At 44.1% G+C, this 288,358-nt stretch overlaps 2 protein-coding genes and 1 non-coding gene across 5 annotated transcripts; 1 reads left to right on the top strand and 2 right to left on the bottom strand.

Annotated features, from left to right (window-relative positions):
• Positions 1–3,289: 3,289 nt before the first annotated feature.
• rasd1 (RAS, dexamethasone-induced 1) lies at positions 3,290–5,772 on the bottom strand. The gene is made up of 2 exons (XM_068056796.1): positions 5,436–5,772; positions 3,290–4,406 (listed from the first exon to the last, which is right to left on the bottom strand). The coding sequence occupies exons 1-2, from the start codon at positions 5,692–5,694 to the stop codon at positions 3,880–3,882; spliced, it is 786 nt and encodes a 261-aa protein (XP_067912897.1). The 5' UTR covers positions 5,695–5,772; the 3' UTR covers positions 3,290–3,879.
• A 53,961-nt stretch (positions 5,773–59,733) lies between these two features.
• trnan-guu (transfer RNA asparagine (anticodon GUU)) lies at positions 59,734–59,807 on the top strand. Its single transcript has one exon. It is a non-coding gene; the product is annotated as a tRNA-Asn (tRNA).
• Positions 59,808–85,988: 26,181 nt separating this feature from the next.
• On the bottom strand, positions 85,989–259,241 carry pemt (phosphatidylethanolamine N-methyltransferase). 3 transcript variants are annotated; one of them, XM_068055739.1, is made up of 7 exons: positions 259,042–259,241; positions 253,703–253,810; positions 198,272–198,387; positions 151,175–151,320; positions 108,819–108,930; positions 89,787–89,861; positions 85,989–87,767 (listed from the first exon to the last, which is right to left on the bottom strand). In XM_068055739.1, exons 1-7 carry the CDS (start codon positions 259,159–259,161, stop codon positions 87,713–87,715), a joined length of 732 nt encoding a protein of 243 aa, XP_067911840.1. In that variant the 5' UTR covers positions 259,162–259,241; the 3' UTR covers positions 85,989–87,712. The 3 variants fall into 3 exon arrangements, 2 of the variants coding, with proteins under 2 accessions (XP_067911840.1, XP_067911841.1); XR_010977359.1 differs by lacking the exon at positions 85,989–87,767 and adding an exon at positions 108,317–108,727; XM_068055740.1 differs by lacking the exon at positions 89,787–89,861.
• Between the last annotated feature and the right edge of the window lie 29,117 nt (positions 259,242–288,358).

Genomic DNA, 288,358 nt, shown 5'->3' with positions numbered 1-288,358 from the left:
TTGCTCTTTGTCCTTTTCCATAGCCAACCTAAACCTTATGACACAATGATCACTATCCCCCCAAAGTTCTCCTACTGACACTTGATCCACTTGACCCAACTCATTCCTCAGACCCAGATCCAGCATTGCCTCCTTCCTCATTGGGCCAGAAATATACTGATCTAGATAATTCTTCTGAACACACATCACCAACTCTTCCCCCTCTCTGTCTTTTACACTATTACTATCCCAGTCTATATTAAGATAATTAAAGTCCCCCATTATACCTACTCTACAGCCCTTGCACCTCTTGTTTTTGAATCTTTCTTATTGCTTTTTCAATCCATGTATATCTAGCAAGACTGAACATCATCTTCTTAGTGTGATCTAACCAACGCATGCCTTAACATAATTAATTATTGCACTCTACTGATTGCAGAATGAATAGAAATCTTATCAGATACCCTTTATAATTTTGTGTCAAATTTGCATTGTGTGGATGCAGAAGTTCAAAAATTATTTCTTGCAAAAAGTTTGATGTATAGACTATAATCTATTTCAACACAAAGGTAAGGATTGACAAGGCAAAAGCTGTGAGAAAATAACTCCTAAATGTGAGTTAAATTGCTTGAAGTAAATTCTATTTACAAGATGTTGACTCACCAGTTATTACAGGTTTGCACAGAAGAACATGTGACAAAAATGAATGTATTTATATAAGTTCTGTCAGAGTGGAATGGTAGTTTGAGATGACAAGTCTGCATGCAAACCATGAATATCCCAAGTTCAGAATATTCCTGACAAAGACACTACAATTCTGAAACCCAGGCTCATTCTTTATGTGTACATGTAATAGTGAAATAAATGAGCACCATTGTTACTAGCAGGTTGTCGGTTTTCTTTATATTTTGGTTGTCACAAAGTGGCTCTAAAATTTTGATTCCAAACCAAATTACATCAAACAGATTAATGTTTAACTGTAGGGACATGAAGTTTTTAACAGTAACCTGTTACAGCATTTGTAAGAAAAGTACTGCAGCCTTTGATGAGGAGCTCACTGCTACTTTACACGTAGACATGTGAAGGTGCCACTTTCACAAATATACTGTAAATCTCCTTTGATATAACTATGCATTCTGGTAGACTTTGGCTTATGGCAGTAATGATGAATTAACCAATAAATCATTTCTCAACTCCTAGAATACTGGTCTATTTATAGACTATTCAGTAAGATTGAAATTCATGATAACACAGCCGAAGAATTTTTTCCTCATTTATATATAACTGCAACCTGTGATAATGATTTCTGCTGTTCAATGACTCTCAATTCACTGTGCAAGCTCTGGTTTGTACCCTGGCGAGAAATGAATTCGCAACCCTAAAAAGGAAGCAAGCTAAAAAACAACTGCACACAAATAATGACCTACTTTTCTAGAATGCCTTGATTGTAGAAAATGTCCTAGCTCCCTCATAGAGGGTAGAAATAAAAGGAAACAGAATATTTGTTTTATCAGGGAATAGATTCGGAAGGGCAACTTAAAGTTTGGTCAAATAGTTTTTGAAAAGTGGACAAGAAAGGAAGAGGCTTAGGGAAGGAGTTCCAGAGACAAGTGGCAAGCAGTTGAAGGCAGGGACACCAAAGGTAGGGTAAGATGAGGGGGCTGAACAAAAAAAACAGAAACAGAGTGCCAACTAGTATAGGAGGTGACATAAGGCTGTAGGACCATGTAAAGTTAGGGTGCGGTGAGTCTGTGAAGGGTTTTCAAAATGAGGCATTAAAACTTAATGTGCTGGGAGATCAGCCAGGATAGAGGGAAGGGGCAACCAGGACATAGTTTGGGACAGTATAATGGTGACTCAACATTGGATAAGTTACAGTTTATATAGGATGGAGGATGGGAAGTCAGGAAGGAGGATATTGTAAAAATTTAGTTTAGATGTGACAAAAACATTTCTAAGAAATTAAACTTCACTAAGGCTGAGGTAGGAGTGGAGAGGGAAAGCGCCACGTAGCTTTAAGTAAGTGGTTCTGGTGATGTATAGGATGTGGGGTTTAAAGTTCAATCTGGATTGAACAGTACAAGAAGATTGCACACAGCCCAGTATAGGTAAACCTAGGGAGCGAGAGGTCATTGGCAAGGGAATGAATTTATGGCAAGGCTGAAAATTACAGCTTCGATCTTCCTGATCTTCAGTTATTGTACGTTTTGGCTCATCTGTTCAGCCAGGCAGTCTGACAGCACAGAGGTGATCAAGATAATGCTGGTAGAACTGGGTATCATCAGTATACTTCTGGAAGTGCATCCCGTATCTACAGATTGTATTACTGAGGCCCACATGTACATGGGAAAGAAGTGGGCTTAATGGATCCATGAGGGACTCTGAAGATAATGGTGTAGGGGCAGGAAGAGAAGCCATTATTGGAGATTCATTGTCTCTGTTCAGACAGATAAGAGTGAAACAAAACAAGGGCACATCCACAGAGCCTGAAAATGGAGGATTGTGTGGGAAACCTATCGAACCCTGCAGATGTGAAGGAGCATCGGGTGAATATGTCATTTGTGACTTCAACAAGGAAACTGCATGTTTGCTAAGACAGTCAGGTCTTAATATTATATGATTCAACGACAAATAAAAGTTAGCTATTTAACAGATTTCAGAAATGCCATTTGTTTTAATTATTAGATAGGGTAAGCCAGCTTAGAACTCAAATCCTCCCAGTTTGTTTTGAGACAGTAGGTGCTGCAATAACTGCATGCGTTGACTTAAAATATGCCATTGTTGGATTTAATAAATTCATAAATCATACATCAAAGCATGATGTAGTGTTTAGTTTGCAAATGAAAACGTTTGATTTGTTTTTTGGGGAAATCATTAGGGCAACTTGTAATTCGTGGGGTTCTTAGATCTGTAAATACTGGTGCCCTGGCAATCTATTGAAAAGAACATGCATTTATTTAGCACCTTTCAAGACCGCAGTCTGTCTCAAAGTGCTTTACAGCCAATTAGTTATTTTAAATGTAATCACTGTTTTTTTTTAGGCAAACATACAGCCAAATTGCGCACAGCAAGATGTCACAAACAGCAATGAGTTAAATGAGCAGTTAATCTGTTCTGATCATGTTGATTAAGGCATGCATGTTGGGCAGGATTATGTTTCCTAATATTGATTGGACCTATGCCGGCAGGTTTCATCACATGGCCTGCCACATGTATCTGCCTTATCCTCATGTCCAGTTTTTTCTTAAATGGATAAATGAATTGACACTTGATAATCACTGCATGAGCCTATTCACAAATGAAACCTGCATAAATATGAAAGATTGTTTTAATTGGGGAAAAAAGTCATAAACATTGCAAGCTTCATTTCAAAACATTTATTAAAAAATTAAGACTTTGTTCATTGTTCAAGTACAACTTGAGTGCTAATATGCAACAAATCGTTGGCGATTGTAAACAAATCTTTTTGATACTCATTGCACTACATGTAGGAGTTTGCACACATGAAAACTACAATATTTTAACTTTAAATTTAAAAAAATCAAGTACAAATACTTCACAGTCAATAAAACAAAATGAATATTCCTTAAGGACACGAGTCAAAATACCACTGCCCAGCCTCTCAAGTTGTTTTCTTTGTGTGTTTGGGTTCATTGTTTTTCTCAGTCCTTGCGCCTTCATCTGCCCTGGTGTGAGAGCCAGTCTCAGCTGTAGATTGCACACAGGCAGCACTGTGCCCGGCAGAGACCATGCCAGTCTTTGGAAACCTCCTCACTCTCTCACTTCACCGCTTCATGTCTTGAAGAACGGGCGGGAGCCCCTGCCCCGCAACCACGGACCTTTTGGATCCGTTAAATTGTCTTCTTTCAAAAAAATAAATCAAAGCAATGCGCCGCCGACTTAACTGATGACACATCTGTCCTTGTCCCTGGCGTGACCCCCGCCGATCGCCTTCTCCTTAATGTACATCAGGTCACTGTGTACACTCGGTCTTCGGGCAAAGGGGGCAACGATGCCGTACGCGTCCTCGTCTTTGATTTTCCTGCTTCTGAAGGTTTTTCGGTGCAGAATGTCACAGTATTGCACCGACACTTTCCTGTGTAGGTCCGGACTCATCTCACTCGGGAGCTTGGCCATGGTGAACAGCGTCTGGAACATCTCGTCCACCTTGCTGTTCCTTTTGGCTGAGATTTCGAAGTAAGCGCATTTGGAGTCGCCATCCAGCAGCTGCTGGATCTTCTCCCTCGGCACCTCTCGGTAAAAGTCCCGGTCGCTTTTATTACCGCAGATAACGATGGGGACATCGATGTTTTCCTTGGTTTTATTCTTCAGGCAGGATTTAGTCTCCGTGATCTGCTGTTTGAGGCGCTGCACTTCCTCGAAGGAATCCTGGTTGTCCAAGCTGAAAACCAGGATGAACACATCACCTGTGATGGCAGAAGAGGAGTGAGTGAGTTGCTGCCCAATACCGACACAGCTCGGAACATTTCCCACTGTCTCCGAATGCTTCACAATCTTCCCCTGCTTCCTAACAAACAACTTACAGAACATCCCCGGCTACACACTGCAATTTCATTGGAGAGTTAAGCCAATATCTAAGACATGAGAGTTCAGCTCCTGCCCTGGCAGCAGATTGCCGGACAGGAGAGAAAAACAGCACATTCTCAGACAGTATCCTGTTGCTATACAGTTGGCACCTCGGGTTAGTGTTAGGGTTAGTGCTAAGGTGAGGGTTAGGGTGAGGGTTAGTATTAGGGTTAGGGTTAGTGTTAGGGTGAGGGTTAGTGTTAGGGTGAGGGTTAGTGTTAGGGTGAGGGTAGTGTTAGGGTGAGGGTAGTGTTAGGGTGAGGGTTAGTGTTAGGGTGAGGGTTAGGGTTAGGGTGAGGGTTCGTGTTAGGGTGAGGGTAGTGTTAGGGTGAGGGTTAGTGTTCGGGTGAGGGGTAGTGTTAGGGTGAGGGTAGTGTTAGGGTGAGGGTTAGTGTTAGGGTGAGGGTGGTGTTAGGGTGAGGGTTAGTGTTAGGGTGAGGGTAGTGTTAGGGTGAGGGTAGTGTTAGGGTGAGGGTTAGTGTTAGGGTGAGGGTAGTGTTAGGGTGAGGGTAGTGTTAGGGTGAGGGTTAGTGTTAGGGTGAGGGTAGTGTTAGGGTGAGGGTAGTGTTAGGGTGAGGGTTAGTGTTAGGGTGAGGATAGTGTTAGGGTGAGGGTAGTGTTAGGGTGAGGGTTAGTGTTAGGGTGAGGGTTAGTGTTAGGGGGAGGGTGGTGTTAGGGTGACGGTAGTGTTAGGGTGAGGGTAGTGTTAGGGTGAGGGTGGTGTTAGGGTGAGGGTAGTGTTAGGGTGAGGGTGGTGTTAGGGTGAGGGTGGTGTTAGGGTGAGGGTAGTGTTAGGGTGAGGGTTAGTGTTAGGTTCTCTGCTGAGTGGAATTGCTGAGTATTTGCAGAGTGCTGCTGATTATTCCTACCTGTGAGGATGGAAAGGCGCCTCATGGCCGGGAAGGGATGATTCCCCGATGTGTCGAGGATGTCCAGCTGGTAAACGTCGCCTCGGATGCTGTAAAACTTGCGGTGGAAATCCTCGATAGTCGGCGTGTACTGATCCTCGAACTTGCCGTTCAGGAAGCGGGAGACGATGGCGCTTTTGCCCACTTTGGAGGAGCCCAGGATGACCATTCGGTAACAGTTCTTAGCGGGAATATTGAGCTCAGCCTCGCAGGGAGACATAGCTGCGGGAAGTCTTTGTCAAACTTTCCCAGAGCAGCTCAAAGCAAAGTAGCAGCTGTGCAAGTGGAGCTGACAGAGCCGCAGCCGCTTTTTATAACAGCTCCAATCCGCGTCACTGCAACACGCAACGGTCTGTCTGAAGGTAAACAGAGGGACAGTGTGTGTCTGAGCCTCGCAGCACGTCAGCAGCTCAGTTCCAACTGCAGCCACCTGGCAACTTTAGCCTTGTTAGGAGCTGCCAGACAGGGGCAGATGCCTCCCTCCCTCACTGAGCAAAGCCCATGAATCCCACCCCCCTCTCCCCACAATTGCCCCCTCGCTAAATCAAACAGGGTGGTAAACATATGTACGTAAAGAGTCCTCTAGAGCCTTTGAGAAAGCTGTTTTCTCAGTGACAGACTGTGTCAGAAATACATAACAGGCTAAAAGGCAGCTAAACTCACTAAACTTCTGCTCAACTTTACACCGCAGGAAACTGCGGCTGGGGATGTTCTGAAATAGATCAAGTGAAGTAAAGATCATTCCGTCTGAAGTAACTCAATCGATGTTGGGAGAAATGTGTAAACATTGAACTGCGGAATGTGAAGGGAAGACAATGGAAGAAGTGATACACGTTTAAAAAAAAGCCACTATATCAAGTAAAAACTAAGTTTACAATGGGTTCACTGTTTCTAAGAATTAAAATGCGGACTCTTTCAGTTTTAAGGCTCCGTTTCCCATGCCGTTGGATTTCCACAAAGAGCCATCTGTTTACACCCGCTATATGCAGCACTGCCCACCGCTTTCCTTTGGATTTTATTTTAAATTCCTCTCCTGTCAATTTGCTCCCGCGCTCCCTCAAGGCACTGACTCCTCTGGGTGCCTTGGACTGGGCGCCCTCGCCGCCACTGCGCCCGAAGTGGACATTGGCAGGGCTATTGAACTGTTGGGGCCTCACAACTCACCCCCCTATCCTGCCCTCATCTGAGCCCTTGATTAAATGACGGGACGTTAGCGGGTGACTGCCAGATGGTTTGAAGTTCCTCACGCTGTTATATTAGTGATGTTAGGTGGTTGATTTGAAACGGCTAAACACTACCTCGAAAATAGAGAGCGGAATGTTAGCACTGGCTCGGCTGTGCAGTTCCAGGGTCACAATGTTCACAAACCTATACTTTCAGCAGGGGCCATTGGATAGTAATTATGAGTAATAGGAATTAAACAATGCAAATAACAAAGGAATGTAGGAATTTGGAGCTAGCATTTTGAATTATCGATAGCTTGAATTAAGTGACTTTAACTTCGAGGTAGAGTGTAAACTGTTAGCAGTGCGTGTAGCAGCTATCCCACTGGAAGCATGGCGGAGAATGGACACCATTGGCTGTTCCTCTGTAGATGATTGCTTTATGATTGGCAATCTGTTAATGCAACAAGTATGTGAGTGACTTTCCCTCTCAGCTTTTAACCAGATTAATCAGCCTTGGATTTTTGTTGCATGCTGTAGTGTGTTACACGTTGTAGCGACAGGTGATGTGATCCCGCACTGATGATATTACAGAAACAAATCCATTCACTTCACAGGGTACTGGGGGGGTCGGGCAAACGGGAACTACCAGGTCTCGTTGCGGTGCCAATGCTGCAGTTCAAACCAGCGAGGTGACATTAATAATGTGAACGTGTATTTATTTTTCCCTCTTCTCCCTGTCTCTCTCCTGATGATGCTGAATTTTGATGCGATGCCATTTTATCAAGTATCTGACAAGTAAAATGGCCAGGCATTTTTTTTTTTTGAGGATGATTCTTGCCCTTAAGTCTCGAATTATGGCGACAAATAAAATGACAACGAACGTTGCTGAAGTAAACAAGACATGCGTGGAGTTGGTGCTTGAGAAACGTGTCTCCATCAGAACACACTTTAAACAGACGCTGGCTAATCCTTTGCATTTTCTACACCAGCAATTGCCAAAACTCCAGTACATTTGCTCACACCAAGTGTCATGTAAAGTTTTTGTAAGATTAAAACTTTGGTGCGATCGTACAGGCATTTCTGGAGTTATATGTCCGATTATGAATTAATTCTTAATATTCCCAACTGTCTGTGCATTTTAGTGACAGAAAATCCGCTCCAGAAAATCAGTTCCAGCGCTATTTTCATTCAATTGACCTGGAATAAATTTCAAAAATTACATTATGTTTTAGATCTGGGCAACATTACTGAGGCAGCATTTTTCTTGCTCTGAGAGGATTTAAGTGCGAGACTGGAATCACTTGGAGGTCAGACTGCGTCGAGGTGCATTCTGAATTTCCCGCAGGGCATTGTTAAACTGGTTGCCTTTTAAAGACACAACAATGCGGCAGTTTGCATGATCATTTTCCCTGGTACCAGCTCAGAAATCACCACATTTATTGAAATGAATTTCGACACAACTTGACGTGGTGGATTTGGTGATTTTAGGTTGGGTTGGGATTTTGGGTTGCCCGGTGTTAGTCTCATAAACACCAGGAAATTTTTCCCCCCTGTAGTGAGTCAAACAGATAACGATTTTGAAAGCAGAGCGTGAAATAAGCATTTCATGAATTTTGAAATAAAAACAGAAAGTGCTGGAAATACTCAGCAAGTCTGGCAGCATCTGTGGAGAGAGAAGCAGAGGTAACGTTTCAGGCCTGTGACCTTTCATCAGATGCTGCCTGACCTGCTGAGTATTTCCAGCACTTACTGTTTTTATTTCACATTTCCAGCATCTGCAATATTTTGCTTTTATTTCCTAAACTTTGTTACATTGCTACACCGCGTACAGAATGAATGGCGATTCCGCCCTTGTGCCGCCAGAGGGCAGCAGCCGCCACCAGCTGGAGGGACAGGCTGCTGTAAATCCGGCAGTGACCATTTCCCACCCCCAGGCAATGAAATCTGTCGAGCATAGTCAGAGATATAACCCTTACCTGCTTCGTTTTTATTGCATTCTACACGGTCAAATGTTAATAGCAAAGCATTTAGGGGGAAGCGTTTGCACTTGTGGAATACAGGGCTAAGCACCAAGAGCTGCAAAGTGGAATTAGGCTGGCTAGCTCTTTCTCGGCTGGTACAGACGCGATGGACCGAATGGCCTCCTTCTGTGTCGGTTTCTATAAATAACTTTCATGAGGAACTAAGAGCCCCGCTGTTAGCTGGTCAACCTTTACTGCAATGAAATTTAAGTGGTGCCTTAAAGATATTTATGTCATTTTTAATTTGCCCTCAGTTTTAGTCTCTTTGGGTCACACACATACTGCAGGCTCTGCTGAACTGTGACACCAAACTAATTTCACATTCTTCCTGTGCTCATATCACAACTGAGATTGGGAACTCAATATTTGAGGGGTTTTTTTCCGGGCTGTGTTACTGAGTGCAATAGGGCACTGTTCTCTGTCTACAGTGCTCAGATGTTCGGGCCAAATCCTGTTCTAGCCCCCTTGTCGTGTGCTGTTAGACTTTTCTCTGTCCCCTACAGCTGGAAAATCAAGACTGAAAAAGGGGACAGATAAGAAAAGGGGGAAAAAATGATATTTTAAAACTCTTTAACAATAAATTCTATGTGCAAGAATGCGACTCAATGGTTTAAATTGTTCCTTTTCTGGACCAGAGGGATTGACTGGCATCGTATTAACATTTCTCACCTCATTCAAAGGGTACTTACACTATTAATTAAAAGCCCTAACTTTCTGCGGAAAATTTAACAGGCAATTAATGCAAACCCAGCAAGTTCTTTAAAGTAAGGGGGAAGCCAAAGGCGAGATGCTGTTTGTGTAAATCAAACCACAAAAATCTACTAGTAGGTTCTGGAGCATTGCAACTCTTGCCGTATTTCTAATTCCTAGATCTGAGCTTCCTGACTGGTTTGTGTATTAATAACAGTTTGCATTATGAATGCACCATTAGTTTTCCGGGAAGATTTGGCTTAAATGAATATTAAGTACTGATTCTTCAATCTCTTTTTTTCCTCTTGGCCCTCTTTCCTTGGCCATACCTGCCTTTAACTTTTGTCATCTTGGGTTCTTCTCCCCCTCCAAGCTCTACCCTAACCCAAGACTATTCCTCCGCCTACCTATTCTCCTGCTGCCGTCCCAGGCTTGGACCCATTGTGGATAAGCTTCCCTCTATGCCTCTTGAATGGTCCAATGAGGCACAGGGCGCTGCCTCTGGTGTCCCTTGGTGAAATCATCTGAAAACACAGCGTCAGTTTCCACACGTACGCTGACAATATCCAGCTCCACTTCACTGCCACTATATCAGACTGTTTGCAACCTCAGTGTTCTATTTGACCCCAAGCTGAGCTTTTCACCACAATTTCATGCCATCACTAAGACTTCACCTCCATAACATCACCCAACTTCATCCGTGCTTCAGCATATCTGCTGCTGAAACCTTTATTCATACCTTTGTTACCACTAGGCTTGACGACTCCAACACACTCCTGCCTGGCCTCCCTCGTTCTATCCTCTGTAAAGTTCAGGCCATCGTACAGCCTACTGCCCATGTCCAAACTCGCACCATGTCCTGTTCCCTTATCTCCCCTGTGTTCACTGACCTAGATTGGCTCCTGGTTAAGCATCACTCAATTTTAAAATTCTTATCCTCATTTTCAAATTTCTCCATGGCCTCACCCCTCCCTATCTCTGCAATTTCCTCCAGCCCCACCACCCTCTGAGATATCTGCACTCATCTAATTCTGTCCTCTTGAGCATCCCCAATTTTAATTGCACCACCATTGGTGGCCGTACCTTCAGTTGCCTAGATCCTAAGCTCAGGAATTCCTTCCCTAAACCTCTCTACCTCTCTACCTCAGTTTCCTCCTTTAAGGCACTCCTTAAAGCTTACACCTTTGACCAAGCTTTTTGTCACCTGCTGTAATATCTACTTATGTGGCTCGGTGTCAAATCTTGTTTTATAATGCTTCTGTGAAGCACCTTGGGATGTTTTAATATGTGAAAGGTGCCATATAAATATAAGTTGTTGTTATTGCCTCCTTATGAGCAGCAACCCCAATTGCTCCACTGTCTTCTTTTTCTGACCTTCCCACCCAGCATCCTTTCTCAGGGAAAATCTTGCCACCCTCTTTCCCATTGCACCCACCCCACCCAACACTGCCACCTCAGGGGTGAATGGAGGTCAAGGGATCAACAATCACGGTCCTGCTTTGCATTTCCATGCAGAATGTTCATTTGCTTGCAAACAAGACCCTTGCCATTGATGACTTTGTTTTGGAATATTGCATCAACACCATGGCTTTGGTTGGAACTTGTTTTCTGGATGGTGACACTTTGCCCCTTATTGAAGCCTCCCCTCCTTATTATACTCTCTGCCACTTGCTGCTCCCAATCTGCATGGGTGACTGTTTGACCCTCATCATCAAATCCAATCATGGTCTGTCCAACTACTCTGCGATCCTAGATACCTTTGAACATTTCACTGCTTTACACCCCTTTCAGCTGTCCTTTGGAATCCTTGTCCTCTGCTGCTTCCCCAAGAATCTTTCTGTATTTCTCTCTGATATATCCTCCATCAGCCTCTGCACTGAGTGGCTCCTTATCCTCGGTAATCTCCATCCTGACTCTTCTTATCCTCTCGTCTCTGAAGTCACTGCCCTCATATCCTTCCGAGACATTTTCCTCCATAAAAACTCTCCGAGTTACATTCACAGCTACCACCACAACCTTGGAGCAGTGAACAAGGATTCACTGAGGGGGAGCTAAAAACACATTGTTTCTAAAATTAAATCTTGTTACGGTTAAAACAGGCAAAGGCTGAGAGGGAACCTCCTAGACCCTTTCTCATCTGGTTGTAACAGAAATTTGGGAGCTAACGTCCTGGATTTGACTCACAGACAAATGAGATAATTGGAAGTGGGAAGCCAAATTGATCCCAATCAAAAAGAGAAAAGATTTCAATACAGGTTTTCTTGTAGTTGTGTGTATCAGAATACTAACATGTCTGTGACTAAAGATAGTAGCTCCCCAAGCCAAGGTAACTTGGGATAAGTTAGAAACACTGTCTATGGAAGAGTTGAGGAAAATGGCTGAGCAGTGTGGGATCACTGTACGTGGCAACGCTAGGAAGTCTGAGCTCCTAAGACTAGTGGGCAACCACTTTTCCCTTGAATCTGAAGATGCAGAAGCAGTGTTAGAAGTAGACCCAGACAGGGTACTGCCAGCAAAGATACAATTGGAACAAAGGAAACTTGAATTAGTGGAAAAAGAGAGCGAGGCAGGAGAGGGAGAAAGAAAGAGCCTCCCAGAAGAAACATGAAGACAAACAGAGGTAGGAGAGAGAAAGAGAAAGAGTCTTCCAGAAAGAATGCGAAGAGAGAGAGAGATAAGGCGGCTTGAGTTAACTAGGGGGCGACAGAGTAACCCCAGTGAAAGCATGGCCAATATGGAGGAGCGTAATTCAGGGCTAGGTACAAAATTGTTCAAGCTCTCCGAATTGATCCCAAAATTCAATGAGGGAGACGTGGAAGTGCTTTTTGTGTCTTTTGAAAAATTGGCAAGGCAGTAAAGTGGCCAGCTGAGGCTTGGACTCTATTGCTACAAAGTAAGCTAACCAGAAAACCCCATGAGGTTTATTCCATGGTGCCAGATGAGAGTTCATCAGATTATGAACTGACAAAAAGTGCTATCCTTGGGGCATATGAGTTGGTACCGGAAGCCTATCGCCAAAAGTTTCGAACTCTCAAGAAGCAAACTAATCAAACTTACCTGGAGTTTGAGAGAAATAAGCAGCTGGTTTTTGACCAGTGGCTGAGAGCTCTTAAAGTACAGCTCAGCTATGAAAATCTCACAGAAGTAATTTTATTAGCGGAATTTAAAAACTCCTCCCCACTCTCCATAAAGACACATGTAGTGGAACAAAAGGATCATAGAGCCTGGCAGGCAGCAGTTCTGGCAGATGAGTTTGCTCTCATTTATAAGTCAGCTTCCCAGGGAAAAACCTTTCCCTGTCACCCCTACAAATCCGAAAAGGACAAAGGGTGGGAAGGTGACAGAAGCCCAAGGGAGGGAAAGAAAATCAGGAGACACAGGGGGGCCCTCCTCCAGCCAAAAAGGAAGGTGCTATAAGTAGGATGAGACCTGGAGACCTGTGTGTTTCCATTGTAGTAAAGCAGGGCATTTAAAAGCTGACTGCTGGAAACTAAAGTGAAAACCTGTAGGGTTAATCAGGGCACACCCGCTCCGTGAAGATGGGACCCTGATAGAAAACATAGCAGAACAAGCTGTGGCTTCAACTGCAGTAAGAGTGAGACCCAGGAAGTCTACCGCTGCAAGTGCAGGAAAATTTAAAAGGATTCATGAAGGTTATCAGGGTTTTGTGTCTGAGGGGAGTGTAACCCCATTTCCCTGGAGTGGGGCAAACAAGCCCATAGTAATTCTCAGGGACACAGGGGCAACTAGATCCCTTTTACAGGGAAAAGGCCTGACCTTTCCCTCAGAGAGTACAGTGAACACCAGAATGGTGGTGAATGGTATTGGAGGGCAGTGCATGCCTGTACCTTTACACCAGGTGCACTTGGAGTGCGACATAGTTTCGACACCAGTGACAGTAGGGATTGTCCCTAGTTTGCCTGTGGACGGGGTTGACCTGCTCCTAGGAAATGATCTGGTGGGGGTGAAGGTGGTAGCCTCCCCAGTAGTGAAAGAGAGGCAGCAGGAGGTCAGAGAAACAGGGCAGTAGCAGGAGACAGCCACCTGCAGTTTCCCTGAATGTGTAGTGACTCCGGCCATGATCAAACCAGCTCCCTGAGAGGAGACTGAATTGGCACTGCAGGCAGATGACCATGAGGTCTGTCTGTCCGAGACTTTCTTTGGAAAGTTAGAAGACCCACAGAATGAATTAAATATATCTTCCCTAGCTGAGGCTCAGCGAGCCGACCCAGTATTGAGAGAGTTAGCACAGACTACCCAGTCTGAAATTGAAGCAGAGGGAGTCCCTGATTGCTACTATTTAAAGAATGAGGTACAGATGAGGAAGTGGAGTTATCCTCACAGCTGAGAGCAAGGAGTGGAGAGTGGTTCACCAGTTAGTGGTGCCACAGAGGTAACGGAGAGAAATAGCAAGAATGGCCCATGAGATTACAGTGGCTGTACATGTCAGTATATGAAAAACCAAAGCCCATATAAGACAGTAATTTAACTGGCCAAAACTCCACAAAGATGTGGTAGAGTACTGTAGAAGATGCCACATATGCCAGGTTAAGGAGAAACCCCAACCTATGGTGAAATCTATAGTTGAAGTCCCGCATGGGAGTGCAGCAGAATCTGGACAAATATCTGAAAGCAGGAGTGTCCCAGAGGACAAAGGGAAGATTAGCAAAGAATTCTCCCCCACAGTCAGGAAAAATGGGAGCAAGCCATCTCCTGAGGTGAAAAGCCCTTGCATGACTCATCAAAGCACTGAAAAAGAGTTCAGAGTGGAACCGCTCACTGCCGCCATCCCTGAGCAGAACTCCAACCTAGGGCTAATTAAACCTAACCCTCCCCCTGCAGACCTCAACCAGAACAAAGACACCTTAGGCAGTCATGGAAATGTGTAAACTGAAAAAAAAAGAACTTCCCCAAAAACATCATGTTTATTGGGATAATAAAAAGGGCTGTTTAAAGCAGCACCGCTAACCAGAAAAGACGGGCTGTAACAATTGTTAGGGTTCTGAATGAATGAGAAAGATGTATGTGTGTCTTCCTGTCCTTATCGTCTCTCTAGCCTCTTTTAATGAAATGCTCTTTTTAAGAAAAATCGCATTACATTCCGCTGGGTGTGGAAGTCTCATGCAGAGCCCCACCTGCCAAGAATGAGGCATATTAATTTTGTCATATGAACATTGATTTTAAACTGTTGTTGGAAGCACATTTGCATACCAAGAGGCGCTGCTTGTGGAGACAAAGGGCTATTCCCTGCTCCAATTAACCAAAATGGATTTGGTCACCAGACATCGAAGGTATAAGGAAGTGCATTCCAGGGACTGCTAAAATGATATAATCCACAAAGCCAGGATTGGGTAAACCAGCTGGTCACATGACTAACTGGTTGGTCCAGGTTTTTTGAATTAGCCACAGGACAGTTTGAATTCAGAAGGCAGTTTTGCAACTGAAGCTGGAACAAGCAAGTCTCTTGTCTGGCTCTCTCTCTCACTTTCTCACAAGCCACCGGATCCACAGAAGACACATAAACCTCAAGAGTGAAAAGACTCCTACATCAAAACAAGTTGAAGCGTGAACTGGGACCCAACGAACAGCCGGATTTACCGGCAACCTAAGACTCCACATTGAACTTAAAGGACAGTAAATGCCTAACAGATATTGCCTCAAACTGTTCCCCAATGTTCTTTCGACTTTTTCTGTCTCTATCTGCGTGTGTGTTTATCACGTATGCATGCTAGCATGGTTGCATCGCATATTCATAGTCATTAACCGGATTAGAGTTTATATTAATAAACTTCCAACATTCTTGTTTAAATCTAAGGAAACCTGTCTGATTTCTTTGCTTTACAATTGGAGCAGTGAACAAGGTGCCTGGTTCCCCCAAAGCCTCGAATTTAAAACTTTCCTCTTCATGTTTATATCCCTTCACATCTTTGCCCTTACTATCTTTGTAACCGTCTCCAGCCCTACAACACTCCCTGCCTCCAAAAAGTTCCGGTCCTCTGACTCTGCCCTATTAGTCAAGCATCCTTCCTTTAACCACCAGTGGCAATTGTTCCTTCAGCTATTTAGGCCCCACGGTTTGGAATTCACTACCTAAGCCCCTCTGTTTCTCCACTTCTCTTTCCACCTTTAAGACCATCCTTAAATCTACCTATTTGACCAACCTTTGAGTCACCTCTTTCTAATATCGCCCTCTTCAGCTACACCTGTGTAAAGCCTCTGCAGAAGTTGTTTCTACAACAAAGGCACTATATAAATACAAGTTGCTGTTTTTGATTACCGTCCTTTTGGGTCAGGAGAATTTTATTTACATCTAATTTTATTGTTTTCACAAAACCTCTGTGCAATGGCTAGGTTTCGTCAATCTGATTTTATGAAGATTAACAAGACGCGTCAGAAAGTGAAAATATTCTATGTCCCTCTTACATAAATTTATTTACTATACTCCCCTGAGATGACCAAATTCACTGCTGGGGCATATGGGTGGAAAGAATGGTGCCTGTGATGGAGCAGACCAGGATTACATGGGATGTAATCATGAATGAATAATGCTCTTGTGAAGTGCTGCTATGCTGTGTTAATGGCATTATATAAATGTACATAAATGTTGTGGCATTCTGCTGGAAAACCTTTTGAGCATCAGGGAGAATGTGTGCAGAGCATTCCCTCCAGTGACTAACTGGACGGAGGTAGAGGTTATTGTGGGGCAAGTTGGACCTGTTCTATGGAAAGAGTGGGCTTGGCAAGCTAAATTTCCTTTTTTCTTAAAAAGCCCATTATTTAATTTGAAACACTTTTATCTTTCAGCTGATTAGTTTGACGTTAAAAACTGGCATTGTTGGGAAACTGGCCCGAGGGCAGTTCACATGTCTTGTGCTGTTTTCTCTAAAAGTTGTGGTTAAGTTATGTCATATCTTATAAGCAAGCAAGGAAGATGGTGGAGGCGTTATTGGACTGGGAGCCAATTTTGGACAGTGAGCACAGGAATGATGGATGAGCAGGACTTTGTATGTTAGGATACAGGTGGCAGAGTTTTGGATGAGCTCATGTTTACAGAGGGTTACTTATCCTTCCTCTAGTCTTAACCTCTTTCTGTCTGTTTTCTTTCCTGAACCTTTGTGACCAGTATATCTGCCATACTGCAACACCAAAAGCCATAGAAAATACCTGGCAGGTAGGATTTGGCCTCTGGAACTGTATGTTGCGCACCATTGCTTTTTGGCAAGAATGTCACCTTATCTGACACCCAATGTGGAGCTGTTGAAGTAATGTTTTGGAACAAAGTGTTCTTGATTGTGTAAGGACTAAGCATATTTAAAAATCCTATATTCCCCTTTAAAGAACAATTTAAACAATATTTATTGCAGTTTTCAAATCACAAATGAACAAAAAACTATAAAAAATAGTTGTAATGTAGCAAATAAATGATTCTGTATCTTTGTTTGCTGGCTCGAAAATCCCAGATTTGACTGAAATTGGAAATGGTGTTAGGGACGAGGGTGGTGTTCAACCAGGTGACATGAACATCTACATTTCTAACTTTATTCTAATTGGTATCGGAAATGATTATAAAGGGATGTTTGAATTAAACCATTGCATAATTGTCAAGAGCTCTACAATTATCAGACCCCATGATTAGATTATTGTCTTGAAGACTTCACTTTTTAAAAATGAATGAAATATTATTTTAATCTTATTTTTCTAAGTTTAGTTTTAGATGTGGGTTGGAGGCTGCCTGTTGTCAGAATGGTTCATGTCCTTGGTGTATTGCTACTCATCCTACAGTTTGTTGTATATTAAGTGAGATGAGAGGCAAAATTTATGAAATACTGATGGTACCATGAGGGAGTCAATGAAAACAAGAGAGTTCCTATTGGGTATCTTCAAAAAAGGCAACAATGCAAATTTGTTAACTATAGTCCCATTAGTTTTAATACTCCATAGATCCATAGAATATAGAGATACCTGTATGAAAATAACTCAGTAAATAACCCTAACAGGATTTCCAAAGGGAAGATCCTGTATGACCAATCCCAATTGCCTTTCCTCTTCTTTTGTTAACCTTCCTCTCCAGAAGATCTGCCAGGGGCTAATCTCACCAACATGCAACCCATACCTCTCAGCCCACACACCACTACCCGCTTGAACCCTGCCAGGGTATTTCTCTTCAGAATGTCTGTTCATTCACAAGGTCCAATCTATAGAGAAGCAGGCCAGTCAGGCAATAGATAGAAGGTAATTTTTCATGCTTCCCATCTGCCTCCCTGTTGGCTGTCACTGAATCAAGCAACAATCAATCCTTCTGGGATGGAATGCCATTTAAATTCCTGATTAGTCTGAGAGTGTTGCACTCACTTGCTGCAGATGTAGGTACAGACTGGCCCAACTGCAGTGTGTCTATTGGGATTCTGGGGCTGCATAGCAAGACTTTTTCTTAATTTGCCTAGGAAGGATTTTGGGTTAATTTATGTTGTTATTTAGTTAAATTTGACTCATAATAGTTGATTCCCACCTGGGCTGTGATTAAATACAATAGCTGGGATCAGGCAAAGTAGTTAACAGAAATGTGTTTTTGAATGTCAGATCACTTTGGAACAAGGGCTGCAAACCTGGGCTCCATAGCGCCTGTGGTTGTGACCATTTTCATACCAAAATGGCCTCCTCACCAGGCGTGCACATTTCTGGTGTGGCCCGTGCCAAACACTATCTTGGTGAGTGCATTAGGAGCATGCACCAGAAGTGTGCAAAGTAGGCAGATTGTGATGTGAGTCAGCGTGTTTTGCCAACTGTACGAGAGCACTGCTATTTTGGACATTGGCTGTCTAGCTAATTCCCTCTCTTAACCTCAAACAGCTGAACATGCATTCAGCAACAGGAAGGACCTTCCACAACAGTGCTATTTAAAGGGATCACCAACTACTTACAGTTAAGTTACTGATAACTTTCTATTTGAGGCTGTGGAAATTTTGGGTGTTTTGAGGAGCTGGTCACAGTTGGTGAAGGCTGCAGGGAGTGGTGCTGCATGTGGAGAAACCATTGGTTATGACTCCAAGAGTCATGGGTACTCTAGTTGCATTTCCCCTTGGGCTACAGCATGGATGGAGATGGCGGACAAGTAGACAGGTGGCGTACACTATTACAGAGGCTCTGTATGCCAGGAGAGGAGATGTTATTTTCTTCTCTGTGAACAGAGAGCAGCAGTCAGAGAGCACACGTCACTTTGCCAGGATACTGGGTTTCCCAATGGTGTGGGGTGCCACTGACTGTACGCAAGTTGCTTTGCAGGAACCATATCTAAATGCCGAGATGTACCGAAACCCATAAAAGTTACCACTCACTGAATGTGCAGTTGGTGTGTGACCACACGCAGCAGATCACGTTGGTGAATGCCCGTTATCTTGGCAGTAGTCATGATGCTTTCATTCTGCACCAGTTTGCTGTTGCATCAATCATTCAGCCACCTCATCAAACCAGAGGGTGGCTGCTGGGCGACATGGGCTTTCTGCTATATACCTGATCCATGACTCCATGCCGCCACCCAACCATACGTGGGCCAGCATGTGTGTAATAAGGGCCATGCTGCCATGAGAAACATCATGGAGCAGACCATTGGGGTGCTGAGGCAACCATTCTGTTGCCTGGACCACTCTAGAGGAACCCTCCAGTACTCGCTGGAATGGTGCCCTGATGGTCTGTTGTGTCCTGCATAACCTGACAATCATGAGGGCCCAGCCCTTGTCACAGAGTTAATGTTTCAGGTCCACAACCTGTCATCAGAGCTCCTGGTAGACTCTGTTTCTCTCTCCACTGATGCTGCCTTACCTTAAGTCCATTTCTGTGGGTGGTACAGTGGCACAGTGGCTAGCACTGTCGCCTCACAGCTCCAGCGACCCGGGTTCAGTTCTGGCTGCTGCCTGTGCGGAGTTTGCAAGTTCTCCCTGTGACTGCGTGGGTTTCTGCCGGGTGCTCTGGTTTCCTCCCACAGCCAAAGACTTGCAGGTTGATAGGTAAATTGGCCATTATAAATTGCCCCTAGGGTAGGTAGGTGGTAGGAAAATTGAGGGAAGGTGGGGATGTGACAGGGAATATGGGATTAATGTAGAATTAGTATAAATGGGTGGTTGATGGTTGGCACAGACTCAGTGGGCTGAAGGGCCTGTTTCAGTGCTGTATCTCTCTATGACTCTATTTCCAGCATTTTCTATTTTTATTTCAGATTTCCATCATCTGCAGTATTTTGCTTTTATATTAGTGAGATTTCATGACCTCAGTCTGAGCTTCCACTGCAGCACTCTGACATTGTGTGCCTTCTGCTTGTGCTGCAATAGAATCTAAGACATCGGCCATCAGACACTGCATCATGGTCAGATCCACAAGTGTCCTCGTGGAATTGGCCATCACTTCCATGCTTTAAACTCTGCGTGAAGCCCTGTGCCAAGTTGGAACTGGACTCCTCCATACTCCTTGACAGTGACAGCAGGCTTTCTGGCAGGCCTGCTAATGCACCAAGCATTTCAATGTACATGCCCATTTGCTTTTCTCTGTATGTTATCCCATCAAAGTCCTTATCTGAGTCCTCTACAGCAGAGTTCATGTGTGACCTTGACCTCCAGGGCACTGGGCCCATGCTATCCTTTCCCCCTGCCCTGGCTGCAGGCCACTTGTGCCTGGTGACTCACCATATGCAGATCCAGCCTCCATGCTACCCTCTGAAATATACCCGGTGCCAGTATCTGAGCGAGTGGCTGTCAGCGTGAGATCAAGTAACAGTGGGCTGGATTTTGTGGCGCAGGCGGGGCTCCTGGCGACAGGCCGAAAAGGCAGGGAAGCCCTGCCCTGGCCCTTCCGAGCTTCCGCCCCGACCCGATCTTGTGTTGTTGCGGGCATTTTAAGTGCTCGCTGCCGGGATCTTCGTCCCTTTAAAGATGGGGGATCCCGCCACAGGGCCGGCAGCTCAGCAATATTAGCAGTGCCACTGGGTGCGATGGGCACCTCATATTAATTGATGACCACCCTGCGTGGGAGAGGCACCCTTGCCAGTTAAATCCCAGCAGCATGGGTAAGAGACCCTTCAATGGCCATTAATAGGCCCCATAAGGACCTCAATCAGCCTCTGGGCTGGAAGGCTGCTGTTGGCCTATCCTGCACCCGACAAAATCGCTTGGTCACGGCCCTTCCGGTCCCCACCTCCCATTGTAATTCTACTGGCCCTCCCTTTTCCGAACCCGAATCGGCAGGGGATGGGGAGGGGGGGGTGTAAAATTCAGTTCAGTGTTTCTTCATCATTGTCCTGCTACTTTTGGCCTTCATTCTCCTGTACCACTACCTGGCCAGGTGATAGTTCTTGGGTATCTGAAAGGAAAAAGGCACAAAGGTAGGATTGTGTTGAGGGGATCAGGACAGGGGTGGAAGGAAGAGATTCATGCTTACACCACTGTCAGTTTATATTTCAGAAGAGATTGTGGGATGAGGGGGAAGTGGGTTTTGTGAAGTTGGATTAGGTAGGAACATACCCTCATTCTCGATGGTCTCAGTCTGGCGTTGGTCTTGGTCTCAGCGACAGCCCCTCCAGTTGTGGTGACCACTGTCTCCTCTATGGGGGTGAAGGCATGCAACCATGCCTGTCCCCTGCTTGTTAGCTGCTGCCACCTCCGACTGTGTGCCATCTTGTTCTGCAAGAGAGAGGGAACTGTGTCAGTGAGTGTGGAGCAATGTCTTTAGGTGATGTGGCTGTCATCAATATTCCCACTAAACTGTGGTGATGCGACCACGTAGCTGCCTGAAAGGTACTGCACATGCCTTGTTCTGTGATAAATATTCCATGTGCACGGCCACGCAAAAGTATTTAAAGGGATCACACACTGAAGAAAAATGGGCCAAGTACAACAACTAAATTTAAGGGGAACATTGGCTGTTATGGTTGAATAGCTGGTGGTGCATGAAAGCAGTGAGACATGTGTGTGAAGTTCTCAGCAGTGCCAAGTGTGTGAGGGTGAGGTGAAGCTATGAGGTATGTATCATGGTTGATAGAGCTTGTTGGTAGGTGGGTGATGGGGTATATTGATTGAGCAGTGTGTGGGGCTAGTGATCCAGCTGGTGGGATATGGCATTTGAAAATGCATTCACTGACCTTGACCACTCAGGTGAGGTCATTGAACTTCTTGCGGCACTGCAGCGAAGTTCTCGGGACGACATTGTTCGCATTGACTTTCACGGCTATCTGCTTCCAAGCCCTTCTAACCATTTGTCTGGATGGCCTCCTGACCTCCTATGTATACAAGACATCTCTTCTACATTCCACCCCTTCCACCAGGGCCACAAGTGCTGCATCAGAAAATCTGGGAGCTCACTTTGCCATGTTGCACCATTTTCATTTTTCCTGTCATTCAGACTTCTACAATGACTTCCAGTACATGCTGCAGCCAGAATGCACCTTCCCTTTAAGAGGTGCAGGCTAGCTTTAAGCGGTGTTGCCTCACACGAACGTGGCTCCCTGCTGAGGCATGTAGCCACTCAACAGCGTGTTTACTGTGAGAGAGGCTGAGAGGCTTCTGGGATGATTAAAATTGGGGATGCTCAAGATGCCAGAATTAGAGGAGCACAGATAACTCAGAGGTTTGTAGGATGATTACAGAGATAGGGTGGGGGTGAGGGCCATGGAGGAATTTGAAAACAAGGATTATAATAATCTGTTTTGACTTGTCATCAAACATCCTTGTGGTGCATCCTACAGTTTGATTAGTCATTGACCTTGTATTAACCAAATATTTTCAGTGAATGGTTGATAATCACCCTGGCCATTTCCCCTGGTATGGCCCTCATCTCCGGCCCCTTAAATCCAGGGACACAGACTTGAAAGGATATGGTGTCAGATCCTACTGGACCACATAAAACATTATCAGGTCCTGCTCTCTTCTGCGAAAACTGATCATTATTCCAGGATCATCCTGGAATGCAAAGATAACCCCCGGCTTCTTTTCTCTGCTGTAAACTAACTTCTTAAACCCCTCTCCCCTCTCTCCTCCACCCACACCTCCAATAATAAGTGTGAGGAGCTCATGGACTTCTGTGTCATCAGGACCAAGACCATCAGATCAGACCCTCCCATCCACTAGACCACCAGACCAAACTTCCTCTAAAACTCCCCTGCCTGAGATCTAGCTCTAGCTCTAGCCCTGAGCTCACACCTTTCTTTTTACCTCCCCTCTGCCCTCTCTGAGCTCATCTTATCTATGAGCCACATCTCCGGCTCCCTTGCTCCTATTCCCACTAAACTGCTGATCACCCAACTTCCCCTCCTGGTCCCCACATTAGCTGATATTGTTAACAGTATTCTCTGTTCAGGTATTGCCCCTCTCTCCTTTAAACCTGCAGTCATCACGCCTGTCCTCAAAACAGCAACCCTTGACTCCACTGTCCTTGCAAATTACTGCCTCATCTCCAACATCCCTTTCCTCTCCAAAGTATCTCTCCTCGTCTTTCTCGTCCTGTCTGCAGCCTTTGACACAGTTGACCACACTATCCTCCTCCAACACCTCTTCACTGTCATCCAGCTGGGTGCGATTGCTCCCATCTGGTTCCATTCTTATCAATCTGACCGTAACCAGAGAATCACTTGCAATGGCTTCTCTTCCTGCTCCTGCATCGTTACATCTGATGTTCCCCAAGGATCTATCCTTGGCCCCCTCCTTTTTCTCAGCCATATGCTGCCCCTTGGCAACATTGTCTGAAAGCACGGCGTTAGTTTTCACATGTACACTAATGATGCCCTTTTCTTTCGACTCCTCCACTGATTCTAAATTATCAGACTGCTTATCTGACATCCTACTGAATGAGCGAAAATATCCTCCAATTAAATATTGGGAAGACTGAAGATATTGGGCTGCGGCACGTTTTAAAGATGGCGATCCACCCATGTGGAACACCCATCGTGGAGCCGCTGCGATATTCAGCGCGGCAGCTCATTTACATGGAGGGGGCGGAACACCCGCCCCGATGACATAGAGGTGGCGGGCGCTCCGACCCCAGCAACGGCGGCCAATGCCACCCCGTAGGTGCGGGCGCCATTTTTAAAGGGCTTCGAGGCCTTCAGTTAGATTAAAATTTTCAAAGGTTCCAGTCTTCAAAAAATAAAATTAAACTTTTAATTGCACTTTGATTCCCCTCTCCCATCCCCCCTCCCCAATGAGTAATCAATGTATAACTTACCCTCTCGCCCCCCAAAAAACTTTTCAGATCTTGAACTTTCCCCCTTGAACTTTACTAACTCAACTCCTTCTCACCATCCCCAAAACCAATAGGAAGAGTTTTCCCCGCACCCCCCACCCCCATCCTAAAAACCTCACTCCTCCCCGCTCCCCACCAATGTCCCGTCTCAGATCTCCGAACAGAGATCCAAAGGCACTGGAGTTCCGGCAACCGGCCAGAATATCGCAGCGGGACAGCCGTCACGAAGAGGTAAGTATTTATTCAGTCACTAACATTAATTTAAATATTTTAATTAAGTCCCCGTGGCCGAGTGGTGGGGGGGGGGTGCGCCATGACGCCTCGCTGCCGCTGGTAATGTGGGGCGGGGCCTTCCCGGGGTCAAGGCCTGTAGCAGGCCTCTCCTGGAGGTATTTTCCAGGACCCGCTGCCATAATCCCTGATGTTTGCGGTCTAGTAAAATCCAGCCCTTTGTTTTCGGTCCCTGTCACAAACTCTGTTTCCTCACAGTCAACTCCATCCTTCTCCCTGGCAACTGTCTGAGATTAAGCCAGTCTGTTCACAACCTGTTGTATTTGAACCCGAGATGAGTTTCTGACCTCATATTCATGCCATCACTAAGACTGCCTATTTCCACCTCTGTAACATTGCCTGACTTCGCCCCAACTGTACCTCACCTGCTGCTCAAACCCTCATTCATGCCTTTGTTACCTTTCGATGATGATTCCTGGTTGGTCTCCCACATTCTATCCTCTGTAAACTTGAGGTCACCCAAAACTGCTGCCCGTGTCCTAACTCGCAACAACTCCCATTCCCGTATCACCCTTATGTTCGCTGACCCACATTGTCTTCTGGTCAAACAACATCCTGATTTTAAAACTCTCATCCTTGTTTTCTAACCCCTCCATGTCCTCACCCCTCCCCATCTCTGTAATCTCCTCCAGCACCACAACCCTCCGAGGTATCTGCACTCATTTAATTCTGGCCTCTTTGAGCATCCCTGATTTTAATTGCTCCACCATGGCCATACTGTCAGCTGCCTAGGCCCTAAGCTCTGGAATTCCCTCCCTAAACCTCTCCACCTCCTTATTTTGTTTTCCACTTTTAAAACACGCCTTAAAACCCGTCTCTTTAGTCAAGCTTTTGGTCATCTGACCTAATATCTCTTTATGTGTCTTGGTGTCATATTTTGTTTTATAATACTTCTGTGAAGCACCTTGGGACATTTTATTAAAGGTGCTATATAAATTTAAGTTGTTGTAGTATAGCTATATCATTTTCTGTTAAATATCTACTGTACACAGACATTTCACTTTAACTTCTTTATAATATCCTCAGTTGATCTATTTGAATAACATCAGTCTCCCCCGCACTATTCAGTCAACTATATGGTTTATTATCAACAGCTACTTTAACAATGTTATCAGAAATAGTTCCACCGTATCATCCATGGGCAGTGTGAATAACAGAATCCTTGCGTAGGACCTTGCAGAACACCATTAGTCATTTCCTCAGACAGTCCAATGACCAATGGCCATTTATCATCACTGTTTTTCCACGGCCAAGATAGTTTTACAATTCAGCTAGCTAATTTGTCATGAATTCTGTATCGCATTTTCTTTTACATCCAGGCCTAGACGTTGGCAGAAAATATGTCTTGAAAATTATATGAGAGAAAATTTGGGTACGCCATTGCACTGCTTTCATAGGAACATAGGAATTGTTAGATGATAAAAGACTAAGGCCCATCTAATTCACCTTCTACCATCCTGGTATTCACATTACAGCATGGTTACAGCACAGAAGGAGGCCATTCAAGGACCTGAATCAAACAGGGCCACAGTGAAAAATAGTGGGAAGGGGACAAGAAATGTTAAAAAGACAAGCCTTAAGGCTTTGTGCTTTAATGCACGGAGCATTCGCAATAAAGTGGATGAATGAATCGCGCAAATAGATGTAAACAGGTATGATAAAGTCGGGATTACAGAGTCATGGCTGCAAGGTGACCAAGGGATGGGAAATGAACATCCAGGGGTATTCAGTATTTAGGAAGGACAGACAAAAAGCAAAAGGCGGTGGAGTTGCATTGCTGGTTAAAGAGGAAATTAACGCAATAGTGAGGAAAACTATTAGCTCTGACGATGTGGAATCTGTATGGGTAGAGCTGAGAAACACTTAGGGGCAAAAAACGTTAATGGAGGTTGTATATAGACCCCTGAACTGTAGTGGTGATGTTGGGAATGGCATTAAACAGGAAATTAAAGACACATGGGATAAAGGAACATCTGTAATTATGGGTGACTTTAATCTGCATATAGATTGGCCAAATCAAATTAGTCACAATACCTTAGAGGAGGAATTCTTGGAGTTTATATGGGATAGTTTTCTGGACCAATACGTTGAGGAACCAACTAGAGAACAGGCCATCCTGGACTGGGTATTGTGTAATGAGAGAGGAATAATTGACAATCTAATGGTGTGAAACCCCTTGGGGATGAGTGACCATAATATGATAGAATTCTTCATCAAGATGGAGAGTGACGTAGTTGATTCTGAGACTAGGGTCCTGAATCTTAGTAAAGGAAACTATGAAGGTATGAGGCGCGAGTTGGCTATGACGGATTGGGAAACGTTACTTAAAGGGATAATGGTGGATAGGAAATGGCAAACATTTAAAGAGCGCATGGATGAACTGCAATAATTCTTTATCCCTGCCTGGCACAAAAGTAAAACGGGGAAGGTAGCCAAACCATGGCTTACAAGGGAAATTAGAGATAACATTAGATCCAAGGAAGAGGCATATCAATCTGCCAGAAAAAACAACAGACCTAAAGATTGGGAGCAGTTTAGAATTCAGCAAAGGAGGACCAAGGGATTGATTAAGAAGGGGAAAATAGAGTACGAGAGCAAGCTTGCAGGGAACATAAAAACTGACTGTAAATGTTTCCATAGGTATGTGAAGAGAAAAAGATTGGTGAAGACAAATGTATGTCCCTTACAGTCAGAAACAGGGGAATTTATTATGGGGAACAAAAAAATGGCTGACCAACTAAATGCATACTTTGATTCTGTCTTCACAAAGGAGGACACAAATATCATACCAGAAATGTTGGGGAACACAGAGCTTAGTGAGATAGAGGAACTGAAAGAAATCAGTATTAGTAGAGAAATGGTGCTGGGGAAATTGATGGGATTGAAGGCCGATAAATCCCCAGGGCCTGATGGTATGCATCCCAGAGTACTTAAGGAAGTGGCCCTAGAAATAGTGGATGCATTGGCAGTCATCTTCCAAGATTCTATAAACTCTGGCACAGTTCCTACAGATTGGAGGATAGCTAATGTAACCCCACTATTTAAAAAGGGAGGTAGAGAGAAAGCAGGGAATTATAGACCAGTCAGCCTGACGTCGGTAGTGGGGAAAATTCTAGAGTCCATTATCAAAGATTTTATAGCAGAATTCTTCAAGGATGTAACTAGTAGAGTTAATGAGGTGGAGCCAGTGGATGTGGTTTATTTGGACTTTCATAACGCTTTTGACAAAGTCCCATATAAGAGATTACTGTGTAAAATTAAAGCGCATGGGATTGGGGGTAGTGTATTGCAATGGATAGAAAGTTGGTTGGCAGACAGGAAACAAAGAGTAGGGATAAATGGGTCATTTTCCGAAGGGCAGGCAGTGACTAGTGGGGTACCACAGGGGTCAGTGCTAGGACCCCAGCTATTCACAATATAAATTAATGATTTAGATGAGGGAACTAAATGTAATATCTCCAAATTTGCAGATGACACAAAACTAGGTGGGAGGGTAAGTTGTGAGGAGGATGCAGAGAGGCTTCAGGGTGATTTGGACAAGTTGAGTGAGTGGGCTAATGCATGGCAGATGCAATATAATGTGAATAAATGTGAGGTTATCCACTTCGGTAGCAAAAACAGGGAGGCAGCTTATTATCTGAATGGCTATAAACTGAGAGAGGGGAATATCCCGCGAGACCTGGGTGTTCTCGTACACCAGTCACTGAAGGTAAGCATGCAGGTGCAACAGGCGTTAAAAAGGGCAAATGGTATGTTGGCCTTCATAGCGAGAGGATTCAAGTACAGGAGCAGGGATGTCTTGCTGCAATTATACAAGGCCTTGGTGAGGCCACACCTGGAATATTGTGTGCAGTTTTGGTCTCCTTATCTGAGGAAGGATGTTCTTGCTATAGAGGGAGTGTAGCGAAGGTTTACCAGACTGATTCCTGGGATGGTGGGACTGACATATGAGGAGAGATTGAGTCGGTTAGGATTATATTCACTGGAGTTCAGAAGAGTGAGGGGGGATCTCATAGAAAACTATAAAATTCTAACAGGACTTGACAGGGTAGATGCAGGAAGGATGTTCCCGATGGTGGGGGAGTCCAGAACCAGGGGTCATAGTCTAAGGATACAGGGTAAACCTTTCAGGACTGAGATGAGGAGAAATTTCTTCACCCAGAGAGTGGTGAACCTGTGGAATTCGCTACCACAGAAAGAAGTTGAGGCCAAAACATTGTATGTTTTGAAGAAGGAGTTAGATATAGCTCTTGGGTCTAAAGGGCTCAAAGGGTATGGGACGAAAGCGGGAACAGGTTACTGAGTTGGATGATCAGCCATGATCATAATGAATGGCAGAGCAGGCTCGAAGGGCCGAATGGCCTACTCCTGCTCCTGTTTTCTGTTTCTATTCAGCCCATCATGTCCATGCTAGCTGTCTGTAAGAGCTACTCAGCTAGTCCCATTCCCTTGCCTATTCCCCATAGCCCTGCAAATCTTTTCTCTTCAGATAATTCTCCAATTCCCTTTTGAAAGCCACGATTGAATCTGCCTCCACCACACTCTCAGGTAGTGCATTCCAGGTCCTAACCACTTGCTGCCTAAAATAGTTTCTCCTCATGTTGCATTATGATGAAGTTGTTGACTAATCACAGCAATTAATTTGTCTATGACAGACTGAGTAATGATGGGAGGAAAACCCCAGTGGTGGAGAGATTAGGAAATACCGTAGCCTATTAGTTATGAGACATTATAAACTCTGTTTTAGCTCGGGGTGAGAATCAGGCAGGCAGTAAATTGTCTTGAAATAAAAACAGAAAGTGTTTGAATTACTCAGTATCTGTGGAGAGAGAAGCAGAGTTAACGTTTCAGGTCAGTGACCCTTCATCAGAACTGGCAAAGGTTAGAAAATAATTAGGTTTTAAGCAAGTGAAGGGTGGGGGGGTGGGGGTGTTGCTGGCATGGGGAAGATAACAAAGAGAAAGGTGTTTGATAAGGCAGAGGGCAGGAGAGAATAAATAACAAAGTTGTCCTGGGACAAAGGCAAAGAGTGTGTTAATGCTTGTGATGAAAGACAAAGCATTAGTCCAGAGAGACTGTTAATAGCAGAATAATGAGCAGCTCTGACTACATGAAAAACAGGCACATGGTTAAAAAATAAAATAAAATATTAAAAAAAGCCAGTCATGCTCTGAAGTTATTGAACTCAATGTACAATTCGCAAGGCTGTAGAGTGCCTAATCGAAAGGTCAGGTGCTGCTCCTCAAGCTTGCATTGATGTTCACTGGAACACTGGAACAGGCCAAAGACAGAAATGTTGGCAAGAGAGCAGGGGGGAATGTTGAAATGGCAAGTGACCGGAAGCTCGGGGTCATGCTTTCGGACTGAGCGGAGGTGTTACGCAAAGCGGTCACCCAATCTGCGTTTGGTCTCCCTAATGCATTGTGAGCGGTGAATTCAGTATTCTAAATTGAAGGAAGTACAAATAAATCACTGCTTCACCTGGAAGGAGTGTTTGGGGCCTTGGATGGCGAGGAGAGAAGAGGTAAAAGGGCAGGCATTCCACCTCCTGAGATTGCATGGGAATTTGTCGTGGGAAGGGGATGAGATTTCGGGGGTGATGGAGGACTGGACCAGGGTATCACGGAGGGAACGATCCCTTCAAGATGCTGACAGGGGAGGGGAAGGGAAGATGTATTTGGTGGTGGCATCAAGCTGGAGGTGGCAGAAATGGCGGAGGATGATCCTTTAGATGTGGAGGCTGGTGGGGTGCAAAGTGCTGCTCACAATGTGGTTTCCTCTACATTGGGTAGACCAAATGCAGATTGGGTGACCGCTTTGCGGAACATCTCCGCTCAGCCTTCCCCATGCCCCCCCACGCCTTCACTTGCTTACAACCTAATTCTTTTCTAATCTTTGCCAGTTCTGATGAAAGGTCACAGACCTGAAACATTGGGCTGGATTTTACCTTAGGCGGACAGGAATTCGCCACTGACCTGAAAGTCAGTGGTGAGCCCACTTCCGCCTAGCCCGGGGATGGTCCCCGGGCTTTAATTGTCCAGAGGCAAGACTTCCACCCACTTGAGAGAGTAGGTCCTGCCTCAGTGTGCTGCCGGCCAATCAGCAGGCTGGCAGCTCTTAGTCCCAGCAGCGCCACTGGGAGCGATGGCCACTGCTGGGACTGCAGCCCAGCCAAAGCCATGGATCCAGGAGGGAAGGTAAGTAGGGGCATGCCTCACCAGGGGGGTCGGTCCTTTCTTGGTGAGGCTGGAGTGGTCGTTTGGGAGGAGGGAGGGCGTCTTGGGTCCAGGGGGTGGGTTGGGAGGTGGGGGCAGCCCTCAATCGGGCATCCTGTACCTGCTTACCATGCCCCCACCCCCAGGGCACAGAAAGGCCGGCAGCTATCGCTGGGCGGCCTTTCACGTCCTCAGCATGCTCACTTGCCATGGGTAAAATACCCGTGGAGGCAGGCGAGGGTCCTTAAGTGGCCTTTAAGTAGCCACAAGGGCCAGGATTGCTGGATTGGCCTCAGGCGGGCGGGCCGTTTCCCAACCCCCACCCGACGCCATAAACCTGGCCGGAGGTGGAAGCGGGGCAGGTAGGCCTCCCGGACCCTCCCACTCAATTTTACGCTGCCCCCACACCACCATCCAACCCGCTGGGGCGGTGTAAAATTCAGCCCGTTAACCCTGTTTCACTCTCCACAGACTTGACCTGCTGAGTAATTCCAGCATTTTCTGTTTTTATTTCAGATTTCCAGCATCTGCAGTATTTTGCTTTTGTATTAGTAAATTGTCTTGACTTTGGCAGCACCAAGTCTGGGAGATTTTAACTCCTGGGCCTCGTTTGGGTTCTCCCGGTCAATTTTCTGCCTGAAATTGGCAGGAAGTGGCAGCTGGCCAGTAGGTGCAAGCGCAAAGTCAGACACTGGGGACCTGAATGAACAGTCCCCAGCACTACTTAAACTGTGGGGTGGCGGTTTTTGGAGGGCCTCACAGAGGTTGGTTTAGAAGATGTAAGAATGCACCTCCTCCTCCTGGCTCACAAGGATTGTAATAAGAAATAACTAAAAGAAAATGAAATGGTTTCGGCCTCTTCTGACTCCAGCCTCTCTAGATTGACCTGGCAGGAAACCCTCAATCATCTCCCCAGATAGGCTTGTGGTTAAAATTGTAGTCGGAGCCCCATCTATTGGTGTCCATCTCGCCTTCTCAGAAAAAACAGATTAATTTTGTAGCCTGTGGGAGGACAGTGGGAGGTCACTGGGTGAGACTCCCTGGTCATTATACCTGCTCACCCACCCTATTTCCACTGTTTGGGCAGAGTTGCAATCATCCTGCATAACTTAGACCTATTGGATAGACATCTTAATACAGTGTGTAAAAACTATGCAGTTAACTCACTACTGATGCTACTTTGATGCTGGGGGTTCTTTTAATCAGAACTGTACTCATGAACAATTATGTTCCAATAACACAAAGACATTCAGTGTGCATGTTTACAGCTGCATGAGTGTGTGTGCCTCCAGGTCTCTATCTGTAGGAGAGGGCATTGTACTGTCCATTCCTCTTTAAGATGGTAAGCATAGCCCTGAGTTGTTATAACAAATATTAATGTTCTATTTATGTGTATAAAATAACAGAGAAAATTACAGAAATGTCCAGGAGCTACAAGTGTTTGTTTGATGCTTAACAAATCACATCAGAGGAGAGAGAGCAAGACTGAAGGTATCACCTGACTCATCACCCAATGAGTCACAAGATGAATCCCATGACTCAGACACCATGCATTTACGACTAATGTGCGTCTCACGTCACATAGTTTAATGTCAGGTTTTTCACTCTGCTTTCAGTTATGCCACTGCAGATCTACTTCTGCATTGGAAGGTATTGGGGAGGCTGTGTTGGTGGGATATGTGCTGCTTTTAGGACGGCTGAATTCATTGTAGCTACTAACGCTGTGAATTTGTCTGTTACATATGATTTACACTTTGGTAGTTGGCTCAATTCCATTGTCCTTTAGCTTTTAGATCTAATACTTCTTGACTGGAAGGTTAACTGCATTTTCTCAGGCTTTCTTGCTGCAATAGTTAGCCTGATTTCTAGAAAATTTTACATTTCACTTATTCCTATGGATTGAATTTTAAAACAAGATTGGCTTGAGTTAATGTTCTTTAGTATTTGTTTCAATGAACACCAGTCAAGGGTGTCCCAGTCTTCAATAGCTGCAGACACGGGTACTTTAGCACCTCAGAGACTGCATTTAAGGTTTAAATTAATTTTGCATTCCGTTGCGTAGATCTCAAGTTTCTGATACAGTACTGATTTAATATGAGAGTTCAATGCCAATGCAATAAGAACAGGCCTTTCCAAATCTTCAGGTTCAAAATTATAACAAAATAAACAGTCGCACCTCATCTCAGATCTTCCATTTTGTTTCATGTTTGCAGCCATATCCTTCGGTTGCTACAGAGGGCAGTCACCTTGTCAGCGACAGTAGTGCACAGTTCTAGGCACCAGCGCCTTAGAAAGCATATATTGGCCTTGGACAGAGTGCAGCACAGATTCAGCAGAATGTTATCAAGGTTCCAAGGATTAAATTATGAGGAGAGATTACATAAACGAGACTTGTATTCCCTGCAATATAGAAGCTTAAGGGGTGTTTTGAGGTTTTTGGGATTTTGGAAGGAATTGACAGTGTAGATAAGGGGGAAACTTTTTCTGCAAATTGGTACATCTCGGACAAGAGAGCACAACCTTAAAATTATAGCCAGGCCGTTCGGGAGACAAGTTAAGAAGAACCGTTTCGCACAAAGGATGGTAGAAGTATGAAACTATTTAACAGATCATCTATCATTGCAGCACAGCAAGCTGATCCAAAGATCTACCAAATAGCACAGATGGCTCTGTCAGAAGCTGAGGTGAAAGGAGTTCCGGAAGGCTATAATATGGCAATAATATGGGTTTTGAGGAGGAAATGGAGACCGCCTCATAGACCTGCCGACGAAGACTGGTCAGACACAGATAGTGGTACCACCTAAATATCAACAAGGATTATTAAGGTTAGCACAGGACATTCACTTTTCAGGACATAGGGGAATTCGGAAGATCAAATCACACATAAGCAAACATTATTACTGGCCAGATCTTACAAAGGATGTGAGACAATTTTGTAGGGCATGCCACACCTGTCAAAACAGTCATATAGAGTGATCAAAAGAGTGGGTAAGGTAGATTACTTGATTGACAACCCTGAATGCCGGATGTAGAGCCAGTTGTGTCACATTAATTTGCTCAAACCATATTACTGTAGGGAGGAGGATAAGCCAGTGCAGGTATGTCAGGTAATCAGGACAGTGGAGAGGAAAAAGGATCGTGAGGATGAGGCAGAAGTAGGCCTAGGAAATTCTCAGATTGAACCTTCAACTATCCCATTAGCGAATGAAGAATAGCTAGGAAAATTAAACAATAGGCTTTTATACTTAGAGGCAAAACAGCGTGAAGTCCTAACCAGGGTTTTCACAATGTTTCAAAACATTTGTAGGGATAAGCCAGGATGTACAACCTTAGCCACACATGATGTGGGTATAGGTGGAGCCATTCCTTTAAAACAACATCCTTGTTGCTTAGGTCCGGACAGACAGGCCCAAGTGGAAGCAGAGGTACAATGCATGCTGAAGGGCAGCTTAGATGAACCTAGTCAGGACAGCTGGAATTCGCAGGTGATCTTGATGACTAAACAAACTTGCATTGACTCTAGAAAAGTCACTGTGGTAAAGAAGGCAGTGTCCTACCCAAATTCTCATTTAAAAGACTGTGTGGACAGAGTGGGCAACACAATGTGTCTTAAAGAGACAGATGTGTTGGAAGGATACTATCAAATTCCTTTGACAATCCAAGGTAAGAAGAAATCAGCTTCTGTTACACCAGAAAGGGTTTTCCAGTGTCAATTGATGCCACATAGGTTAAGGGTACTCGAGAAACTTCTCAGAGAATAGTGAACCCAGTAGTGGTCAGTGTTCCTAGCTGTGCAGCTCACCTGACTGAGGTGATGGACAACAGGGACACTTGGAAGGAAAATACAGAAGAATTGGAAGACTATGCTTGTAAATTTGAAATGGGTTAATTGGAACAACCTTTTGAAAATTTAAAGCCGAACTGTTCTGGTGGAACTAGTTGATGTAGTCTAAACATTTTTTTTTTAGAAATGTGTATATCTGTAAATGCGTGAAAAAAAGTTAGCGTTTTTTCAATTTGTATTTTTATTTCCCATTGTAATGAACCACATTTCAGGAATGGCGTCTCATTCTGCTAGGGGGGGAGGTGTCATGGTTCTGTAGTTTTTTTCCGGGAATATGTGGTTTGCCTTTAAGGTTTGCAAAGGATCAGTATTGCTTTAAGAACCGGCAAGCCACAGGAGTTATAGAAAGGTGCACTTTCGGTTGCCATTAGAAACAGCAATTTGGAGACTGCGATTCAAAGCGTGCATTCTCGTTACCATAGATACAGCCACTGGGAGTGAGTAGCAAGTGATACATTTATTACAATTCAATTTTGAACTGGCTTTCAGTTGAAGACAGTTTGTTCTAACAGAGCACACAGACAGAGGACACAGCTGAAAAAGAGCTCTCAACCATTTAAACTGCAGGAAAAGGAATTTTAGTCTGTTTATTATCTCTCAAGATTCTAAAAAAAGTCAAGCCAAAACAGAGATCTCTGGTAATTTAAATTGAATAAAGGAAAGTTAGACTGTAACAATATTTTATCCCTCAAAAACTCTAAAGTCAGATTGATTCTGTTGAAAGTGTTTGCAAGTCGTTAATTGTTGAAATTCGCTGGAGAAGGAAAGCAATGTTCTGTGAGGACTTCAAGCAACATTCTGTGAGGACTTCAAGCAACATTGGACAGTAAATTAGCAAGGAAACTAATTTTTTCTATTTTAAACGTTATTTATATCTTCATAGTGTTCAAGAATTTAGTTCTTCTATTTAAAGAGTTAATTTGTTGATTTAAAGACACCTGGTTTGGTTAGCGTCATTCCGGGGTTAATAGATGGTACAATTTGGTTTGGTCTTTCTTTAATTTGGATAGTTTTAAATGATATGTTAGGCAATCTGTGGAGCGACGGGATTGAATTATCAGGGGGTCTCTTCCACCGCAATCAGAATCGTATATTTTGATTGGGGGCTTTGACTGGAGTGGTCGGTCGTAACACTATGTTCTTCTGATTCTTCATTTTGCAACCCTTTTTAAGCAGCTGCAACAAAGCTGACAAATCCCATTATGATGCCTGCGAGCTCCAAAGGCAGCCGACTGTGCAGACAGCAGCTTGCCTTCCCTGCTTAATTAGGAGCCAGATTGGAACTTCACTTCGGAACTGCATTGTGCCAACAGTCAGGTGGAAGTCCTGTTGTCCTCCATTCACACTTGGGAATGCTGAAAACTAAATGTTCAATCTTTCAATTTACAAGTAATCCGGTGAGCCACGGGGAATCTGACAACATTTTTATGAACAAGTTATCGCCTAGTTTTCAAAATTTGCCATCACATTAAGTAATTCAGTGAAAAAAGAGATTAAAAAACAGACTTGCATTTATATGGCGCCTTTCACCCTGACATCAAGGTCCTGACCCAAAACCCAAAGTCCTGCCCATGGAAGTGACAATTTTCTGGGTAGGGAACTATAACAGCTTTAAAGTTTGAGTTGCTGAATTTCATTTGTTTTTAGCCGCATCACAGAAGCTTTTGACATTATTCTCCATTCATCTTTTTCTCATCTATTACCCTGTTAATTTAATCTGTTTTTTTTCCACTGAAAGCACTTGGAATTGGCATGTGGAACAAAATAACTGGATGCTAGTGGGAAAATTATGGTTAATAACAATTCAGCACCTGGTCTTTATTGCTATGTAGGATTGAAGGTGAAACAATTCCTATGCTGCTGTTTATGGTTAATAACACCTATGCATGCAGCCTTTCTAAAACAGTGAATCACTGAATCCATGTTATTCAAGTTGGCAATAGGTCTCCTGAAAATGTTGAGTTTGAAAACACAAACTTTGGAATGGCTAATCAGTATTTAAAGTTTAACCTTTTACAATGATTATTGGTTAATCCCCTCCGCCTCTGCAGTAAGCATTAATAATCAAGCTGTCTATATAAGATTACCAGGGAGATAAGCATTGCCAAAGCCTTTGTACAGACAATAGCCAAGATGCTGTGCTTCGAAGCGCACCCATTACAGAGTCAACTGTGGCTTTGAAAAGTCTGAACTCTTCAGTCCTGTGGATCAGAAACAATTTATAACTATCACTGATACACTACTGTTGGCAGTTTTCTGCAGACATAACTGTAAATACAATTGCAAGTGTTCATTCTATCTGTTCTCCAAGCTCAGTCTCTCTCCTGCTCCCTCTTGTTCTTCTCAATGTGTTTAACTGTTCACAGATCTAATGATGTAGGACATTAAAGAGCGTAACGCGTGGCCTGAAGATAATACTCAACATGAAATGCAGAAAATATAACTGTGCATGTACTGTAACATTTTTCTCATTGTAATTTTAAAGGGGGAGCAAGAACAAAGATGCTTGTGCACAAATCTTTGAAGGTGGCAAGACAAGTTAACAAAACAGTTAGTAAAGCATATGGGATCCTGGGTTTTATAAATAGAGACATAGGCTGGTATTTTATGCCACCCCGACAAGCAGGATGGTGGTGGGGGGGTGGGGGGGGGGGGTGGTTTAACATGGAGCGGGAGGCACCGGGAGACCTTCCCGACCCGCTCCCGCCTCTGCCGCCATTTTGTGCTGGGCAGCGATAGCGAGAAACGGCCCACCTGCCCCAGCCCAATCAAGGCCCTTAAATGGCCACTTAACGGTCACTTAAGGGCCTTTGTCCATCTCCACACATGGCAAGTGGGAGTCCTGGAGCCGGGAGAAGCCGCCTAATGAAACCAGGTGGCTTCCCAGCGTCCCAGGGTGGCCCTCATGCTCGGGCACCCTGTGCCCGATGGAGGGCCAGCCCCGCTACCCCAACCACCCCCAAGACCCAATACGCCCCCCTTCCCCCCAAGCGATCACCCTTGACTCTCCGGGGCCCAACCGATCACCCCCCGCAAGGCAATCAAAACTTACGTTCTTTCCCGGGTCCCAGGCATCTTCTATTCATGCTGGCCTGCAGTTCCAGCAGTGGCCACCGCTCACCTCAAGCGGGTGGAAGTCCCGCCTCACACTGATTGAAGCCTGGGGACCCGCAAAATATGGGTCGGATCCCCAGGCGGAAGTGGGTTTGCCACCGACCTTTCAGTCGGTGACCAGCTCCCATCCGCCTAGGGTAAAATTCCGGCCGTAGAGTACAAAAGCCAGGAAGTTAGGCAAAACTTGTATAAAATACAAGAACAGCTCCAGCTGGAATATTGTGTCCAATTCTGGGCACCACATGTTAGGAAGGAGGTGAAGGCTCTGGAGAGGGTATAGAAGAGATTTACTAGAATGTTCCAAGGGATGAGGATTATAGTTACCTGGATAGACTGGAGAAGCTGGGGTTGTACTCTTCACAGTAGAGAAGGTGAAGAGGGGATTTGATGGACATGTTTTAAATCATGACGGATTTAAATAGAGTAAATAAAGAGAAACTGTTTCTAATGGTGGAAGGGCCGATAACCTGAAGGAGCAATTTAAAGTGATTGGTAAAAGAAACGGAGCCGACGTGAAGAAAACAGTTTTTTGCAAAGAATTTGTTTGCATGGTCTGACAGGATGATTCAATAGTAGTTTTCAAAAGGGAATTGGATAAATATTTGAAGGAGAAAAAATTACAGAAATAGAATGGGGAGTGGGATTAACAGGATTGCTCTTCAATAGAGTCGAGACAGATATGATGGGCTGAATGGCCTCCTTTTGTGGTGTACTGTTCTATAATTCTAATTGATTTATCCTTTCTCTGTTGCTGTGTATAGAATAGGACTTCCTGTGTTCTTTACTAATCTGTTGAAATGTTTTTATAAACTGCTTTGTCTGATTCAATTGTATTCGGTTTTCCATCTGAATCTTCTAATAAGAAGTTGGTTAGTCAAGCTCTGGAACCTGAAAACAAAATTATGAAATTATTTTATTCCTTAAAATTCTGTGTGAAATAATGCAGAATCCTTTAAGAACCATGAGGTCAGTTTCTTACACTGCTCATGGAGTATCTATTCGGTATAATCTATACACCAGGCAGTTAATTTTGTTTTTGAGTAAAAAATTGAAACTTGGTAGGCGGTATTTAATGGAGGCGATGGGGGATCTCGCCTGCTGGGTGAAGAGCTGGCGAGAGCCCCGTGTCTTCTTTTATCAGGAGTATCAATCAGGCACTTAACTGGTCTCCACCCACCACCATCCCACATGATTAAATGCTCTCCCCGCCGACAAACTCACCATCGGGGAATATTAAATCCAGCCCCATAACTTTTAAAAGTATTTTTAATAATATTTCCTTACAATAAAGAAATGAAAAACAAATTTTCTATCCAAACAGTTTTGTACGGAAAGCTAATCAGTAATTGCCTTGGCTCACTCTACCACTTCAACCATTTGAGCTCCTCTGTCTGTACCAATGAGCTCTTGTTTTATTTCTAGCTCACCGCTTCAGCACATTATACTTGTGGAAGTTGACAGAAATTTTTTTTTGTTTCTATATTATTCCATCCTCTCCAGAAAAAAAGACTTGCATTTATATAGTGCCTTTCAACCTCAGGATGTCTCAGAGTGCTTCACAGTCAATGAAGTACTTATCAAGTGTAGGCACTGTTGTAATGCAGGAAATGTGATCGCCAATTTGAGTACAGTGTGCTTCTACAAACAGCAATGTGATAACAACCAGTTTATCTGTTTTAGTGATGTTAGTTGAAGGATAAATATTGGTCAGGATACCAGGGAGCCCTCCCCTGCTCTACTTCAAATAGTGGCCTGGAATCTTTTATGTTCACTCAAGAGAGCAGAAGAAGCCTTGGTTTAACATCTCATCCGCATCACAGCACCTCCAACAGTGCAGCATTCCCCTCTGTACCGAACTGGACTGTCAAACTAGATTTTGTGCTCAAGTCTCATGAATGAGGCTTGAATCCATATCCTTCTAACTCAGAGGTGAGAGTGCTAGCCACTGAACCACAGCTGACACTAAGGCACTGACTCACACAGGGGAACATATCAACAAAGAGCCCAATGACCATTCAATACTTTGACAATATTTGCCAATGAGGGATATCACAGCTGAGTCTTAGCCTCTAATGACGTGCTGATGTGCACTAAAGGCCTGCTTGGGTCTGCAAATGAGACCTGACCTGATCCCAACAGAACCCCATCCCACCCCAAGCATGACCCGGCCCGAGTCCTTCCATTTTTTCCCATGCCCGACCCGACCCGACCCGACCATCAGTTAACTTACCTTCCGTTTTTCACTTTGTTCCTTACCTGCACAAGCTTAAAATAACTGTAACAAAAACCACTTTTAAAGTCCAAAAAGTAAATTAATATTAAAATTACCTACCTGAGGTGGTGATAGAACCTGTCCGATCCAGCCCGACCCGAGCCCGAATGCCAGACCCGGAAGCGCGACCCGATCCGACCCGAACCCGACACATGTCGTCGGGTCCCGTTGGGTTCGGGTTGGGTAGCAGGCCTTTAATGTGCACTTATTCACTCTTTGGCATGAGTCACATTGAGCAGTAAGTAGTGGGAACCCTCGCTGTTCCTTTGACTCTTCCTCACCCTGGGCACTTAGGCCAATTTTAATGCCTCCCAACACCAACCTGAGGTAAGATCAGCTACTTAGCAGAGATCAGGGATTAAATCTGAAGCCTTTAGTTTCCCAATCAACTCATCAGGGAAACTGAATACATGTTTCTTGTACAATTTAGTGATGTACGCATTGAATGATCCACTGTGAAGTCAATGGATGTATTAACTGCCAGCTCAAAGAGAAAGAGCTTGGATTTATAGAGCAGCTTTCGTGACCTCAGGGCATCAAAAAGCATTTTACAGCCAATTATGTACTCATTTGAAGTGTAGTCACTGTTGTTCTGTAGGAAACATGGCAGCCAATTTGCACCCAGCCATCTCTCACAAGCAACAATGTGATAATGTCTGGATAATCTGATTTTAGGTGTTGGTTCAGGGAAAAACATTGCAACAGCTTGGTGTCAGATTGACCTCTTCCTCCTGCTTTTTTCCATCTTAATTGCTACATATAATCTATATGCCCCCATTTATAAGGTACACTCAGGTGAGGATAAACCCTCATTATTATCCGAGATAGGAGTGTGACCTACATAAAATGTCTGTTTCAAGCTAGCTCTGACAGTATTTCTAAAGCATAAACAGGATGACAAGAGATGACTGACAGATATGGTAGAAACTTTCTGAAGTCTAGTGCCGTGCACCTGGTGGATGGCACATCAAAAGGACATAAGAACCTATCCGCAAATTGCATTGCTCTAATTTTCCATCCATTTCTGTCAACGCATGGAGAGTCTTAGCTGAAGCGCCTGTAATTTTTCAATAAATTTCCCATTGCGTCCAAGGCCAGGCTAGTGCCACAGGGACTCAGAAAGTTTGGACCATTCTTTAAAGCCTCATAGGTCAGTTGTGATATTTAGTTCTTCCATTAGCTGCTATTCGGCCAGAAATAAAAAAGAGTAGCTGACAGACAATAATATTGAAATTAAAAAAAAGTTAAGTAACATTTGGAAAAATGATGTAGAGTTACATAGAGCCTTTCGCCAGAAACAGGCCATTCGGCCCAACTGGACTATGATGGTGCTTATGCTCCAAACAAACCTCCTCCCACCCTGCTTCATCTAACCCAAGCAGTATATCCTTTTAAGAAAATGGGAGCAATATTTTAAAAGACTGGAACTTAAAATTAGAGAAAAAAGACATAAGCTGGTAAAATGTACATTATTGCACAAAATGCATTTGATTTTCCTTGGGTAGGTTCCTTGTGTTTCATTGGGTAGTGGAAATCTGGAACTCTCTCCCCAAAATATGTTGAGGCTGGGGGTAAATTGAAAATTTCAAACTGAGATTGATAGATTTTTGTTAGGCAAGGGTATTAAGGATTATGGGACCAAGGTGGGTAAATGGAGTTAAGATCAGCCATTATTTAATCGAATAGTGGAATGGGCTCCAGGGACTAAATGGTCTAGTCCTGTTCCTATGAATCACCATAGCAATGAACTGCTGTCAGCAATGTCATTATTACTGATGTCATCCCCAAAGCTCCCTATTCACTGACTTTTTGCTATACGTTCAAAGAAAATCAAAATGTGAATTAACTGACTTATTTAAGACGCACTTTTCTGTCTTTCTGAATGTTTTTATTCTTGGCCACTTTGATTCCTGTGATAATGTTTGATGTGGTTTCTCTCAACGTCAAACAGTAAGGCAAAGATTTTGCAAAATCATCCTGCTGCCAGAAACAAAAGAATCTGTGCAGCAACAACTTTTAAAAGCACAAACAGCTGAATGGGTGACATTCAAATAGCTGTCACAAGATACTTTATGAGATCCTTGCATGAAAATGCAGATAAGAATTAGGACCACCATATCTCTGATGTCTTATCTTTTGCTCAAGGACATCATTATGTTACTAAAGCAAGGAGTGATTCAATTCAAGCTCTGCATACGACATCTCATTGCAATTGTTGAATTAGTTCAATCGGATCCTGCACTTGCAGTTCACTAACTACAGAAATGGGTGCACAACTAAAGGTATTTACAGCTTTAAATGCTGGCATAGTTCACAAGAAGTTGTATTGATTGCAATACTGACTAGATTGATCAAGTAAGGTTGTAATTTTAAACAGTTGTTCAAACTTCTTACATGAATCTGAAATTTATCAAACTAAAGAAGCAACACATTTGTTGATTAGCTTTTATAATAATTCATGAACTAGTTCAGATAATTTGTCAGCAGATTATTTCCTTGATCATAATATTAAATTGTGAATAATCCATTCACAGCAACTGCATTGCTGAATTAATTTCAATAGTAAACTGAACAATAAGTTAAAACCATAATAGTGCAGATACTGGAACTCTGAAATAAAAACAGAGAATGTTGTAAACATTCAACAAGGTCTGGCAGCATCTGGAGTGAGATACAGAGATAACACTTCAGTGCAGTGACCTTTCATTAGACCAATAAGTGAGTTGATTTAAAAGCAAAATACTGCAGATGCTGGAAATCTGAAATAAAAACAAAAAGTGCTGGAAATACTCAGCAGATAATTACTCAGCATCTGTGGAGTAAAGCCTGGCTTGGGTATAAAATTAAAACCCGACCCGAACCCAACCCGACAACAGCCAACCCGAACCCGACCCCAGCCCGAGTCCTATAATTTTTTTTAATGCCCAACCCGAGCCTGACACATGGATTCGGGTTTGGACGGGTAGCCAGGCTTTAATCAGACGTGAGAAGAGTATGGGGGGTTGGGTGGGTGGGGGGTGGTGCGGGGAAGGAGGGGAAAGAAACAGCTGCAAGTTCCAACATAAAGCACCCGTGTGAAATTAACGCAACACTCTGAAATCTATTGAGTCCGGGAGAAACTGACAAGCCCGGGGAAGATACCAGTAACTGCGCTAAGTACAGAAACATCAACTGAGCTCTTGCTTTAATCTATACTTGGCCCAAGGATTTAAAATTATCTGGAAACAGGGAGATTAAACTTCCCAACCTGAGTTCTCCACAGAAATTTTATTTTGTTAATGAAATCGGAACTTGATACAGTTCAGAAGCTTGTTTGTTACATTGCGTGATTTCCTGAAGTGGATACTTTTTTCCCCGCGAGTGCTCAGGGTCGCGGTGCCTTCGCCTGTTAGAAATCAGTGTTTGTTGTTTTTTTTTAACTTTATGATGTTAATTGAACACGGGTACATCAACAACTGGCACCTGTACAAGATCACTGGTGACTGGGTTAATTTCACTCAGGTGCTTTACATTGGAACTTGTAGCTGTTTCTTTCCCCTCCTTTCACCCCCCACTCTTCTCACCTCTGAGTTCTGTTTGTCCTGATCTCAGTCTCTCTCTCATTCGCTCTTTCCTCGCTGTCAAACCGAAAGTAAGATCCAGACTCCGCCTTCTCGCTGTTTCTCAGGAATTCAGTCATTTCTCCACGATTTGGCGCTCGCTGGCTTTAAAAGGACAGAGAACCACTTTATTAAAAAAAACACAGACACACACGTGCACTAAAACAGGCTAAATGAAACATCTAGTGAAAGAGACTTGTGAGGCGGTGTGCTCTGAGCTGCTGGGGTAAGTGCAGTTGAGCATTTCACACATTGATATTCATGTGAGGGCGTCAGTAATAAGACTACTGCAACCACCTGCAGGAGACCGAGATATATTTTCAAACAGAAAGAATAGTGCAGATTTCAGAGCACTGCGCATTTCCCCACCTTGACGTCCTGAATGTTCATTTGAAGGTTACTTCCTGGAGCAAGGCAGCACTGTCCATGTCCAGCCTGACCCGACCTGAGCCCGAATTTTGGACCTGGAAGAGACACCCGACCCGACCCGACCCGAACCGAACCCGACACATGTCATTGGGTCTGGTCGGGTTAGAGTCGGGTAGCCACGCTTTACTGTGGAGGGAGAAGCAAAGTTAACATTTCAGGTCTGTGACCCTTCATCAGAACTGGCAATGGTTTGAAAAGAATTAGGTTTTAAGCAAGTGAAGGGAAGGGGGATGGAGGGAGAGAACAAAGGGGAAGGTGTTTGATCGGGCAGAGGGAGATTTAATAACAAAGCTGTCCTGGGACAAAGGCAAAGAGTGTGTTAATGCTTGTGGTGAAAGACAAAGCATTAGTGCAGAGTGTTAATAGCAGAATAATGCTTATTATTAATAATGCAGAATCAGTATTCTGCTATTAACACTCTCTCTGGACCTATCAAACACTTTTCCCTTTGCTCTCTCTGCCACCCCATCCCCTTCACTTGCTTAAAACCTAATTCTTTTCTAACTTTTGCCAGTTCTGATGCAAGGTCACAGATCTGAAACGTTAACTCTGTTTCTCTCTCCATAGATGCTGCCTGACCTGCTGAGTAATTCCAGCACTTTTTGTTTTTATAAGTGAGTTGATATGCAAGGATTTGCAGAACAGGTGCTGGAAGGTGGGATTAGATTGGACGGCTATTTTTTTCAGCCATCGCAGACATGATGGGCTGAATGGCCTCTTTCTGTGCCGTAACTTTTCTATGGTTCTATTTAATTTTTTTTTGTTAAACTACTCAACTGGTGTTTAAAACCACTTGCAGTTTTCAAAATCTGCGTGTATTCTTTCATATGATTCCTACAAATACAATGAACTGGCAGGTCTGCATTGGGTTTCACTATAGATATTATTTGCATTTCACCGCAGAGAAGTTAGGAGGAAATGTGCTTAAGGGTTTTAAAATGCCAAGGAGTGGATGTCATAAATGTAATCTGGGACGAGAAGCATAAAATGAACAAACCTCAAGCAAGATTTGAGATGCAAAGAATTTCACTTCTACAAAGTAGCAAGCAGGTAGAATAGACTCTAGGCTACAGCAATCAACGCTGTGCAAATGATCCTGATTCCAAAACAGCAGGATGAATACCTGCTTAGGAAAATGACTGAGAGTGATGTGGACAAATGCAAATAATCAAATGTGTGGAACATGATAGTTCCATATCTGCTGGGACCTTGGAAATGTCAAGCAAAACAAGGTACTGATCAAGGATGAAAAAGGCAGGATGGAAATTTGTATATCTAATTTGGAACTCACTGCGATTTATCTTTTGGGGAAAGGCGCAGAGAGACTTGGCAGCAGCTTTTCACAGGAGATGAAATGGATTGCTCAAAGTCCACATGGGAATGTGGTCTGGGGAAGGAGTGAGCTTGAGGGAATTTACAATCTTTTTATCTTCTCACATTCTTAAAGGCATATCCTCAGTCGGAGAATTTACTGGTGACTTTGATGTATCTGTATTAATCAGTCTGTCTCAGCTTGGAAGCATGTAGAAGATCATAACTAAAGCATTTTGGAGGTTGTTTTGGATAATGTATTAATGTATTGCCATACTGTGCTAGAACTTCAAACATGATGCTGAGGTGATGAAAATACAATTGTGATTACATGATTTTGCATCCTGATATCATTTTTAAGAGGATCGGCCAATATATGTTTCACAAAATGCCAAGTAGATAATCTTCTACTTTTAATCTAGGCTGACTGTAATCAGAATAGAATGTTTAAAGCGAAATGGACTAATTGCACATCTACAATAGTCCTCTTATGGTGGGACTTTATAATCCTTGTTTGAGTGTGATCTGGTCAACATATAGTGCAAAACCAACATCCATCAGAACAGTTTAAGTTCATGCGTTAGGCTTGGCATAATTAACAAATCAGTTTATTAACGCACAATTGCTAGCTTTATGTATAAATGATTTTGCAAGTTCCATGACATGTGCTAGTAAAAGTTTTTTTTCATTTTCTGTCAGTCTTCTCTCTGCACGCCTCCTCTGCTCAAGGCATGAATTCTTCACCGAAGTGTGATTCCACAGGTGCCACTCACCCTCCACTGCCTTGGCTATATGTGTGAACATTGATACTGAGTGTCAGAAGTGCCTGACCAGGGATCAGAGCTGAACTTAATCCTGTCCTCACCAAATATCTGTGCCGTGATCAATGGATAATGATCAGGAGGGAAAACCCTAGCATAGATGGCTGCTGAACCTTGGACCTATTGGTTTCTTTGGCTGCTTAATCGAGCAATTAAGGGAACTGCACAGCAAAGTTTATTCTTTGACAAGCATATGGCCAAACACTCAACCAAACCCTTTCCATTTCATCTAGTTTCCACCATTCAGTATCCAGTGGGCTGGCAGATAGGACATGTCCCAGGTCTCCACCAATGCCATTCTGAAGCTGGATCCTTGAACCTGCACAAAAGTTGCTCAAGGGTCTCATCTTCCTTGTGGGAACACCTGCTTGGCACTTACCCACATTGGCACAACTGAGACGAGTAATTCAGCTTGCAAGCATGTAGAGGATTGTGAATCCAAAGCTGCATCTTTCCACTCTGTTGGACATTCTGCAGGCTACGTCTCAATTCTGCTCCAAAATGAACCAATATCAAAATTGGTTGGCAGTGTATCTCTGCCACTATGTAGCAATCACTTGTAAAACTTTGAATTGATGGGAGTGACTATGTACTCCACATTCTGAGGCTGAGATCATGTTGAATGGAGATTACTTAGTCTGTTTTTGCTGCTATATTATAGTAACAAAGCTCTTTTAAGCGTTTGGCTGCATGCTAACACCAGTGAGGAATACAGCATTGGTGATTAATTCATTGGTACTTTTCCAAATTCTTTTCAGAATGTTATACAGTAAAAATCAAATTAACATTATGGAAACAAATTCAAGAAATTACTGAACCAACTAACATTTCTTGATTCTGAACATTTAAAAAATGACCTGGGGAAACACTTCAGATTCAGAATACTTCCCCATTTTTGTGACTTCAAATGTTCTGCACAATGCAGAAAACTCTCCTGGATCCTTCACTCCAGAGCTGTCTTGTGACTTCAGTAACATTGAAGAGCCTTTGAGCAGTTCAATTCATTTTAATGGGAATCATCGTTGTCAGCTGGGCTGGAAGGCAGTAAGCTACTAAAAGACATTTTAAAATTCAAAATATTATTAAATAAAAGCCCAAACTGTGAATGTGTTTGTTAGTGTGTAGTGGTAATGCTACTACAACTCTCAAAGAGTTAAAATTAAGATTATGAAGTTGCTATCCATAACACCACCTCTTGCACAAACTCATGTGTGCAATATGTTACATAGAGTGTTTTACTCGGGTTCGTAATTACGTCAGATACAAGAGGGTTACCATAAGGTGCTATTCTGCTGTATATGATAAACAATGTAGACTGGAAAAGAGAGGGGGGGGGACGGAAGCATTATGTCACATCCAATTGCAGTCATCTCTTAAAAGTAATGAGAGTGAAACATGGCAGGAAAATGTCACCTTGCCCTGTGATTATTATTTCTTCACACTCTATTGTTTTCAACACAAAGAAAGTGCCAACACAATCCTTGTAAATGCAATTCATGGGGGTGGGGTGGAGCTGGTGGTTGGGGGTGGGGGGTGAGGGCTGGTGGTGGGGTGGGGAGCTGGTGGTGGGGGGGAGGGCAGGTGGTAGGGGGTGGGGGGGAGGGCAGGTGGTGGGGGTGGGGTGGGGATCTGGTGGTGGGGGGGTGAAGGCTAGTGGTGGGGGGTGGGGTGGGGAGCTGGTGGTGGGGGGTGAAGGCTGGTGGTGGGGGGTGGGGTGGGGAGCTGGTGGTGGGGGGTGAAGGCTAGTGGTGGGGGGTGGGGTGGGGAGCTGGTGGTGGGGGTGGGGAGCTGGTGGTGGGGGTGGGGTGGGGAGCTGGTGGTGGGGGGTGAAGGCTAGTGGTGGGGGGGTGGGGTGGGGAGCTGGTGGTGGGGGGATAGAGGGCAGGTGGTGGGGGGTGGGGTGGGGAGGGAGAGGGCAGGTGGTGGGGGGTGGGGGGGAGGGCAGGTAGTGGTGGTGGGGTGGGGATCTGGTGGTGGGGGGGTGAAGGCTAGTGGTGGGGGGTGGGGTGGGGAGCTGGTGGTGGGGGGTGAAGGCTGGTGGTGGGGGGTGGGGTGGGGAGCTGGTGGTGGGGGGTGAAGGCTAGTGGTGGGGGGTGGGGTGGGGAGCTGGTGGTGGGGGTGGGGAGCTGGTGGTGGGGGTGGGGTGGGGAGCTGGTGGTGGGGGGTGAAGGCTAGTGGTGGGGGGTGGGGTGGGGAGCTGGTGGTGGGGGTGCGGAGCTGGTGGTGGGGGTGGGGTGGGGACTTTGGCCACATTTCTATCATGAAAAGTTACATAAAATTCCCAAAACCTGTTTTACTTACAAACTGTTGCTGCAGGAACGGAAAAGTAAAGTACCACGATTAACAAATTGAAAGTTCACATTTGTATACCATGCTCATTGGAAGCATACATGAAAAAAAGAAAATATTAATTGAATGGCTGACACAAAGTTCCCACTTTGTTACAGCAGATCATGTGATCAGCTATTGCCCTCACCCCAAACAGCCTTTATGAAGTCACAGTGTGTGGGTGTGTGCATGTGCGTCCATTAATTGTCAAAACCTTTTGTTTTAATTCTGCTTGATAAATGGGGACTAAAAATTTCAGACTTTGGAGTAGAAGCATCCTTCATTCAACCGTACTCTGTGCGCACATAAGTTCAAAACCAGTGTTTCTGTGCTCTGTTATTAAAGTGAACAGGAAAGCTCTTGTGCTAATCTGATTCTGCCTCTCCTCTAGCTTTCAAGCAGAGCAATCTCTACTGAAAAGTTTTCCATTTAACTCCATTTTGAGAAGAGACCACCTCTGACACCACATGGGCCCCTTGATCCCTTGCTCATGTAGAGATACTCATGATTAGAAACACAGAGTAGGAAATAATATCAAGCACAATCCACATCTAATAAAATCACTCTTCCTTTTGAAGCTGCATTTCATAACCCAGATATATTCTACAGATCAGTTTGTTGTTGAGAGAATTTTCTTTTTAAAAAATACAGGTTTTATTGTATGGGGAAAAATTAGAAATAAATTTAACTTCATTCAATACATTAAATTATTTTTTTTATTAAATTCTGACTGTCATTTTAAGCATGTGCAGCTGCAGAGTTTTGTTAACTTATCAGGAAAGACTAATAATCCACTGCATCAAGTTGTTTATTCATTAGTGCTCATGTGAAGTATTTTATTTTTAATTCCGCATCCTGTCATCGAATGAAATTACTTAAAACTGTAACCATGAGCCAGAGAGAAGTTCAAATATAACAAATGTAATGTTTCTGGTTCAATAAAATATCTTTCATTTGTGTAGTTTATGGTATGCTGATAGCACATATAAGAGTTTTAAAACTGTATTTATTGATAACTTTCCTGCTCCTTTTCCCTATTGCATTGCAATTTTCTCCTCTCACTTGTTGGAAATATTCTCCCTCATCATGCAATAACAGCTTGCATTTATATAGTGCCTTTAACATTCAAGAAACATTCAAGAAGCCACATAAGGAGATATTATGACAGTTGTCGCTTTTGAGGAACATCTTAAAGGAGGAGAGACAGTTAGAGAGACAGAGGTTTAGGATGGGACTTCTAGAGCTTGGAGCCTAGGCAGGCGAAGGCACAGTTGCCAGTGGTGAAGTAGTCAAAATCAGAGGCTAGAATTGGAGCAGCGCAGAGATGTGGGTGGGTTGTAGGGCTGGAGGAGGGTACAGCGATAGGGAGAGGCTATGCCATGGAGGGATTTGAACATAGGATGTCTCTACACTGGAAGTCAATGTAGGTCAGTGAGCACAGGGGTGATGGGTGAATGGGACTTGGTGCGAGTTAGGATATGGGCAGCAGAGTTTTGGATGAACTCAAGTTGATGGAAGGTGCAAGGTGGGAGTCTAGCCAGGAGAACATTGAAACAGTTTAGTCTAGAGGTAACAAGGGCATGGAGAAGCCACTTTGCAGCATCTCAGACAAGCAACAAGAGGGGAAAGTATCATGGAATCATAGAATCTTACTGCACAGAAGGAAGCCATTCAGCCCATTCTGCCTGTGCCAGATTTTCGAAAGAACTATCCAATAGTTTCAATACCCTGTTCTTGAAAGTTATTACCAAATCTGCTTCCACATTTTCCTGGCTGTAAAGAGGAATTAATCTGAAACCAGGGGAAGGGCAAAACAAGAGAAGCAATGCTGGAACTTTTGATGGATGAAGATGATGGGAGACACACTCTAATGGAAGAACAGGAGAGTTCAAGGGAAAGAAAGTCAAGTGGAACCAAAGCTGGAGAGTTTGAGGGCTAGAAAATGCCAAATCAATTGAAGGACAGTTACATTGATCGGAAATAAAATGGAAACAAATATAAAGAGGCTAAATATAATAACCTTTATATAGCCTCTTTACTTCTGTGAAAAGATAATTCTAATTTAAGGGCTTGCAAGTAATTTATCACAATTAACCAATGTGTTTGAATGATAATGTTCTACATATAGGCTATGATTTATTGTAATCTAAATTGCAATTAATCTGATTTTTATCATTGTTTATTTAGTGATTTTATTCGAGGAGCCATAAATAGTAATTTATTTTCCAAAAAATGACTGAATAAATAAATTTGCATGAGTCATAAGTGTTCCTTAGTGCTTCCAGTGGGAGTAGGGTTAACAAGGAAAGTGTAATCTGAATGGGTATTTTTTTTTTAAATTTAGCCCACAGAAAATATGGAAGTGTTGTTAACACAGACTATTAACTAGGCCTTAACAAATGTTTGTCTTAATCTCCACCTATAAAAATTTAGAACAGTAGCAACAAAAAAAGTCTGTTAAAGTGTTTCTCACAGCGTGATCACATTTTTACCATTAACACCCACAGCAAATTATCTCACCCACAGCAAGGATAGATGGTTTGCAAAGTGGAGGAAGCCAACAGATGCAGTAAGGGGGTTGATGCTAAAGATATACTGGGGTCGGTCTTCTTCCTGCTCTTGCATCTAGTCATGTTGGATTGTCTGGTTGCAGTACATAATAGGATAACCAAGTGAGGAGATCATACTCGTAATTCTATGTCAGGGAACCTGCCTGATTTTCAGCTCATTAAGGAAAGAAACGAACTTGCAATTATATCACACTTTTCACAACCCAAGAGCATTTACAGCTAATGAAGTACTTTTTAAAATGTAGGCACCGTTATGAGAGTATGCTGCCTCATGAGCCTGTGCACCATTCCCCAACCCCCACTTGCGAACTTCCTCTATGCCCCAAGCCCAGGAGATCCAATGCAATCTGGTGCAAAAACAGGGATATGTGCTGTATTGCTGGGAACAGCAGAGACAGGTCCATCTTCCAGCTGGCTGTATGTAGCTGACCCACGCCTAATGCTGAACACTGGCTGATCAAACTGAAACAAGTGCTCTACTTTCCAGTACAAATATCCTTCACCTTGAGAACAAAATCCATCCAAACTTTTTTTTCCAAAACTATTTGTTCTGTTCCAGCACAAACAATAACATGTGCACCTTGAAGATTAAGAACTTGATGTTGAGAAATAGTGTTCCTCTTTGAGCTGCACTTTCCTCTGTGCTGTAATTTTAAAGAAAAAGTGCATTTGAAAGAATAGGATAGTAAGATGTAGAGGAAGTGATAAAATGGGTGAACTGCTTTGGGGCCATACCCCTCATCCTCCATAACTATACAGTAAATGGAAAAGTCCTGGGGAAAATTGATGTACAGAGAGATTTGGGTGTTCAGGTCCATTGTTCCCTGAAGGTGGCAACGCAGGCCAATAGAGTGGTCAAGAAGGCATACGGCATGCTTTCCTTCATCGGACGGGGTATTGAGTACAAGAGTTGGCAGGTCATGTTACAGTTGTATAGGACTTTGGTTCGGCCACATTTGGAATACTGCGTGCAGTTCTGGTCGCCACATTACCAAAAGGATGTGGATGCTTTGGAGAGGGTGCAGAGGAGGTTCACCAGGATGTTGCCTGGTATGGAGGGCGCTAGCTATGAAGAGAGGTTGAATAGATTAGGATTATTTTCATTAGAAAGACGGAGGTTGAGGGGGGACCTGATTGAGGTGTACAAAATCACGAGAGGTATAGACAGGTTGGATAGCAAGAAGCTTTTTCCCAGAGTGGGGGATTCAATTACTAGGGGTCACAAGTTCAAAGTGAGAGGGGAAAAGTTTAGGGGGGATATGCGTGGAAAGTTCTTTACACAGAGGGTGGTGGGTGCCTGGAACGCATTGCCAGCGGAGGTGGTAGACGCGGGCACGATAGCGTCTTTTAAGATGTATCTAGACAGATACATGGATGGGCAGGAAGTAAAGAGATACAGACCCTTAGAAAATAGGCGACATGTTTAGATAGAGGATCTGGATCGGCGCAGGCTTGGAGGGCCGAAGGGCCTGTTCCTGTGCTGTAATTTTCTTTGTTCTTTGTTCTTTGAAAGAGCCGTGGAATCCCCAGAGAAATGGCGCTAATGGCGTTTACGCTGGGGGTTTTCCAGAGTTTTTGCAGCTCTTCTGCTGAAGTTACAGAGGAGAAACAAGAGAAGCTCTGTGGAACTTCACCCCAATGAGTTTCCATTTCATTTGGTCTTGTTTGTATCCCCAAAATGTGTTAACAGAAATTACTGATAAAAATAATTGCTCATCGAAGCCTGCTGAAGGGCAATCAAGAGTAACCTGTGCAGGACTGTTCAAAAGGGGATATAAACAAAATTTGAGTTTGTAGCTCATCCACAGAATTTTTACAGGCACGTTTTTCAAATATCACCACAGGGCTGACAGCAACCTGTCTCTCCGCCATCCCTTATTTGGTCAATGGACTGGTCGAACTCATCCAGAGTGCACACCACCTGTACAGGTCTCAGAGCACTCAAAGTGAGGAGAAAGTCAGGTCATTAAATGACCTGGTCACGCCCCTGTCACATGCCCCTGCAAACTAGGGTGGAAGCAGGGGCTCAGCTGCAGGTTGGGCTACCGGAACTGTCACCAACCTCGGACCTTTTGGCTGTAGTTAGAAAACTGTTTGGGAAGCTTCAAGAAAAAGTTACCCCCTACCTTTGTTAACTTCCTTTCTTTGCTGGCTGGCCCCTTCCAACCTGTGGGGGTCCTGGGCATGAGGCCTATCAGCATCTTTTTCAGGCAGTCCTACATTTGGCCATGATGTAAAAAAAAGGCCAAGCACACTAGATACAGCAAAGGCTATGGGCCCTGACAATATCCCAGTTGTAATACTGAAGATTTGTGCTTCAGAACTAGCCGCACCCCCAGCCAAGTTGTTCCAGTACAGCTGTGATACTGACATCTATCCAACAATGTGAAGAATTGTCCAGGTATGTCCAGTCCACAAAGAGCAGGACAAATCAAATCTGACCAATTAGTTCCCCATCAATCTACTCTTAATCATCAGCAAAGTGATGGAAGGTGTCATCAACAGTGCCATCAAGCAACACTTACTCAGCAATAACCTGCTCATTGATGCTAAGTTTGGGTTCTGCCAGGGCCACTCAGCTCCAAACCTCACGGTCCAAACCTGGACAAAAGAGCTGAATTCTGGAGGTGAAGTGAGTGTAACTGCCTTTAACATCAAGGCAGTATTTGACCAAGTGTGGTATCAAGGAGCCCTAGTCCTTTTCAGGACAACAACAGGAAAGTGAGACAGGAAGGTGGGAACCTTCCCTTCCTCCTTATTTCTATGGGACTAATACGTCTGCACATTGTTGCAAACAGAGGTCCAAGTCTGTTGTTTTGGGGAAAATACAAAAAACCTTGAGTCAAAGTAAAGGGTTGGAGACTTTATTTTGTAGAATTCAACCCTCATTTGTCTGACCTTTGCAACAGGCAAATAAATGACTGAGGAAAATTAGCCTCATTGTCACCTCTGTCTTGGGATGCAGCAGGTAGCCCAGGGTCCAGAGGGCATAGAAATTCTACTTGCAGAGTCAACATGGTTTTGTGAAAGGGAAATAGTGTTCAACTAATTTATTAGAGTTCTTTGAGGAAGTAACAGGCAACGTGGATAAAGGGGAACCTATGGATGTTGTCTACTTGGATTTCCAGAAGGCAGTAGACAAGGTGCCACATCAAAGGTTACTAAAGAAAATAAGAGCCCCCTGGTATAGGAGGTAACATATTAGCATGGATAGACGATTGGTTAGCTAACAGGAAACAGAGAGTAGGCATAAATGGGTTGTTTACAGCTTAACAAGCTGCACCTAGTGGAGTGTCACAGGGATCAGTGCTAGGGCTTCAACTATTTACAATTTATATCAATGACTTGGATGAAGGGACAGAACGTATGGTTGCTAAATTTGCTAATGATCCAAAGATAGGTAGGAGAGTAAGTTGTGAAGAGGACATAAGGAGTCTGTAAAGGGATATAGATGGGTTTAGTGAGTGGGCAAAGATTTGGCAGATGGAGTATAATGTGGGAAAGTGTGAACTTGTCCACTTTGGCCAGAAAAATAGAAAAAGCAACATATTATTTAAATGGAGAGAGATTGCAGAACTCCGGGATGCAGAGGGCTCTGAGCGTCTTAGTGCACGAAACACAAAAGTTGGTACGCAGGTACAGCATGTGATTAAGAAGGCAAATGCAATGTTGTAGTTTATTGCAAGGGGAATGGAGTATAGAAGTAGAGATGTTTTTGCTACAGTTGTACAGGGCATTGGTGAGATCACATCTAGAGTATTGTGTACAGTTTTGGTCTCCTTACTTAGGATATAATTGCGTTGGAAGCAGTTCAGCGGAGGTTCACTTGACTGATTCCTGGGATGAGATGTTACCTTATGAGGAAAGGTTAGACAGGTTGGGCCTGTATTTATTGGAGATTAGAAGGATGAGAGGTGATCTAATTGAAACATATAAGATCCAGAGGGGACTTGACTGGGTGGAAGTTGAAAGGATGTTTGCCTTTGTGGGAGAGACTCCCATTAAAGACAGAGATGAGGAGAAATTCTTTCTCTCTGTGGGTTGTGAGTCTGTGGAACGCTCTTCCCCAGTGAGTGGTGGAAGCAGGGTCATTGAATGTTTTTGAGATAGAGGTAGATAGATTCTTGACAAAAAAGGGAGTCAAAGAGTATCGGGGGTAGGCAGGAAAGTGGAGTTGTGTCCACAAACAGATCAGCCATGATCTTATAGAATGGCAGGGCAGAACTGGCTTGAGGGGCCAAATAGCTTACTCCTGCTTCTAGTTCGTATATTCGTACATTCGTATGTACACTATCCAAGTAGGGGAGCTACTGTGTCAGTCACCTGCCTGGACACAATGGAATGCCACTGCATGATGAGAATGAAATTCACAGAGAACATTAAGACTGAGGCATGCACTTGGGTCAAAGGGGCTTGCAAGGTTGATCAATTATCCATTCTGTAACGGTTACCTTAACGGAATGCATGTCGTTAGTTTTGCAATCCGATTGCATAACTACAAGAATATAGGGAGGGTTATTATTCTATTAATGTGCAAATAGTTCCTAACTGCCTTTATAAGGTACAGGAAAATACATGAAAGGAGCCTAGAGCTGACTGATGCTTACTTCAAGTGCCTGTGGTGACAGTTGGCATTCTGCTGTCTGTATCTTTCTGGTTGTGCAATACCAAAATCCTTGATTCTCTTTGCTCTGTCATTATTGGAATGAATTTCTGCAGGTGTTCTTTCACTTGTCCACCATAATTCAAAATAATTTTCCAGTGCAATACATTCTGGAACCAACAAGGGGGCTGGCCAAACTAGATTTAGTAATGAATAATGAGCTATACTTAGTTAATAATCTAACAGTAAAGGAGCATTTATCTAATAGTAATCATATGATCAAAGGAGAAATGTAACACAGTTACTAAGATCCCAGATTTTGGTAAGGCTAACTTTAATGGGATGAGACAAAGACTGATGACAGCAAATTGGTCAAAACTCTTATCAAGTAAAATTACAGATGAATTATATGAGGTGTTCAAAAAATCATTTAGCTTAATACAGGACCAGTATATACCCCTGAGGGGCAAGAGTCCTACTTAACAAATAAAACAGTCACAGTTAACAAATGAGGTGCGAGATAACATAAAAGAGCAGGACAGAACAAACAAAAGTACAAAATCCAGGTTAAATGCAGAGGCTGGGAGATAGAAAAATAAAAGCAAAGGAAGACAACAATGATAGAATATGTAAAGAAACTTGTGAAGGATATCACGATTACAATTATATTAGGAGACAAAGGGTAGTCAGGGATAATGGGGTCCTCTAAAAGCAGATGTGTGAAATACTGCAAATGAATATAATGAACTGGCAGACTTGTTAAATAATTGCTTTGTCAGTCTTCACAGTAGAGGAAGAGGATAATATACTTGATATTCATGGGAAACTAATAATGAATCAAGGACTGGAACTCAATAAAGTATTAGAAAAAAAATTAAAGCACTACATCTCCAAGAACCGATGGTTTCCACCCCAAGATTTTAAAGGAAGCAGGTGAGGAAATTACAGATGTGTTAGAAATAATCTTCCAAAACGTTCTTGATTCAAGAATTGTCCCTTTAGATTGGAAAATTGCAAATTTAACTCCATTATTGAAGACAGGTGTGAGAGAGAAACCAAGAAGTTATAAACCTTTCAGTCTAACATGTGTTCTGGGGAAGGTTTTTAAATCCATAATTTAGGTCAGAGTGAATTACCACTTATTGAAATTTTAACTGATTAGAGAGAGCCAACATTGAATTTTTGAGGAAGTAACTAAAGTAGTGGACAGGGGAATGTCTATGGATGTAGTTTATATGGACTAACAGAAGACATTTGATAGGGTTCCATATAATAGAGAATTAGTTCAAATTAAAGCTTATGGAATTGAAGGCAGATTATTGACCTCGTTAGGAGATCAGTTGGTCAAAGACAGAGAGTATGTGGGTATGTACTCCAAATGGAAAGAAGTGGCAAGTGCTTGTCCTGCCAGCATCTGTTCTGGGGCCTCAGCTAGTCATTATATTTACAAATGGTTCAGATAACACAATAGGAAGCCATATATTCAAGTTTGCCAATGACACAAAGATAGGTGGTATAGTACATAGTATAGATAGGAGAATAAAATTACAATGAGACATTGATAGATAAAGTGACTGAGCAAAACAGTAACAACAACTTATATTTATATAGCACCTTTAATGTAATTAACCATCCCAAGGTGCTTCACAGGAGTGTTATAAAACAAAATATGACACCGTACCACATGATATTAGATCAGATGATCAAAAGCCTGGTCAAAGAGGTAGAATCTATTCTAAAGGATGTGATAAATGGACACTTGGATAATAATGATCTGATTGGGCATGGTCAGCATGGATTTGTGAATGGAAATCATGTTTGACGAGTCTGTTGGAGTTTTTTGAGGGTGTTACTAACAGAATTGATAAAGGGGAGTCAGTGGACGTGGTATACTTGGATTTGAGAAGGCTTTTGAGAAAGTCCCCCACAGGATGTTGGTTAGCAAAATTAAAGCACATGGAATAGGAGGTAATATACTGGCATGGATTAAGGATTGGTTAACAGGCAGAAAGCAGAAAGTAGGAATAAATGGGTCATTTTCGCATTGGCAGGCTGTGACTAGTGGGGTACCGCAGGAACAGCCCCAGCTGTTCAGAATATATATCAATGATTTGGATGTGGGGACCAAATGTAGTATTTCCAAGTTCACAGATGACACAAAACTAGGTGCTGTGAGGAAGATGCAAAGCGGCTTCAAGGGGATTTGGAAAGACTTAGTGTGTGGGCAAGAATGTGGCAAAATGTGAGGTTATCCAGTTTGGTAGGAGGAATAGATATGCGGAGTATTTCTTAAATGGTAAGATATTAGAAAGTGTAGATGTACAAAGGGTCCTGGGTGTCCTTGTCAATAAGTCACTGAAAGCTAACATGCAGGTGCAGCAAGCAATTGGGAAGGTTAATGGTATGTTGGCCTTTATCACAAGAGGATTTGAGTACAGGAGCAGTGAAGTCTTGCTTCAATTGTATAGAACCTTGGTTAGGCCGCACTTGGAGTACTGTGTGCAGTTTTGGTCCCCTTACCTTAGGAAGGATATTATTGCCATAGAGGGAGTGCAATAAAGGTTCACTAGACTTGTTCCCGGGATGGTGGAACTGTACTATGAAGAGAGATTGGGGAAACTGGGCCTGTATTCTCCAGAGTTTCGAAGAATGAGAGGTGATCTCATTGAAACCTACAAAATACTTAAAGGGATAGACAGCTTAGATGCAGTTGGGGAGTCTAGAACTAGGGACACAATTTCAAAATAAGGGGGAAGCCACTTAGAACAGAGATTAGGAGAAATTTCTTTACTCAGAGAGTTGTGAATCTTTGGAATTCTCTACCCCAGAGGGCTCTGGAAGCTCAGTCATTGAGTATGTTTAAAGCAGAGATTGACAGATTTCTAAATACAAATGACATAAAGGGATATGGGGATAGTATGGGAAAAAGGCATTGAAGTAGATGATCAGCCATGATCATATTGAATAGCGGGGCAGGCTCGATGGGCTGAATGGCCTACTCCTGCTCCTATGTTCCTATGTTTTAAGGAGTTTCTTAAAGGATGAAGGTGAGGTAGAGAGGCAGAAAGGTGTTGGAGGGCATTTCAGAGCTTAGGGCCTAGGCAACTGAAGGCACAGCCACCAATGGTGGAGTGATTAAAATTGGGGATGCTCATGAGAACAGAATTAAATATTCACATAAGAACTTAAGAGTATAAGAAACAGGAGCAGGAGTAGGCCATTCGGCACCTCGAGCCTACTTCGCTATTCAAGAAGAACATGGCTGATTTAATCGTGGCCTCAACTCCACTTTCCTGTCTGTCCCACATAACCCTTGACTGTCTTGTAGATCAAAAATCTAACAGCCTTGAATGTCTCCACTGCTCTCTGGGGGAGAGATTTCCAAAGATTACCAATCCTCTGAGAGAGGAAATTTCTCCTCATCTCCATCTGAAATGAAAGACCCCTACTCTGAAACTATGCCCCGAGTTCTAGATTCTCCTATGAGGGGAAAGATCCTTTCAGCATCTACCCTATCAAGCCCCCTCAGAATCTTATATGTTTCAATAAGATCACCTCTCATTCTTCTGAACTCCAATGAGTATACGTCCAACTTGCTCAACCTTTCCTCATAAGACAAACCCCTTCATCCCAGGAATCAGCCTCGTGAACCTTCTCTGAACTGTTTTCAATGCAAGTATATCCCTCCTTAAGTAAGAAGACCAAAACTCAGTGCAGTCTCACCAATGCCCTGTATAGTTGTAGCAAGACTTCCCTACTTTTATACTCCATCCCCTTTGCAATAAAGGCCAACATTCCATTTACCTCCCTAAATACTTGCTGTACCTGCAAGTTAACCTTTTGTGATTTATGGACAAAGATACCCAGATCCCTCTGTACCTTTCTGTAGTCTCTCTCTAATATTTTAGATTTAGATTTTAGATTTAGAGATACAGCACTGAAACAGGCCCTTCGGCCCATTGAGTCTGTGCATACCATTAACCGCCCATTTATACTAATCCTACACTAATACCATATTCCTACCACATCCTCACCTGTCCCTTTATTCCCCTACCACCTACCTATACTAGGGGCAATTTATAATGGCCAATTTACCTATCAACCTGCAAGTCTTTTGGCTGTGGGAGGAAACCGGAGCACCCGCAGGAAACCCATGCAGACACAGGGAGAACTTGCAAACTCCACACAGGCAGTACCCAGAATTGAACCCGGGTCGCTGGAGCTGTGAGGCTTTTCTATTCTTCCTACAGAAGTGGACAACCTCACATTTTCACACATTATACTCCATTTGCCAAATTTTTGTCCACTTACTTAACCTATTTATATCCCTTTGTAGAAGCTTTGGCCTGGACTTTATTCTGGTGACTGGGGACCTGGTGGCAGGCCAGAAGGTGGGGGGAGACCCTGTCTTGGCCCTCTGTCGGACTCCGGTGCAATTTCACAGTGGGCGGCCAATTAACTGCCCGCTGTCGGGGTACCGTTCATTTAAGGGACGAGCTCCCACTACGCTAGCTACCAGCCAATCGGAGGGCCAGCAGCTCTGCAGTACCAGCAGCACCACCAGGAGTGGTGGCCACTGTTAGTATTGCAGGAGGCTCACAGTGAACAAGATGTCGAAGATTCTGGGACGCAGGTAAGTGGGGTTGGGGTTGCCAGGGCGAGTCAGGCAGACCCCAGCAAGGGGACAAGGGGGTAATGATTGGTGAGGGTGGGAAGGTCCTGCTGCAGAGGATTGCTTCCATTGGAGGGGTCCAAGCAGGAAGTCTCTGTGGCGCAATCGGTTAGCGCATTCGACTGTTAACCGAAAGGTTGGTCGTTCGAGCCCACCCAGGGACGTTGCACTTTTAGGGGGAGATGGTGGCGTAGTGGTAATGTCACTGAACTAGTAATTCAGAGGCCCAGGCTAATGCCCTGGGGACATGGGTTCAAATCCCACCACGGCAGCTGGTAGAATTTAGGGCAACACAGTGGCGCAGTGGTTATCACCGCAGCCTCACAGCTCCAGCAACCCAGGTTCAATTCTGGGTGCTGCCTGTGCGGAGTTTGCAGGTTCTCCCTGTTACTGCGTGGGTTTTCGCTGGGTGCTCTGGTTTCCTCCCACAGCCAAAAGACTTGCAGGTTGATAGGTAAATTGGCCATTATAAATTGCCCCTTGTATAGGTAGGTGGTAGGGGAATTGTGGGGATGTGGTAGGAATATGGGATTCATGTAGGATTAGTATAAATGGGTAGTTGATAGTCGGCACAGACTCGGTGGGCCGAAGGGCCTGTTTCAGTGCTGTATCTCTAAATAAATAAATAAAATAAATAAATCTCCTCCACAACACCCCCTCCCCCCCAGGCCACCAGGTCTCACCTGGCAGTATCTCCACAGGGCGGCAGGCTCCTCTGATCTCAGTAAAATGGGAGCAGAGGTGGGTAAGTGCTCTTAAGTGGCCTTTAATTGGCCACTTAAGGGTCTCAATTGGTCTGGGGTGGGAAGGCTGTTCTCTGCCTTAGCTGTCCCAGACAAAATGGCATGGGGCGAGAACAATGTTACCTGCACCTCTTGATCCCACCCCTTTCCATTTTGTGTGCCCCCTGCCTCCATTCCTATCTCCAATCCTGCCCTTTGTGTCCTTCTCACAACTTGCTTCCCACCTATCTTTGTATCATCAGCAAATTTGGCTACAATACACTCTGTCCCTTCATCCAAGTCATCAATATAGATTGTAAATAGTTGAGGTCCCAACACTGATTCCTGTGGCACTCCACTAGTAACAGTTTGCCAACCTGAAAATGGTCCATTTATTTTTGACTCTCTGCTTCCTGTATATTAACCTCTATCCATGCTAATATATTGCCCACAACACCAGGAGCTCTTATCTTGTGCAGTAACCTTTTATGTGACACATTACTGTATGCCTTTTGGAAATCCAAATACACCACATCTACTGATTCCCCTTTATCTTCTGCTTGTTACATCCTCAAAGAACTCAAATAAATTTGCCAAATACAATTTCCCTTTCATAAAACCATGTTGACTCTGCTTGATTGTATTATGATTTTCTAAATGTCCTGTCACTACTTCCTTAAGAATGGATTCCAGCACTTTCCCAATGACGTTAGGCTAACAGGCCTATAGTTTCTTGCTTTCTGTCTTACTCCTTTCTTAAATAGAGGTGTTGCATTTGCAGTTTTCCAATCTGCTGGGACCTTTCCAGAATCTAGGGAATTTTTGGAAGATTACAACCAATGCATCCACTATCTCTGCACTCACTTCTTTTAAGACCCTAGGAGGCAGGCAATCAGGTCCAGGGTACTTGTAAGCCTTGTTATGACCAAGTGAGGAAGGGGTCTCAGGCTGCCCTCTCGCCCCTTCTCTGGTTTGGCTCTAACAGCGTTCATCTCTTTAAATACAGTGATTTTAGCTTACCATCTCAGTGAGCCCTTGCTCACTGTTCCTCGAATATAATTACAAATGAACCAATCAGACAGGTTTTCTTGAGTTTAAACAAGAAAGATATTTATTTATTAACCTTATCACTCTAAACCAGTTAAAGTTACTAAAATATGCAACGCATCCAAGCTCACAAGCATACAAGAGGCATACACACACAAGTGGACACAGAGGGGAAGAAAGAGTTGGGAGGTTGAAGTAAAGTTGGTAATAAATGGAATGCAAATACTGGGTTGTAATGTTTTTAATTTAAGTCAAAGTTTTGGAGTCCTCACTGGGGGCCACGTGCACAATTTCAGGCTTGCTTCTCTGGTTCCAGAAGGCCAAAGGGAGGTTTCAACTGTTTGCTTGGTGGTCTTTTGTAAAGTTTTGTAGTCTTGAGGGTTAGGAGCTGCTACTGTGGTTTCCCTGGGACTTTGCTGGAGAGAGAGACAGAGAGAAACAGATCCTTTCTCTTGAAGTTCCGTTTTCATCTCTTTACGTTCTGAGGCACAAGTCACAAAACCTCAGTCTTACACCAACAGGTAGGTCATGTGACCATCTCTTCATTTGAAACAGCAGTTCTTGGAGGGTTGTTCGAATTTCGGAGTCTTTCAGACATAATCGGTCTGGGTGGTTTGGCTCTTACAAAGTCAAAGGGATGTCGATGTCTTTTGATTACCCCTACTGACAAACCAATCTTGCTAATTGAATCAGGGAGCACCCCCATTGTTCCAGCTAGACTGGTGATTTACTTCTGTCTCTCAGCCAGCCTTTGTCTTCTGCAAATGTGCAACTATTTTCTCAGCTGTTTGGTTATGCTTTTCAAACGTTATTTGCAATGTCCAGTAAAAGTTTCAAGCAGTGTTTCATATGACAAAATTAATACTTCCATTTGGGCATGTGTGATTTCGGTCACAGCCTTTAGTCCCATTAGTTTTCCCAGTACATTTTCTCTCGTGATGTTGATTGTTTCAAGCTCCTCCCTCCTTGTTGCCCCTTTTTGCCTTTTTGCTGTTCTTGGGATGCTTTTTTATCTTCCACTGTGAAGACAGATACAAAATACTTGCTCAAAGTCTGTCATTTCCTTATTTCCCATTATTAATTCCCCAGTCTCATCCTCTAAAGGAGCCAATATTTACTTCAGCTACTCTATTCCTTTTACATACTTGTAGCAGTTCTTACTGTCTATTTTTATATTTCTTGCTAGTTTACTCTCATATTCTAATTTCTCCCTCTTAATTTTAGTCATCCATTGCACGATTCTAAAATTTTCCCAATCTTCTGTCTTACACTAATCTTTGCAGCATTGTACATCTCTTCTTTCAATTTGATAACATCCTTAACTTTCGTAGTTAGCCACAGATGAATCATTCTTCTTGTAGAATCTTTCTTTCTCAATGGAATATATCTTTGTTGAGAGTTGTGAAATATCTCCCGTCTTACCTTTTAACCTTTTTCCCAGTCTACTTTAGCAACTCTGTCTTCATACCTTTGTAATTACCTTTATATAAGTTTAAGACACTAGTTTCGGAGTCAAGTTTCTCACTCTCAAACTGACTGTGAAATTCTATCAGGTTATGATCACTCTTCGCTAGAGGATCCTTTACTATGAGATCATTAATTGATCTCGTCTCATTATGCTTTAGCAGGGCTAAAATAGCCCATTTGCTGGTTGGTTCCAGAATGTATTTTTCTAAGAAACTGTCCCAAATACACTCCGTGAATTCCTCCTCAGTGCTACCTTTGCCAATTGGATCTTTCCAATCTATATGAAGATGAAAATCGCCCACGATTATTGCAGTACCTTTCTTACAAGTCTTACAATGTAGCTACTATTAGGGGGCCTATACAATACTCCGATCAGTGACTTTTCTCCCTTGTTATTTCTTATCTCCACCCAAATTGATTCTACATCTTGATCGTCCGAGCCAAGAACATTTCTCATTACTGTACTTATCTCATCCTTTAATACAGAGCTACCCCACCACCTTTTCCTTTCTTCCTATTCTTTCAGAATGTCAAATACCCTTGAATATTCAGTTCCCAGCCTTAGTCCCCTTGCCTTGCAACCATGTCTCTGGATTGGCTATCATATACCCCTTTATTTATATTTGTGCCATCAATTCATCTATCTCTTGGAGGGTTGTGGGGCTGGAGGAGATTACAGAGATAGGGAGGAGCAAGGCCATGGAGGGATTTAAAAACAAGGATAAGAATTTTAAAATTAACACATTGCTTGACCAGTAGGCAAAGTAGGTCAGCAAGCACAGGAGTGATAGATGAACGGGACTTGGAATGAGTTAAGACAGAGGCAGCAGAGTTTTGGATGACCTCATGTTTAGGGAGAGTAGAATGTGGGAGACCTGGCAGGAGTGCACGGAATAGTTAAGTCTGAGGTAACGAAGGCAGGAATGAGGGTTTCAGCAGCAGATGAGCTGAGACAGGAGCTAAGTCGGGCAATCTTACAGAGGTGGAATTAAGCGGTCTTAGTGATGGCACAAATAAAAGGTCGGAAGCTCACCTCGGGGTCAAATGTGACACCAAGGTTACAAAACAAACTGGCTTAATCTCAGACTGTTGCCAGGGAGACATATGGAGTCAATAGCTAGCAAAGAAGAGTTTGCAGTGGGGATCAAAACAATGGCTTCAGTCTTCCCAATATTTAACTGGAGGAAATCTTTGCTTATCCAGTATTGGATGTCGGATAAGCAGTCTGATAATTTAGCAACAGTGGAGGAGTCAAGAGAGGTGGTGGTGAAGTAGAGCTGGGTGTTGTCAGCATACATGTGAAAACTAACGCTGTGTTTTCCGATGATGTCGCCAAGGGACAGCATATGGGAGGGGGTCAAGGATAGATCCTTGGGCGACACCAGAGGGAACGGTGCATGAGCAGAAAAAGAGGCCATTACACTAGATAGATAAGAATAGAACCAGGTGAGAGCAGTCCCACTCAGCTGGACGACAGTGGAGAGGCGTTGGGGAAGGATGGTGTGGTCAACCATGTCAAAGGCTGTAGACAGGTTGAGAAGGATGAGGAGGGAATGTTTACCTTTCTCACAGTCACAAAGGATGTCATTTGTCAACAGATGGGTTTCAATGCAGGTAAGTGTGAGGTTATCCATTATGAAACAAAAAAGGAGTGATATGAGTATTTTTTTAAAGGGTGACAAGCTAGAAACAATGGAGATTCAAAGAGATTTAGAGGTCCATCTATACAGATCTCTAAAATGTAGTGGTCAGTGTGAAAATAATCAAAAAGGCTACTGGAATGTTAGCCATTATATCGAGAGGACTAGAACATAAGGCTGAGAAAGTTTTGCTACAGCTATACAATGGGCCTGTAAGAATATATTTGGAGTACTGTGTACAGTTCTGAGCATGCACCTTAGAAAGGATATAGTGGCCTTGGAAAGAGTGCAGCAAAGATTCATCAGAATGTTACCAGGGCTCCAAGGGTTAAATTATAAAAGAAAGACTTGCAATTTCAAAGTGCCTTTCACAACCATAGGACCTCCTACAGCCAATGAAATGCTTTTAAAGTGTAGTTACTGTTGTAATGTAAGAAACGCAATTTGCGTACAGCAAGCTCCCACAAACAGCAATGTTATATGACCATATAATCCGTTTTTGTGATGTTGATTCAGGGGTGAAATAATAGCCAGGACATAAGGGATAACCTGGCTTTCTCCTCTTCAAAATAGTACCATGGTATTTTTACATCCACCTAAGGGAGCAGACAGGGCCTTGGTTTAATGTCTCATCTGAAGGATGACACCTCCAACAGTGCAGTACTCCCTCAGTGCTGCACTGCTGTGTCAGGCCTTGCTCTTTGTGCTTATATCCTAGAGGAGGACTATGAACTCATAACCTTCTGACTCAGAGGCAAGAGTGCTACCAACTAAGCCACAGCTGACACCCCATTAGGAGGAGAGATTATATAAACTAGGCTAGTATTCCTTGGAATATAAAAAGTTAAGGGGTGATTCGACTGAGGTTTTCAGGATTTTAAAAGAAATTGCTCGAGTAGAGAGAATCTTTTTTATGCTGGTGGGCGAGTCTAGGAAAGAGGATGTTATCACAGCCAGGGCATTCAGGAGAGAAGTTAGGCAACACTTCTTTACACAAAGGTTGGCAGAAATGTGGAACTCTCTCCCACAAAAAGTAGTAGATGGTAGCTGAATTAACAATTTTAAATCTGAGATCACTAAGTTTTTGCTAGCCAAAGATATTAAGGGATATGGAGTCAAGGCAGGTGGATGGAGTTAGGATATAGATCAGCCATGACCTGAATGAATGGCAGAACAGGCTTGAGGATTTGAATGGCCTATTCCTGTTCCTATGTAACTTCAACAAGAAATTGAGGAAAGGCAAATTTTACTAAACTGAGATTTGGCAAAAGTGGACCGGAACAGCCACTTGAAGCCAAAGAGCATACAGAGTCAGATAAGGCAAATAAAGAAAGCTTATATCAGATGCCAAAAGCTCAATACTTCAGAAAGCTTGGAGGAGTATAGAAAGTGCAGGGATGAAATTAAAAAGGAAATTAGGAAAGCAAAGAGAGGGCATGAAAAAAAACATTTGAAAGTAAAATCAAGGAAAACCCAAAGATGTTTTATAAATATATAAAGAGCAAGAGGATAACTGAGGAAAGAGTAGGGTCAATTAATGTCCAAAAGGTGACTTGTGCGTAAAGGCAGAAGACATGAGTATGGTTTTTAATGAATACGTTCCATCTATTTTCACATAAGAGAGGGACAAAGCAAACTTTGTAGTTAAGGAGGAGGAGTGTGAAATAATCGATGGGTTAAACATACTGAGGGAGGAAATATTAAGGTGTTTTGCATCCTTGAAAATGGCTAAATCACCAGGCCCGGATGAAACGTATTGCAGGCTGCTAAGGGAAGAAGGGAAGAGATAGTAGAGGCTTGACCATCAATTTCCAATCCTATCTGGCTACAGGTATGGTGCTGGTGGAATAGAGGATTGCTAATGTTGTACTATTGTTTAAAAAGTGAGGAAGGGATATCTCAAATAATTACATGCCAGTCAGCCTAACCTCAGTGGTGGGCAAATTATTAGTAAAAATTCTGAGACAGTATAAACGTCATTTAGAGAGACACGGATTAATCAAGGACAGCTGGCATGGATTTTTTTAAGGGAAGGTCTTGTCCGACTAACTTGATTGAATTTTTTGAGCGAGTAACAAGGAGGGTCGATGAGGGCAGTGCATTTGATGTATTCTACATGGATTTCAGCAAGGCTGTGACAAGGTCCCACGTGGAAGACTGATCAAAAAATAAAAGCAGGTGGAATCCAAGGGTAAGTGGCAAGTTCGATCCAAAATTGGCTCAGCGGCAGGAAGCAAAGGGTTAATGGCGACGGGTGTTTTTGTGACTGGAAGGCTGTTTCCAGTGGGGTTCTACAGGGATCAGTACTGAGTCCCTTACTGTTCATGGTACATGAGTTAGACTTAAATGTTGGGAATATGATTAAGAAGTTTGAAGGTGATACAAAAATTGACCATGCACCTGATAGTGAGGAAGAAAGCTGTAGATTGCAGGAAGATAGCAATGGACTGGTCAGGTGGGCAGGAAAATGGCAAATGGAATTCAATTCAGAGGAGTATGAGATAATGCATTTGGCTATGATTCTGAGAAGTGTAGAGGAACAGAGGGACCTTGGAGTGCATGTCCACAGATCCCTGAAGGGAGCAGGACAGGTAGATAAGGTGATTAAGAAGGCATACAGGATACTTTCCTTTATTGGCCGAGGTATAGGGCTGAATTATACCAGCCCCTCGACACCATGGGTCGTGGCAGGGAGGCCCGTAAAATGCTAGCGGGAGTGGCCCGCCATGACCCAGATGCCGAGAAGGCCCCGCTGGATATTAGTGGCAGCGGCGAGGCCTCGGTGCGGCACTCCTGCATTGAAATATTATAATGAGCATAATTAAAATGTAAATTAACTTACCTGCAGATGGCGACCGTCCTATGTTGATTTTACAGCCAACCGGCCGCAACATGTGCACATTCGGAACTCCATTGGAGTTCCAAGACAAAACACTGGTGGAGAGGGGAGAGGAATAAAATTATCAGGGCAGGTGGTGTGAGGGAGCAGGGAAAACTACTCCTATTGGTTGTGGGAATGGTGGGAAGGGGGTGAGGGTCAAAGATACTGGACGTCGGGGTGGGGGGAATGTCCGGAATTTCAAAAAGTGTATTTATGTGTTGAGGACTCAGTGGGGGGGGGGGGGGGGGGGGGGGGAGAGAGGGGATTCAATGTTGAATTAAACATTTATTAATTATTTTAATTACACCAGCACCTTTAAATATGATTAGATTATTAGATTAGATTAGAGATACAGCACTGAAACAGGCCCTTCGGCCCACCGAGTCTGTGCCGACCATCAACCACCCATTTATACTAATCCTACACTAATCCCATATTCCTACCACATCCCCACCTGTTCCTATATTTCCCTACCACCTACCTATACTAGTGACAATTTATAATGGCCAATTTACCTATCAACCTGCAAGTCTTTTGGCTTGTGGGAGGAAACCGGAGCACCCGGAGGAAACCCACGCAGACACAGGGAGAACTTGCAAACTCCACACAGGCAGTACCCAGAATCGAACCCGGGTCCCTGGAGCTGTGAGGCTGCGGTGCTAACCACTGCGCCACTGTGCCGCCGCAGAGCCCCCGCGATATTATCCGGGGGCCTCATTAGCATCGCTGCGCCGAGCCTCCCCCCCGATGTTACGTGGGGAGAGGCGGAATATTCGGCGCAGTGAGGAACCCTTTGACAGCTGTGCAGCAGCTGCTCGGGCCCTATTTTAAGCGCCCCAGCACCTGCCTCCTGACAGCAGTCAAAGAATACTTACCTGACTGCTGAAGAGTGGGGCTGCTGTCAATCTGGCAGCAAAGCAGAAAGTGCTGCAGAAATCCAGCAGGTCAGGCAGCATCTGTGGAGAGAGAAGCAGAGTTGTCCAAGTTCACAGACCTGAAAGTTAACTCTGCTTCTCTCTCCACAGATGCTGCCTGACCTGCTGAGTGACCCCAGCACTTTCAGCTTTGCTGCCACATACTTACCCCGCTGTGTCCCAGTGTCCTGTGAAGTTGTGATCCTCTTCTCCCACTCAAGTGTAACATTCCTTCTTGTAGGCGTGCTGCACCTGAAGGGCATGAAGCCCTTTAAAAATGGCGCCGGTGCCAGCCACTGAGCTACATGAGCCACCATTGAGCAGGAGATCGGCATGCTGAAAGAGTGCCTCCAATGCCTGGATGGATAGGGTGATGCCCTGTACTACGGGCCGAAAAGGCAAACTCCTTTCTTTGCTGCTCTGCACAACTATGCACCCAATAGGGGCCAGGCCTGGCATGATGAGGAGAGACGTCAACTGGATTCCTCCTCGGACTATGAGGATGCTGAGGACCTATAATATGAAAGACACATGGGAGGGCAGATGGCACCCAGGCTCTGCACGCAGGGCTTTCAGTGAGCTAGGGATGTACAGCAGTGGCTTATCAGACAAAGGCTGTTTGCTCTATAGGAACTGACATGAGCTCTGCAAGCCACACATCACCCTCGCTCACCTGCTGTGCACCAGTCCACATCTGCAGCATCCCTGTGTAAACCATTATAGGCAGCAGCTGACTGAGCCAATGTCCATGTCACTGCATCTGTGGAGACGCTCATGAGTAATGGTGGCATGGCAATGATGTTATTGCATACGTTGGCTCTCCTGAAGGGTCAACGGTGCAAAGGGATATGACATTGGTGCTACATGCTGGCACACATCATTCACACAGAGAAAAGGACACACGTTGGTGAGGAACATTTAGTGAAAGACGTATTTACATTGCTGTGACACCCATGTATTCCCATTTGTGTCAATGTGTTCTCTGTAAACCTCTGTAATATCTTTTATGGTCTATTTAAGTCTCACGTCCTGGAATGTGCAAAATTAAGAATATTCACCCAGGTGCAGCACGCCTACAAGAAGGAATGTTACACTTGAGTGGGAGAAGGGGATCACAACTTCACAGGACACTGGGACACAGCGGGGTAAGTATGTGGCAGCAAAGCTGAAAGTGCTGGGGTCACTCAGCAGGTCAGGCAGCATCTGTGGAGAGAGAAGCAGAGTTAACTTTCAGGTCTGTGAACTTGGACAACTCTGCTTCTCTCTCCACAGATGCTGCCTGACCTGCTGGATTTCTGCAGCACTTTCTGCTTTGCTGCCAGATTGACAGCAGCCCCACTCTTCAGCAGTCAGGTAAGTATTCTTTGACTGCTGTCAGGAGGCAGGTGCTGGGGCGCTTAAAATAGGGCCCGAGCAGCTGCTGCACAGCTGTCAAAGGGTTCCTCACTGCGCCGAATATCCCGCCTCTCCCCACGTAACATCGGGGGGGAGGCTCGGCGCAGCGATGCTAATGAGGCCCCCGGATAATATCGCGGGGGCTCTGCGGTGGCCGCTAAATCCGGGCGACGCGCTGAGTTGAAAGGGCGCCGCCGCAGACGGTGGTGCCCCGGTAAAATTCAGCCCTCTTTAGGCTACAGCTAGAGTACTGTGTACAATTCTGGTCACCGCATTACAGGAAGGATGTGATCTCACCAGCAAGGGTACAATGGAGATTTATGAGATGTTGCCAGGGCTAGAGAATTTTACCTATGAGGAAAGACTGGATAGACTAAGATTGTTTTCTTTGGAACTGAGGAGGCTGAGAGAAGATTTAATTGAAGTGTATAAAATTATGAGGAGCCTGGGTGGAGTGGATAGGAAGGACATATTTCACTTAACAGAGAGGTCAATAACCAGGGAGCATAAATTTAAAGTAGTTGTTACAAGGATTCGAGGGAAGTTGAAGAGTAATTGTTTTCACCCGGAGGGTAGTGGGGGTCTGGAACTCACTCCCAGAAAGGGTAGTTGAGGCAGAAATCCTCATCACATTTTTTTAAATACATGGATGTGCACTTGAGGTGCCCTACAAGGTTACGGACCAAGAGCTGGGCGATGGGATTATGCTGCATAGCTCTTTCTCAGCCAGCCTGGACGCAATTGGCCAAATGGCTTCCTTCTCTACCTTAAATATTTCTATGTTTCTATGAAGTTTAGGCTGTTTTTATGGTGTTTCTGCAGCTCCTCCACTGTTGTTATAGTGGATGAACAAGAGAATTTCAAAACTAAGATTGATAGATTTTTTATTAAGCAAGAATATTGAGAGTTACAGAGCCAGGTCAGGTAGATGGAATTGAGATACAGATCAGCCATGATCTCACTGAACAGGCTCGAGGAGCAGAATGTTCTATTCCTGTTCCTGTGTTCCTAGAACCCTTGCTGGGGTTCACCCTTTGTCAGTCTATAAACACACTTATACATTTATGCTAGTGCAATATCTATAAAGCAAAGCATGGCTAGCATAGCAAAATATTAATATGGTACAAGGCCTTCACAGTCTGGTCAGTGAAACAGGGTTTTCAACTACAACGCTGTGCCAATTTCCCAAAGCTTTGTACAACTGACCTATAGCAGGGCGGTGACTTACTAGCTGCTTGAGAAATTATTATTAACATTGAGTGATTTCTTATCATTCTCTGTAATAAAATCAGGTTGCACAAAATCACTTTGGTCTGCTATTTTAATTAAAATCTACAAGAAATAATTTTATAAGAGTTTTCATTATGTTGGATCTTCATTTGTTGTTCATTAGAATGTATAACTAAAATACATATTTTACATTCATTTTCTAGGCCGACAGTTAAATGCTTTAAATGAGGTTAAAATTCATGAGAAATTATTTATTTAAAGTGGCTATAATTTAAAAGTTCTTATTCCCAAACCCCAGTAAATGATCATTAGATGGAGTAGATTGTTTTCAGGTTAAACCCACCAGGGATGTTAAAATACCCCCTCAAATTCCTGTGTGTGCTTCTCATATGTTCATATTGGATTCCTGTGTTCCCTTTGTATTTGCACATCAGATTCATGTATGCAATTTATGTTTACATCAATTGCTCTACATACTATTTATGTATTTGTATCTAATTGCTGCTTCAACAAAGTTGCATAAATTAATGGTTTAACTGATTATGACATCCCTTTTCTTAACACATAAAGTAAGTTGAGCTTAGAAACATTACCAAAGATGTGTTTATATTATGGTTGAATTTGTGCGGAACAGGATGAGATGTCTTTACTGAGGCATGGAAAGTGCTTCCACTTTTTGGACCCAGTACAGTCATCAACCACTTCCAGGTCAAATAAATCATTGGTTATGTGCGCAATGGCTTATCTTTACACTAATCCAGCAAAGTGTCTCACCTTTCAACCTCAGAAGAACACTCTTACTGTATAAGTGTAGAATTCCTTTATCCGTTCCAGTCTCACTTATTTTGTTATAAGCCTTGGATGTTAACCAAGGAAGTTTCAATATTAAGCACTTGTCCACTGGTCTGTGACTAAATTGATTCTCAGATGATGTCCATTCATTGCGTAGATAAGCAACTTGTTCTTGACAAAAATGTACATTGCCTAACCAGTAAAATCATTCATAGATTAGTGTGTACTTTCATGATCTGATCCTATTGGATCGTTGCCTGGAAAAGTTCATTCCTACCCTCTCAAGGCCGACAATGTCCAAGATTATTTCCCCTGGCACCATGATTTATTTTCTAAATTTAACTCTTTCAGTGCAAGCAAACAATATAGTTGTAGAAGAATTAAGATTCAGTTGTTAAAAGGATCAAAAAGTTAGCAGGTAGCACTAAACAAAAGTTACAACCATAATTACATTTAACCATATGCATTTAAGGACAACACATAATTAATGAGTGATAAAGTTATGAATGTATGACTTGTTCGTACAAAAGTTTTTTTGTCGTCTAAGATGAAAGATGTTAATGTGTCAACGTCAAGGACTGGCAGTTCAGGTACATTGACATTGCCAGACTGACACTAGTGAAGGCTTTGCCATCAGCAGCAAAACATAATGTAAAGAAAATTTTAACATTGTAGCTAGTAGCTTTAAACAGCAGCATCCCAGAGGTATTTTCAACCAGAAATAGAATGGGTGAGGCTCGTGAAGTGGTGCTCATCCTGGGCACAATTTGTCTTTGAAGCAAATTAGATTAACCTGCGATTCAGTCAAGCTCAAAAATTGAGCAATTGCCTTTGCACAAAGTCCCAGGAATAGCCAATGATATTTTCAAGGAAAGAATACAGCAGCATTATTGTAAAGCTGATTTTAGTTATTGGGTATCTGGTGATGCATTCAGTTGGATAAATGACGTCAGAGGATTCAAACGCTAGTAGCCGATAATTTGCTGCTTCATCTTTTTGCGGCACTTACTTCAGAATCCCTCAGGAAGAAATTATTGCCTTCATTTTGTTCCTTATTTCCAATTATCAACTTGGTGAAGCCCTTCACAAATAGGCTTTTTTTTGCCGATTACACCATATTCTTATCTGGAAGCCAACTAGCCATTGAAACACTGTAAGAGTGGACTATCTATTAGAATATTGTTCACCATGTTAGCAGTTAATCTCCTTCCTTCTCTGGTTCACAACACACTTCGAGTAAGCATAAGACACTCGATAGTGTAGGAAAAACTACTTCCCTCAGACAAGACTTCCTGATGTAACCTGCAGAAGAACAAGTTTTATTATCTGTTATTTTTCTATGATACAGTTAATGGATCCCTCTACCTATGTTTATTCCCCTTGCCCTAAAGCTAGACCTTCATCACTCATGGGTGAGTTTATTACTGTCATATGTTTCCTTGCAAAAACATTTTTCATAAATAATACTTAGGGCGAGATTTTAACTTAATGAAAACCCATTCACTTTTAGAGAGTTAAAATTGGGTCCTTAGACTCTAAAAGCAGCAGATAGGTTGGAGTTAAATTTTTTAAGCCCCGAAAATGGGCATGGTGATTGTGATGTGTGATAAACCCACACCTGATGAGTGGAATTCAGGCAGCACACCAACTTCATGTTGCCTGCTGATTATAATGATTTGTGCGTGCAACCAGTTCTCCCCACACTGTTCATTGGCTGCATGCAATAGCAGGAGATCCAATATCATGAGTGGCTAAAGATAGCCTGAACCTCTTAAAGGGGAGGTGCTATGTGGCTGCAGTAGGTGCTGGGACTCATTCTACGAGTCTGACCTGGAAAACAGTAAAGAAAGGCTGACCATGGGAGAGCAGAGACACTGCACCACTTGGCTGAAGAGGTGGAAAGAAGGAGAGATATCTTGTACTCTTGTGTGGAGGAGGCCCTCCAGACACATACTCAGAAGGCAGTGGCAACAGATAGCAGAGGAGGTCAATGCCAGGACTATAGCTCCAAGAACATGGATGCTGTGCAGGAAGAAATTCAATGACCTCACACGAGTAGTCAAAGTCAGTGAATGCATCTTCAAATGTCACATCCAATCAACGACACCACTAGCCTCAGCCACTGCTCAATCCAACACACCCCACCACACATCTAACAGCCATCTTAATCAAGGCGTACGCAACCCTAACATGCATATGCTTTACCTCACTCTCCCACACATTGTTGCAAGCCTCAAATACACAACTCACAGCTTGCACAAACTGAAAGCTATTCAGCCAAGGCAGCCACATCACCCAAACACTGACACACTTCTCACGCACTTGCAGGTGGTGGCCACAACTGCAGGCAGCAGGAACTAACCAGAAAGGGAGAGGCACACCTGCAAGTTCTAACCCCCATGGAGGATATGACATTGGCCAATATGGAAAAAGCCATTGCTGAGGCCGTGGTCACTGATGAGGCTGAAATCATTGAAGATTTTTTTAATTTATTCATTTGTGGGATGTGGGCATCACTGGCTAGGTCAGCATTTATTGCCATCCCTAATTGCCCTTGAGAAGGTGGTGGAGAGCTGCCTTCATGAACCGCTGCAGTCCTTGGGGTGTAGGTACACCAACAGTGCTGTTAGGAAGGGAGTTCCAGCATTTTGAAGGAATGGCGATATAGTTCAAAGTCAGGGTGGTGTGTGGCTTAGAGGGGTACTTGCAGGCGGTGGTGTTCCCATGCATCTGCTACCCTTGTCCTTCTAGGTGGTAGAGGTCATGGATTTGGAAGGTGCTGTCGAAGGAACCTTGGTGAGTTGCTGCAGTTCCTCCTGTATATGGTGCACACTGCTGTCACTGTGCGCCGGGAGGGAGTGAATGTTGAAGGTGGTGGATGGGCTGCTAATCAAGTGGGCTGCTTTGTCCTGGATGGTGTCGACCTTCTTGAGTGTTGTTGGAGCTGCACCCATCCAGGCAAGTGGAGAGTATTCCATCACACTCCTGACTTGTGCCTTGTAGATGGTGGACAGGCTTTGGGGAGTCAGGAGGTGAGTTACTCATCGCAGAATTCCCAGCCTCTGACCTGCGCTTGTAGCAGCCGCATTTATGTGGTTAGTCCAGTTCAGTTTCTGGTTAATGGTAACTCCCAGGAAGCTGCTGGTGGGGGATTCAGCTATGGTAATGCCATTGAACGTCAAGGGGAGATGGTTAGATTCTTTCTTGTTGGAGATGGTCATTGCCTGGCACTTTTGTGGCACTTATCAGCCTAAGCCTGGGTATGGTCCAAGTCTTGCTGCATATGGACATGGGCTACTTCAGTATCTGAGGAGTCACGAATGGTGCTGAACACTGTGCAATCATCAGCAAACATCCCCACTTCTGACCTTATGATGGAGGGAAGGTCATTGATGAAGCAGCTGAAATGGTTGGGCCTAGGACTCTACCCTGAGGAACTCCTGCAGTGATGTCCTGGAATTGAGATGATTGACCTCCAACGGCCACAAATATCTTCCTTTGTGCTAGGTACGACTCCAATCAGCAGAGAATTTTCCCCAATTCCCATTGATTCCAGTTTTGCTAGGGCTCCTTGATGCCATACTTGGTCAAATGCTGCCTTGATGGCAAGGGCAGTCACTCTGAGTGGCCCTGGCAGAACTAAAACTGAGCATCAGTGAACAGGTTATTGCTGAGCAAGTGCCGCTTTATAGCACTATCGATGATCCCTTCCATCAATTCGCTGATGATCGTGAGTAGACTGATGGGGTGGTAATTGGCCGGGTTGGATTTGACTTGCTTTTTGTGCTCAGGACATACCTGGGCAATTTTCCGCATCACCGGGTAGATGCCAGTGTTGTAGCTGTACTGGAACAGATTGGCTAGGGGCGCGGCTAGTTCTGATGAACAAGTCTTAAGTACTATTGCCGGAATGTTGTCAGGGCCCATAGCCTTTGCAGTATCCAGTGCCTTCAGCCTTGATATCACTTGGAGTGAATCGCATTGACTGAAGACTGGCATCTGTGATGCTGGGGACGTCAGGAGGAGGCCGAGATCAATTATTCACTCAGCACTTCTGGCTGAAGATTGTTGCAAATGCTTTAGCCTTGTCTTTTGCACTGATGTGTTGGGCTACCCCATCATTGAGGATGGGGAAATTTGTGGAGCCTCCTCCTCCAGTTAGTTGTTTGAATGTCTGCTGCCATTCATGACTGGATGTGGCAGGACTGCAGAGCTTAGATCTGATCCGTTGGTTGTGGGATCACTTAGCTCTGTTTATTGCATGCTGCTTACACTCTTTGCCATGCAAGTAGTCCTGTCTTGCAGCTTTACTCGGCTGACACCTCATCTTTAGGTATGGTCCTGACATGCCCTCCTGCACTCTTCATTGAACCAGGGTTCATCCCCTGGTTTGATCGTAATGGTAGAATGGGGATATGCCGGGCCATGAGTTACAGATTGTGGTTGAAAACAATTCTACAGGCCGATGGCCCACAGCGCCTCATGAAAGCCCAGTTTTGAGATCTGTTCGAAATCCATCCCATTTATCATGGTGGTAGTGCCACACAACATGATGGGGGTACCTTCAATCTGAAGGTAGAATAATAGAATCATAATAAGTTTATGGCACAGAATGAGGCCATTTGGCCCATCATGTCTGTGCAGCAGAGAAATGTTCCACCCATTCTAATCCCACCTTCCTGCATTTGGTCCGTGGCCCTGCAGGTTAAGGCACTTGAGGTGCATATCCAGACTCGTTCTGAATGAGTTGAGGGTTTCTGCCTCAACTACCCTTTCAAGCAGTGAGTTCCAGAGTCTCACTGCCCTCTGGGTGAAAAAACTTTTCCTCATCTCCTCTCTAATCTTTCTACCAATCACTTTATATCTATGCTCCCCAGTCATTGAGCTTTCTGCTAAGGTAAATAGGCCCTTCACATCAACTCAATCCATGCCTCTCACAATAGACAAGACTTCGTCTCCACAAGGACAGTGCGGTGGTCTCTCCTACCAATACTGTCGTGAACAGATGCATCAGTAACAGGTAGATTGGTGAGGACGAGGTCAAGTAGGTTTTTCCCTCTTGTTGGTTCCCTCACCACTTGCTGCAGACCCAGTCTAGTAGCTATGTCCTTTAGAACTCGGCCAGCTTGGTCAGTAGTGGTGCTACTGAGCCATTGTTGGTGATGGACATTGAAGCCCCCCACCCAGAGTGCATTTTGTGCCCTTGTTACCCTCAGTGCTTCCTCCAACTGGTGTTCAACATGGAGAAGCACTGATTCATCAGCCGAGACGGGTTAGGTGGTAATCAGCAGGAGGTTTCCTTGCCCATGTTTGAGCTGATGCCATGAGACTTCATGGGGTCCTCCGGAGTCAATGTTGAGGACTCCCAGGGAAGCTCCCTCCCGACTGTATACCACTGTGCCACCACCTATGGTGGATCTGTCCTCCCGGTGGGAGAGAACGTACTGAGAATGGTGTTGGTAGTTTCTGGGACATTGTCTGTAAGGTATGATTCCATGAGTATGACTATGTCAGGCTGTGGTTTGACTAGTCCGTGGGACAGCTCTCCCAACTTTGGCACAAGCCCCCATATGTTAGTAAGGAGGACTTTGCAGGATCGACAGGGCTAGATTTGCCATTATCGTCTCCGTTGCCTCGGTTGATTCTGGGTTGTCCGCCTAGTTTCATTCCATTTCTTAGGCTTTGTAGCAGTTTAATACAACTGAGTGGCTTGCTAGGCCATTTCAATGAGAGTATCCTCATATCTACTCCTCCTTCTCTCATCCAACCTCTCTCCCTCATTCCACAATCTCTTCTGACTTGCGAGCTGCAGATGGCATAAGCACCCACTTCTTCCTGTCTCCTTTCCCTCACCACAACCCAACCCTTGTCTCTTTTAGATACCTAACAACTGCAAGTTGCCGAGGCTGTGGAGGAAGAGCAGGCAGTGAAGATGATAGCACACCATCACTTGATTTCACCATTTCAGCCACCAGTGCAGATATCTGTAATTTAAAATATAGTATAGAGGCAGGATAAGCCCATGTTGAGACACCAGGCACGTGCACGGCAGTCAGGGCAGGGAGCAAGGATAGCACAGGTGCCAGGATACCAGTTCTACTGCCACGGACCTCAGATGAGAACTTTTGAGGCGAGAGAACAAGGCTGATGTGCTGCAGACACCATTTTGGAACCTTATAAGGCCTCATAGCACCCAAAAGACAGGTATAACTGAATACAATTTCACCCCGTTAGGTTTTCCTCTCAAAACACTTCAAAACCATCCTGTTTTTCTAGGGAAGTCTGTTGCTCCACGTTACAAATCAGTTTCAGTGTTAACTTCTAACTCTCCATGATGTCCAACACATCACCCTTTATTCTCTATAAGGCTGCAACGCTAAAATTACTGATATTCAACTTCTTTTTGGAGGAAGACTATGATGAGGAGCTGGAGAAGGAGAAAGAACAGCGACAGAACTACTTTCTTGTGATGATGATGAGAATAATATCGAAGAGGGAGACAGTGGTCTTCAGCCACATGAATTCCTCCAGTGACGTCCTGCTCCATGTTTACCCGCCCAACACCTTCCTTCTCACCACCTACTTTGTTTCACTTGCTTCCTCACTCCCAGGCACCAGGAATTAGATAGTGAGAATGTGGCAGCTTCCTTGTGGTGGTCAAGAAGAACCCAGAACTCACCTAGAAAAAAGGATGCTCCAGGCACATCATATTTTGCTCAGGCTCTGAAGTCAAACTCTGAGGATGGATGTACAGCAACTGGTAGTTGTGACTCTGGGTTCTACAGTTCTCCTTTATGGCAATATCTTGGAAACTCTCTTCTTTGCAGGAATCAATGGAACGAGTAACAGCTTCATTGGAATTTGCTGCAGATCCCCAGCTAAGAAGTGGTCAGGGACCAGTCGGATGCTCCACCTCCACAGGAGCAGAGACTGCAGCTCTGGTGGCAATGGGGAGAGAAGAGCTGAAGACCACGTCAGCCACATTGCATTCTGCTGTCTCTCAAGACTTTTGGGATCTGATGTTACTGTTAGTCCAGCCACACAATGATCAATGGGGCAAAAGATCCAAGGTCCAGTGAAACGGCAATGGCAGGAGTTACTTATCTGATACTACTGCTACAGGTCAGGCCTTCGCCTTGCTTCTCAGAGCACTACTCCAATCGACTGTGGGAGGCATCATGAGGCTGCCCAGCAGCAACTGCAAGAGATGTAGCCAGTAGCAGTTCCTTATTATGATCAGTCTGTCATGAGACAAGGACCATCTCAGTCCTATGATCAGCCAACCACCTGCCAGTTCTGGCTATCAGGCCGACTGGATAACACTGGAATAGTTGCAAGAAAGGTATGTGTGGGCATTTGAGAAAGCATGTTAAGAAACAGTAAGTTGGCTTGTGTTTATTTTGGAATTTTGTTATTCATAGAGGTTACAGCTGTACTTATTTGGTGTTGACTTATCATTCAGGTTATGATGATTGGTGTGCCCATTGTTATGGATAGGTGGTAAGGGATGTGGGTAGTTCTCACTGTTCATCTTCCAAATGATTGCAATTGTGTTTTGTTTAAAATGATTAGTTAGTCCAAGTGGTTATTTTTAGCGTCAAAGAAAGAGACAAATGGCAGATTTTCTTGTAAGTTAAAAAAAGATAACTAGTTTTACACAAATCCCGAAATGGTCACTCACACACACACATACACAATAGACACTTCTTCTTCTTCTTTGGCCTCCTTATCTCGAGAGACAATGGGTAAGCGCCTGGATGTGGTCAGTGGTGTGTGGAGCAGCGCCTGGAGTGGCTATAAAGGCCAATTCTAGAGTGACAGGCTCTTCCACAGGTGCTGCAGAAAAATTTGTTTGTCGGGGCTGTTACACAGTTGGCTCTCCCCTTGCGCTTCTGTCTTTTTTCCTGCCAACTGCTAAGTCTCTTCGACTCGCCACACTTTAGCCCCGTCTTTATGGCTGCCCGCCAGCTCTGGCGAACGCTGGCAACTGACTCCCACGACTTGTGATCAATGTCACAGGACTTCATGTCGCGTTTGCAGACGTCTTTAAAGTGGAGACATGGACGGCCGGTGGGTCTGATACCAGTGGCGAGCTCGCTGTACAATGTGTCTTTGGAGATCCTGCCATCTTCCATGCGGCTCACATGGCTAAGCAATAGACAGATAGAGAGGAAAAGGGTAAGTGGTTTAAATTGAGGTAGGCATTGGTGGTTCACAGTAAAGCTGCTCAATCTTCTAAGGAGGACAGTCTCTTTTAAAGGTGCAGGCATGGGTGTTTGTAATCTTGAACTTGTTGAGGTATTGTAGATTTCTGGTGGTTAAGACTTCAGACTGGAGGTGGTGGTCACATTCAGTTCTCTGCTGTAGCAAGTTGAAGTGTAGAATTATCAGAAGGGCTTGTACCTTGCCTGGCTGGACTTCTTTCCATAGCCACTGGCTGGACTACACTCTGTGACGTTGGCTGGATCGCCCCCTCTATCTCCAAAAGGTTATCTTTTTAAGGTAAAAATTCATCACATTAGAGTTTGTTAGACACATGGCTTGCTCCCCTATTCTGACCACACAATGGACCAGGATGTGGAATCCATGGCTATCTATTGATGTACCATTCTGTTATGATGTGGGCTACTTCACACCTTATTTATCTCAGAAGAATTCAGGAATGTTCTCTTGATGGTTTCATGATGGGTGCAGTTGACACCTCTTAATCTGGAATATATCCTTTTGTCCTTTCAAGACTGTGAGGCAGGTTTTGAATACACAGGCCAGGCCATCTGATCTTTGGCAGCCATTTTGTGGCAAATTGAAATTGACTCTTTCTTTAAAAAGTGGACGAAGAGTCCACATTCGAATAAAGTTCCTATCTTAAAAGTGAGGAAAATGGTATGAATTTACTGGGCATAGCACCATGTAAGGGAAAGAGAGCTAATGTGTTTTCATGTTGTAACATGGAATATGAATTGAAGGAATGCCCCTGGAAACTGGAGAAGGGGATAAGCCAGTGCTGCTAGACAGAAGACTTGAGTGATGACATGCCTCTGATGCCCCTTGTAACAGTCACTGTGGAGTCCTCTGACTGTTAGTCATCATGATACTCTTTGGTGTGTAGTTCTGGATCCAATACAGCCAAGGTCTTCTCGTCAGCAATGTCAAAGACCAACCCTTCTTGAAAGACACAGTTGCAAAGTGCATAGCAGGCTAAAACTACACATAACACAATCAGACTGCAGAGTTCCTTCCAACCTGTCTAAGGAGTCTTTGGTCAATGGTCCTCACAATAATCAACCTAACTGAGGGATGTGTCTTGGTATAGTGCTCTTCTGCTGTTGTTTGGGGCACTCTTACTTAGGTCATTTTCTATGGGAGCAGGGGTAGGTTTCATTGCCAAGATTTTCTTCTCATGTTCCAACTCATGAAAGGATTAAGAAGGAGAGGGCACAGATTTCAAGTATTTGGTAAGAGAAGCAAAAGTGACGACATAAAACTTTTTCACGCAGCGAGTGGTTAAGGTCTGGAATGCGCTGCCTGAAAATGTGGTGTAGGCAGGTTCAATTGAAGCATTTGAAAGGGAATTAGACAGTTATATGAAAATGAAGAATGTGCAGGATTACGGGGAGAAGGCAGGGGAATGGAACTGAGTAAATTGTTCTTTCCGAGAACCAGTGCGGACACGATAGGCCGAATGGCCTCCTTCTGCACTGTAACAATTCTGTGATTTGCAGGGGGTGCAGCATAGATTCATAAGAATGATACCAGGGCCAAAAATGTTAAATTATTAGGATAGATTGCATTGACGAGGCCTCCATTCTCCTGAATATGAGAGATTAAGGTGTGATCTAATTGAACTTCTAATGATGATTAAAAGATTTAGTAGGGCAGGTAGACAGATGTTATTTCCTCTGGCAGGAGACATTGGAACAAGGGAATGTAACCTTAAAATTAGAACTAGGAGAACTCTTTCACCCAAAAAACCTGTTGAGGCTGGATCAATTGAACATTTCAAAACTGAGACTGATAGACTTTTGTTACCCAAAGATATTTAGCCTTACAGAACCAAGGTGGATAGATGGAGTTACAGCGTGTGACTATCTATTTTAAGAGTTCAAGACCTCAAAGTTTGAGTGTTAGCGCACAATATCTCTGGTAAAATAATGGACAAATAAGTTTCAATGAATACATGATGTACTTATACGCTAATATTCACCCAATGTAATTTCAAGACCTAACCTTTTTAAGCTGTAAAAAGTCATCTTGCATTTTTTTTTAATATTTGCAAATCAATTACATTTAAAAACTGTTATTAATATTACTGAGAATTCTGGAACCAGTAATGCACAAGAACTGCACTGACCTCTAGACAGCTGATTAACGAAAATTCATGCTTTGACTTTTTTATTTGTTCATGGGAATATGGGCATCATTGGCAAAGGCAGCATTTATTGCCCATCCCTAATTATCCTTGAGAAGGTGGTGACGAGCTGCCTTCTTGAACTACTGCAATCCATGTGGTGTAGGTGCACCCACAGTGTTCTTAGGGAATTCCAGGATTTTAACCCAGTGATGAAGTAACAGTAATATTTCCAAATCAAGATGGTTTGTGACTTGGATGGGAACTTGCAGGGGGGTGGTGTTCCCATGCGCCTCATGCCTTTGTTCTTCTACTTGGTAGCAGTCACCGCTTGGAAGACGCTGTCGAAGAAGCCTTAGTGAGTTGCTGTAGTGCATCTTATAGATGGTACATACTGCAGCCATTGGGCTCCGGTGGTGGAGGGAGTGAATATTTAAGGAGGTGTGATGGTGTACCAATCAAGCAGGCTGTTTTGTCCTGAATGATGTTGAGCTTCTCGAGTGTTGTTGCAGCTGCACTCATCCAGGCAAGTGGAGATGTTCCATTACACTCCTGACTTGTGCCTTGTAGATGGTGAATAGGCTTTGGGAAGTCAGGAGGTGAGTTACTTGCCACAGAATACCCAACCTCCGACCTGCTCTTGAACCCACAGTATTTATCTGGCTGGTACAATTAAGTTTCTGGTCAATGGTAACCCCCAGAATGTTGACGGTGGAGGATTCACTGCTGTTAATGCCATTAAATATCAAGGGGAGGTGGCTAGATTCTTTCTTGTTGGAAATTATCATTGCCTGGCACTTGTGTGGCACGAATGTTACTTGCCACTTATCAGCCCAAGCATGGATGTTGTCCAGGCATGGGCAGCTTCAGTATCAGAGGAGGCTGAAAATGGTACTGAAGCCTGTGCAATCATCAGCGAACATCACTATTTCTGATGTTAAGATGGAGGGAAGGTCATTGATGAAGCACATGAAGATGGTTGGATCTAGAACACTGCCCTGAGGAACTCCTGCAGTGATGTCCTGGGGCTGAGATGATTGGCCTCCAACAACAACCACCATCTTGCTTTGTGCTAGGAATGGCACCAGCCAGTGGAGAGTTTTCTGCTGATTCCCACTGACTTCAGTTTTACTAGGGCTCCTTGTTACCATACCCGGTCAAAAACTGCCTTGATGTCAAGTCACCTCACCTCTGGAATTCAGCTCTTTCTCCCCCCCCCCCCCTGCCCAATGTATGGACCAAGGCTGTAATGAGATCTGGAGCTCCTGACAGAGCCCAAACTGAGCATCAGTGAACAGGTTATTGGTAAGTCAGCTTGAGAGCACTGTTGATGACAGCTTCACTTTGCTGATGACTGTGAGTAGACTGATAGGGCAGTAATTGGCTGGAACAGAGACATCCAATTATGACTACTATCATTGGAATACAAATAGACCTGTAACATCATAAGCAGAAGAGAATCTAGTATTTAATTGTATAAATCATCCAAAAGTAAAAGCATTTAACACTACTGTGCAAGATAACAAATCACAAACATTGAAATGAAGAACACAGCAGAAAACATTTTACTGCACCATCTGTTTCAAATTCACAATTACACAATACACAGAAAATCTGTTTTTATAACAGTTAGCAGTCTTGATTATTTCCTTGCTTTCTGAGTTCAACTGGAGGTCAGTCAGGGTCAAGTGTGGTTTCCTCCACCTTTCGCATAGTTTGTGTTAGGAGGAGCAGCTTCAAGATTATTCAGATCACAGCAAATTCTCTGGTAGTATTTTTCTGATATGGTAGTAATGGCTCAAAAGCTGAAGAATTTCTTCCCCTTTTATGGAAGACAGAACATTTGGTATTTGATTTGTTTTGTATGTGCACCCCAAGTGATGGATAAATTAAACTGTAATATCTGATATTACTTAGCATTGCTATCCTGTACTGAAGAATTACATTAACTTGGGGGGGGGGGAGGGGGGCTTGGATTTATCATGTGAAATAAATATTTTTATAGTATGGTTTTATTGTAGATTTGCAACAGTAAGACTTCAAACAAGGCCAATAGAAGGAGTTCCAGCTTTAATATCCCAGGAAAACAAAATCAGTCATTCTGGTACAAATTATCTTTGTACTTTCAAAACAAAATGTTGCCACACATTTTAAAGGGCTTGCCAGACAATTTTATAAATTGAAAGATATGAAACATATTTTAAATGGTAAGACATCTAATCAGCTGTAAGTACTTATATGTATGCATCAGAAATTGAAGCAAGAAAAACAATGGCTAGCTATTTTATTCGTATTTAAATGGATTGGAACCACTGACGTCCTCAGTGTTTAAAGAGCAGATGCGCTGACAGTAGAGTTCCTTGCCCATGTCACTCCAGCAGTCTGATGCACTTGCCAGAAAGTAACAAAGGAGTTCTGAAGATCAATTTAAAACCTTGTGCTGCATTGATAAAATATGACACAGCCAGCACAACATTGCTGATACACAGAAAATATCTTTCTTTTGGGCCTCCTTATCTCGAGAGACAATGGATACGCGCCTGGAGGTGGTCAGTGGTTTGTGAAGCAGCGCCTGGAGTGGCTATAAAGGCCAATTCTGGAGTGACAGGCTCTTCCACAGGTGCTGCAGAGAAATTTGTTTGTTGGGGCTGTTGCACAGTTGGCTCTCCCCTTGCGCCTCTGTCTTTTTTCCTGCCAACTACTAAGTCTCTTCGACTCGCCACAATTTAGCCCTGTCTTTATGGCTGCCCGCCAGCTCTGGCGATCGCTGGCAACTGACTCCCACGACTTGTGATCAATGTCACACGATTTCATGTCGCGTTTGCAGACGTCTTTATAACGGAGACATGGACGGCCGGTGGGTCTGATACCAGTGGCGAGCTCGCTGTACAATGTGTCTTTGGGGATCCTGCCATCTTCCATGCGGCTCACATGGCCAAGCCATCTCAAGCGCCGCTGACTCAGTAGTGTGTATAAGCTGGGGGTGTTGGCCGCTTCAAGGACTTCTGTGTTGGAGATATAGTCCTGCCACCTGATGCCAAGTATTCTCCGAAGGCAGCGAAGATGGAATGAATTGAGACGTCGCTCTTGGCTGGCATACGTTGTCCAGGCCTCGCTGCCGTAGAGCAAGGTACTGAGGACACAGGCCTGATACACTCGGACTTTTGTGTTCCGTGTCAGTGCGCCATTTTCCCACACTCTCTTGGCCAGTCTGGACATAGCAGTGGAAGCTTTACCCATGCGCTTGTTGATTTCTGCATCTAGAGACAGGTTACTGGTGATAGTTGAGCCTAGGTAGGTGAACTCTTGAACCACTTCCAGAGCGTGGTCGCCAATATTGATGGATGGAGCATTTCTGACATCCTGCCCCATGATGTTCGTTTTCTTGAGGCTGATGGTTAGGCCAAATTCATTGCAGGCAGACGCAAACCTGTCGATGAGACTCTGCAGGCATTCTTCATTATTGCTGATACACAGAAAATATCTTACTTTCTGCAAAACTAGATATCTGCTCATACACTTGAACATGTTTGCTACAATCTATTCATAGGATCTGATTATCACCCATTGCTCGCACAGAGGTGCCAGTTAAAATCAGGCAGCTTGAAGGCTTCTGCAAGGACCTGGGGCAACAGGCCCCAGCAAAAGACAAGTGGATAGATAGGTTTGTGGGGGGGGGGGGGGGAAGAAGAATCGTGGTTGGTAGAGGGGATCTCGGGTCAGGGGAAGCCAGGTTCCCTTGTGGGGCCCAGAGGAGCGATTCTGCTCCATCTGGTTCACAAGGAAACCTGCAACAAATTAAAAATTTACACTTACTTGGGCCTCCTCTTGCCATGGCCCTGGATCTGGATCCTGACAGGTTTGGCTTTGCGGGAAAGCCACCATTACTCTTTGTTCAGGCCTCAGGTAAAAATAGTACTTATGTCCCGATGACATCATCGGAGCCCAATCTGCACATTTAAAGGAGGTCTGCCTGCTTTTAGCTGTCAATTAGATCAGGGCGGGAACAGAGTGGGTAAATTGTCTGCTCCAATTTACTGCAGCCTGCCAAATTTCCGTCAGGTGAAGGGAGTTAAAATCAATCCCATTATTTTTATCTTTTGTGAAACAAATGGAGAAGATTTCTGTTTTTCACTATTAATAGCAAGATTGCAAGCATGTATACAAAGAGCCTTTTTACAATTTCACTGTACACAGCAGAAATCTTCCAAGTCTGATTTTTGCCCTTTCTTAAAATTGCTCCCCTCCCTTTTCAATGAAGATGCTTAAGAATCTTGAGTAACGGTGTCATCCAGCACATTGTTCAAATAGCTATTCTTCACATGCAGACAAAATATTCTGTTTCATTTGGCTACATGACTGCAAGAGCCTTCAGATTTTGCCCTCCCCCAAAATTACACTAGTACATGTTCCATCAGAGAGTCACTGAAAGTAATCAGGAGCAGGAACTCTAGGTGAATTTGCCTTCCCTTGCTTAGAGTCACTGGTGCTGAGTATAACCGCATGGACTTGATGGGCCAAGTGGCCTCCATCTGTGTTGTAAATGACTCTAGGACTCTATTCCCAACCCAGTTGAGATCAATTAAATCAGTACCTGGAATTGAACTTGAAACTTTGCAGTCTATAAGGCTACAAAGTGTTTTTTTTAAGGTGATGGTTTAACTGGAAAAGATTCTACTGTATACAAAAATACATATTTTTCTTATCTATTAAACTAAATTACAATGTTATACATTTGAGATATTATTGTTCACAATATGCTCTTACTGCCAGAATACCTTTTTGCAATGCTGCATAACTTTTGGATCTAGCAGGTTTGCATAATATCCAATAGCATGCAAGAGTCTGCAAATAAAAGATCAGAAATGCCAGCTGTGTAATATTTTCTATTGGTACCATGCTCTAATTTAAAAATAACAGAATTCAGCAGGAATTAATCTTCTTTCTCTTTACTGTGCCCTGCAAGGATTCACAATACAATTCCCACAGTCCTACTGAAAGACTGGGTGATAGATTAATGGAAATGACAAGTCCAATTTTGCCAGCTGTCAAAAAGAAACTTTAAAAAAAATCAGACTTACAATGTTACCATTGTGTTATCAGGTGTGAAGGCAACACCACATTCAGAAGAAATTAATGAGATCATTGGCATAGCAGCAAGAAATGTCGCTGGACATTTATCATTGACATAGCAAAAATGAATGACCAATTTTGAGATTATTAGTTTAGCGAATGGGAAAAACATGATTTGATATTTTTGGTTTAATAACCCATCCAGATCTTACTCTGATCCTAGGACAGTTCCATTTGTATTTGCATTTACAACGCAGTCATAGCGAACAATTTGGTGCTTGTCCATTGGCAATATGAATGAGTTCATCATGACGTTAAATTGTAGGAAATATTCCAGAACTCTCATTATCAGATAAAAGTAGTAAGTATCACCCTTGGCTACAGAACTTTGATTAACTATATTTAAAAGGACGCTAATTAGTGGAGCACCACATCTCAACTAATTAATAGTTATTAAATATTAGAACCCATTCATAAGTTAGTGCTATTCCAAAGTGAAGCAAAGTGAGGAATCCAATGGTCATATAGGATGCATCCTCTTGTCAAAATGTCCCAACTATTCAGCTGTCCTTCATAGCCTTTTCTTTTTGACGATATACTTCATCTGTGAATGGGCTGACATAATAAGAAAGAGACAAGTATCAGAAAGGATAATTAAATGGTGTGACCCATTTCAGGCTGTTAGAATAAAGTGCAGCTGCAATTGACAATACTGTTTACATAGCTCTAAACTCATGTTTTGACCAAAAGACATGATATAATTCTGTTAATATTCTCTAGATTTAAATATATATATATATAAAAAAGACCAAGAAAAAGAGAGGCATTCCTCAATATAGTGAAAAGGTAAAATTCCACTGTATCAATAATGGACTGAATTGGTTTTATATAATTAGATAATTCTTTCCCTCGAATATCTTTTCGAATTTTATATTTGGAATATCAATCCCCATTTTAGCCAGGTTGCAACAGCCAACAAAATAATTCAAATATGGAAAATAAACAGGTGTATAACTTAATCTTTTAAATTACTCTGCGACATTCTTTTCTTCACCAACTTTCCTTCCTCTTTTCTCGTGAAAGCGTTGACTACTCGCTGAATTATAGCTCCCCTAGCGTGAGTTGCCATTCTGTAACAGGACCACATGGCCAATATTCATGTGTGCACCTAAACTATGAATGCTGGCAGGCTATTCACTTTCATGAGTTCAACCTGATCATGTTCTTGGTTGACATCCACAGATACATTTTTCCAGCAGAGGTTGCTGTGTTGCAGGAACCCTGGCCAAATTCCCCCTCCTTAACACATGATGCTGAGGCCAATTGCCATTCCAGCTGATGTTAGCTAAATATGACCTTTCTGCTGTGTACAGCTTAGCTACTGACTGGAGAAAAGTGTTGATCCATTGGTACAGTTGGATGAATTTTTTTAAATTCTAAAGGCACCTTGTACATTGGTCAAACGTTAAAGCAGTCAAAATGACTGGTGCTTCAAAAGCCACAGCACACTGGACTGATGTTAATGCCATTCAATTGTGTGCCAATTTCCTTGCATAGGTGATTTGTGTACTTAATTATGGGCCTGATCTGTGATTTTCACCTCAATCTTGCAGCAAAAGCTGAAGAGGGGCCATCTTCACCTTTAATACAAGAACCACAGTAGGCATTTCATAAGCTGAAGAAACTGTCTTTGAAGCTCTGTGAAAGCAATTTTACACTAAAAGAGATTACCAGCCCTCCAGGATTGACTCAGAGACTCCAGGAATAAAGATTAATTTCCTGGATATTGCTGTCAGCAACCCAGCAGAAAGACCGTAGGGAGAATTAGAAGAATTGCATGGATATTTTTCATTTTCTCTTTGAACATTTTTGTTTATTAATTACAAAAATATTGTAGATGTGAACAAAGGCTGTTTGACTGGATGGGGCAATTGGTGGCAGGAGAACATGTGATGAATTGGCAGCTCTAACCACAGGTGCACACTACACTTGTCAACAGCATTTCGTAAAGGACCAGATTAGCAGAGATCCAATGCCAGGCCTCCACCTAAAACTAAACTCTCCTTTTTTAGGTATGGCAATGGTGCATCACCAGCCTCTAATAGCTGTTGATTAGGAGCAGTGAGCATCAGCTAAAGCAAACAAGAGAGTGGCAAACTTAGGCCAAGAGACTCTTTTTCAGTTTTGTTGTTTAGAGACGTCTTATGAGAATATAAAAATGGCTGCAGTGGTTCATGTTTTTAAGATGGAGATCCCCCTCTTTGGCTTTTGCTGCAAGACTGAGGTGAAAAACGCAGATCAGGCCCATAATTAAGTGCACAAATCACCTCTGGAAAGAAACTGGCACACAGTTGAATGGCATTAATATCAGTATAGAGCAAAGGTGTAAAATACTCTTCAGGCATGCAAAGAAATAAACCTGAGCGTAAAGCTAAAGATCGGTGTGCATACTTAAAATATTGGGCCTGTGCAAAATATACCATGAGTTAATTAGCATATTTGGCACTATTACTTCATTCAATTGTATACTGAAAAAAAAAATCAGCCACACATGTAACAAAGACATTCCAGAAGTCTCTCTTTTGCGAGGCACAACTTTGGAGATTCATCTAAAGCGGACAATACAATACATACCTTTCAATCAGAATTGCAACCTTGTACACTGCTGCCACCCAAGCAGTGAGGACCAGTCCTGTAGGACTAGCGTTCCTGTTGATTGATACCAGCGGAGGGAAAAAAGATAAAACAAGGAAGATATTATTGTCAGATAACTCACAGGTCTCTGAAGTCAGGAATTTGATGAAAAGTTTCCTAAAGCAGCAGTTTATCCATTCATCATTAGATATGTTAATGTTGCAGTATCAGTTTTTTCACTTTAGCAAATTATAGGTTAAAATTATAGGATGTTACCAGGGAAATATTATTCAAGAACCAACTCGTTACTTTCTCAAACCTATTTTCTACTTGCATCATAATAACTTATTTTGTTTCAGAAATATTGCCATGGTGTTACGAGAGTACTTCTATTTTTTTGTAAAAATATGTTTTTAGGGCTTATAGTTTATTCATCTGGAATCTGAAGAGATGCTGAACTTTGTGTTTTTTTTTTAAAGAGAGGTTATCAGAAGGTTCCTGGATTTGGGCTTGGAAACAAGTTTTACTGGAAGGCACCTGTCTGTGGATAATCACCCAGCAGGCATTATTTTTGACTTGGGGAGATGTTTACAAAGAAGTGACAGGTCAAGATTTATAGAGTTCAGGAGACTTGACTTCTGAAATAATTTTAGTTTCAATTTGAACTGTTACAAAAAGGACAGTTGGTTTTTGCCTGCCAAGAAGACCCAGCTCATCTCTATCTCTTGAAAAAGAAACCCTGCATTTCCAGTGTGTCGGTCTCCTACTTCCAACTGTATTTGAAGAAACCCTGCATATTTGAAGAAACCCTGAGCATCGAGTGTGTGGGAACTGAAAATCTTTGTTGCTGTATTTCTGCTGTAAGACCTATCTGAATTCTCCATAGCTGCATTTCTTGAAAAGCCTACCCAAACTGATCTTCAACATCACCTGGAAAGAACTGTTCTAGGAAGATCCCAATGACAGCCATCTATACGCATTTGGGATGCCAAACCAAAACCAAGGGCCAGTAGTCTGCCTGAGTTTTTTTTTGTTTTCTTTGTAACAGCTGTAAACAACAATCCTTTTTATTTTTCCAGTTAACTGGTGTATGTGTGTGTGCGTTTGTGAGTGTGAGGTGCCAAGATAGATAAGGGGCTTTGATATTTCAATGTGTGTGTGTTTTACTTCATTTTTGGTTAAGACTTGTTTTATAATAAACTGATAATTTTGTTGTTTATTAAAGAAACCTGGTTGGTGTGTTTTGTTCTGGGAAAAAGAGAGTATATGATTGACTGTATTGGTAAGTGGAAAAATTTAAATATATGTTGTGACCTGTGGAGAAGTGGGACTAGAATAAACAGTGCACTCCTCCCGCTATGGTCGTAACAATGGTCATATTTAGGCTGTAAAAGAACTTGCAAATTGTTCAGATGTATTGGGCTGGATTTTATGCAGGAAGCAGGGCTCCCGGCGCCAGGCCGAAAAGTTGGGGGGGAACTCCGCCTCTGCATTTTTTCTGACCCCCGGTGTCAGACAGGGATTCCGCCTCCAAGAGCTGCCAGCCAATCAACTGCGTCAGCAACGCCACCAGGAGCGGTGGCCACTGCCGGTACTGCACATGCCTCAGACCCAGGCCCAGCACTGGAACCGCACCCTCACCCCCAGAGAAGAGGAGCTAGATTTTAAGAGCCCGCCGCCAGCTTATAAAATGGTGGCTGCATGCTGTGGAGCCGCTGTGATCTCCTGCGTGGCGGCTCATTAGCATGCCTGGGTCAGCCTGCCCATCCCCCTCCCCATCACCTGGAGGGGGCGGACTGTACAATGCCATGAACAGTGTCAACTGACAGGTCAGCAGGTGGTGACGCCATATTTAAATGGCAGGCAGCCCTGCATAAAACCTCTTTCACATTTAAACCTTTGCTGTTGGAGCTGACCAGCCAGCAGCGAAGTCTGCAGAGCCCCAGCTGCCAAGGAAATACCCCTGCAAGGCACCGGAGATGTCAGAGGTGTGAGGAAGGGTGGCCCCACGCTTCAGCAATGCCTCCCTGCTCACTCTCCTCCAAGCTGCAAGGGAAAGGCGGGATGCCCTTTTCCCCAGCCATGGTAAGAATAGATCCTCCTGCCTGACTAAGCAAGCCTGGATGGAGATTCCAGAGGAGGTAAGCTGCGTGGGGTTATCTGCCGAGACTGGGTAGAATGCCGCAACAGGATGAACGATCTCACGCGCTCGGCAAAGGTAAGTGGCACTTTGTTGCATGAGTCTGTTTGACCTTGCTGTCCACACACAGAGTGGCGCATGGGGGCCATTGCCACGTAAAAGACAGAGCGGTTCGGCCAGGAGGATTGATGTGTGAAAGAACTCACTTGTGCCTCAGACCATGGCACCTACATGACAGGCTGAGTCTGTATTAGAGACTGAGCTTCCCTCACTTTTGGTTTGAGCGTCCCTGTTGTGACATCATGTTGTTGTTTGGCAATGTTCAATATCTGCATCCTTGCTCTTCCAGGTGAAGAGGACCCACAACACGAGGGAGGCCTCCAGGACCAGAGGAGGGGTGCCAAGCATCAGACCCCTAACACAGGCTGAGGAGGTGGCCCTGGAGCTAGCTGGCAATCAGGGAGGATGAGCCGTTTCGGACATGGAGCTTGGGGTTCCGAGTGAACATACAGCTCTTTGACAAACACAATGATTACTCATAACATTTCACTTTTGGAGACAATGCACCATAAAACCTAAAACTGTGCTCTTCACATTGTATCTTGCAGGGCGACGCTCCGAGCTGGCATTGGAGGCCCTGGAGACTTCCAGCACCTCCTGAGGAAGAGACAATCTCAGAGGATGCAGCGTCTCATGACACTCCTGCACCTTCCACCAGCACAACTACACTCACTTTGGTGGAAATCTGTTCGGCTTTAGAGTCTGGGCCACAAGCTGGTGGGAGCACCATATATGTGCCCGAACAGCTGGCCGAAGCTGAGAAAGGCAACGCCTCTGACAGTCGAGACGACTGTGGGTGGCCAGGCCCATGCTGAGCCCCAGGTTGACAATGACCCTCTGGTGTCGACAGCACAAGGCATGCCGGAATTGCAGGGAGAGTTAAGGCAACATCTGGCAGAGATGCCAAAGGCCATGCGCAGCTTTGAGAGGACGACGGGGAGTCCACCCATGCCATGACAGCTGCCATGTCCCAGGTATATGAGTGCATGGCTTCCTCCATCAAGAGGTTGGTGACCCTCATGGAGAGCCACTTTTCGTAGATGCGCACAGACCTGCAAACCCTTGCCTTGAGCTGGAAGCAGCAATGGAGGGACCAGGGGCCTGGAGAGCGTTTCTGCACTGGTCCTAATCAGGAGAGCAGCGAGGTTTCTACGAGCCTTGAGAGGGAGGAGACGAGCCAGTGCTCCACATATGGGGATCCCCCCTTCAGGGTAATTCCAACGTGAACACCAGCTCCTCGGCCCCTCCACCGGTAAGTGCAGCTCCAGCAGCCATGACGTCTGATGACAGCCCTGCACTGGCGCAGGAGGTCTTCAGGCAGCTGGGACACTCCAGGCTTCAGGCGCCCAGAGGACCACCGCCCAAGTCATCCAAAGCCAAAGGGTGACCTGATCAGTAGCCTGCCTCCAGTCAAGCTGCTAGCGCAGAAGTAGCACCGTGAAGGAGCACCCGCAAACATTTCAAAACGACACCATGACACATATGAGTTTTCACGGTGACATGCCTATGTATTAATTCCTTCTTATTAAATGTACTTTTCTAACGTGTCTCCTGTGTGAATGATGCATGCCAGCATGTACCGATTATGTGTCCTCCCATTACATCATTGAACTGACAGAACTGCCAATGTATGGAATGACATCTTTGGCACACCTGTATGCGTGTTGTGGGACTGCACAGATGCAGTCACATGGGCAATAGCTCAGTCATTTGCTGCCAGTAATGGTGGAGACACAGATGTCACAGATCCAGAAGACTGCCTACCAGAAGAATCACAGTGGTGTGTGATGTGGGAAGCATATGGTACACTTCAGGGACTATAAAAGTGCTCAGCAATCAAGCGTTGTCGTGCATCCCTTGCTCGCTATGTACGTGCTGCATCGATGCTCGTCGTCTTCCCATACGCTTATGCTGCTGCAACCCCTCTGTGTCCTCATCATCTGAGGATCTCTCCTGCTCCCGTCTCTCATCATCCTGCAAGGTCTCCCCCCCTCTGTATTGCAAAGTTGTGCAGAACACAGCATACAGCAACAATGCACACAACCCTTTTTGGTGCGTTCTGCAGGGCCCCACCCAATCAATCCAGGCAGTGGAAGTGCATCTTCAGCATGCCGATGGCCTGCTTGATGGTAGCTCATGTCGAGCCGTGGCTCATGTTGTATCTCACTTCTGCATTGTTGTTGGGGTTTCTCACCAGTGTCAGGAGTCATGTCTGCAAGGGGTAGCCCTTGACTCCAAGAATCCACCCCTCAATCTGAGCCGGTGCAGTGAAGAGTAGCAGCACCTGGGACTGTTGCAGGATGAATGAGACATGGCAACTGCCTGGAAAGCGGGCACACACTTGCATGAAGCGCTTCCTGTGGTCACAAACTAGCTGAACTTTGAGCGAGTCGAAACCCTTTCTATTGAGGTATGTAGCTGGTTGTCTGGCTGGAGCCTTGATGGCCACATACAGTCTATGACCCTTTGCACCTGTGGGAATCCTGCAATGGCCCCGATCTGAGGGCCTTCCAGGCTTGTCTCTCAGGGTCCATCCTGAAGTGAACAGTCACTGACCCTCTCCTATATAAGGCATCAGTGACCTCCCTGATACAGCAGTGTACTGCTGACTGTGAAATCCCATATAGGTCACTGGTGGATCCCTAGAATGATGTGGAGGCATAGAAGTTAAGAGCAGCGGTCATTTTGAGGGCTACAGGTATAGGGTGTCCACTAAAGCCCATCGGCAGCAGTTCATCATTCAACAGTGCACAGAGATGTGGACGTCTGCAGTTGCCTCTGACACTGGCGCTACGACATCTGCAGCTATGTCACGTGGGGCCTGTGGATCCGTTGTCTTCTCTGGCCTTGAATGCGCCTTGGTGGCTGCTGCTTCTCATGTCTGGGAGCTTCCACATGGGCTGCGTCTGCCTCTTGGTTCCGCCTCCTGTGGGTATGGCTCCTCAAGGTATGTGGATCCAGAAAGACAGGGTGGACCAGCCCCATCTCTATGGTGGAGGTGAACTCGGTTCCTTCCGGAGGTCAATGGCACCTATCAGGGTAGAGAGTGATGTGAATTGGTGTTTCAGCTGCGTTCCTGCATGGTATTGCACAACAGTGCCTGTCTTAGCCTTAAATAACTGCGGGACAGCATGACCACAGTCATATAATTTCAGTTGCCTGGATTGGACCACTGGCATCATGACCTTAAACTGGCCCCCACCCAACATCAAGGAGTCATAGGCTGCCCTTATTCCCCCCATCCCCAAACATCATTAGACGACTGCAGGGTCAGTCCCCTACACCCCCACCCCAAAACGCTCATGGTCCTTTACGGGAGAAGGGTACAGGGTTCGTCCCTTCATGAATGCAGAGTTGAGACCCTGTTCACAACACACACCCACCCACTTGCACAGGCTCCAAGAACTGAATCCTCGGTGCTGCCGGCTTTTCTCGGACGTGAAAGGCACGTGAGTGCCGCACATCCAGCTGAAGAGCATGAGCAGATGGCTGAACCACAGTGGCAGGTATAGAAATGTGTGTTAAGTGGCTATTTACGAATTCAAATCTGGGTTCCATCGCCGAGCGGCAGGGGTGCCGTCACAGAGCCTCACTGCCGCCGGGAAGATAGGTCCCGGCACTCCCGGCATCGGCCTCTTTCGGACCCATCTTCTAGCGCCCGCCCCTTCTCCCCCACCGCCACCATAGATCATGACGTCGGGGGCTTGGTAAAATCCAGCCCGATGTAGGTGAGGTGGGGTTTCTGGGGCCAGTTTGGAATGCCCAGGCGAGGGGGGCAGGGTGGGCGTTTGGTCCAGAGGGAGGGGGTCTCTAGGAGGTACATTTGATCCCATTGGGAGGAGGCCCCCCACCGCCTGCCGCCAAGCCTGCAGGGAGGGCACCTCGTTTTCCAAGGTGTCCTCCCTGCATGGCTGAGGCCCCCCCCACCCACACCGCTGGTAAGATCCCAGTCGGTCAAGGGCCTCAATTAGCCTCTGGGTGGGAAGGCTGTCGTCGGCAAACAGTCTTCCTGCCCCCAGAAAGATTGGGCCCTGCAATCTCGGCGTCGGATTCCGTGGCAGCCATTGCCGCTCCGATTCTCCGGCCGTCCATGCCGCGGAAACCGCCGACAGAAGGACAACACCATCCAGCCCATTAATTCAATTAGACATTGTACGTATGATGCTCTATTTTGCCTACTTCACTTTTAGTTATCATGTTGCATTGCCATCTCCCAAATAGAGCCAAAGGGCAAGATTTTTGCCCCCATATGGTTGGCGCAAAAATTCATGCCATCAGCTGGCATCATCCCAGACCCGGGCCATTTTCCCCGGAGTCGGTATAGGAGGCACAAGTGGCAGTTAGCTAAGTTAATCATCAATTAAGGCCAATTAACAGAGTGGGCCCCTGCAGCATTGGGAAATAGGCCAGCTGCCTGGTTTCTCTTTCAGTCTTACCTGAAACAGCAGGTTGCAGCTTCTTCCAAGTTGGAGGACCTCCTATTGGCCCTCCAGCTTCGAGAGCCTGCCTGCCATCCTTAATTGGATGGTGAGCGTGCCCTCTGGTCACTAATTGGCCAATTCAGGAAAAATCACTGCCGGGTAATTGGTCCCTGTACAGCGTAGGGTTGGATCGGAACTCCCATCTGACTCAGACATCTCGGCCCTGACCCAAAACCCATAATCCTGCCCAAAATCTCACTTGTTACAAGCAGAATTTTACCTCATCTAGCCATGATCTCACTCTCCTTTTTCGCCAAACCACATGATTTTGATTCTCCCCGCACACCCCCCCAGCAACTAGAGGCAGACAGACATTCCAGGTGGTCCAAACTAACTGAATGATTATACATCACAAACTATAAAACTGGCAAACACTGCCCAACTGCTATAAAAATGCTAATAACTCAAAACAGCCCAGCGTACAGGGCAATAAAAGTGCAGATGTGCCAAAATTTAATTCACTTCACGAGGATCAGAACATTTTATGCTCCATTCCACCTATTTCAATTATATTCCCTGAAATTAAGAAACAATATATTAAACGTCTGGAGCTCAAAACCAGACTTTCACACATTTTACAACTATAAATTATAAAACAACTGAACTTGACTTCAAAAGGAATGCGTAAGTGAGGTCTGTGGTCCTTGGCTGGTAATGCCTGGAGGAACTGAGGAATTGATGCTACGTTGCCAGTTTACAGAACAAAGCAGTTATAAACTATTTGCTTATTAGTAATATTAAGGCTCCATTTGTCAAAACATTACTATTAAGTTAAAGGATACAGGAATAAAATTTGTCAGTTCACTCAGTTCAGTATTTATCCAGTGAGAGGACCTCAATGAATGACTCATATGACACAGTTGTAAACAGTTTAGGATATCAAATCTACTTGCTGGATAAATGCACTCAATAGATTCCTGAGTTTTTTGTTTATACAGTGGGTATAATACTGGCACTATAAATTTTAAGACTAAAATAATCATAATCAGAAATTAACAGACATACTGGCAGAGCAGTTTAGAAACCGAAATCTTAGCACAGGAGACCAGTAAGCCCTTGCCTACATTTAAAGCATGTAGTCTCACTGGAACTCAACTAAGTTAATCTTTTTTATTGGCTTAATACATTTATTTTACAAAACTGGTAGAAATATCTTTATGGGACATGCGATGTGTTGTCACAAAGAGTGTTGAAGGAGAAACTGCAGTGCTTTAAAAGGGAAAATTAGATAGCTATGTATCCAATATAGAGAGAGAGTGAGAGTGAGTGAGAGAGAGAGAGAGAGAGAGAGATTTGGGTTGTGTGAGGGAGGGCATGTGAGGAAGGGAGAGGGAAACTTAAAAAAGAGAAAAGCATCCAAGAGGGCTCTAGAATACTGGCCAGAATGCAAGAGAGATACACATACAAAGTGAGACAAATAAGGAATTGTGGGAGAAACACACAGATGAGAGGAGATAGAATCAAGATTTACACATAAAGTCAGACAGCAGCCCAAACTCCATAAAGTTGGCGACATCACTAAAACAGATTATCTGATCATTATCACATTACTGTTTGTGGGGCCTTGTGTGCAAAATTGCTGCTGCATTGCCTACATTATAACTGTGACTACATTTCAAAAGTACTTCACTGGTTGTAAAGAACTTTGGCTACTTAGTTCCCTGTTTAAAATTATAAATCAGGTTAAATTGAGCAATTTGACAAATAAACAGGGATGGAGTGACAGAATGTTGCAATTACACTGCCCAAAAATTACCAAGTTTCTCTGATCCCCGCAAAAAAGCATTCAGCTGAAGTTGGCCAGCACTACCTCATGAGATTACTGTCTCTACAAATCATCTCCACAATAAAAGATGGCAGTGTTCGGCCCAAACAGTAACCCAGAGGTGGGAAAGAATCAGAAAGGTCGAGGTGCTGATCTTGGCTGGAAGTAACTTGCAATACTTGCAATATCAGAGGACAAAGGCCCCAAACAGGATCACTGAAGCAATGACTGTAAAACAAATAAATAGTTGAGCAGACCATTGGGTTTCTCAAGCCCTGTTTCAATTAGAATGGTTGAGGGTAGCCCTTCAGTCCAGCAACAGTCTGCATCTTTTACAATTTGGCCATTACAAAGGGACTGTACATTTTATCTGCAGATGAAGATAAAGAGGGTAAAGAAAACAAATCACCTGATCAGGAAGAGGATACTGTGATGGAAACTACACCTGCCAAATGGAAACATATCAATTTCGTCATATGGAACACTATTTGAACTGTTAACTGGACATTGAACATAACTGGTTTAAAAAGACCACAGAGCTGAATGGCTGAAAACATGGTTGCACATTTGCATTCTGAGAGATAGTTGCATAGAGAGACAATGGGAGTGTTCCCTGATTCAATTAGCCAATAGTGGTGATCAAAAGACATTGAGAGTCATTGTCTGTATAAGAGCCAGGACTCCCCCACCCCTCCCCCCCACCGCCCCCCACTGAGTGTGTCTAGTAAGTTTCTCTTACCAAATACTTTAAATCTGTGCCCTTTCGTTCTCAATCCTTTCACGAGTGGGAACAGTTTCTTTCTATCTACTCTGTCCAGACCCTTCATGATTTTAAATGCCTCTATCAAATCACCTCTCAGCCTTCTCTTCTCCAAGGAAAACAGTCTTCAAAATATTTGTTCACTGCCTCTGCCATTTCCTCATTCCCCATGATGATTTCTCCTATCTCTGCCTCTAAGAGATCAACATCTACTTTAGCTACTCTCTTCCTTTTTATATACTTATAAAAGTTCTTACAATCTGTTTTTATATTGTTGACTAGTTTACTCTCATTCAAATTTTTCCCTTTTTATCAACTTTTTGGTGGCCCTTTGCTGGTTTCTAAAAGATTCCCAATCCTCAGACTTACTGCTATTTTTTGCAACTTTTGCTTCTACTTTTAGTCTAACACTCTCCTTAACTTTCTGAGTGAGCCACGGTAAATGCCTCATATGAAGGAACTTTAATTTCATTTTTTTTAACCTCTATTCTCTGTAATGACCTTATTTGCCAACGTACAATTTTTGTTAAACTCTCTGTCCCTTCCTGTCCCATGCGGTTGGGAGTTACCAACATTACGACCCTGCTCCAATACTCAACCTCTCTCTTTGGATTTCTAAATTTCCCTTTACCCAAACCCTCCCTCCACCCCCTGTTAGTTTAAAGCCCTGTCCACAGACCTAGTTATGCAATTGGCCAGGACACTGCTTCCAGCCCGGTTCAAGTGAAGCCCATCCCAATGGAATAGCTCCCTCTTCCCTGAGTACTGATGCCAGTGGATGAGGCCTGACAATACTGCCTTTTCGTTATTCCCTCAAACTAATCATTCTCATTACCGTGTTAATCCCTTGTGCTTAAAACTCTTTTATCATTTGTGATCCTAGCCTCTTACTACCGTGTGGTGCTACTTCAAAGTCAGAAATTTGTAAGGTTTGTGGTCGGGACTATACTGATAGAGCCCTAGAGGATAAATAAGGCACTTGCCTCAATGATGTCCATATCCTTGCAGGACCTTGATTCCAAAGTGTTTTCCCCCTGTGCGTCCCATGCCTACTGGGCCTAGGCCATTAGCTCCTTCTTGTGCTGGCAGTGGAGGGGGCTGCACTGATGCAGCCATACTGTCATCATCATGAGAAACAACATCCGCGATCACTCCTGTACTGTATGTGGGATCAGTTGGGCTAATGATTCACATGAGAAGTTGAATAGTCCCAATTAAGTCCTAAAAATACATGAATTAGGATGTTCTTGAGGGCATCTATGGAAGTAGTCGATGCTGCCACTCTGGGAGCAAGAATTGCCCTCAAGATCTCCTGCTGATATCTTGTGTTTACAGAAATCTCTTGGACTGCCACATTAACCAAAGTGATAGTTGTTTCATGTCATCCCTCCTTCATGATGTTGCAGATGTGGACTTTGTAGATTTGCCCAACTTATCCACCATCTGTAATACATGAGAGGAGACTAGCTCTACTGTCTGCACACGAGATCTATGTTCCTGATTCAAAGATCGGCCAAGAATGGTTGTTTCTGCATTCTACAGGAAAGACACCTCTCTCCTCATTATTCCCTCCCAGCTTTCCCCACTCATTGATGCTCTGTGCTTCACAACATGATATTCCTTCTGTTAATTTAATTAATGGGAGTATCTGGACTGGTGCTTCATTAAGTAAGGTGTCAAGACATGTGTTGGTGAATCAAATGCAGGAATAGGCATTGTGGACTGCTTGTGGACTCTAAAGGCCTGGCACCTGTGAGGAATATTCAATTTAGAAGAGTTACCTGCAATTTGTGAATCAGAAGTTGTGACAAGCAATGACAGGAGAACTTGCCTTTCTTGGGAGCAGCTTTCTTCTTCTCAGCTATTTTCATACTCAATTTCAAACATGCTTTCAGCTGCACGCAATACAGCAATCTCCACTTTTTAGTTACATGCTGCAGGAACTGTGATATGGGGCAGTAAAGTAGGAGGAAGATATGTGGCAGGAGTTTAGTGATTGTGCTTACTGTCTCCTCCATCTGCATGGTCCTGGATGGTGTGGAGGTGAGTCATGCTGCCTGTAGTATTTCAGCATCTGCGTGGGCTCTTGTTCAGTTACCTTGAACAATCTGGTGAGGTCAGTCAAATATTTACAGCACTGTCTGCCTGACCCAGCTTCCTTCAAAATGCCTGCACCTCCTACTTCTGGGGCTTCCTTTGCTCAGTGCCATTATCTGTATCAACATGACCTCCACTGCAACTTCAAAACATCTTGGGGTTTTAGCTATTGCAGATCTTTGTTGCCCTTCCTTCTGCTCCTGGAATTGGAACCTGACCTCTAACTCTAGCTCTCTCCTTCTAATTAAACTGCTGTGCACCTGACCCTTTAAGCTGCAGCAGCATTTAAAGTGCTCGAGATAGTTTGCTACCCCTTCAGCGGTGACGATTGGCAGGAGTGGGAGGCTCTACTTTAAACCCACGCTGAATAGTAATTTAGCCCCTTCCCTAAAAGAAAATGTGGTCTAGTGCAGGTGGGATTAGGTAGCTATGCGAAAATCCCAAACTGATACTTCGCCAAAGGGCCTTGGAAAATTTAGGCACTACTTCTAATTAACCTTTATAATAATAAGACCAAAACTGTATACACTGATCCAAGTGTAATCTAAGGTTCGATACAAGTTTAGCATAACTTCACAATTGGATAAATCATGGTCTTCTTTCATCTAGCAATTTCTATCTTAATGCATTTAGTGACTAACTTTACATAGGTTTATTTTCTTCCTCCTTTCGAAGAACAAACAAATCCCTTCTGAAACAGGGAATCAGAAATAGGGTTCACAAAGTGATAGGTCACAGTTCTGAGTTTGTACCTGGTTTTGTTCCAAGAATCTATAGATAATAAATACTTCTTAGCGATCTGCTGTAGTTTGCTCATTCTGAATTGGAACTTATGCTATTGTGGCAGAGGAGGGGTTCTCTGATATGCGGGAGTGGGGAAATGTGCACATTTCAGTGAAAGAATTTAGACAGAGGTTTCTAAATCACCCCAAGACAGTGAAATAAGTGACTTTTTATTTGTTCCTGGAAATTAAATTATGTTTTCCTCACCACAACAAAATGAAAACAAACTCAATGGATACTACAGTTACATAAGTAAATCTTTTTATATGAATAATTGTTATTTCCAACTACTCAGCATAAATAAAAAGCAGCTGTTGTAAACGTTCAGAATACATTGAAAAATACAAAGATTGTACTTGAAAAATTACAATTGTTCAAAGTTTCATTTGTCACAGGTGATGTGCTGTTAACTTTCCTTGAACACAGTGATTGACCTAAATTGTTATTTTTAAGGAAAATTACTTTGGAAAAAGTTGAAGATTTTATGTCTTACTGGAAGGAATAATAAATAATGGCTGCCTTAATAATCGTAAGTTTCATTAAATAACCCCTCGCATACAGTAATTTACATTATTAACTCAAGAAAAATCCACAAGTTGTCTTGAGGATTTTATACTGACCAGGAAAGGCTGGGAGCTTGGACTTGGGGATATGGGGCACTATTTTGAGATCTGCAGATGACATACAACTTGGAAGTGTAGGAGACAGTGGGGAAAATAGTGACAGACATTAGGAGGATGTAGACAGGCTGGTGGAATGGGCAGACACATGGCAGATGAGGTTGAACACTGAGGAGTGTTCGGTGGTACATTTTGGTGGGGAGAATGAAGAAAGACAATGCGTGCTGAATAGTACAAATTTAAGTTGGGGTGGGGGGATGCGGGGATGGTGGTGCAGGAACAGAGTGACCTAGGGTAGAGCTCTGCACAGGGTACTTACATGGAGGTAGAAGTCTGTATAGGAAATCCGACCCGAGCCCGAATGCCAGACCCGGAAGTCCGACCCGACCTGACATATGTCGTCGGGACCCGTCGGGTCGGGTAGCAGGCCTTTACAACAGTACATGGGTGAAGGCCGGCTATCCGACCAGACCCTGATGAGACCCGATGACATGCACCGGGTTCGGGTTCGGGTCGGGTCGGACTTCCGAGTCTGGCATTCGGCCTCAGGTTGGGTTTCCAATGCAAACCTTTAACCTAGGGATGTTTGTGCACAGCTCTTTGAAGGTGGCAAGGCAGTTTTAAAAAGCAGTTAGTAAAGCACATGGAATCCTTGGCTTTATAAATAAAGGCATGGGGGGAATTTTATGCTCTCCCCTGTGGTGGGTTTGGAGACAGGGAGAGCATACAATTGGGTGAAACAGTAGATTAATGACATCCATAATGCAGCCTTGGATGGCATAACAGTTGTCTCATGTCATGTATTCTATGGGTGCCTGGAAATTTCCTGTGGCACAAAGATTGAGGCCAACAGTAACATTCATTGCTATGGAAAGTACTATATCAATAGCTGATTATTCACCAGATTTCTGTGGGCTAGATTGCCCAAATTGGTCACAACTGCCTTTTGTGATTGTTCCTCCATGGGCTCAAGAGATTCTGATGTAATTTGTGTTCTGCATGTTATTCTTTGATGAGGTCTGCACTGTTGAGCTGATATCTGTTCCAATGTACTGTAAGGCAGCCAAAAGGGGCATCTGGCTCATTTTCTAAATGACCACGAATCACCTTTTGCTAATACCTGCAACAGCTGCTGTCCTATCATTGAATTAACTCTAGCTCAGAGCACGAGATATTTTTTAGTGGGCTGTTTTCGCAATGGTAAATATTATTTACAAAGGGGACATTGTGATGCCAGATAACGGATTGCCGCATTTTAAATATTACTAGTTCTGTATTGGGAAGTACTGAAGCAATAATATTACTTAAATAGACAACTAGCATCTTGTAGATGAATTTAAATTGCATTGCTTTGGAAATACAATAAAATATATTTTTTAAAACCACAGAACAGTAATTAGAACACAGACTAGTGCAAAATATATTATCTAAAGTTAAGTAATTATTTAATCAAATAAGCCTCTAAATCGACTAAGACTAATCTAGATTGTTTTTCAAATATTAACCTCATAACTTTTGGACATTCAGTACAAATGTACGATCAAAATTTACAATGTCCCATTCAAGAAAATTAATTTCATTGCAAATACATAAAGTTCCTAATAAGTGATTTCGTACAACATTTTAAATTATATGATCATGCATGTATTATGGATATTACAGAAAGGCTTATAAACTCTAGGAACAGATCTGCATGTTTCATTTCAACACTAAAGTCCGAAATTGACAATTATCACAGATAATGAGCAAAATTAAAATTCTAATTTATTACCATTTGATCAACGCACCAAAGACTGGAATGCTATTAGTTTATTCAGTTATAATTTAATTATCTTTAAAGAAGAGAACTGGAAGTACTGTACAGTGAAGTAGCCAGTTAAAATAAAACGAAGTACTAGAGATCAAAGCACGCCAGGATTGAAAAATATTTTTAACCATTATGAGGTACTATTAACAGCATTATACAAAAGCTGAGAATCTAAACTATAAATGGTTAAAGACAAGGCTGCCAATTGGCGTAAAAATATTTTTAAAAATGCCTCAAGATTTCTGCTTAAGTAATGTAAAAGGTTGTCCCTACTAGTTTTGTGATGTAGCAGAGCACATGGCAGACATCAAACAGGCCTGCTCATGCTAGACATTGGTAAAGAAAACTAAGGTTGGTGCAATATATTGAATACGAGAAATATTAACTTTACTGATAATGACGTGTCATATTTACTCATCACGTGCAGAATTTCCCTTTAGTGTTCGGTAACACACCTCCTTTCCAGTGTATAAATGGTCTGTGCTCAATCCTATCTAGGCCCTGAAAAAAGTATAATTTTCGTTGAACATCTTGTGGTGCCTTGGGATCTTGTTTAATCTGGGAGGGGAAGGCTAAGGCTCTAAAATAGCTAGTAAGCTCTGATCTTGAAATTAAGCCCAGTCAAGATCATTTAATAAACAATGCATCAATGTAAAATTCATTTTTCCATTATTTTATGGAATCATAGAACTTTACAACACAAGAGGCAGCCATTTGGCCCATCACACCTGGGCTAGTTTTCTGAAGAGCTATCTGTTTAGTCCCATTAGCCTGCCCTATCCCTTTTATTAATAAATACTTTTCCACTTTTAAAAATTAATATAGACTCTGCTCCCACCACTTTTCTAGTAAGGCATTCTACATATTTAAAAAAAAAAGCTCTGCTTTCATTCTTTTGGTGATGATCTTAAATTTATGCCCTCTAGTCACAAATGTACTGATGAGTGGAAATAGATTATCCTTACATAAACTCTCATAATTTTGAACACCATCAGTTTTCCTCCTAATCATCTCTATTCTATTGAAAACGATTTCAGTTTCTCATGCCTCTTCACATAACTAAAGACCTTCATCCTTCATAGCTTCTTGGTGAATCTCTTCTTTGCCCACTTCACAACTTCAACATCCTCCTAAATCAGAAAGTCCAAAACTGGACATAATATCCTAACTGTGGTCTTACCGAATATCTGAATGGATTTCTCATTGCTCCTTTTACTGTTGTGCTCCATGCCCCATTTATAAAACCGAGCAGCGCACAAGTTTTTTTTAAATAACCGTTATCCACTTGTTCTCCCACTTTTGAAGATTTGTATATCTGAACCTTTGCAACTCTTTACACTCTTCCTTTCCTTATTCTTTCTTCCAAAAGATATCACCTCACAATTTTCTGTTAAATTTCAACTAACATCAATTTGTACAATCTACTAATCTGTCTGTGTACCCCTGAATATGTGGTACAGTCCTCCACATTTAACCACTGTCCTTATCTTTGTGCCATTCATAAATTGTGATAGAATGTCTCCCAGTGCACATTATGGACTGAATTTTATCTTGTTGGTGGGGATTCCAGCAATGGGCCAGAAGGTAGCCTCTGTTTCGGACCCCTAGCCGAATTTCATAGCGGGCAGCCACTTAACTGCCCGCTGACGGGGTCCCAATCCCTTTAAGGACAGGGATCTCGCCCCCAGCAGCTGCTGGCCAATTAGAGGGCCAGCAGCTTAGTAGTACCGGCAACACCACCTGCAGCGGCGACCACTGACAAGACTACAGGAGGCCCGTGACCAGGGCCAGCACTGGAGCCCCTCATCTCAGGTAAGTGTGGCGGGCTCTCCTGGGCTAGTCTGGCAGGCCCTGGCAAGGGGAGGGGGGTGGTCCTTGAGAGCAGGTTGTTTACTGAGGGGCGACCTTTGTGCCGGGGCCCTCTGTGGTCTCCCCGCCCCCACAGCCCATATGGAGGCCGCCTTGTTTTGCTGGCCAACCTCCCCACATGGTTGGGCTCCCACAAATTGCTGGTAAAATACTAGCGGCGGCCAGAAGAGGCCCTTAAGTGGCTTCTTAAGGGCCTCAATTGGCCTCTGGATGGGAAGGCCATCTTTGGCTTTCTCCACTCCTGACAAAATCGCATAGTGACTCCTCCTAAGGGCCCATAAAATTCAGCCTTATGTACCGAATAAAACAAGCAATGATCTCAGGGATTATAAGAACATCACTGGAGTAGGTCAGAGACTGCGTACTGTGGCAAGTGGTTCAGCTGCTGACTTCCCAAAGTCACTTCACCATCTGATAGAATATTCTTCACCAGCCTGAATTAATGTAGCTGCAACAACACTTGAGAAGCTTAATACCATGCAGTAGCCCAGCAACCAACTTAAACATCCTCCCCTCTCGTGGCTGAAGTACTACTGTCTACCACAGCAGCTCACCAAAGCTTCTTCAACAGCACCTCTCAAACCTGTGATCTCCACCGCCTAGAAGGACAAGGGCAGCAAGTGCTTGAAAACACCACAACCTCCAAGTCACACACCATCCTTACTTGGACATTTATCACCATTCCTTCATATCAATGGGTCAATAGCTTAGAACTCCCAACCTAACATCAGTGTGGGAGCACCTTCAACAAACGGACTGCAGTGGTTCAAGAATATGACTCACCACCACTTTCTAAAGGGCAATTAGGGATGGGCAATAAATAAATAAACTTAGGGGCGGTGCAGTGGTTAGCACCGCAGCTTCATAGCTCCAGGGACCTGGGTTCAATTCTGGGTACTGCCTGTGCGGAGTTTGCAAGTTTTCCCTGTGACCGCGTGGGTTTTCGCCGGGTGCTCCGGTTTCCTCCCACCACCGAAGACTTGCAGGTGATAGGTAAATTGGCCATTGTAAATTGCCCCTAGTGTAGATATGTGGTAGGGAATATGGGATTACTGTAGGGTTAGTATAAATGGGTGGTTCTTGGTCGGCACAGACTTGGTGGGTTGAAGGGCCTGTTTCAGTGCTGTATCTCTAAATAAATAAATAAATAAATAAATGCTGATGTTGCTAGTGACAGTCATAGCCAGAGTTCTTTTTAATATGCTGCCAGTCCAAAACCATCCATTAACCACTACTCCTCAATTTTTGTCCTTTAGCCAACTTCTTATCCATGTTGCCACATTCTCTTTAATACCTTGTCAGGAAAATCCTATATGCCAAATGGGACACATTAATTTTATTGGTTGGAAACTTACATTGGACTGTTAATGGAAAAAATCCTAGAATTTAACTTTCAAAAAAACTAGCAGCCAAGATGGCCTCTGCAATTTACATTTGAAATACCAGATTATCTAACAGAAGCCCAGCCAGGACAATGGTTTGCCCTAAGTGACTGAATTACCTGGAATGACTTTATTAGCACGGCCGTCATGGCCATTCCCACCCACTGACTTTGAAAGAGCCAACCCCTCCAAGTGTAAATGGACATCCTGGAGCATGTAGCACCCAGAATTTCATTAGAAAATTTCAGAAAAAATCTTATTAGAAACAAAGGGGATTGATAGAACCATGTGACTGCTTGCTCATCTCTGAAGAAACTAAAGTTTTGTGGCACAGACAGCAGACAGGCAGTAACTGAAAACACAACAACAAAGTAGGCGGCTGCTCCCGTGTCTCCCTCTCGCTTTCTCCCCCACCAGAAAATATCAAGAAAAGAACCAGCTGTGACTGGGGGACCCCCTCCAAGCCTAAAGGCCACTACAGCCAGTAACTGCAGAAGAGAATCAACAACCAATTCTGCCTTCAGGAGCCCTGAGCAAAGCAAGACAACCATAGTGCACTGGGACCAGCCAGGACTTCAAGACTACAGCTTCAGCCGAGGACTACTGGATTTACAGACTGGATTTAAGTTCATTTATTGTGGACTTTAATCCAACCACCAAATCTGTTTCCTTCTGTAATCTATTTGTGTGTGTGAATCTTGTGTGAATGTGTAGCGTATTTTTAGTATTTTAAATCGGGGTCGAGTATTAAGTAAAATAAACTTACCTCTTTCTTGTTTAAACTCAAGAAAACCTGTCCGATTGGTTCTTTTGTAATCACTTTACAGGAACAAGGTGAAACACTCACTGAGATGGTAAGCACAGCCACTGTTTTTAAAAAGGAATAAACCCTGTTGCGGTTGAACGAGAGGAAGGGTGAAAGGGGAGCCTGAGACCCCCTCCTCACCTGGCTGCAACAACCATATGACTTAATTTTATCAAGACTCTTATATAGTGCCTTATCAAATGTCTTTTAAAAATCCATATAATTCATTCACTGGGATTCCTTTATCAAAGCTCTCCATTAACAGCAGTGCTAACTACTTTATTTTAACTCATGCATTGAAAGAGTAGACTAAGGAATTTAATAGCCTCGTCAGCATTCATATCTCATCTTCTCACAGTAATTTCAAGACCTCTGTTAAGAAAGGAAAAATGAAAATTAAGAGTGAGGGAGGAAGGCATGAGTCAGGAAGAAATGCATGATGATTTTAAATTTACATACTTACATGATAGCCCAGCCCAAGTAGACTAATGTGCTCCCCCAATACATTGGGTTCTCCATTATATTAAAAGGAAATGTCAGCACCTTGGTCTCCATCAAGACTCCAAAATAGTCTCCTGTGAAAAGTATATGCTAATTAGAGTTGGCTTGTACAATCAATGCAAATTGTTTCTTCACCAGGGTGCAGGTAAGTATATTATGGACTATACATTAGAAAACTGTCATCTAAAGTGTGTAATAAATGTGATGATAATCCACTGCTGAAAAACCCATACTTATGGAGTATTTATGGTTAGGAAAGAAAGAATGTGCAATTGTCTAGAGCCATTCACAAACTGAATGTCCCAAAGTGCTTTACAACTAATGAGGTACTTTTTGAGGTGTAAGCAATGTTGTAATGTGGGAAAGCATGGCAGCTAATTTGTGCACAGCCAGGTCCCATAAACCGCAATGAAATAAATGACTAGATATCTGTTTCAGTGATGTTGGATGAGGGATAAATATTGGACAAGAGACTGGGAGAACTCCACCTGCTCTTCTTCAAATTAGTGCCATGGATCTTTTACATCTACCTGAGAGATCAAGCGGGTGTTTCAGGAGATTGATGTAGAAGTCCGTAGATGGTAGGCATGGGCAATGTGGATATCTGGCAAAATGCCAATGCAGGATATGTTAAGTCAGAAGAAACGGGCTTATAATGATGGTGGAGCTAAAGGTGTGTGACATCACAACCACTATAACAAGATAATTTACATCATGTTACTTCCATCATCCTCACTGCATTTTATATATATCTGGTATCAAGTTTAAAGCACGTATTTGATTTTTCGCTGGTTTTTAATTTACTGTCACATTCACTAAAACATCCAGATTTATGATTCATCGGCTCAGAAATGCAGGAGGCCAATCTCACCAGTGATAGCTCTGAAACTAAAGTATAAATTATTTTGCTTTGAAGCTAGAAGTATCATAGGACAGACTTGCCTTTGCAGCTGATGTCATCAATACTACCTGACTTGCATATCACCATAAAATTCAACCTCAGTCACTTTCTTGTATTTTATATAAGAGAAAATGCTTCAATCTGTCAATATGTTCCATTTCCAAGGTAACACTAATTGCTACAGCCTCCTACATCACTGAGCTATTCTATTATTGAAAAGATAACTGACAATAGTTTTAAGTTAAAAAAGTAAAATATCAAGGTGACTTTTAGGACTATAACCTGCATGTTCAAACTCGGTTACAAAGGCATTGCTACAGAAATGGGGCTACCAGAGACAGACAGGATGAAACTGGCACAAATGGAAAATGCTGGAAACATCCTGCAGGTCTGGCAGAAACTGTTTTTGTATTTTTTCTTTGCAAGTTTGAAAATATGGGTATACTGAAACTGATTTCAAAATGCTTTGAAATGTTTGCAATAATCATTGGTATAAAAAGTAGGCAGTAGCAGAACAAAAGCCCTTCATATTTTTCAACCATTGTCTTGCTACTACATTTGGATTACTTGTCATTAGAGGCATTTCTTTAATGTTTGCACAATATGCCTTCACGACATAGCAACAGGCGTGGGCTATTCAGCCCCTTGAGTCTGTTCTTGCATTTCATTAGATCATAGGTGATTTGTACCTCAGCTCCATTTACCCGCCATATCCCCGATATCCTTATCTATCTTTCAATAGTCCTGGTATCCACAGACAGTTTTGAGGGAAGAGAATTCCAGATGTGTGAAAAGTGCTTTCTAATTTTGCTCCTAAATAGCCTACCTCTAATTTTGTGTCCCTTTGTTCTCGATTCCCCTGCCAAAGAAAATAGTTTCTCTGCATTTACCCTGTCGAATCCTTTTTAAAATTTTAAATATTTCGATCAGATCACCCCTCAATCTTCTATACTCAAGAGAGCCTAGTTTATGCAACCTGTCCTTTTACTTATCAGACCTTGGAGAGTCGGAAAAAAATTCACATGCGGCTTTGAAAAAAATGTTCAAAATCAGAACAACCAAGGTGTAGAAAATGGTAGGCCGGTACTTCAACGCACAACAGTACTGATTTGCATGCAAACTACAAGCTATGAAAATACTAATTCAGTGCCAAAATCTTTGAAAGCCTATCAATCGCTTCAATGTAGGTAGAAAGGTGAGATGAAATCATGCAAAAGAAAATGTGGTTAACAACCAAATTCATATTTTAAGATTTAAATTAAATGTGCAAGTAATTAAATGTATCCATGCGGCATCCAAAGAAAGTAGAACTGAACTTTTAACATTCTATTAATGTTTAAAGTTAAACAAAAATGTACTGCCTGAAGCAAAATGGTTATATTCACATAAATACTCCAAAACAAATGGGCCAAACCAGATCCTGCATTCAGGAATAAATGAGTGTACACTTCGCATAGTTCAATAAAGATCGGTAGCTGTTGTGGAAACGAAATCCGATGGGTACAAAATGAGCTGCCGACTTGCTATCGGCTGTTTTGTGCTAACGGCCAAGGCCAATTTCATCCCTACAAAAGCAAAATACTGAGGATGCTGGAGATCTGAAATAAAAACAGAAAATGCTGGAACTACTCAGGTCAGGCAGCATCTGTGGAGAGAGAAACAGTGTTAAAGTTTCAGGTTGATGACCCTTCATCAGAATTGGAAAATGTTAGAGATGTAACAGGTTTTAAGCAAGTACAGAGGCAGGAGTGTGGGGCTGGGGCAGTTGGAGGTGACACCTCCCAGAATACACCCACAGTTCGCAACTATCAATGCATGCCATCAATAAAAGAGAATCTAATCAGTAGAGACAGGGCAGCAGAAGAGAGAAGCACCCCCACCCCATTGTGAAGACCAGAGGCCAAGCTCAGAATGAGTGCCTGTGCACCTACACTCCTAGAGCCTCAAGTAACATCATACCCCAATCTTCTTTTGCACAATGCCACACAAGCAAATGTAACCTGGTGATGCATTCAATGCACACCTAAAAAATATCAAGATTAGAACTATCACATGAACACAAAATTTTTAATATGTATTATAGAATTATACAGCACAGAAAGGAGACCATTTGGCCATAGTGCCTGTGCCAGCTCTCTGAAAAAGCTGCCAATTACTCCCACTCCCCTGCTCTTTCCCCACAGCCCTGCAAATATTTTCTTTTTAAGTATTTATCTAATTCGATTTTGAATATTATTATTGAATCTGCTTCCTCCACCATTTCTGGCAGTGAATTCCAAATCATAACAATTCGCTAAGAAAAATTCTCATCTTTCCCCTGGCTTTTTGCCAATTATCTTACATCTCTCCCCTCTGGTTACTGACCCTCCTGCCAGTGGAAACAGTTTCCCCTTATTTATATTCTATCAAAACCTGTTATAATGTTGAGCAACTCTGTTAAGTCTCCCCTTATCCACCTCTGCTCGAAGGAAAATAATTCAAGTTTTCTAGTCTCTGCTCATAACTGAAGTCTCATCCCTGGTACCATTCTGGCAAAACTCTCTGCACCCTCACCAAAGCCATGAATAGAAGTGTTCAATGAATAGATCTCAGTTTGGGTAGCCAAGGAGACTTTATGCTTTATTTAAAAAAAAAAGTTTTTTAAAAAGCTTTAAACTCAAGTTATTTTTTAAACAAGCAAGTTGGGATTGAATAGTTTAAATGTCTGTTTGTGGCACGATTTTCACAAAGCTTTATAATAATTGTAACTCCCAACAGATTAATCAGTGATTCAAACAGCAGCAACAAAATGTTATCAGCTGAATGAATCTGGATCTTTGAACGTTAATTCTTTTTCACTCGATGGAGCAATCACTATAATCCCAAAAGTCTGAATACTTTAATTACTGCACTGGATCTGAAAAAAATGTCACAATATCTTACCCAGTGTAATATAGCTGTTAAAAACTATTCTTTTAGAAAAAAACTACACTGTTGCAACCTTGTAAGACAGACCAATACAGTTAAATAACAGTCATTTTGTGTCGCAGAAACAGGTGGCTAATGATTCTGTCTACATCTGAAGACAAATAGTGCAATATGTGGATTTTATAGGTGGATAAAATGCCCGGAGACAATTCACAAATTCCCTGAAATTCTTAGCATAATGTTATTAAATAGTTTTTATCCTTTTAGCATTAGAAAACAATGATTTAGAGTTTGATATATTCAGTATACTTCTTTTTTTTCTTCTTTTGGGCCTCCTTATCTCGAAAGACAATGGATACGCGCCTGGAGGTGGTCAGTGGTTTGTGAAGCAGCGCCTGGAGTGGCTATAAAGGCCAATTCTAGAGTGACAGGCTTTTCCACAGGTGCTGCAGAGAAATTTGTTTGTCGGGGCTGTTGCACAGTTGGCTCTCCCCTTGCGCCTCTGTCTTTTTCCCTGCCAACTGCTAAGTCTCTTCGACTCGCCACACTTTAGCCCCGCCTTTATGGCTGCCCGCCAGCTCTGGCGAACGCTGGCAACTGACTCCCACGACTTGTGATCAATGTCACAGGATTTCATGTCGCGTTTGCAGACGTCTTTATAGCGGAGACATGGACGGCCGGTGGATCTGATACCAGTGGCGAGCTCGCTGTACAATGTGTCTTTGGGGATCCTGCCATCTTCCATGCGGCTCACATGGCCAAGCCATCTCAAGCGCCGCTGACTCAGTAGTGTGTACAAGCTGGGGATGTTGGCTGCCTCGAGGACTTCTGTGTTGGAGATACGGTCCTGCCACCTGATGCCAAGTATTCTCCGGAGGCAGCGAAGATGGAATGAATTGAGACGTCGCTCTTGGCTGACATACGTTGTCCAGGCCTCGCTGCCATAGAGCAAGGTACTGAGGACACAGGCCTGATACACTCGGACTTTTGTGTTCCGTGTCAGTGCGCCATTTTCCCACACTCTCTTGGCCAGTCTGGACATAGCAGTGGAAGCCTTTCCCATGTGCTTGTTGATTTCTGCATCTAGAGACAGGTTACTGGTGATAGTTGAGCCTAGGTAGGTGAACTCCTGGACCACTTCCAGAGCGTGGTCGCCAATATTGATGGATGGAGCATTTCTGACATCCTGCCCCATGATGTTTGTTTTCTTGAGGCTGATGGCTAGGCCAAATTCATTGCAGGCAGCCGCAAACCTGTCGATGAGACTCTGCAGGCACTCTTCAGTGTGAGATGTTAAAGCAGCATCGTCAGCAAAGAGGAGTTCCCTGATGAGGACTTTCCGTACTTTGGACTTCGCTCTTAGACGGGCAAGGTTGAACAACCTGCCCCCTGATCTTGTGTGGAGGAAAATTCCTTCTACAGAGCACTTCAACGCATGTGAAAGCAGCAGGGAGAAGAAAATCCCAAAAAGTGTGGGTGCGAGAACACAGCCCTGTTTCACGCCACTCAGGATAGGAAAGGGCTCTGAGGAGGAGCCACCATGTTGAATTGTGCCTTTCATATTGTCATGGAATGAGGTGATGATACTTTGTAGCTTTGGTGGGCATCCAATCTTTTCTAGTAGTCTGAAGAGACCACGTCTGCTGACGTGGTCAAAGGCTTTGGTGAGATCAACGAAAGCAATGTAGAGGGGCATCTGTTGTTCACGGCATTTCTCCTGTATCTGACGAAGGGAGAACAGCATGTCAACGGTCGATCTCTCTGCACGAAAGCCACACTGTGCCTCAGGGTAGACGCGCTCGGCCAGCTTCTGGAGCCTGTTCAGAGCGACTCGAGCAAAGACTTTCCCCACTATGCTGAGCAGGGAGATTCCACGGTAGTTGTTGCAGTCACCGCAGTCACCTTTGTTTTTATAGAGGGTGATGATATTGGCATCGCGCATGTCCTGAGGTACTGCTCCCTCGTCCCAGCACAGGCAAAGCAGTTCATGTAGTGCTGAGAGTATAGCAGGCTTGGCACTCTTGATTATTTCAGGAGTAATGCTGTCCTTCCCAGGGGCTTTTCCACTGGCTAGAGAATCAATGGCATCACTGAGTTCTGATTTGGTTGGCTGTATGTCCAGCTCATCCATGACTGGTAGAGGCTGGGCTGCATTGAGGGCAGTCTCAGTGACAGCATTCTCCCTGGAGTACAGTTCTAGGTAGTGCTCAACCCAGCGGTCCATTGGTTTGTGTTGGTCAGTGATTATGTCCCCTGATTTAGATTTGAGGGGGGCGATCTTCTTGATGGTTGGCCCAAGAGCTCTCTTAATGCCATCATACATTCCTCTGATGTTTCCGGTGTCTGAGGCCAGCTGAGTATGACTGCATAGGTGTTGCCAGTAGTCGTTTGCGCAGCGCCTGGCTGTTCTTTGTGCAGTGCTTCTGGCTGCTTTAAGTGCTGCGGATGTTAAATCGCTGGGGGCTTTCTTGTAGTTCATATATATTCAGTCTACATCTGTTCACTAACCTCTATCCTTATCTGAACATTAGCAAATGCCCACAGGGAAGTACTGCAGGCAATGAAATCTATATATATTTGTAAAACTTTATAAAAAAGACATGCATTTTTATTTGCTATTTTGACAGTTTTTATGTTATGTCCAAAAATGTGTTATCAGGAAAGTTTATCAAAAAAATGGCACAAACCATTTTGTTTTTTTTTGTTTGAATTTTTTTTCACGGAATCACAGTTCAAAATCCATTAAACTGTTAGTGTTGATATAAAAAGGAGGCAATAGCTGAGCAAAAGCCCTTCATTAAGTTTTTTTCAAATATTATCTTGCTGCTACATCGGGATTACTTGGGCAAGATTTTTCTTCTGGGGTTGGAACCATTTCCAGGTTCTGACTCCCCATTGTGTCAGTGCCTGAGACCTGACGCGATTTTTGAACAGCTGGCCAATCAGTGGCCAGGGTGCGTGCCGGCCATCCAATCAAGTAAGGTGAGCAGGTTCCCGAGGATGAAGGGCCAATAAGAGACCCTCCAGCCCTGACAGATCAGCAGCCCACCCAGCAGAGGTGGGAGCTGCTGATGTAGGTAAAGGAAAGAGGGTGCCTCAGGATGCCAAAGACTTGCAAGTTGATAGGTTAATTGGCCATTATAAATTGCCCCTAGTATAGGTAGGTGGTAGGGAAATATAGGGACAGGTGGGGATGTTGTAGGAATATGGGATTAGTGTAGGATTAGTATAAATGGGTGGTTGATGGTCGGCACAGACTCGGTGGGCTGAAGGGCCTGTTTCAGTGCTGTATCTCTAAGCTAAAGTGCTCTCTGAAGACTTTTTTATACCGGCCATAGCTGCCGGACTGCTACTTTGGAGGGGGAACTACATCACAGGGGGTCCTGTGGCCGCAGCTGTGACCATCTCAAAGAGGCAGCCGTAGGGTAGGGGTAACAAATTTATTTGGAGCACTGGCCACCCCTACCCTCCCCGCCTCCATGCAGTAGCTGGGATTCGGTCGCTGGGGGTGGAGCCTTCCTGCCTCCCAATTCAAATCAAAATTTCTGCCCCTTGTGTCATTACAGGCATCTCTGTAATGTTTGCACAATGTGCCTTCACAGCGTAGCATTCGGAGGCGATTCAGCCCCTCGGGTCTGCTCCAGTATTCAGTTAGATTATGGCTGATCTGCACCTCAGCTACATTTACTCGCCTTGATACCTATGTCCAACAATAATCTGTTCATTGCAATCTTGGAAGCTCCAACTGTCCTACCATCCACAGTATTTTGTGGGAGAGATGGCAAAGGAGTAAAGATAGTAAAATATATTTCCAGCTGTGTTGGTGCCAACCTGTTTTTTTCCTCCTAGGCTCCTGAATCCTTTACTGCTTTGCCTTTTCAAGCTTCCATTTTTACCCGTCTCATCCCCACAGCCTTCAAACATTCATATCTTCTCGGACTCTGATAAATATGTTTAATTTCTTTGCTTTCTCTTATTATGCTATCTCCTGTGTTCCACTTAAGTACTTAACAGGCCAATCTATTTCTTCTCACGTCTATTTCTTCTCACGTGTGCGCGGGCAAGTGTGCACATGCGTCTCCCCATTCTCTTTGTTCTTTTCCATTTTAAATGCAATAATATCCCTCAGTTTTGATCTAGGTTCATGTCCAAAATGTTATCTCAACTGTTCTCTCCACAGATGCTGCCTGACCTGCTGACTGTTACCAGCATTTTTTGTTTTTGTTTCAGATTTCCAGAATCTGCAGTTTCCTACTTTTTGTTTAGCTAGCTGAGTGATCAGTAACAACAGCAACAGAACACTTCAACTTGTTGACTTTGAAATTTCAGTTATAGCAACTTTATTCCTTGACATTTTTCATCAGATTCAAGGATCTCTGGAAACTCAACTGCTGAAACTCCTCTGATTAGGGATAGATCTTGCTCTGGACAGTGAACAAATGGCACCAACTGTTAGTTGCACTTTCACTTGCCCAAAGACTTTCTAATTGCTCTGCTATTGCCTCCTTTTAATCATTACAAACACTTGCATAGCAAGTTCCGGTCATCTAACCAGCCAAAATGCACAGCATCCTCGACAGGGTATCTGGGAGCTGTCTGTGGAGAGAGAAGCAGAGTTAACGTAATCTCTCTGGCAATGAAAATTAACTTTTACAAGTGTGGCATCTCATTCCTGTGCGAACAGAACAGTTATGTATCTACTTCATCAATCAAATTGAAGAAGTACTGCAGAGTCTGAAACAAGAAATACCAGTTAAAATATTGAATTTGATGTCAAAAGAGGTTCAGAAATCAGAATTAAAAAGACTTGCATTTATACAGCACTTTTCACATCCACTGGATGTCTCAAAGCGCTTTACTGCCAATGAAGTACTTTTGAAGTGTAGTCACAGGTGTAATGTAGGAAATGTGGCAGCCTATTTGTGCTCAGCAAGCTCCCACAAACAGCGATGTGATAATGATCAGATAATCTTTTTTTGTGATGTTGATTGGGGGATGAATATTAGCCAGGATACTGAGGATAACTCCCCTGCTCGTCTTTGAAACAGTGCCACAGGATCTTTTATGTCCACCTGAGAGGGCAGATAGGGCATCGGTTTAACGTCTCATCTGAAAGACTGCACCTCCAAAAATGCAGCACTCCTTCCGTACTGCACTGGAGTGTCAGCTTTGATTTTTGTGCTCAAATTCTGGAGTGGGACTCGAACCCAGAACCTTGTGACTCAGAGGTGAGAGTGCTGCCCACTGAGCCACGACAGGGAAAGAAAGATTTGATCGAGAGAGAGATAAAAAGGGCAAAAGAAAAGTTTTAAAAAATGTAAATGCTTTATTTTATAAAATCTCTAACAATAATTAAAATCTGAAGGAATGTGTTACAACCGGGTGAGGAAGGGGTCTCAGGCTCCCCTCTTGACCATTCCCTGGTTAGGCCGTAACAGGGTTTATCTTTTAAAACACAGTGATTTAGCTTATCCCCTCAAATAGCCCTTTGCTCCCTGCACTCCAATTGTAACTGCAAATGAATCAATCAGACAGGCTTTCTTAGGTTTAAACAAGAAAGATCTAAGTCTATTAGCCCAACTCAATTAAAATTACCAAAATATGCTATGCAACCACCCTAGCAGGCCTACGAGAGAAACACACACACACAAATAGATACAGAGGGGAGGAAAGAAGTAGGTAGTGTGGGGGGGTTGGAGTAGAATTCGTAATAAAGGGAATTCAGTCACTGGGTGGAAATGTCCTTGCTAAAAGTTGAAGTCTTGGAGTTCTCACTGGGGCCCAGTGCACAATTTCCAACTTGCTTCTCTGGTACCAGAAGGCTCAAGCAGGTGCTCTGTCTAGAGGCTCAAGCTGCTGCCATGGGTCCCTAGGACTTTGCTGGAGACAGTGACAGAGAGGGAGAGAGAGAGCACACCAGGGAGAGAGAGCTTCCTTCTCTTTTGTCTTCAAATTGCAGTCTGTTACCTTTCTGTGTGGCACAATTCAAACAGTTCCCAGTTTGGCCAGCAGGTAAGTAATGTGACCATCCCTTTGTTTGAAACAGCCACTTCTTAGAGGGTTGCTGGACTTCAGAGTCTCCCAGGCATTTGGTGGGGGTGGTGCCGGGGGCGGGGGGCAGGAGAGGGTGGTAGAGTGCTGGCTCTTACACAGACAAGATGTGGATCATCACTGTTGCCCAGACCAATCTTGTTAACTGAATCAGTGAGCACCTCCATTGTCTCTCTATTCAACTGTCTCTCAGAATGCAAATGTGCAACCATGTTTTCAGCTACTCAGTTGTTTTTTTTTTAAAAACAATTTCTGTGCAATGTCCAATAAAGAAAAAGTTCAAGTAGTGTCCAATATGACAAAATTAATATGTTTCCATTTGGCAGGTATGATTTCCATCACAGATGAGATTCCACACTTATAAAAGTTAATTTTAATTGCCAGAGAGATTGCTTGGCAGTCATGAAAACTTTGTATGTTGTTAAAAGTCTTATTCCTCAGTCAAGATCATGAAAAAAAATTATCTGGTCATTATCACACTATTGTGCACAAATTGGTTGCCACATTTCCTACATTACAACAGAGACTTACACTTCAAAAGTATGTCGTTGGCTCTGAAACATTGTGAAAGGTGCCATATAAATGCAAGTCTTTTTTTTCTTAAAACGGTACCTACACTGGAATGGACAGCTCTAACTTTTTTTTGGTGAGTTTCGTATGTATCTATGAGTGCAGCAACTACACACCATTCAATGTATTTGAATGGTGATTCAGACGATGAGATGCCATTTTCGGGCAGCTTATGGCAGAACGCCACATCTCGGACAGCAACTTCATGATTTCTGCTTTTAACTGCACATGTACAGTAACTGAAGTTGCTGTCCGATTGCCATTAAATAATGGTGAGCAAGGTTAGCCTCACCATTATTACTACAGCAAAATCTAGCCCAGTAAAATGCAGCGCAATCTATGCTGTTCAGCCAATTATAGGAAAGCAGGTACAATCTCCATACTGAACCTTGACACTAAATGCAACATACTCTGGGTCCAAACCAGACATGAGATTTCCAAAGCTTATTTGCAACACATAAAATAATCGATTCAGCAAACTGCTCCCAACCAACACCAAGGGCTGAATTTTCGTTCCTGGGTCAGGAACCTGACGCCCAGAACATTTCAGGTCCTGACCCTGCACCGCATCAGTAACTCAATGCAATTTTCAAAATGTCAACCACTAATTGGACCGGAGACAAGATTATTAGGGGTGCTGGCATGGGCAGGAGCTAAGCACAAAGGGATAATTTAAAGGGCAAATGGCAGCCATGACTGGGCTTGCCATTGCCTTTGGAAATGGATGAGCAGGGAGAACAGAGGGCCAGTGGTGGTTTGGGCAGCTGTCCTTGGGTGGCCCTACATTTTTCTGTTGCCTCCCTTGAAGCCCTGCTTGAAGCTATGGCAGACAGGTGAGTTGTACTCTTCCCTCCATCTGGAACAGGAGCTCCAGTGAGCCAAATAGGCATGGCTGGAGGTGGTCAAAGATGCCAGCAGCCTCATGTTCCTCTCAATAGTCCAAACACACTCTCCTCACAAAATCAAAATAATCGCTCTAGCGATGGAAACTCTGTGCCTCTGCATGAGCAGCTGAGTTTAAATCTCCCCTTTTATGCAACATTTTCACAATCCAGTCATGATCACTAATGGCTGCCTGCTACGTTCCTGACAGCCAAACTCAAACATATCTCAGACCCTCCGTGTTCCCTGTGCTTGTCATTTGAAAATTGCCAACTGTTGCTCCCCATGCTCCTAATGAACTCAACAAGCAATTAATTGGAGGCATGCAGGCTGTCGGATCCCCCCTCCCGACTTCCCTTTGAAAATCCAATCTCGTCACTGAGGTGCCAGGAACCAGTGATGCCTTCCGAATGAGCGCTTTTCTAGGCCCACCCCCATCCGAACTCACTCGCATGGCAATTGAAAATTTAGCCCCAAGATTCTCTGCCTGCAATATGTGAAATACAAATTCTCAGTTAGTAAATGATCAGGGGGATTGACCAAGCGTGGAAGAGAATTTTCTTCCTTTCCTTCCAAGCTTTTGAGAAAGGGCACTCTAGGTTAGGGTTGTCAACTCTAGTTAGATGTATTGCTGGAAGTTTCACCACTGACCTCCCAACTCTAACCACCCAGCCTCTCCACTCCTGCCGTTGGTCGCCCAACACATCCGTCCTGGCATTGCACTCCAGGACAATATTGCAGAGTTGGCAACCCTACTCTAGGCATAATCTTAAAAATCTTTCCAAGTTCTGTTGCTTTTTCCCCAAAAGCAACTGCTCCTCTAAATATGATGTTCAGGTTCTATTTCTAATGTTAATAAAACTGCTACTTACAGGCTCTCACTTCAATTCAAAAGAGAAATAAGCTGGATCACTTTGTTGCCATGGTGACCATAACAACACTTCTAGGTCTCTCAGAATTTTCTCAGGTCATAAGGTTTCCTTTCAGCAAAGCTAATATATCTCTAGTCAACTTCTTCTTACCTAAACATAATCGATAAAATAAAGAACTGTCTTATATGTGCACAGCTCTACAAACAGGCTAATTTATTTCACAACATAGTGGGCTAATCTACAGCATGGTGTCTATAACATATTATCTGTTTGGACACAGACATCTTTGACACATCCCTTTAAGTTTTTTGCAATGTATAGAATATTTATTTGCTGGAGTTGTGTACCTAGCACAACCTCTGCATCACCAACTTGTTCTTTCATACTCAACCCTGTCACCAGGTTTCTTGGAGGCACCCAGGATCACGTCGTTGGCACCAGCTGGACCTCATCATCACAAGACGAGCCTCTTTAAACAGCGTTCAAATCACATGCAGCTTCCACAGTGTGGACTGCGACACCGACCACTCCCTAGTGTGCAACAAGGTTAGAGTCAAACCAAAGAAGCTGCATCACTCCATGCAGAAGGGCTGCCTGCGCATCAACACGAGCAGAATTTCTTATCCACAGCTGTTACATAAGTTTCGAAATTCACTTGAAAAAGCGCTTCAAAACACTCCGACAGGGGATGCAGAGACTAAGTGGACCCACATCAGAGGCACCATCTATGACTCAGCAATGTCCACCTATGGCAAACGTGTGAAGCAGAATGCAGATTGGTTTCAATCTCACTTTGAACAGCTAGAACCTGTCATAGCCGCCAAGCGTATTGCACTGTTGAACTACAAGAAAGCCCCCAGCGAGCCACCATTCGTAGCACGTAAAGCAGCCAGAAGCGCTGCACAAAGAACAGCCAGGTGCTGCGCAAATGACTACTGGCAACACCTATGCAGTCGTATTCAGCTGGCCTCCGACACTGGAAACATCAGAGAAATGCATGATGCCATTAAAAGAGATTTTGGGCCAACCATCAAGAAGATCGCCCCCCCCTCAAGTCTAAATCAGGGTACACAATCACTGACCAACACAAGCAAATGGATCGCTGGGTGGAGCATTACCTAGAACTGTACTCCAGGGAAAATGTTGTCACTGAGACCGCCCTCAATGCAGCCCAGTCTCTGCCTGTCATGGATGAGCTGGACGAACAGCCAACAAAATCGGAACTCAGTGATGCCATTGATTCTCTAGCCAGTGGAAAATCCCCTGGGAAGGACGGCATTACCCCTGAAATAATCAAGAGTGCCAAGCCTGCTATGCTCTCAGCACTCTACGAACTGCTTTGCCTGTGCTGGGATGAGGGAGCAGTACCACAGGACATGCGCGATGCCAATATCATCACCCTCTATAAGAACAAGGGTGACCGCGAGGACTGCAGCAACTACCGTGGAATCTCCCTGCTCAGCATAGTGGGGAAAGTCTTCGCTCGAGTCACTTTAAACAGGCTCCAAAAGCTGGCTGAGCGTGGCTACCCTGAGGCACAGTGTGGCTTTCGAGCAGAGAGATCCACCATTGACATGCTGTTCTTCCTTCGCCAGCTACAGGAGAAATGCCGAGAACAATAGATGCCCCTCGACGTTGCTTTCACTGATCTCACCAAAGCCTTTGACCTCGTCAGCAGACGTGGTCCCTTCAGATTACTAGCAAAGATTGGATATCCACCAAAGCTACTAAGTATCATCACCTCATTCCATGACAATATGAAAGGCACAATTCAAAATAGCAGCGCCTCATCAGACCCCTTTCCTATCCTGAGTGGCGTGAAACAGGGCTATGTTCTCGCACCTACACTGTTTGGGATCTTCTTCTCCCTGCTGCTCTCACATGCGTTCAAGTCTTCAGAAGAAGGAATTTTCCTCCACACAAGATCAGATGGCAGGTTGTTCAACCTTGCCCGTCTTAGAGCGAAGACCAAAGTATGGAAAGTCCTCTTCAGGGAACTCCTCTTTGCTGACGATGCTGCATTAACATCCCACACAGAAGAGTGTCTACAGAGACTCATCGACAGGATTGCGGCTGCCTGCAACAAATTTGGCCTAACCATCAGCCTCAAGAAAACGAACATCATGGGACAGGACGTCGGAAATGATCCATCCATCAATTTCAGCAACCACGCTCTGCAAAGTGGTTCAAGAGTTCACCTACGTAGGCTCAAGTATCACCAGTAACCTGTCTCTCGATGCAGAAATCAAGCGCATGGGAAAGGCTTCCACTGCTATGTCCAGACTGGCCAAGAGAGTGTGGGAAAATGGCGCACTGACACGGAACACAAAAGTCCGAGTGTATCAAGCCTGTGCCCTCAGTACCTTGCTCTACGGCAGCGAGGCCTGGACAACGTATGTCAGCCAAGAGCGATGTCTCAATTCATTCCATCTTCGCTGCCTCCGGAGAATCCTTGGCATCAGGTGGCAGGACTGCATCTCCAACACAGAAGTCCTCGAGGCGGCCAACATCCCTAACATATACACCCTACTGAGCCAGCGGCGCTTGAGATGGCTTGGCCATGTGTGCCGCATGGAAGATGGCAGGATCCCCAAGGACACATTGTACAGCGAGCTCATCACTGGTATCAGACCCACCGGCCGTTCATGTCTCCGCTTTACAGACATCTGCAAACGCGACATGAAGCCCTGTGACACTGATCACAAGTCGTGGGAGTCAGTTGCCAGTGATCGCCAGAGCTGGCAGACAGCCATAAAGGCGGGGCTAAAGTGTGGCGAGTTGAAGCGACTTAGCAGTTGGCAGGAAAAAAGACAGAAGCGCAAGGGGAGAGCCAACTGTGTAACAGCCCCGACAACCAATTTTATCTGCAGCGCCTGTGGAAGAGCCTGTCACTCTAGAATTGGCCTTTATAGCCACTCCAGGCGCTACTTCACAAACCACTGACCACCTCCAGGCACTTATCCATAGTCTCTCGAGAAAAGGAGGCCAAAGAAGAAGAATATTTAGACCTAGAAATTATACTTTCCAAGAAATGGCAGCGCCCCTTTGTCAGGTGCTAAATGGCCTTGCAAAGCTTCAATTATGGTGGGCAGGAAGTGCGTGCTCATTGCAAGTTGCAACCCCTGCCATATTGGTAAAGACCAAAAATAATCAGCGTGCAGTGTCCACAGCTGAAACAGGCGGTTTGCAATTTGCATATGCAAACAAGAGCCTCATATCTGTTTGAGGTCCTTATTGCAAGATTGGTTGTTCGGAGGTAGCCGGGTCCAGTGCCACTAGATCTTCATGCGACCTAACAGATAGTCGTTAAATGGACTGCAACTAAGGAAAGATTCAAAAAAGTACTTAACTGAATGTGGAACCAAAGGAGCAGGATCGTCGCCACTACTCCTCCCCATCCCCCATCGCCATTATCCCCATGACCTCATCAGATCCCCATTCTCGGTTACCTTTGCATCCCAGTTGCCCCACAAAGCCCCCACCTCATGTACCTGATGCCAGCAGTGGTCCAATTTTTAAATCACATTCTTTTATATATAAATCTCTGAACTAACTTTGTAAACTTCTATTATGATCAAGTATAATGAGATCAATTCTTAAAGAGTGATGAATTTATATTAGTTTAAGGGTAAATAATAACATTAACTTTAATCTAATTTTCATCACGGTGCACAAAATCTTGTATCACTCTTTCGATTTGGTGTTTTAAGACAATTTCCTTATATGGCTCTCAATACCTGTATTAATACATTGTTTTCAATGGAACTAACATTTTAATTTTACAAAAATACTTAGTTGATTACTGAATGTTTTGGCAAATAGTATATAGTTAACATTATTTAGAGCTAGGTATGATGATGTGCAGTTGAAATCCAAAACTGGATTGCTTTGAGTTACTCGGTCTTGTGATAGATTGTCCCCAGTGGGTGACTCAATCTTCTATTTAACATTGCCACCTTCGTGAAATGTTAAGGAATCTTGCATCTGTGGATTGACAAGGTGGTGATAAAGTGAAGATGTGTCTGCAGCAATGATGGGCAACATTAACTGCAAAAAAAGGAGGAATTTTCAGTGTTCCACTCAATCATTTCTACACCGAGATTAAATCCAATGATTAATTTCTCCAAAAGACTATTGTAGGTATCATAGTCTCAATTTTTAAAATCCAGCAAAAATAATCGCTGGCTTGCCTGCACATGCACTGCGAACATTTAAGAAGTATTTCGATGAGCACTTGAAACGCCATAGCATACAAGGCTATTGGTGAAGTCCTTGAAAATGGGATTAGAATAGATAGGTGCTTGATGGCCGGCAGAGACACGGTGGGCCGAAGGACCTGTTTCTGTACCGTATAACTCTATGACTCTAATTAGCGGCTGCAACAGTGTACCCGATTTAAACTGTGGCTGCCAATACATTGCATTACCTGTTGGTGAAAAGACATCGCAGGAGAGGCAGAGGCCTGGAACCTGCGGCAGGGTCCCCCCTTGTTTTGTTGATCCCAACCAACGGTCCTCCTCCAAGCAGTCAGGGAGAAGAGGGAGGTCCTCTTCCCTGACAGTGGCAGGAGGCTACCCTCCCAAATCAAGCAGGCCTGGATGGAGGTCGCCGACACTGTGAGTAGTCTGAGTGTGGTGTGCAGTAACTGGGTCCAGTGTAAGAATAGGTTCAATGACCTTATTTGCTCTGGCAAGGTGAGTTCAATGCCAAACCCTCAGGACAGGCCTCTGGGTATTCACCCGCTAACAGGCACTCTAGCTGAGGAGCCTGAGTGCGCATGCTGCTCCTGAACATGGGAGGGACGTGTGCCCGGAGCACTTACTGACCTCTCAGAGTCGATCAGAACCATAGTGCTGCTGAAGACCTGCCAACACTGCACCATGCAGTTTCTAATGAATAGGAGCAGTTGGCATTGGCCATAGAGGATAGCTGTTCTTTGTCTTTCTCTTCTACCCTTGCAGGAGAAAGGGGCTTATAATACTCGAGAGGGCCTGGACGGGAGGTGGGGTTCCATGCCTGCACGTCATCACCACATTGGAGGAGGGAGCCATGGACATCGCCAAGGTCACTGACCATGAGGAAGTTGGTGTTATGATCAGGTGAGGAAGGGTCCAAGGACTCCCCTCTTGCCCCTCTCCTTGTCTGACAACGGGGCTTTTTTTTTAAAGTAGATAGGCTTACCAATTCAGTGAATGTTTAACTATTTACATGCTACGATCACAAAAAGAGCCAATCGGACAGGTTTTCTTGATGTTTAACAAAGAAAGAAGTCAGCTTTATTGTAGTTAAACCAATCTAAGTAAAATAATAAACCACACTCCAACTTTCTCACACATACACACACACGCATACTCACTCTCTCAAGGTTCACACACACACACACACACACACACAAAAAGGTTAGAGTGGGGAAGGATATCTTGGTCAGATTCACGCCCAGTGCAATAAAAAGGGGTATACAGTATGTGAAGTTTGGTGACTCAAATGGCTTCCGGCTGAAGTCCGTGGTTCTGAGGCTTCCGCTTGCAGATGTGGCCAGCTGGTTCAGTGGTTGTCTTGGAGAAGAGCGAGGCAGAGGGTTTCCTTCACGGGGTCTCTGTTTGTAGTAGCAATAGGCCTAGGTGGTTACGGCCAGCAGGCAAGGTTCCAAACTTGCAAGGTGAACTAGAGAGCAAGAGCGAAATAGAGAGATAGATAGATAGATAGAGACGCAGACCCCACTTGGGTCTTCTCTAGGTTGTGTCTGGTTGCTTGCCTGGTTTGCAGAAAAAAAAAGCTTAAACATACAGATGGTGGGCCTGTCACATGACCGTCATCCAGTATTTCCTCTTGCAACTTAATCAGTTCATGTCTAGGAATTCCCTTCTCTCAACCAGGGTCCCATTGTTCAAGTGATTAGGTTTGAGTGGTTCGTCTCCACCAGTTTAATTTCCCAACTGATTGCCTTAATGTCTTGTTAATGGGAACAGGACAGGTAGTTCACTCAAAATTCCCAGATCATTGTTCTTGCTGGGCACTGAGCAGGCACTCGTCTCCACCTTGATGCACTAGAATGTAGGATATAGTGATGCAAATTGTGGTGGCCATTTTAAGCTGCTTACAGTCACCTTTTATCTGTCCCTTTTTTTCCTTTTTTAATATTTAATTCAGGCTTCCAGCCGGTGGAATAAAAAAAAAAATCATCATTCGGTATGGCACACTTTCATGATATCGGGCAAGGCAAGATAGGCATCTGTGGTGGAGATGGTAATTGGAGTGCAATGCATTCATTAAGGGAGTGTACTACACTCCACCCTGTCCGACAGCATGCTGACGACTGAGCTGCATTAGGAAGCCTCAGCACATTGTTATGAATGCTGGACTTTGTAGTATGATTATGTTTCAAAAAACTGTGATCTTTAAAGTAGTTACCTCACACCAAGTCTGCCCAGAAACATGCCAGGGATCTTGGTTACCATGCAAACAAGGAACCCAGATCAAAAATCCTTTCAAAAGCAGAGTGCAAGTTTGCAACACCTGATGGACAGTGGATTTCGCTCGCCCTGACTCTCAGATCAGGGAGCAAAGGGCTCTGAAAATGCAAATTCGAGCTGCAATTGCTAACACCTGGAAACATAGGAAGACCCAGTTGGTTTGATATGGCTAGACATATGGGGCTGGATTTGACCAAGCCCTCGACCCTGGTCTCTGTGGCAGGGGGGGGTGGGGATGGTGGGGGAGGCTGAAAGATGGGGCCAGCAGCAGTCCACCACAGAGGCGAAGCCGGGAGGGCCTTGCCCGATCATCCTGGTGGCCACCAGGCGTCCCCGCCACTGGGCGACAGGACCTGGATTTTAATATTTAAATTAATGACATGCATAAATTTAAATGAACTTATCTTCATTCTTCCAGGCCCACCGCGATCTTTGGCGTGGCGGCCAGCACTCCCGTGCCTTCAATTCCACATCTGGGGAAAGCCAGGGTGACACTGGTGGGGAGGGAGGAGAAATTGAGATTTTCAGTGCCGGGGGAGGGGGGGGGGGGGGGGGGTGGGGGGTGAAATGGGGTCAATTAAATGTAATGGGTGTAGGGAGGTGCACTTCAAACTTTGTGTAGTCTGGAGGGGAGGGGAGCAGGGAAGGTCAGATTTAAAAGGTAAGTGTTTTGGAGGGGAAGGGCAAATAGTTAATGTAATTGCTTTTGGGGGGTGGGAAAGGGGCGTGAGAAATTTATTTAATAAATCTTGAGGGGGTGTATCGTTAAAAACTCAAATTGACCGGCATGGCTGGCTGCCCTTTAAAAATGGCGCTAGCGCCTGTGCACAGGTGATGATCCGCCCCCTCCACGAGATTGGGGGTGCGGGCCGCCCCGGTTATTTAAATGAGCCGCCGCGTGTGCAGGCCGTCATTTTTTGAGCTCTCGGTGGCGGGCTCTTAAAATCCAGCCCATGGACTCTGAATATTGTAAAAGGAAAACGACTATTAACTTTTGATTTTGGATAAATTCAACAGGCTTTCCTAAGTTTGATAGACTGTGAGGAAGAAAGGACAACGGAAGAAACCAGGAGGAGCTGCACAGCCTCAGAAGAGAGAAGGAGAACAACTGCTCTCAGAGCACTGATACAGTGAAAGGCTGCTATGACTTGAACTTGGTTCGAAGGCTCATGGCTTGCGGATGAGAAAAGATCAACATGGTCACCAGAGATCACCTTATTAACAGAAGACCAGCCGAGTGTGCGCGGAAGAAATGAATGAAGAGGACATTGGCTTTGTTAAGGACACTGGGAGATCCAACCTAATGCAACTGGGAGGAGTTTGGGACTTTTAACTGCAAGGTTACCTTTTTGCTGAGAACACTGTGTAACTTATAAATGTGAAGTGGGCTTTTCAAGTGTGTTAATATGTTAATGGGAAATACTTTTCTCTATAATTTAATGTATTATCTACCTACTAAGTACTATTTTGTTAATGTTGATTTTAGTTTAGTTGTTATAGTAAAAGTCTTAAAATGTGAAATCTTGTGTGTAATTCTTCAGTTGGTCTGGGGAGTTCATATCTCGTTTTAAGGTTGACGGTCTTTACTGAGGTCATAACAACATGCAGAGGTTTCTGCTCTCCAAGGCCAGTTGTCATGATCCCTCCCTCAGTCTCCCAAAGGTGCAGATGTAAAGGCAAGAAGACTGACTCCCTCACCATCACTGAGCCAAGTGCAGCTGGAGCAGAGCTCAGACCAAGCACTGGCACAGCTTACAAGTGCACCCTCCACCAGTACAGATACAGTCACCTTGCTGGGTCCTCTCACACAATTAGATAGGGTGGCACTGGGCAAAAAGCACATCACAAGTGTGCAGGAGGAGGCAACAGAGGAAGAGGCAGCTGTGGGCAGTCTCCCTTGGAGGATGGAGGACAAACACAGCTCTGCTTAACTGGGCACAGATGCAGGGCCTCAGGAGTCACAAGAAAGAAGGCTCTACCTAGACCAACAGCAGCAGATGTGCCTCCACATGTCAGAGTTCTCCGAGGCTGTGCGGGGTCATGGGCTGAGAATGGAGGAGTACATCCAGCTCATGTGCATCGCCCTGACTCAGGGCTTTGAATGCACGACCTCCTGCATTGACAGAGTGGCCAACCTCATGGAGAGCCATACGCGGCAGCACACGAAGTGCATGCAGAAACTGCATATTGACATTCACAGGATGCATGCCACACAATGCAGACTTGACCGGTCAGTGGTGCTGATGTTACAGGGATGTCTGGAGGGGAAGCCAGTTGTGCTCCGCCAGCCATCTGGAGCACCAACCGAGGGCTAAGGCACGCACTGAGGAGGATGAGAATGCCTGCCCTCATGGGGCATCATCATTATCATCGGCCTCCTTTGCCCCTCTGACTGAGGGAGCATCTGTGCTGCAAGGCCAGTGATGGACGCTACCCCTGCAATAACATTGGTGTAGCAGCCTCTGGAGGTGTCCCCACTGGCACCTCTACAACAAGAACAACTGCTACATGCATCCCAGCTGCAAGCCGAAACAAGTGACCAGGCTGTCTCCACCTCCTGCGAGGCCACAAGGGGAGCACAACATAGAAGTGGCAGAGAGCGGAGGCCACGACGTTGGGCAGAGCACTGAGTGAGGCACTGGGGTGTCTATCACTCGTAAATGTGCACTTTTTGTCTTTTGGAGCACCATGCAAATATTGACACCTGAAGCCAGATGTGTGAGCATCTTTTTATTAATGGTGGTGCAGGAGACGGAGGATGATTTGGTGAAGAGGAGCAAGAGTGTGTAAATGGTGACAGTGAAACCTCTGGGAAGATGCCCTTCCTTCATTGGTGTTAAGAGTTGAGCTATTCCAGGCTGCGTCTTCAATGGACATGTCCTCACAGACAGGTGAAAGTGAATTGTAGACCATGCCATTCCTCCTGGGTCAGTGGGGTTCAGCTGAAGCCAGCCTAAAATCAGATGATCCCTGATGTTACTGTAATCCTGAGGGAACTCTCAAGCCCTGCGCTGGCACCAGCCACCTCCCTATGCAGCTGGGACACCTCTGTATTCTGTATCTTCTTCCTCCTCCTCCTCTGCCACATTCCACTCCCTATTCTTCCGATGAGCTGTTGCCATCCATAAGATCATTAGAAATAGGAACAGGAGTAGGCCATTCGGCCAATCGAGCCTGCTCCGCCGTTCAATAAGGTCATGGCTGATCTGATTGTGGCCTCAACTCCACTTTCCTGCCAGCTCCCATAACCCTTGACTCCCTTGTAGGTCTAACAGCCATAGTCAATGATCCAGCCTCCACTGCTCTCTGAGGAAGGGAATTCCAATTCCAAGGTCCACACTTTGAAGGGCCATGTTATGGAGAGCACAGCAGAACACCACCCTGCGTGAGACCCTACAGGGCACTACCTGACTGGTCCCGACACCAGAACCGCATATTCAAATGCCGCTGGCCTGCTCAATGGTTATCCCAGAGAGCAGATGGCTGCAGTCGTAGCGCGTCATGGAAAGGGGTGAGTAGCCGTCTCTTCAGGAGATATCCCTTGCCCCCTAGAATCCATCACATAGTTTGGAGGGTAGAATAAAGAGCTGCAGCAGCCCGGTCTGCCAGAGGATGAAGCAGTCAGTGCAGCTGCCAGGAAAATGAGTGCACACATGCAGGAAGCTCTTGTGGTCACAGACCAGTTGAATGCTGAGGGAGTGCAAGTCCATCCTGTTGGTGAATCTCACTGGGTGGTCAGTTGGTGCCTTGATGGCCACATGGATGCAATTGATGATGCCTTGCACCTGGGGGAAATCTAGCAATGGAGGCGAATCCCACTGCCCTTTTTGCCTGCGAGGCACCATCTGTCAGGAATTGTATGGGCTGCCTAGCTTTCACAAAGAGGGCAGCTGTAACCTGCGAGAAGCAGTGGTGTGCAGCCACTTGCTGATGCCACCAAGGTCCACAGCTGATCCTTGTTAGAAGCCAGAAGTGTAGAAGCTCAAGGCCACAGTGACTTTGACAGCTACAGCAGGGCAAGGCGAGCAGTGCTGCAAGGTGTGAGATCTTCTGCGACAAGGGCACTGGTTCTTGGTCATGTCAAGGTAGTTCTGTCTTCAGTGGTAGATCCCATGCGGACGGTATGGCCTCCATTACCTTCCGGCCCTCCTCCCTATCCTCTGCCCTCCTGATGCCCAGGGCACTGCCATTCCTGCAGAGGATGTTGCTCCTCATCACTTCTGGACCTGAAACCTGAGAGTCGTGCTCCTATTGCCAACTGCTGCCTTCCTTGAGCTCAGGTGGAATCCCAGTTGTGTCTGAAAGGCTTTCTCCTTTCTTTAATGGCCCCGCGATGCCAGGAGGGTGACAACGCCCTGCGTTGCCCATGCACCTATTAACCACTCACCCCGTAGCCTTGTGCTGACCTGATGGTACCCATGTGCCAAAGGCAGAGTCCCACTCTGCCATTCTCCCTTTCATGGGGTCCACCTAATTTGTTGGGGCAGACATGACTGGCTCCCTGTGTTGCTGCCTCCATGCATCTGGTATTCCCCAAACACTGTGTGCAGCATGTGTGCCCCTGCTAAAATCTGAACATTGCCCTCAATGAGCTCTTTAAGTACCTTAATTGGCATCATTACCATATTGGGCAGGTTCTTGGGGTCACCCACCCCTCGCCCTGGTGAAAGTTGCCCATGCCAGGAACAGTGACAGGAAAACAGCACACTGGCCAGCACTGGTATTTTCATTTCTTGCGTGCCTCCTTTCCCATCCCTGGTGGGATCTCAAAATTCAGCCCATGAGCACAAAATCATGGCTGGCACTCCAGTGCAGTACTGAAGGAGTGCTGCACTGTTGGAGATGTCATGTTACAGATGAGACATTAAATTAAGTCTGCCCTCTCAGGTGGACATTAATGTTCCTAGGTTACTACTCAAAGAAAGGCAGGGAAATTCTGAGAGTGTCCTGGCCAGCATATATCCCTCAACCAACACCTAAAACTAATTATCTGGCCATTTATTTCATTGCTGTTTGTGGGACCATGCTGTGTGCGGGACCATGCTGTGTGCAAATTCTACTGCATTTCCTGCATTTATAATAGTTACTACACTTTGAAAGTACTTCATTAGTTGTTAAGCAGGTTGTGAAAAGTGCTATAGAAATGCAAGTTTTTCTTTTTTTTAATATTGCAACCCATGGGATATCACTGGTATATTGTACAAAATTGGAAAATCTAGAATATTCAAAAGGAAAGAAAAAAATGGCCAAGTGGGGCATGAAATGAAGGCGGTCGCATAGTATAGGGAGCAAGGGACACAGAGTCATCACTTTTTAAAATTGTGAAGGGAAAAAGCTCCTCCTACATATAAAGTTTTTATAGATACAAATCAGAAGGATTCAGGTTTGATCTCTAATCCACACTGAAGTGCATTTTGTGTGTGTTATAGGAAGACGTCATTGACCATTCAACCATTTCACAGTTGCATTTTAAGGGAAACTAGATAAGCACATGAAGAAAAATTGAATAGTAGGATATGCTGATAGAGTTAGGTGAGATAAGGTGGGAGGAGGTTTGTGTGGTGCATAAGCATAAGCATGGACCAGTTGGCTCGAATGGCCTGTTTCTGTGCTGTAAATCCTATGTCATATTATTGTGGTCTCATTGCTGTAATTTCCCCTCTCTCAGCCAAGCATTCAGCTGTGCACTGCAGGGGATTTTTCAATCTAACAACACAGCTCAGTGCACACTATCTCACACTGGTGCTGCAGTGCATGTTGTGCATCTGCTGGAAGCTGTGAAACCAGGAACAACATGCCAGCAGGGATGGAACAATGATATCAGGCATATCCACAAAGTAAACAAGTTTGGAATAGAAAGAAACGATGTTATGTCACAGTCATTTAAATGTAAATCAATTAACTTTATAGTCTCTGCTTCAGTATTCTGCCATTGTTCTAGACTCTATCAAACAAACGTATGGGTACTCATGACTGCTCTTATGAGTTTGGCCTAAACAATAAGTCCTTTCATTCAGGGTTGACAAACTTAGATATTACTATTACATGAGGCTGGATGTATTAACTTATACATTCGTTTCACCAATTTTTCTCCTGCCTTCCCCTCCCAAGTATGTAATGCCTTGCTGAGGTATTGTTCCACAAGAACTGGTCAAAAGAAAGAACAAAGAACAAAGAAAATTACAGCACAGGAACAGGCCCTTCGGCCCTCCAAGCCTGCGCCGATCAGATCCTCTATCTAAACCTGTCGCCTATTTTCTAAGGGTCTGTATCTCTTTGCTTCCGGCCCATTCATGTATCTGTCTAGATACATCTTAAAAGACGCTATCGTGCTCGCATCTACCACCTCCGCTGGCAACGCGTTCCAAGCACCCACCACCCTCTGCGTAAAGAACTTTCCACGCATATCCCCCCTAAACTTTTGCCCTCTCACTTTGAACTCGTGACCCCTAGTAATTGAATCCCCCACTCTGGGAAAAAGCTTCTTGCTATCCACCCTGTCTATACCTCTCATGATTTTGTACACCTCAATCAGGTCCCCCCTCAATCTCCGTCTTTCTCATGAAAATAATCCTAATCTACTCAACCTCTCTTCATAGCTAGCGCCCTCCATACCAGGCAACATCCTGGTGAACCTCCTCTGCACCCTCTCCAAAGCATCTACATCCTTTTGGTAATGTGGCGACCAGAACTGCACGCAGTATTCCAAATGTGGCCGAACCAAAGTCTTATACAACTGTAACATGACCTGCCAACCCTTGTACTCAATACCCCGTCCGATGAAGGAAAGCATGCCGTATGCCCTCTTGACCACTCTATTGACCTGCGTTGCCACCTTCAGGGAACAATGGACCTGAACACCCAAATCTCTCTGTACATCAATTTTCCCCAGGACTTTTCCATTTACTGTATAGTTCATTGAGTGTGAGCTTTGACAGCAAAGTACTGGCAGACTATTCAGATGGGAATGGGGTCAATACGACAGAGCATCCTCAACGGGACTCCACATGCACCTTTCCAACAGGAGTTGATGGATATTGACCAGAATCGTGGCTGATCTTCCACCACATAGTTCAGGGTGCCAAGGCTTTTTTTGGTTTCCAACCAGAGATCAGCTCACTCCATACAGCCTGGGCTCAAATGTGGGATCTTCACTGGCCTGTAAGGCACAGTTACTCACTGCCTAAAGCAGCTGAACCATGGGGAAAATCTCTAAAACTTGATTTTCTATGTAAAACCATTTAACAAAAGCAATGCATATATTTCACAATGTGGAATTCTGGAGCTCCAAAATCTGAGATTAAAATTAATACATCTGAAGTACAAATGGGAAAATATCTATATATTAAAAGTTTTGCATCTAGCATGCATTTCCTATGTGCCACACTTACTTCCTGTGGAATGACTATCTCACACCCATGGGCATAACACGTAAAAGAACTTTTAAATTGTGAGGTTTATACAGATTTCTATACTTATAATTATTTACTTTTTAGCCTTCCCAGCTCTACCACCCAGCTCTATTGTCATCACCTCGCCTCTAAAATGTTTACACTGATTTCAGCTCCATCATCAGCCATTTCAACATTGGGAGTTATTTTTTAAAATGTACTTGGCGTTGCCAGTTGGCCCTTGGGCCAGTCCTTCTCTGCATCACCTCACTTGGACTGGTGCCATCTTTAGCTCACACTCAGGCCTCAGGCTACAGCTACCCACTGTCCCTCGTCCAGTCTGGCCCGCTCAATCCTGGTTTCAGTCACTGTCCTCTCTTTCTCTCAATGTCCCAGTTTAGTTCTGACAGGCCAGCTTTTCTCAGGCCACTGTAGGGGTTGGATGATTCAGAAGAGTAGCAAAGGTTACTGGGTTGGGCGATGAGGTGGGGAGAAGAGGGCCAGGCAACACAAGTCACAGCATGTTTAAGAACCAGCAATCAAGGAAATTTTTCATATCTTAATATGACTTAAACTGATTCCATAAAAATGTATTCAAAACACAAAAAATACAGTGCAGATAGTCACGGAATTGTATTTTTTCCTCTTCTGTTTGAAACAGTGTACCTTTAAGACACTGTTAGAAACAGTGTACCTTTAAGACACTGTTAAAAACAGTGTACCTTTAAGACACTGTTAAAAACAGTGTACCTTTAAGACACTGTTAAAAACAGTGTACCTTTAAGACACTGTTAAAAACAGTGTACCTTTAAGACACTGTTAAAAACAGTGTACCTTTAAGACACTGTTAAAAACAGTGTACCTTTAAGACACTGTTAAAAACAGTGTACCTTTAAGACACTGTTAAAAACAGTGTATCTTTAAGACACTGTTAAAAACAGTGTATCTTTAAGACAGAGAGAGGAGTTTTAGATTTCTGAAACCACTGTGTAACAGTTGCACTTGTTACCTAGGCAACAGCAGGAGTGAGAAGTCACATGGTGTAATGTTTCAATTTGACTGTGTGTAAAAACAAACTAAAAATAATTTAGAGACACACCAGCGAAGTGTGCTTACTGGAGGAAGGAGCTGTCTATTTCTCTCAGCAGAAATTCTACAATGAGCTACAAGCCATGTTAATTGCCTAAGGAGGAAAAAAACCCTTTGAAAAGACCATTTGTATTACTGGAGGTAGCAAATTTCCTTTTCTTTACTTCCAATCCAAGAAGTTTTTGCTTCAAGATTGAATCTCTCTTGACTAATTGTGTATTCTGGAATTCATAGTAAAGATTCGACTGAGAGACTGTTGGTTTTAAAATCCAAGTGGATCCATTGTTATACTCCTTGTTTAAAGAACTGTTTGACGTTTGCTGCCACCGAAGTGCCTATCTATTGAAGGACTGTTTCATCAAATCTGCGTGTAGACTTAAAGTGGCATTTGATTATTTTTACACAGGATACCTCACCCATCAGGAACGTAACCCACAAAGACTTATAACCCCGTTATTTATTTATTCTTAAGAAACAGCTCATTTTTAAAACCTCATTTTTTAAAACCCTGTTACAGTTGATTTGAGTGTATGTGTGTGAATGGGGGAGTTAGCTTAAAATAAGTTATAAGGTCTTTAGACATGGGTTTATCTTAATAGTGTTTAAGATTTAGTTTTTAATAAGTAGTTAATTTGTCTAAAGATAACTGGTTTGGTCTGTTTTATTCTGGGGGTTACCAGAGTGTTTTATTTGGCTGTTCTCCGGTTGGGTGGGAAAACTTTAATAATACGCTATGACCTGTGGAGTGATGACACTGAATTGACAGTGCACTGCTCCCGCCTCGGTCATAACAATAATCAGCAAGGACCTTTTGCTTAAATGCTCAAAAATTGCAATAAAATACTAGAGAATTAACTGTTTTGTGTTGGACATCTGGGTGTTAAATATTCCTGGATACAAGGTGTTCAGGAAAGATAGGAAAGGGAAAGAAAGGGGGAAGGGTGGTGGTATTGATTAGGGAGAGCATCGCAGTGCTTGAGAAAGAGGATGTCCCTGAGGGGTCGAGAACAGAATCAATTTGGCTAGAGCTAAGGAACAGAAAATGTGCAGTTACATTGCTCGGTGTTGTCTATAGGCCACCAGCTAGTGGGAAGGAAGTGGAGGAACAAATATGCAAGGAAATTACAGAGAGGTGCAAAAATTACAAGTCAGTTATAATGGGGAACTTTAATTATCCAAACATAGACTGGGATAATAGTAGTGTAAAGGGCAGTGAGGGCAGGAGTTTGTAGCATGTGTTCAGGAAAATGTTCTATGTTGCTCGTCCAATGTCAAAGGAGACATTGCTAGACCTGGTTCTTGGGAATGACGTGGGACAAGTGGATCAAGTATCAGGTAGGAGAGCATTTAGGAGATAGTGATCATTGTATCATAAGGTTTAGACTGATTATGGAAAAGGACAAAGAGCAATCCAGGGTAAGAATAATTAACCGGGGGAAGGCCAACTTCAATGGGGTAAGAATGGAGCTGGGGTGAATAAATTGGAAACAAAAGCTGGCAGGAAAACTGGTAGATGAACAATGGGTTACCTTCAAAGAAGAGATAGTTCGGACACAGTCAAGATATGTTCCCTCAAAGGGGAAACGTGGGGCAAATAAATCCAGAGCTCCCTGGATGACAAAAGTGGTAGAGATTAAGGTAAAGAAGAAAAAGTGTGCTTATGACAGATGCCAGATAGAAAATACTATTGAGAACCTGAACATAGAAGGTCCAGAGGGGAAGTGAAAAAGCAAATAAGAGAAGCAAAGAAAGTATGAAAAGAGACTGGCAGCTAGCATTGAAGGAAACCCCAAAGTTTTCTCTCAGCATATAAATAATAAAAGGGTGATCAAAGGAAGAGTGGGGCCGATTAGGGACCAGAAAGGGGATTTACACATGGAGGCAGAAGGCATAGCTGAATTATTAAATTAATACTTTGCATCTGTCTTTACCAAGGAAGAAGATGCAATACAGGCAATGTTGAAAGAGGAGGTAAATCAGACACTAGAGGGGTTTAACATTGATAGAGAGGAAGTATTAGATAGGCTGTCTGTACTTAAAGTGAATAAAGCACTAGGACCAGGTGAGATGCATCCAAGGATACTGAGGGAAGTGAGGGTGGAAATTGCGGAGGCACCAGTCATAATTTTTCAGTTTTCCTTAGACTTGGGGTTGGTGCCAGAGGACTGGAGAATTGTAAACATTATACCTTTGTTCAAAGAAGGGTGTAAAGATAAGCCCAGCAACTACAGGCCAATCAGTTTAACTGCGAAAACCTCTAGAAAAAATAATTAAGGGCAAAATCATTGGTCACATGGACAAATGCGAATTAATTAAGGAAAGCCAGCATGGATTTCTTAAGGGAAAATCATGTTTAACTAACTTGCTGGAGTTTTTTGAAGAGGGAACAGAGAGGGTTGATGAGGGCAATGCTGTTGATGTGGTGTACATGGACTTTCAAAAGGCATTTGATACAGTGCCACACAACAGACGTGTGAGCAAAATTATAGCTCATGGAATAAAAGGGACGATAGCAACATGGATACAGAATTGGCTGAGTGAGAGGAAACAAAGAGTAGTGGTTAATGGATGTTTTTCAGGCTGGAGGAAGGTTTGTAGTGGAGTTCCCCAGGGATGAGTGATAGAACCCTTGCTTTTCCTGATATATATTCATGACCTAGACCTTGGTGTACAGCGCAAGATTTCAAAGTTTGCAGATGATACGAAACTTGGAAACATTGTGAACTGTGAGGAGAATAGTGTACAACTTCAAAAGGACATAGACAAGTTGGTGGAATGGGCAGACCGGTGGCAGATGAATTTCAATGCAGAGAAATGTGAAGTGATTCATTTTGGTTGGAAGATCATGGAAAGACAAAATAGGATAAAGGGTACAATTCTAAAGAAGGTGCAGGAGCAGAGGAACCTAGGTGTATATGTGCATAAGTCACTGAAGGTGGCAAGACAGGTTTAGAGAGTGGTTAATAAAGCATCCCGTATCCTGGGCTTTATTAATAGGGGCATAGAGCACAACAGCAAAGAAACTATGTTGAACTTGTAGAAGACACCAGTTCGGCCTCAGCTGGAGCATTGCGTCCAATTCTGGGCACCGCAGTTGATGAAAGACGTGAGGGCATTGGAGAGAGTACAGAAAAGATTCATGAGAATGGTTCCAGGCATGAGGAATTTCAGTTATGAAGATAGATTGGAGAAGTTAGGGCTGTTTTCTTTGAAGAGAAGGCTGAGAGGTGATTTGATAGAGGTATTCAAAATATGAGGGGTCTGGTCAGAGTAGGTAGAGAGAAACTGTTCCCATTCATGAAAGGACCGAGAATGAGAGGGAACAGATTTAAAATATTTGGTTAGAGAAGCAAAGGTGACATGAAGAAATCCCTTTTTCATGCAGCGAGTGGTTAAGGTCTGAAATGCGCTGCCTGAGAACATGGTGTAGGCAGGTTCAATTGAAGCATTCAAAAGGGAATTAGACAGTTATATGAAAAGGAAGAATGTGCAGGGTTACGGGGAGAAGGCGGGGGAATGGAACTGAAGGAGTTGCTTTTTCAGAGAGCTGGTGTGGACATGATGGGCCGAATGGCCTCCTTCTGCACTGTAACAATTCTGTGATTCTATGATTGTAATGTGATAACAGCCAGGTTGGAGAAGGCGAGTACACATTAGGAACTCATCATAGACTGAAAATGACCTGTTATGAGCAGTGGGATAAAGGGTGAAACCAGCAAGCCAATGGTCAGCCACAGTGAAATGCTTGCACAGGAGTAGTTCTTTCAGCCAAAAATCACTAATTTCATTGGGGACAGCAACTTTGTGCAACTGACATCAAGTGCCTTGGTTAGCACTCAGGGTAATCTCACCTTATTGCCTGTGAGACTGTTCTGCAACATGGAGTTTACAAATTCTGAAGTTACTTGGAACTCTGAGGAGGAGCATGCTTCAGCTCTGCAGCCATAACGACAGGGGCAGCAACTCCAGCAGCAGCAGCTGCTGCCTTCTCTGCAGCCACATGCAGCTAAACAGAACAGAGGGGGATGAATACAGGACTACACCTTGAAGGCGGCAATACCCTCAGCACAAGGTCTGTAGGCCAAGGGTCAGCTTCCTCGATCTCTCTGAACAGCAGTGCCTCTGAAGGCTCAGGCTCTTGCAGCAGGTGGTTGCAGACTTCTGCACACTCTTGGAAGTAGACCTCCCTACAAGGGGGTTAGGTGGCCATCCATTGTCATGGTGGTAATAGTGACCACTGCCCTCCAATTTTTTTTTTGTGGCCAGGTCCTTCCAGAGATCAGCTGCTGACATATGTAGAATCTCTTAATTTGCAGCCCACAACTGCATCAGCCAGGTCACTGATGCTTTGTTTGTGAGGGGTTCCAACTACATCAACATTGAGACTGATGAGGCCAGTCAAACCAAGAGGGCTGTCAACTTTGCTTCCCTCACAGGATTTCCACAAGTCCAGGGGGTCGGAGATTCACCCATGTGGCAATGAAGGCACCATCAGAATGGCCAGGCATATTTTTAAACAGGAAGGGCTTCCACTCTCTTAATGTGCAGCTAATATGTCACCACCACAAGAAGATAATGCAATTGTAAGCCTAGTATCAAGGCAGCTGCCATAACTCACTCATCATTTGGCAGTCTCAAGTTCTGAATGCTCTTCTCTCCACCAGACAACCTCAGCAGTTGGCTCCTATGGGACACGGGATACCCACTCAAGACCTGGACGATGACCTCAGTTAGGAAACCCATCACAGATGCACAGGAGACATAAAACAGGAGCCATATGATCACCAGGGTGACAATAGAGCCGGCCACTAGTAGACTCAAAATGAGATTCTGCTGCCTTGACTGATCTAGAGGCGCCCTTCAATATGCCCCAGCAAGGCTGTCCAGGATTGTAGTGGTCTGCTGTACCCTGTACAATATGGTGCTAGAGACAGAACAGAAGCTGGCACCGGAGATAGTTGGAGAGCACCCGGCATTGTCAGAGGAAGAGGAGCATTCTGACATACTGTTGGTGTTTGTAGTCGCAGACCTGCCTGCTAGAGATGTCTGTGACAGCCTCATCCAGACATGCTTCCCTTGAGAAGTATGCTTGCAAGATTGAAAGTTTCCAGTCATGACTCCTGCGCAAGTCCCCACCCCCGCCACCAACACCAACAAACCTCCTCCCTACAGACACCCAGCCAACCATCACATTCACATGTTTACCTACTCATCAAGCTAGCTCATGCCATTCACCAGAATGAAACTGACCAGGGTCAACTGGGGATCCAACAAAGTAGAGGCCATGATAATGAGCATTAATGGAACAGTAATAATGTAATAAGCACCCAAGGGTTTCCCTTTGTGCAACTAAGACCTTTTCCTCATACACTTTCTATTTCTTCTACGTGGTGCTACTCCTCAGCAGAGGCATTCCCCTGCTCTGATTTGGCTATGGCGGCCATCCTCTGGGTTTTGGAGCCTGTGAGGGTCCCGTCAAAGACCGCCCCACCTGCACGTGCAGGGGCAGACTTCGCCATCCGGTTGGACGCAGTGTGTGCGGGTCTGTCGGCGGGGTGGCAGGTAAAGGGCTAAAAAGCAGTGGCGCTTTGTGAAAAGTCCTCACTGCTATCAGCCCTTTTTCCAACTTTCAACTTCCCTCTCAGGGCCCACCTTCACTTTCCTGCTAATCAAGAGCAGGAATGCTCTTGGGTGTGAGTGTGGCATTCAGCCACCAAGGCAATGCATTGATTGCTGTTGTGCAAATGAGTGCAGGCCATTGGTCTAGACCAGCATGCACTCAGTGACCTGTCGCGTCTGACTCTCCATGAGGTTGGCCATTCTTTCAATGGAGGTGGTCATCAGCGCAAATGCCTAGGGCATCATGGCACTCATGGTAGAGATAGACTCCTCCATTTTCTGTGCAAGGGTGTGGAAATTCTGACTGATGCACACACATTTCCCATTGCTGCTCCACAAGTATCTGTTTTTGTTAATGTCCCCCAAGGCTCAGCGTCTGTGCCGAGCTGAACAGAGCTTGAAGTGTCCTGCACCCTCCGACCGGGACTCTCCACTGCTGTCCCTGTCTCCAGCAGCCGCTCACATGTGATGTGCTCCTCACCATGTGCCACCCCACCAATCTGTGATGCTGGACCCACTGAGGTGTGTGCATCTGCTCTGGCGGAGTGTGCGCAGGAATCACGTGATGCTGCATCCTTAGGGTGCTGGTCCTTCTTTGAGGACTCCTTGGCCTCAACCCTCATTTCCCGAGCCAGCTCTGGCAATGCAGCTGTGGGAGCTGTGCTGAACCTTGGTGAAATATGATTTCAAGTTGGCATTGTGCAGATCATGACATTTAATATATTGGTGATATTGATTGATATTGATTTGAGTGGCAGTTAAGGGTCAAGTGCAGTGTGATATGTAATGCTGTCACCAGGTCTCTGGGCCATCCCCATTGCTCCATCGACAACAGCTGTACTGGTGCCAACCTGCCAATCTCCTGGTCTTCCTCCTCCATTGTGATCAGGGTGGCCATGGCTGCAGCTCCACCCCGAGTATTCTTTCTCTCCCTGGAGTTGTGGGCTCTGTTCTCCTGCAATGAGAAGAGGCAGAGAGTTAGGAGTGTGAGGAGTTAACTGATTGCTGTGGATGGACAGTAAACATTTGAGGAGAGTGACCGTGTGGAATGGGAGCAAGGGACATAGGTTGCGAGTGAGTGTTAGCGCTGTCTGTTGAGATGGAAATTTGAGAAAGAGACTGAAGAGAAAGGAATGTATGTGACAGAAAGGTGTGTAGGTCCGAGGAGTGCTGTGTAGGACACTCATGAGGTCATTAAACCATTTCCAGCACTGGATCCAGGTCCTCGGTACTACACTTCAGCTACTGACAGCCTCTGCAACCTGAATCCACACTATTAGCCAGGAGGCTGGTTGGCGTCCTCCTGCCATCTTCAGGGAAGAGGACTTCTCTCTGTGACCTCTCAGCTTGAATCATCACCTCCAAGGAGGAGTCCACGAACCTGGGGCCAGCCTTTCCAGGTCTTCCATCCATTCTGCAGGTCTTTGCTCCCTCACACTGGATTGATTTCTGCAATCACTGCTGCCATTGAGAATCCTGCTGGATTCCCTTTAAATAGAGAGCCTTCATTGCTAGTTTAGATGTATGATCCTGCCTGCCCTCCCTGATTGGTCAGGGAACCTGGAGGCAGGATGATAATTAGTTTGCTCTGGGAAAGAGCAACGGCAAGGTGTACAATTTAGTTGATTGGGTTCCCAACCTGGAAATTATCTCGCCATTCCAGCAGGGCGAAGTGTAGAAGATTCCACCCTTTGTGTCCTCCTCACAGCTTACTTTCCACCTGGCTTTGTATCATCAGCAAACTTGGATACATTAAACTTGGTCCCTTCATCAATGCTATTACTATACATTGTAAATAGCTGAGGCTCCAGCACTTATCCTTGTGGTACCCCACTAGTAACAGCCTACCAGCCTGAAAATGACCCTTTTATTCCTTGTTACCTGACCTTTAATCAATCCTCAATCCATGCTAATATATTACCTGCAACTCTATATGAGTCCTCATCTTATGCAACAACATTTCAGGGGACACCTTATTGAATGCCTTTTGAAAATCCAAATATCCTACAACCATTGGCTCCCCTTTATCTACCCTACTAGTGACATCCTCAAAAAACTGTAATAAATTTGTCAAACCCGATTTCCCCTTCATCAAATCACACTGACTCTGCCTCATCATATCATTTTCTATGTACCCTGTTAACACTTCCTTAATAATAGATTCCAACATTTTCCCAGTGACTAACGTTAGGTTAACTGGCCTATAGCTCCCCATTTTTCTCTATCCCTCCTTTCTTGAATAGTGGTATTACATTTGCTATCTACCAATTCACTGGGACCATTCCAGAATCTAGGGAATTTTGGAAGATCATAACCAGTGCATCCACTATGCAGCCACCTCTTTTAGAACCCTAGGACGTAGGCCATCGGGTCTAGGGGACTTGTCGATTTTCAGTTATATCAGTTTCTCCATTACTTTTTTTAAAAAACTAATATTAATTCCTTTAAGATCCTCACTCTCATTAGACCCCTGCTTCCTCACTGTATCTGGTATATGTTGTGTGTCTTCTCCTATGAATATTTGTGTAGGCCTCTGCCATTTCCTTATTCATTCCCATGATAATTTCTCCTGTCTCAGACTTTAAAGGAACCCACGTTTACTTTCACTACTATCTTCCTTTTTACATACTTGTAAAAGCTTTCATAATATTTTTATCTTTCTGGCTTGTTTACCCATTCTATATTCTCCCTCTATCAATTTTTTGGTCATCCTTTGCTGGTATCTATAACTATCCCAATCCTCAGGCTTACCACTCTTCTTGGCACAGATTGATCACTTTTTCTATGGAGTTTTTATTTCTCAATGGAAGGTAGATTTGTTGAGAATTATGAATTTTTTCCTTAAATGTATGCCATTGCTTATCTACCATCATACTTTTTAAGCTAATTTCCCAATCTACCTTAGGCAACTTGCCTCTCATACCTATGTAATTGGCTTTCATGAAGTTCAATACTCTAGTTTCCAACTTATGCACGTCACTCTCAAACTCAAAGTGATATTCTACCATATGATCACTGTTTCTTAGAGGATCCCTTACTATGAGATTACTAATTAACCCTGTCTCATTACACAAAGCAAGATATGAAATAAACTCTTTCCTGGTTGGTACCATGATGTACCAGGAAACTGTCTCAAATGTATTCAATGAACTTGTCCTCCAAACTACTTTTGCCAATTTGATTTTTTTTTTTATATTCATTCACGGGATGTGGGCGTTGCTGGCCAGGCCAGCATTTAATGCCCATCCCTAATTGCCCTTGAGAAGGTGGTGGTGAGCTGCCTTCTTGAACCGCTGCAGTCCATGTGGGGTAGGTACACCCACAGTGCTGTTAGGAAGGGAGTTCCAGGATTTTGACCCAGCAACAGTGAAGGAACGGCGATATAGTTCCAAGTCAGGATGATGTGTGACTTGGAGGGGAACTTGCAGGTGGTGGTGTTCCCATGTATTTGCTGCCCTTGTCCTTCTAGTTGGTAGAGGTCGCGGGTTTGGAAGGTGCTGTCGAAAAAGCCTTGGTGCATTGCTGCAGTGCATCTTGTAGATGGTACACACTGCTGCCACTGTGCGTCGGTGGTGGAGGGAGTGAATGTTTGTAGATGGGGTGCCAATCAAGCGGGCCGCTTTGTCCTGGATGGTGTCGAGCTTCTTGAGTGTTGTTGGAGCTGCACCCATCCAGGCAAGTGGAGAGTATTCCATCACACTCCTGACTTGTGCCTTGTAGATTGTGGACAGGCTTTGGGGAGTCAGGAGGTGAGTTACTCGCCTCAGGACTCCTAGCCTCTGACCTGCTCTTGTAGCCACGGTATTTATATGGCTATTCCAGTTCAATTTTCGGTCAATGGTAGCCCCTAGGATGTTGATAGTGGGGGATTCAGCGATGGTAATTCCGTTGAATGTCAAAGGGAGATGGTTAGATTCTCTTTTGTTGGAGATGGTCATTGTCTGGCACTTGTGTGGCACGAATGTTACTTGCCACTTATCAGCCCAAGCTTGGATATTGTGGCGGATTTACCCTGTCTATATGATTTTTATTATCAGGGCCAGCCCACTCCTTTTCCCTTTTTGGTTAAAGCATTCAGGATAAAATTAAATAGGTGAAGAAAAGTGGTTAAAGGAATATGGAAACACATCATTAGAACTATTTACTTGTGTGGATGGTAAATGCCAACACAGCCTGTTTGTGTGTTGCAACTTCTATGTATTCCCGTCTCCTACCTGCAAGGAGAGTAAGGGAAAACATACAGCAGAAGTAGGACAGCCAAGCACATAGAAGAGACACTAAAATAAAAGCAAAATACTGCAGATGCTGGAAATCTGAAATAAAAACAGAAAGTGCTGGAATTACTCAGCAGGTCAAGCAGCATCTCTCTCCACAGATGCTGCTTGACATGCTGAGTTATTCCAGCACTTTATGTTTATATTAAATAGAAGAGACATATTGGCTCTTTTCCCAATCTGATACCATGGGCAGTTCCCACCAAAACTCGCCTCAGGTGAGCACAGAGCATGGCATGAGAAAGGGATCACCAGAATTGCTTCTCCATGAATACTAGATGATGTCCTACCATCCTGCTAGATGAAATTCCCCTCTCCCAGAATAATCATTACTGATGTCTCTCGATGAAGCACTACCTGCAGAACCCTGCATTACTCTGCAGATCTTAGTGTAAACTAACTCCCTTGGAACCTTTCCGACACAATGCAACAGACTTTTGCAGATGCATCTCCATCTAATCTACCATATTTACTTTCAGGTCCAAGGATGGGACACAACATCTGAGTGAAGCCTGATGATGAGTCCGAGGCCACCAGTTCATGGACAAGGAATGGGAAGAGACATGGGATCACCACCACCTGCAGCAAATACATGAAGGTCATCTCAAAATTCTGTATCACACAAACAGCACCCCACACAAACTCCATAAATTACCATTCCTCTATACCAGATGACTGCTGGAGGGCTGTAGCCAGAATTAAACTGCCCTTCACACACCCTGAGTCATGGCCCAGCATCCTACCAGTCTGTGGTGTTCAGGAAACAATTAAGAACATGAACATTCTGACGATTCCATAGCTGCAAAGTCAGTGCTGGCTCTGACTATTCAAGAGAGAGTGTTCCACCCCCTATGCCCCTTACCTCCCTACCTCCCCCACCCCGCCACCACCACTATGTAGGCTAGCATATTTTATATTGCGCAATGGTTGCTGCAAGAAAATCCATTTCTCTTCTTTGGTAGACTGAATAACAAACATGTGGCTGAAATACCTGTGGGTTATATGCCCATCAAAGCTACTGATAAGAACCCTCCACCTGGAACTGGGAATTTACCAAGCAGTCCGGGGTCTATACATGGAAACTCCTTCAACACAAATTGTCTCGCATCCCCTCAGAACAGCGTGCAACCCGATGGCATTAAGAAGCAATGAACCCAACTGACGTGACCATCAATATTCAAGGTTCTTTCTACCAGGCCAAATTAACCTCCACACGCCAAGATCAAAAAAGCTACTTCAACCCCTGACCTGCATTACCCAGAGTACAAGCAGTCATCCCAAGAAACTTCGCTGTTTCGATGTTGTTCTCCTTCAAGCAACATGCATTCAAAACATACAATTACTTTCTAAAATATGAATACAGTACACTTAAATCTACTAGGCTTCATAAAATATATGAGTGGATGTATACTTAACTGTTGAGTGTCCCCAAAATATATAATGGTTTCAAACAATGGACCTGAAGTTGCTGAAAGAGATAATGGTGTCATTATCATTACACACACCATTAATGTGCAAATCTACCAGCATCTTGTGGTGAGGTAGATATATGCCGTGAAATGCAAACCGCCACAAGCTGCTGGCCAATTTGGGCTGTTCTGACATTAGCTCTGGGAAAATGGCATCTCTGTGATTTGCTGCATTTTCACCCTTAATACCCATTAAATTCGCCATAGAAAGTTGTCTAGTCATTAACAGTGTAAGCACCCTTTTAACGCCTCGATAATCATTGTGACTGCCAATCAAACTCTCTTATCCAGAAAGTGAACAATTGAAAATGTGGACTCTCATTCCTTCAGGTGTCAGAGATTTTTAAAATGCCAAATGTTAAAATTTTTTAAACATTCTTTGTACTTTTCCTTTGTCTCTCTTAATCCCATCTTTCCTTCCCTCTTGATTTCTCTTCCTTGTTACGCCAATGTGTTTTGTCCAAAGATGGTTTTATTTGGTCCACTGACTGGAGATCTGACTATATTTTGTTGAAGAAATTTAAAAAGAACATTTAAAAAAGGATGACTGCTGGCAGCTTAAAATGATCACCTAGTTTGCAACATGTATCCTACATTGCAAAGGACTGCAAGGAGGGAGACAAAATGGCTGCATTTCCCAGCAAGAATCAAGATCCAGGAAGTTTAAGGGAATTAAACTTCTGAAGAAGGGTCACTGACCTGAAACGTTAACTCTGCTTCTCTCTCCACAGATGCTGCCAGACCTGCTGAGTATTTCCAGCATTTCTTGTTTTTATTTAGTTTAAGGGAATTGTTTGTTCTCTTTCTTTTAGCAAGAAGAAAAATTACTAACTGCTATGTTTGAATCACTGAGTCACTGTCATGTGACAAACCCCTCCCCCACCTGTGGTTTTAAGCTGGTGTTTTCTCTGCAGCAGAGAAGCAACTGGACTCTGACATGGGCAGACCCTAACTGGGGGTTCCCCCCCCCCCCCTCCCCTCCCCTCCTCCCCTCCTCCCCCCCCCCTCTCGCTCTCCATTCCAGCTTGAAAGCTTTCAAATCCTGCTTGTTGACTGACCACCTTTGCATGCTCCAGCTACAATCAGATACCCCGCTGGAAGAAATCATTGGCATCGCTTCCCCAACAGACTCACCGAACCAGTCATCTACCTTTTCGAACTAAAAGCCTCAGGACCACCGATTTAAGCTAGAAGCTAGCCGAATCACCAAATTCCACAGACTGTATATCTTTTTTTATGGACTCTAATTCAACCAATCTACCTTTCTCTACTCTGTAACCTATTTGTGTGTGTGCATGTGAGAATGAAAGTTGGCGTGTTATTTATTATTTTATTAGTTCGGTTTAGGTACAATAAAGTTAACCTTTTTTTTGTTAACTCAAAAAAACCTGTCCATTTGCTTCTGGTTATGATCATCGCATGTAAATAATCAAACACCTACTGAATCGGACAGTACATCTACTCTGAGAAAGAATTAAACCTGTTGTGGTCTAACAAGGAGAGGGAAAAGAGGGAAGCCCTTCAACCCCTCCTCACTTGACCATAACATTCTGTACCTGATTTGACAATTAATTTGCTCACTCTAATTCACCCTCCTTCTCGATCCTTCCTCTGTTTATTTATGAATCTGTAGTCTCATTGGTTAAGTCTCATCTCTCTTCGTCCTGTTGTTCACTAAGGCCTGTTGCCCTCACCATTTGGCAGTTATGAGTTCACACTTCCAGCAACTTTGTGGCCAAAATGTTTTTGAGCTGATGGGTACAGGAAAAAGTCTAACCTGTAGGACATACAGATTCCCCCGCTCCAGCAAATTCTTGATCAATATGTTTGAATGCATACCTACATTTACAATAGCTTCAAAAGATAGACATGAATGTACTTTCTAGAGAACTCAAGAAAAACAACTGGAGAAGAAAAGCAGAAGAGAAGAGAAAGAAACACACAAACTGGAGCAGAGAGAGATCAAAATAGCAACACGAAGACAAAGGACACAGGTTGGAAAGACGTCATATCTTCTGTCTTACAAGATAAAAAAGCCATAGGAGATACACTGGTACTTACAGATCCCATACTTACTGCTGTGTTGTTTTGAGCGTTGTGAACCACGCAATATTGTGCTGTGGGATTAGTAGCATCACTAAAAACCAATGTCGCATTCTTGAGAATAGAATGTCATTTTGGAATACAGTCCAGAGGGAAATTATTTTTATTTTCTACTGTGTTGTAATACATCATAATTAGCTCTGCAAAGTCCTTTTAATCCAAGCCTATGTTGAGTTGGCATCATGTAATTTATTTAGTGAGATAGATTATAAGTTAGTGGAAAGTATAACCATAATTATTGCTGCACCTGACACTTCTTGCTGCCAGTACATCATTCAAAATCCGATAGTCCAAACATTGTAGCCCTGATTTTAACTTTGGGCAGGAATCAAGCAGGCAGTGGATGAGGTAAGTTATACACCTCGCCTGCCCCACACCCCACCCATCTGCCCCAAATGTTGCCTGCCACTAGGGTGGCCAGTCATCCCGTTTTCTACCAGAAAGTCCGGCTTTTAGCTGGTCTGTCCATGGTACAGTACCAGATGCCATTATGTCTGGTATACTAGGCTTTGGACATAATCATTTAAAGAGGCATGCACCTAAAATTAATTTTGCAAAATACAGGAGTCTAAGAGACAATGAAGATCCAGGAATACAATGCGATTCAGTTTGCTGTTCTCATCAATGTTCTTCACTTTGAAATTAATCCATTATACACATAAACGCAGGTGGTTCTGGTGTATTTCTTATTTACAGGCTTATGAATGGGAGGCCCATGATGACATCATTTCCATGCGTGGTGATGTCTTTCCTCCCGTGCCACAGTGCTGCTGGTCTGGTATTCTTGGCCTCTGGCAGTGACCACCCTACTCGCTATACACTCCGCCTGCTTACCCCACACCCCACCTGCCTGCCCCAACCCTGCCTGTCCAGCACCCTGCCCACCTGTCACACACACACGACCTGATTTTCCTTTCCATAGACTCCAATTCTGTCAATTTTTTGCCTAAGTGAAAATTACGCAAAGTCTTCATAAACGGCTGCATTGAAAATCAGCAAATGATAAAAAGCAAGTTGAGCAAAGTACATAGCAAATGAATACTGAACTTAATTTTTGTTCATTTAAAAGTTTTTTTTGAATTGAATAGAAAGGACTTGCACTTTCAATGTCCTCAGGATATCCCAAAGCATGTCATGACCAATTAATTACTTTTGAAATGTCATCATTATTGTTATACGTACAGTTGCGGAAACCAATTTTACAGATGGCAAGTTCCCACAAACACTAAGGTAAATGACCAGTTAATCTGTTTTGGTGTTGCTGGTTAGGGGATGAATGGTGGTCAGACTACCAGGAGAATTCCCCACTCTTCTTTAATCTTTAAATCCCTTTAAACAGAGCCACAGTTTTAAGTCTTATTTAAAAGACGGCACCTCTAGAAATGCAGCGGTCCCTCACCAGTGCACTGCAATTTGAGCCCAGGTTCATGCTCAAGTCCTGGAGGGTGGTTGAACCCACAGTCTTGTGACTAGGAGGGAAACATGCTACCAAATAAGCTCAATATACGCAACAGTTATTACTGTGTAGGGAAAAATCTTAAACTCTTGCAACACAGTTTCATAAATCCAGTTTTAACATAAATCGTATTGACTATACACCAAGTGATTATCAGCCATAAAAATAGTAGTAAGTTTAGATCAGAGAAACTGAACTTAATATAAAATCCCTATTTACTTGACAATTATCACCAGTAAGGTAAAGAGTAATTGTTCTCACCCAAAAATGTACCGATGAATCCCAGTGCAAAGAAGCTGCTCAGGACAAAGAGGGTGCCGAGTAGTATCAGGCCAAGGCCTATGTAAAAAGCTGCAGCACTATTAAGGACTTGAACCTTTGGTTGAATCTTCATTGCTTCAGTAAAACTGTAGTAAAGGCACAAACAGCACTTGTTAGACAAGAAATTAAACATGAATCAGCTTTGTTGCTTGGACAAGCAGAGTTCCGGCTGTTTTAGTTTCTGTAGTTGGAAGAACAAGACTTCAATTCTGACCATCCAGCAGAAAGAGGCTGTGAAATTTAATCATCCTTATTTTTGGGTGTGGTCATGCTGCGGACCACAGCCCCGATGCCTGTTGGAAATGGGGTGGGTAAGACCAAAAATTGCTCCACCTACTGTACTTCCATGACTGTGGTGTGCAAAGGTGCAACTCTGGTGTTCAGGGGGCCGGGGAGCATTTGGTAGAAAGCATGTGTTCCAGGCACAATCCCTAAAAGAGGGACGTTACAGCAATGCACTGCAGGCTACTGGATAATTGTTTTTGGCCACTCATAGAGAACCCATGTAGCTGTAAGGGAAGGAGAGAGATCCCAGATTCAGTGACACCAGCCAGCACGCACTCTGCCAGGTGGCTAAAGCCAGGAGGGAAGCCATATTCCTGGTGGGGTGCAAGAAGCCCTCCAGAGTGACCCTGAGAAGGGAGTGGGAGCATGTCGCCAGGATAGTCGAGTGTAGCTCCATGGACCTGGCAGCAGTTCCTAAACGTTTAATGACCTCATTCAGGTGGTCAAGGTGAGTGGCTGCATCTGCACATCACATCTCAGATCTCCCATATCACCACCACCTCTCTCAGTGCTCAATGCACAACACCCTCATCACCACTCCCTGAGATTCAGGGCTCAGCACTACACCTCACCCACACACACATCTTCGAAGCACTTCAGCTGCGTACACACCCTCACAGCCAACACACACCTCCAGCTGTTCCGCTATGACAGGCATCATCCAAACACACTAAATCACCAAAGACATTCTGCCCTCTCTCTTGCAAGAGAAGGTGGCTCACAAGAGGAGAGACATCCAGAGGACCCGAGGAGCACCAGGCGATATACTTCCCCTCAGGGGCACAGAAGAAATGGTTGTTAGAATAATGTGCAGCAGTACCAAGGAGCCAGTGACATCCAGCGTAGCGCAGGCCATTCTGGATGATGGTAAGTTGCTACCTTATGTACCTTCTCCATCCTGAACAGTATCATGAAATGGAAACTGCAGATGGAGTAACCATGGGGCTCCTGATTTCAATCCCCTGCCTTCCCTTACCCCAATCCTCACCTTATGCTTTTCTGCTTTCAGATAGTCAGAAGCTGCTGGTTGCTCAACCCCTGCAGAAGCAAGTCGAGGGCAAAAACAGAAAGATAGCCTGGAGGCAGCAGCATCATCACTCGACCTAACACTCGTTAAGCGCATACTTTAGAGGCTATTTTAGGGTCAGGACCTGCACACTCTCCCTTGGCGAGTTTAGAAGTGGGAAGGACATTTAATCGGGAGGGTAATGGTGTGGGTGGGGACCCGACCACCTTCTAGCCTCAACCCCGATTATATCTGTGGCGGAAAGGCCTATGGACGGCCTCCGGTCGAGCCGCCAATTGAGGCCTTTAAGGGGCAATTAACGCCTTCTTCCCGCCATCACTGGAATTAGCCCAATGACACACAGGCCTGTTGCCATGCAGGGAACATGACATGCAAGCCTGTGAGGGTTGCTCGCCAGCTCCCAGCAAGGGTACCTCATTCAAAGGCACTCAGTGCCTGCGAGGGACCCAGCATTGGGAAAAGAGGGGCCCTGCTATGAGCCACTCTGCTGTCCTACTGCCGATCCCACTACACCTCCTCCCCTGCAAAAACCTTCCTGCCATCACTCATCTTTGCCTGGGTCGCTCAGTGATCCTGGGCCTCTGGTGGGTGTATTTTCTGCAGCAGCCACTGCCTCTCTGGTGGCACTGCTGAGCAAAAAAGCTGCCAGCTGCTGCTGGAACAGCAGTTCTCAGCGGACTTTCTCGCCCCCGGAATCCTGATACTGGGGAAGGCCCACCAGTAGCCTGTTAATTACCTGACTGGCTCATAATACGGCCAGCCTTCCCAGGGAGGAGGCAACACGCATCTCTCGCTGGCTCTCCAGCAACGGCCGAGACCCCTGTCACCTCCATAAAATTCCCCCTGGTGAGTCACTGCAGCCAGGACAAGGGCGTGGTTCAACTCGTGTGTGAATTCCTGGAGGGTGAGGTTGCACCCCAGTTCTGCTGCAGGGGACTCAGAGGAGGACCTCTTTGGGGTAGACAATAGGAAAACAGTGAAGTGCATGCATACTGAGTGCCTGGTGCATTGGCAGGCCTGCCAGATAGCCCTCAGTCACTAGTTCGGAGCACGGTAGAGTCCAGTTCCATCATGGCGCAGGGCATCATGCAGAGCCTGGAGCCCATCCTTTCCAGCATAGAAGTGGTGGGAACCTCTACAGCAGCATTGCCCCAGACTGACCCATGATGGATGGTCTGATGGCCACTGTCTCAGCTTCCACAGGTGAGATCCTGCTGAAGTATCAGTGCTGCAGTGGTAGCTCAGACCGAGGTCATGCGATCCCTGGCTGCTGGCATGCAGGCTCAGGCTGCTTCTATCCAGTCTGTGTCTGCTGCAATCCAGGCACAGGCAGCTGCCATTGTGGATGTGAATCTCAGTGCTCGAGGGGCCAGGCAGTTTCTCTCAGCACACTAGCAATCTTTACTGAGGGGTTGCCCTGTCAAATGGGAGTGGCTCTGTGGAGCACAAGCGCTGCCCTCTCTCAGGATGACAACATCTCTGCTCCCACTACTGCCACTCCACCAATGCCTTGCTGGTGTCTCTTAGCCAGCCATCCCAAAACTGCTGCCACCCATGCCAAGGTGCTGCAGTCTGAAGCTGGGCCCTCAAGACCCAGAGATGCTTGGAGGCATCTTCCAAGGTTATCTACAGATAGGAGCATGGAGTGCTGGGAGAGGCTTCATTGAAAAGAGCACCGAGTGCTAGGAGAGGCTAGCCTGCCCAGTCACCTATCCTCTAGCCGATCCAGTTCAGTGGAACGAGCCCTTCAAAGAAAATCAAGTGTGACATCACAGGCAAGCAGGTAGGTGATTGGTTGGGGAAGAAGCTAGCTGATAAGTATCTGGCAATGGTTAAGGTCTATTCTAATCCTAACATTTAAAATAGTAAAGTAACCAGTAGTAAGCTTAATATATAGAAAAGGAAAATAAAATAAATAATTGAACGAAGTAAGTAAATAGTCAATTGAACCACATTAAGCATTAAGGATGGCAGGACAGGTGATGTGTCACGGCTGCAACATGTGTGAGCTCCTGGATGACAGGGTGATCCAGGGCAAACAGGTCTGCAGTAAGTGTTTGCGGCTCGAAGAGCTTCGGCTCAGAGTCACTGAACTGGAAGCCGAGCTGCAGACACTGTGACACATCAGGGAGGGGGAAAGTTAACTGGGCACACTGTACCAGGAGGCAGTCACACCCCTTAGGATAGGGTCTTCTGATTTGGTCAGTGGTCAGGGACAGGAGAGTGTGGCTGCAGCTGAGGCAGGTAAGGGGACCCAGAGGGCAGGAGTGTAGGAGCATCAGCCTTTGTGATTGTTCAATAGGTCTGAGGTTCTTCCAGCTTGCTTGGATGAGATTGGGGGCTGCAGGGTGGATGAGCAACCTGACCGTGGCACCATGGTACAGGAAGCCATTCAAGTGGAGGGAGAAAAAAAGAATGTAGTGGTAGTAAGGGACAGTATAGTTACGGGGATTGACACTGTTCTCTGCAGCAAAGAGCAAGAGTCCAGACGGCTGTGTTACCTGCCCTGTGCCAGGGTTTGGGACATCTGCTCAGGGCTGGAGAGGAACTTACAGTGGGAGGGGGAGGATCCACTCGTCGTGGTCCATGTAGGTACCAACGACATAGGCAGGACAAGGAATGAGGTCTGCACAGTCAGTATGAGGAATTAGGCACTAAATTAAAAAGCAGGGCCTCAAATGTTACAATCTCTGGATTATTACCTGAGCCAAGTGCAAATTGGCATAGGGCAAATAAGATTACAGAAATTAATGCGTGGCTCAAAGACTGGTGTGGTAGAAGTGGATTCCGGTTCTTGGGGCACTGGCACCAGTACAGGGGAAAGTGGTGGGATGCTGGGACGGTTTACACCTGAACCGTGCTGGGGCTGGTGTTCTAGCGAGCCGCATAACTAGGGAAGTGGAGAGGGTTTGAAACTGAATAGTGGGGGAAAGGGATCAGATTTGGGAAGATATGGTAAATCAAAGAATAGAGCCAAGGCAACGAGAAAGATATTAATATGGGAAATGATAAACAGACTATGACCGGTAGGGACAGAGCATACAAATCTACGAGTAAATCAACCGATAAGTCTAGAGGTTACAAAAATAATAAAAGGACAAAACTAAAGGCTCTGTTTTTGATCTGATAGCCATTACAGAGACATGGCTGCAGGATGACGTGGATTGGGACCTGAATATTGAAGGGTACATGGCATTTAGGACAGGATGCTAGGAAAAGGTGGAGGGATGGCTCTGTTAATTAATGATGGTATTGGCGCAATAGAGAGGGTTGACCTAAGTTCAAGAAAGAAGGATATAGAAGCAGTTTGGGTGGAGAAGACACATCATAAAGGCAAGAAGTCACTTGTGGGAGTGGTGTACAGGCCACCTATCGTTAACCACACTGTAGGACGGGGTACAAAGGAAGAAATAATGGCAGTCTGTCAGAAAGGTACGGTGATAATCATGGGGGATTTTAATTTACATATAGGCTGGAGAAATCAGATGGGCAGAGGTAGCCTAAGTGAGGAGTACATAGAATATTTTCTGGATAATTTCTTGGAACAGTACATTCTGAAGCCAACCAGAGAGCAAGCAATACTAGAACTGGGATGTGCAATGAGATAGGATTAATTAATGACCTCATAGTTAAGGCGCCCCTAGGTAGCAGTAATCATAATATAATTGAATTTTACATTCAGTTTGAGGGAGAGAAGAGTGGGCCCAAGACCAGTATTTTAAACTTAAATAAGGGCAATTATGAGGGCATGAAAGCAGAGCTAGCTAAAGTAAACTAGCAAATTAGGTTAAGGGATAGGTCAATAGAGATGCAGTGGCAGACATTTAAGGGGATATTTCAGAATACACAGAATAGATACATTCCAATGAGAAAGAAAAATTCCAAGGGGGGGGGACCTGCCGTCCGTGGTTGACTAAAACAGTAAAAGATAGTATCAAAATTAAAGAAAATGCCTATAATTGTGCAAAGATGGGTGGCAGGTCAGAAGATTGTACAGAATATAAAAAACAGCAAAGATTGACTAAAAGGTTGATAAGTAAGATAAAATTAGAGTATGAGACAAAGCTAGCTAGAAATATAAAGACAGATAATAAGAGTTTCGGCAGATATTTAAAAAAGGAGTTAGCAAAGTGAACATGGGTCCTATAGAAAATGAGTCTGGGGAAATAATAATGGATAATAAGGAGATGGCAGATGAATTGAACAGGTATTTTGTATCGGGCTTCATTATAGAGGATAATAGTAACTTCCCAGAATTAGCTGTAAATCAGGAAACGGAAGGGAGGGAGGAACTCAAGAAAATTACAACCACCAGGGAAGTGGTACTGAACAAATTGTTGGAGCTGCGGGCTGACAAGTCCCCGGGTCCTGATGGACTTCACCCGAGGGTCTTAAAAGAAGTGGTTAGTGAGATAGTTGATGCGCTAGTTTTAATTTTCCAAAATTCCCTAGTTTCAGGATGGTTCCGCAGGCTGGAAAACAACGAATGCAACTCCCTTATTCAAAAAGGGAGACAGAAAGCAGGAAACTACGGGCCAGTTAGCTGAACATCTGTCTTCGGGAAAGCGTTAAAAGCGGTTATTAAAGACGTTATAGCAGGCCGTTTAGAAAAATTGAAGGTAATCAGGCCGAGTCAACATGGTTTTGTTAAAGGGAAATCATGTTTAACCACAGCTTAAGCACAGTGGCGCAGTGGTCAGCACCGCAGCCTCACAGCTCCAGCGACCCGGGTTCAGTTCTGGGTACTGCCTGTGTGGAGTTTGCCAGTTCTCCCTGTGACCGTGTGGGTTTCCGCCGGGTGCTCCGGTTTCCTCCCACAGCCAAAGACTTGCAGGTTGATAGGTAAATTGGCCATTGTAGATTTCCCCTAGTGTAGGTAGGTGGTAGGAGAATGGTAGGGAATATGGGATTAATGTTGGATTAGTATAAATGGGTGGTTGTTGGTCGGCACAGACCCGGTGGGCCAAAGGGCCTGTTTCAGTGCTGCATCTCTAAATAAATAAATAAATTTATTGGAGTTCTTTGAAGGAGTTACATGTCCTATGGATAAAGGGGAGCCGGTGGATGTATTGTATTTGGATTTCCAGAAGGCATTTGATAAGGTGCCACATTGAAGGTTATTGCAAAAAATAAAAGCTCATGGTGTAGGGGGTAACATATCGGCATAGATAGAAGATTGGCTAGCCAACAGGAAACGGAGAGTAGGCATAAATGGGTCATTTTCTGGTTGGCAAGATGTAACAAGTGGTGTGCCACAGGAATCTGTGCCAGGGTGTCAACTTTTTTTTACAATTTATATAAATGACTTAGCTGTAGAGACCAAAGGTATGGTTGCTAAATTTGCTGATGACACAAAGATAGGTGGGATAGTAACATAGAAACATAGAAAATAGGAGCAGGGGTAGACCATTCGGCCCTTCGAGCCTGTTCCGCCATTCATTATGATCAAGGCTGATCATCCAACTCAGTAGCCTGTTCCCGCTTTCGCCCCATACCCTTTGATCCCTTCAGAGCCAAGAGCTATATCTAACTCCTTCTTGAAAATATACAATGTTTTGGCTTCAACTGCTTTCTGTGGTAGTGAATTTCACAGGCTCACCACTCTTTGGGTGAAGAAATTTCTCCTCGTCTCAGTCCTGAAAGGTTTACCCTGTATCCTTAGACTATGACCCCTGGTTCTGGACTCCCCCACCATCGGGAACATCCTTCCTGCATCTGCCCTGTCAACTCCTGTTAGAATTTTATAGGTTTCCATGAGATCCCCCCTCACTCTTCTGAACTCCAGTGGATATAATCCTAACCGACTCAATCTCTCCTCATACGTTAGTCCCGCCATCCCAGGAATCAGTCTGGTAAACCTTCGCTGCACTCCCTCTATAGCAAGAACATCCTTCCTCAGATAAGGAGACCAAAACTGCACACAATACTCCAGGTGTGGCCTCACCAAGGCCCTGTATAATTGCAGCAAGACATCCTTGCTCCTGTACTCGAATCATCTCGCTATGAAGGCCAACATACCATTTGCCTTTTTTACCGCCTGTTGCACCTGCATGCTTACCTTCAGTGACTGGTGTACGAGAACACCCAGGTCTCGCTGCATATTCCCCTCTCTCAGTTTAGAGCCAGATAATAATCTGCCTTCCTGTTTTTGCTACCAAAGTGGATAACCTCACATTTATCCACATTATACTGCATCTGCCATGCATTAGCCCACTCACTCAACTTGTCCAAATCACCCTGAAGCCTCTCTGCATCCTCTTCACAACTCATCTTCCCACCCAGTTTTGTGTCATCTGCAAATTTGGAGATATTACATTTAGTTCCCTCATCTAAATCATTTATATTGTGAATAGCTGGGGTCCTAGCACCAATCCCTGCGGTACCCCACTAGTCACAGCCTGCCATTCGGACAAAAAGCCATTTATCCCTACTCTTTGTTTCCTGTCCGCCAACCAATTTTCTATCCATCGCAATACATTACCCCCAATCCGATGCACTTTAATTTTACACGCTAATCTCTTATGTGGGACTTAAGTCTAAAGCCTTCTGAAAGTCCAAATAAACCACATCCACTGACTCCCCCTCATCAACTCTACCAGTTACATCCTCGAAGAATTCTAATAGATTTGTCAAGCATGATTTCCCTTTTGTAATTCCATGCTGACTCTGCCCGATCCTACCACTGTTCTAAGTGCTCTGCTATAAAATCTTTGATAATGGACTCTGGAATTTTCCCCACTACCGACGTCAGGCTGACTGGTCTATAATTCCCTGCTTTCTCTCTACCTCCCTTTTTAAATAGTGGGGTTACATTAGCTACCCTCCAATCTGTAGGGACTGTTCCAGAGTCTATAGAATCTTGGAAAATAACCAGCAATGCATCCACTATTTCTAGGGCCACTTCCTTAAGTACTCTGGGATGCATACCATCAGGCCCTGGGGATTTATCGGCCTTCAATCCCATCAATTTCCCCAACACCATTTCTCTACTAATACTGATTTCTTTCAGTTCCTCTCTCTCACGAAGCCCTGTATTCCCCAACATTTCTGGTATGATATTTGTGTCCTCCTTTGTGAAGACAGAACCAAAGTATGCATTTAGTTGGTCAGCCACTTCTTTATTCCCCATAATAAATTCCCCTGTTTCTGACTGTAAGGGACCTACATTTGCCTTCACCAATCTTTTTCTCTTCACATCCCTATGGAAACCTTTACAGTCAGTTTTTATGTTCCCCACAAGCTTGCTCTCGTACTCTATTTTCCCCTTCTTAATCAATCCCTTGGTCCTCCTTTGCTGAATTCTAAACTGCTCCCAATCCTCAGGTCTGTTGTTCTTCCTGGCAAATTAATATGCCTCTTCCTTGGATATAATGCTATCTCTGATTTCCCTTGTAAGCCAGGGTTTGGCTACCTTTCCCGTTTTACTTTTGCGCCAGACAGGGATAAACAATTGTTGCAATGCATCCATGCACTCTTTAAATGTTTGCCGTTGCCTATCCACCGTCATCCCTTTAAGTAACATTTCCCAATCTGTCATGGCCAACTCGCACCTCATACCTTCGTAATTTCCTTTACTAAGATTCAGAACTCTTGTCTCAGAATCAACTACATCACTCTCCATCTTGATGAAGAATTCTATCATATTATGGTCGCTCGTCCCCAAGGGGTCTTGCACGACTCGACTGTCAATTATTCCTCTCTCATTACACAATACCCAGTCTAGGATGGCCTGTTATGTAGTTGGTCCCTCAACGTATTGGTCCAGAAAACCATCCCGTATACACTCCAAGAATTCCTCCTCTACGGTATTGTGACTGATTTGATTTGCCCAATCTATATCCAGATCTATAACTTGTGAAGAGGACATAAGGAGGCTACAAAGGGATATAGATAGGTTAAGTGAGTGGGCAAAAATCTGGCAGATGGAGTGTAATTTGAAAAAGTGCAAAGCTGTCCATTTTGGCAGGAAGAATAACAAAGAAGCATATTAGCTAAATGGTGAGAGATTGCAGAGCTCTGAGATGCAGAGGGATCTGGGTGTCCTAGTGCATGAATCACAAAAGGTTAGTATGCAGGTACAGCACGTAATTAGGAAAGCTAATAGAATGCTACCGTTTATCGCGAGGGGAATTAAATACAAAAGTAGGGAGGTTATGCTTCAGCTAATCGGGTATTGGTAAGAGCACATCTAGAATACTGTGTACAATACTGGTCTCCTTATTTAAAGGAAGGATGTAAATGTGTTGGAAGCAGTTCAAAGAAGATCTACTAGACTGATACCTGGAATGGACGGCTATATTAAGAGGAAAGATTGGACAGGCAAGGTTTGTATCTGCTGGAATTGAGAAGAGTAAGAGGCGACTTGATTAAAACATACAAGATCCTGAGGGATCTTGACAGGGTGGATGTGGAAAGGATGTTTCCCCTTGTGGGAGAATCTAGAACTAAGGGTCACTGTTGAAAAATAAGGGGTTGCCCAATTAAGACAAGAGATGAGGAGAAATTTTTCTCTCAGAGGGTCGTAAATCTTTGAAACTCTCTTCCTCAAAAGGCGGTGGAAGCAGAGTCTATGAATATGTTTAAGGCGGAGGTAGATAGATTCTTGATAAGCAAGGGGGTGATGTGGAGAAATCAGTTCAGGCATGAATTTATTGAATGGCGGAGAAGGCTCGAGGGGCCGAGTGGCCTACTCCTGCTCTTAATTCGTATGTACAGTCTCCACCACTGAAAGTCAACAGCCTTCCACCAGCCATGCTGCAGCCAATGGGGTTGCACTGTGTCGAAGCACCTGGCAAGATAAGGGTACAAGCATGTCAGGCACTAAGGGAATGTACAAGGGTGAATAGTTCAGTTTTGTATGTATAATTGATATATTACTGCATTAAGTTATTGAGTGAAGGTTATTACTGATGTCCTTTATTAAATGATAGTCTCCACTGGCCTGTCATGAGGAAATGGATGTATTGTATGGAGTTGGTGGGCCCATGTTGGGGGTGAGAAAGATCCTTTTTACTAAAGCAAAGCCTGACTACACGGCCCGTCTCACTCTGTCCAGTAGCAGCTGGTGCATGTGGTCCCCTCCCTTCTTCCGGCTCCTCCATCATCCTCGTCTTTCTTCCAAGGTGGCCTCCAGATCCCAGTGTTTGGGCCCTCAGAACTGGAAGGTAGCAGAGGATGAAGCACACCACCACAAGCATGGAGATCCTCTCGTTCATGTACTGCAGAGATCCGCACGAGCAATCACAGCAATGAAATCTTTGCTTTAGCTTGCTCCATGGTGTTATGTGTGGATCCATGGCTCTCGTTGAAGGTCCACGGACCTCGCCTGTGATAATCAAATGAGGCCATAAGCCATTAGTGGAGGGGGTGTCCTTTGTTTCCAAGCAGCCTTCTGTTGTCTGTCTTGGAAGCTCAAAGACGGTTGGTAATGCAGACTGTCAAAAAATGAAAACATGGTGGGTGCTGCCAAGATAGCAGGCATTCTCCGTCATGAATTTTTTGGTGCGGTCACACACCAACTGCACAGTGACAATGTGATAGCCTTTGCCGTTGCAGTATCACTCCCCATTGGCATGGGGGACCCACAGAGCCACATGCATGCAGTCGATGACGCCCACTATCCTGGCAAACCCACGTCCCCTCGCATCCTGGTCTTCCTACCATAGGCAGGAAACGTCAGCATGCAGATACAGCAAGTAATTAGGAAGGCAAATGGAATGTTGGCCTTTACTGTAAGTGGGATGGGAGTATAAAAGTAGGGAAGACTTGCTGCAACTGTACAGGGCGATGGTGAGGATACATCTAGAGTACTGAGTAAAGTTTTGGTCTCCTGACTTAAGGAGGGATGTACTTGCATTGGAAGCAGTTCAGAGAAAGTTCACTAGGCTGATTTCTAGGATGAGAGTTTGTCTGATGAGGAACAGTTGAGCAAGTCAGGCCTATGCTCATTGCAGTTTCGAAGATTGAGAGGTGTTCTTATTGAAATGTATATGATTCTGAGGAGGCTTGACAGGAGAGATGCTGAGAGGATGTCTCCCCTCGTGGGGGAAATCTAGAACTAGGGGGAACAGTTTCAAATTAAGGGGTTTCCCACTTAAGATGAAGATGAGGAGGAATTTCTTCCCTCAGAGGCTTGTTAGTGTTTAGATTAGAGATACAGCACTGAAACAGGCCCTTCGGCCCACCGAGTCTGTGCCGACCATCAACCACCCATTTATACTAATCCTACACTAATCCCATATTCCTACCAAACATCCCCACCTGTCCCTATATTTCCCTACCACCTACCTATACTAGTGACAATTTATAATGGCCAATTTACCTATCAACCTGCAAGTCTTTTGGCTTGTGGGAGGAAACCGGAGCACCCGGAGAAAACCCACGCAGACACAGGGAGAACTTGCAAACTCCACACAGGCAGTACCCAGAATCGAACCCGGGTCCCTGGAGCTGTGAGGCTGCAGTGCTAACCACTGCGCCACTGTGCCGCCCCATTCTCTTCCCCAAACAGCAGTGGAGGCTGGGTCACTGAATATAGTCAAGGCTGAGTGAGGCAGATTTTTGATCGACAAGGGAGTCAAGGGTTATGGGGGGGGCGGGGCAGGCAAGAAAGTGGAGTTAAGGATACAATCAGATCAGCCATGATCTTATTGAATGGCAGAGCAGGCACAAGGGGCCGAATGACCTACTCTTGCTCCAGTTTCTTATGTAAAGCAACTCTTTCACCTCTCAGATACTTCTGCGGACAGCGAACTGTAAGGCATTGCTAATATTGCCAGTTGCAGCCTAGAAACAAATGGTTGGGAAGAAGGAAAGGGTGACAACAATCTTTATGGTACTGGGAGGGCTGAACTCACTCTGGTTTGAGACTCCAGGTCATCGCAAGGAGGTGACAGAACTCTGTCACCACCTCCTTCGTGAAGCGAAGCCTCCTGATGCGCTCATCACCTCCAGGAAGACCTTCTCAGGGTAGGGCCTTCTAAGGAAACCCCTCCTTTTCCTCCCTCCTTGCAGAGTTTCCCCTTTCTGCCTCCTCTGCTCTTGTTACAGATCAACTACTGCCCCTATACTTATCAAAGGGTATGTAATTCAGCCTTTCTGTGGTCAGCAGAAAACTTCACACGCCTTCAACAACTCACTACAGTGCTTCCATCAACCTGGCCTGAGCGTAAGTAAATCAAAATCACCTCAGCAGCAACTTTAAATAGCTTCAGAACAGGGATCAACTTGCTTGCTAAAGCTTGTTGTTTCAGGAATGAATAAGGAAGATCTTCCCTGCACATTCATTAGCCAATTTTACTGTTTGTGCTTTGCATCAGCATGTTGACATCTGTGATGTCATGATCTCTCCCTTTCAACCTCTTTGGACGCATACAGGGAACGCATCTGCGTGCGCCACTCCAGTTACCTGACACTGCGCAGCCTGAGCGGGAACCAGCCAGTGGCATTTCCCGCATTACTTCAAATGAGGGATGTCCATGTAGCACTGCTAGAAGCAGCCCTACATGACTGAATTTCACACTCAGAAACTTTGGCTGCAGACTGAATTTAAATAATTAACTCAAAAGCAGAAAACAGGAAAATTATTTTACAGATAAATTCTAGGAAACTGAATAAAAGAAATTCACTACTTGTGATCCTATATTTTGATACAAAAGGCATAAAAGACAGAAGGTTCTTGAAAACTCTCACTGTACTGAAAATTAATCTGAAGGTTTCCTTTTAATAAACTGTTATTCTGTACATACTGTAGCTTTTGGAAATATCAGCTACTGCGGTGACTTTTCATAAGGTCAAGCAGCAAAAACTTAATGAAGAGTTAAATGGAGGGTCTATTTTCTTACCATGGATATTATACACCACAGAAGTGAATTCAACTTTTAATAGCTGCCAAAACAGTGTTCAGACTTTCATTCCATTTGTTGAGTACTTCACATCGAGCTACCAAAGTGAACAATATTTTAACTCACCATATCTAGAAAATCTCTATTGAATTTGCTGTTTTTTTTAATACATTGCCGCCAACAATGACGGATTGCGCATCCCATTGGCAGAATTTTCTGAAGGCACGTGCCACAAGTGGAACTTCATATACAGTGGGAGAACTATTGGCAAACTGTGATCTCTTCTCGCAATTAAAGTCGCAGTGCAAGGTCCCGTCAGTGGTATGGCATCTCAAAGTTCCAGCCAGTGTGTTTGACTATCCTTCCCCTTACAGAATATCAACTGCACAAGGTACGATTTGTTGTAGCAAGTAGTTACGTTTAACTGAAATGCTGAAATGTTCGTTTGCTGCTCTTTCCAGTTTGGATGCTACACTTGCAGTCGAAAGATAGGATGAAACAGCAAATTAAAGATACTACAGAAGTATCATCAGCTAAATTATGAGTGAACATGCTACTGTCTCTGGATCTGTTTAAATTAAAATATCATTTATATTTTACATCTGCTTGCATTTTCTAGCAACTTTCACCATTATATATTCCTCCAGCCACATTTATAATAAAACCTGCTTAAGCAAACGTGTCATACTGCAACTACCCCTCCCCTCAGCGGAAGCACTATTATGTCCCAATGTCATGATGGTGTAATTACAGCATGACAAGTCTATATGAGCAGTTTCCATTTTAAGTATGGACATAGTTATTTATAGTGGAAACACAAAAACAAGGAGAGAATGCATATCTTTAAATTGGGGGCTGAATCACATCTGTGTGCTCTAGTTCAATTATCTCCTGACTTTTAACTCATGTCACCTGAAAATTGCACTTGGTCTTTAGTCCTTGTGCTCAATTCAATGCTATGGAAGATCTACTACTCCATACAACTAACAATTCAGTGACTAGCATATCTCTATAATATCACACCTTTTAAAGAATCAGGAAACCCAGCAGCTCAAGGGAAGCAAGGACAGCTTCAGGGAGAAGGTAAGTGTTACAGCACTGCTTGTGGGCCAGGAAGAGCAAGAGTACTTTCTCCCAATGACCCCCACCTCCCAAGTCTACCGCCATCAAACCCTCCCCCATTAATGACCCTTGGGATTGAAGCTCCTCCGCCTCGCCATCGTGGAAGGCAGGTCTGACAATCAGGCTGATTACCGGGTGGGGAATCTGCCAATGACAGAAGGTGCATACTGTGGAGTTAAAACTCCACATCATGCAGGGAAAACCGAACTTCCGAGTGTCCTGTCTGAAACTCCGGACCCACCCCCTACTGTGTACCCTGGCCCTGTTAACCATCTGTTGATACAAAGTGTCAAAGTCCTTTGGCTATATATCAATTAATCCAGTTTTAAAGTATAAAGTAAAAGCAAAATACTATGGATGCTACAAATCTGAAACTGAGCTGGAATCATTGCAGAGCATCAGGGAGCTGGAGAGTTTCCAGAATGGTACGTTCTAGGAGGTGGTCACCCAACAGGCAATGAGAGTTCAGGAAAGTAGGTGGGTGGCCATCTTGAAAAATATGAAGAAACAGGAGGTCCAACAGTCTCTGGGATGTGTGCCACTTTCAAACAGGTACGCAGCTTTGGAGACTGCCAGAAGTGAGGACACCTTGAAGGAACGCAGTCCAGAACATGGCACCAATGGGCAAGGAACTGCACAGGAGGGAACAACAAATGTAGAAATGTAGTTGCTGCAGGAGATTCCACAGTTAGACAGGCATTTCTCCAAGTGTCATCATGAGTTCCGCGTAGTATCTTGCCAACTTGTGCCAGGGTAAAGGACATCATCATGATATTCTGCAGGGGGAAGGGAGAGAGCCGGTTATGGTACCAACGACATAGAGGGGACAGGTATTGAGGGCCAACAGTCAGATTTTCAGGAGCCAGGCAGGAAGTTTAAAAGTAGGACCTCGAAGGTAGGAATCGCTGGATTACTCCCAGTGCCACGCGCTAGTGAGAGTAAAAATAGGAAGAAAGGGAGGATTAATGCATGGCTTTAGACATGTATGTAAATGCACAAAGTGTGGTGAATAAGATTGGTGAGCTACAAGCACAAATAGCCATGTGGGAATATGATGTAATGGCAATAACAGAAAAGTGGCTTAAAAATGGCGAGGACTAGATGCTTAATACTCTAGGGTACAAAATATTTAGAAAAGATAGGGAAGGAATAAAGGGAGGTGGGGTTCCAGTACTAATTAGGGAAGATACTGTAGTATTGGAAAGGGAGGATGCCCTTGAGGGGGCAAGGACAGAATCTATTTGGTTAGCGTTGAGAAACAAAAAGGGTATGATCACGCTACTGGGGTATTCTTCTTCATCTCTTTCTGTGGCATCCTTGTCTCGAGAGACAATGGGTAAGCGTCTAGAGGTGATCAGTGATTTGTTAAGTAGCGCCTGGAGTGGCTATAAAAGGTCAATTCTGGAGTGACAGACTCTTCCACAGGCGCTGCAGATAAAATTGGTTTTCGGGGCTGTTACACATTTGGTTCTCTCCTTGCGCTTCTGGGTATTCTATAGGGCTCCAAATGGAGAGAGACAGATAGAGGAGCAAATCTGCAGGGAAACCACAGGATGTGCAAGAACTATGGAATGGTGATACTGGGGATTACGTGTCTGTGGGGTATCACTTGGATAAGAGTGATCATCATATCATAAGGTTTAGATTAGTAATGGAGAGGAGCAAGAAGCAGCCTAAAGTAGATCTTTAAATTCAAAGGGATCTAGCCAGGGTAAAATGGAACCAAAGACTGACAGGAAAAACTGTAATAGAACAATGGGTGATCTTTAAGGAAGAAATGTTTCAGGTGCGGGCTAGGTACATTGGAACAAGGGTGGGAAGGTAGGGGAACAAAAGGCAGGGGACTGTGGATGACTAGGGAGATAGAGAATATAATTAAACAAAAAAAAAAGAGGGAGTTTGATGCATGTCAGGTGAATTCTTCAAGCGAGAAGCAGGTCATATACAATAAGTTGAGAGGGGAAATGAACAGGAAAATAAGACTGGCAAAGGAAGGATATGTGAACAGAATGGCAGTTAACATAAAAGAGAACCCAAAAATCTTTTACCAGCATGTAAATATTAAGCAGGTAGTAAGAGGCAGGGTGGGGCCTATTAGGGACAAAGAGGATGATACATGTTTAGAGGTGTAGCGCAAGGCTAGAATACCTAATGAATACTTTGTATCTGTGTTTACTAAGGAAGAGGATGCTGACAGAATATCATTAGAAGTGAATGCGGTACAAGTAATGGGTGGGTGAAAATTGATAAACAGGATGTATGGAAAGGCTGGCTATTCTTAGCATGGATAAGTTGCCTGGTCCGGATGGTTTGCATCCCAGGTTGCTAAAGGAGGAGGGAGTGGAGATAGTAGCAGAACTTGCCATAATCTTCCAATCTTCCCCAGAAGCGGAGGAAAAGCAAGAAGATTGGAGAGTGGCAAATGTGACATCCTTATTCAAGAAAGGGTGTAAGGACATTCCTCGTAACTACAGGCTGGTCAGTTTAACATCAGTGGTGGGCAAGGCTTTAGAAACAATAATCAGGTAAAAAAAAAATCAGCAGGCACTTGGAGAGGTTTGAGTTAATTTCGGAGAACCAGCATGGATTACTAAAAGGCAGATTGTGCTTGACTAATCGAATTGAATTTTTTGATAAAGTAATGGAGAAGGTTGATGAAAAGAAAACAATGAATGTAGTCGATATGGATTTTAAGAAAGCATTTGACAAAGTACCATATAAAAGGCTGGTTAATAAAGTTAAGGCTCATGAAATAGGAAGGTCAGCGTCAGCTCCGAAAAAACAATATTGGGCGAAGAACAGCAAAGTGAGTCGTGGTAAATGGTTGCTTTTCCAGACTGGAGGATGGTAGACGCTGGTGTTCACCAAGGTTCAGTGATAGGGCCACTGCTTTTTATATATATGTATCTATGTATAAATAAATAACTTGGATATTGGAATACAGAGTACGATTTCAAAAGATGCCAATGATACTAAACTTGGAGGTGTGGCAGACAATGAGGATGATACCAGTCAACTACAACAGGACACAGATAGGCTAGCAGAATGGGCAGACAAGTGCAGATGGAATTTAATACTGAGAAGTGTGTGGTGATGCATTTGACAGAAGCGATGGGGAGAGACAATACTGACTAAATGGCACAGTTCTAAAGAGTGTGCAGAAACAGAGGGAGCTGGGGGTTCATGTGCTTAGATTTTTGAAGGTGGCAAGACCTATTGAGAGTAGTTTAGTCAAGCATATGGGATCTTGGGTTTCATCAATAGAGGCATTGAGTAAAAAAAAAAGCAGGGAAGTTATGCTGAACCTTTATAAAGCTCTGGTTAAGCCGCAACTAGAAAACTGCATTCAGTTCTGGCCACGACATTTTAGAAAGGATGTGAGGATCCTTGAGGAGGTGCAGAGGCGATTATCCAGAATGGTTCCAGGGATGAGGGATTTTAGCTACAAGGTTAGGTTGGAGAATCCGGGGTTGCTTTCCTCTAATCAAAGGAGATTGAGGGGAGATTTGATAGAGGTGTACAAGATTATGACAGGTTTAGCGAAGGTAAACAAAGAAAAGCTGTTCCCATTAACTGATGGTACAAGGACTAGCAGACAGAGATTTAAGGTTTTAGGCAAGAAATGCTGGGAGATGTGAGGAAGAACTTTTTTACGCAGCGAGTGGCAATGACCTGGAACTCACTGCCAATGAGGGTGGTGGAAGTGGAGACGATGAATGATTTCAAAAAGGAAATTGGAGGGGCACCTGATGAAAATAAACTCACAGGGCTACAGGGAGAATAGGGGAATTGGACTGATTGGATTGCTCTACAGAGAGCCAGTATGGACTTGATAGGCCGAATGAGCTCCTTCTGTGCTGTAATGACTCTATGACTTGAGCATAAAAATCAATGTTGACACTCTGGAGCAGTACTAAGGGAGTGCTGCACTGTTGGAGATTACGTCTTTCAGATGAGACATTAAACCAAGGCACCATCTGCCCTCACTGGTGGATGTAAAATATTCATGGCATTATTTGAAGAAGAGCAAGGGTGTCCTGGCCGATATTTATCCTTCAATCGACATCACAAAACAGATTATCTGGTCATCATCATATTGCTGTATATGGGAGCTTGCTGGGTACAAAGCAACTGCCACATTTCTTACATTACAACAGTGACTACACTTCAAAAGCCTGTAATTGGTTGTAAAGTGCTTTGGGATGTCCTGTGGACATGTAAGATGCTATATAAATGCAAGCGTTTCTTCTTCTTTTCACATTCATGAGCCATGGAAGCCTTCTCTTTACCAGACTGTCCATGCTTCCCTCCTCCTCTGCTATTCTCCTGTAACTACTTGCACTTCCTTTGGACCCATCTTTTTTTCCTATACCTATCTCATTATCACTTCATTTTGCCTCACACCATCACCATATTTGCCTTTGAGTCCTTCCTGTGTATCCCTTCACAGTTGCTGCCTGATCTGCTGAGTGCTTCCAGTATATATACTGCTTGAATATTTTAACGGTTCCTTCCCTTGTACTGTTCTAACCAGAAGCAAAGCGTTGAAGTATAAAATACTGAAACATCCTTACAAAGCATGAACAATTTCATCTTACCTGGTTTATTTAATACACCACCAAACCACCCAAACCAACTGCCTCCCCCCCCACCCCAAAAAAAGCAAAATATGCATAACCACCATTTCAATGATAATCTTTATTCAGTTCCTTGTGGGCATACACACAATAACAATAGGTACTTAAATAAAACAAAGAGATTCCTGACAATGCAGCAGCCTGCTGACGTCAGAGTGCGGCAAATGCGCACATGTGCAGCTATATCTTACCAGGACTAAGTGGCGCCTGCGTGGGACGACGTCATCGTGTATCTGCACCTGGTCCATCATCGCGCATGCGCAATAACACACCATTGGGTATCCAGCCCCCCCACTCGGCTGGAGGAAGGTGCTGAATGGGAGACTTTGAGGCTGGAGCTCGATCCCCGTCGCTTGCTCCCGCCCCACTAGCCGCGCTCCCCCCTCGGCAACTTACTGCAGGCCTGAACGCTTCTTCCCCTCAGCCGCTCGCACCAGACCTCACTGCTCCCCCCCATCCCCACTCCCCTGGATGACTGTTCCTCGCTTTGTGCCACCCTTGTCTCAGGCCGCTCGCTCCCCACTTAACTCCCCTCCCCTCCAGCTGCTAACTCTAGGCTGCGCCACTTCCCTACTCTTGGCCACTCGCTCCTACATCGCCCACTTGCGGCCCGCCTTGCTTCTTCGAATGGTGCCTGATGACTGATGAAACGTGGGAGTGTGAGTGGCCGAGAGGAGAGAAGTGGTGCAGCCTAGAGCTAGCGGCTGGTGCGGGGGGTAGAGCGACTGGGGAGCCGGGTGGCGCGAGCGGGGAACAATCGGCCAGGGAACTTGATGGGGGTGGCGGGGGGAGCAGCGAGGTCTGCAGCGAGCGGCTGATGGAGGGTGGTGGTGAAGTGGCCAGTGGGGGGGGAAGGGGCAGAAAGCGAGTTGCCGAGGAGGGGGGGGGGGGGGGGGGGGGGGTGTTGGCGGGAGCGGCCAGTGCGGCGGGAGCGAGGAGCTGCGTTCAGGTGAAATTAGTCCTGGTCAGTCATATAATCGAATCTCATAACGAATTGGCAGCACATTTTATACTCTGCCTGATCGGGGTGACAAGTCACTATCTTCCAATGGAAATGCAATCATAAAATTCCTTTTGTATTTAATAGGATTACTGGAATATTAAATGGATCTGAGGATTACAGTTAGTATCCTATAACTGTATAGGAGTATATTACTGGGCTTCCATCCAACTTAATGTAAAATTAGTTTGCCAGAACGATCCAGCCTGTGATATCACATTTCCTGTGATAAATTGAGCAGTGCCATCTTTAATCCTGGCAGCTGCTTGTACCAGACCTCACTGATGCTCCAGTTGAAGAGCCTGCATTTGCACATGTGCAAGTACTGCACCACCTAGAGGTTGCGTTGTCAGCAAACACAGCCTAAATAAAAAGTATTTACTGCTCAACCCTAATTGCCCTTGAGAAGGTGGTGGTGAGCCGCCTTCTTGAACTGCTGCAGCCCATATGGTGTAGGTACACCCAGAGTGCTGTCAGGGAGGGAGTTTCAGGATTTTGATTCAATGACAGTGAAGGAACGGCTATATAGTTCCAAAGTCAAAATGGTGTGTGACTTGGAGGGGAACTTGCAGGTGGTAGCTTTCCCATGCGTTTGCTACCATTGTCCTTCTAGGTGGTAGAAGTCGTGGGTTTGGAAGATGCTGTCGAAGGAGCCTTGGCGAGTTGCTGCAGTGCATCTTGTAGATGGTACACACTGCAGCCACTGGGCAGAATTTGTGAGGCGAGCAGGAGCAGGAACGGCGGCGTGGGAGGCCGAAGAATAGGGACGGACTTGCTCGCCCAGAAACCCGACATCGTGTCTTTGGTTCCGCAATTTGTCAATGACAGGAAAGATCCATGAACAGGTCATTTCAAGTGATCGCAATTCAATGGGGGGGGGGGGGGGGGGGGGAGTTGGAATTTACTCAACAGTGGGCAGGGCTCATCTGCCTTCTGACCCCCACCCATTGAAATGTGGCAGCACTGAGGCCTCGCGGGAAGGCAGCCATGTGAAGCAGCAAATAGGGGAAGCTGGGGAGCGGAGACCACTGTCTGCCTGCAGAGCTGGGGACTCTGCACAGGTGTGCTCAGTATCAGGTGACCGGCTCTCTGCATTGGTGGCCACTGTGGGGCATCAACACATTTTCTGAGGGGAGTAGCAATGAGAAAAGTCTCAAGGCAAGTTAGTCTCTGCAAGACAGTGCTCTGGAAAGCTAATGATTAGCTGGCATAGGTCTCATACACCCATCTTTGTCGACTCCCGTGGCACACGGCAGCAGCTCAGCCGGTAGTTGGGCCAGGATGCAGCTGTGCCTGCCCATGAAACTCCAAGAGGAGAATGTTACGATCAGGAGAGGAGGGGTCGAAGGGTTCTCCTCTTGTCCCTCTTGTTAGACCACAACAGATTTTTTTTTAAAAAGTGGTGGATATACTTGCTAATTCAGTAAGTGTGTAACTATTTATGTGCTATGATCATAAAAGGAACCAATCAGACTTGTTTTCTTGAATTTAACAAAGAACAAGGTTAGTTTTATTATACTTAAACTGATCTAAGTAAAATAATAAACTACGCTCCAACTTTCTCTCTCACACACACTCACTCACTCGAGGGAAACACACACACAAAAATGGATTACAGAGTGGGGAAGGATAGATTGGTCGAATTAGAGTCCAGCAAAATAAAAACGGGTATACAGTCTGTGAAGGTTGGTGACTCAGCTGGCTTCAGGCTGAATTTGGTGGTCCTGAGGCTTCCGCTTTGAAGATGTGGACGGCTGATTTAGTGTTCTCCTGGAGACAGTGATGCGGATGATTTCCTTCATAGGGTCTTGGTCTGCAGCAGTGATAGGCCTAGGTGGTGACGGCCAGCAGGCAGGGTTCAAAGCTTGCAAGGTGGATTGGAGAGAGAGAGTGTGAGAGAGAGGGAGGAGGGAACCCACTTGGATCTTCTCTGGTCAGTGTCTAGCTGCTTGCTCGCTGTTGTAGAGAAAACACCAGCTTCAGCACATAGATGGTGGGCCTGTCACATGACCATCACCCAGTGATTCAACATGATGGTTACCAGTGTGTATTCCCTCTGCAACTTAATCAGTTCATGTCTAGGAATTCCCTTCTCTCAACCAAGGTGCCACTGTTCAAGTGATTAGGTTTGAGTGGTTTGCCTCCACCAGTTTAATGTTAGTGATAGCTTTAATGTTCTGCTAATGGGAGCAGGATAGGTAACTCAGTCAGGTTCCCCAGGTCATTGTTCTTGCTGGGACTGGACAGACAACTTGTCTCCACCTCGAAGCACTGGAATGTGGAGGATGGTAATGCAAATTGGGGTGGCCATCTTAGCTGCTAGTAAAGTCATCTTTTATCTGTTTCTTTTTCTTTTAAGTTTAATTCAGGTTTCCAGCCAGTGGATTAAAAAAAATCATTCGGCATCGCACATTTTTGTGACAAGAGGGACAGCAGCTGGCCATGCCAAGAAGAGCCCATCTGCACCAGACAGTGTAGCGGACTCACTTCAGCTACCTCCAAATGTCTGAGGGACAGCGTCATCGAAGATTGCAGCTCTCCAGGGAGGCAGTCACTGACTTATATGGCACGTGGCAGGATGAGTTGTGACCTACGGGCTTCGGTGGACACCTAATGCCCGTGGCCCTGAAGATCACTATGGCACTTTTATGCATCCAGCTCTTTCCAGGATCCAAAGGGAACATGTGCAGGGTCTCCCAGGCAGTAGCCCATCGCTGCATCAAGTGGGTAACCAATTACCTGTTCAAGAAGGCTGGCGACTATGTGCGCTGCCGGACTGACCACGACAGTCAGACGGAGATTGCCATTGGGTTCGGGGCCTTAGTTGGATTCCCCCAGGTGCAAGGTGCAAAAGAATGCACAAACATGGCTATCAAAGCTCCCGCAGAACAACCAGCCACCTTCACCAATAGGAAGGGCTTTCATTCCATCAACGTTTAACTGGTCTGCAACTACTAAAAATGTTTCGTGCAGGTATGTGCCTGCTTCCCGGGAAGCAGCCACGACACCTACATACTTTAACAGTCCCAGCGGCACAGTTTTTCAGGTCCCCTGCTCGCCTTCAAAGATGGATTCTCAGGAACAAGGGCTACCCATTGAAGACATGGCTATTGACACCTGTGAGGAACCCTCGTGTTGCAGCAGAGGAAAGGTACAACAATTGCCAGAGCTCTACCCAAGTGACCATTGAGCAGGCTTTTTGGCTGCTGAAGATGAGGTTTTGGTGCCTGGATCAATCCGGTGGAGTCCTACAGTATGCCCCAGTAAGGGTCTCGTGTATCATGGTGGTCTGCTGTGCTCTGCACAATCTAGCACTGCAGATTGGGGAAGACTTGCAAGAAGAGCACATGGAGAACGTGGAGGTGGATAATGAGCAGGCACCACTGCATAATGATTCCCTTGCAGCAGAGATCAGGACCATTGAGAGACGTGCAAAGGAGGCAAGAGACAATCTCAGACATTCCCAGTTCCTGCCACCATGATGGGCTCTCAAAGTGGACTCAATAAATACTCACCTCATTGTATTCTGCCTGTCGCTTCCTTTCTACCTAAAGTCTATTCCTCACACCCATTTGCACCACCTCCTCTGGCACACGTGAGATGCTAATCAAAAGCAGCTTGTGCCTACACTGGCAGCCCATTAAGGGAACAAGGCTGATGGCAGCATCTCACAATTCAGGCATGAAAGAATGAGCATTTTACAACAATAACAATGAATGTGGAGTCTATTTATGAAAAAAGTGCAAAGAACAAAATAAAGGAAAAATGTAATACACCCATGAATCCCCAAGTGCGTCTAGGTGCTTTTCTTTATATGTTTACGAGCGCTTCAATGAGCTGTGGCCCCTGCGCCAGCAGCTGGCGGGGAGGTAGGCTGATCAGGCTGCCCCTTGACCTGGGGTAACTTTGCGGGTGTCCTCTGGGTACCTGAGGTCTGGAGGGGCCCAGCTGGCTGAGGGGTTGCTCCACAGGTGCAGGTGCCTTCTCAGTCGTTGCGACGACTGGAGCTGGGCTCACTGATGGAGGGGGTGTCAACACACAGAGTGCCCTGACAGGAGCCTCCAGTTGTGCAGGTCAGCCTCTCCTCCTCCCTTTCAGACTCACTTGAACCTCCCTGTTGACCATAGAAGAACGAGAACCTGGAGAAAACGCCAGGCACCTCATCCTTCTTTCGCCTTGCTACTGCTGAGTTGATCTCATGGCCAAGGCAATGGTGTACAGATCTGTGTGCATCTGCGGAATCTGGCTCTCCACGAGGGTTTCCAGCCTCTCGATGGATGAAGCCATATGCTCACAGGCCTGAGACATGGCAGCATTCATGCCATGGATGGACTCCTCCGTTGTCACATATTGCCTGTAGCAGCTTCGCCAAAGTTGCCTTACCTCTCTCTGCAAATCCAGCATACCTTGTGCCGTTGACACCAGAGGCTCATCATCAGCATGGAGCTCAACACGGGTCTGGCCACCAACAGTCCTCGACTGTCAGTGGCCTCAGCTGTCACAGCCTCCATCAGCTGCTTGGACATGTTTGTGTCAGTGTGCGTGTGCCTGGCGCTCTCACCAGCTTGTGACCTTGAATGCAAGACTGAACGCATAGCCACTGTGGTGGAAGTATCTGCACTAGTGAAAGGTGCAGGAGGATGATGTGACGGTGCATCCTCTGACTGCTCCTCCTCAGAGGTTGATGGCTGTCTCTCTGTCGTAGCGTCCGCGCGAGCGGCCTGTGGACGATGACCTGCATGAGAGAGTACAAACGTTTGTGGGGTGGGTTGTTCAGATCCCCTCATGCCAGGATGTGGGATCTCCAGAAGTGTGGTGGAGGATACATGCGCACAATCCTCACTCTCTTCTTTGGAGACTTCTGTCTCACCATCCACTATTGAACGGCTGCCCTGGGCCCCCACTAGTTCAAGTGCCTCTTCGTCAGCCATTGACACTGAAGATCTGGGATGCCCTTACCAGTCTTTGAGGTCTCCCTCATGTTATGGGCCTGTTTGTGCTGCAAAAGGAAAGAGGAACATAGTAAGACTTTGCAGGAAGAGCAAAAATATGGTTATGCTTGTGACAGCCTCTCGTCCACTGATGGGGTTCCTACATAGCTTCTTCCCACGTCAGCCCTCAGAGGATGCAGTGAGGGTGAGCTGTGAAAGAAGGTGGCCTGTCGCCAATATGCAGTCATGCATCTGCCAGAATGTGGTGATGCCTATTCCCCTTGTCAGCACCTTTGTGGTCACTCTCTCTCCATGTAGCACTCCTTCCTGCGCAACCACATGGAAGCCCAAAAGATGAGAGGTATGGAGGACTTATCTCGACCGAACTAAGGAGGTCACTGACTCACTGACACTGAGTTCAGTTGCGTGGGGTGACACCATGGCTGTTACCTCCTCTGCGATCTTCATTCAAGCTTGCTTGGTCAGGCGGGTGGATCTCTTCTTGCCATCCATGAAGTAAAGGACCTCCCGCCTTTCCCTTGTAGCCTGGAGAAGAATCTCGAGGGAGGCAACACTAAACCATGGGAGCACACAGTGTCTTGCCTCAGCCAGAGTGCCAGATCTCTCCCACTCTGTGCAACGGTGTACATCCTTGTACTGGTGGGGGGTGGGTGGTCCAGAAGTTCCAACATCTTCAGCCATGTTCAGCAGCATTCCTGCTTCAACTGCCTCATTGAAAAACAGCAATACAAGCAGCAGTGGCAGCACTTTAAATATGGCGCCAGCACCCTCATTAGAGTCATCTGATGTTGCAATCACTGCCTCAAAACCCATCCCCGTCGTTTGATTGAATAGGCCCATGCCTCCATTATAGTAAGTGGCTGCATACCACGTGATCGTGGTTGGCCAGTTGCACACATCACAGGCGGTGATGGCACCCGCTTCTGGGTAAGCCGCTGGGACCCTCAATGTGGTCACTAAATTCAGTCTACTGTGTGCCAGTGGTGGAGGGAATGAATGTTGAAGGTGGTGGATGGGGGGCTGATCAAGTGGGCTGCTTTACCCTGGATAGTGTCGAGCTCCCTGAATGCTGTTGGAGCTGCACTCATCCAGGCAAGTGGAGAGTATTCCATCTCCTGACTTGTGCCTTGTAGATGGTGGACAGGCATTGGGGAGACAGGAGGCGAGTCACTCGCTGCAGAATTCCTCGTCTCTGACCTGCTCTTATAGCCACAGCATTTATATGACTTGGTCCAGTTCAGTTTCTGGTCAATGGTAACCCTCAGGATGTTGATAGCAGGGGATTCAGTGATGGTTGTCATTGAATGTCAAGGGAAGATGGTTCGATTCTCTCTTGTTGGAGATGGTCATTGCTTGGCACTATGTTTATTTTATTCGTTCGTGGGATGAGGGCATCACTAGCGAGGCCTGCATTTATTGCCCATCCTAATTGTGGGATGGTAAAACTTAGTCTAGTGGTGACCACGAAACCATTGTTGATTGTTATACAAACCCATCTGGTTTACTAATGTCCTTTAGGGAAGGAAATCTGCCGTCCTTAGCTGGTCTGGCCTACTGTGACTCCAGACCCACAGCAATGTGATTGACTCTTAACTGCCCTATGAAATGGCCCAGCAAGCCATTCAGTTGTATCAAACTGCTACGAAGTCTAAGAAAAGGAATGAAACTGGACAGACCACCCAGCATCGACCTAGGCACCAGAAACGAAAATGGCAAACCCAACCCTTTGACCTGCAAAGTTGGGAGAGCTGTCTCTCAGATGAGTCAAGCAATAGCCTGACAGTCATACTCGCCAAATCATACCTTGCAGACAATGTCCCAGACACCGCCATCACCATCCCAGGGTATGTCTTGTCTCACCGGCAGGACAGACCCAGAGGTGGTGGCACAGTGGGATACAGGCAGGACGGAGGTGCCCTGGGAATCCTCAACATCAATTCAGGCCCCCATGAAGTCTATGGAATCAAGTCAAACATGGGCAAGGAAACTTCCTGCTGATTACCACCGCTCTTAGCTGATAAATCAGTACTCCTCCATTCTGAACACCACTTGGAAGAAGCACTGAGGGTGGCAAGGGTGCAGAATGTACTCTGGGTGGGGGACTTCAATGCCCAACACCAAGAGTGGCTCGGTAGCAACACTACTGACCGAGCTGGCTGAGTCCTGAAGGACATAGCTGCAAGACTGGGTCTGCGGCAGGTGGTGATGGAACCAAGAGGAAAAAATATACTTGACCTCGTTCTCACAAATCTGCCTCAGTCCATGACAGTGCTGGTAGGACTGACCACCATACAGTGCTTGTGGAGAACAAGTCCCGTCTTCACATTGAGGATACCCTCCATTGTGTTGTGTGGCACTACCACCATGCTAAATAGGATAGATTTCAAACAAATCTAGCAACACAAAACTGAACATCCATGAGGCACAATGGACCATCAGTAGAAGCAGAATTGTATTCAACCACAATCTGTAACCTCATGGCCCAGCATATCCACCACTCTACCATTACCATCAAGCCAGTGAATCAACCCTGGCTCAATGAAGAGTGCAGGAGCAGAACCAGGCATACCTCAAAATGAGGTGTCAACCTGGTGGAGCTACAACCCAGGACTACTTGTGTGCCGAATAGTGTAAGCAGCAAGCAACAGACAGAGCTAAGCGGTCCCACAACCAATGGATACAATACTGGCATCTACCTGGCAATGTGGAAAATTGCCCAGGTATGTTCTGTGCACAAAAAACAGGACAAATCCAACCTGGCCAATTATCGTCCCATCAGTCGATTCTCGATCATCAATAAAGCGATGGAAGGTGTCGTCGACAGTGCTATCAATCAAGGCACTTGCTTAGCAATAACCTGCTCAGTGACGTTCAGTTTGGATTCTGCCAGGGTCACTCGGCTCCTGACCTCATTACAACCTTGGTTCAAACATGGACAAAGAGCTGAATTCAAGAGGTGAGGTGAGAGTGACTGCCCTTGACATCAACGCAGCATTTGACCAAGTATGGCATCAAGGAGCCCTAGCAAAACTGAAGTCATTGGGAATCAGGGGAGAACTCTTCACAGGTTGAAGTCGTACCTAGCGCAAAGGAAGATGGTTGTGGTTGTTGGAGGTCAATCATCTCAGCTCCAGGACATCACTGCAAGAGTTCCTCAGAGCAGTGTCCTAGGCCCAACCATCTTTAGCTGCTTCATCAATGACCTTCCTTCCATCATAAGGTCAGCAGGAGATGTCCACTGATGATTGCACAATCTTTAGCACCATATCCAGGCTTGGGCTGATAAGTTGCAAGTAACATTTGCGCCACACAAGTGCCAGGCAATGACCATCTCCAACAAGAGAGAATCTAACCATCTTGCCTTGACATTCAATGGCATTACCATCGCTGAATCCCCCACTATCAACATCCTGGGGTTTAACTAATGACCAGAAACTGAACTGGAGTAGCTATATAAATACTGTGGCTACAACAGCAGGTCAGAGGCTAGGAATCCTGCAGCGAATAACTCACCTCCTGACTCCCCAAATCTTGTCCACCATCTACAAGGCACAAGTCAGGAGTGTGATGGAATACTCTCCACTTGCCTGGGTGCAGTTCCAACAACACTCAAGAAGCATAACACCATCCAGGACAAAGCAGCCCGCTTGATTGGCACCCCTTCCACAAACATTCACTCTCTCCACCACCGACGCACAGTGGCAGCAGTATGTACCATCTACAAGATGCACTGCAGCAAGGCTCCAAACCCGCGTCCTCTACCATCTAGAAAGACAAGGCAGCAGATGCATGGGAACCCCACACCTGCAAGTTCCCCTCCAAAACCGCACACCATCCTGACTTGGAACTATATCACTGTTCCTTCACTGTTGCTGGGTCAAAATCCTGGGACTTCCTTCCTAACAGCACTGTGGGTGTACCTACCCCACAAAGACTGCAGTGGTAAAAGGCAGCTCACCACCCACCTTCTCAAGGTCAATTAGGGATGGGGCAATAAATACTGGCTTAGCCAGTGATGGTTACATCCCATGACCGAATAAAAACAAAATTAGTGCAGAGTCTTCCTCCTAATTCCCAATGACCCCAGTTTTGTTAGGGCTCCTTGATACCACACTTGATCAAATGCTGCCTTGATGTCAAAGGCCGTCACTATCACCTCACCTCTGGAATTCAGCTCTTTTGTCCATGTTTGGACCAAGGTTGTAATGAGATCTGGAGCCAAGTGGCCGTGGCAGAAACCAAACTGAGCATGGATGAGCAGGTTATTGTTGAGCACCTTCCAGCACTTTGCTGATGACTGTTAGTTGACTGGTTGGTTTAAGATGCATGGTTGGTATCAAGCAACAGTAGTTTTGCCCTGCAATTGATTGTCTTTAACCAAGGAGTTCCTGTTGGTGACGATGGGTGCCTGAAAAATGAAATGTCCCATTGCACATCATTCACATTTCTCAATTTGATGAGCACAAAAATTGATAGCAGATTTCAGCCATTTCAGTCCGTTTGCTATAACTGGCTTTAATTTGCCTGGATTGGCGAGGAGAATAATGGCCACTGCACCTGATTCTGATTGCTGTCCTGTGATCACTACTGGAATTCAACCGGGAGAGAAAATCAGGGGACCCAACCTAGCAATTCTCAGCAGTTAAGTAGCCTACTGAGACTCCCTGTTAAATCTCACATATGAATAATATGCACTTGGGTGAGATATTGGAGGGTGGCCAGTGCCACCTCAGTAAGAAAAGCTTCAGGAGAGGGTGCGGTGGTGGTGAGGGGAGAGAACTGGCAGCAAAAAAAATGTAAAAAAAAAAGGAAAACAAAATTATGCATTTATTTGTATACTAAGATCAGTGGATTCAGCACTGTAAAGTTATAGTTAAGTTTATCCCTTAAGCTTTAAGTTATTCACTGGCTAGTGCCTGTGGATTTGAAATATCAAGTCTGACGCACATTTCTGAGAAGAGTATTGAACTTATGTCACTCTTTCAATATCATGTGAATGACACAATGTTGTTCATCTTAAAACTGAGAATTATCTACCAGATTGATACATAGTCCCTCCTTGTGATTGCAATCTATAATTTTAATAGCAGCCACAATGCTATTCTACGGAATGAATATGAGAATATTTTCACTGCTCACAGGATTGTTATAACTACTCACAAGTAACATTAAATTACCTCTATAAATACATACTTGCAATGCTGCCCATAGTGTTAGGTTGCAAAAAAAAATTATTTTACTGAAAACAGCAACTGACAAACTTTTAAAAATTGAACAAAAAGAGCCTAATTAAAACTCACTTGTGTTAATGATATTTCTGAATTATGACTCACATTCATTCACAACCTCTAACTCATGACTCAGTCTTTTGTGCTACATAAAAATTACATTCCTTTCCCATTTCTTTATTACAAATAAGAAAACATTACTTTCAACAATCAGTGCCAACCGTCTGCAATTTTCACAGCTGCAGTGTCAGCAGTGTTCGAAACAGCAAACTTCTGTTTGTATTCTGGATTGAACAGCAATATTACATTTTATGTTGCAGTGATTGCAAATTTAAATTTCACATATATCCCTCAGTTGCTATTCTTGTTGCTTTCTTTTAGAGTCACAGAAGGAGGCCATTCAGCCCATCAAGTCCATGCCAGCTGTCCACAGAGCTATGCTGATCTTTGCTTTCTTTCTTTGAAAAAGAATGTTTGATTTTCAGCAAATTAAAAAAAAAAATGTCAGTACAGTTCCTTAAAAGGGATCAAAGAATCATACAGCACAGAAGGAGGCCATTTGTCCATTATGCGCGTGCTGGCTCCCTGAAAGCCACCAGTTAGTCCCACTCCTCTGCTCTTCCTCCTTAGCCCTGCAAATGTTTCCTTTTTAAGTAGAGATTCAATTTCCTTTTGAAAAAGTTACTATTGAACCTGCATCCACCACCCTTTCAGAAAGTCCATTCCAGATCATCACAACTCACTGAGTAAAAAGATCTCATCTTCCCCTCTCCACACCAACTCCCCGCAGCCCCCACTCGACATCTATGTCAACTATTTTAAATCTGTGTCCTCTGGTTACTAACACTGCTGCCAGAAGAAATGTTTTCTCCCCATCTAGTCTATCAAAATCCCTCATTGATATGTAACACCCTTACTTAATCTCTTCTCCCCTGCTTTAAGAACAATAATGCAGGCATCTCCAGCTGCTCCACATAACTGAAGTTCCTCATCCCTGTTACCATTCTAGTAAATTTCCTCTGCACCCTGGTCCAAGGTGTCGACAGCCTTCCTAAAGTGTGATGCCCAGAATTGGACATAATGCTCTAACTGAGGTCTAACCAGTGATTTATAAAGGTTTAACTGCCTTATTTTGGTAAAGTATTGGGAGTGAAAACAGTTTGAACTGTGGTGAATGGAAAGAGGTGAGCCAAGCACAGTAAGGAATGACTATAATGGGGTATGGGCAGGTGACAGCTGGAACACCCTGAAGCACCGTTGAGTGTAAAGTAGTCATTAGTGAAGATGCAGCACAGCTATTGATTAAGAAAATGTGAGGTTTATAATTTTAGCTATAACATTAAAACAGTGCACATCGCACAGACTTCCTCTAAGTCTCACATTTACTTCCTGTAACATTTTTCCCATTGCACTTAGAACCATAGAAAAATTATGGCACAGAGGGAGGCCATTCAGCTCATCATGTTCGTGCTAGCCAAAATAACTAGCCGCCCCTTCTAATCCCACCTTCCAGCACCTGGTCCATAGCCTCGCAGGTTACAGCACTTCAGGTGCATGTCCAGGTACCTTTTAAATGAGTTGAGGGTTTCTGCCTCCACCACCATTCCTGGCAGTGAATTCCAGACACCCACCACCCTCTGAGTGAAAAAGTTTTTCCTCATGTCCCCTCTAATCCTTCTATCACCTTAAATCTGTGCCCCCTGGTAATTGACCTCTCTGCTAGGGGAAACAAGTCCTTTCTGTCTATCTAGGCCCCTCGTCATAACTTTGTTGTTAATCATCTGACTGACAGCGAATAAAGCAATGGGAGAATTCCTGGTGTTTATATAAAGTACAAAACATCAACAGGTTGCAACTGAACAAAACAAAATATACAAGAGGAGCAAGAACTCCAGTTGTTTCCTGCTGTTTTTTGTGGCACTGAGGTTACCGAAAGATGCTAATGAAGGGCCCAGATGATACATCAGGTTTACGATCAGAAGAATCTCTACATCAGTGAAGTAAATTCATGGCTTTACTCCCAGTGGAAAGCCTTGCCTGCTGACAGCAGATTTTGGAAAAATGTGCACACACTGTCTATGATTCCCCAACATTTACTATGCATTTATAACTTCCCATTATCATAACAATAGGGACAGCTGAGGAATCGATATCGTCATCGACAAAGTAATTTCTCATTTCAACAGAAAATGCCCCGAATTTTGTAGTCAGTGGCAAAGTGCCACGCTCACCGCTGACCTCGAAGAACTCTGTACAAAAATGATCTCTGTGGCATGGTTTTCCCCTTTCCCGACATGAATTTGAACCTGCTGCCAAGTCAAGGGAATTGCCAGGCCTCCAGCACCATTGATGGCATCAAGCAGCGTAAGCAGCCAGTCACACTGAAGAATTCTCAGACAGCAAACCAGGAAGTTAAAAGCAATTTTTAATATCATTTTACAGACAGTGAAATAAAGATTGGCACATACACATGAGAAGAAGGTAGAAGCTGATAGATCATAAACTATTAAAACTAATTATTTTACAAATGTGAACTTATAGAAGAATTTGACATTCCACAAATATAAAATTAGTTTTTCAAGGACAGAGAGGTAGCTCATCAATAATTATCAACATAGTTAAAAACTCAGTCATGTTTCACTTAACAAAGCTCCACTCTTCAAGGGTTTTTACAGCGAGACTAATAGCATAAAAGGCAATTTTTTGTCAGTTCAGTGATTTCTAATTAATTTCCGTCTACAGGAACTTCAACAGCGCATCCTATGGAGAAGCACAGAATCGCTGACCACAACTTCTTGATTTTTGCATTTAACTACGTGTATGCAGACTCTAGAAGTTACTGTCAGTTTCAGAGGAATACTGATTGCGAATTCTGACAGTTTTATTGTCATTACTACCACAAGATATGGGCCATTATATCTCAAATTTGTCCATAGATGCACTCCCAGCCAAGTAAAAGGAGATTGATTTCTTACTCAAACACCTCAGGTCTCTGGAATGTTGAAGTATATCAACATGACACTGCAACAGAATACACCACACCAGAGGTTCCAATATTTTCTTTGCTGAGGCCCCTTCAGGGATTCATACCTCATGCATGTTCCCCTCTTCCTAAGAAGCAGTAGTTTTGTACAATTCATGTTAGCGTGGACATATCTGGAAACCAAAATTGTTAATTTAGCTGTTTTTTGTTTCAATACAAGATCCAATCAGATCAGTGGAATTCACTGGCTGGGAAATTCCCCAGATCTGCTCCCACTTTGCCAGTGTTAGTTCACGGGAGGTGCTGTGGATACAGGAGCATATCTGAGGAATTTCCTGACCTCTTCGACAGCTTCAGCAACTTCATGGAAAGGAAAACTGTGGCCCTTCCTCTCTTTGGGTTCGGGATATGATCCAGGTGCAGGATGAACAATCCTAAGCAGACAGAACTGGAATGAGTTTGTGGTCAGATTGTTATGGGAGTGGTACAGGGAGCATTGAATTATTGGATTGCTTTGGAGGAGTATAGTATAAGTTTAATTTTCTTTTTTGTGCAAAGATCAAAATCCATGCATGTGGATCATTCATTGACCTCTCACTTTAAGATGACGCCAATCAAGCAACACCACAAAATCCAAGTAGAAAAATAAATAATCTTTCCAGAAAGTTGGTTAGGCCGCACCTGGAGTAATGTGTGCAGTTCTGGTCGCCGCACTACAGCAAAGATGTGATTAAGCTAGAGAGGGTGCAGAAAAGGTTCACAAGGATGTTGCCTGGTTTGGAGGGCTTGAGTTATAAAGAGAGACTGGATAGGCTGGGTCTGTTTCCCCTGGAGCAAAGGAGGCTGAGCGAGGACACGATAGAGGTATATAAAATTATGAGAGCATAGATAGGGTAGATAGCCAGAGTCTGTTTCCCATGGTAGGGGTGACTAAAACTAGAGGGCACAGATTTAAGGTGAGAGGGAGGAGGTTTAAAGGGGATCAAAGGGGTAAATTTTTCACACAAAGAATAGTGGGTATCTGGAATGAGCTGCCTGAGGAGGTGGTGGAGGCAGATACAGTAGCAACATTTAAGAGGCATCTGTACAGGTACTTGAATGAGCAAGGCATAGAGGGATATGGAATTAATGCAGGCAGGTGGGATTAGTATAGATAGGCATTATGGTCGGCATGGACGCGGTGGGCCGAAGGGCCTGTTTCTATGCTGTACGACTCTATGACTCTATGAAGGGGCAGAGCACGGGGCATTTTAAAAAAAATTATTTCATGGGATGAGGGCGTCACTGGCAGGCCAGCATTTATTGCCCATCCCTAATTGCCCTTGAACTGAGTGGCTTGCTAGGCCATTTCAGAGGGCAGTTAAGAGTCAACCACATTGCTGTGGGTCTGCCAGACCAGCTAAGGACAGCAGATTTCCTTTCGTAAAGGATATCAGTGAACCAGGTGGGTTTTTATGACAATCGATGATGGATTCATGGCACCATTACTGAGACTAGCTTTCAATTCCAGATTTCTTTTTATTTATTTTTTTTTTCTTTCTTTTGGGCCTCCTTATCTCGAGAGACAATGGATAAGCGCCTGGAGGTGGTCAGTGGTTTGTGAAGCAACGCCTGGAGTGGCTATAAAGGCCAATTCTAGAGTGACAGGTTCTTCCACAGGTGCTGCAGAGAAATTTGTTTGTCGGGGCTGTTGCACAGTTGGCTCTCCCCTTGCGCCATTAATTAATTGAATTTATTAATTGAATTTAACTTCCACCAGCTGCCGTGGTGCGACATTACCACTATGCCACCTTCTCCCCTAAAGTAATTTTGAGGCAGCAGAAAATTTTTAAAAGGAGGGATATTTACCTATTTGCTGCATATTGTGACACCACAAAATCCAGCCAGAACAAAGATGATTGGATAACGCCTGAAGATTAAAATGCAGTTAAGTGACCGGAATTGATTTTCGGCATATAATTTGAATTATGTAACTATCCTCCACTCACTGCGTTTTGTTAGAGAAATAATCCTACTTTATTCTGGAGACTTTGCTATAGTGTTAGTCATGAATTCTGTGGCTGTAGTTGGTAAAGACTCTGCTAAATAGGTTGTATGCTGAGTAAATAGACTGCTGTAAAACAGACTCTGCTACAGATCCTGCCTTATATCTCACCCTGCCTCCAACTTACTGGCTGACACAGTGCTGTCAAGACTCACTTTGTTTTTTATTCCTTCTAAATATCATGGGAACCCAAGGGCTCATAAAGGCTTTGCTGCAAAAAAGGACATTTCAGAGCTGTAGAACCTGGGGCAAAGAACCAGTTAACAGATTTTTGAAGTAGAGTTGGGGGAGAGCAGAGCATCTTTACTGCTCCTTATTTATTTCTGTATGGCACTGGGGACCCCAGGGCTCATGAGCACTTCCAAAATACATACTTATGCTGCACAGAGGTAGGTACAAACTAGAAATGCTTTTAAACTGAGCAGGACTGAAAATTCTTGTAAACTGGAACCATTTACAAGTGATGCTTGAATTTTGGAGAGAACAAAAGCTGGAATCAGCCCGAGAGATTTGAGGGATTGGGAGAGTTCCTCCACAGAGAAAAAATGCATTGCAGGCATTATCTGTAAGTGCATTACAACCAGCATCCTCCTTGCAACCCCCCAACCTGATAACATCATTGTGCCCTCCTAGTGTAGGAACTTCTGCACAATATCATTAAAAATCAGCTCTGCTTATCAAAGCTAGTCAGATTCCCATTGTGTCAATGTTGGCAATTCTTGGGCTAAAGCAGATGCAAACAGTTTAGAACTGAGCATTTAGATCACTCTATAAGCATTAGTTGGTAATCTGAAGATTTGCAAAGGTTGAATCCTTGCTCATCAGTTCCTTTCTTGCTCCATCATTGTATAGGCCAGAGGGAAATGGAATGGTAAGTTGTTGCCTGTCTCACCCAAAGCTTTTCTTCACAGATGGATGCACCAGGATATGAAAATTAATGGTTTTCAGACTTTTATTGAATTACTGAGAAATCAATGATTATAGTCTGCTAATCAATCTATTTTGTGTTCATATTTCTGTTTCTTGCTAAAATTGGGAATTTTCAAACTGAATCCTACAGCCTGTTTGTGTGTCATTTCCTGCTGGCTTCAGAAAGATCAGGAGTGTTTGTGGAGTGCTGTACGATTTCCAGTGTATACCTCATTAACAAAGGGATCACTGTTCATCCTGTGTTCTAATATTCCAGATTACTTTGCACTTAAGGTCATATTTTAGTTCATATGGAACAAGGGTTTGCTTGTGGAAATGGATTCTTGCATTAAGAACAAAAAAAACGTATCTGATGGGAGCTTAAATTGTAGTAAGATTATTGAGAAGTCTAGCAGTTGTCAATTTGGAGAATTTTACAACATTAATTAGCCCCCGATTGACCTCTGGACATATTTCAGCCACTTCCCCACCTGCAGTACCTAACAGTGGAACAGGGATAAGCCAGGTGAGAAACTAAACAACAACTTTCATTTACATAGTGGGTTCGATACACAAAAATATCTTTACATGGGGTGAAAAATAAAAGTAAAAGGAATGGACACTGGGCCATTGTAGGATAGTTAGGAGAGGTAACCGAAAGTTTGATCAAAAATGTACATTTAAGATGCCTTTAAAGGGCAGGAAGAAGTAGAGAGGCAGAACTATTTATGGGGGAGTGCCTGTGAATAAGGCGATTTCCTCTCAACCTAGGCCAAATGACTTATGATTGTTATTTTTCATAACAAATCCTTTTCTAAAGTACATGTACCTTCTCACTTCAATCATCATTTGTAAAACCTAACAAAAAATATTTATTTAATACCTCCACTATACTATCATCCTCCACAACCAGATTTTCCTTCCATTCCTGAACGGATCAACTGTTATTTTAATATACTTCTAAAAATAAATCTTACCATTTATAGCCCTTCCAATCTCTCTTGTCACTTCTCCAATACACTTTCTAAATTCGCCATGAATTCTTTTAGTATTGTGACCCCAAGTTTTATTAAGTGCCCCCTTTTCCAATTCAATTTAATTATAATCTATTTATCAATCGAACTTGAATCTTTGATGCTGTGACTTTTGCTGTTATAGAAATATAGCTATTTCACAATCCATGCATATCATATTTGAAGGTTCGCACTACTGATCTAACATCTTTTTGCCTCATTAATTTGAGTCAGATCCCTTCTTCTTGCAATGATTTTTTTTGCCTTAGTCCAATCCAAAACTCTTATCTTTAACTATTCATTATTATTTTTATTTTAACGTTGAATCTAACTAAATTATCTCCAAACTGCTCTCCCACTCTGATCAGTTAGAAAAGGTGGATCTAAATTATTTTGAGTTCAGCATCACTCCACTCTCCTGTAAGCAATAGTCATTGCCTATTATGATTAGGAGTTTAGCTTAATCAACCAATATTTACTTACACAGTGTGACCCAGAGGGTCATAACTATGAAACCTTTTATGAAATGAACTGCATGCTATAATCCTGCATGTGCTACCACGTCCATTTCTCCAATCTTTGGAAAGGTAGACTTATCAACACATATAAAAGGCGGCCAAATATAAATTTATGAGCTGGTTTATCTTAAAATCAGTTTATTTTATCGGACATATTGCAATTATAGTAAATTATAGAATATCCTCAAGTTCGAGCACCCTGACAGAACTCGTCATTAATTCTACCATCCCACCACCTTTTTCCACCTCTACTTCTTCTGAAACTATTACAACTAGGAATATATGGTTCTCACTGTTCTTCTTCTTTGGCCTCCTTGTCTCAAGAGACAATGGGTCAACGCCGAGAGGTGGTCAGTGGTTTGTGGAGCAGCGCCTGGAGTGGCTATAAAGGCCAATTCTAGAGTGACAGACTCTTCCACAGGCGCTGCAGATAAAATTGGTTGTCGAGGCTGTTACACAGTTGAATCTCTCCTTGCACTTCTGTCTTTTTTCCTGCCAACAGCAAAGTCTCTTTGACTCGCCACTCTTTAATCCCGCTTTTATGGCTGTCCGCCAGCTCTGGTGATCACTGGCAACTGACTCCCACGACTTGTGGTCATTGTCACAGTACTTCATGTCGCATTTGCGGACGCCTTTAAAGCGGAGACACGGGCAGCCGGTGGGTCTGATACCAGTGATGAGCTTGATGTGCAATGCGTCTTTGGGGATCCTGCCATCTTCCATGCGGCTCACATGGCCAAGCTATCTCAAGCGCCGCTGGCTCAGTAGGGTGGATATGCTGGGGATGTTGACCGACTCGAGGACTTCTGCGTTGGAGATACGGTCCTGCCACCTGATGCCAAGGGTTCTCCGGAGGCAGCGAAGATGGAATGAATTGAGATGTTGCTCTTGCCTGACATATGTTGTCCAGGCCTCGCTGCCATAGAGCAAGGTACGGAGGACACCGGCTCGAAACACTTGGACTTTTGTGTTCCGTGTCAGTGCGCCATTTTCCCACACCCTCTTGTCCAGACTGGACGTAGCAGCGGACGCCTTTCCCATGCGCTTGTTGATTTCTGCATTGAGAGACAGGTTGCTGGTGATAGTTGAGCCTAGCTAGGTGAACTCTTGAACCACTTCCAGAGCGTAGTCGCCGAAATTAATGGATGGAGCATTTCTGATGTCCTGTCCCATGATGTTTGTTTTCTTGAGGCTGATGGTTAGGCCAAATTTGTTGCAGGCAGCTGCAATCCTGTCGATGAGTCTCTGCAGACACTCTTCAGTGTGGGATGATAATGCAGCATTGTCAGCAAAGAGGAGTTCCCTGATGAGGACTTTCCGTATTTTGGTCTTCGCTCTAAGATGGGCAAGGTTGAACAACCTGTCCCCTGATCTTATGTGGAGGAAAATTCCTTCTTCTGAAGACTTGAACGCATGTGAGAGCAGCAGTGAGAAGATGATCCCAAACACAGCCCTGTTTCACGCCACTCAGGATAGGAAAGGGGTCTGATGAGGCACCGCTATGCTGAATTGTGCCTTTCATATTGTCATGGAATGAGGTGATGATACTTAGTAGCTTTGGTGGACATCCGATCTTTTCTAGTAGTCTGAAGAGACCACGTCTGCTGACGAGGTCAAAGGTTTTAGTGAGATCTATGAAAGCAACGCAGAGGGGCATCTGTTGTTCGCAGCATTTCTCCTGCAGCTGGCAAAGGGAGAACAGCATGTCAATGGTGGATCTCTCTGCTCGAAAGCCACACAGTGCCTCAGGGTAGCCACGCTCAGCCAGCTTCTGCAGTCTGTTTAAAACGACTCGAGCAAAGACTTTCCCCACTGTGCTGAGCAGGGAGATTCCACAATAGTTGTTGCAGACACCGCGGTCACCCTTGTTCTTATAGAGGGTGATGATATTAGCATTGTGCATGTCCTATGTTACTGCTCCCTCATCCCAGCACAGGCAAAGCAGTTCATGGAGTGCTGAGAGTATAGCAGGCTTGGCACTCTTGATTATTTCAGGGGTAATGCCGTCCTTTCCAGGGGCTTCTCGCTCCAGAGGTTCTCACTCACACCCAAACTAATGCTGTCATTTCAGTATAGCTATTAAAACATACTCCTCTCTCATTATTAATGCTTCTAACCTGATTTTATTTTGTACAGTCAATACATTATTCAATCCCAAATCCATTTTTTACCAGTGGCCTTTATTGTTTTACACAGTTTTCTCTTTTAACTATTTGATATTCCTTGCCTTACAACAAGTACTTTTAACTCTCACAGCTTTCCCTTTCTCTTCTGACAGCTGTATGAAGTCTGCTTCCATTCTCTTGTCCCAAGCCTATACTTTGCAACTCTACCATACTAGTTTAAATCCCTAGTCTATGTAACTGCTCAAGAACAATGGCACCGTTTGGATTCAGGTGAAGGGCATTCCTTTGGTATAACATTTTGTTGTTTCAGAATTTGTTCCAATACACCAAGAACGTCAAGCTCTCTCTCTTTCACAACCCCTGGAGCCATGTGTAAATCTGCCTTATCGTTCAGTCTGAAACCTAGCCAGAGCATGACACAAGAACCAATCTGGAAATTGGTTCTCTTGAAGTCCTGTTTTTCAATCTAGAGTCTATCTCCTTAAACTTGCTCTGCCAAACTTCAAATATGCTTCTATCTGTACTCAGCAGATAAGGCAGCATGTATGGAGAGAGAAACAGAGTTAATGGGGTGAATTTTATGTTGGCGCAGGGCTCTCGATGTCGCGGGAAACCAACGCCGAGAACCCCATCTCACCTCTTTTCCGGAAGGCCTGCCAAATTTAGTGCCAATCAGGCACTTAAGTGGACAGTGGCAGGCCTTCCATAGGATCTAGGACCCCATCGCCAGGTCCTGCCCTTGGAGAGCTGCCACCCAGAGGCTGGACCACTGCGAAGGTGCTAGCCGCTGCTAGAAATGACCATATCGGAGGCCAAGGAACGTCGCTGGAGCCAGGCCTCAGGTAAGTCAGTGCGGGGTGAGTCTCGTGGGATGAGGGTCACGGGAGGAGGGGGGGGGTGTCAGCAGCAAGGGCATGGGGTGTCCCTCAGCGGGCCCCCCCCAGTTCCCGATGCCAGGCTCCTCATTCAGCATTCCAGTCAAGAATGTAATAAGTATCTCTAATCCTCAGGTTGAAGTATCTTCCATGACTTATTCTTGTGGTACACTTGTTTTCTTGCACGTGCATTTTCCTCTGCTCCATGATATGATAATGCTGCTCAGAACCATGTCCCTCTGAGTCATTAACATTGTCCACATCACAGATACCGAACACTATTTATTGACTGGATGGTTTTGATAACTCAGGGGTTCCTGTACCCTGCTGCCCCTACAGACAGGTACCACCAAATTGTCTTTCTCTACATTCTTCCTGCATCCTGAACTGCATACCACTGCCTCTTGGATGACCACATTCAGGACAGTGTGATCTGAAAATGCCTTATTCTCTTCGCTATTGCAAATTGTGGTCAATTGCTCCCTAAGCACAAAGGTGCTGTGCTTTATTGACTCAGTTTTCTAAAATATTGTGAAGATCTGCTACTCCAGTTACATTAAGATCCATAAAGGGGCTCCACACATCCCTCTATGTTTCACTAACTAACTTAAAAATGTGGATAAAGTTAACCTTGGGGCCTGCTAGCACCAAACTCTGTACTTACTCAGTGGCCTTATCCCTCATTCCCTGAAACCTCTTGCTGGGAATTGCCTTCCTTTCCCAGAATTTTTCATGAAACTGGCCACATGCTTTTCCTTTTATGTTTTGTTTTCCCAACAAGAGTTATGACTACTAGTTATTGGGGAAGGTAATGTACAAGATTGCATTGTCTAACAGACAGAATGAATACAGATCGGCCTACTACTCTTTTATTGCTCTTGTTGTCTGTTCTTCTCTTCAGTGCAAACAGGTTTAGTTCTAAATGTCTTAGACCCTACATTCCAGAATCATCATTCTTGCTGATTTCTGCACTTGCTGATCTCTCAATTGAGAAAATAAAACTTTTAATAATTTTCTGCTACTGACATGGCAAGCAGGTGACGTGATTACATTCAGCATTTACGAAGAGCGTATTATAATTTTAGCAACATGTTCCCTAGACACTCCCCATTCCCAGAACCAGAACATGGAATTAAACTTTATCTTGGTGATCCAGTGGCGACCCTGTGCTTAGCTCAAAAATTGTATAATTATTAAATTATTTACTGACATGGAAGTGCAGTTTTCACATTCGTAGTACTTGAAGATCACTGTGACACTAATAGTTTACTGATATATTTGGATGAAATTCCTCTCTCCAATATTTTAACAAAGGCATTAACCTGCTTAAAATAATCCAACTTGCAAATCAGTTTGGTGCAAAAAGATGTGATTGATTTTCAATTCCAACAATAAAATGCATTAATGTTGTGTGTTATACATTGAAACTTTGAATAATGGAGAGACTTTATACAGGTTCTAACTACGACTGTTCACATTCCTATTCTCAACTAGAGACATCTGTATTTCAGTATGTGTCAAGCAGAGCAGGGATGGAAAGAAAATCAGAGGAATCAACCCATTCAGAAGCAGGTCACTGTCCACTTTGGCAATGGAGAAACGGAGTGCCTGCAGGTGATCTTGGGCAGGAGGGTAGAAAGAAAACAAAAGGGGTGCTATTACCTCATCAGTGCTTGACATAGTTGCCTGAAATATCTTTGTGTGCTATTTTAACAAGCATTAAGCTATTTGGCTCTAGCAGCAGTCTGGGCACAATTATCAGACATTGAGGATTTTCACTGCTACTAATACCAGTATTGCTGAAAGCGCGCCGAGCTGATCTAGCGCATGCATATTGCAGGATTCCGAACGACGTGCCTGATTTCCACATGCAACATGAATATCTGACAGCGTCGCGAGGCCTTAAGACCAACATGGACATACACATTAGTAAACCTGATAAAGGGACGGGAAGAGTCATCCTTAACAAGCGTGACTATACCAACAAAATGCAACTTAATGGCGGGTCCAAATTCATATCCATTGGACCTGCAGCTCAACATGACCAGACAACCTTGCTCGCAAGTAAGCTAAAAAAAAAAATCGCTTGCTGGACTTCTGTAAGAGCAATGAGCTGCCGGGTGATATATATGACAGAGCTCGTCCTCGCGGCTCGCTGCGCCCGCGGTTGTATGGGCCTCCCAAGGCACAAAAGTGATGTCCCCCTACGCCCTATCTTATCTGTGACTGGTTCTGCACATGAATTGGCCAAATGGTTGGGTGAATTGCTACAACCAGTTTTAAGCAAGTTCTCCACATACACGGTGAAGGATTCCTTCACATTTGCGAAGACCATACAGGACTTGCATATCGATAGCAATGCCGTGTCCATGTGGTCATTTGCCATTGTTAGCCAATGTACCACATAAGGAAGCCATAGATACTTGTGCTGCAGCACTTTATCATGGCGATCTGCCAACATTGCGTGAATCAGTATTCATTAAACTTATGAACTCGATAACTTGTGCAGTTGAACTCAGTTTTAACGACACCATGTATGCCCAAATAGATGATGTTGCCATGGGATCCCCTCCAGGCCCAGCTCTCGCAAACATCTTTGCTGGGTTCCATGAGAAACGTATCTTTGAGGGAAGAACACCTAACCTCCTACCTCTTGCATATTTCTGATATGTAGATGATAAGTTTGCTATATTTGAACCTGCAGCTGCATTTAATAATTTCCTTACATGTCTTAATGGGCTCCTGCGCTCAAATTCACCTTTGAAACGGAGCAGTCAAATGAGCTCCCTTTCCTTGACGTACTAGTTGAGAAATCTGCTAAGGGGTTCATAATCTACTACAAGCCTACCTTCACTGGTCAATACATGCGTTGGGATTCCTACAGTTTCACGTGCTATAGGATTGGCCTTATCAGCAACCTCGTATATAGGGCCCGAGCCATTTGCTCACATTGCAAGCTTGATGCTGAAATAGGACGAATCAAAGGCACCCTGCTTGACAATGGCTATGCTGATCAGATAATTTCTCGCCATATATCGTGCAAACTTATGAACGGGCCTAAGGCCGTCTTTTACAGCCCTGAAAAGTGCCCAGTCTACCTCAGAAGGGTAACGTATCCCAAAACTTTGAGCAACAGGTGAACCTAGCTGTTTCACGCTGCTACTATGCAGTAGCAACACTAACAGGATGCTGCCATCAAGCCAAAAAGATGCCCTGCCTATCACACAAATGAGTAATGTGATATATGAATTTCAATGCCAGTATGATGCTAGGTATATAGGCCGTACATCCCAAAGACTGGCAGATCATATCAAACAGCATGTCCCTTCCGCTGTTCGCAATGGGCCTTACCCAACCAGCCCATGCGGTCAAAACTCAAAACACAGTGTCCAACATTAGATGTGATTCCGCGATGTGATTATTTAGCAAATGTTGTCCACAGTGCGCTAAGAATTACGCTGACAACCAATTTAAGATTGTCAGTAGGGTTCGCAGTGTGGCATATTTGAGTGTACTGGAAGTTACATGTATTAATACACAGGGCCCTGTTCTTTGCAGACAAAAAGAACATGTACACACATTGTGCCTGTTTCAGCTAAACAAAATAAGTGACAGCCATTCGCTGGTTCATTCCTTAGGGCAATGCCTTGATCAATCACAGTCAAGCTGCCTGGTTTAAATTTCAAACAAAGCTTGGCAGTTAACTGTCAGTCACCATAAACTGGTGCATTCTCCATGGCAACCCCTCTACAATCAGAGTCCACTTGCCAACCAATCAGCACACTCTTCTCATACTGTATAAAGTTGTTGCTTTCCCTTACATTAGCATTCTTGCAGATTGTCCTGATGAGTACAAGGCGCAAAGCTTCGACAACATGTTGCTATTTTTAGCAATATTCAAGTTGTGTACTACCGAACGACTATTTCATACTAATGTTTTTCTTTCTACAAATAATAATGAGCAGGACACATGATACAACCAAACCGAGCAGATTTGTTAATCAACCTTACCAGAAACATTGCAAGGATGATTTTTATCTGACTACCAATCTGTTCATACTGGGAAATGGAGTGGTAGGTAGCTGAATTTTTTTTTAAGAAGAAATATATTGACCACTGGATGCCTGAGGCTGATTTCACATTCCGGCGATGGACAGCCAGCGCTCCCACACAAAACTGATGGAACCTTATTTAAAATTGGGGTCCCTATGTCTGTTGTAGGACCCTAGCACAATTTTCAAGAACCAATGGATGGAGCATGTATGGCCTTAAATGCTGTGTTGCAGGTCACTTCAAAATATCCTGTGGCACTGACTTTTCAATCTGCTACCGACATACACGACCACTCACTGATTGCTGTCCCTTGCTGTAAGCAACTTTCAGCTTTTCACCTTGGGTCTTCAGAAGAGTTGCTAGATTTCCAGATCCTCCTTGCTTCACCCCGCAATCGCCAAACTGCCCATCAGCGCTTATTGAGCATTGGTAGCTTGCCGAATATGTATTATGTGCGGTGACTATAAAAACAATTCTAGACGATTGGAAGCGCCATCAGGCAGGTGGGCGGATTGCTCTGCACCCCATCTGAAAATTGACCCCTGTAAACTGAATTTTAAGCAGCTATAGTTGCAAAGAGTTCTATGTTTTTTGACAACTTTTACTTTAACAGATTTGAAATTGCTTCAAAAATTGTTAAAATTTGCTGACTACATTTGTTGTCATCACAGGAAAACAAATACATCCTATCTTGTTCTTTTCAACTGAAAGTACAGTTTGCATTTTACAGATTATATTTAACCCAATGAGTGGAATCTATATATTCACAGAAATTTTACTTTGTCAATTGGAAAGAGAAAACGAGGATTTAGATTTTTAGATTTAGAGATACAGCACTGAAACAGGCCCTTCGGCCCACCGAGTCTGTGCCGACCATTAACCACCCATTTATACTAATTCTACACTAATCCCATATTTCTACTACATCCTCACCTGTCCCTATATTCCCCTACCACCTACCTATACTAGGGGCAATTTATAATGGCCAATTTACCTATCAACCTGCAAGTCTTTTGGCTGTGGGAGGAAACCAGAGCACCCGGAGGAAACCCACGCAGACACAGGGAGAACTTGCAAACTCCACACAGGCAGGACCCAGAATTGAACCCAGGTCGCTGGAGCTGTGAGGCTGCGGTGCTAACCACTGCGCCACCCTAATGGATGGTAAACAAAAGACAAAACTTCCAAAAAGATTAGTGTGGGGATAGGTTTTCTTTATTCTCAAAATTCATCAACTGAACCTGAAGGACAACAAATTTATTATAAATGCATGATTCAACAATTAGTGGCCTTCCGATTGTCCGAGCAGCATAGGAATCAATGTCCTCCATGAAAATTGCTAATCAGAGCTACATTGTCAGTGGTTTTGTGCTATAAACCTGCACTCATCTTGAAACTAGGTCCATCTTACCCAAAACAGTGATGACTTTCATCCCATCAGACTAAGCTTGATTTAAACATAAAACCCAAAGAAAAATGTGTAGTAATCTACTGCACCACACTATAGCTGTAATAAAAATAAGGGATCAACAGTGGCTTTGGATTATTACAAGTTTTTTATTTAAGTGCTGATTTGAACTGTCATTCAGTTTAATAATAGATGGCAAATTCCTTCTAAAAACCCATTGATTTTTCAATAGTAAAATAATTATATCAATCTATCATATAAGTAAAGGAAAACCCAATATGTTAACACAATATTGCTCCCAAAGAGATGGTCTTCAATTCCATTCAGTTTCTAGCACTAACAAAAACTGTGTAGATACTGTGCATACAAGCCAAAGAGTTGCAAAGTAATTTTCAAATTTGAATGTCTGAATTGGGTCAATTTCAATTTTACCCCATTCAGCTCATTTGGTGCCGAGGGCTGACTGTTTCAGGATATGTGAGACAATAAGTATTAGCCACTCCAGGCGCTGCTTCACAAACCACTGACCACCTCCAGGTGCTTACCCATCGTCTCTCGAGACAAGGAGGCCAAAGAAGTAGTAGTATTGGAGTACACTACATCCGAAGCTGACTGTAAGACAGGTCAGGTTGTTAGTAATTCCAAATTAATTACAATGTATGAATATTTAAGTTATGAATCCAAGGTTTGTACAGTGAATCTCGTACATGTTCAACTACAGAAACTATCTTACATTGCAATCCATGTTCACATAGCAACAAGCAAGTTTTGCACAAAACCTAATGGCTCCTTTACAGGTGATACAAATACAAATGCCTTGTTGTGACTTTACCTCTAAAATACATATTTAATACCAAACAGATTTGTAGAGGCAAATGGAACCTTTAGGTCCTTGTTTATAAAATGCTTTCCTTTCATCCCAACCACTCATCCTCTACTTCATCTGTGCTAGCACACAAAGAAGATGGTCACTCTACTCACATTTTTAGAAGGAACTATGGGCTATTATCTCACCTGTAACTCCTGTAGAAGTTCAGCAATAGAATTACAACTGCTACAGAGTAACACGCAGTGAACGGGGAACCAAACAACTTAGTGAGAGCTCTTGTTCTGTGTTCCCAACGCCCTACCTGTCAAATTAAAGCAGATATAACAAAAGATCAGACATGCATAAAGAAGCACTGATGTTTAAAGTATAATTCACCCATTATACATCCAAAACATACAGCAAGGTACTAGAAGAAAGGCAATTCGTTTTCATTAATGTACATTTTGGAAATTTAAATGGTGCTAGCTTACTTCCTAGTGTTGCACACACATTTAAAACTAGAGGCTGAAATTTAAGTTTGCAAAGGCCCAAAGCAAATCAGCTGCCTATTATACACTGCAAACAATTTCCATTCCATTGAAGTCAACAGAAAAGAAAATTGGGTGGCTGATCTGCCACCCTGCCCAATGTAGTATCCGGGTTACAAACATTTAGAGGCCAGGATGAGGATGCTGGGGGGTTTGGGACAGTGTTTGGGGCAGAGGTGAAGAGAAAAAGTAGAAAGCAGGCAGAGGAATGGAAAGGGAAGAGGGCATAGGGGACAGCGAGGGGGAGGAAAGAGTGTTGTACAAAAGGCAAAAGACAGAGAAACTACCTGCACAAGAATCATCTTGGATCTTCACATCTATGGAGCGGGCCAGGGAAGGTATATCTTTCATTGGCCCCAAAAGCAAGAGGTAGCTACTTTGTTCAGGTCCATGAGGATTCACAGAAAGTTGTATGCAATCTTAATTTATGCTTTCTTAGCTAATGTTACATTAAACATTTTAGCAAGAAAATTACAATTTTTGGAATCACCTCAATGCAACGTGGACTGCAATGTTCTCTTCCATTGATGCACCCTGACATAGGATATTCAATGCTTTTTGAAATGGAATTTTATGATTTACTCAGCAATTTATATATATTTACAGATGCACATAGAGTCTTCTCACTTTACATATTTTGAATATGTGACTCAAGGATGAGCAATGGGCATAGTTTTATGGCACACAACTCTATTTTGTTTAAGGCATTTTAAAACATTTATTTCAGTCTTCATTGTTATGAGTGATGCTGACACTGCAATCAGCCTTAGTGTCCCTACAAAGGGCAAAAGAAAGTTCCCAATTTTGGGTACTACCTAGTTAAGTTCCATTGGAAAGTGGACATATGTAGATATATGTGGATGACATTGAAGGCTCAGCTGCTATTAAACATATGACCAGCAGCTTATCAGCATTTATTGTCGAGACTCAAATGTTCCTGATAGGGAGTTGGGCCTTTGCTTAATCTGGAATCTGGTGCCTATGAAGACTGCCTCCATCCAGACTCAAGAAAGTTTACTAGGAAAACAACTAGTTTCAAAGTGACAACACTCTGCTGGCCACCTCATCTTGGTCCTTTCTGCAGTATCTTTTTATAAGCTCGTTACCTAGTTAACCCCCGCCTCCCATCACCCCATCGTTGGCCCTGTGTCTAGGGCCCACACCCTGGAATCCTCTCTCTCAACCGCTCTACCTCTCCACCTCCCTCCCCTTCTCAAAACCCACCCCTTTTACCTATTTATGGTCATCTCCTCTAATATCTCCTTCTTTAGCTTGGTGTGTGTTTTTTACCCCCTCACATATAACTGATGTGCCTTTTCTATGTTAAATGCTCTAAAATTAAAATTGTTGTTTTATGAAGAACACATGAAGACACAAAAAAGCGTTTAAGGCCAAAACCCAGACTATTTACTGCAGAAGTCCAACATACTATAATACATTAGTATGTACTTTTCAGACCAACAAATCATTTATTTCAAGCAGTGCTTAAAATAAATTCTCAATTTTCATATGGAATGCTATTTTATAAGTCATTTCTTTGGCTAAAATAGCACAATAAAAGTGCATGAGCTGAATCAGGCACTTTGCCCATTCCCACATACAGTCTATCTTTATTGCTAATTTCCTCTCTTGAGAATTCAGGCAGTCTGGGAAGCAACTGACATTATCAGAAGAATCACTTGTTGAACAATGATGATATTCCAGGAAGCAATTATGTGGATGCCATGTTTTTGCACATGCGTCATATAGGATTTGTAGAGTTTTGGCTGCATGCTGAGGGAAGACGGTGGCCTACTGACAATGTCACTGGACTAGTAAACCAGAGGTAAAAACAAGAAATGCTGGAAATACTCAGCAGGTCTGGCAGCATCTGTGGAGAGAGAAGCAGAGTTAACGTTTCAGATCAGTGACCCTTCTTCAGTACTAGCAGATATCAGAAATGTGAACAGTTTTAAGCAAGTAAAGTGGGGTGGGGCAAGAGATAACAAAGGAGAAGGTGTAGATAAGACAGAGAATAACCAACCAGAAGGTCATGGAGCAAAGACAAACAATATGTTAATGGTGTGTTGAAAGATAAAGCATTAGTACAGATTGGGTGTTAACGGACTATAAACTGAACAGCCACAAGTACCTACATGAAAAAAAAGTGGGTAGGCAAACTCAACAAACTAAGATAAAATAAAATAAAATAAACACAAAATAAAAAGGAAAAAGAAAAAGGAACTAAAAATAAAAGTAAAATGGGGGGCCCATCATGCTCTGAAATTATTGAACTCAATGTTCAATGTTTTGGCAGTTTCTTTTTGCAGTGGCGACAGGGAGAGCGAGGTGGCAGCTGGGTAAGTAAGTCCGATATATTTGGGCAGCAGCTGAACCTGAGACACTACACCTGTAGTGTCTCCCACCCGCCCTCCTCCTCTAACCAAAAAAAAAGGACTCGGTGGTGTGCAGATAAGGAAAGGCTTTTTCTATTTATTGTTTTTTCGTGTGATTGGTAAAAACTTTTCGTTCCTTTTTCATTTATCTAAGTTAAGACTAAGTTAAGCTTAAGATTAAAAATGGCAGGAGATCTCAGACCCGTGTTATGCTCCTCATGCTCAATGTGGGAGCTCAGGGACACGGCTGATGTCCCTGACTCCTTCACGTGCTGGAAGTGTGTCCAGCTGCAGCTCTTGTTAGACTGCATGACGGCTCTGGAGCTGCGGATGGACACACTTTGGAGCATCCGCGATGCTGAGGAGGTCGTGGATAGCACGTTTAGCGAATTGGTCACACCGCAGGTTAGAATTGCTGAGGGAGAAAGGGAATGGGTGACCAAAAGGCAGAGAAAGAGCAGGAAGGCAGTGCAGGTGTCCCTACGGTCATCTCCCTCCAAAACAGGTATACCGTTCTGGATACTGTTGAGGGAGATGGCTCACCAGGGGAAGGCAGCAGTAGCCAGGTTCATGGCACCGTGGCTGGCTCTGCTGTTCGGAAGGGCAGGAAAAAGAGTGGAAGGGCTATAGTCATAGGGGATTCGATTGTCAGGGGAGTAGATAGGTGGTTCTGTGGTCGAAAACGAGACGCCCGAATGGTATGTTGCCTCCCAGGTGCACGGGTCAGGGATGTCTCAGATCGGCTGCAGAACATTCTGAAGGGGGAGGGTGAACAGCCAGTTGTCGTTGTGCACATAGGCACCAATGATATAGGTAAAAAACGGGATGAGGTCCTACAAGCAGAATTTAGGGAGTTAGGAGCCAAGTTAAAAAGTAGGACCTCAGAGGTAGTAATCTCAGGATTGCTACCAGTGCCACGTGATAGTCAGAGTAGAAATGAAAGAATAGTCAGGATGAATGCGTGGCTTGAGAGATGGTGCAGGAGGGAGGGGTTCAGATTTTTGGGACATTGGGACCGGTTCTGGGGGAAGTGGGACTATTACAAATTGGACGGTCTACACCTGGGCCGGACTGGAACCAATGTCCTTGGGGGTGCTTTTGCTAACGCTGTTGGGGAGGGTTTAAACTAATGTGGCAGGGGGATGGGAACCGAATGAGGAGGTCAGTGGACAGTAAGGAGGTAGTAACTAAAGCCTGTAAGGAACTAGATAATGAAGTCAGCGTGACTAAGGGAAAGAGTAGACAGGGAGCAGATGATGAACGCAAAGGGACTGGTGGTCTGAGGTGCATTTGTTTTAATGCAAGAAGTGTAGTAGGTAAGGCAGATGAACTTAGGGCTTGGATTAGTACCTGGGAGTATGATGTTATTGCTACTACTGAGACTTGGTTGAGGGAAGGGCATGATTGGCAACTAAATATCCCAGGATATCGATGCTTCAGGCGGGATAGAGAGGGAGGTAAAAGGGGTGGAGGAGTTGCATTACTGGTCAAAGAGGATATCACAGCTGTGCTGAAGGAGGGCACTATGGAGGACTCGAGCAGTGAGGCAATATGGGCAGAACTCAGAAATAGGAAGGGTGCGGTAACAATGTTGGGGCTGTACTACAGGCCTCCCAACAGCGAGCGTGAGATAGAGGTACAAATATGTAAACAGATTATGGAAAGATGTAGGAGCAACAGGGTGGTGGTGACAGGAGATTTTAATTTTCCCAACATTGGCTGGGATTCACTTAGTGTTAGAGGTCTAGATGGAGCAGAATTTGTCAGGAGCATCCAGGAGGGTTTTCTAGAGCAGTATATAAATAGTCCAACTCGGGAAGGGGCCATACTGGACCTGGTGTTGGGGAATGAGCCCAGCCAGGTGGTTGAAGTTTCAGTAGGGGACTACTTTGGGAATAGTGATCACAATTCCGTAAGTTTTAGAATACTCATGGACAAAGACGAGAGTGGTCCTAAAGGAAGAGTGCTAAATTGGGGGAAGGCCAACTATACCAAAATTCGGCAGGAGCTGGGGAATGTAGATTGGGAGCAGCTGTTTGAAGGTAAATCCACATGTGATATGTGGGAGGCTTTTAAAGAGGTTGATTAGCATGCAGGAGAGACATGTTCCTGTGAAAATGAGGGATAGAAGTGGCAAGATTAGGGAACCATGGATGACAGGTGAAATTGTGAGACTAGCTAAGGGGAAAAAGGAAGCATACATAAGGTCTAGGCGGCTGAAGAAAGACGAAGCTTTGAAAGAATATCGTGATTGTAGGCGCAATCTGAAGCGAGGAATTAAGAGGGCTAAAAGGGGTCATGAAATATCTTTAGCAAACAGGGTTAAGGAAAATCCCAAAGCCTTTTATTCATATATAAGGAGCAAGAGAGTAACTAGAGAAAGGATTGGCCCACTCAAGGACAAAGGAGGAAAGTTATGCGTGGAGTCAGAGAAAATGGGTGAGATTCTAAACGAGTACTTTGCATCGGTATTCACCGAGGAGAGGGACATGATGGATGTTGAGGTTAGGGACAGATGTTTGATTACTCTCGGTCAAGTCGGCATAAGGAGGGAGGAAGTGCTGGGTATTCTAAAAGGCATTAAGGTGGACAAGTCCCCAGGTCCGGATGGGATCTATCCCAGGTTACTGAGGGAAGCGAGAGAGGAAATAGCTGGGGCCTAAACAGATATCTTTGCAGCATTCTTAAACACGGGTGAGGTCCCGGAGGATTGGAGAATTGCTAACGTTGTCCCCTTGTTTAAAAAGGGTAGCAGGGATAATCCAGGTAATTATAGACCAGTGAGCCTGACGTCAGTGGTAGGGAAGTTGCAGGAGAAGATACTGAGGGATAGGATCTATTCCCATTTGGAAGAAAATGGGCTTATCAGTGATAGGCAACATGGTTTTGTGCAGGGAAGGTCATGTTTTACCAACTTAATAGAATTCTTTGAGGAAGTGACAAAGTTGATTGATGAGGGAAGGGCTGTAGATGTCATGTACATGGACTTCAGTAAGGCGTTTGAGAAGGTTCCCCATGGTAGGCTGATGGAGAAAGTGAAGTCGCATGGGGTCCAGGGTGTACTAGCTAGATGGATAAAGAACTGGCTGGGCAACAGGAGACAGAGAGCAGCAGTGGAAGGGAGTTTCTCAAAATGGAGACGTGTGACCAGTGGTGTTCCACAGGGATCCGTACTGGGACCACTGTTGTTTGTGATGTACATAAATGATTTGGAGGAAAGTATAGGTGGTCTGATTAGCAAGTTTGCAGACGACACTAAGATTGGTGGAGTAGCAGATAGTGAAGGGGACTGTCAGAGAATACAGCAGAATATAGATAGATTGGAGAGTTGGGCAGAGAAATGGCAGATGGAGTTCAATCAGGACAAATGCGAGGTGATGCATTTTAGAAGATCCAATTCAAGAGTGAACTATACAGTAAATGGAAAAGTCCTGGGGAAAATTGATGTACAGAGAGATTTGGGTGTTCAGGTCCATTGTTCCCTGAAGGTGGCAACGCAGGTCAATAGAGTGGTCAAGAAGGCATACGGCATGCTTTCCTTCATCGGACGGGGTATTGAGTACAAGGGTTGGCAGGTCATGTCACAGTTGTATAAGACTTTGGTTCGGCCACATTTGGAATACTGCGTGCAGTTCTGGTCGCCACATTACCAAAAGGATGTAGATGCTTTGGAGAGGGTGCAGAGGAGGTTCACCAGGATGTTGCCTGGTATGGAGGGCGCTAGCGATGAAGAGAGGTTGAGTAGATTAGGATTATTTTCATTAGAAAGATGGAGGTTGAGGGGGGACCTGATTGAGGTGTACAAAATCACGAGAGGTATAGACAGGGTGGATAGCAAGAAGCTTTTTCCCCAGAGTGGGGGATTCAATTACTAGGGGTCACGAGTTCAAAGTGAGAGGGCAAAAGTTTAGGGGGGATACGCGTGGAAAGTTCTTTACGCAGAGGGTGGTGGGTGCCTGGAACGCGTTGCCAGCGGAAGTGGTAGACACGGGCACGATAGCGTCTTTTAAGATGTATCTAGACAGATACATGAATGGGCAGGAAGCAAAGAGATACAGACCCTTAGAAAATAGGCGACATGTTTAGATAGAGGATCTGGATCGGCGCAGGCTTGGAGGGCCGAAGGGCCTGTTCCTGTGCTGTAATTTTCTTTGTTCTTTGTTCAGTGCGGCAGGCTGTAGCGTGCCTAATTGGTAAATGAGATGCTGCTCCTTGAGCTTGCGTTGATGTTCACTGGAACACTGCAGCAACCCCAGGACAGAGATGTGAGCATGAGAGCAGGGGGGCGTGTTAAAATGGCAAGCAACCGGAAGCTCGGGGTCATGCTTTCGGACTGAGCGGAGGTGTTCTGCAAAGTGGTCACCCAGTCTGCGTTTGGTCCCCCCACTGTACAGGAGACCACATTGTGAGCAGCGAATACGGTATACTACATTGAAAGAAGTACAAGTAAATCGCTGCTTCACCTGAAAGGAGTGTTTGGGGCCTGGGATAGTGAGGCGAGAGGAAGTAAATGGGCAGGTATTACACCTCCTGCAATTGAAGGTGAAGGTGCTGTGGGAAGGGGACGAGGTGGTGGGGGTAATGGAGGCGAGGACCAGGGTGTCGCGGAGGGAACAATCCCTTTGGTGGTGGCATCCCATTGGAGGTGGCAGGAATGGCAGAGCATGATCCTTTGGATATGGAAGCTGATGGGGTGGAAAGTGAGGACAAGGGGAACCCTGTCGCGGTTCTGGGAGGGAGGGGAAGGGGTGAGGCTAAAGATGTGGGAAATGGGCCAGATACGGTTGAGGGCACTGTCAACCACAGTGGGGGGTAATCCTCGGTTGAGGAAAAAGGAAGACATATCAGAAGCGCTGTAATGGAAGGTAGCATCATCAGAGCGGATGCGTCGGAGACTGAGAAACTGGGAGAATGGAATGGAGTCCTTACAGGAGGCAGGGTGTGAAGAAGTGTAGTCAAAGTAGCTGTGGGAGTCGGTGGGCTTATAATGGATATTAGTAGACAGCCTATCCCCAGAGATGGAGACAGAGAAGTCGAGGAACGGGGGAAGGGAAGAGTCGGAGATGGACCATGTAAAGGCGAGAGAAGGGTGGAAATTAGAAGCAAAGTTGATAAAGTTTTCCAGTTTAGGGCGGGAGCAGGAAACGGCACCGATACAGTCATCAATGTACCAGAAAAAGAGTTGGGGGAGGGGGCCTGAGTAGGACTGGAACAAGGAATGTTCGACATATCCCACAAAAAGACAGGCATAACTGGACCCATGCGGGTACCCATAGCAACACCTTTTACTTGAAGGAAGTAAGTGAAGTTGAAGGAGAAGTTGTTCAATGTGAGAACAAGTTCAGCCAGACGGAGGAGGATGGTGGTGGATGGAGAGTGGTTGGGTCTCTGTTCAAGGAAGAAGCAGACAGCCCTCAAACTGTCCTTTTGGGGAACGGAGGTATAGAGAGATTGGACGTCCATAGTGAAGAGGAGGCGGTTGGGGCCAGGAAACTGAAAATTGTCAAAATGGCTTAGGGTGTCAGAAGAGTCACGGATGTAGGTGGGAAGAGACTGGACCAGCGGAGAAAAGATCGAGTCAAGATAGGAAGAAATAAGTTCAGTGGGGCAGGAGCAGGCTGACACAATGGGTCTGCTGGGACAGTAAATCAGAGGCCCAGGCTAATGCCCTGGAGAGACAGGTTCAAATTCCACCTTGGCACCTAGTGGAATTTAAATTCAATTAATTAATAAATCCAATTAATAAATTTAAAAAACTGGAATTAAAAGCTGGCCATGAAACTATCACCACAAAAACCCATCTGGTTCACTAATGTTTTTTAGCGAAGGAAAGTCTGCCATCCTTACCCGCTCTGGCCTACAGGTGAGTACAGACCCACAGCAATGTGGTTGACTCTTAACTGCCCTCGAAAACAGCATAGCAAGTCATTCAGTTGTTAAGGTCAATTAGGGATGGGCAGCAAATGTTGGCCTTGCTAGCCATGCCCACATCCAATGAAAGAATTTTTAAAAAGCAGAAATCTATAGCATTGTCTGTTGTAAGTAACACACAAAAGGCAATATTCTCAAGACAACAGCATCTAGAAATCTGATTGTAATGCACCCATTTTACATGTGCCTCCTGGATTCAGCAAGCTGCCCCTGGGACTGGCACCAGCAGCTCACCGGCAGACTAAATTCCCATGGTCCTTCCAGAAGCCTCTTTGGAGGCATGCAGCATACGTGCCCCAATTCAGGCCAGAAGCTTTGAAGCCATCTAATAAAATTTAAGCCATTAAAAATAAGTTAAATTAATGGTCCAGAAAGCTGTTGTGCATTTATTTAAAATAGTGCTAGAGGTCTGATTTTCCAAGATGCTGCTACCAGTGGGAGGTTTTATCCTCTAGCTAACAGGTCACAAATTGGAGGCCTGCAACCCACAATTTTATATCCATTCATTTAATGGATGGAAAAGTATTAAAACATGCCCACGATTTCTTAATATGAACAGCAAGTGGATGAGGCTCTTTGTGGGTTGCACAAACTTGGAAAATTCTCCCTTAAGCCGTGACTTCGTTATTTTGCAATCACTGCATAACCACAGTAAGGTTTTACTTTTTAGCTACTTTCAATATATTAGATGCCATATCTGTGATGTTTAATAGGTAGATTAGTCATACATTGTTGCTGTAATAAAAAACTTGCATTTATATGACCTGTTCATCATGTTTCTCAGGAATGTGTCAAATTATTTTTGCGTGCAATGAATTACTCTAAGCAGGAGCTTATTATATAAGTAAATCCAGTAACCAATCTGCACAGAACAAAATCTTGCACAAAGCAAATCTCACCCACAGCAATTGGACGAATGACCAGTTAATTTGTTTTGGTGGTGTTGTTTCAGAGACATATTGGCCAGAATATTATTTATTGTTCATATCGACTTTTACTCCACATTCCATGAAATAAAATATAGTAACTGATCAGAAATTCAATAGCAGAAGCATATAACCTTCTCGGGTCAGCCTCAACATCAGTGGTAGAACTCCTGCCATTGCATCAGAAGGTTATGCGTTCTCGCACATATCCCAGGCTGGGGCGTGGGCAACTTGCGGTTCCGAAGACACGAGGCTCATTAAGGACTCGTGCGGCTACCAACCTTTTTCAATTGAATCCATTTTTCTCATTATCCATTTTTAGAAACTAGTTATTTAAATGTGTTTCCAATTTTAAAAGAATATCAGCTATCTAAAAATCTCCATGGTGAGGGCTATTTTAACAGGTAACTTGTGAAATGTTTAATCACAAAAATATTAAATTCTATTGAAAACTTGCTTGGATCAAAAGTCATAACAACTTACAGTTGCAATGTTTTTCCAAGCAAATTATATCATGTGCCATCGCATTAACGGCTTACATATCGTCCACTAGCCAATCAGATATGTCGCTCGCAGATGTAAATGTATACATCAATCAAGGAACTAACTGGGGTCCTTGTTTTGAGGCTGTTTTTCTACAAAAAATGTTTAATTTATTACAGGAAACAGAAGTTTGCGATACTCATCATTAGTATTGTGCGGAATATTAAGGTTGACAGACTTTTTCTAAACTGATTAGCGTTTGAATTTAATTTGAAAAGAATTAGCATAATTAGAGGGGTTGAAATGGCTACAAACAGAAAAGATGAAAATCGAGAATTTCAAATTGAATGGACTGATTCATCCCAAATTCGGCTGACCTCCCTGTGTCTCATTTGCAATGACAAATTTGCCAACAACAAAAAAAAAATCAAATTTTGAGAGGCATTTTACTAAAAAGCACACTACCTTTGCCAAGAAGTATCCAGTTGGGAATGCCAGAAAGAAAGCTATGGAGAGCTGAAGAACAAGGCAGACAGTAAAAAGCTGTTGCACAGAAATCCATTAGTGTGTCTCTGCCTTGTTTTTCATTATTATTGGCATTTGAGTTCTGCATTTTTGATTAAATTTAAAAATGGCTGTTCTTGTTATTCAGGTTGCTGACCCCTGTCCTTCAATGCATTACTGAAGAGTGCAACAGTTTTGGAGGTGTTGTCGTTAAACTGAGGTCCCATTTGCCCTCTGTGCTGGACTTGAGATTCCCTGGCACGATTCAGCAAAGAGCATTCAGTTCCCCTGATGTCCTGGCAACACTTATCCCTTAAGCAACAGACCAATAAAAAGCAGGTTAGCTGGCCATTGCTGTTGTGGGGCCTTACTGCAGAAAATTGGCTGCTGTGTTTCCCTACATTGCAACATTTCAAATTCAAAAAAAATTCACAGTTTGGGATGACCTGAGGTTGTGTGAAATGGGTCATATAAATGCAAGTTATTTCTTTGTAATTTCTCTTCCCCAAACTCCAAAGGGCATCTTCAGTTCTTTCAGCCAAAGGTGTCTAAAAGGCAGAATGACCCTTTTATTCAATGTTCCTATTTTGGGCTTGAACTTTTGCATCAGGAGCAGGAAACAGGAATTGGGACTGTTTCTGGGTGCAGACCCCACCCCTGCAATGAAACTGTCACTTTTAGGGATTGTGATCAGGGCACCCCCTTAATTGGCAAGGAGACAGAGTCCCTGTCCAATTAAGGGCAGCGTGCAGGCGCTCGAAGCTGAAGGACCAAACAGAGGCCTTCCAGCTTGAGAGAAACAGCAGGCTGCAGTAAAGGGTAAATAACTAACAGGAAGGTGCCCTCTCAGCCACTTTTTAAAAAAGTTTAAATAACAGATTCAGCAGCTAGGATGCCACTTTTCCAGGGAGTGAAGCTTTTTTGCTGCATCTGTACCCCGACAAGCAATGATAAATTGCAGGTCTGCCTGGAACACTGGTGCCCAAGCCTGCCGCTGGATGCCCCTCTACAAGCAGTTAACTGTCCGTCGTGTCAGGAAGCTACAGGCCGACTGAAAAATCCCAGGTGACCTCCTTTCACTGTGCTTAATAAGGCGTTTAATGAGCCTAATTGGCTGCCTGCCACGTGGGGGCTTGTAACCATGTCAGCCCCAAACCCGCCTTGGCAAAAATGGCTGGCGCCGGAACCAGATTGTGAAACTTGCACTTTGGCCAGCGCCAGTATTTTCGGGCCCTGTCCGCCTCTTTTCCTGAACTTGGCAGGGCCCGACAATTCAGCCCTTGCTGCCTATAGTTTGTACGAATAAATGTTTAATAATGTTCTTCAGTAGTTAACAACTGTTCACATTGCATGCCATAATGAGACAACATATAGCATGAAAAAACAGCAATGTAGGATTACTACAAATCCAGATAGAATCAATCTAGGGTCCAGAGAAGAACAATTGGGGAATAGATCAAAGACCTGGGAACATTAATGTTTCCTGACTGCTGATCGGTAGTTCGCACTTCAGCTTGTCATTTGTTAATTGATATGTTCTGTAAAAAATCAGCTGTGATTTATTAAGAATTTTGTGAAAATTATTTTTCAATCAATCAGGTGCAAGTATGATGCTTTGAGATGCAACAACAACTTGTATTTATATAGCACCTTTAACATAATAAATGTCCCAAAGCGCTTTACAGGAGCACGATAAAACAAAGTTTGACACCGAGGCACAGGACATATTGGGTTAGAAGACCAAAAGCTTGGTCAAACAGGTAGATCTTAAGAAGTGTCTTAAAGGAGGAAAGAGAGGTGGAGAGATTTAGGGAGAGTATTCCAGAACTTGGGGCCTAGTCAACTTAAGGCACGACCACCAATGGTGAAGTGATTAAAATCAGAGATGTACAACAGACCAGAATTAGAGGAGCGCTGATACTGTGGATGGTTGTGGGGCTGAAGGAGATTACAGAGATAGGGAGGGGCAAGGCCATGGAAGGATTTGAAAACAAGGATGAGAATTTTAAAATCAAGATGTTGCTTGACTGAGAGCCAAAGTAGGTCAGCGAGTACATGGGTGATTGGGGATCAGGACTTGGTGCGAGTTAAGACACGGGCAGCAGAGTTTTGGATGACTTCAAGTTTATAGAGTAAATTGTGGGAGACCAGCCAGGAGTGCATTGGAATGGTCAAGTCAAGAAGTTACGAAGGCATGAATGAGGGTTACAACAGCAGATGAGCTGAGACAGGGGCAAAGTCGGGCGACATTACAGAGGTGGAAAAAGGCAGTCTTAGTGATAGCACAAATGTGAGGCTGGAAGCTCATCTCGAGGCCAAATATAATTTTTTTTTAATCATTCATGGGATGTGGGCATTGCTGGCTAGGCCAGCATTTATTGCCCAACCATAATTGCCCTTGAGAAGGCGTGGTGAGCTGGCTTCTTGAACTGCTGCAGTTCATGTGGGGTAGGTACACCCACGGTGTTGTTCGGAAGGGAGTAATACGAAGGAGACTGGATTAATCTCAGACTGCTTCCAGGGAGAGGAATGGAATTGGGAGCTAGGGAACGGAGTTTTGAGTGGGGACCAAAAACAATGGCTTCAGTCTTCCCAATACTTAACTGGAGGAAATTCTGCTCTTCGAATACTGGATGTCGGATAAGTAATCTGATAATTTAGTAACAGTGGCGGGATTGAGAGAAGTGGTAACCCATATCCTCATCATCACCAAGACCATCTGCTTCCACCTCTGTTAACATTGGCAGTCTCTGTACTAGTTTCAGCCCATCTGCTGCTGAAACCCTCATTCATGCTCTTGTTACTTCAAGAGCTGAATATTCCAATGTACTCGTGGCTGGCCTTCCATATCCAAAGCTCTACTGCCAGTATCCTGATTCACACCATGTTCTGTTCACCCAACACCCATGTGCTCACCGTCCTACATTGGCTCCCATTCAAGCAACAGCTCAAATTTAAAATTCTCATTCTTCTGTTCAAATCCCCCCATGGTCTTGCCCCCATCTCCAAACCCTCCTCCAGCTCTAGAACCCTCTAAGAACTCTGCATTCTTCCAATTCTGGCCTCTTGGACATCCCCAATTTCCTCTGCCCCTTCATCTGCAACCTTGTCTTGAGCTGTCTAGGTCCTATGCTCAGGAATTCCCTCCAGAAACATCTCCGCCTCTCTACCTCTCTGTCATCCTTTAGGACGCTAGTTAAAACTTAACAATTTGACCAAACTTTTAGTCGCCTGTCCTAATATCTCACGTGGCTCTATACCAAATTTTATTTTATATGTCTTCTGTGAAGCATCTTGGGATGTTTTACTATGTTAAAGGTGCAATATAATTGCAAGCTGTTATTGTAACTATACTGAGTAACACTCAGGACAGATGTAAGTCAGAGCAGTTCAAACTCAATGCTGAAAACAATTCAACCAATCTTCAAAAAGCAAAATAACGCAGATGCTGGAAATCTGAAAACAAAAAAATTACTCAACAAGTCTGGCTGCATCTGTGGAGAAACTGAAGTCAGACCATTGACATTTCAGGTCTAAGGCCCTTCCTCACGACTGGAAATGCAAGAAATCCTCACCAGCACTATATGCCCTAATTCCTGCTGCTTACTTCCAACCTGAGATCATCATACTCTTTTGCTTTTAACTATTTGCTTTTGCCCTGGACTACACTGGTTATAATGCAAGACCCAACTCTGTCTCTGAATTGTTGCTCTGTTGATAGTTTTTTTTTGTTTTAGAGATACAGCACTGAAACAGACCCTTCGGCCCACCGAGTCTGTGCCGACCATCAACCACCCATTTATACTAATCCTACATTCCTACCACATCCCCACCTGTCCCTATATATTTCCCTACCACCTACCTATACTAGGGGCGATTTATAATGGCCAATTAACCTATCAACCTGCAAGTCTTTGGCATGTGGGAGGAAACCGGAGCACCCGGAGGAAACCCACGCAGACACAGGGAGAACTTGCAAACTCCGCACAGGCAGCACCCAGAATCGAACCCGGGTCCCTGGAGCTGTGAGGCTGCGGTGCTAACCACTGCGCCACTGTGCCGCCCTAAAGTACCGTTAGGTGTTTCCCTCAGGTTAGTACCATTCGGCAACTCCTGCAACCGAATAGGCCTCAGATGTATAGGCTTTCGTCTTTCCTTTGGACACCAGCCTCTGAGGTCAGGGGGAGGGGCTGGGGGGGTACAAATGCTAGGCAAGTATGCACCTCCTAAAACCATGTCTAGGCTACGCAGCAAATAAAGAAAGGTAACCTTTCAACTTAGAAGCTGGAATGTGAGGACTGTGTGTCTTGGAATGAACAGCGACCCACACTCCACAGCTAGCATACACAAGAGAGCCCTGATTTACCGTGAGCTACACAAGCTTGGTGTCAACATTGCCGCTCTACAAGAAACCACATTAGCTGACACAGGCTCTATTTGAGAGGCTAATTAACCTCCTACTGGCATGGAAAGAGTGCTGAAGATCGCTGTGAGCATGGTGTAGGTTTTGCAGTCAGAAACTGGCCGACAGTCAATTCAGCCACCAGTAGCAACCTGGGAGTGCCTCATCGTCCTGTGGTTATCATCCAACGGAGGCACAGTCATCATATGCTTCTACGCACCAACTCTGAATGCCAAATCTCAAAGAGCATTTCTATGATTCCCGAGGTGATGTTCTGAGGAACATCCCAAATGGAGAGAGGCTATTCATCCTGGGTGACTTCAATGCAGGTGTTGGGCCAACGTACCTTGGTCGTCATGGGGTGGACAAGATCATCAATAACGGACAACGCTCGAGCCCTGAATGAACTCTACATCACCAACAACCTTCTTCCAGGGAAGACATTGCCACAAAGTATCATGGTGCCACCCAAGGTCTGGTCATTGGCACCAACTAGACTTAGTCATCATAAGGAGGCACAATCTGTCCAGTGTTCTTCACACCTGCACCTACCATAGCACAGATTGCGACACCGACCACTCTCTTATCAGCAGCAGACTGAAGGTGCACCCCCGAAAGTTCCACAGCTCCAAACATGACGGCCCGCCATGCATCAACATCCCTTGCATATGCGATGATTCAAATACCAGCACTTCACACTGTCGCTAGAATGCTTGCTACCCACCAAAGCCTTAACGGGAATCACCGACGCCAGCATTGAAGAGGCTTGGAAGTCACTAAGCTCAATCATCTATGAAGCATCATTTGGTAAAGGCAGAGCCCGCAACAAAGACTGGTTTGAGACCTTCTCAGCTGAGATGATATTTGTCATTGATGCAAAAAACAAGGCCTACATGATGCACAATGCAAACCCAACAGCTAAGACACTGCATGACCTAAAAGTAGCCAAGACAGCCATGCAAAGGAGAGGGAGATACTGCGCAAACACTGGATCAGCTTATGTCAAGAAATCCAAACTGCATGTGACAAAGGAAATCTACAAGCTACGTATGAAAGGATCAAGAGGGCGTTTGGCCCTGCCATCACCAAAGTTGTTCTCCTGAAGTCAACGGATGGTGACATACTCATAGACAGAAGTAAACAGATGTCCTGCTGGGATGAACACTGCTGTGAGCTGAACTCCTGTGAGTTGGACATCTCCCACTTTGCGCTCGATGCTCTCGAGCAACTTCCTGTCTTAGATGAGTTAGATGAAGAACCCTCATCACTGGAGCTCGAGAATGGCACCCAGCAAAGACAGAATTCCAGCTGAACTGCTCAAGCATGGAAAGTCCCATCTATTACCACACCTTTTTGAACTTCTCCTCTGCTGGAAAGCATGCTCAGTTCCACAGGAGATGCATGATGCCAAAATCATCACACTATACAAAAGGCGACAAAGGAAACTGCAACAACTACAGGGGCATCTCACTCCTCAGCGTCATGGGGAAGGCCTTTGCTAGGGTCATACTTAAAAGACTTAATTTATTTACACACCGAGTGTACCCAGAAGCGCAGTGTGGTTTCCATGCTGGCATATCTACTGCGGATATTATAGGAACATGGGAGCAGGAGTAGGCCATTCAGCCTATCAAGCCTGCTGCACCATTCAATTAGATCATGGCTGATCATCTACCTCAATGCCACTTTCCTGCATTATCTCCATATCCCGTGATGTCATTAGTATCTAGATATCTATTGATTTCTGTCTTGAACATCCTCAATGATTGAGCTTCCACAGCCCTCTGGGGTAGAGAATTCCAAAGATTCATCACCTTCTGAGTGAAAAAATTCCTCCTCATCTCAGTCTTAAATGGCCTATCCCTTATTCTGAGACTATGTCCCCTGGTTCTAGACTCACCAGCCAGGGGAAACATCCTATCCACATCCACCTTGTCACACCCTGTAAGAATTTTCTAAGTTTTAATGAGATCACCTCTCATTCTTCAAAACTCTAGAGAATACAAGCCCAGTTTCCTCAATTTCTCCTCATAAGACAATCCCACCACCCCAGGGATTAGTCTGGTGAACCTCCGCGGCACTCCCACCATGGCAAGTATAGCCTTCCCTACATTAGGAGACCAAAGCTGTGCACAATACTCCAGGTGCGGTCTCACAAAGGCTCTATACAATTGCAGCAAGCCCTCTTTACTCTTGTACTCTAAACCCCCTGCGATGAAGGTCAACACACATTTGCCTTAATTGCTTGCTGCACCTGCGTGCTAGCTTTTAGTGACTCATGAACAAGGACACCCTTTGGACATCAAAACTTTCCAATTTTCTGTCTCTGTTTTTTTCTACCAAAGTAGATAACTTCACACTTACATTATATTCCATCTGCCATGTTCTCGCCCATTCACTTAGCCTGTCCAAGTCCCCTAGAAGCCTCCTTGCATCCTCCTCACAACTTACATTCCCACCTAGTTTTGTGTCATCAGCAAATTTGGAAATATTATATTTGGCCCGCACATCCAAATCATTTATATGGATTGTGAACAGCTGTGGCCCCAGCACTGATCCTTGCGGTACCCCACTACTAACAGCCTGCCACCCTGAGAATGACCCGTTTATTCCTACTCTGTTTTAAGTCTGTTAACCAATCACAATCCATACCAGTATATTACCCCCATTCCCATGTGATCTAATTTTGTTTACTAACTTCCGCTGTGGGACCTTTTCAAAAGCCTTCTGAAAATTCAAAGACACCACATCCACTGGCTCTCTATCTATGCTACAAGTAACATCCTCAAAAAACTCCAACAGGTTTGTCAAACATGATTTCCCTTTCATAAATCCATGTTTACTCTGCCCAATCATATTATTTTCTAAGTGTCTAGTTATCACATCCTTTATAACAGATTCTAACATTTTTCCGACTACTGACCTCAAACTAACAGGTGTCTGTAGTTCCCCATTTTCTCTCCCTCCTTTCTTAAATAGTGGCTTGCATTTGCTACTTTCCAGTCTGCAGGAACCTTTCCAGAATCTACAGAATTTTGAAGGATAACCACCATGCATCAACTGTCTCTATAGCGGCCTCCTTCCAAACTCTGGGATGTGCTCATCTGCTCCAGGGGATTTATCAACCTTCAATCCAGTTAATTTTTCGAGTACTATCTCTTTATTAATACTAATTTCTTTCAGTCCTCATTTTCACAAGTCCCTAGGTTCCCGAGTATTGCTGGGAGATTTTCTGTATCTTTCTCTGTGAAGACAGACACAAAGTAATTTTCAGTTTCTCTGCCATTTCCCTATTCTCCATTATAAATTCTCCTGTCTCCGCCTGCAATGGATCCACATTTGTCCTTGCTAATATTTTCCATTTCACATACCTAAAGAAGCTTTTACAGTCTGTCTTTATGCTTCTCGCTAGCTTGAATTCATATTTTCTTTTCCCTTTCTTTATCAGTTTCAGATCTTCTCCATACGCCAGCTACGAGAGAAGTGTAGAGAACAGAATATACCCCTTTTGTAGATCTCAAAAGGGCATTCAACACCGTCAGCAGAGCAGGGCTCCACAAGATTTTGGGAAAAATTGACTATCCACCGAAGCTCCTCAGTCTTAGCCACTCCTTCCATGACAACATGCACTGCATTGTTTGATGGCTCCATTTCTGACTGTTTTGGAGTGAGGAATGGAGTGAAACAGGGTTGTGTCCTAGCCCCACTCTGTTTGGCATCTTCTCCTTGCTCCTGACCTTTGCCTTCCCTGCAGATATGAAAGGAGTCTACGTGCATACTAAGTCAGATGGCAAGCTCTACAATGTATCTCGGCTGAAAGCGAAGACAAAAACACATCATGTCCTGATCAAAGAACTCCTCTAAGCTGATGATACTGCGCTAGTTGCTCACATGGAAACTCAGCTACAAAGACTCATGGACTGTCTCTCGCATGCCTGTAACTTGTTCTCCTTGACTATAAGCGTCAAGAAAACTGTGGGACAAGATATTGCATCTCCACCCCTGATCACACTAAATAACAACCCATTGGAAGTAGTCAGCAAATTCTGCTACCTTGGGTACATGCTGACAGACAATCTGTCCCTTGATGCAGAGCTCAATACATACATAGAGAAAGCAGTTATCACCTTTGGCCAACTTGCAAAAGATCCCCCCAAAATTAAATAAATACATTTCTTATGCCCCTCCCCCCACCTCGCCTCTCCATAACAATTACAATAACTATTTGCCCTCCCCACCACCCCCCACTCCCCAAAAACACTTGCCTTTTACATCTGGCCTTCCCCCCCGCCCAACAAAACTGCACAAAGGTTCAACCCTTCCCACCATCCCCTACACCCATTACGTTTATTTGACCCGATTCCCACCCAAAGCGCTGCGTTTCCCCGGACGGGGATCTGAAGGTGTGGGAGTGCCAGCCGCTGGGCTGAAGATCGCGGCGGGCCCTCAAGATTTATTTAAATTGTGGCCCCAACGCCCAGAGGTGGGGAAGCTGCCACGGAGCCTTGCCACTGCCGGGAGGATTGGGCTAGGCCCTGCCGGTGTTGAGGTCCGTGGCGGGCCTCATCCAGCGCCATCTACAGGGACCACCTGCCACAGATCATGACGTCGAAGGTTTGTTAAAATCCAGCCCAACGTTTCAGGTTATCATCAGAATAATGAACGGACAAAGACCTGAAACGTTAACTCTGTTTCTCTCTGCACAGATGCTGCCAGGCCTGCTGAGTATTTCCAGCACTTTCTGTTCTCATAATAAAACTTTGGTTGTGAGCTACCTTTACTATATTGTAATTAAACACAAGAAGTAAAATAGAAATAGCAAAAAGAAAACACGATTACGACAGCAATGCATTCAGTCGGATTATCTGAAAAAATATGCAAGTTATTCTGAGGGAAATGAATATACAAAATACGATTCATTTGGTGATATAGAGAACAATGAAATAAATTGTTTCTGGAAAAACCTGGGAAAACCTAAATGCGCTAAACAATCAGAAATTTTAAAGCCTACGGGTCAATAAATATTGACACAAATTTTTTTAATTCTTTCATAGGATGTGGGTGTCGCTGGCATTTGTTGCCATCCCTAATTGACCTTGACAACTCAGTGGCTTGCTAGGCCATTTCAATCCTACATTGCTGTGGGTCTGGAGTCACATGTAGGCCAGACCAGGTAAAGATGGCAAATTTCCTTTCCATAGGATATTAGTGAACCAGATGGTCAATGATAGTAATGATGCCATGAAACTTAGACTAGCTTTCAATTCCAGATTGTCAATAATTAATTGAATTTAAATTCCACCAGCTGCTGGGGTGGGATTAACCTGACCCTCTGGATTACTAGTTCATGACATTACCACTATGCCACTGTCTCCCCAGATGTTTCCTTCATACATTCTGGGTCAACACTACAGCAAACCAAAACACAGTAATAGCCAAGATTTGGTATAGGAAAAAATAGACCAATATTATTCAGCTATTATAGTGCATTCATTTTTTGAGATTATATAACTTTTCTTAAGCAAAATACTGTTTGCCCATAGCATTGAATAAAAATGTCACATATCACAAATCCCGTTAAAACCCTGTTTTGTGATGGCAATCAAGTAAAACGTAACTTTGGAAAAACTTGTGTGAACTTTCACCCTGCAGGGGGAAGGATGTTAGCATTGAGAATTAGAATAGTTTCCATTTTGGGCACTTGCATCCGCCTCAGTGACTCCCAGGTCAGATGTAGCATTCAGATACACAGAAGCTCCCTTTTCTCTGTCCCAATGATGCACCACGTAAATCACATTTATTTCAGTTCCCACATCAATCTTTGAGTGAGTTTCTCAATTTAATGCCAAATTCATGCTGGGTTATTTCATGTAGCATCCAGCAGACAGTGGAAACTTTTTGTCACTTACTTCTGGGCTTGGTACGGGCCCAGGTTCTTGACGTGAAAGCCCAGTGACGAATTTATTCCAATATTATGTCCCCAAAATAAAAACTAGTCTTCTACTTGGACAAAATTCACATCGACGGTGGTTGATTTCAAGGACCATATGTGTCACAACAAATTGATTTATGTTGAATGTACATTGCCTAAAATATATAACGAGCTACGATCAGCATTTACTATATTTTCTCAACAGGTCCTGTATTCAAGCTTCAAACTTCAAACTAGATTTGGCCCCATAATCTACACAGACTTTTCAATGACTCCTGCATTGTCAGAGGTAACATATTTCATAAAAGCAAAATACTGCTGATGCTGGAAATCTGAAATAAAAACAGGAAATGCTGGAAATAGCAGGTCTGATAGCATCTGTGGAGAGAGAAGCAGAGTTAACGTTTCAGGTCAGTGACCCTTCTTCATAACTGACAAATATTAGAAATGTGAAAGGTTATAAGCATGTCAAGCGGGGGGGAGCAAGAGATAACAAAAGAGGTGTTGATTGTGACCTTGTCCTAAGAATAACTGACCAGAAGGTCATGGAACAAAGGCAAACGGTATGTTAATGCTGTGCTGAAAGACAAAGCGTTTGTACAGTGAGGGTGTGAATAGACTGTAAAGAACAAAGCACTCCAAGCACAAACATTAAAGAAATTTCTTTTAAAAACAGAAAGTGGGTAGGCACAGTAGAAACAAACTAAACACACTAAAAAACCTAAAATACATGAAACTGAAGCTCTATCTACCTATTGAGGTGCATGCAAAAGTTTTCGCTGCAGTACTCAAAGAGTACTGACACGAAAGTCCGAGTGTATCAAGCCTGTGTCCTCAGTACCTTGCTCTACAGCAGCGAGACCTGGAGAACGTATGTCGGCCAAGAGTGACGTCTCAATTCATTCCATCTTCGCTGCCTCCGGAGAATCCTTGGCATCAGGTGGCAGGACCGTATCTCCAACGCAGAAGTCCTCGAGGCAGCCAACATCCCCAGCATATACACCCTACTGAGCCAGCGGCGCTTGAGGTGGTTTGGCCATGTGAGCCAAATGGAAGATGGCAGGACACATTGCACAGCGAGCTCGTCACTGGTATCAGACCCACCGACCATCCACGTCTCCGCTTTAAAGACGTCTGCAAACGCAACATGAAGTCCTGTGACATTGATCACAAGTCGTGGGAGTCAGTTGCCAGTGATCGCCAGAGCTGGCGGACAGCCATAAAAACAGGGCTAAAGAGTGGCGTGTCGAAGAGACTTAGCAGTTGGCAGGAAAAAAGACAGAAGCACAAGGGGAGAGCCAACTGTGCAACAGCCCCGACAACCAATTTTATCTGCAGTACCTGTGGAAGAGTCTGTCACTCTAGAATTGGCCTTTATAGCCACTCCAGGCGCTGCTTCACAAACCACTGACCACCTCCAGGCGCTTACCCATTGTCTCTCGAGACAAGGAGGCCAAAGAAGAAGAAGACGACTCAAAGAGCAGCAAGGTGTTCTGCTGCCCTTGTCAATATTCATCGATCAAGCAGTAACTGCAAACTCATTAAAATTTGAAATAAAAACAAATAATACTGCAAACAGACAGCAAGTCAGTCAGTCAGTATCCATATACAGAAAAGTCAGTTTATGGCATTTCAGATACAAGCTTTTTATCAGAACTGATGGAAACCTAAGCAGATGTTTCAGTCAAGTCAAAAAGTGGAGAGAAAAAATTGAGAGAAGAAAGGAAAGGATTGAAAGATAAGGCATGGGGCCTCAAAATATTTCACCCATCAAATCTTACTTCACTCTGCGGAATTAAGTTTATTAAATAATACCCAAAGAAGTAAACTTGTTCAACCTCATAGGAGTAACAAGTTGCTCCACACTTTGTGGAGTATTACAAAGTAAAATTGATTGCTAAAGACTACAGATAGCAATTTTCAGAAAGACAATAATAAGCATGCCCAGATTTCAATTCCTGCAACATTTTCAAACTTTCACTTTTCCAGCTAGTTTTCAGTTTTAGATTTCACCAATTTGTGGATTAGGACAAATTCTCTTATTTTGCAGATTCTTTGAACAAAACTATCTGCAGTGTGATGTACAAATACCATGATCCAATAAAAATCAATCCAAATTAAATTTACTGTAAAGCCTGTTACCAATCAAACTATACATAAATAAACAAGTGGGAGGAGGCTTATGGCAGATTCAGAGAGCTGAAAGCAGCGGAGGCACTAGAGGAATATAGAAAGTGTAGGGGGGGTACTTAAAAAGGAAAAGTAATTAGGAGAGCCAAGAGGGGGCATGAAAAAACACTGGCGGGCAAAATAAAGGAAAATCCCAAGGCGTTTTGTAAGTATATTAAGGGCAAGAGGATAACCAGGGAAAGAGTAGGGCCCCATTAGGGACCAAAGTGGCAATGTGTGTGTGGAGCCGGAGGACGTAGGTGAGGTTTTAAATGATTACTTTTCATCTGTGTTCACTATGGAGAAGGACGATGTAGGTGTAGAGATCAGGGAGGGGGATTGTAATATACTTGAACATATTAGCATTGAAAGGGAGGAGGTTTTAGCGGGCTTAAAAGTGGATAAATCCCCAGGCCCAGATGAGATGTATCCCAGGCTGCTATGTGAGGCAAGGGAGGAGATTGCTGTTTGTAGTGTACATTAATGGTTTAGACGTGAATATAAGAGGTATGATCAGTAAGTTTGCAGATGACATGAAAATTGGTGATGTCATAAATAGTGAGGAGGAAAGCCTTAGATTACAGGACAATAAAGATGGGCGGAGCAGTGGCAAATGGAATTTAATCCTGAGAAGTGTGAGGTGATGCATTTTGGGAGGACTAACAAGGCAAGGGAATATACAATGGATGGTCGGACCCTAGGAAGTACAGAGTGTCAGAGGGACCTTGGTGTACTTGTCCATAGATCATTGAAGGCAGCAGCACAGGTAGATAAGGTGGTTAGGAAGGCATATGGGATACTTGCCTTTATTAGCTGAGGCATAGAATATAAGAGCAGGGAGGTTATGATGGAGCTGTATAAACCACTAGTTAGGCCACAGCTGGAATACTGTGTGCAGTTCTGGTCGCCACACTATAGGAAGGATGTGATTGCACTGGGGGAGGTGCAGAGGAGATTCACCAGGATGTTGCCTGGGCTGGAGCACTTCAGCTATGAAGAGAGACTGAAAAGGCTAGGGTTGTTTTCCTTAGAGCAGAGAAGGCTGAGGGGGGACCTGATTGAGGTATACAAAATTATGAGGGGCATTGATAGGAAGAAATTGATAGGGGTGGCGCAGTGGTTAGCACTGCAGCCTCACAGCTCCAGCGACCCGGGTTCGATTCTGGGTACTGTCTGTGTGGAGTTTGCAAGTTCTCCCTGTGTCTGCGTGGGTTTCCTCCGGGTGCTCCGGTTTCCTCCCACCGCCAAAGACTTGCAGGTGATAGGTAAATTGGCTGTTATAAATTGCCCCTAGTGTAGGTAGGTGGTAGGGCATATGGGATTACTGTGGGGTTAGTATAGATGGGTGGTTGTTGGTCGGCACAGACTTGGTGGGCCGAAGGGCCTGTTTCAGTGCTGTATCTCTAAATAAATAAAAAATAAATAAAATAAACTTGATTAGCTTGAAATTACATAGATTTATTTGGTACTTGTAATCAACGCAATTTCAAGTACAAATGAAACACAGACCTATATTGTTAACTAGCGGCTGGATTTTTTAGGCCCACTGAGCGCGCGTGCGGGGGCGAACACGATTTGACGATCACATTCTCGGAGGTCAGCACTCGGTTAGGCCACCTCCGGAATTTGATGTTATTTTTAAAGGGACGCCGGGAGGGAGGGAATGGGTCAGGCACACGCCTCTAATTAATCGCCTGTTGAGCTCATTAAAGAACTCATTAACAGGCTTGACAGCAGCAATTTTTAATTTTCAAAGGCTGGGAAGGTGGAGGACGCCATGTAGGGAACACACAGGGTGTCAAGTCGTGAACACAGTGGGGGGCCATGAGGGCTTTGTGAATGGCTGATTAAAATACTGTAGAGACACAAAGTAAAGCTCAGCTGCTTCAAAGTGCCACAAAGTGGCCACTACTGCAGTTCTAAGATTGGCTTTTCTCAGTGGTGAGTGACATGAATCCAGAGAGGTTCGTGAGGCTACTGGTATCCCTTGGGCAGCTGGGGTTGGCAGGGGGAGGCCAAGTGAACACACAAAGCCCAGCTGAGGGACTTCAGATGAGAACAGGGTACTCTAACATTGGACAGAGCAGCCAGGATAAGCTGCAGAAGATTCAACCTCCTGGACAGCAGGAGGCCAGAGGAGCATAGTGAGGGGCTGCAAGGGGAGGAAGGTGCTACCCATGACATCGGGTGCCTAGACCAAGAGTCAGCTAACTGCAAATGACAGAGCATCAGTGCTGTAGGAGTCTGTTCCTAGCCAGGCAGACAGTCTCAGTCCTGTGTGCTCTGATCTACAATGACCTCGCAGCCCCCGTGACAGTCCCCTACCTGCAGCCATCAAGGTCTCGATCACTCTAAACTTCTATGCAACTGGGTCATTCTGGGGATCAGCTGTGACCTAGGTGGCATCTCGCAGTTGGCAGTTCATCAGGCCATCCGGCAGGTCCCAGATGCCATTTTCAGGAGGGCAGGGGAACTACATCCATTTTGACACAGGTAGGCCTGCGTAGGCATAGAAGGCATTGGGTTCATCCTCCATCACTGGATTCCCCCAGGTGCATGGCATCATCACTTGCACCCGTGGCCATCAAGGTACCCAGTGCCCAGCCACTGAGATCCATCAACAGGAAGGGTTTCCACCACCTCAATGTCCAACTGGTCCGCAACGACAACAAGAGCTTCCTCCATGTGTGCGTTCGCTTTCCTGACAGCTGCCATGACTCCTTCATCCTCTGTTAGTCCAGACTGCCTCAGTACTTCATCCCCCAAAGTGCACGGATGGATCCAAAGGGGTAAGGAAATCCCGGGAAGAGATGGCTACTTACCCCTCTATGGGAGCCCCAGACAGACGCGCAGAGGTGAAGCAACCAATTCCACCTGCTCAGCAGGCCAACCACTGAGCAGGCCATCGGGTTTCTGAGATGCGATTCCGGTACCTGGCTTGGTCAGGTGGCACCTTCCAATATCCTCTTGCAAGGGTCTTGGTGATTGTGGTGGTCTGCTGGGCTGTCTAAAACAGAGAGGTGTGGACCTTGAGGATAGTGAGGGTCTGAAAGAAGACAGCTCATCGGAGGAGGATCAGGAGATAAGAGAGGAGAAGGAAGAGGGGACAGAAGGGGATAACACTGAACAGAGAGGTGCCTCTGCTGCACGACAAGGTGGCCTCCTCCTGCCACCCTCTGGGAAGAAGACCTCCCTCCTCTCCCTCACAGCCTGCAGCATTAGATCGAGGTGGGCATCGCTGAAGCAAGGGCCTGCTCAACCCCGAGTGCCAGCCCTCCAGCTCCCCTGTGACATCTCGCTTCCCTCTGGTGAAATGGAAGGCAGATCTCTCCTTCAGGACAACCATCAGCCTCAGTGATGGCTGCCAAGAAGTGTCTACATGAGCCCCACACTTGATCTGAACAACCTCCATTTTCAATGTCACTGACTCTAAGTGGATAGGAAACCCATCTCCATACCAATTAAGGACTTACCCATTTGAAATTTGCAATCTGAATCAGTTTCTCACAGGAGTCAGGTTTCTGAAGCAAAACCAGATCCACTGCCTGCTTCCTGCCTCCGTAACGAAAGTCCAGCCCTAGCTCTCTGCACAGAATCAATATTCAAACAGTGTAGAAGAAAACACTGGATTAAGCAAATATATAAAACAGCTCATATCTCTGACACCACCCTTTCCCTATGGTCACGTCAAGTGCCAAGCTTGCCCTTACTCTAAATTTACAACGTTAACTATGCTTATAAGCTTTCTCGGGTTTGGATAGCTGAGTAGATTATCCAGTATCACCCTCATTAGCGGGACATTCAAAAAAAAACTATGCTTATAAGCTTTCTCGGGTTGTCTTCAAAGTATTAAAAGTGCAGTAGGTGAGACACTTCACAGTACTATAGGTTCTCATAGATACATAGAAAAACAGGAGCAGGAGTAGGCCATTCAGCCCTTCGAGCCTGCACCGCCATTCAATACAATCATGGCTGATCATCCAAACTCAGTACCTTGTTCCCGCTTTCTCCCCGTATCCCTTGATTCCTTTAGCCCCAAGAACTATATCTAACTCTTTCTTGAATATATTTAATGATTTGGCCTCAACTGCTTTCTGTGGTAGAGAATTCTACAGGTTCACCACTCTCTGGGTGAAGAAATCCCTCCTCATCTCAGTCCTAAATGGCTTATCCCTTATCCTTAGACTGTGACCCCTGGCCCTGGACACAGGCAAAAACTGAAATTGGAACTTATGTTGGAGATTAGCACAGTAAGAAATATGGAGAGAACAGGACTTAGACATTGGGCAAATATGAAGGAAGGTTTACTAAAATAAAAGGTGTGCATAAATGTTCAGTTACGCAAATGCCTTTGAAGATTGAAGATCAATCTTCACTGATGCCACTCACATTCTCACTTCTGATCAACAGATATTTACTGACTTGGCATAAAAATGCTAAAGTAATTCTGGTGGGTTTGAGAGCTCAGAGATCCTTCTAAATTATGCCCCTCAGAAATGACATCTTAGTTCAATGTAGTCGTCAAAAGGAAATTATGTTATTTTTTTTATTTGTTGTAGAGGTTTCAAGCTTTCCAGTAAAACCCAGTTGTCCAGATTTTCTTGCAGTTTGTCTGAAAACCATAGAGGAATTGAAAAGAAAATTTGGATAGCCAGAGTTTACAAAAAAGTCTTCAGTTACCATATTGATGGCATCTTGGTTGTTCAAGGCAAGGCCTGCATTGTTTCACTTAAAATGATAACTGTCAAGAAAACATGCTATTCTGAATGAGGACTTTTTAATTCATCGGTTGTAAACCTACATTAAACTTTTCAAAAGGAATGGTGGGATCCTACATTTAACTATTAAAAAGCTGGCAGACAAGCTGGCCACCACAACTTGCATTGAAATACCTCACATTCCAGGACATCAAGTTGGAGATGCCTGTCTAACAAGGCTCCCATCCAGGACAATGCCTTGGATAGCTGAGTAGATTATCCAGTATCACCCTCATTAGCGAGACATTCAAAGCCATCTTAGAGCATGCACCGGTGACGACGCATCTCCAGGTGATAAACACTGACACAATACAACCTGAGAGAGATTTGGGTTTTAGACTTTGGATCTCATTTTTTTAAAAAATATTGAATCATGTGACAGTCTCCCCAGTCTGTGTAAAACCTAAGAGTTTTGTTACACACAGCAGACAAGCTTCGAGAGCTAACTGTGCAAGGCGGTGGTGGGGCTGTCTCTCTCTCTCTCTCTTTTTCAGATACACTGCAAGCTTCGAATTCTGTTCAAGCTTATCATTGCTACAGACAGAGACGCTGGGGAAGAAAGCCACCTACATCACTGTCTCCAAGAAAAACCTGAACTAGGTGGGTCAGCTGTAAAGTGCACTTCAACCAGCTAGAGAGTTCAGGATCACAACTTCAGTCGGAAGACAACTGAATTACCAGACTGTACATTATTTTTATTTGTTCTGAACTCTAATCCAATCCAAATTATTCCTCGTCACTCTGTAACCTACGTGTGTGTGTGTGTGAGATTCTTGCGCGCATGCGCGCATGTGTGTGTGTGAGAAAGTTGGAGCATAGTTTGATGATTTTACTTAGATTGGGTTTAGATTTTTAAGTACAATAAACTAACCTCTTTCTTGTTTAAACTCAAGAAAACCTGGCCAATTGATTATTTTATGAGCATAGCTCATAAAAGGTTAAACACTCATTGGATGTGCTTACCAATTCATTGTTAAAAAGGAACAAAACCTGTTGCAGTCAAACAGGAGAGGGACAAGAGGAGAGCCTTTTGACCCCTCCTCATCCAACCGTAACAATAACAAAAGTATACCTCTGACAGTATCTTACATAAGGCCAGGTGCAGTTTTCTTGGTAATCACTCTTGTCAAGGGTGACAAGTTGTAATGTAAGAAGAATAGATTTCCATAAGAAAATTAAATCAGGTACTCCATATAAGTCAAAATTAAAATTATTCCCAGATTCAAATTTTACGATCTTATCTCAGCTGTTGCAATCTCAAGCCAGTGAAGTAGATAATACTGTCCAATTCATCTCCACCCACCATGTTTGTCCTTGTGGGGACTGATTAAAGACAGAAGCCTTGAACAAAATTGAGTAAAGAATGCATAAATGCAATCTCAAACATTTGTTCAATACTACACAAATACTAAAGATTGAGTGTGCGAACATAAGCATTGACTACTTAATAGATGAACAGAATACAATTCACAGAAAAGTGTGAAATTATTTAAATGAATGTTTTTAGTATTCACTTCACTGAGCAGCATGAAAAAATACCTTTTATTGACTTTGATTTGACAATGACCTGAAAAGACACAGTTAAGTGTTTTAATAAAAGCAAAATACTGCAGAGTTAACGTTTCAGGTCAGTGACCCTTCTTTAGAACTGACCTTTCTTCAGAACAGATCTAAGGGTTTTCTAGTCCTTCTGAGGATAGGTTTACTGAATGCTTTGCCTTATTTCAGAATAAGGCAAATTTACTACAAAAACTTACATTTATATAGCACCTTTAATGTAGTAAAACATCCCAAGAACTTTCACAGGATTGTAATCACACAAAAACTGATGAGTCAAAGAAGGAGCTATTAGAAGGGATTACTAAAAGCTTGACCAAATAGATTTTATGGAAGATCTGAAAGGAGGAGTGATGGAGCGATGAGGATTGTTAAGCTGTGAATTCTAGAACTTAGGGCCTAGACAGCTGAAGGCACGCTCATCAGTGATGGGGTAAAGGGACTGGAGGATACGTAAAAGGTCAGAGTTGGATGAACACTGAGTTTTCCAAAGGTTGTAGGGCTTGGGGTTAGAGATACGAATGGATTGGACCATGGATGGGTTTTAACACAAGGTTAAAATTTTTAACTTTGAGGCATGTGTCAACTGGGAGCCAATGTCAGTCAACGTGCACAGGGGTGGAGGGTGAGGGGGGATCTTGGTGCCAGTTAGGATACAGGCAGCAGAGTTTTGGATGAGCTCAAGTTTATGGAGGATTGAAGATTGGAGCTAGGTGCCAGGATAGCTTTGGAATAGTCGAGACTGGAGGTACCTAAAGCATGGATGAGGCTTTCAGCAGCAGGTGGGCTGAGGCAGGTGCACAGATCGACTATGTTACAGAGGTGGAATGAGGCAGTCTTTGTGTTAGAGAGGATTTGGGTACAGAAGTTTAGCTCAGGATCAAACAGGATGCTGAAGTTGCTAACAGTCTGGTTCAGCCTGAGACAGTAGCTCGGGTACGGGGGCGGGTGGGGGGGTTGCAGTAGAACGTATAGCAGCGATTAAAGATAATGGCTTCAGTCATCTCAATATTTAACTAAAGGAAATTGAAGCCCATTCGGCATTTGATGTCAATTAGGTTGACAATACAGAGGGAATGTAGGAGTCAAGAGAGGAGGTGGAGGAGCACAATTGGGTGTTATCTACATACACATGGATCTGGATATGATGTATTCATTTATGTCACCGAGAGGCAGCATATAGATGAGGAATAAGGGGGAACAAGATCCTTGGGGAGATTTCAGGGATGACTGGAATGGGAAGAGAGGATGTTGCTGCAGATTCTCTGGATATGATTGAACAGTTAAGACTGGAACCAAGAGAGGGCAGTCCCAACTAGAGAAGGACATGGGTTCAGGGCTAGGGCAGGTGAGAACCTTGAAGGACATATGGCTTGGTAGGCAAGTGGAAGGAGGAAGAGAACAGCACAGCTGAAATGGTAGATCCCAACTTAAATTGACAAAGAAGTCATGAGCTCCACGTACTTGTTCTTGACTGTGCAGATGGAGGCGGCAGGGGAGAGGTATTCAAGGAGAAAGTTGTCAGTGCAGAAAAGACTGTGGTTATAATTGCAGTGCAGGGTCATCTTGGAATAGTGAGCAGTTTTGGCAGAGGAGAGCAGGGCCCCTCATAGTGCTCAATATGGTCCAATCAAATCTGGCAATGAATGGCTGAACCAATTGTGCACCCAATGTGTTCAAATCTATGACCCTTGGACTTGACAGAACAAAGACGGGGATTGTATGGGGAATGAGAAGGATGGGAGATAAGGGTTTTACTGGGGACAAGGGCTTCAAAAGGTGAAAAAGAGGAAGGAAGTGACTGAGCAGATCAATAACTGCAGAAGTATTGTGTCAATTGGAGAGACAGTTGGTCGGTCGAAAGTGCTATTATAAGTGATAAGAAGAGTTTTTTTCGAGGCTCGGGCACAGAAGGAAGTGAGGGAGGGGAATGTAAGTGGTGAGAGATACAAGAAAATGATCAGAAATAGCCTCCAATTGAGCTGATAGGAAGAGAGACAAAGTTGAAGAGGTAGCCATGAATATGGGTAGGAGAGTTTATATGGAGGGAGGACTGAAGGACAATAAAATGAGAGGAGAATGCAAGGTGAGATGGAGGTTTAATTTACTGAGGAATTGGAGTGGAGAAGCTGAGGGAAGAAAAGAGCAAGGATACCTTACTGAGAAACTTGGGGTGGAGCTTTGGTAGCAGTAGGGAACAAGGATTGTAAAGGAGAGGCAAGAGAGTGGAACAATGTGAAATGCTCAAAGGAGTTGGTGCCAGAGGAGTACAGGGAAACACTACGGTGAGATTTGGTAATAAGGACCACACCTGCACCATGGCACTTTGGTCAATGCAGGTGGTGAAAAGTACAGCAAGGTAGGGAGGCTTCAGTAAAGGGAAAGGTGCCATCACACGCCAGACAAGTTTCCATCAAGACCATGGAGTCAATGCAATCATCCACACTCGTAGATCGTTGATGGCAGATGGCAAGGGTCTTGATCGCAAGTGAATGAATTTTGGAGTGATATGCAGAGAAGGTGGTGATTGTTGATCTGCTAACAGAGTCCAATGGCTAAGTGGTGGGAGTGGTGAGCAAATGGAAAGGAGGTTGGTGAGATTAGCCCCTAGTGAAAAGGTCAGCAAGAGAGGCGGATGGAGCGGTTGGGTTGCTGCTTCTAAAGAAACAATAGCAAGTGCCTCAATGGCCCTTTGAAGAATGCTGAGAGAGGCATAGAGGATAGTTGTCAGCTTATCCAAGAGGGATTCAAATCTGAGACAGTGGCAGGAGAGGAGAAAGGCCGAGGAATAGTGAAGTAGAGTAGGAACGTGGCGTGTGGAAAGAGAGAGTACCTTAGAGTGGACAAATGAAAAGCAACATGAAGTGGAGACAGGAAAGAAAGCCCAAGAGGAGTAAAGAGTAGTAAAAGGAGACGGAATTAATGGGCTTGGGTCCAAAGTGGCAGCTAAAAAGGTGCACGTGATTAGACAAAAGAGAAAGTTCAGGATCCACAGGCTTGGCACAGGTTAGTAAGGACAGGGAGGAGACAATAAAAAAGATAGCCAAATATTGGAAAAGATTGTGCTGGCAAACAAGTTGTACTGCAAGTTGAAACAAAAACAGAAAATCCTGGGAATACTCAACAGATCAATTGTCAATGGCAAAAATAAACTCGCTGCTCGATCTGCTCGCAATGTATCCAATTTAGCATGGCTGTAGTGCCACACAACATAGTGGAGGGTGTCCTCAGTACAAAGATGGGACTTCCACAAGCACTGTGCGGTGGTTATTCTACAAATACCGTCATGGACAGATGCCCGTACAGCAGGTAGTTTGGTGAGGACGAGGTCAATTAGGTTTTTCTCTCATGTCGTTATTTTTTTTAAACCACCTCGCAAAAGCTTGGTCTGGCAGATATGTCCTTCAGGACTCGGCCAGCACAGTCAGTGGTCGTACTATTAAGTTGGTCTCGGTAATGGACATTGAAATCACCCACCTAGAGTATGTTCTGTGCCCTTGCCACCCTCAGCGCTTCTTCCAAGTGTTGTTCAATATGGAGAAGTCAGCAGATTCATCAATTGACGGAGGGTGGTAGGTGGTAATCAGATTTCCTTGCCCTTGTTTTGACCCGATGCAGGATTGACTGGGCTGGGTGTGCCTTTGTTGTGTCTGAATCTGACGGCTAGGTCAAAGCAGAGTGGTTGTTTAGGTTTTATTAATGTTAAACATCTTTGTTGGGGTTTGATACAACTCAGTGGCTTGCTAGGCCATTTCAGGGGGAAGTTAAGAACTCAATCAAAATCCTGTGGGTCTGGAGTCACATATAGGCCAGACGGGGTAAAGACAGTAGATTTTTTTTATTTGTCCAAGGGATGTGGGCGGTGCTGGCAAGGTGAGCATTTATTGCCCATCCCTAATTGCCCTTGAGAAACTGAGTGGCTTGCTAGGCCATATAGAAACAGAGAAAAATAGAAAAATAGGAGCAGGAGTAGGCCATTCGGCCCTTTCAGAGGGCATTTACAAGTCAACCACATTGCACATGTAGGCCAGACCAGGTAAGGATAGCAGATTTCCTTCCCTAAAGGACATTAGTGAACCAGGTGGGTTTTTACAACAATCGACAATGGTTTCAAGGTCACCATTTGACTAGCTTTTTTTTTTATTCCAGATTTTTTATTAATTGAATTCAAATTTCACCTTCTGCTGTGGTGGGATTCGAACCCATGTCCCCAGGGCTTTAGCCTGGATCTCTGGATTACTAGTCCAGTAGTGTGGACATAATTCGGAGACGTAACTTCAAATCCAGCCGAGACAATTTGTGAATTTGAATTCTGTTAAAAAATACAATAGCTGCATCAATTGACACCACTGTAGTACAAATAAAGTAACTGCTTATTCTCACTACACAGGAAGTGTGAGATTTATTCCTCAAATAACATTGCAAAAACAGATTATCTGGTCATTCACCCCAATTCATGGGACTTTGCTGTGCTCAAACTCATGACTAAACTTCAAAAGTACTTCATTGACTATGACTATGGGATGATCGGAGGTCATGCAAGGCACATTCTTTCTCTCTTCTGGGCCTCTGAATTATGAGTCTAGTGGCCTGGACTAATAATCCAGAGGCATGACTTCAAATCCCCCATGACAGTTAGTGAATTTGAATTCAGTTTAAAAACAAAACAACTGGCAGACACAGTGGTGCCAATAGACACTGCAGTCCTTGTTATACAAGCATTACTGTGATGGATTTACACTGCTGCTGTAAAGTAGGAAGACAATCATTTCAAAGCTTAACACAGTCCTCAGGTTATTTATCTTAAACAAGTAAACACCTTTGCTAAAATGAGGAATTACAGAAGCATGAATAAATTAATCCACAACATAATTTCCAGGCTGTAGACATCGACGTAATTAAATGCAGAACCTAGTGTCAGTCGTAGGTCAGCAGGTTGTGGGTTCAAGTCCTACTTCAGGGACTTGAACAAAAAAAAAATCTAGCTGACACTCCAGCGCAGTACTGAGAGAATACTGCACTGCCAGAGGTGTCATCGTTCAGATGAGACGTTAAATCTTGGTCCCATCTGCTCTCACAAGTGAATGTAAAAGATCCCATGGCACTATTTCGAAGAGGAGGAAGGGAGACCTGTGTCCTGGCCAATACTTATCTCTCAATCACCATCACAAAAACAGATTATTTGGTCATTACTATATTGCTGTTTGTGGGACCTTTCTGTGTGCAAATTGGCTGCCACATTTCCTACATTATAACAGTGACTACAATTCAAAAGTACTGAAATGGCTATAAAGTGCTTTGGGATGTCCTGAGGCTGTGATAGGTGCTATATAAATGCAAGTCTTTCTTTCTTTCAACAAAATGCCAGGATGCCAGTTAGAAAAAAATCACCCAACCAAAAAAACGTTACTTAAATTGTCACTGTTTTAGTTTTCATCCATTGATATTTATGCAAAAGAAACTGAACAACACTGACTGAGAAATGCCAAGTCAGGATGTAGGGACTATTTTGCACACAAACTCATTATGAGCTATTCAAACCATTAAAATGCAATACAAAAGCAAAATATGAAGATGCTGGAAATCTGAAATAAAAACAGAAAGTGCTGGAAATACTCAGCAGGTCTGGCAGCATTTGTGGAGAGTGAGAGAGAAAAATAGTGTCAACATTTAAGGTCTGTGACCTTTCACCAGAATTAGCAAAAGTTAGAAATGTAGTAGGCTTTGAGCAAGTGAAAGCGGGAAAGGGGGAAGCTGTGTGATAGGGCAAAGTGAGTGCTAATAGTTGTAGTGAAAGACAAAGCAGGAGTCCAAAGACAGAGTTAATGGCAGAATAATGAACAGCTCTGTCCGAAAGCAAAAACATGAAAAAAACAAGTTTAGGACAGGCACATGGTTAAAACATAAAATAGAACAAAAAAATGGCAGTCATGCTCTGAAATCATGGAACTCAATGTTGCGTCCAGAAGGCACTCTATAGCCTTTTGGACTCAACATTGAGTTCAACAGTTTTGGAGCATGACTGCCTTTTTGTAAATTTTATTTTATTTTTTAACCATGTGCCTGTCTTAATCATGTTTTTTCAGGTTTTTGCTTTTGGACAGAGCTGTCCTTTATTCTGCCATTAACACTCTCTCTGGACTCATGCTTTGTCTTTTACGATAACTATTAGCACTCCCTCTGCCTTTTATTCTGTGACATCTCTATCATTTAATCTCTCCTGCCCTCCATCCGATCACACACCTTCCCTTTAAGTTCTTCTTCCCCCTCCCCCTTTCACATGCTCAAAGCCCAGTACATTTCTAACTTTTGCCAGTTCTAACGAAAGGTCGCAGACTTGAAACGTCAACTCTGTTTCTCTCCACAGATGCTGCCAGACCTGCTGAGTATTTCCACTAGTCATTAAAAAATATTATCTGCTTTAACAATAATGCAGAATAAATATAAACAAAGGTCAGGACATTCAGAGTCAACAATTGCAAATTCCAGCACTGAATAAGGTTGAGTTGACTACTTTATGACCACTAATTCTGAAATTCCACCTTAATGTGAACTGTTAAACAGAATAATAATGCAGATTATTTGTATAACAGCACTTAAACTTGCTTGTTAATGAATAATCCAGAAACAATGTACAAAACCCACAGGATCGATGCGAGGTTTGTGGTACAGCAACATTCACGTCCTGCTGAGTAACTTTACAAACCTCATTGGCCTCTGCTGTGACATTGCTACTATTTTTACTGGAGGTGGCTAGTACTACTGTTATTTCTTTGCCCTCTATTCTTCCTTTAAAGCTTGATAATTTTGTGGGTATTACAAGATTTTATCTGTCCGTTTTATTCCCTCCGCCTCAAATGATTTAAATATCCTTACCTAAACAGCCAGGAGGCATGAACCCAACATCCATAAAGAGAAGACTGCAGATATGATTTATTGCAGCCCTAGTTGGCAGCAGAGCAGGGAAGAAAAGGAAGCAAATCCTGCAATCCAAATCCCACTACCTCGTGGGACGTCCTGCCCATGTGCCCAAAGATCTGCAGGTGGTAAATTGGCCTGTCAGTCACGTGAAGACCCATGGCACAAACCTGGGACCCTGAGGAGACATCATCCTCGAATGAGGGACAGACAACGACGAGTTGACCTCAGCCTCATGATGCACAATCCTCTGACACGTTAAGGCAGCTTGAACTTTGGCGCAATGCCAATTAGATGGAGTATAGGCAATAAAAACTAACAAAATCTGATTCAATTGGAGGCATTCCACCTCAGGATTACCTCTCCAGGATATATTGCCAAAATAAACGCATAATTGTGGAAATTATCCCAGATGACCAATAAACTCATTTACCCTCAATATGTTCACTGGAAAGAGTCATTTTCAGCTTTTCCGGCTGACAAATAACATTCTGGCAGATTAGCTAGCTCATGCTTTAAGCGACTCAACAAGTTTATTAAGAAGCAAAATTAAACAGACACAAGAGCAAACACAGCAGGTTTCACGCGATTGCAATAAAATGAGATTTTTCACCAATATCTAACCCACTAATCAACACTAATAATTCTCAAAACTTGGAGCACATGCCTGTCAGGAACAGCTTACATCTGAATTTATTTTAATTGGAATGTTTACACTAGCCTACACTCTTCCAATTGCTTAATGAAGTGGCGATTCTTTAAAGAAACCTTGATTTGGGACAACAGTTATACCCTTTGATGGTTTTAAAGCCCAAATTGGAAAGAGCAGGATCAAAAGGGACACCTAATACACACAACCGATCAAAACAGGATTCACTGCACGAAGATTGCTCAACAGATTTGCTGATGCAATGTTCACACCTATACAGCAACATCTATGAGTAAACACCTTTCCCCTCCCCAGTGGGTCAGCAATTCCAAATTGATCAACGGTGTTCCCTTCTTATGTCACAGTAATCAATATTAAATGTCTAATACCCAGGTCTCTCCCGAGATGCCCACAAGGCAGTGGGGTTGTTAGGGCCCCTACACAGGTGTAGGAGGATGCCGGTGGGAGGAGGGGGTGCGAGGGGGAGGGGTGGAGGGAAGGGGGTGCGAGGGGGAGCTGGGAAGGAGGCAGATGGTGCGAGAGGGGGGCTGGGAAGGGGTTGTGAGGGGGGAGGGGTGTGCGGGGGGGGGGGGTGAGCTGAGAGTGTGGAGCTGGGAAGGGGAAAGGGGGGGGGAAAAGGGGAAGGTGGGGGAAAGGGTGTGCAGGTAATAAGCCATTTCCTCAGTTCCCACCATCGACGCCTGGAAATCTCATCCGCGTCCTTCGGGAGGTGAGCGACATCCTCGGGCGCTGGTACCAGCATTGCCGACATTGCGCTGCAGATGCGCTCCGAGCCATCTCCCGCGGGCGCTTTGAAATTGCGGCCGAGGAGCCATTCGTGGCTTTTTGCGTGTGCGGGGCACCTTTACGCAAGGCTTCCCCTCTGCGGTAAACTTATTTCCCTAGGGTCCCGCTGCTCCTTCTTCTCTACAATGGATTTACCGCACATCGTGGCCGCAGACACTCTGGACGGTGTAGACAGCAGGATCGGAGATCAAAGTATCACCAGCTGTACTTTGCAATTTCGTCCGGATTTCGTTCAATTTCATTGAGAAAACAAAGAGCAGGTATGGCTGGGGGAGGGCAGTGGGCCCAGGTAACATAAACTAGCTGTTAGCTTGTAGTTAGGGCTAAAATGAACTGATTAAAGAGCCAGGGGAGTTTAAACAGTTTAAGAGGGTAGATTGGGGGAGAAAACACTAAGAATGGGAGCAGATGTCCATGGATAGAGTTGAACAGCAAGGGAGCTTCCTAGGGAGCTTACAGCCCAGGAGCCATCTTGCCTCATCCTTGAGTAGCGCGAGCTAAGGGAGGTAAGGCTAAGGGAGTAAACCCTAACAGAAAATCCAGAGCGGAACCCCATAGGCGGTCATGTGTCACCTTTGGCATGTTTCCGGCAGTTCCTGCAGCCATACCAGTGCCAAACGTCGTGCGCTGCACTCTTTTGGACCCCACCAGAAAGGCCGAGAGGGGGGTTTTGACGCTTGGGCAACTCTCAACCTCCATACATTCGCCCAGGCATGCGCCATGGAGAGGTCACTCCATAGTCGCCTCACAGCGACTTAAACAACACGGAAGGCAGCAGTTACGGTTTATAAGTCCAGCTCAATTGGCGTAGAGATTGGGCGCCACGGGTTGCCTTTGTCGGTGGGAGAGGTCATCGCACCTCACTGGACAGCTACCGCCCGCATCAAACCGGGCAGCCCCCGGTCAATAAGGTTCTGTCCCGCCACAATCCACCTGCTTCAATAGGTGCTTGGAGCTCAGGGTCATTGCCTGAAAAGTGGACTGCAACACCGCACCAAACAACATGAAAAAAGGAAAGAAGGTACCAGCCCTTCGCTTTGCAAGCTGGAACGTCAGAACTATGTGTCCTGGCCTGTCGGAAGACCTTACACAAATCAACGATTCTCGGAAGACCGCCATCATTAACAACGAGCTCAGTAGACTCAATGTAGACATTGCAGCAGTTCAGGAGACACGCCTCCCCGCGAGTGGATCTCCAGCAGAGCAAGACTACACCTTCTTCTGGCAGGGTAGGGATCCTGATGAACCAAGACAGCATGGAGTGGGCTTCGCCATCAGAAACTCCTTGCGCAGCATGATAGAGCCTCCCTCAAATGGCTCGGAACGCATACTGTCCATCCGACTGCTCACCACCTCTGGTCCAGTACACCTACTCAGCATCTATGCTCCAACACTCTGCTCCCCACCTGAGGTTAAAGAGCAGTTCTACAAGGAACTCCATAATATCATTAGTAACATCCCCAACACCAAACACCTGTTCCTGCTGGGGGACTTTAATGCCAGGGTTGGAGCCGACCATGACTCATGGCCCTCCTGCCTTGGGCGCTATGGTGTTGGAAGGATGAATGAGAACGGACAGAGACTGCTCGAGTTGTGTACCTATCATAACCTCTGCATCACCAACTCGTTCTTTCACACTAAACCCTGTCACCAGGTTTCATGCAGGCACCCAAGATCGCGTTGTTGGCACCAGCTAGACCTCATCGTCACAAGGCGAGCCTCCTTAAACAGTGTTCAAATCACACGCAGCTTCCACAGTGCGGACTGCGACACCGACCTTTCCCTGGTGTGCAGCAAGGTTAGACTCAGACCAAAGAAGTTGCATCATTCCAAGCAGAAGGGCCACTCAACACGAGCAGAATTTCTCATCCACAGCTGTTACAAAAATTTCTAAATTCACTTGTAACAGCCCTTCAAAACACTCCCACAGAGGATGCTGAGACCGTGGGCCCACATCAGAGACGCCATCTATGAGTCAGCTTTGACCACCTACGGCAAACGTGTGAAGAGGAATGCAGACTGGTTTCAATCTCATATTGAAGAGCTGGAACCTGTCATAGCCGCTAAGCGCATTGCACTGTTGAACTACAAGAAAGCCCCCAGCGAGTTAACATCCGTAGCACTTAAAGCAGCCAGAAGCAATGCACAAAGAACCGCCAGGCGCTGCGCAAATGACTACTGGCAACACCTATGCAGTCATATTCAGCTGGCCTCCGACACCGGAAACATCAGAGGAATGTATGATGGCATTAAGAGAGCTTTTGGGCCAACCAGCAAGAAGATCACCCCCCTCAAATCTAAATCAGGGGAAACGATCACTGACCAACACAAACAAATGGACCGCTGGGTTGAGCACTACCTAGAACTGTACTCCAGGGAGAATATTGTCACTGAGACTGCCCTCAATGCAGCCCAGCCTCTACCTGTCATGGATGAGCTGGACGTACAGCCAACAAAATCGGAACTCAGTGATGCCATTGATTCTCTAGCCAGCGGAAAAGCCCCTGGGAAGGACAGCATTACCCCTGAAATAATCAAGAGTGCCAAGCCTGCTATACTCTCAGCACTACATGAACTGCTTTGCCTGTGCTGGGACGAGGGAGCAGTAACTCAGGACATGCGCGATGCCAATATCATCACCCTCGATAAAAACAAAAGGTGACCGCGGTGACTGCAACAACTACCGTGGAATCTCCCTGCTCAGCATAGTGGGGAAAGTCTTTGCTCGAGTCGCTTTAAACAGGCTCCAGAAACTGGCCAAGCGCATCTACCCTGAGGCACAGCGTGGCTTTCGTGCAGAGAGATCGACCATTGACATGCTGTTCTCCCTTCGTCAGATACAGGAGAAATGCCATGAACAACAGATGCCCCTCTACATTGCTTTCATTGATCTCACCAAAGCCTTTGACCTCGTCAGCAGACGTGGTCTCTTCAGACTACTCGATAAGATTGGATGTCCACCAAAGCTACTAAGTATCATCACCTCATTCCATGACAATATAAAAGGCACAATTCAGCATTGCAGCACCTCATCAGACCCCTTTCCTATCCTGAGTGGCGTGAAACAGGGCTGTGTTCTCACACCCACACTTTTTGGGATTTTCTTCTCCCTGCTGCTCTCACATGCGTTCAAGTCTTCAGAAGAAGGAATTTTCCTCCACACAAGATCAGGGGGCAGGTTGTTCAACCCGTCTAAGATTGAAGTCCAAAGTATGGAAAGTCCTCATCAGGGAACTCCTCTTTGCTGACGATGCTGCTTTAACATCTCACACTGAAGAGTGTCTGCAGAGTCTCATCGACAGGTTTGCGGCTGCCTGCAACGAATTTGGCCGAACCATCAACCTCAAGAAAACGAACATCATGGGACAGGACGTCAGAAATGCTCCATCCATCAATATTGGTGACCACGCTCTGGAAGTGGTTCAAGAGTTCACCTACCTAGGCTCAACTATCACCAGTAACCTGTCTCTAGATGCAGAACTCAACAAGCACATGGGAAAGGCTTCCACTGCTATGTCCAGACTGGCCAAGAGAGTGTGGGAAAATGGCGCACGGACATGGAACACAAAAGTCCATGTGTATCAAGCCTGTGTCCTCAGTACCTTGCTCTATGGCAGCGAGGCCTGGACAACGTATGTCAGCCAAGAGCGACGTCTCAACTCATTTGATCTTCGCTGCCTCCGGAGGATACTTGGCATCAGGTGGCAGGACCGTATCTGCAATGCAGAAGTCCTCGAGGCGGCCAACACCCCCAGCTTATACACACTACTGAGTCATCAGCGCTTGAGATGGCTTGGCCATGTGAGCCGCATGGAAGATGGCAGGATCCCCAAAGACACATTGTACAGCGAGCTCGCCACTGGTATCAGACCCACCGGCCGTCCATGACTCCGCTTTAAAGATGTCTGCAAACGCGACATGAAGTCCTGTGACACTGATCACAAGTCGTGGGAGTCAGTTGCCAGCGTTCGCCAGAGCTGGGGGGCAGCCATAAAGGCGGGGCTAAAGTGTGGCGTGTCGAAGAGACTTAGCAGTTGGCAGGAAAAAAGACAGAAGCGCAAGGGGAGAGCCAACTGTGTAACAGCCCCGACAAACAAATTTTTCTGCAGCACCTGTGGAAGAGCCTGTCACTCTAGAATTGGCCTTTATAGCCACTCCACGCACTGCTCCACAAACCACTGACCACCTCCAGGCGCTTACCCATTGTCTCTCGAGATAAGGAGGCCAAAGAAAAAAATACCCAGGTGAACTTTAAGCCATGCACCTGAAAAGAGATGGCTCATCCACCCTTTGAAGTATTTTTGGCTTGAGACAAATGATGTGGATTTCTGGTGCGTGCGGAGTGTAATCAAATCAAAAATGGTCACCAGCTGAGCCAGCTACCAAAATCCCTTAAAGAAACATTGAAAGAATATAATTTAAACAAGATAAATCTCCACTGTGTCACAGGCATCCATTCTCATTCTTATTTGTCTTATTTCAGCATACTTCCCACCCCTTTGCTAATATCCAAATCAAAAGCGAGTTTTGATTTTGGCTAATTGCTTTGATAGTATGTGGTAACACAAACAGTTTTTCTAAATATAATTGTTAGATGAAAACCTTAAAATGAAAAGTGCCTCCTGGTGTTCACTGCTTCGAAGATTCATTGTCCAGCTTTTAATTTCACATCACCCATTGTCTCTGAGGAATATGGAGGTTACTGACTCTTGGATGGGCACTGCAGTTTCTGCTCTGTGTTTTTAATCAATAACATTAAAAATTCCTATTTTTATCTTGTGTATAAAAGAGAAAATGTAAACAATTTCGTATGTTACTTGTATAAAATTGAAGTAATTTATAAGAATTTATAAAATCAATGTTTTAATTACAAAACAAAAATGTAATGGATTATGAAAAATTAAATTTAAATGTGAAAGATGTGTTTTCACCAGTTTATCGATTTACATTTTAGAAACTGTCGCACAAAATATTGAATGAATTAACAATCCTTGTCCCTCCAATTTGTTTGTAAAATGTTTCTGAATGACAATGAATTATATTCACGTATCATTCTTCCCCAAACTCATACATAAATCATTTTGTATACAAATCAAAGCCATGAATATTTTTTCAATTTTCAAATAACTGGGTGTGTGTGTGGACAATTACTACTCAAGCACAATGCCATTACATTTCCAGCATTTCTTGTTTTTATTCCTTACGCCATTGTCAGTTTAGCTTAAGAGGTGACATTCTCGTCTCTTGGTCAGAAGTTATATGTTCAAACCCCATCCCGAGGAACTTCAAGCCGATACTCCAGGCTATACCGAGGGCATGCCACATTCTCGGGAGTGCTGGCTTCAGTGAACGTTAATGATCTCAGTATTTTATTTTCTCAGCGTCTTGGTCAACATCCCTCCCACTATCGCAAAAGCAGTTAAATGATTCTTTACCTCATTACATTTTGTGGAGTTATTTGTGCATAAAATGGCTGTACCTTCTGGTTACTTAACAAGTCAATGGATTTCAAAAATATGAAGTATGAAGCATGTTGAAAGGCTGCAAGATGTTTTTTTTTATTTTATGAATGTGAGAAAGCACACTTCCCCTCTAAAGCATTAAGAATCACTGATGCATTGCTTCAGAGCACAACTTCACTTTCTATCATTAGTTTTTGAAATAGTTTGCTTTTTTTTTTGCAGTAAATTGTGCAATAAAACTCCTCAGGCTTAATTAAATATTAGCTTCTGTGTGATGGATGAGGTCAGCTGCAACCTGTTAAGCTGCAAGTTGTGGGCATGGTAAAAATACAACATTAAATCTAACTGGACATTTAGAACTTCTGTTTCTGTTGAACATGCACTATATAAAATCAGATAATCTAGCATGAACATTAATGTTCTAAAGCAAAATCCTTGTTCATTCACTCAAAAGCAATTGCAGTCCATTTCTATTATGGATATTTGTTCTGGACTGATTGTTTAACCCGCCTTGATCATTAGCACAGCAAACTCGAAGGATATTGTTCACACATTCTCACCCAATCCCACAAAGATGAAAATATATCCTGATCCTATTCTGACCATTATCACAAATTACATAGAAATCTTTTAAGTTATGTGCGAACTTGCGTTTACATACTTTTGATTACCTTGACACTGTACCATTCTTTTGGGTAACTGTCAGAAGTGTGGTACAAATTTATTTTAATCCCTTTGCACATTCAGCAGATAGGACTTATCTTTTCTACCCCTTCCTATGTGAATGAGAAGAACATCCCTCTTATGCTTATTGAGAAATTCTTCTAATAGGTCAAAACTCTGCTTCAAATCCAAAAAAGTGCAAAATTAATAAAGGTTTTTGTTGGTGCATAGAAGAACAAACTTACATTTATATCATACTTTTCACATATTTGCAGCTTGAGGAGGTTCTAAAGCACTTCACAGATTATCAAGTACTTTTTGAAGATCAATAGCTGTTGTAATATAGGGAAACAGGACTGCCAATTAGTCTTTAGCAAGGCCTAATAAACATCAATGGCAAAAATAACAGAATATTCCATTTTAGTGATATTGGTCAAAGAGACAGATGTTGGCCAGGACAGCAAGAGAATTCTTTGAATAGTGCCATGAGATCTTTTGCATCCACTTAAGAGGGCAAGTTTTCAGGACTTCAGTCAATTGAATAGATTGGAGCAGTTGGGTCCATTCTCCTTAAACAAAAGGTTGAGTGGAGATTTGATAGAGGTGTTCAAAATCATGAGGGGTCTGGACAAAGCAGATAGAGAGAAACTGTTCCTATTGGTGGAAGGGTGGGGAACCAATTTAAGGTGATTGGCAAAAGAACTAAAGGTGATATAGGAACACAGGAACAGCAGTAGGCATTCATCCCATCGAGCCTGCTCCGCCATTCAATTAGATCATGGCTGATCATCTACCTCAATGCCACTTTCCCACACTATTTCCATATCCCTTTATGTCATTTGTCTCCAGAAATCTATTGATTTCTATCTTGAACATGCTCAGTGATTGAGCTTCCCACCCTCTGGGGTACAGAATTCCACAGATTCACCACCCTCTGAGTGAAGAAAGTCCTCCTCATCTCAGTCTTAAATGGCCTACCCCTTATTCTGAGACTATGTCCCCTGGTTCTAGACTCACCAGCCAGGGAAAACATCCTATCACCCTGTAAGAATTTGTAAATTTCAATGAGATCACCTCTCATCTTCGAAACTCTAGAAAATACAGGCCCAGTTTCCTCAATCTCTCCTCATAAGACAATCCCACCATCTCAGAGATTAGTCTGGTGAACCTCTGTTGCATTCCCTCTATGGGAAGTACATACTTGACAAAAAAAATTTTACTCAGTGAGAGATTAGGATCTGAAATGTACTACCTGAGAGTGTGGTGGAAGCAGATTCAATCAGGGGTTTCAAAAAGAAATTGGATAAGGAGCTGAAGAGAATTTGAGCTGAGCTGCTCTTGCAGTGAGCCGGTATGGACAGGATGGGCCAAATGGCCTCCTTCTGTGCCATAACCATTTATGATTCTATCTATACAAGGGGATGTTTTAGAGAAATTGATGGATTGCTACATGAATTGCATGCTATCTGCATACCTTGCTAAACAATAGATTCTAGATAGAATCCTCCAATCATAAAAAGATGCATTGTCTTTTAAGTGGGGCTACAGTGGAGCTATTTCTGAGCCAGATGATTACCATCAAAACAATTTTGAGATCTGTAATTATTGATCATTACTACAAATATAACAACTATATTTAAAGTCTTTAAAGTTGAAAATATCCAAAAATGTTTCAGGCACCTTGCTTGAAAGCAAGGTCAAGGTTTTGAGGCTTTTAAAGGTGGGAAGCTAAGTAGCAAGGCAGAAGAGTTCCAGAGAGTAGGGCTGACATGCCCAAAAATTCTGCCACCAATGGTGGAATGAAAAGAGGGATGTAAAGGAAGTTTGGAAATTTGGTTGTAAGTTTGGGATGTAGGGTGGGCCAAGACCATGGAGAGATTTGTAAACAGTGATAAGGTTTTTTTTAATTTGGTTTATATTGGGACAGTGAATGAATGGAGGTCAGTGAGGGAGAAGATGATAGATGGGTGGCACAGTGGCGCAGTGGTTAGCACCGCAGCCTCACAGCTCCAGAGACCCGGGTTCAATTCTGGGTACTGCCTGTGCGGAGTTTGCAAGTTCTCCCTGTGACTGCGTGGGTTTTCGCCGGGTGCTCCGGTTTCCTCCCACAGCCAAAGACTTGCAGGTGATAGGCAAATTGGCCATTGTAAATTACCCCTAGTGTAGGTAGGTGATAGGGAATATGGGATTACTGTAGGGTTAGTATAAATGGGTGGTTGTTGGTCGGCACAAACTTGGTGGGCCGAAGGGCCTGTTTCAGCGCTGTATCTCCAAATAAAAAAATAAATAAAATAAATGTGTAGTTATGACTGTAGCTCTTTGCTTCAATTTAAAAATATCTATTTTTCTGTGATAGTTCAGGAGACTATTGAACCACATCTCATGCTTGTACAAACAACATTGTTTCATGTGGGAAAATCACAAAGAAGGGAAATTGTAAAATTGAAGGGCATGCTTTGAGGTAACCTTCCAAGTGATGAAAGAAACAGTATTTAAGCAAATGGTTATTAACAACTGCACTAATGACAAAAGGTCAGTGACAGAAGCACCTGCTTACAAATCTAAAACTCCACAAATCTGATTTGGTTCTACCTTAAGACTATTGATTCTGTTTATTAACATACTTTAACTTGTCCCTGAATCCAAATGCAGATATTAGAAAAGGCAGTAATCCCATTTCTTCCTGACTCAATGCATCAGATACATTGGAAAATGCTCTCTTAGAGCAGTTGCACCTGAAAATTGTTTTACCTAACTGGATTATAGAGAAATAGATCTGTAATCTATAGGTTATTGCTGGTGAAACTGATGTGGACTATGCATTAACGTTGAACAAGTTTACTTGGCTGTGCGGTGGTAAAATTTTACAGCGACCCATGTCATTTACTTTGACATTTATTATTTATGCCAGCACAGTTCATATCCTAAAGAATGAAATTCCAAGTTTTATGTTGAAACATAGGCCCATTAGGCTATTACACGGTTTTAAGCTACACTGCATTCATACACCAGAATTCTGTAACTGTTTTTGCTATTTAAATGTAAATTATTAACAGACGAATACGTTTATTTTCTAGTAACAGTGTAGCAAAAATGCCTTCATTAACAGAATGGGACTGAATGAAAACAGTATGAATGGCTTGCCTGTCTTGTTTTTATCTGTATCTCTCATGCAACCGATGCACTTTTTGCCAGCATTATCATTAATAAAGCAAAGTTATACTTCCACACTCCAAACCACACATTCTTGAATATTTTTTAATTTTTATACTAAGTCTTCACAAGGTGTGAATGCTGCCATCAAGTTAGCACTTGGAAGAAGCACTAAGGGTGGCAAGGACACAGAATGACAGACGATGACCTTCACCAAGAGTAGCTTGGTAGCACCACGACTGACTGAGCACAGCTGCTAGACTGGGTCTGCAGTAGGTGGTAAGGGAACCAACAAGAGGGAAAAATATACATGACCTCGTCCTCACCAATCTATCTGTGGCAGATGCATCTGTCCATGACAGTATTGGTACGAGTGAACACCGCACAGTCCTTGTGGAGACAAAGTCCCTTCTTCACATTAAGGATACCCACCATCATGTTGTGTGGCATAGAGGAGGCGGTAGCGTAATGGTATTGTCACTGGACTAGTAACCCAGAGTATTGCTATGGGGACATGGGTTCAAATCCCACCACAGCAGAAGGTAGAATGTGAATTCAATTAATAAATCTCGAATTAAAAAGCTAGTCTGTTAGCCATGAAACCATTATCGATTGTCGTAAAAACCCATCTGGTTCACTAATGTCCTTTAGGGAAAGAAATCTGCTGTCCTTACCTGGTCTGGCCTACAATGTGATTCCAGATCCACAGCAATGTGGTTGACTCTTACATGCCCTCTGAAATGGCTTAGCAAGCCACTCAGTTGTATCTAACCGCTACGGAGCCAATGAAAAGGAATGAAACCGGACGGACCACCCGGTATCGACCTAGGGACCGGAAACGACAACGGCAAACCCAGCCCTGTCGACCCTGCAAGGTCCTCCTTACTAACATCTGGGGGCTTGTGCCAAAGTTGGGAGAGCTGTCCCACAGACTAGTCAAGCAACAGCCTGACACATTCATACTCACGGAATCATACCTGACAAACAATGTCCCAGAAACTGCCATCACCATCCCCGGGTATGTCCTGTCCCACCGGCAGAATAGACCCAGCAGAGGTGGCGGGACAGTGGTATACAGTAGGGAGGGAGTTGCCCTGGGAGTCCTCAACATCAACTCTGGACCTCATGAAGTCTCATGGCATCAGGTCAAACATGGAAAAGGAAACCTTCTACTGCCCTCCCTCAGCTGATGAATCAGTACTCCTCCAGGTTGAACAGCACTTGGAGGAAGCACTGAGGGTGGCAAGGGCACAGAATGTACTCTGGGTGGGGGACTTCAATGTCCATCACCAAGAGTGGCTCGGTAGCACCACGACTGACCGAGCTGGCCGAGTCCTAAAGGACATAGCTGCTAGACTGGGTATGCGGCAGATAGTGAGGGAACCAACAAGAGGGGAAAACATACTCGACCTCGTCCTCATCAATCTGCCTGCCGCAGATGCATCTGTCCAGGACTGTATTGGTAGGAGTGACTACCGCACGGTCGTTGTGGAGACAAAATCCCGCCTTCACATTGAGGATACCCTCCTTCATGTTGTGTGGCACTACCACCATGCTAAATGGGATAGATTTCGAACAGATCTAGCAATGCAAAACTGGGCATCCATGAGGCGCTGTGGGCCATCAGCAGCAGCAGAATTGTACTCAACCACAATCTGTAACCTCATGACCTGGCATGTCCCCCTCTACCATTCCCATCAAGCCAGAAGACCAACCCTTGTTCAATGAAGAGTGCTGGAGTGCATGCCAGGAGCAGCACCAGGCATACCTCAAAATGAGGTGTCAACCTGGTGAAGCTACAACACAGGACTATCTGTGTGCAAAACTGCGTAAGCAGCATGCGATAGACAGAGCTAAGTGATCCCATAACCAACGGATCAGATCTAAGCTCTACAGTCCTGCCACATCCAGCCGTGAATGGTGGTGGACAATTAAACAACAAACTGGAGGAGGTGGCTCCACAAATATCCCCATCCTCAATGATAGGGGAGCTCAGCACATCAGTGCGAAAGATAAGACTGAAGCATTCGCAACAATCTTCAGCCAGAAGTGCCGAGTTGATGATCCATCTCAGCCTCCTCCTGAGGTCCCCAGCATCACAGATGCCAGACTTCAGCCAATTCAATTCACTCTGTGTGATATCAAAAAACGACTGAAAGCACTGCATACTGCAAAGGCTATGGGCCCTGACAATATTCTGCAATAGTATTGGAGCGGCACAGTGGCGCAGTGGTTAGCACCGCAGCCTCACAGCTCCAGCGACCCGGGTTCAATTCTGGGTACTGCCTGTGTGGAGTTTGCAAGTTCTCCCTGTGTCTGCGTGGGTTTCCTCCGGGTGCTCCGGTTTCCTCCCACATGCCAAAGGCTTGCAGGTTGATAGGTAAATTGGCCATTATAAAATTGCCCCTAGTATAGGTAGGTGGTAGGGAAATATAGGGACAGGTGGAGATGTGGTAGGAATATGGAATTAGTGTAGGATTAGTATAAATGGGTGGTTGATGGTCGGCACGGACTCGGTGGGCCGAAGGGCCTGTTTCAGTGCTGTATCTCTAAACTAAAAAAAAACTAAAGTACTGAAGACTTGTGCTCCAGAACTTGCCGCACCTCTAGCCAAGCTGTTCCAGTACAGCTACAACACTGGCATCTAACCTGAAATGTGGAAAATTGCCCATCTATGTCCGATACACAAAAAGCAGGATAAGTCCAACCCGGCCAATTACCGCCCCATCAGTCTACTCTCAATCATCAGTAAAGTGATGGAAAGTGTCATCAACAGTGCCAACAAGCGGCACTTGCTTCGCAATAACCTGCTCAGTGAGGCCCAGTTTGGGTTCCGCCAGGGCCACTCAGCTCCTGACCTCATTACAGCCTTGGTCCAAACATGGACAAAATAGCTTAACTCAAGAGGTGAGGTGAGAGTGACTGCCCTTTGACATCAAGGCAGCATTTGACCGAGTATGGCATCAAGGAGCCCTAGCAAAACTGGAGTCAATGGGAATCGGGGGAAAACTCTCCGCTGGCTGGAGTTATACCGAGGGCAAAGGAAGATGGTTGTGGTTGTTGGAGGTCAATCATCTGAGCTCCAGGACATCACTGCAGGAGTTCCTCAGGGTAGTGTCCTAGGCCCAACCATCTTCAGCTGCTTCATCAATGACCTTCCTTCAATCATAAGGTCAGAAGTGGGGATGTTCGCTGATGATTGCACAGTGTTCAGCACCATTCGTGACTCCTCAGACACTGAAGCAGTCAGTGTAGAAATGCAGCAAGACTTGGACAATATCCAGGCTTGGGCTGATAAGTGGCTAGCAACATTCGCGCCACACAAGTGCCAGGCAATGACTATCTCCAACAAGAGAGAATCTAACCATCTCCCCTTGACATTCAATGGCATTACCATCGCTGAATCCCCCACTATCAACATCCTAGGGGCTACCATTGACCAGAAACTGAACTGGAGTAGCCTTATAAATACTGTGGCTACAAGAGCAGGTCAGAGGCTAGGAATCCTGCAGCGAGTAACTCACTTCCTGACTCCCCAAAGCCTATCCACCATCTACAAGGCACAAATCAGGAGTGTGATGGAATACTCTCCACTTGCCTGGATGGGTGCAGCTCCAACAACAACGCTCAAGAAGCTCGACACCATCCAGGACAAAGCAGCCCGCTTGATTGGCACCCCATCTACAAACATTCACTCCCTCCACCACCGATACACAGTGGCAACAGTGTGCACCATTAACAAGATGCACTGCAACAATGCAATAAGGCTCCTTAGACAGTACCTTCTAAACCCACAACCTCTACCAACTAGTAGGACAAGGGCAGCAAGTACATATGGAACACCACCACCTGCAAGTTTCCCTCCAAGTCATACATCATCCTGACTTGGAACTATATCGCCGTTCCTTCACTGTCGCTGGGTCAAAATCCTGGAACTCCCTTCCTAACAGCACTGTGGGTGTACCTACCCCAAATGCAGCGGTTCAAGAAGGCAGCTCACCACCACCTTCTCAAGGGCAATTAGGGATGGGCAATAAATGCTGGCCTGGCCAGCGACGCCCACATCCCATGAATGAATTTTTTTTAAAACCACCGTGCTAAATGCGATAGATTTCAAATAGATCTAGCAACTCAAAACAGAGCATCCATGAGGCGCGCGGTGGGCCATCAGCAGCAGCAGAATTGCACTCAACCACAATCTGTAACCTCATGGCCTGGCATATCCCCCACTCTACCATTACCATCAAGCCAGGGGACCATCCCTGGTTCAATGAAGAGCCATATGGCTTACTGCTGATCCTATTTCCTAAGTTGTCATTTTGTTGACATGGTCCCTGCACTGACTCTGATAGTGCATTCCACACCTTTGCAACCCTCTTTGTAAAAATCTTTCTCCTGCTCTCTATCCTAGATCTCATGCATTTAATCTTATATCTATGCCACCACCGCCACCAACCCCACCCCCCCCCCACCCCACCCCCATTCTTGACCCCTCAACCACTGGAAACAGTCCATTTGTATCTATTTCTGATCTCAAGTACTCTGCATTAATTTGTCCAAGCTCTGGATTACTAGTCCAGTAACATAACCACTATAGTACTGTACCTGATCGAACAAAAACATGACATTGCATCCCTGATATCTTAGTGAACTTCTTTTGAACCCTCTCCATGTCTAGACAGCTGTCCTAATGTAAGGCATTCAAACTGAACACAACATTTGAACTGTGACCTAATTAATGATAAGCTTAACATTAGAACAAAGAAATTAGAAGAAATATTTTATACAAAAAGGTTGTTACTATTTGAAATGCCCTCTAGAATAGTGATGGAAATAGGATCCATAGCAACTTTTCAAAAGAAAATGGATAAATATTTGAAAATAAAAAAATTAAACTGGTTGTAGGGAAAGGGTAGGGAAATAAGCCGAAGTAGATAGCATTTTTAGAGGGCTGACACAGACGCAATGGGGCGAATAGCCTCCTGCAAAACTCTAATTGTATTCTATGGAGAAGCACTGCAGAATATCCATGTTGCTGTATTAATATATTTAATAGGGCAGCTATATTTCAGGTTCTATGTTAATGCCATGTGGTTTTCACGTTACATTGACACACAAAACATAATGTAACTCCTGTTTAAAGTTGCTGGCCTGAGGGTACTTAGGCTTTTGTCAAGCAGAGAAAGATCACTTAAAAGAGACTTCTTGTCAGTTGCAGCATAACTGCAGCTGGCACTAGGTCATTTACTTAAAACTAAAATCCCAGACAATTTGTTGTAACGTCTAAAGTTTCCAATGTTACTGAAGAACCAACAATGACACCAGCGGTTTAATATTCAAACATTCCGTTGCTGGTGAGTTGATTTTGCATATGTTTAAGTATGAATAAGCAAAACTCTATTTGCCCATGTGCTGACAGTATAACTTGATTTTGTTTTCTCAAACTATTCTTAAGCAGTTGCCAGCACCAAATCAGTTCCTACATCATGATTCTTATTTTTCACATACATTTGAATTAAAATTAATTATGTACATCAAATTCAATTTCTGAATAGCCTTATAACTTCTACTTCTAAATGATCAATTTTAAAAACATTCTGCATTTAGGGAGGGTGCAACACCAACAAGCAGCAACACAGGAATGGAACACAAGGCTCATTCTAAACCTTCACATCACACCCCCACATCAGAGAGAAATGCAAAATCCAAATGTTGGATATCCAGGGGAAAAAAAAAGAGGAAAACTAGAAATTAAAAACCCTCAAAAAATTTAGAGCATCAGATTATAAATATTAGCATTTAGCAGTTCTTTCCAAAGCAATTTTTTATTCTTTCACAGGATATGTTGAACATATTCACAGAATATGTTGAAAGATCAAAAGCTGGAAATAATGGAATGCAAGCTAAATTCACTCCTTTACCAATAAAAGGGTTAGTGTGCAGCTCTGCTAATAGCTTAATAGGTAAATGTAGTTAATCGTATGAAACCAAGGCATTCAGATTAGAGAAGTCTCAGGTACAATTCTCAGCACGCATGGAGTTGGTCAATTCCCAGCCAGGGCTGCATTTGGAGTGAGTCAATAGCCCTTGGTGCTCCCAAAAAGAGCAAATTATCAGCCAGGGTTCTCACTCCCAATCATTATCTAGTACTCCTTGCTGCAAAATGTGCATGTGTGGACGCTGGGTGAGGATTCGGCTTAACTGTGATGTCCTCCACAGGCAGAAATGCTTCTGCCACACAGTTTATAAACACAACTATCACTGGAGTACCAGAGAGAGCTACCAGCTACTTTAAAAAGAATGAAGCTAAGTATAGGATAGCTTATTAAAGTCATTTTTGTTTTAAACAAAGACCGTCAATCTGACTTTCAAAGGTCAGGATAGAAGAATGCACAGTTTAATGTACATTAACAACTATCAGATACTTAATCTTGCAAAGATGTTACAAAATGCAGGTTCTATTATTTTTCAAAGAATTTTTTGAAATAAAAATATACCCACTGCTATACTGTACCTAATTAACACATGAATCAGGCAGAGGCACTTGCTTTTGACTGTGTGCATTACCACCTCAAATTTACCTTGCATATAGATGCGCAGCGCAGCACAGCAAGCCACCTCTAATCATAGAGTCATTTACTGCATAGAAAGCGGCCATTCGGCCCATAGAGTTCATGCCGGAAACACAATGAAATACATAATTCCTCAAAAGGATCTCATTCTTGGATTATACCAGTTAGACTGCTTTGATGCTGGTACTGTGCTCTTGTGAACACAAATCCAATATTAAAAGTGCAGTATAAAATGGCAAAAAGTAGTTCTGCACTGTTGGTACAGCCATCTGGAAGAAGTGATCTTACACTGGTAAGAATGAGCCTTTGCTGTGATATAAAATCTTAGTGCAAATCCTCAACAAAAAAGTAACATTTTGGTGGGCCACTGTGTCACAAGCAACACCTGAATAAGTAAAAATAGCTAACTATCTAATCAGCTCTCGTCAATCATTAAAAATCATTAACTACCACACTGGCAGTGAAAGATCAGCCAGCAGTGCTCTCTGCACATGCTTCAGTATAATGTGGCAGCCTCAACTTCACAATATGAGCAAGCACTGAAACCAAGACAACATACTTCCATCAGTGCAAAAATAAAGGAAATACTGCATTGTTTACTGCGCTGTAAATTGCATCTTTTTTCTTTCCTTCTTTTCATATTTCTCTTCACAGCCCACCTGGTTATGGTACTTACTGATATTGCTATACAATACAATTTCCCCTCCTCCTATCGCTGCCCAGCAACAGCAAATTAGGGACACCCCATAATCTGTAGCGCAAGTGCTACATTAAAACTGTTAGGTAAACTCCTGTGGTGATGCTCATGGGGATGTCAAAATGTAGGAAAATGATCTTTTTCCCTAAATTTTTTAATAATAATTTCTCTCATTTTGATTTTACATTTTTTTCCACTTTGTTAATCCTTTTGTTCATACTGACTTCATTAAATTTTTGATCTTTCCATTACTGTTTTTTTGCATTGCTTGCTTTTCAATAGCTTTTTTATTCTATTTAGAACTTTGTATTTCATATTATGTACTAGTTAATTATTTGATTTTTGTTAAGGACACAGTAGGGAACATGCTTTTGGTTTCTGCTGTCTGAGCTTCCGTAGTACATTCACAGCTTGAACCAGTAAATGAGGAAAATATGACAAGCAGCAAAGACCTCAGCAGATTCTAACTGAAGAAACAGAGGGCACTTGGGTGCTTGTGCAGGGGATTGAAAAATTTATATATTTGCAGAGGCCACAGAAAGATGGAACCCAAGGTTTCAGGCTGTGGGAACAGAGCAGATGCAAACCAGTGGCTCCTGAAAGACGGGAGGAAAGAGTTATTGAAGGGATTTGAGAGCTGGGATGAGACATCATATAGATTTTTTTGCTCACAAAAGTTTTTTTGGATGTTTATTATGCAATAAACTATATTTTCAGGGGTATATGTTGGGGTAGTGAGGAACTAACATGGCCACTCGAAGGACTTCATAAACATTCTTTTAAGGGATTTGATTGGTTGCTTTTGTGGTTGTTCATTATTTGTGTTTGACTGAATCTATATTGTATAAACATTGATACTTGAAAGTTTGTAATTTTGAACGTCTTTAGTGAACGCGAAATTTCAGCCAATCAACATCCTTGACATGTCAAGAACCTACTGGACATTTCCTATGAACAAACACCAGATGCATTTTTTTTTTACATTTTATATAGATAAGGTCTATATCTCTCTCATCATTGTATCTGGGCAGGGATTTCTGGAATGAGTCCACTCTTGACACATGGTATGAGAGTACATCAAATAGAGAATACATTGAATATGCAAACAGTATAAGCAACATCCAATACTCACAATATTCCAGAACAATGGGTTGAAAGCAACAGCCAGGATAGCTATATTAAACTTCACGTCTGTCCAATCGAAGTAGCTGAAAATATCGGCCATCATTGAAGTATCAATCTGAAAGAAATTTTTTTAAGTTTGTATTTCTGGCAAAAGCAAATAAGTCTCAATTCAGATAACAACTTTTAGCTGTTTAATGTCATTTTAAACTTTAGAAAGGTCATAAAGACATCCCTGATGATTCAGCTGGCTGAAGTAGCAAGCATGTCAGTCATATGGGCCAGGAAGAGCACAGGTATAATTCCCTGTCTGTGCCAAGTTAGCTGATCTCAGCCAGGGCAGTGATAGCTTATGCACCCTGGGTTTGCAACAGGAAAAATTTAATGGTTCCCACTGCTGATCACCATCTAGCAACTCTGACCAGAAGTGCACATCAGGTGAGAAAAGAACTGACTGCGATATCTCCCACAATCAAATAGTCAGGTGAAGCTAACACAAACAGCCAAGTGAGCGAGGTACTGCCACTTGTAGAACTGTACTGTCCCTAGTCAGTGCTCTCAAGATAGCAGAAGATGGATTTTTTTTAAATAGCGGAATAGTGGAATAAAAAAAAATCCTCCCATCAGTGGATCAAAAAAACCCAAGCATAATGTTACAGAAACAAAAATGTGACACAGCCTGTAACTATGTAATACTATGGGAGAAGAAAGTCAAATTTCATTTAAAATAGTTGTGGTTTGGAAATGTGAACTATAATTCTCTAAGTACTAACCAAATTATAATAATTGTTATACTAACTTTACAACTCACATTTGGACCATAATATACTGATCTGCAATTAGTTCTAAGGTCGCATTTAATTCTAATTTCATTTTACTAGCTATGTAAAATACTAAAATATTGAAGACTGCTACAGCTGCTCTAAAAAGTATTTTAATATTAGTGAGAAAATGAATATAATCTTTGTCAATTAGTCCTCACAATTGACTGAAGAAAATGGTCACTGCAGTGCATAGCAAACAGAAGAAATAATTTAGAGCACTACCTTCGGAGTCAAGAACAGTCTTGTGTCATTTGCCAATATTTTTACAATACTTTAATAAATTTCAACATAGCTGCATCAGAGTGGGCGGCAAGTATAGAAAACAGGTTTATGTCACATTTCTTATTAAAGCAAATAACTTCAGATTAAGTTAGGGCAAAATTATGATTTCAAATAGCAGTGGATTGACTGCAGGTAAAATAAATAGTACTTTCGTGGTCACCTGTAGCAGAATGAAAAAGGCACCACTTGTTGCAAGTAGAATACTTTGAAAATTGTGGCTTCTATTTTTCTATCATATTAAAAATAATCAGAAATGTATGAGATAACATTAAATGAATGAAAGATTGATAAAAGTAACAAATTAAAATACCGAAGGAGATTAAGAATAAGAGGTACAAGCAGAAGAGTAGAATTAGACCTTGGCTCCACATAGGGAGAAAGGAGGACTTGATGGGCCAAGTGACCACTTTTTATGCTGTAACATTCCATGATTCAATACACATCATAAAAGGTAAAGAGTTAATCTGACAATTGAAGCATGTGGCGTCATGAGAATAGAACATAATTTAAGGAAGCTGCATGAGGTGTGAAAAAGGAACTATGAATGTCAGAAACAAATTATCAGACGACTTGTGGATAGCTCTAAGGGAAGATAAAGCTATAAATAAAGACATGATAATGGAACGAACTGTAGGGACAACTTGTTACAGATACAATGCATGGGAGGCGAAGTTATTTGTAATGTTCAGATCAAGGATTGCAAAGTTCCCAGAACATGATCTGTACAACAGCACAATTTGTACAGAGCCAAGAAATTCATACTCCATCTTTGTTGGTGAATCATCCTGGTGATATGATCAGTATAAAATGATTGCATTGATAAACAAAGTACATACTGAGAAGTACATAAAAAGCTCGATATAAGAGATGGTGCAATGATACAGCAGATGACCTATCTATTGTACTCTAGCTAACTTTTTTTCTTAGAAAACAGAACTTAAATCTTTCAGGGAAATGATCAGGTTTGAGTGAATTAACGTAAAATGTGCTTAATTTTTAAACATGCAGACTGCAGTACTTCTTCTGGTGTGAAGCTAGGACTGTTAATGTCACCACATTTGCATGCAATATAAAGCATATGATTTACAATATCAAAAGTTCAGAACTCACAACCCCAAAAAAGATAAATGGATCCCATGCCATTAGGGTGCAGGATCCATTTTTTATTCTTTTGGTATTATTTTTATTTTCATCTTGGTTAATTAACTACATTTAAACACATCCAAATTGAATATTGTCCAACTGCTATTGCATCATAAGATCCCTGATTGTGCTTGCAGCTTTGCTGTCCATTTTGTTTCTCTTAATTATATGCACATCACAGTACACCATGACTAATGAATGCTTTTCACATAACAAACTGATGGCTTATAATGAAAACAGAAATTGCTGGAAATACTCAGCAGCTCAGGCAGCATCTGTGGAGACAGAAGCAGAGTTAAAGTTTCAGGTCTGTGACCTTTCATTGAACTAACAAAGGTTAGAAAAGTATTAGGTTTTAAGCAAGTGAAGGGGTGGGGGGGTGGCATTGCTGTTGGGGAAGAGAACAAAAGGGAAGGTATGTGATAGGGCAGAGGGAAGAAGAGATTAGCAAAGTTGTCATGGGACAAAGGCAAGACTGTTAATGGTTGTGGTGAACAACAAAGCATTTGTCCAGAGAGAGTATTAATGCAATATAATGAGCAGCTCTGTCCAAGCGCAAATGAAAAACAGGCACATGGTTAAAAAAAAATGTTTAAATATAAAAAAAGGACAGTCATGCTCTGAAATTGTTGAACTCAATGTTGAGTCCACAACGCTGCAGAGTGCTGAATCGTAAGATGAGGTGCTGCTCCTTGAGCTTGTGTTGATGTTCACTGGAACACTGCAGGAGGTCAAGGACAGAAATGTGGGCATGAGAGCAGGGTGGTGTGTTGAAATGGTAAGCACCCTGAAGCTTAGGATCATGCTTTCGGACTGAGCAGTAGTGTTCCACAATGTAGAGGCGACCACATTGTGAGCAGCGAAAACAGTAAACTAAATTGAAGGAAGTACAAGTAAATCGCTGCTTCACCTAAAAGAAGTGTTTGGGGCCTTGGATGGTGAGGAGAGAGGAGGTAAAAGGGCAGGTATTACACCTCCTGCAATTGCATGGGAAAATGTCGTGGGAAGGGGACAAGGTGGCGGGGGTGATGGAGGAGTGGACATGGGTGTAGCAGAGGGAATGAACCCTTCAGAATGCTGACAGGGGAGGGGAAGGGAAGGGAAGATGCGTATGGTACTGGCAGAAATGGCAGAGGATCCTTTGGATGTGGAGGCTGGTGGGGTGAAAAGTGAGGACAAGGGGAATACTGTCATAGTTCTGGGAGGGGAAGGGGTGAGGACAGAAGTGTGGGAAATGGATCGGACACGGTTGAGAGCTCTGTCAACCACAGTGGGGGGAAATCCTCGGTTGAGGAAAAACAAGACATATCAGAAGCACTGTTGTGGAAGGTTGCATCATCAGAATAGATGCGTCCGAAAAGGAGAAACTGGGAGAATGGGATGGAGTCCTTACAGAAAACAGGGTTTGAGGAATATTTCTGTTCTCTGGCATGACGCCACAACCAAACATATTTTCCCTACAATTCCCCTCCCCCGTCAGCATTCCGAAGTTCCCTCAGTGACACCCTGATCCATTCCTCCATCACCCCCAACACCTCATCCCCGTCCCATGCAATTGCAGGAGGTGTAATACCTGCCCTTTTACCTCCTCTCTCCTCACCATTCAAGCCCCAAACCCTTCTTCCAGGTGAAGCAGTGATTTACTCGTGCTTCCTTCAATTTAGTATACTGTACTCGCTGCTCACAATGTGGTCGCCTCTATATTGGGGAGACCAAACGTAGATTGGGTGAACGCTTTGCGGATCTCCTCCTGTTCAGTCCAAAATCAAGACCCGAGCTTCCGGTTGCTTGCCATTTCAACACCACCCTGCTCTCATGCCCACATTTCTGTCCTTGGCCTGCTGCACTGTTCCAGTGATCAAAAAGCAACACCTCTTCTTTCGATTAGGCGCTCTACAGCCTTGGGGACTCAACATTAACTTCAACAATTTCAGAGCATGACTGGCCTTTTTCATTTATTTTTAAAATTATTTTACTTATTTTTTAACTATGTGCCTGTTTTTCACGTGCTTTTGGACAGAGCTGCTCATTATTCTGCCATTAAGACTCTCTCTGGACTAATGCTTTGCTGTTCGTAACCATTAACACTCTCTTTGTCTCATGTCCTCTTTGTTATTTAATCTCTCTTGCCCTCAGTCCTATCACACACCTTCCCTTTTGTTCTCTTCCCCACCAACCATCCCCCCCACCCCTTAAATAAAAGCAAAATACTGCGGATGCTGGAAATCTGAAATAAAAACAAGAAATGCTGGAATCACTCAGCAGGTCTGGCAGCATCTGTGGAAAGAGAAGCAGAGTTAACGTTTCGGGTCAGTGACCCTTCATCGGAACTCACCCCTTCACTTGCTTGAAACCTAATACTTTTCAAACCTTTGTCAGTTCTGTGAAAGGTCACAGACGTGAAATATTCACTCTGTTTCTCTCTCCACAGATGCTGCCTGATCTGCTGAGTATTTCCAGCAACTGCAGTATTTTGCTTTTATTAAACTGATGGCTTAGGTTTATTAAAACTAACAAATCTCTACTTTTGAGGAGTTACTTGTGAGTTTAGCATATTACTGTATTTAACAAATGCTACTGTATTTCTCCATTCTCACTGCATGATTAGAAATTCTTGTTAAAGTAAAATCACATTATGCAAATTGTCAGAAAAAATGCTCACAAATAGATGGCACAATATTTAATTTAAAAGGACTGAGTTGCGATGTCAAGTGTCAAATGACCATTCAATTTTATAACAGTGGGAAGCATTTTCTAAAGAAATGTAATGCTTCTTGTTCAGATTATTTGAGCATCTCAATATGAAAAAAAAATCCTTTATCAGTGATTATAATGTATGTAGCCCAGAATTGAAAGAAGTTCCTCGAATAACTGCAGCTGAGGTGTGTGTGTATGTGGGGGGAAGAGATGTAATTTAAATGCAACATGAAGTCGCAGGTCCCTCCCCAGCACTCTGACAGTCACTGGGGGTCGGACTGAGTGCGCTCTCTGTCCCTCAGTTCGGGGTAGGAGCGGGGGGGGAGCACATTTAATGATGCAACAGGGGAACCATGGCAACCATGCGGCCTGCTCGGGCTAGGTGCGGACTAACGAGCGATACCTTGCGATAATCCAGATTGGCAAAGCCTCCACAGCACTCCACGTCCACCTCGCTGTCAGACCTCGAGATCCTCAAGCTTCGGGCACGTTGAACTAGATTTGGACGTCGTTCCGTGATCATGTATTCCCCACCTTCCTCTGTTCAGCGAAGGGTGTTCTCGCCGATATGCACCCGCGCTGCTGCGAAAATGCGGCACTCGCCAATCTGCGCATGCATCCCGAGCGATGCACTCTGGGATATGTAGTTCCCTTTGGCTCAGGCTTTATTTACCTTTGTTTTATGACCTTCTGGTCAGCTATTCTGTGACCTTGTCCTATCAATACCTTCTCTTTTGTTATCTCTTGCCTCACCCCTAATTTATTTGCTTAAAATCTTTTAAATTTCAGTTCTGAAGAAGGGTCTGAAACATTGACTCTGTTTTTCTCTCCACAGATGCTGCCAGACCTGCTGAGTTTTTCGAGCATTTTCTGTTTTTATTTCAGATTTCCAGCATCTGCAGTATTTTGCTTTTATTTATTTACCACATTTGGTCAGCCAGGACCTTCCAAAGCGCTTCTCAGCCAACCAAGTACTTTTTGTGAGGCGGTTATTCTTGTAATGTAGGCTAATTAGTGCAGCGAAACATACCACAAACAGTATTAAGATAAATGACCAGAGATAATCTGTTTCAGTGGTTGAGTGATAGATGTTGGTCAAGGTACCAGGAGAACACCACTGCTTTTCTTGGAATAATGTCATGGGATTTTTTTTTACACCTCCCCCAGGATGTCCCAAATTCATTATTTTTAAATGCAGTTGTTTTTGGTTTGTAGGTGTGTGGTGTAACCAATTTTCACGCAGTAATGAAATGAAATACCAGTTAATCTTTATTTTATTCTTATTTTATTTGTTTTAAATAATCTGATGATGGATGAAGGAAGGGCAGTGGATGTTATCTATATGGACTTCAGTAAAGCCTTTGACAAGGTCCCTCATGGCAGACTGGTACAAAAGGTGAAGTCACAGGATCAGAGGTGAGCTGGCAAGATGGATACAGAACTGGCTCAGTCATAGAAGACAGAGGGTAGCAATGGAAGGGTGCTTTTCTGAATGGAGGGATGTGACTTGTGGTGTTCCGCAGGGATCAGTGCTGGGACCTTTGCTGTTTGTAGTATATATAAATGATTTGAAGGAAAATGTAGCTAGTCTGATTAGTAAGTTTGCGGACGACACAAAGGTTGGTGGAGTTGCGGATAGTGATAAGGATTGTCAGATGATACAGCAGGATATAGATCGGTTGGAGATTTGGGCGGAGAAATGGCAGATGGAGTTTAATCCGGACAAATGTGAGGTAATGCATTTTGGAAGATCTAATGCAGGTGGGAAGTATACAGTAAATGGCAGAACCCTTAGGAGTATTGACAGGCAGAGAGATCTGGGCGTACAGGTCCACAGGTCACTGAAAGTGGCAACGCAGGTGAATAAGGTAGTCAAGAAGGCATACGGCATGCTTGCCTTCATCGGTCAGGCCATAGAGTATAAAAATTGGCAAGTCATGCTGCAGCTGTACAGAACTTTAGTTAGGCCACACTTAGAATATTGCGTGCAATTCTGGTCGCCACACTACCAGAAGGACGTGGAGGCTTTGGAGAGGGTACAGAGGAGGTTTACCAGGATGTTGCCTGGTCTGGAGGGCATTAGCTATGAGGAGAGGTTGGATAAACTCTGATTGTTTTCACTGGAACGATGGAGGTGGAGGGGCGACATGATAGAGGTTTACAAAGTTATGAGCGGCATGGACAGAGTGGATAGTCAAAAGCTTTTTCCCAGGGTGGAAGAGTCAGTTACTAGGGCACATAGGTTTAAGGTGAGAGGGGCAAGTTTAGAGGGGATGTGCGAGGCAAGTTCTTTACACAGAGGGTGGTGAGTGCCTGGAACTTGCTGCCAGGGGAGGTGGTGGAAGCAGGTACCATAGAGACGTTTAAGAGGCATCTTGACAAATACATGAATAGGATGGGAATAGAGGGATACGGATCCCGGAAGTGCAGAAGGTTTTAGTTTAGGCAGGCATCAAGACAGGCGCAGGCTTGGAGGGCCGTATGGCCTGTTCCTGTGCTGTACTGTTCTTTGTTTTTTTGTTCAATGATTTTAATTAAAGGAGGATTACTGGCCAGAACTTAGTAGACCTCCAATGTTGTACTTCAAAAAGTCTCAAGGGATCTTTTACATCCACCTGAACAGGCTGACAGGGCCTTGATCTTGTCAGAAATTCAATGCAGGACTTCATCAGGATTGGACTGAAGTGTCAGGTTAGATTATGAACTCAATTTCTATAGTTGGGCTTGAACTTACATATTTTTATATCTGCTCACAAATGTAGATAACCTCCTTATGAACTTAAAAAATTAACACATTTTAACTAATTCTTCCTAAGTGACTTTTTTCAGTAGACATGGAGCTTTTTTACAAACATCGACATGTCTTCATGTCTGTTTTCAAAAGTCAACTAGGCTTTACTTAAAATGTTCAAGGTCAAATTTCATTACTTTATTTGGAAATGATCACAATTTGTGATTCTGCAACTGCCCTTTGTACCCAGCTTTGTATACAAAGCAGCGTGGCATTTGTGTCCAGGCCATTGGAGTTTTCTATTTTCAGTTATTCTCATCTGCATCCAGTAGTGTTTGCCTCATTAGTTTGTGTCTATAATTGGCCATTTTGCACTGCACATTGCGTCAATTAGCAACAGTTATTTTTCTAGCTCTTATTAAATGTGTGCAATTTATAGCTAAAGGGTGGCTGCTCTGGCAAAATGTGCATTAATAAAATGACAAAAGTATGCTTCGTGGACCAAGAGAGCAAACAGAATAGGTCAAAATGAAGGTATACATATGGATTTATCACACAGGTTAAACTTTCTTGGCTGTAGTTATTTCAATTAGAACATACTTGTCAACTTATTTTCTATGAATTATGAGCAACAAGAGGAATTTAACAATACCCTTAGTTTCAGTGCTCTTGAAAACTGTCAGCTGTGTATGAAAGAAAAAAAGAAAGACTTACATTTCGCGCTTTTCTCAACCACCGAACGTCTCAAAGCACTTTACAGCCAATGAAGTGTAGTCACAGTTGGATGTAGGAAATGTGGCTGCCAATTTGCACACAACAGGCTCCCACAAACAGCAATCAGTTAATGACCAGAGAATCAGTTTTTTGTGATGATGACTGAGAGATAAATATTGGCCAGGAAACTGGAGATATCTCCCCTGCTCTTCTTCAAAATAGTGCTATGGGATCTTTTACATCCACCTGAGAGAGCAGACGCAGCTTGTATGAATTTGTATGAGTGCATAATTCTGAACCATTACATCTTGTTCTCAATAACAAAAATATACATTTATATGGCAACCTTAATGTAGTAAAATGTCCCAAGGCACTTCACAGAAGTGTGATCAGACAAAAATTGACATTGAATCAAAGATTTGAACATAAGGATGAGAATTTTAAAATTGAGGCATTAGTGGACCCAGAACCAATGTAAGTCAAGGAATAATGCAGTTTCAGAAATGGACAGCAGAGTTTTGCATGAGCTCAAGTTTATAGAGGGTATGGGAGGTAGGGGCCAGGAAAGCATTGTAATTGTTGAGTCTAGATGCTTTCAGCAGCAGATAAGCTGAGGCAGGAGTGGAGACGGCCAATCTTAAAGAGGTGGGAGTCGGCAGTCTTTGTGATGGATATTGGATCTGAAGCTCAGCTTGGAAGTCAAATAAGATGCAGAGGCTGTGAATAGCCTGGTTCTGTTGTATTATCTGGGGCTTTAGACTCATACAAATGCAGTGGAAAGGCTGGCAAAGAGGTTGAACACAGAGCTTTATTGGGAGGCTTCTTCTTGCTCCTGCTTACATGTGCTACTGGCTGAACAATATGGCTATGACACGTGATATTACATCACTTCCTCTGATGATGTATATATTTGCATAAACATACATTAAAATTATTACACTTATTCTATCAAACATATTATCTTAACATACGAACCTATGTTCTATCACAACATCCCATTTCTCTTAAGTAAAAGAAACTCCATATAGTTCAATACTACTATTTACATGGATAGGTATCCCTTGTGGAATAGACATATAAATATAGAAAAATAGGAGCAGGAGTAGGCCATTCGGCCCTTTGGCTTTGCTCTGCCATTCAGAAAAGATCATGGCTGGTCATCTAATTCAGTACCCTGTTCCTGCTTTCTCCCCATACCCTACACTATTTACATGGTGTATTCAACTGTAACACAAAACTTGGAATGCTACTCCTGAAGATGTTGTCTACATTTGGAAATGTAAACATGGATAGGTATCCCTTGTGGAATAGACATAGAAACATAGAAAAATAAGAGCAGGAGTAGACCAAGCCCTCACTACTTGGTTGATCTCCTTGCTAATGCCAACCCAGAATACTGACTCACGGGCAAGTTGTCTCATCTCTATTCCCATGTGGCCTTGGTGGAGCTGGCCAAGTACATCAGATTGAAGTGACGCCAGAAGTTGGAAATGTACTGGTTGTCTGCTAACTCGACTAGACCTTGTAACAACTACATGAGGGTGTGGTTTCGAGTTGTCTGTTCTTTCATCCTGAAGATTGTGTTGGAACTGACTGTCTTCAGTTCGTGGTGTGCTCAGTGTGTCGTTTTCTGCCTCTTCGTCAGAAAAACAAACGCCTATGCTTGTAGGCAATACTGGTTGGTCACCCTGTTCGTGGGTGGCAGAGAGTCCCTGAGGTGAGACCAATTCCTTCTGAGCATCGCACTATTTAGTGTTGTCACCTCATAAGATCATGTTTCTTTGCATACCTTTGATACTTCTGCTGGAATCCATATTTGTTCTTGTGGATGTAGGATCCTCACCTGCTGGCCAAAGTAAAGTTGTGGTAATTAAGCACCTGCACATATATCATGCATGCCTTTCATCCTGTCTTTTCTCTGACGTAGCTGCTCTGTAATTGTGGACGCGTAGTGAGGTGATAGCTCGGTAAAGTGGTTTTCACTGGTCGACTGAACAGAATCTCCACTGGCGATGGCAATCCAGAGTCTAACGAAGTTGCGTGAAGATGTAGCAATGCGACCTGGATGTCCTGTCCAGTTTCCGTGTACTTTTTAATCAGCGATTTGACTGTCCTGACCATGCACTCAGCCATTCCATCAGAACAAGGACATTGGGGTGATCATGTTATATGGTTCATAGCCCATTTTTCATACATATTCTGAAAATGGTTTCCCACTGTATTGTGGACCGTTGTCCAATACCACTTCCATCGGGGCACCAAAGATACTGAAGATGGCACTAACAGTGCTGGCCACTGCTGCACTCAATGTGTCCCAAAGTTTTTGAACAATTGGGAATAGTCTATCACTAGTCTTCCTTGCCCATGGTGAATATGTCTGTTGCTAGCTTGGTCGATGATGAGAACGGGATGTTGTGGCTGGAGTGGCTTTTTGTGCTGACTGGCTTGGTGCTCCTGACATGCGTCACAAGCCCTCACTACCTGGTCGATGTCCTTGCTAATGCCAGCCCAGAATACCGACTCACGGGCAAGTTGTCTCATCTTCTCTATTCCTATGTGGCCTTGGTGGAGCTGACCAAGTACATCAGACTGAAGTGATGCCAGAATTAGGACTTGGTGTCCTTTGAAGAGCACTCCATTTGAAATACCCTCTCATCCTGATATGGCCAATATATTTTCAGATCCATGAGGATCTCCTGGATGGTTTCAGGTCACCCATCCACAACAATCTGCCACAGGGTTCTGAGTACAGGGTTTTGAGAGCTCCTCTCACTTGTGATGACCAAAGAACATCACATCAATGTTATAAACATCCTCTAGGCTTTCACATACTTCGTCAACCTGGAAGTTGAGCGGTATGTCTCATACCTTTCCAGGGTTAGGTAGTCTGCTTCGAGTGTCTCATAGGACCATCTGATTAGCGGGTTTGTATGTGACATCACAGTTATAACCTTGAATCTTATTGAGTAATCTCTGGGGTTGAGGCAGTGCACGAGTACACAGTATTCTCCAGATCATTTCCAAGGGTTTGTGGTCTGTCTCAACCATGAACTCCTTCCCGAATAACTATGCGTGAAATCTGGTGTTCCCAAAGACAAGAGCGATAGTTTCCCGTTCAATGCTAGAAGGATTCACCTGTCTGGGCGATAGGCTTTATGATCCAAACGCAACAGGTTTGTCATCCTGAAGAAGACATGCACCAAGACATTTCTGCGATGTGTCTAATTCCAGCATCGCTACTTTCCGTGGATCATAATACTGAAGACGTGACTCTGCTGGTAGCACTTGTTTCAATGCGTTGAATGCATATTGGTGGTCATCCTGCCATAGGAACGGTACATCTTTTTTCAGCAGTTCTCTTGCTGGAGATGCCCTCTCCGAGAAACTCAGAATGTACACCACTAGGAAACTGAACAAACCTAGGCATCTTTGTAAGTTGTCCTTGTCCTGCAGTGTTGGCATTGTTTGGATATCTTCAATATTCCTGGGTGGATACTAGTGCCAGAGTAAATGGTGCCGAAAAAATTTATGTGATCTGCCTTAATGGAGGACTTTTTACTGTTGAACACCAAGCTTTCACCCCTGGTTGCCTTCATGAGCAAGTATACGTTTCTGTCATGCTCTTCTTTCATGCTCCCTACCTCGGCGATGTCGTCTGCAATGCAAACACAGCCTTGGAATCATTCTGTTATTTGGTCTATGTGTTGTCGAAAAATGGCTTGACTGACCAATAGCCTGAAAGGTAGACAAAGGAAACAATACCTGCCAAAAGGACTTCTGAATGTCATCAACTCTTTTGGCACATGTATAAATCAATATCCGTTTTTGGTGTCTAGCTTAGAGAAGTGTTTCGTTCCTGCACATTTTGGGTTAAGCTCTTCCGGTGTTCGTACCTTGTGAGGACATCTTGTCAAGGCTTTGTTTAGTCTCTTTGGGTCCAAAAATAACTGAATGGAACCATCCTTTTCGACCATGGTGGTCATGGAGCTGCACCAGTCCGTGTGGTGCTGCACTTGGCGGATAATGCCTTGCCTCTCCCTGCTGTCCAGTTTGATCCTCAGCTTCCCCCGAATGTGCACACTGCATTTCCGCGGCAGCTCGATAGATGGTGTTGCACCTTCTCTGAGGTGAAGGACTGCGTCACCATGGAAGTTACCAACCATGTCAAAATCATCCGGGTACAACCTCTATAGGTGTGTACGCACTTTGGTTGCTGCGGTCTTTTGCCTGGGTGAGCTCATGGATTGTGACCATGTTGAGCTCGTTGCACGCTGGCAATCTTGCTACTGCAAGTGTTGACACATCTACTACGTCAAACGTTTTCCCAGACCAGGGTGAATCTTTGTACCTGCATTTCACGTTTAGGGAACCTAGGCACCTTATTGGTGATCTATTGCAAGCCGTGAGCTTCACGCTACTGGGTTTGACCACCGATTCCACACCTCGTGGTACATATCCTTAAGAGTGCGGAAAGGTGGAGTGTTGGCACTTGCGTCTGTGTCAAACTTCATTCACAGTCGATATCTCCCCGCTTTATTTGGAAAATGATCTGCTGTGTTATGAAAACTTCCGTTTTGGTTACGGAATTAATCTGTTCCTCGAGGGTGATCATGTGAAACAGCTGCTCATCAGTCGTATCTTTACCTTGATCTACCTGATCCTGTTGGGTCAGGTGTCCCTCCATTTCGTGGATGGGTCAGTGCCTGTGGTGATGCCTAGAACTATCTCGCCTGCCTTCATCTCTGGGTGGCAGGCTTCTGCCGTTGGATCACTACCCACTCTGGCTTCTCCCTATGTTCTGGCTGCTAGGATTTCTGCAGAGTTTGGCCAAGTATCCTCTAAGCCCACAGGATTTGCACATGTCTGCATATGCTGAGCATCTACACGGTTTGTGGGAGAGCCTGCAGTTACTGCACACTTTGATTTGCTTGGGTGCCCTGCATATTGCACTGACAGATGTTTCAAACCCTAAAGCTTGCAAACACTGTCTTCTATATCTGCATCCATCCTGGAATAAGCTCTCTTTGACACGTCCTTTCGACTTTTCCATTAGATATTTTTGGAATGTCTCTATGGGAGTGGAGGCAATGACCAACTCTATAATGCATTCCGATAGTTCCGCATCCATCAATTCACATTCTCTTACTTTCTCCTTACATCTGCTGACAAAATCAGCTTTGAACTTGTTGCTATTCCACCTAGATCGCATGAGCTCCAAGCGGCGTACTCTAAAATTTACTTTTACTTTGAGCTGGGCTTCTACTGTTGACCATAACTTTGCAGAATCCTTCTGCTCAGAATCCGACAAATCAGAGATATTTATTCTGCATAGCCCTTCATTTCCTCCCACAATCCTGATTCTTATGGCTTGCTTTTCAGCATCCACAGCTTCAAGGCCCAGGAAACATAACTCCATCCTCTGTTTAAATAATTTGAACTCGTCTGGGACATCGGGTTACTTTCCAATTCATCTTGGGGAAAGTGGTTGCCATGACCTCAGCCTTCTATCAGTTTTTCCCCAAGGAGCAAGTCTCAGTATGGAGCTGCAGCTAATTCCGATGTCTACAGAGCTGAGCAAGTGTCACGCTCTGAGCTGTGTTGCTGCCGTGCGGGATTTGCGCTTGCAGGTGGGAGGGGCTCTGGCGACGGGGTTGGCTGGTGGTGTGAATGAATGGCAATGACAGGAAGAAATCTGTGCCCAAACACGATACTGCCTTAGTCTTTCTGGCTAATTTGTGGGTAATTTTGCTTTGCCGGCGTGGGGCAAACCTGGAGTGCACTGAAGCCACTCCAAATCTCACTTCTCACACCATGCTCTCTCGATATTAAAGCTATGGACCAGTCGCGCCACTTGTGGCAAGGCTTCCGATTCCACTGTCGATTCAGCTGCTGATTAATGTTGCCGATTCACCACCGCTGCCACCATATTGTATTATCTGCACTAATAGTGGAAAGGCTGGAATAGAGGTTGAACACAGAGCTTTATTGGGAGGCTTCTTCTTGCTACTGACTGAGCAATATGGCTGCAATATTTGAGATTACATCCCTTCCTGTGATGATGTATGTATTTGCATAAGCATATATTCAAATGATTACATTTATTCTATCAAACATACTGGGGGAAATGTATGCTCTCCCCAGTGGCAGGATCTGAAGCAGGGATAGAATAAATAAAATGAAATTGGGAGGGATTGTGGGTGGGACCCTGCCGCCTTCCAGCCTCCACCATAATTAAGTCCAGGGTGAGAAGGCCTGCAGCGGTGTGGTAGGTGGCCTTGTCGCCACGCAGGAAACACAGCACAAAAAATTGTGCAGGTTGCCTCCTGGCTCTGGGGGTGGGAGTGGGGGGAAATGGGAGTACCTCGTGAAAAGGTACTTAGTGCCTGAAAGAAGGACCCGGCATCGGGAAGGAGGGGACCTGCTGACAGCCACCCACTTCCCTTGCCAACGCACCCCTGCACACCCCCCTCCCTTGCAACCCCCACCCCACGAGAACCCTCCTGCCTTAACCTACCTGTGGCTTGGGTCCAGCGATGCTCCTGGGCCTCGGATAGAGGTTGGCAGCTCTCCGTGGCTGGGCCTTCCGGTGCCAGGGCCCTAGATCCATGAAAGGCCCGCCGCTGTCCATTTAAGTGCCTAATTGGCACTAGATTCGGCGGGCCTTCCGCAGAAGAGGTGGCGCGAGGTTCTCGCCATTGCTGTTTCTGGACATCAAGACCCCCATCGCCATCATAAAATCCCGGCCATTATCATAACATACTAACCAATGTACTATCACAACAGGTTCGCCCCGTGACAGTGGCCCAGGAAGGGGATGAAATCGATGATTAATGAAGTTTGTGGCTTTGGTCTTCCCAGAGGTAATTGTGGCTCCTCTAGGACTGGATGTAAGACAAGCAGCCTGACAACACAGAGGCAGCGAGGGTGTCCAGACAATTGGTGATGAATTACAGCTGTGTGTCGTCGGCGTACATGTGGAAGTTTTGTCAGAAAACATGAGAAATTCTTTTCTGTTTTATTGTATAGGTATTTATAATAAATTATATATTTAATTCATTCTTGGGACATGGGATCATTGGCAAGGCCAGCATTTATTGTCCATCCCTAGTTGCACTTGAGGTGGTGAGCTGCCTTCTTAAATGACTGTAATCCATCTGGTGAAGGTACTCCCACAATGCTGTTACGAAGTTTCAGGATTTTGACTAGGTAACAATGAAGGAATTATGATATCGATCCAAGTCAGAATGGTATATGACTTGAAAGGAAATTGAAGATGATGGTGCTCCTTTGCATCTACTGCCCTTGTCCTTCTACATGGTGTAAGTTGTGGGTTTGGGAGATACGGCCACAGAAGCCATGGTGGATTGCTGCAATGCATCCTGTACATAGTACACACTGCAACTACAGTACATAAATGATGAAGAGAGTGGGTGTTTAACGCAGTGGATGGCATGCTGATCAAGTGAACTGTTTTGTCCTGGATGGTGTCAAGCTTCTTGAGTTATTGGAGCTGCACTCACCCAGGCAAGTGAAGAGTATTCCATAACACTGCTGACTTGTGACTTGTAGACGGAGAGGGTTTGTGGAGCTGAGCTACTCGCTGCAGAATATCCAGCTTCCAGCCTGCTCTAGTAACCAATTTATGTGGCAGGTTCAGTTGTCAGGAGTAGGACAGAGATACTCTTTCCTAACAACATGAGGAAGAAGCCTGCTGCTGTCACAACGAAGGCGTGGTTGGAAGTTGCCGAGAAGGTTAGCAGGACTTTGGTGCCATGCTCCTGGATTCAGTGCAAAAAGCGCTTTAATGACATAAGTAGGCCAGGAAAGGTAAGTACAGTGGCACATTCAACTACAGCCCACTGTGCAAATCACCCCACCCCCTACTCTGCTTCTCAATCCTACTCCAGCACATCAGTCCTCACAACTACTTACCTTGCATATGCACCAATCATCTCTGTCTATGCATTTCCTCACATCTCCATCAATCCATCGACCAAGCCCATTTACCATCATCTTCATGTAACGTCATGCTTCTTGATCACACCCACCCTCACTAAATGCACTCAATCCATCAAATAAACACATACCATTAGACTTTTTCATACATGTCTTCTTCCCTTCCTTGCAGGAAAAGAGATTACAGAACACCAGGGAGAGAGACAACCTGAGGAACCCTCCACAAGTCACTGAGGTCATAGCTGCAGAAAAGGAGGTGCTGGAAATAAGTGAAGTTATGGTGTCTTTGACTGGCAGAGATGGGAAGACTGGGAGCTCCCAACTATCTGCTGATACAATCTAAAAAAAGGCGCCCACATGATAGCTCTCAGTCCTGTTGGCCTCCTTTGAGCAGTGAGTGACATATGATCATTTTCATTGTTATAAGTTGTAACATTCTTACCTTTCCAGCAATAATTCATGCCTTTTATCTCCCAGTTAGGTAAAGGGCCTTTTCCATGCAGCAGCATGTGGTGGATGACGTGTCCTCAGAGGAGCTGAGTTCTTCCGAGGGTGATGTTTTGAAAACCCCACATGCCATGGGAAATATTAATTTCATCAATTGGAACTTTGCTTGAGACTTTTATGACTGGAAAGTGTCACAAATAACTTTTTGAAAAGAACAGCTAGCAGCCAAAATGGTCACGGACATTGGCATTTGAAACACCAAAGGATTAGACTGGAGACAAGCATGATTGACTCAGCCTAGCCAGAACAATGGGGTGCTCTCTGATTCAATTACCTGAGATAACCTTAGCAAAGTGATCGTCAAGAGCCATCGACACCCATTGACTTTGAATGAGCCAACCCCTCCACCAAGTATGTCTGAACAGCCTGAGGGGAGAGCCTTGAATTTCAGAGAAAATTCCAGAAGAACCTCATTAAAACACAAAGAGGTGGTCATGTCATATGACTGCTTGTGCAACTCTGCGAGATTGTGAGTTGTGACTCAGAAAGCAGACAGTAACTGAGAAGCCATCAAGGGAGCTGTCTCTCTCTCTTCCTCTCTCCAGTAAAGATGCAGAGGAGCGTCAGTGACAGCTGCAGACCACCACAATCAACAACTAGGATACCAGGGGCGAACCCCCTCTTCTGCCTTCCAGAGCCTGAGAAGCAAGCCTGAACAGTGCATGTGGCCCAGCAAGGACTTCAGGACTACAATTTCAACTAAGAATTCTGGGACTGCTGAACTGTATTTAAATTCTATTTATTTCAGACTCTACTTCAAACACCCAACTCTTCTCGCTCTAATCTATTTGTGTGTGTGTGTGTGTGTCTCGTGTGAATGTGAGCATGGATGCTTAGCATATTTTAGTAATTTTAACCAGTTTAGAGTGTTAAGGATAATAAACTTACCTCTTTCTTGTTAAAACTCAAGAAAATCTGTCTGATTGGTTCATTTGCAATTATATTAGAGGAACAGGAGCAAGTCCTCACTGAGGTGGTAAGTTCAATCACTGTGTTAAACAAGGATAAACCCTGTTGCAGTCAAACCAGAGAAGGGGCGGAAGGGGAGCCTGAGACCCCTTCCTCACCTGGTCGTGGAAGTGAACCATCACGGGAATCATTCAGACCATGCGCTAACTACGATACTCACACTTTGGTGGGATCAGTTAAACAGATAGTTGGGTCTTCACCTGGTGACACACACTTCACAAGTGAGTAAGAGCAGATGATTGTGGCAGGGTCAGCAGTGGAGAGCCCGTGTCAAAGACCTCAGCCCTCTCCAAGCTCTGCTCAGCTGGACACAGGTGCTGTACCCGAGAGGCCATTGATGAAGAGGAGAATCATTAAGCAGCAGCAGACAATGCGTGATACACTGAAAGGCCTTCAAAGTAGACTCACAATGATCACAGACAGATTCGAGGAGTCCACATCTATCATGAGGGGGTGATGACGCAGTCCATTGAGATTGTCATGCAGGCCCCCACCTACCAAGAATGAGGCACATATATTTCACCACATGGATATTAAATTTTAATATTGTTACTGGGAAGAAAAGGCCTATTACAAGGGGTTGCCAGGCCCCTGACTGGAAAGATATTTGCATAGTAACAGACAGTGCTTGGAAGGGACAAAGGGGCCACTGCCTGCTCCAATGTATTCCACAATGGACCTTTGATTACCAGATGTTGAAGGTGGAGAAGCTAGCATTCCAGGTTAACTGCTAAGATGGCTGAATACACAAACAGATGTGGTCAGACCAGTTTAGTCACATGACTAACTGTTGGAGTTATTTGAACTTGCCACAGAGAATTTGAACTCAGAAAGCTCTTTGCTCCTGGACTGAGAACATCTCCCTCCTGTCTGCTCCCATCTCTTTCTCACAGAACTGAAGACCCATTGAAGATACATGAACCCCAAGAGAGGAAAGTCCCCCACAGTGAACAAGGTTTAAGAAGAATACAGGGCCCTAACGAAAAGCAAGACTACCTACAATTAAGGACTGTACAGCGAGCTTGAAGCACAGTAACAACCCCCCTTCAGAGATTGCCTCAACCTTATTCACTTTATTTTTTCTTCTGCTCTTTTCAATCCCTTTTTGCATGTTTGTATTGCATGTGCAGGCTAGCGTGGTCGCGGCGTGTATCCGTAGGTGTTAACCGAATTCGAGTTTAAGTTTTAATAAATTTCACTTTTCTTCTTTAAACCCAAGAAAGCCTGTTTGTGCTCATTTCTTTGCCTGATAATTCTAAAGCTGTGAACAAGGATTCACCGAGGGGGAGCTCAAAACACTGTGTGTTTAAAAATATAAACCCTTTTACAATAAGACCAGGTGAAGGCTAAAAGGGACCCCGAGTCGTAACTGGTCGTAACAGAAATTTGGGTGCTAGCATCCATGATTTTACCCACAGACAAATGAGAGAAATTGGAAGTGGAAAGCCAAATTGTTCCCAATCAAATAAAGCAAGATTAATACAAGTTTTCTTGTGGTTGTGTGTGATTGAATACTAACATGTCTGCAACTGAAACTAGTAGCTCTCCAAGCTGGGGTGAAGTAACTTGGGATAAGTTAAAAGCACTGTCTGTGGAGGAGTTAAGGAAAATGGCTGAGCAGTGTGGTTTCACTGTGCGTGGCAAGGCTAGGAAGTCTGAACTCCTAAGGCTAGTTGCCAACCATTTTCCCCTTGAATCTGAAGAAGCAGAAACAGTGTTAGAAACAGACCCAGACAAGGTACTGTTAGCAAAGATACAACTGGAACAAAGGAAACTTGAATTAGAAGACAGGGAAAGAGAGAGGGAGAGAGACAGGAGAGGGAGAAAGAAAGAGCCTTCCAGAAGGAATGTGAAGAAAATGAAAGACAGGAGAAAGAAAGAGAGAGACAGGAGAGAGAGAGAGAGAGAGATAGAAACTTCCAGAAAGAATGCGAAGAAAGAGAGTTGAGGCAGCTTGAGTTAACTAGGAGACGACAGAGTAACCCCAGTGAAAGCACGGTCAATATGAAGGAGCAAAATTCAGGTCTGGGTACAAAATTGCTAAAACTCGCTCAACTAATTCAAAAATTCAATGAGAAAGATGTGGAAGCATTTTTTGTGTGTTTTGAGAAACTGGCAAGGCAGCTAAAATGGCCAGCTGAGACCTGGTCTCTTTTAATACAAAACAAGCTAATTGGAAAAGCCCATGAGGTTTATTCCTTGTTGCCAGATGAGTGTTCATCAAATTATGAACTGAGCAAAAATGCTATCCTTGGGGCATATGAATTAGTACCCGAAGCCTATCGCCAAAGATTTAGCACCCTCAAAAAGCAAGCTAATCAAACTTATCTAGAGTTTGACCAGTGGCTGAGGGCTCTTAAAATACAGCTCAGCTATGAGACTCTCAGAGAAGTAATTCTGTTAGAGGAATTTAAAAAGTCTCTTCCACTCTCAACAAAAACCCATGTAGAGGAGTAGCAGGTTCAGAGAGCCCAGCAAGCGGCCGTTCTGGCAGACGAGTTTGCTTTAATCTTGCTGTAACAGGGTTTACGGGGCGAACTTTTCCTAATCACCCCCACAAATCCAAAAAGGACAAAGGGTGGGAAGGTGGTCTCTGCCCAGGCAGTTCTGGGAAACAAAGGAAAGCAGGACACACTAGGGGCCCTTCTCCAGCCGAAAAGGAAGGTGCTGTGAACAAGAATGAGACCCGGAGACCTGCGTGTTTCCATTGTAATAAGGCAGGGCATTTAAAAGCTGACTGCTGGAAACTAAAGGGAAAACCGGTAGGGTTAGTCAGGGCACACCCACTCAGTGAAGACGGGGACTTGATGGAAAGCCCAGCAGAACAAGCTGTGGCTTTACCTGCAGTAAGAGTGAAACCCAGGAAGCTTACTATGGCCAGTGCAGGAAAATTTAATAGGATTCATGAAGGTTTTTGGGGTATTGTGTCTGATAACCCCATATCCCTCGAGTGGGGCAAGCAAGCCCACAGTGATTCTCAGGGACACAGGGGCCACTAGATCCCTTTTACTGGTAAGAGGCCTGACCTTTCTCCCAGAGTGTGCATTGATCACCAAAATGGTGGTGAATGGTATTGGAGAGCAGTGTATGCCTGTACCTGTACACTGGGTGCACCTGGAATGTGACCTAGTTTCGAGACCAGTGGCCGTAGGGATTGTCCCTAGTTTGCCTGTGGACAGGGTTGACCTACTCTTAGGTAATGATCTGGCGGGGTGAAGGTGGTAGCCCCCCCAGTAGTGAAAGAAAGATTGCAGGAGGTCAGAGAGACAGGGCAGTGGCAGGAGACTGTCTCCTGCAGTGTCCCTGAACGTGAAGTGGGCCAGGCGATGATCAAACCAGCTCCCCCAGAGGAGACTGCATTGGCACTGCAGGCAGATGACCATGAGGTCTGCCTGTCCGAGACTTACTTTGGAAAGTTAGGAGACCCAGGGAATGAATTAAATGGATTTTCCCTAGCTGAGGCTCAGCGAGCCGGCCCAGTATTGCTCGAGTTAGCACAGACTGCCCAGTCTGAAAGTGAAGCAGAGGGAGTCCCTGATTGCTACTATTTAAAGAATGAGGTACTGATGAGGAAATGGAGTCCTCCTCACAGACCTGAGGGCAAGGAGTGGACAGTAGTTCACCAGTTAATGGTGCCACAGAGGTACCAAGGAGAAGTATTAAGAAGGGCCCATGAGACTACAGTGGCTGTACGTGCCGGTGTACGCAAGACCAAGCCTGCATAAGACAACAGGTTGACTGGCCAAAACTCCACAAAGATGTGGTGGAGTACTGCAGGAGTTGCAGTACCAGTCTTGTACCAGCGTTAGGAGGATCCTCCAGCCGAGGGCTGGTGAAGTGTAAGGGACTCCTGAGAACAAAATGGGACAGGCAGGTACACGGCTGGCAAAAGTTTAGAAAGAGAAGGGGAAAAAGTGACCAAGAGCGCAGGTTAAAGGATGTGCGGGAGGAATTTCAGATGAAAACCCCGACTGTCTGGTCAGCCAACACCGAAAAATTTAAAAAGTTAGACCCCACATTCTCCTACGTAAATGCAGACTTTAGAAGCATCCCACCAGAGTTGCGAACAGCATTTACAAGAACCTGAAGAGACAAAGAGAGACCTCTAGGGGACACAGAAACCGTGAGGGTGATGCCTCACCTAATCAAAGTGCCACAGGAGAGTACAGTCAAGTCTGCACACATACCTGCAGGCAGGAATATCCCAGAGAACGAAGGGGAGATTAACAAAGCATCCTCCCCCACAGTCAGAGGAAAAGGGAACCATCCATCCCCTGAAGCCAAAAGCCTTTGCATGACTCAACAAAACACTGAAAGAGAGTTCAGGATAGACCCGCCCAGTTCTAACTCTCCTGGGAAAAAACATGACCTCAACAGGAACAAAACCCTAGGCAGTCATGGCAATGGACAAACTGAAGAAAAGCTTCCCCAAAGAACCACATGGCTACTGGGATGCCAAAAAAGGGGAGTTAAAGCAGCACTGGCGCCCAGAATTTAATAAGCTTTAAGAGTTATGAATGAATGGAAATGAATGAGAGAAATGCATGGTTTTTCTTTCTGTATCTTATATTTCTCTCAAACCTTTTAATGAAATGCACTGGGTTTTTTTCAAATCGCATTTCATTCCCCTGGGTGTGGAGATGTCATGCAGGCCCCACCCGCCAAGAGTGAGGCACATATATTTCGCCACATGGGCATTAAATTTTAATATTGTTGCTGGGAAGAAAAGAAGGCCGATTACAAGGGGTTGTCAACCCCCTGACTGGAAATACATTTGCATAATAACAGAAAGTGCTTGGAAAGGACAAAGGGGCCACTCCCTGTTCCAATTTATTCCACAATGGACCTTTGATTACCAGACGTTGAAGGTGGAGAAGCTAGCATTCCAGGTTAACTGCTAAGATGGCTGAATACACAAACAGACGTGGTCAGACCAGTTTAGTCGCATGACTAACTGGCTGTTGGAGATTTTTGAATTTGCCACAGAAAATTTGAACTCAGAAAGATCTTTGCTCCTGGACTGAGAACAATCTCTCTCCTGTCTGCTCCCATCTCTTTCTCATTGAAGACCCATTGAAGATACATGAACCCCAAGAGAGGAAAGTCCCTCACAGTGAACAAGGTTTAAGAATACTGGGCCCCAACGAAAATCAAGACTACCTACAATCAAGGACTCTACAGCGAGCTTGAAGCATAGTAACAGCCCCCCTTTAGAGATTGCCTCAAACTTTTTTACTTTATTTTTTCTTCTGCTCTTTTCTGTCCCTATTTGCATGTGTGTATTACATGTGCATGCTAGAGTGGGCATGGCGTGTATCCATAGACATTAACTGAATTAGAGTTTAAATTTAAGTTTTAATAAATTTCACTTTTCTTCTTTAAACCCAAGAAAGCCTGTTTCTGCTTATTTCTCTGTCTGATAATTGGAAAGTGGTGAACAAGGATTCACCAAAGGGGAGCTCAAAACACAGTGTGTTTTAAAACATAAACCCTGTTACAGTAAGACCAGGTGAAGGCTGAGAAAGACCCCTAGACACCTTCCTCACCTGGTCGTAACAAGATGACATCATCCATAGATAGAGTGGCCAGCGGCATGCACTCCAATCAAATGGGTCCATGCGTGCCTTGAACGCTACCATGCAGATTCTGGATGACAACATGTCTGACATCTTAAATATGTTGGCATATACCTTAGCCTTGGACTTACAGGGCCGTTCTCCAACTCAGTGGTGATAGTGAAGTGCACTGGGCTATGAGAGAGATAATGGCAAAATGGGTCATGGAAGTGAACTTCAAAGTGCTTCCACTTCTCACCCTCAGCCCACCTCAGTCACATGCTGCCTCATCTCCCAATGGCTGAGTCTGTCCCTGCACAGTTGCAGGTATTGCAGTCTCCAAAACCTCGAGGATGTCAACCAAGAGCATGTCAGCAGTCAGAGCTGGGATCTGAGCAGCCTGTTGCTACCTCTGCTGAACCCACACAGGTTTCACCCATAGGAGTAACAGAAAAAGGAAGAGTAGGGTTTGTAGTTGCACAAGACTATGTACGTAGGTGTCTGAGAAAATGTTGTTTCAATAAGTTTTTGGTCTTTATTTAGCTCACATAAATGCTATTCTTTTTGACCATTCTTGGATGCTGGGAAATAAGTGGCCTTCTAACTTTCTTGATAATGTGAGGACATGAATTAATGGAGACCAATGGGGAGAATGTTGAAGGGGTGGTTGTTGGTTTCAGGATTGCTTTGCGTTTATGGCATTGGATAGCATTGATGGCATGGGGGCAGGGGAAGAGTGACAATTGCATTTTCTGGTGACATGGGCACACTGTTGCATCCTAAGGGAACTGTGCATTGGAAGAGCATCTTGGCAGCAATCTGAGCAGCTGAGGGTGCATTGACCTCTCACCCTCTTCCTCTTCCTCCTCATCTTCTTTTTCATTCTCTCCCTCCAAATCATCCGAGGAGGATTTGAGCTCTTTGTCTTGTCCCTCCTGCACCTTCAAGCCTTGCTGCTGCACAATTTTGTGCAGAGCACAGGAAACCATAACCATTATGGAAATCCTGGCTGGTGAGTACTAAAGGCACCTCTAGATCTGAGGCACCTGAATCACATCTTCAATATGTCAATGGTCTGTTCAATCGTACATGTGTTAGTGATGTGGCATTCATTGTAGCTGTTGGGCTTCAGTGTCATGAGCTAAGTTTGAAATGTGTGTCCCTTGTTGCCTAGCAGCCAATTTAGCCAGTCCCACTCCCCGGTCATCTCCCCTAGCCCTGCAAATATTTTCCTTTCAGGTGCTTGACCAATTCCTTGTTGAAAATCATAATTGAATCTGCCACCACCACCAGTTCAGGCAGTGTATTCCAGATCCTAACCACTCGCTTTTGGCTCTTTTTCCAGTCACTTTAAGTCTGTATCCTCCGGTTCTTGACACCTCTGCCAATGGGAACAGTTTCTCTCTATCTACTCTCTTAAGACCCGTCATGATTTTAAACACAGCTATCAAATTTCCTCTCAGCCATCTCTTTAAGGAAAATAACCCCAGCTTCTCCAGATCTATCCTGATGTAATAGAGCAAACCTCCAAAACCAAATAACCTCTCAGCAAAGGTATTTTGAACAAACCCTTTCCCACTAGCAAGTAAGAAAGTAGCTGTGAGTACAGAATATTTGTTGGCATGTTTCCCCGAGATTGATTCAGCCCCTCAATTGCTGCTACGTACCTGCCTTGGTTTCACTGGTGAGTTTCAAGAAGCCTGGGAGATCCTTGGACCCAATGTTAAAAGTCAAAAGTGTGTTGTGGAATATTGTGTTAATTGAATGATTAACATAAGGTAATTGACAGCCCGTCTCTCCCGAGGAGCTTGCACGCACACAATGCACTGTCAATTTTGGCAGTTTTAAGCCCCCACCCAAACCTAAACCCTCGCTCTCCTGCAGATTAAAATTCAGCCCTGTGAGTCTTTCAGGCTAATCAACCACAGCATCACAAACAAGTGCAATGTCTCACTTGACATCTACCGACGCATGCTTTCCAGCAGGGGTTACTTGATAGATATTGGAAGTGAGAGCATTGGCTAAAGGTTTTTCCTTCATTACTTGACAGAAACTGAGGCCAATTGTACCACCGCAATTAATAGACAATGGGATGTGATGTAAAATAGCTATGAATCTAGTTCAAAATCAGATTAGCAGCTGCCATGGAACTGGGCTTTTGACTGGAAGCTGTTTCAGTGTGAGATTAACCAATGTTGGTTACTTAGCCTTACATAGAACTGAGCTAAGAATTGCCATGCAAGTTTTGTAAAATTAAACTGAATCACTATTCCAGGATCATCCTGGAATGCAAAAATAATCCCAGCTTCTCTTCTCTGCTACAAAACCATCTCCTTAAACTCCACTCTCCTGCCTTATCCACTTTCACCTCCATCTAGTGTGAGGAACTCATGGACTTCTTTGTCACTGAAACTGAGCCCATGTGTTCAGCTGCCTCTGCCACTTCCCTCCCTTCCACTAGCCCTGAACTCACATCTTTCTCTAGTTTGTGTCCTATCTCCCCTCATGCCCTTTCAAGTTCACCTTGTTGATGAGACCCACCTCCTGCTCCCTTGACCCAATTTCCACCAAATGCTGAGCATCCAAATTCCCTTCCTGACACTGGTATTAATTAGCTGGTATTATTAACAGTTCTCTCCTCAGGTCATGTCCCCCTCCCTTTCAAAAATCTGCTATTATCACCCATCTTTTTGAAAAGAAAAAATAACCTTAACCCCTCTGTCCTTGCAAGCTACCATCCCATCTCCAACTCCATTTCCTCTCCAAAGTCCTTGAACGTGTTGTTGTCTCCCAAATCCATGCCCATCTTTTCCAGAACACAATGTTGAATCCCTCCAATCAGGTTTCTGCCAATGTCATGATACTAAAATGGCTTTTTATCAAAGTCACAAATAACATCCCCTGTGACTGTAGCAAAGGTAAACTATCCCATCTTATTCTTCTCAATCTGTCTGCAGCCTTTGACACGGTCGGCCACATCATCCTCCTCCAATGCCTCTCCGTCGTTCAGCTGGGTGGGACTGCCCTCACCTGGTTCTGTTCTTTTCTATTCCGTCATAGCCAGAGAATCACCTGCCAAGGTTTCTCCTCCTTCTCCTGCACTATTACCTCTATCCTTGGCCTCCTCCTATTTCTCATCTTCATGTTGCCCGACACGACATCATCCAAAAATGCAACGTCAGATTCCACATGTACACTGATAATACCCAGCTCTACCTCACCATCACCTCTTTTTACCCCTCCATTGCCTCCGATTTGGCAGACAGTGGGCTGAATTTTATCAGCACGCGGCAGCGGCACGCTGTGAAATTGGTGGCCATCTGACACGGAAGTGCTGCTGCAGAGCCCCTGCGATATTACGCACGGAGGCTCATTTAAATAGAGGGGGTGGAGGGGCATTTCAAGGTAAAAAAACAGAAGTTGAAAACATTTTAAACACTTTTTCATACTCGTGCCCCTCATTCACTCTCCTGGTAATTAACACAATTTTGCTTTGTACCATCTTTACTCATGCAACTCAACAAAAATCCATGACAAGGCCTCTGCGATAACATTGTTCTTTCCTGAAATATGTCCAATCTTTAAGTGATTAGGCTGTAACAATAAACTCCATCAGAATATTATGGCATTTTGGGTTTTACATTTTTCCACAAAGATTATTCCCATCAGCCAATCGCAACCTTCCAAACATAGCCTCCTAGTTGTTTCCTGTGTTCCTTCCAAGTGTCCCTATAGATCAGCAACTCAACAAGGTAAACTGCACAATTAGGAAAACGGGCCACTACTGGATTCACTAGTCTCTGAGAAGTTTTTCAAGTATCCATTAACCTGTGTGGTATCACTTGACACTGGAAAACCCCATCTAGTGTGACAAAAAATGATATTTCTTTAGCTTGGCATGTTAAAGGAACCTGCCAGTATTTTAACAAATCTATCTTTGTAAGAAACATGGCACTGCACACTCTGTCAATACAGTCTTCCAAGCGAGGGCTTGGGTAGGAATCTGCATCTTCATTACTGCATTGACTTTACTATAGTCTATGCAAAGTCGGGTTGACCCATCAGGTTTAGGCACTAATACTATTGGTGAACTCCAGCTGCTTTGCCTAGATTCAATTAAGTTGTTTTCCAGCATGTATTGGATTTCTGCTTTTACTTGGGCCTGTTTGTCTGGACTTAAGTGGTAAGGATGCTTTTTTATAGGAATCATTTCCCTACATCCACTAAGGTTGTACATCATGGCTTATCCCTACAGACTCTTTTAAATGCTGTGAGTAGCCTTATTAGGTCTTCTCGTAGTTCTGCATCTAAGTACGAAAGCATGTGGTCCAATTTTCCTACCAATCTGTATTAGCTAACCAGATAGTAGGAGGTTCAATTTGAGAATTGTCTAGGCCTCCTTCTGCCTCATCCTCACTATCCATTTCATTCTTATCTGTCCCTATTACCTAACATACCTGTACTGGCTTATCCTCCCTGCAATAATATTGCTTTAACATATTGATCTGGGGTGTCAATAAAATAATTTACCTTACCCACTCTTTTGACCACTTTATACCAACCACTGAACTGTGCTTTTAATGGTTCACCCTGTAAAAGTAATAATATTTATACTTCATACCCTGGTTGAAAAGTGAGTTAGCTTAGAATGTATAGTCCTTTTATATAAAGCTGCATCTGATAGAGCACAAAACTTCTGGAGTATGCTGAAGCTTACTGAGCACAGTGATTTAGGATATAGAGTTAGATTACAGGAAATATTCCTGGAACTTGTTCCTGTAATTGTTCCTTTTCTTTAACTTCACTTGGTTTCTTTGTGACTACAGGAGAAACTGATACTATTGCTGCAGCCAAATCACTTTCTAGGAGTAGGTCAATTCCCTCTACCAGCAAATTATGGACAACTCCTACGGTTACCATCCCAGACATCAGATCACACTCTAGGTGCACTCGATACAAAGATACGGGTATATATTCCCCGTCAATACCCTTAACTAAAACTTTGGCATTCAGTGCACTTTCTGGTGGAAATGTTATACCTTTCCACGGCAAAAGAGTTTAGGTTGCTCCTGTATCCCTAAGTGTAATGATAGGTTTGCCTGCCTCACTTGAGGGATATGGAGGTACTTTTCCTTTTGACAAGAATTCCTTATAACTTTCAGGTATCCTATTTTCAACCCCCACACTCATTTTGGTTTATGTATCTGGTTTTACAGCTGCTGTCAATGCTCCAGCCTGGTCTGCTGTACTCTTAGTCAGAGCCCCTTTCTCTGCACTAGCTTTGTACACTCCAATAAGTCCTATGGGTTTACTTCGCAACTTCCAGCATTCTAAACGAAGATGTCCCACCTTGTGGCAATGATAACACTTTGGCTTGCAGACCTCACTTCTACCCTCAGCACCTCCATCCTGGCCTGAGGAGGGGATCCTGGGGTTTTCCCAGCTGTTTCTTTTTGTCCACGGCTACTTGCCTTCCTTTCACTCTCCCACCTTCTATCCTTCTCAGGTTTGTGGGGATGATGGACAAAGGGTTTTGGCTTATTCACAAGTGCAAATTCATCAGCGATTTTCACTGCTTGTGTGGCTTTTAAAACTTTCTGGTTCTCTATATGAGTTCTCACTACTGGAGGGATTCAATTTTTAAACTCTTCCAAGAGAATCAGTTCTTTAAGGTTCTCATATGTGTCTTCCATCTTTAATACCTGTATTCAATGATCACAATTAATTTTCTTTGCCCTCTCAAGTTCCACATCAGTCTGTCCAGCCAATCTCCAGAGTTTCCGAAATTTCTGTCGGTAAGCTTCAGGAGCTAAGTCTTATGCAGTGAGAATAGCCTTTTTGCCATCTCATAATCTGCAAAAGCCTCTTCAGAAAGCATGCATAAACTTCATGAGCTGTGCCCATCAACCTTCTTTGCACAAGCAGTGTCCAGCTTTCCTTTGGCCATTTCATTTGTTTGGTTATTTTTTTTCAAAAGAAATGAAAAATGCCTCTGTATCCCTTTCCTCAAACTTAGGGAAAGCTTGTATAAATTTAAACAGCTTTTCACTGGGTCCTGGGCTGGATTCAGATTCTTCCTGATCAGAATTTTCCCTGGAGTCAAGACCACCCTTTTGTCTTAGTTCTATCTCTTTTAATTTGAATTCCCTTGCTTCTCTTTTACTTTATCTTTGAAATTCAAGCCTAAGTCTTTCCAATGCTATTGCTGTTTCTTTTTCTTTTTCCTTGTCAAGTCTTCTTATTTCTATTTCTTTTTCCTGCTTAATTTTTTTCATTTGTATCTGGATTTTAGCCAATTCAACCGCATCACTCTCTGATTTACTATAAATGTTGGGCTATTACGTCAATTATCCCTGCTTTTTTAACACCTGATTTCAATTTTAACCCCAATTGTGCTGCCAAACCTTTTATTCTTATCTTGATTAAAGTATTCAAGTCACTAAGGGACACATTCTCCTTTTCCAGAGAAGCTGCAGCAACTGCTAATGCCATCCTGGTGGTGTAGACTCTACCCGATTACACAGGAAACCTGGTTCTTATATTTTTCTTTTTCAAATATTACTCCCCTCACAATTAACATTAGTAGTGTTGGATTTGATCCCAACAAGAGCCCCCAATTAATATGTTATGACCAAGGCGTGAGAAATACACTATTAATTCAGTCCCACTTCTCCGAGGGTCACAGCTTATCAATAAATTTTCCCACCAACCGAAAAACAGCCAATTACATACTCTATTTGTCCCCCAGAATAAAGCACACCAACCAGGTTTCTTTAAACAACAATAACATTAACTATTTATTAATAAACTAAGTCTTAAACAATAATGAGATAAGTCTATATACAAAAGGATTTTTTTTAACTCCTTATTCTTTCTAGCCCTCTTGCATACTGTCATGGTCCTGTAGTTTTTTTTTCAGAATATGCGGTTTGCCTTTAAGGCTTGCAAGGGATCAGTATTGCTTTAAGAGCCGGCAAGCCTTTGGAGTTATAGGAAGGTGCATTTTCGTTGCCTTAGAAACAGCCATTTGGAGACTGCGATTCAAAGGGTGCATTCTTGATACCAAAGGAACAGCCACTGGGAGTGAGCCTGATGCGATACATTTGTTACAATTCAGTTTGAACTGGCAGTTTGTAAGACAGTTTGAACACACAGACAGAAGACACAGAAACAGCTGTGGTGTCAGCACTGAAAAAGAGCTCTCTACAATTTAAACTGAAGGAAGAGGATTTTAGTCTGATTATTATTATCTCTCAAAATTCTAAAAACATCAAGCAAAGACAGAGATCTCTGGTAATTTAAATTGAAGAAAGGGAAGTTGGACTGTGACAATCTTTTCTCCCTTAAAAAACTCTAACGTCAGATTGATTCCATTGAAAATGTTTGCAAGTTGTTAATTGTTGAAATTCGCTGGAGAAGGAAAGCATCACCTACTGAAGTTAGACTACGAGCTGTTCTACTGTGGAAGAACCTTTTTTCCTGCATTGGACGACTGTGAGGACTTTAAGCAACCTTGGACTGTAAATTTACAAGGACTCTTTTTTTCTATTTTGAATGTTGTTTATATCTTCATAGTGTTTAAGAATTTAGTTCTTTTAATTAAAGAGTTAATTTGTTGATTTAAAGACACCTGGTTTGGTTAGCCTCATTTGAGGGTTAATAGATGGCACAATTTGTTTATTTATTTATTTAGAGATACAGCACTGAAACAGGCCCTTCGGCCCACCGAGTCTGTGCCGACCAACAACCACCTATTTATACTAATCCTACATTAACCCTATATTCTCTACCACATCCCCACCATTCTCCTACCACCTACCTACACTAGGGGCAATTTACAATAGCCAATTTACCTATCAACCTGCAAGTCTTTGGCTGTGGGAGGAAACCGGAGCACCCGGCGGAAACCCACGCAGACACAGGGAGAACTTGCAAACTCCACACAGGCAGTACCCAGAACTGAACCCGGGTCGCTGGAGCTGTGAGGCTGCGGTGCCACTGTGCCGCCCATAATTTGGTGGGTCTTTCTTTAATTTGGAAAGTTTTTAAATGATATGTTAGCTGATCTGTGGAGCGATGGGATTGAATTAACAGTGTGTTGGTCCCACCACAATCAGAATCGTATATTTTGATTCGGGGCTTTGACAGGAGTGGTCGGTCGTAACATATTTATACACACATACATTCAAAAACCGGTTGACCAGGGAAAAGGATTTTTGGTTTACAGCTGTTTCTTAGGAATAAAAAGGAATAATAAAATAATTGGGTGTGTCACATTCTGGTAGGATGTTTTTGGGTCGGTGGGGTGTCCCAGAGTTGAATAGCTGGATGCCACTCGAAGTCTCTCCAGGTGAGGTTGATGAACAGTCTGTAATGGGTAGGCAGTCAAGGCAATTTGTCTGCAGAAGGCATCACATAGGTCTTTCAGCAGGGGTGTAGCAACAGGTCTGCTTAGGACTCACAGCAGCAATAAAGCAGTAGGAGTTTTCTTCATGTTCCAGGATTTCCCAAATCACAGGAGGCAACAGGAACCACACTGGATGCAGGAAGTCTTCAGGACAGGTGGCAATAGGAACCTGCCACCTTTCAAATATAGGATCTCTTTGTAAGAGAGGCAGGTTTCTTTTACAGAGAAAGGTCTTCTTCTCTAGTCTCCAGGTAGGTCAGGTCTGAGTTTCAAAATGCCTGCTGTTTGTCCAACTCACTGGTTTTTAAAAGTCCAAAGTGAAAGCAAAAACCATGCTGAGCCGATCACATGGCCAGACAGAGAGCCTCCTCTGTCATTCAAAAGTGTTGCTTTTAGGAGGTCAAAACCCCTTGCTGTTTCCTTGAAATTGCCTGCTTGCCAGTTGGTTTGTGCAGAGTCAACATCTAAAAATTTCAGCTATTTGCAGGTCAATGTCCATGTCCACTGAAAATCCCTTTTTCAGTTTTTTAAAACACACAGAAGTCTAAGGTTTTATTTTAGTACAAAATAAGACCTCTTGTAACACAGTACATTCTCCAGCTTATCATCTTTTCTTCACTCGTTATGATTCCAGTTAATCCACTTATGACCCTGACTAGACCCTTATGCCCCTTCATGGCATTATACACTTTATTCCAACTCTCCTACTGACCCCTTTTCTCCAGCTCACTGGGTAGACCTTCCACTATGGCTCTCCCACCTCTATCTCCCTCTGTGGCACCCCCCTATCCCATTCCTCCTATGGCTACCCTCAATGCTTACCATTCCCTATCCATGGTTGTCCTCTATTCCTGCATAACGCAACCGTCACTATGATTTCCTCATTCCCATTGTGACTGTCCTTTTTATCCCCTGCCGCATCCCTCCTCTGTGACTGCTCCCTCATTCCCCTTCTCTTTTGCCATCCTGTGGTTACCCTATTTTTCATGACACTCTGTTGCCCACTATCTCCTCTCATGCTGCCTCTGTGTGACCCCGTTTTTGACTATGACCCCAATTGATTTTCTCAGTAATTACCAAATAGCCAATTGAATGAGAAGATGTTTCAGGTGCAAGAGGCAGAGTGGACTTGATGAGCATGTGGGTGACTGGGAATTGCTTCAACAATTATAACTGTAAATTGAGTACAGTGCACTAAGCTCACAATGATCAAGGATCTGGGAGGTGCTATCAAACACAGCAGAATGTGAAAGCCTGGACCATCCAGAGGGAAACAATGAGCCCCAGGCCTACAGATCACCCTGAAAATCTTCTGGTGAACAGTGAGAGGTGTGGCGACAACATTTATAAACACCTTTGGGGTACACCATGAAACAAGCCCACAAAATGATTAAACCAGTCTCGAAGCTAGGAGCAAAGGAATGAATGTGAGAGGGAAGCCAGATGCAGGTTCAGAGATGGGCTGAAAGGAAAGGAGAGAAACGTAAATTAATTAAAATGAAATTATAAAGGAAAAAAGATATAAAATTCAATGGAAAAATAGCAATCGGTAATCAAACTTTTTAAAAAGGGAAGTTCAAGTAATTTATGTGTCTTGCTGATTAGTTGTGCAATACTTATGCAAGATATAACAAAGGAGAACTTAGCTTTCCTAAGATGGTGTCAGTGCTGGCACAAGCAGTTCAGAAGCAAAATACTGCAGAGGCTGGAAATCTGAAATATAAACAGAAAATGCTAGAAATGCCCTGCAGGTCAGAAAAAAGGTCATCGACATGAAACATTGGGCAGAATTTTCTCCCCAACATGGGGGCAAGAACAGAGGTGGCCAGGCGCATAAAGTAGCCCCGCCAGATGTCATGCCTGTTCGCGTCACTGTTGTGACTGGTGCTGATTTTGCTTCGGATGGGGAAGGCGAGACCTGGCAACCTGCCTGATTCGGATAATAGGCCAAATGACCTTCTTAACGAGCTTGTTGCCAGCTCATTAAGGGCCCATTTGGAACTTTTGTGCAGATGCATAGGTTAAACAATGGATCAGGAACAGTCCAGGTGCAAGGAGGCGGCAACACAGTCGAGGCTGCACTATTCAATTAGGTAGGCCAGTAAAAGGGTGCACGGCTGAGAGGGGCACTCATCCATTGGCACACAGGTGCCATCAGGTGAGCAGAGTTAGCAGAGCAAGTTGTCTGTGTGCACTTGGTCAGTTGAGCAGGTTGTGACCCTCCAAGGTTTGTGGGGCCATAAGAGGGGCATCCAGTAAGCTTTGTGAATGAAGCTGACTGCAAGCAAGGCAACAGTTGTTGTATTATCAATGGACGAGTAACCCAGAGATCTAGGGTATTGATCTGGAGACATGGGTTCAAATCCCACCACATCAGAAGGTGGAATTTGAATTCAATTAACAAATCTGGAATTAAAAGCTAGTCTAATGATGGCCATGAAACCATTGTCGATTGTTGTAAAAACCCATCTGGTTCACTAATGTCCTTTAGGGAAGGAAATCTGCTGTCCTTACCTGGTCTGGCCGACATGTGACTCCAGACCCACAGTAATGTGGTTAATTCTTACATGCCCTCTGAAATGGCCTAGCAAGCCACTCAGTTGTGCCTAACCACGGCGAAGTCTATAAAAAGGAATGAAACTGGACAGACCACCCGGCATCGACCTGGGCACCGGTAACGAAAACGGCAAACCCAGCCCTGTCGACCTGCAAAGTCCCCCTCACTAACATCTGGGGGCTTGTGCCAAAGTTGGGAGAGCTGTCCCACCGACTAGTCAAGCAACAGCCTGACATAGTCATACTCACGGAATCATACCTTACAGACAACGTCCCAGACACTGTAATCACTATCCCTGGGTATGTCCTGTCCCACCGGCAGGAC

This window comes from Heterodontus francisci, chromosome 24 (assembly GCF_036365525.1).
Source record: "Heterodontus francisci isolate sHetFra1 chromosome 24, sHetFra1.hap1, whole genome shotgun sequence".
Taxonomy (NCBI): domain Eukaryota; kingdom Metazoa; phylum Chordata; class Chondrichthyes; order Heterodontiformes; family Heterodontidae; genus Heterodontus; species Heterodontus francisci.
Note: the sequence above shows the minus strand (reverse complement) of the source record. Positions and strands in the feature narration are given on the sequence as shown.

Excerpts from the sequence above, each read along its gene's own strand:
- rasd1 (XM_068056796.1), bottom strand. The coding sequence starts at position 5,694 with ATGTCTCCCTGCGAGGCTGAGCTCAATATTCCCGCTAAGAACTGTTAC. Across the intron at positions 4,407-5,435 it reads GCGCCTTTCCATCCTCACAG|GTGATGTGTTCATCCTGGTT; the intron begins GTAGGAATAATC and ends CTGCCATCACAG.
- pemt (XM_068055739.1), bottom strand. The coding sequence starts at position 259,161 with ATGATCACGGAACGACGTCCAAATCTAGTTCAACGTGCCCGAAGCTTG. Across the intron at positions 198,388-253,702 it reads ACCCATTGTTCTGGAATATT|GTAGGGCGTTGGGAACACAG; the intron begins GTGAGTATTGGA and ends TTAATTTGACAG. Across the intron at positions 87,768-89,786 it reads GTTGCAATTCTGATTGAAAG|CCCATTCACAGATGAAGTAT; the intron begins GTATGTATTGTA and ends TTATTATGTCAG.